Source organism: Macrotis lagotis, chromosome 4, assembly GCF_037893015.1.
Source record: "Macrotis lagotis isolate mMagLag1 chromosome 4, bilby.v1.9.chrom.fasta, whole genome shotgun sequence".
Taxonomy (NCBI): Eukaryota; Metazoa; Chordata; class Mammalia; order Peramelemorphia; family Peramelidae; genus Macrotis; species Macrotis lagotis.
The window spans coordinates 77,062,217-77,307,378 of NC_133661.1; the positions used below are offsets into that span (position 1 = coordinate 77,062,217).

The window sequence follows — 245,162 nt, forward strand, 5'->3', positions numbered from 1 at the left end:
TACAAGTCCATGGAGATAGCTTCTGATGATCAGTTACTCCCCCCCCCCCCCCCACCATTTTGGTGTTAGAGAAATGTCTCCTTCAGCAAAAGGTCTAGACCAAGGACACAGTGTAGTCTGACCATTTATTTGACACATAGCTTATGCTGCCAACATTATACAGCTATTTATCTTTATATGTGGGCATTATTTCAATGATTTTGTAGAGCTGTGAATCATGGAACACCACAATCTCCAAAGGATTGAAGTTGAAGATCACTCAAAGAGCCAAGGAGAGGCACATGGCAGATATGAGCAGCACATCACAAAACAGGAATATTGGAGGAGGGCCACTGGGATCTTGGGTCCCTTGCAGAGCATTTGAAGGAAGTGGGCAGGAAAAGAAGAAATCCAAGGGCAATGTGAGAATGCTATTTAAATATTTGAATGACTATCATATGGAAGAAGGGTTGTACTTGTTTGGGTTGACCAAAGAGCAGGCTCAGTGGGTGAAATTGTAAACAGGCAAATTTAGGCTTAATATCAATAAAAATTTCAAATAGTTTAGCTTTTCAAAAACAGATTTGCCTTCCTTGGAGATATTCAGGCAGACTGACTGACCTCTTGTCAAGTATATTAGATATTCCTTTCAGGTATGGGTTGGACTCCATGGCTACTAGTGTCACTCTCAAATTCTATAATTCTGTGACTCACGCAGGAAAAATTATGTAAAGGATATCATCAGGGAAATGTAGGAAAAGAAGATGAACTGTTCATGTAACAAGAGGGAAGGATAGCCAATGGATGGTCCACATACTTCTCAGTAGTTATGTATAGGAGAATATATGGGAGATGTGGATGAAAGTCAAATAAGATGGACATGAATGCTGGAGGTAATTGTTGGAGGTAGCATCCACATTGATGACATCAAATCAGATTATTGAAATCTTCTGATACCCTTTCTCTCCAGTGAGCCTTTCAAGAACTGGGACCTTGCATAATTAAAATAGTTTCAGTGCCTAAAATGATGTCCTTCAAACCAAAAGCTCTCAAGAACTATTTGTTAAGGAGGAGGAGGAAGTTGCCTCTTGCAAGAGGCAAGATGATGTAATAGAAAGACATGAACCTGAAGTTGAGAGCCCTCATTTCAAATCTTGGAGTCTAAAGCTATAAGCTAGTTGAAACTTATTTTGATGGCCTATACTATTTACCTGGCTCTCAGTTTCAACACTTTAATTTCATTAAGATGCTAAGTTCTACATTAATTCTCTGTCCATTCAACATTGACAGGGTTTTATATTTGAGATTATTTGAGAATGCCTTGTAGCAAAACAGCCTTGAAAATGTCCATATGCTTTCATAATTTATTTCATAATGTGTGTATTTTAAATGCATTCTTAGTTGATTTAGCATCTCTGAGCCTCAGTTTCTTTTTTCTTAGGTTTTTGCAAGGCAAATGGGGTTAAGTGGCTTGCCCAAGGCCACACACCTCAGTTTCTTCATTTGTAAAATAGGCATAATAATTCTTACATTCTCTACTACTGAAGGTTGTGATATGAGTACCTTGTTGTGTTTATGGCACTATATAGAAGTAAATTATTATTAATTATTATTATTATTATTATTATTATTATTAAAGGTCAGTCATTCACAGTCATCTATCATCTGACTCCTTGAATAGATCTAAGAGTCTGGATTTTAAGGTCTGTCACAGACTGCTAACTTCCCTTTGGGGAACCCCTGTCCTTAAAATGATTTCTTGTTTCCAAAGGATTATAAAGGAGATGAGTTACTTGTATATGGAAGTAACATATCATTGTTCACTTCATAGTTCTGTGTTATCCCAATCCTGAAATTATGATTGGCTTATTCCAAATCAACTATTTCAAAGTCTGCTTAAAGGTTTTGCTTATCTTTTCCTTAGGAAATCCAGAAGCACATGACTAGATAGTGGAAAATTTATTTCCAAAGATTCATTCTTGATCTCATGGCTTTGGTAGGGAACCCCAATATTGCCTTTGATCTGGAGATTTTGAAATCATATCTTCACCCCTCTTTGATTCCACATTTGCTTATAGATGGGTAACCAAATGTTCATGACCCTATTGTGACATCAGGGTCTGGCAATAAGCTGTGAAAGAAATATTGATTCTACTCCCTCCTGCCCTCATAACTAGAACAGAGAGGAGAAACACGAGGAGAAACAAGACTACCTAGGCTAGGTGTGGTGAATAGAGACCCACAGAGAGGTTAAAGGACACTCCTAATAGAACATGAGAGATTTAGGATAGTGAGATGCACCATTAAGATTGATTTCCTCATAAAATGCCTTTTTTGTAAGTGCTATCTTTGGGTAGTTGAGTGAATAATCTTTGTTTTCAGGAACAGTTCTAAGGAGATTGGAGTCTACCATTAAGTGTTGCAGTTGCACTTATTGGAACTTGTGTTGGTCTCTGGTGGCCCAACATTTAGTTCTCCACCAAGATAATTGCCAACTTTAAGATAACCATACCAAAGATTCAGGCAGCCAGTCTAAGATATAGAGCAAGGGCTTCTCCCAAAGAGAAAACTGGAATCTCACAAGATTAAATCCAGAGTCAAATGCTGATGTTCTAACCACCACCCCCTCCAGCTATCTTTCTTTTATTAGAATCTAAAACATGAAAACAGTCATCTTGTCTCTGAGTCCTCATGCATCTATCTCCATGCTTCTTTGATGAAGAGGTGAAAAATAGTTATTGTATTCTTGGAGATCTGATTAGCACCAGGACACATTTTGGTGGAGACCAGTTTTTTTAAAAAAAAGAATGTTTGGGTTTTACTTGGATTAGAATAGTTTTTCTGTCTGTTCTCTATCATCTTCTTCCTATTTATTAAAGTTAGGATTTATTGGCCACCAGTGGATCAAGGCAGGAGCTGTCCAGGTTCTGAAGGAAACCAAGGTCCTGGCTGATAGAGACTAAGTGACATAGCAAAGTATATACAACTTTACCTGGCTTAGAGAATCTTCTCTGCCATTTTCCTCCTCATTACTAAAGTTAGGATTGGTTAGACCCATAGAATCAAGGCATGAGGACAGGAAATTAGGACATCTAAGCAGTACAACTTGTAATTATATTGGTTCTATGTATGATGTTGTTTATATTCCCAGAAGAACCTGAGGCTCAAGGAAATTTAGTTTCTCAATTAAAAATTTTTTTTGTTAGTTCTTTAACTTCTTAAGCCAGGACATCTGAAATTATGTGATTCTCACCATCCTTCTTCACAGGAAAACATGTTCTTGATAGAGAGATGTGAGGAATAGATTTCACTCTGGTAAATGAAAGGGAGGTGACTCTAGTTTTTATTTTTTTAGAAAGATTTTATTTATTTTGAGTTTTACAATTTCCCCCCATTCTTGCTTCCCTCCCCCCACCCCCCATAGAAGGCATTCTGTTAGTCTTTACATTGGTTCCATATTATACATTGATCTCAGTTGAATGTGATGGCAGAGAAATCATATCCTTAAGGAAGAAAAATAAAGTATGTGACTCTAGTTTTTAGATTAGAGGAGCTTGGGTGTCAGGTGTCATAAGAAATTGTGGAAAGTTACCAAATGTCTCCTGATTGGAAGACTTGAATGGATTAATCAGCTGGATTCATTCAGAGTTAATAAATCTTTAAACATATTTGAAGGAGAAAACCCAGGCAGGGGCTGTATCCTGGGACCAGCCACAGCCAGCAGAGAGGAGCCAACCACAATTACTGAGTGGCCCAACTGAGATGCTGTTGAGCTACTGCCAGTGCAATATTCCTCCTTCCTCCCTCCCACTGTGTGATTCCACTCATTGACACACAGAGTGGGCAGATGGACATAAGCAACTTTATCTGCTCGCAATTGTTGAAGTAAGAATATATTAAGGAAGACTCAGGTAGAATTTTGGCATAAATAAAATGTGTCATTCCTTATTACTCTCCTTAATGGACTCTCCCCGATTTCTCAGGACCTCATGTCCTTACTCCCCCTGTCACCCAGGGCTCCTCAATAAATTACTCCCATAACCTGATCCCATAAAACATCAGCTTCTATCTACTAAAGTGTTTTTCTTTATCTTATCCTTTGAAATCTCATCTCCCTTGACTCAGGGGCATGATTTTGTATGAGATGAGCTGGCTCATATTTATCAATATATCTGCTAAAGTTGCTAATTGTATGAGTTTTAACAGGGACTTCCAAGAAGCACAATTGAAACTTTAGATGTAAATGATGATAAGAATTGTTTATTAGGCCAGTGGTAGATTTTGAGAAAGGCAGGTTAATGTCATATTTGAAGTCCTACCACATAAAGAATTATTGCTTTGCCTATCAATGCAGCACTAATAACAATAACAATTATCATTATTATCTCATTCTTTTTATGGTTTCCAGTAGAGTTCAAATAAAAACAATCTAAAGACTATCACTATCCTGCTATTATTCTTTTATAGTTAATGATTCATGGAATACTTTGCAGTTGAATAAAATGAATATTTTTAATAACAATAAAAGTATTGAGGATGTGAGATCATCTGTAGATTCACTGAGCACAACTTTGGGACAACTCCAGTTGACAGGATGATGCTATAATTGTCCTGCTCCAATGTGGTTTTGATTTCTTCTGCTATTATCATCACAAATTCTAGCAACAATTTACAAAACACTGCTCCATCTCTCATTTGATTACAGTACCCCAATTTTATAGGTGGGGAAACTGAACTCACAGAGGTTAAATACCTTGTCTAATTTTTGTCTCATGCAATTAATAAATATTGAACTTGAACTTAGATTTCCTTATTATGCTTAAAACTCACTACTTTAATTAGGTATTTAAAATAAATCTGATTGTTCAATAAAGACTAACTTTCCCTCTGTTGGAGGTAAAGGGAATTTAGGAGAAAGGAAGACCTGAGTTTAAATATGGCCTCAGACACTTATTAGCTGTGTGTAGTAACTCTGTTTGCCTCAGTTCCTCATCTGTAAAATGGGCTGAAAAAAGAAATGGCAACCACCTCAGTATCTTTGCCAAAAAAAACCCCAAAAGAGTCAGACATGACCGAAATGACTCAACAACAACAAGTTCTAGCATTTTTTTTACTTTCTAAATGAGGAAATTCAGGCCCAGAGACTTTGATTTGCCCAAGGTCACAAAGGTAGCAGATGGTAGAGATGGAATTCAAAGGCAGATTCTTTGATTTCAAATCCTTAATTTAATTGTAATCTTCCCAGGAAGGGAACATTATATGATCAACAGTAGCAGGTTTAGGCTAATGGTTTCAAGCAAAGCAGTTTCTTCATCTGTAAAATAAGGGGCTAGACTATACTTACAGGTTGATGAACTCTGAGCATAATGTTTATTCAAACACAAAAAAATCCTACCTTACCTTGAAAAAGAAGTTCTTTTAAAATTTTAATACAGTTCTTTGTGGTTTAGAAACACAAATTCCCTCTTCTCACCATTCACCTCCAATACCTCTTTAAGACATCAAAAACATTTCACAGTGCATAAGGTATAATCACTGCTTTTGAATATGACTCAAAATGGTGTTAGACACAACACTGTACTTAAGCAAATTCCATAGGTTAACTGCTTCTACTGCTGCTTAGCCTATTATATCCTTTGCCATAACTGACATCCCTTTGGCAAGGTCCTGCCAAGGAATGACTCAGTCATTTTAAGAATTCTCAGGGCAGCTAGGTGGTTCAGTGGATAGAGCACCAGCCCAGGAGTCAGGAGTACCTGAGTTCAAATCTAGCCTCAGACACTTAATAATTACCTAGCTGTGTGGCCTCGGGCAAGCCACTTAACCCCATTGCCTTGCAAAAAAAAAAACTAAAAAAAAAGAATTCTGCAGAAGCTGACAAAGTTAAGAGGTGTACACCTTACAGCTAAAGATGGTGTACTCAGTTTACTGAGTTTACTCAGCCTAGGAAATAATGATACAAAAACTCAATGACCTCGGTACACCACTAGAGAGACCATTTGGTATAGTGGATAATAGGCTGCATTTGAAATCAAGAAGACTCAGATTCAAGTCCTTCCTTTGAAACTAGCTGCACAATTATGGGCAAGATTTGAGTCCTTCATCTGTACAATGGTGATAATACCTGAAGTCCCTACTTCATAGGATTGTTTCTCAAATGTGAAAATACATGCAGAGCACTTTGTCATCTTGTATACTATTTAAATGTCAGTTATTATTATCCTTCCTCCCTGCCCAACCCCTTCTCCTGGTGAATCTATTCCTTCCTCCCACAATTACAGCACTGTCTTTAGATAATAGCGACATTGAGTATACCACAAGGTGACCATGAATGCCATTTCTTATCCTGGACTCATCATTTTGAGTGGCCCTCAGCAGAGTAGCTAGTGCTTTGGGGTCTACTGTTGGGGGAAATACTTGTTTGGGTGGTGGAGGGGACAACCATGATGTTAAAAAATCAGCCAAAGGGGTTACATAAGGTTCAACTTTGGCTCATTGATTTTGATTTTCTTACAGTTTCTGATGCCGAGTGAGTCATTTTGGGCTGTTCTGTCAGCATTGGCTCTAATCGATGGGATCAGAATCGCTTTTCGGCCCATTTGTTTTCAATAGCCTGCTATTGGAGACCCCCCACGTTGGCTTTCTCCAACAGCAGCTGGTTCCCCTGGCTCCCTGTGGGTCTGTGGCAAAGAACACTAGCTAAGCCACTGTCACAACTTCAGTCTTTTAATCTCTCCTTCTAAAGGATAAGGTCCCAGGCTTTTCCTTCTGAGCAGATTACTGTCACTCCTGCAGAAGTCACAAACAGTTTTACTTGTCTCTTGGAGCTTTCCCCTTCCTCTTTGCATCTTTGTTCATTGTTGAGAATAGGGTTTTTGGTTGAGAATGATCTTCCCTTTAGGCCATTCTAAGAACTTGGACAACTCTGGTAGCCGCAGAGGAGTACAAGTTTGATGAAATCTTAGACAGAAGGTGAACCAGAAAGGCCATAAATTGCCTGGTGGTATCCCTGTCCCCTTGGGAGAAGTCTCAGTTTGAGGTTCAACCTGGGGTTAGCATTAGAGTTAATAGCAAAGGAATTTGAACCAAAGCAGATCCCTGAAGCATCTGACTCTGATTGAATCCAGACTTACTTCATAGAGCCTGATCATGTCCAGAATTTTTTTCAAAGCTAGAAGGACTCAGGAGTATTGGTATATAGCTATATGGGAAGTGCCTATGTCATTTGCTCTCTCTCTTTTTGGCATTGACACATCCAAACTAAGTGAAGCCCCTGTACTTGTGCTTCTCCACCCAAGGCCTTTGTTTTGACTAAATCCCCTCTCCCATTCCAAGACTAGTCTCAAATCTTCTCATCAGGAACTTAATTCCTCAGAAGCCCCATCTCTGGCCCAGGATTTGATGAAATAATCCAAGGAACTGCTCTCTGAGGCCCACTTCCTCACTGGGTTTGCCACCAAGCACAATCTAGTATTTATTTCCATCCCATCTGTGGATAGGAAAAACTCCCTTCTATACAATAATAGACTGAAGATTGGGACACAATGTAGGATAGTGGAAAGAGGGCCTGGAGTCAGCAGACCTGCATTTAAATCTTGCCACGACTATTTACTTGGGTATGACTATGAGCAACTTGTCTGAACTTTGACTTTTTCATTTGTTATGAAATTGATATCATTAATCATCATCATCATCATCATCACCATTATCATCATTCCTGTTCTGTGTATGTCACAGAAGGGTGTGAGGAAATATTTGAAACTGTAAGGAGCTATATAGAAATGAACTATAGTATTGTGACATGATAGGAAAATTTCTGGATTTGGATGGAGTCAGAGAACATGAATTCTAATCTTTGCTCTGTTCTTTTACTCTATGTGAGGACTTTGTGCAATTCATCTGCTATCTCTCAACCTTGAATTCCTCATCCACAAAAATGGAGAGGTTAGTCTGACTTGCTCTGAATATTCTTTCCAGTTTTAAATCTAGGATACTATGATCTCACAATCCTACCCCGTCTTTGACTTCTCTGATCTCTGAGAATCTAGGTTTCATAGCCATTGTCACCATTTTCCTTTCTCCCCAACTCCCATTACCTATTTCCACTCATCCACTTAGGGCCTGCTTTTTCCTCTCTGAGAATGCTGGTTCAGTGTGATTGGTATGGCAAAGACATCCCTTAGAAGGCTGTTGATATCTTAGTTTTGACACTGGAACTCTGTTAGACATGTATTTAGGATTTTGAGCTAGAAGGGGGTTTAGTCCAAGTCCACTTTAATCCAATCTCCTCATTTTTAAATGATATTTTATTTTATTTTTCCAGTTTTAAGTTGTAGAAGTTTTTCAACATTCATCCACTTGTATATATTTATAAGTAACACAATTTTCTACCACCCTCCCTTCTAACTGATGTCTCCTCAGTGGTGAACAGTCTGATAAAAGCTGTACATGTACTTTTATGTTTACTAAATTTACATATTAATCATTTTGTATATGAGGAAATGAAAGAAAAACCATGGAATAGGAAGAAAAAGCATAAGAAAATTTTATTTTAGGTTTTTGCAAGGCAATGGGGTTAAGTGGCTTGCCCAAGGCCACACAGCTAGGTAATTGTTAAGTGTATGAGGCTGAAGTTGAAACTCACTGTGTCCCCTAGCCTCCCTGAGAAATTTTTTAAAAAAGTGAATAGAATCTATGGTGTTTTTTCCCCTTCTGAATGTGGGTAGCATTAACCCTAACAGGTTTCTTTGAACTGCTGAGAAGAGCTGCAACCATCATAGTTGATCAACTTACAATGTTGTTGTTAATGTGTATAATGTTCTCTTAGCTCAGTTCCCTTTATTCAGCATCAGTTCTTTTTCTTTCCATGCTTCTCTAAAGTTTGGCCATTTATCAACCCCCTCATTTTTACAGATGAGGAGAATGAGTCCTAAATAGTTTAAGTGACTTAAATAAGGTCAGGTAAGTGATAAGTAGCAAAGGAGGAATTTGAACTCAGTTCCTATACTACAAACCCAGAACTTTTGTTTATCATAGTAGGATAACAGTATAATAGTCATTCCAAGAGATCCTTTTAGAATGTTTTCCATAGACCTAGTCCCTGCTCCCCGCAAGGATTTAATGTCGACAAAAGTCCATTTGAGTTCAGACAACCAAAGATACCACCATTCCATCTAGCACCACCACATGGCTGCTCAGAGCTGGGACTAAATGACTGCAAAAGGAGGTTAAAACTGTAAGAGGTAGCTGAAGGAAGCACAAAATGATTGTCAGACTTGGTAGCAGGCCAGAACACCTGGGCTAATGTAATGCTTTGGCAAACTAAATCTTCATTTTGGCACATCTCACTCTACTAAGGTTTGGGGAGGACAGAGGACAAAATGCCATCTATGAACTTGTCACCTTGCAGGACAAAGCTTTAGAAGTCACTCAGGGCCTCAGGTTCCCCAGCAACTCCCAACTACATCAGAATTCACAGGCATCACAGCATCCAATGCAGTATGGGAGTATCATTTAGTGGTGATGGACAGTAGTTGGGAAATATTCATCACAGTTCTTTTGTTTTCTTAGGCTTCCACAGCCTTTTTTTCTTTTCTTTTCTTTTCTTTTTTAAGCAGAAAGGGACCCTAGATGAATCAATCAATAAGAATTTACTAAGGACCTACTATATGTCAGATTTAGAAAAAGACTATCTAGGGGTGGCTAGGTGGCGCAGTGGATCAAGCACCAGCTCTGGAGTCAGGAATACCTGGGTTCAAATCTAGCCTCAGACACTTAATTACCTAGCTGTGAGGCCTTGGGCAAGCCACTTAACCCCATTTGCCTTGCAAAAAAAAAAAACTAAAAAAATTATAAAGGAAAAGACTATCTAACCATGATGAAATGGAAAGAATGTTGGATTTGGAATTAGAGGGCCTGATTTTGAATATGCCTGTCACTAATTACCTGTGTAATCTTGGGAAAATCACTTCACCTCTCTTGGCTTCAATTTCCTCACCTGTAAAATGGAGGGTTTGGAGTAGATGGCTACTGAGATCCCTTCTGGCTCAAAATCAATGATCTTATGATTCTAATTTGATGCCTTTATCTTAGAGAAGGGAAAAATGAAACTGGAAAGGACCTAGGACTGGAAAGGAACCTAAAAGTGATTTACCAAAGGTTGGAGATGGAAAAGGGATTAAGACTCATGTTCTTTTAGTCATGTGCCTAATTCACAGAATCACTATTAATTATTGTCCAGGTTCTGTTCCCTGTTTCCCTGAAGCTTCATTTCACCTCGAAAAAATAGGAATAATGATTCTAAATGTACTCATTGTCCAGGAAAGAATCTCTCATGAAACAATGGGAATGGCCCATGCTCAATTTCTGTCCTATTTATGCTTAATAAGTAGTTTGTCTTCCACCTCTGCATAAAGGTTCTCAGAAACAAGGAGAAACCAGGAGCTGAATGCCTTGGATCACCAGGAGCTGTGATGAGAGCCAAGAGAAAATTAACCCCACATCTGGTACTGCTGCTGACATCCTGGGGTGGTGCTACTGTTGATTCTCTCCAGCCTCACTTACTAAGCTGGCAGGATTCTCTAAGGAACTTAATACACCTTAGACAATTATAGTAGAGAAAAGCTTCTCCCTTACTGCATCACTGTAGATGTAGATTTTCCAACTTATTTTGTATATAGTATCAGCATCAAAAAAAAATGTTTTTTTCCCCTAAGTCTCTTCAGTGGTCCATATATTTAAGAAGAGTCAACCCAGGCCATAGAGATGAAGACACAAGACATTCCAGTCCATAAAGGATAAATCCCTTTGATTGGGATATCTAAGTGCTCAAATGAAAGTATAATCTTATTGATGTGTCTTCTCTGGAAATGCAGGTCACAACCCATCAATGACTTTCTCATCCTCTGGATATGTCCTATCTTAACAGCCCTATACAAATGCCTCTTTTTTTACCCATGCATTTCTTTTACAGAATCTTTTACCCAAATTCTCTTTCACAATTCCTTATTTGGAACATACTGCAGTCTGCTCACACTGACCATGTGTCTCACCACTGACCTCAAGGTGACACTCATTTTTAATCTTCAGAGACTGTAGTATTCTATGACGTGGCCATATACCAATACTAATAAAATATCAATATTAAAAAGACAAGTCTTCATTTCTAGGAGAAGTTTAGAGTCATTAAAAAGGTCTTGCAATTGTCCAGAGATAATCTATTTGGCTCTTCTTCTGTTTCATTCAAGACTCCTTGTTCTTTGTACCATATAGGCAGCTAGGCAAATGTGTAGATTTGGTGCATTTTGTGATGTGGATAGAATGGTGGGCTTGGGGGCAGGATGATCTAAATTTAAATTCTGCCTCAGCAATTTATTAACTGGAGGACACTGGGTAAACTACTTGAAGGGAAAGAGAAGGGAACAAACATTTAAATAGCACCTACTATAGGCCAGGCACTAAGGTAAGTATTTTTAAATAAATATCTCATTTGAGCCCTTAGCTTCCTCATCTTTCAGATGGGAATAAAAATAACACTTACATCACAGAGATGTTATTAGGGTCAAATGAGATAAAATGTGTAAATCTTAAAACACTTTATCAATGTGGGTTATTATTTTTTAACTATCCAAGAATCATACAGAGATGGATAAGCTCTATAGGCTGCCTATTCAACTGCATGTCATAACCTGGATAATAGGTTTTCTTCATCCACTGAGTGCTTCCCTGCATGGATGACTAGGACAAACTCTTTTGAGTGGTCATGGCTCTTTTCCAAAAGGTACTGTAATGTTCCAGGGATTGAGGCACCCAGAACAATGCCATTTATAAACAGAAGTATCTGGAAGAGCTCCTCACCCATAGTGAATCTCTCCTGAGGTAGGTTCTATTTTGGATATCTTCTAATATAATGGCAAACTCCTTTGACAATTATAATTTCCTTCTTTTAAGTCTTGCCTGATATTTATGATGAGAAGGTCACTGGACTAAGTTTTCATTGTCTATATATCTTTCAAAGAATCTTGAGTAATTTTGATATATGGATTGGAGACACAGAGTTGGAAGGGAGCCTCAAAAGTGATGTTTGATTATAACATCTGAGAATTTACATCAAGTGGATTTGTTAGGTAATATATGGAAATATAGGTAAGATATAGAAATAAAATAGAAAATATATAGAAATAACCTCATCAAGCTCCTAGCCCTGATCAACTTTGATAAACCTTCAATGGAAGGGACTCTAAAGTAGATACTTATTGTGAATATACATTTCACTGACCCTAAAGCAAAACTCATTATAAATACAGACCTTAAGATGGCCAAATAGCAATTATACCCATTTTTAAAATTTTTTTTAGGTTTTTGCAAAGCAAATGGGGTTAAGTGATTTGCCTAAGGCCACACAGCTAAATAATTCTTAAGTGTTTGAGGCCAGATTTGAACTCAGGTACTCCTGATTCCAGGGCTGGTGCAATATCCACTGTGCCACCTAGCCCCAATTATACACATTTTTAATGTCTCCATACTCAATCACAGTATACCCTCTTCATTGTCTTCCAGGAATTTGACCTCCTAAAAAGAGCATGTAGATACCAACACAGAAGGGGAATTCTCAAGGATCACAGAGTATCCTGTGCAGTTATTCCACCATGTTACAGTAATGATCCCCTCTCTCATCTCCTATCTGATTCCTTCATCTCTTTTCTTGGTCTGCATACTTGAACTGTCTGCACCCACAAAATTATGAGTATTTTTCTAAATAAATACTGATATTGACTCATCAATTCTCTCTGCTTAAGTATTATGACTAATCATAGCTCTATTACACAGGACAGAAATATTGGTGCACTTCTCTAGCACAATAGCTGCACCTGCTCCCTTCCTCCCCCAGTTCCAAGTGCCCCATTGCCTTTCTTGCTGTGCTAACAAACTCATATTAAAAGATGATTTGTAAACATGTTGTGAATGAGATTAAGTGGCTCTCAATCTCACCAGGGAGCCTCTAATCTTAAATGTAAACTAATGCAAAAGAAGCTATAATTTTAGAAACTGTAACATATTACCAGATATGAATCAAGAGTTGCTGTAATGACAGGATGTTCTGATGGCTAGTAACCTTGGGCAAGATACTTAACCTCTTTGGGGCACAACTGTTTCATCTGGAAAATGAGGGAATTGAATTAGATGATCTCTAAGGTCCCTTATGATTCTAAATCAGTAATCCTATGGCATTAAAATTGTGGCAATCTTTTTCTAGGACTGACCAGGGAAAAGGATGTCCTGATTAGCCAACATGATTATTATAGTCCCCTTTCTTACTGTAAATTAATAAATTGGCATTCTTGTTTGTCAATTAGTCCTCATACCAGTCTATTTAGTATGAATCAATTCCTTAGGGCCTGATTACCCTTGGGAGAAGTGACAAAATCTGTTGACCTACAAAGCTTTGGTCCACACTTTTATAGTTATTCTTCCATAAAGGAACAAAAGTATCCTTATTTTTTTAATTACATTAATCTGAATACTGAAAACAAAATCTAGCTCCAGCTATTCATGTTCAACAAAATAATATCTTCAACTTTTTAAATTTGCTTCTCAAACTTTTCAATTGAGATTTCTTAAAGTTCAAGTTACTTTTCCCTTATATTTTCCTCTTCATCATCAATAAATGTGATTCAATTCAATAAATGAGCAGTTATTAAGCACCTATTATATGCAAAGTAATATGCTAGCAGTAGACCATATAAAGTCCACCTAAGAAATAGCTTCTGATTGAGAAAAAACGCCACTTTACAATTCAGTGAAAAGAATATCATGTGCAAAGGAGAATGGTATGAGCTAAGAAAGGACAAGTACATTAGAGCCAAATTGAACTCAGGTCCTCCTGACTCCAGGACTGGTGCTCTATCCACTGTGCCATTGAATATTGAATGATAGAATTAAGAGTTGATGATGCCCAGATATGTATTGGCAACATTTTGACTAAGAACAGCATTCATTTAGATCAGGTGAATGACATCGATAGAGTGAATTTAAATTTCAAAAGACATTTGACAAAGTTTTATGATGTCCTAGCAGTAGAATAGAAAAATGATACTATGGCTACATGACTCTGGGTTTGGATAAATAATTGAACCTAATTTTTTGCTTAATGACCCCATGTCAGTTTGGAAGGGCATTTCCAGTGACTTGCTACAGAGCTCTGTCCTTGGTCTTGGTCAACATTCAATAAAATTCAACAGCTATTTATTAAGCACCTTCTATATGCCATGAACTAATCTAGGCACAGGAGATACAAAGACAGAAACTGAACAATCTCTGCCTTCAAGGAGTTTACATTTTACTGAGGATAAATAACAAATACTTATTATTAGCATAGAGATGTGATTCACTAATATAAATAGCAACTCCTAGATACCCTGATAGATGCGATGCTTTCATCGAAAAATTAATCATTTGATGGTCACCCTTTTAGTTCTTATCAAGAAATTATGAAAGCATAAGGTATATTTATCAAAGTTGGGAGGAACAACTAATATGGATGACAGAATCAAGGTTCAAAAATATGTTGCCAGATTGGAATACTGAGTTGAAATCAACAAGATCAAATTTATGACAATAAATGTGAGGTCATACATGCACTTAGTTTCAAATATTCATTTGCACAAGAACCAACTAAGGGGACCTTGGCTCCAAAGGAGTTCATACGAAAAAAGATCAATTCTTAAAAGAATATACTCAATATGTCACCAGTATAATGTAACTGATAATAATGCTAATATAATCTTTGTCTGTATTAATAGAATTATAGTCTCCAGCTTTTGGAGATAGTAGTCCTATATACACTACTATATTTATTGTGTTTATTTTTGAGTACCATATTGTAAGAGAGACATTGATTATTGGAGTGTGTTTAAATGATGATGACTAGGTCAATAAAGTGTTTAGAAAAGATATCTTATGAAAATTTGTTGAATGAACTGATAATATTTAATATGGAAAATCCTTAAAGAAAGACATAATATTTATCTTCATTTATCTGAATAACTGTCTTATAGAAGAGGAAATAGAATTACCCAAGGTTTAGCAAGGGCAGAATTAGAATGAATGAATATCAGTTGAAAGAGCTGTTGGGTTTTTTAATTTTGACACAATTTCTAAATAATTAGAACAATCCAACCATGGGACTAGGCTGGGTAACCACCTGTTAAGAATGTCAAGGAAAGGATTTCCCACATTGGGAGACTCTTACTCTTACTTTCTTCTCTTCCCTGGAACTCTAGAGTCTTAGGCAACAGAAAGAGGGAGGAATAATTTCATTTCCTCCTTCAATACAGAGTAGGGCTCTTCTATAAGCTAGCTATTGATGGGATGCCTTCGAAGGTGCTTTTCAGCCCTAAGATTTTACAGTTCTATGGCTCTTCTAAAATAAGTCCAAAAAAGTTCCATTACTTCAAGACATATTTTCTGTAGCAGTCATATTTTCTTCTCTTCTGCGAAAATGTTAGTCTGAGTAAAGTTAGACAACATCTACTGAGCTATATGAAAAGAGTTGATTTCTGTCTTCAAGGACCTTCACAAAAACAGCCAGCCAGAGAATTTGTTTAGAGTATAACTTATAAAAAAAAGAGTAATGTACTATAGGGCAGGTAAAATTCTACCATGAAGATTATATTATCAAGAGGGATGCTGCATAACAAAACTATGTCTCTGGAGATGGCCAAGGTTCAAGATTGTGTTTGTGTGTAAATACACACATAAGTATGTGTGTATATATATATATATATATATATGTGTGTGTGTGTGTGTGTGTGTGTGTGTGTGTGTGTGTGTGTATATATATATATATATGGGTATTTATTATACCTTCATATATACATGCCTATAATCATGTACAAAACATACACACACAATGAACATTTACTGCTAGGGTGGGCTAGGACAAATTAGATGGTTACTCTGGACCCTGAGTTTTTTCTGGTTCACCCTCCTCCTTGACTTCTCCACTTTCTGTCTTACCCCAGGCTAGGAAATATTTTTCTTGTTTAGAATTTGTTTTAATGCCATTTCTAAATCTTGTCCATCTCTCACATCATCAGGTCCTACCACTCATTTATTGAACCAAACAGCATTTACTGACTATCTAATAGGTACTGTGATCTGTAGGGGATACAAAGATGAAAGATTCATAATCTCTGCCCTTAAGGAGTTTATAAATTAGCAGTCCTAGGAAAAATAATAAAGGAGAAGTTTTTCTTTGACATCTTCCCAAGATAAGGCTTATGATGTCTCTTTTTCCAGGGATATTTTAATTGTTTTAGGATACTCTTAGAAACTAAAAAGTCTTCAATATGCAGAGAAATGAATCTAACAGAAAAATTGGATCAGAATAGGGGGAAATAGTCTTGTATGGGGAAGTGGATGTGCTTCTGAGTGTTCCTCAAACTTAATCTCAAAGATAACTGCCTCATTTGCCCATTTAGAAGGCTGACCATGATCATCAAAGGTGTGAACAATAGTAAGTTAAAGTGATATTGTGGTAAAGTGAAGAAGAGGTCATTTGGGCTCATCAAGAATAGTGTGAACTGATAAAACTCAGCACCTGTCCTGCTTTTGAGCCCTTTATTTTTCAAAGTTCAAGGCCAGGTTTTTACCTGAAGGAAAGATGTGGTGGCTCAGCACAGACGCTGCAACCTGGCCAGATATCTCTCTCAGAGATGTACCTTTTTACCAGGGCACCTCAAGCTCTCCTGGCAGCAGGTGGAGAGGTGAGCTGAGCAAAGGCAGGAGATTTGAGAGTGAGGATCCAGTTACAGAAGGAAAGGGGAAAAAAAAGAGAGATAGTGAGAGCGATCAAGAACAGCAATGCAGCAAAAAGGGCTTTTAGTGATAATTAATAATTAACATTTCTAATGATGTCCCGGCGACAGGAAGAGGCCAGAATAGGGCTCTGGGGCATGACAAGGGGTGACAGTAACCTCCAGGAGGCCCAGACTGTCTTAGCCCTCATTAACCTTCACAAGACCACCCAAAGCAGTTCAGATGTTTGACTAGGTTAATAGTGGCCAGCAGGCCTGCTAAAAAGGTTATTAATTTCAGCAGATTTGGAGGAGGGAAGAAAAGACTCAGCATGGGGATGGTGGGATGTCCATAGAGGCATGCTGAGCATTGCACTGTGGATTTTAAGTATTTCTGTTTCTCAGGTCTCAACAGGATACCTGAGGGCACAGCAAGAGCAGTTCATTAGGAACGGGGTACCTTTCTCCTTTTCTGCTCTGATCACTAGTTCCTAACAGATCTGACACATCTTTCCTTGATTCCATGAGAGATGACCTAGAACTTATCTCCTTGAACATACTACTTCCTTTCTAGCACCTGTTAGCAGAGTCATTGTCATTCATGCCATTTGGATGAATTTGTGCTCATCACCAACTCCAATTCTTCTAATAAGATAGTAGGCTGTTGTTGTCCAGGTGATTAGTTGTAAGTGATTCTTTGTGACTCAGTTGGGGTATCTTGGCAAGCATACTGGAATGGTTTTGCTCCAGCTCATTTTATAGATGAAGAAACCAGAGGCAAATAGGGTTAAGTGACTTGGCTAGGGTCACACAGTGAAGAAGTGTCTGAGGTCAGATTTGAACTCAGAATGATCATCCACTAATACTCTATCCACTGGGACACTTTGCTACCTAAAAGAATGGGCTATCAGATTTGTTACTTAAGTTGCATTGGGCCTCATCATCATCATCATCATCATCATCATCATCATATTATTATTATTATTATTATTATTATGCTTTCCAGACCCTCAGGCCATTTCCCATCCACCTAACCACTATACCCTACAACTAGCCCTTGCCATCTAACCTGTAGCTATACCCCCATAATATTCAGCATATAATAAGTGCTTAATGAATGTTTTCTATTCCTTCCTTTGGAATCATAGAACTGGCTCCTTTAAAATTCTCTCATTTGGCTCTTCCCCATTTGCTTTGGTATACTATGGAGAAGAAGCAATTAAAGGTATAGGAAATCCCAATGGAATGGAAATCCCATAAACAACAGAAGGAGTCTTTGAGAACAGTTGGAATAGAGAAAAGTTCATCTCTAAAGGTGGGAAGGAACTGTTTCTAAGAGGCAGGTACAGCCACAACTAAGCAGCCTTACTGAAGCCATGGAGGCAGGTATCCATGAAATTGTACGGATGATGTGGGTTTGCCTTCATCCTCATGGAGTCCAAGCCCAGATTATCCCAATCCAAAGGCTAGTTGTTCACTTAGCCAGTGCTAAATTGGTAGAGATAGGAAGAGGTTTTCCCTCCTATTAAGTTCAAATCAATAGTCCTTTTTCTGACTGTCTACTGAAACCCTGCTAGAAAAAACAGTGCAGTCAAGTTATGCGATGGGAACAGGATATATTAATATTATCATGTTTCCATATAGTGAACTTGGTATAATAGAATGAAATCTGAATTTGGAATTAAGAATTTGTGTTCTACTGAAGGTTTCTGTAAGAATCTTTAAAAAAAATAGTTGGGGTAGCTAAGTGGTACAGTAGATAAGAGCATCAAGTCAAGAGGGCCTAAGTTCAAATCTAGTCCCAGACACCCACCACATGTGTGACCCTAAGTAAATCTTTTAAGCCTGATTGCAAAAAATATCTTACACTACCTAGCACTCTTAGATTTACAAAGCAACTTAACATATATTATTTCATTTGACCTTCACAACATTCCTAGAACTATTAGGCACATTTTACAGATTAAGAAATTGAAGTTCAGGGCAGCTAGATGGCACAGTAGATAGAGTACAGGCCTGGAGTCAGGAGGACCCAAGTTCAAATCTGGCCTCAGGCACTTAAAAATTGCCTAGTTGAGTGACCTTAGGCAAGTCACTTAACCCCATTACCTTCAATAAATTTTAAAAAAAGAAAAAAAAGAAATTGAAGTTCAGAGTATTCAAGTGAGTTTCCTAAGATCACAGGAGTGTTCCTGATTCCCGATGACTAGACCGAATCACATTCTTTTATCCAATAATGTTCTAGGTTTGCCAACTAATCTCTGTGACACTTTATTTTTCAGTCATAGGACCAAAAACTTTTTGGAATTGGATGAATCTTTAAAAATGGCCTATTCTGGGGTGGCTAGGTGGCACAGTGGATAGAGTAACAGCCCTGGAGTCAGGAGTACCTGAGTTCAAATCCAGCCTTAGACACTTAATAATTACCTAGCTGTGTGGCCTTGGGCAAGCTACTTAACCCCATTTGCCTTGCAAAAAACCTAAAAAATGACCTATTCCAACCTTTTCATTGATTATTGCATGTCCAATTTTAAGGTCCATCCATCTGACAAATGCAGAGTCTGCTCTCCCAGCCATACTGTCTATCTTTGGAAGACTGAAAATTAATATCTATTTATGATTTCCTATAATTCCTAAAGAGCAGCTCTAGGCTGGAATCTTCTCTGAAATGCACTTGTTGGGGGAGGGTGTCCATTCTTATAATTTCTTTGGTTTGATTTTCCTTTGTTGAAAGTCCCTCCAGCTATGCAGATAGCAGCTCAAAAATAACTTATATTCTTAGGACACTGAGGACCACATGAATGTTCTTGTTCTGTAGTCTCATAAGAGAACTCATAAGAGAGGATTTAAATCTATATATTACTCTCTAACCATAAGCCACATATTGCCCTTTAAATATGTTAGTATAATATGAATATATCATTGTGCCTTTAGACTGTGTGCTAATTTTCTTAATTTGTCTTCCTTCCCAATTCACAGAATCATAGAATCTTAGAATAGGAAGGGACTTTTGAAATAGTTCTTCCAAATTTGTTATTTTTTGGATAAATAAACAGATCCAAAGAAGAGAAGAAATCCTTCTACCCCCACCCCAACAAAGTTATATAGCTAACTGATGTCAGCCTGGAAATAAAACCTTAGCTCTCTTGATTCCCAGTCTACCATTTTTGCAGTTAAGTAATACATACTTGCTATAACTGATCAGTGTCTGTATCCAATGAATAGGTGAAGGTGAATTGGCTTCTCATCACTCAGAAGGCTTAGCTGGGGGGTGGGGAGTAGGGTATATCCATAAATAACTGGGGTAAAATAAATTCCTCTAAAGATTCTTCCAGTCCTTCAGTGCTCAGATTTAGACCCTGCTTAGTTCCCTAGTCTATTTGCTACCCTATTTTATAGGTTGGGGTGACAGTTGGGTCCTGTAGTATGCAAGCATTTATTAAGTGCCTACTAGATATGAAGCACTGGAATGGGCTCTTGCTGATTCATGCTGATTTTGTTGATTCCTGAAGGCCAGGCCATTATCACGCTGGAACATTTGGTGGCTTTGCCCATTTGTGGTCATCAAGGTTTCACCATTTATGAAATGGAGCATTATTATGTGCTTCACAACTATTTCTGTGCCTAATTTACTACAAGATTCCTGCATATGAATCTACACAAAGGAGGGGCTCTTAAAGGGAACAAGCTGCAGATGTAGACTTGATGAAAGGAGCAATTTCTTTACAGTCAAGGTTACTTTGGGGAGGTAGTAGATTTCTCTTCACTGGAGCTCAACAAATAATGTCAGGGTATTGTAAAAGGAATTGTTCAGGTGGGTTGGACTAGATGGCTTCTGGTATACCCTCTAACTCTGATTCTGTGACATTATCACCATTTTTAGACATTAAGATAATGAGCAAGCATGGAATATTTAAAAGAACCCTTAAATTTGAAGTCAGAAAATCTGTGTTTGAATTTCAACTCAGTAGTTTTGTTACCTTGGGCAAGTCATTAAACCTCTCTTGACCACAGTTTCCTCATCTGTAAAAGGGGGTTGAACTACCTGATTTCTATAGTCTCTTCCAAGTCTAAAAATTGTGATTCTATGACACTACTTCAACTGCCTTCCAAGATAAGTTTAGAAATGCAGGGATTCCCACTGAATCAACCCCTTAAGTCACATGGACCAAGGAAAAACAAAATAGGTATGCTGAACTTTTTTACTCAGTAAGACAGACCTCTAAAAACAGCATAGCAAAAGCTCAATTAACATTACTAACCCTATCAATTAAATAGAATTTTCTCCAGTCTGGGGTTTTAGAAAGAAATAAATGACAAGGAAAGAGATAATGGAAACCAGCTTGACATAAAACACTTTTTTTAAGCAAAGAAAAGAAATTTCAAGGCATATACTGGGACCAGTAAACATGCAACCCAATGAATCTTTCTTCCACAGTCTCTTATCTACTATATCCTATAAGTCTATTGACAATTCTAAGACTCTCCAAGATACTACATCATAGAATTAAAGAATTTCAAAGTTTCAAGGAACTTTAAAAGTGATTTAGTCCAACCCATACCTAAACAACAATCTCTTCTAAAACATTCTAGACAAATTGTCCTCCAAATTGTACCTGAATACATACATGATTAAATGAAGTTCATATTACTGTATATACTAAGGAGGGAAATTTACTCAAGTATTTGAGAAAGACTTTCAAGAAGTTCAATATGACATGTTTTTTTTAAATTTAATTTTTCAATTACATTCAAAGGTAGTTTTCAACATCAATCTGTCAGCAAGGTTACCACTCTCTTCCCTCTCCTCTACCCATGGTGGTGAACAATCTGGTAAAAGTTATACATATACAATTGTGTTTAACATATTTCCATATTAGTCCTGTTATGAAAGATGAATTAGAACTAAGGGGGAAAATATGAATAAAAAAGAAAAACATAAAAGAAGTTTTTAAAAGTGAACATAATATCTTAACTCTGCATTCAGACTCCATAGTTTTTTCTCTGGACATGGATGTGTTATTTTCTATAATAGGCCTCTCAGGATTGACCTTGATCAATCTGCTGAGAGGAGCTTCATCCATCTTAATTGATCATCTCACCAAGTTGCCATTAATGTAAACAATATTCTCTTTGTTCTTCTCACATCACTCAGCATCATATAAGTTTTTTTCCCATGCTTCTCTAAAGTCCAGCTGCTTATGATTTCTTACAGAACAATAGTATTCCATAACATTCATATACCATAACTTATTCAGCCATTTCCCAATTGATGGACCTCCCCTCAATTTACAATTCTTTATGACAATGTTTATGTTTAACCCACAGTCACACCATTGTATTAAATTAACCAGAACACTCTACTCTCCTTTGATAATGACCTTTTCTCAGTCATATCATACATAAACCTTCTGTGGCACTGTAATGCACTTATCATATGTCATTGTTTGTTAAAGTCATTTGGGTTTGTCTTACTCTACTATGTTGTAAGGTCTTTAATGTCTGATACATGTCTTAGATCTGTGAATTCCCTAGCATTTTAAGTTTTTGTTGAATTGAATTGACTTAAAATGAATTCCCTGTAGAGACTAGTTGGAGATTTTATTTTAAATAGGAGTAGTAGCTACTTTCTGCCAGCAGGGGGAGAGTAGTTGCTCTTTAAATGACCCTGAATCAGTTCATCTAAAATGTGATGCTGGCTGATCACAGAATCTCAGAATAGCTGAAAAGGACCTCAGACATCTAGTATAGTCTAAACCTACAGAAGAAACCTCTTGAATTTAGCTTTGATGCTTTCTAGTTTAATACTATTAAAAGCAGGATATATAGTGCAGAATAAAATAATGACTGTAATTTAGATAAAAGACTTTTCTCTTTTTTTTGCATTTTGTTGGATGAAACAGCAATAGTTACAGAAACTCATAGTAAAATTTCCCTTAAAGAGTGGCATAACTTTGAATCTTGAGTGATGAGGGGGAAGACACCTGAAACTTGAAATAATCTATGGGAAATGGGATGGTAGGTATTTGTAATCAAAATGTGAAGATCATATATATATATATATATATATATATATATATATGTCTGTGGGTGTGTATATACATTTATAAATGTGTATATGTAAATATGCATATGTATTCAACTTAGTCACATATGACTCTTTGTGACCCCATTTGGGGTTTTCTTGGCAAAGATACTATAGTGGCTTGCCACTTCCTTCTCCAGCTCATTTTACAGATGAGGAAACTGAGGAAACAAAGGTTAGGTTATTTGACCAGGGTCACATAGCTAGCACATGTTTGAGGCTGGATATGAACTCAGGTCCTCCTGTTTCCAGTGGGGTACCTTATAGATTAATCTACCTAGCTACCTTTGTGTGTATATGTATGTATGTATGTATGTATGTGTGTGTGTGTGTGTGTGTATCAGTGAATAAGGGGATGAAGAAAACATAGTATTGATTTATCTATAGATTGTCAGCAAGACTTTTGTTTAACTGCTAACACTAACTTCTTTTCTGACTATGGACTAGTCACTTAAACTATCATTGCCCCCAGGGTGACTCTCTAAAATTATAAAATGATGTTCTGATCCAATGGAAGGACTTTCCAGTCATTCAGTCAACAAACATTTATTAAGAGCCTCATTTAAGCTCTAGGCATTCAAAAAAAGGCAAAAAACAGTCCTTGCTTTCAAGAAGCTCACAGTCTCCTGGGAAAGCTATGCAAACAACTATGTGCAAAATAGATATAGGATAAATTGGAGATAATCAACAGAGGGAAGGTGGTAGCATTAGGAGGGATTGGGAAAGGCTTCCTGAAGAAAGCACTAGACTTTAGCTGGGACTTGAAGAAAGCCATAAACATCAGGAAACAGAGATGAGGAGGGAGGGTATTTCAGGTATAGGGAAGAGGGACGACTGATGATGGTGTGTGGCATCTAGAGATGTTGTTTGTTCAATCTTGAAGAGGACCAATGACATCCAGACTTGCTAGTGAACTGAATTTAAGTGATGTAGTATTGTGCAAAGTCATCAGCTCATTCTCTTATCCAGAGTCATCAGAATCCAGTGGTAAGACTTAAGTCAAGATAGTTGATGGTGACCCAGTGGAGTCTAGAGATGGAGTCTTGTCCTAGAGTATGCAGTGGTGAGTAAGATGTAAGAAGATTGGAAGAGACAATGTTTTAAAGGACTTTGAATGTCAAAAAGGATTTTCTATTTGATATTGGAGGTAATAGGGAGTCACTAAAATTTATCTAAGTGAAGGAATGGTCAAATCCATACCTTAGGATATCAATTTCACCAAGTTGCATAGATGATGGAATGGAAGGGGAAGAGACTCAAAGAGAGACCAATCAGCAGGTTATTGTAGTAATTCATGTATGAGGTGATGAGGCCTTGAACCTGGGTAACAGTGTCAGAGGAGAGAAGCAACTGCATCTAAGAGATGTTACAAAGGTAAAATTGATAAGACTTGGCAGCATATTGGATATAGAGGGTAAGAGAGTGAGTAGAGAATGATCCCCTCAAGTGAGTCTAGGTGACTTAGGGTATGGTGTGGTATCCTCTAAACAAAAAGGGAAGTTCCTAAGAAAGGAGGCTTTTGGGGAAAAGGGAAGAGAAAATGAATTCAGTCTTGGAATACTGAATTTACTATATCTATGGAAAATCAAGTTTGAGATGGGCAAATAGAGATGGGAATTTGAAAGTTAGGAGAGAGGTTAAAGCTAGATAAGTTGATGAGAGTATAAAGATAATAATTGAATCCTTGGAAGCATTGCCTGAACTGACAAAATCATAGGTCCAGAAATATGGCTCTCCTTCCCCACCCCTCATCTTTTCCTATCTTTTCCCACCTACTAGTCTTGTGAGATAATGTATGTAAAGCACTGTGCCCTTTGAATGACCATATAAATGCTATCTATTATTATGATTATTGTTATATAGGTATTATAATCTCCATCATACATGAATAAAACAGAACAGTGACTTTTGATGACTTGCTCAGGATTATACAACTGATTAGTGACAGAGTTGAGACTAGAACCCAGATCTCATAACTAATAGTCTAGTGCATGCATTTTAAACCAGTTTTTGGAGGATAAAATAGAGAAATGAGATTTCCAAAGAGGAGAGTGGTATAAACCAAGATCTGGAATCAGAACCGGGAAGGATTCTGGAACACAAGTATTTAGAGAACTGCAACCAGATGTGCTTGGCTCTAGGAGAGGGGCTATATTGGGAAATAAGGGGAGATGAAGCTGAAACAGTATTTGGGGAGGCACTTGGTGGGATATGTAAATAGCCTTGAAGAATAGGCTGAGGAAAATGATTTGATGCTATAGGCAATAGGGAACCATTTTTCAGGTTCTTTGAGCACAGGAGAAAAGATGAAAATAGCATTTGAGGAAGATGCCTCTGCCAGCTTTATGTAGAATGGGTTGGAGGAAAGACAATCTGAAAAGAAGGAGGCCAGCTGTTGCAGTATCTCAGATATGAAGTGTCAGGGGAGATTCTTGTTGGAGGAGGTCTTAGGACCACCTACTCACTTCTGCCTTCTAGTTCCCAAGGCCATTGGGAAGATAGGTGCCTGGGTGCCATTTGCCAGTTGCCACTCCAGGGAAAACCACCAGATGGCGATCTTCCACACCTTTCTAGTATCACATGTCCTAGCAATGGTAGTTATCTATTGGTTATTTGTTCCCTATGGAAAAAGACTAAGCAAGAACCTAGAAATTTGTGATCAGGTAAAGGACAGAGCTTCTGGCAACAAATTTTACACACACACACACACACACACACACACACATACATTTATATGATATATATTTTTGCATTGGGTGTATATGTGATGCATAAATTATCATGTTTTATATAAATATATGAATTATATCTATGCATGTTTCTACAGATGAATAGGAGTATTCTATTTAAGAAATGTGGTATAGTACAAATAGCACCATCCTGAAAATCATAAGCTTTATCTGCTCATAATTGCTTTCCTATTTAATAGTGACCTTGGACAAGTCACAGCCTTCAGCTCTTCTCCTAAAAAAAAGGCATAATCATACCTTCCCTGTCTACTTTGGAAGACTACTTTGTATGGGATAAAGTATATGAACTTTAGGGTGCTATACAAATGCAAGGGATTTGTGTATTACTATTATTGGGAAAGTGCTATTTATACCTTGGCGCTCTATCTAAGTAAGCTTCTCCCCCATGCTCGGTTCTATTCAACCCTTGAGACTTTCTGGAGAGCCTCTTCCCTCCCCCACTCTGATATTCCACTCCTCCCCAATCCTCACTCCCTTGATCTTTTCAGCTCTAGCCATTCCACAGTGACAAGATAGATCCCTGTCCTGTACAGGCTGTGGAAACTGCCATACCCTTCCTGAATAACTGGATTGCTGGTGGGCAGCCCTGTCCTGATGCCAGCTATGCCCAGGCATAAAACATAATGTTGCCTTCAGGCAAAACTGTGCTTATATCAAACCTGATAGGTGAATATCTGTCCAGTTCTTCAAGCTCTCCAGGGACGTAGATTCTATAACCTCTGGTGGTAATTAGTTCTAGTCTTTCACAGCTTTTACAGAGAGAAAATTGTGCCTTACATATATGTAACCTAAATTCCTTCCCTGTTAAAATAAGCCCAAAGTTCCTTTTATTCTCTATTCAACTGAACTAAATTTTCAGAACCAAAATAATAGGAAAATTCTTCTCCCCACCCCATAGACTAAATACAAATGGTCAGTCAACATTTATCAACCACTCCCTGCTTGCATTCAAGAGACCTGTGTTTTGTGCTCGGCAAGAGAGATAAAAATATCAGCTGACATTTACATAGCACTTTAAGGTTTGCTAAATTTTGTTTTATATACATTATCTCATTTGATCCTTATAGCATTCCCTATTAGGTGAAAAGTATAAGTATTATTATCACCATTTTCCAGATGAGGAAACAGGTTCAGCAGGTTGAAGTGAATAGCCCAAGGAAGCGGTGAGGCTTGATTCCAACCTTGAAGGATAGGTGGAATATGGAAGGAAGAAGAGAGAGCAGCCCAAGTGGGAGAGAGGAAGTAGTAAGTAAGTAGGAGGGAGAGGACTGAGAGGAGTAAAAGCCCTAAGCCTGGTGGGCTTAGGAATCATGAAACTAAACTGGAAGGTCCATTTGGAGGAATGTCAGAAATTACCCTGGACAGGTGTTTGTAAGAATGTCTCTGGGGGAAGGAAAGATGCAAGTTTGGAGTGGAGACAATCCTTTAAAGGAAGGCCTTTAAAGGCAGACAGAGGAATTTGGAATTGATGTGCTAGGCAATGGGGAGCCAGTGTAGGACTCTTGAGCAGAGGAATAACAGGAGGGAAGCAAGATTTAAGAAAGATCAATCTGGCAGTTGTGTGCAGGATAGATTGAAAGAACAGGCAGGTGAGGAGAAAAGCTGACTGGCTAGTGCAGAAATCCAGGTGAGAGGGGATTAGAATCTGAAAATGGCAACAGTTGGAACAGACAGGAAGAAATGCATCTGAGACACTTCAGAAGAAGAATTAGTAAGATGGAGAGGGTATGGAGAATTATGAGAAGGAAAGGTAGAGATGCATGGAATTCCCCCTAATCTGCATTTACATCTATGCCATACAAATAAAATATACAGTCTTAGAGCTCCAGGGACCTGGGTTCTCACTACGGTTATTTGTGACTAACTGTGTGATTCTGGGCAAGTCATCTCATCTCTGAGCTCCAGTTTCCTAGAGCTCCCTACCTAAAATGAGGGGGCTGGACAGGATGGTCCTCAGCTCAATAATTCTATGAATTCATGACTCAGTTTTCTTTTCATGTGTCTAGCACTAGTCCAAGGACCCAGATAATATGCTTCCCCTAGAGATGTGATATTCCAACCTTCTGAGATGCATTGCACTGGCGGATCTCTCTGAGGGAAGCTTGAATTTAGAATAAGAAAATCCTAATTCCTTTCATTGTCCCTCTGCCTTTTGTCCCAGAAAAGTGCAGGGGAGACAGAGAAACAGGAATATAGTTTGAAGCGCAGTAAGAGAATAATGATGTAACACAGAATTAGATTCATAACATTACAGTAGATGGATGGACTCAAGATAAAATGATTAGATCCAATCTACTTTATTTTTTGAGGATTCCAAGAATTAATTTAATTACTGGGAGATCAACAATCTTTTCCCATCCAATACCCCTCCCCAGTAGATATGTACCATACTTGTATACACAGTCCACTCTCTTTCTTTCCTATTTCTCCCTCCCTTCACTACACTCTCTGACTCAATTCTTTATGTTCACCTAGAGCTTCTCTTGATGAGGGGGCACTCCGAAATCTGTTCAATATAGCCAAGTAGGTAATACAATGTAATACAGTGCTGGGTCTTTCTAGCTGTGTGACCCTGGACTGTTTGCCTCAGTTTTCTCATCTGTGAAGATGAGAAAGGAAAAGGAAACCACAAACCACTCCAGCATCTTTATCAAGAAATCCCCAGGGGGTGGCTGGGTGGCACACTGGCCCTGGAGTCAGGAGTACCTGAGTTCAAATCCGGCCTCAGACACTTAATAATTACCTAGCTGTGTGGCCTTGGGCAAGACACTTAACCCCATTGTCTTGCAAAAACCTAAAAAAAAAAAAAAAGAAATCCCTAAATGAGGTCAAGAAGAGTTGGGCACAAATGAAACAACTGAACAAATGGATAATAGCAGTAATGTGCCCATATTTTGAAGCCATGCTCCCGCTGATGTAGGTGTTCTCTTTACTGGTGGAGATAATGATCTATCCATGCCTTCCCATCCTCCAAGATTCTTGTCCTTGCCTTTCTGTAATCCCTTCACTAAGGATCTATTCAATACACCAGAGACAGTCTACATTAGATCATTAGACAGCTCATGGATATTTCTGTAGCTCTTAGGATATCCTCTTATCCCTTCCTTTGCCAACCCAATCAGCTCAACTTTTTTTTGGTCAAAAATGTTCTTGATATTTTATGTTCCTTTTTCATAAAAGTAATCATTGCTGATATGTTACAGCCTATGTATACTACCCATGTATCTTTCCCTTGTGCTTTGGCTCACAAAATTATAAGCTAAAATATTAACACAATTGTTCCTCATTTCTGTTTTTTTATTTTTTTTGTAAGGCAAATAGGGTTAAGTGACTTGCCCAAGGCCACACAGCTAGGTAATTATTAAGTGTCTGAGGCCGGATTTGAACTCAAGTACTCCTGACTCCCGGGCCGGTGCTCTATTCACTACCCTACCTAGCTGCCCCTATTTCTCTGTTTCAATCTTCCTTTTTTTCAATACTAATAATAATAATAATAATAACAACAACATTTGTGTAGTACTTATTATGGGTCAGGCAGTATGCTCAGTACTTTATATTCCATTTGATCCTAACAACAACTCTAGAAGGTAGTTGTAATTACTATTCCCATTTTCTAGATAAGGAAACTGAGGTAAAGCACCTTGCCCAACATCAAACAGCTAGTAAGTATCTGAGGTCAAATTTGAATTCAGGTCTTACTGATTCCAGGCCTAACACTATATCCATAATTTTTTTTCTTTTACTTTGTCCCTCCTTCCTTTTTTAGTTTTTCCTTTCCCTTCTATCTCATTTATTTTTCCCTTTCTTTTCTCTTTCTTTCCCAATGAAGAAACTGGGCAGGGTTGCCTTCAAACAGAAGAGCCCTTGCTATTTATCCCTGGTAACTTTCTGCCTCTAAACTATCCTAAAGTTTAATGGGTCTTTTCTCTTGGCCTATGAAATGGTGACATTTTCTTCCTTTTCTTCCTTCTAATATTGCCCCTCTCCATGATGTGTCTTCAGCAATCAGATGCTCAATCAACCATTTTACACTGAAAATCTACTTTAATACAAAGTGGAGGAATTTGTGGGCACAGACTACACACAGGGACAAGTATAGGCATTTGACCCTGCCAATGAATTGGGTTTTCTTAGTTACCTCTTAATTTCATCATGGGGAAGAATGACTGCCTGGATTATCCTTCACCTGAGCCACTCTGTTTTTTCTTGTTGGGCTTCAAGTGTACCAATCTGCTGGTTCCCCTGGATTTCAGTCAGTCCCTCTATCAAGGCTCTCTTCTCTAAGCCCCTTCTGTCTAGGGAAGTTCCCCCCCCCCCCCATGATTTCTTGTCCTTTCAAATCCACTCCGGAGTGACCTCCTTTTGGCAAGCTAATGGACTCTTTTATTGCTCTTCACTATGTCCTTACATCCTTGACCAAATCTTCAATTCATTGGGACAAACAGATAAGGCACAAAGTTGTTTGCCTCAGTTTCCTCAACTATAAAATAAAGTCAATAATAACACCTACCTCAGGGTAATTGTGAGGATCAAATAAGATATAATGTGTAAAGTGTTTGGCACATTGTTGGTGCTATATAAATTGCAGCTACCGTTACTTAGATTCTCAATGTCCCCAGGTAACTCTTTTTTGGTTTTTTTTTTTGCAAGGCAAATGGGGTTAAGTGGCTTGCCCAAGGCCACATGGCTACGTAATTATTAAATGTCTGAGACCGGATTTGAACCCAGGTACTCCTGACTCCAAGGCTGGTGCTTTATCCACTACGCCACCTAGCTGCCCCCCCCCCCCAGGTAACTCTTTAAGACTCTACAGAATATGTACCCATCTGCATGGGCAGAAGGAATTTTCTTACCAAGAACTCTGATTATCAGTGAAATCACGGACTTGGAACATAGGACTCCATTCTCCTCCAGACCCAAAGGTGTTCCCATCTGACGTTTTCATACACCACAGGAAGATATGAGATTCAATAGTTAATACCTTAAAACTCAGAAAGTATGATGAGTGAGAAAACAGTAAGGTAAATTGTGAGGATCACAAAGATTTTTTTCCTCCTGGGACCTTGAATAGCAATTATTAAAACTCCAGATTTAGAGAAAAAGATTTCTCTTTCTTCAAAGTAGAGGCTTACACCAAGGACTTACTTTCTATGCCTGTGTTTAAACTGGAAAGTTCTCATCTCTAATCTGCCACTAACTTGAACATAAAACTGTTGTTGCTCAGTCATTTCTTTCTCTTCATGATCACATGGACCATATTGTTCAGGAGGTTTTCTTGGCAAAGAAATTGGAATACTTTGTCATTTCTTTCTCCAGTGTATCAAAGGTTAAGTGACTTATACAGAATTACTATTCAATCACACAGTTAAAAAGTATTTGAGGTCTGATTTGAACTCAGGTCTTCCTGAATCCAATGTACTCTTTCCATTGAATCATCTAGCTGTCTGATCATGGGCTTAGTCTAGTCCAACTTTCTCATTTTACAGATGATGAAACCAAATCTCAGAGAGTTTAAGTGACCTACCCATGGTCACGCAGTTGGTATCAGTGGTAGGTAGGAAATACTCTTTCCACTGTGTAACAGTTGCTTCCATTCTCTTTGCTTACTGACTGTGGGTGTCATGAAACATCCCTGGGGATGTTTCTGGATAGTAGCTGAAGTCCTCTAAGGTACTATGAGGGTGACTATCATAAACAGTAAAGGATCTTTGAATTTTTAGAAGTTGTACACCAAAGCTTTCATTTTCATTAGAATTTAGAAGCAACCATATGCAATAAAAATGAGGGAATAACTATCCATGCAGAATTTTTGCACCACTCTATGGCTAGAGGGATAAGAGCAATCAGGATCTAAAGAATGATGATTGTGAATTTAGGCAGACAAGTTTGACTCCTTCTTCTGATGCTTACTAGTTGTGTGACTAGACAAATCACTTTACTTCTCCAAACATTGTTTCCCTCATCTGTACTTACCTCATCATAGGTTGTGGTGAGGTTCAAATGAAATGATTTACTCAAAGTGCTTCACAAATCTTAAAGCAAAATATAATTGGCAGAAATTCTAAAGATCATAGATCTGGCCAAAGACACTCTCCCCCAAATCAGAACACCTGTACCATCCGTGTTCTGTATTCTCTCATTCATCTGCCTTCAGAACTGAAAAATTGACTGATGGTCATGAAATGACAGTGGAACCGATTACCTTCTCAGGTTCAACAGACATTTACTTCAACTAATGCATCAGTGAAAGGTGCAAGTGGCAAGAAGCAACTCCTTGGTTCAAGGAGTTCACAATCTGATTGGAAAAAGAACATTATGACTAAGAGACAGAGAAAAATAAGACCTGTACCAATGATGAGAAAGATTAAAGGGAGAGAGCCAGTTGGGTTTAGATCAAACATCCAGGACACATGCAAGTTGCCACACAGTGATGGAGACTTTGGAGCAAGATGCATTTCAGGTTGACTATCAGAATGGAGGAGAGCCAGCATGAAATAGTGGATAGAGGACTAACTTGGATTAAAAAAAAACCTGCATTGAGGATCCATTCCTATTGCATGCTAGCTGTGTCTTCTTGAGCAAGTCACTTAATCTCAGGACCCAAGTTGGGGAGGCTTCTTGGAGAAGGTATAATCTAATTGGTGCCTTGAGCAATGGTTAGTATTTGAAGTAGTGAAGAGAAGGACATAGCAAATAAGCAAATAAGCAAGCTCTAGCAAGAAAGAGCAATGTATCATTGAGAAGCATTACGGAGACTAATGGAAAGGCTAATTCCTGTTAGAGAATAGAAGGTAATGAAATTAGATGGAATCGACTTGGGGGGGGGATGGCTCAGAGATTATCTAATAATCATTTGAGAAATGAGGAAACTAAGATCCACATAGAAGTTACTTGCCAAAGGTCATAACCTTTGCAGGGTCAGAGCTAGGATTATTGGTCTACATCTTCTTTCAGCCTGGAGCTCTATCCATTATATTTTTTTAAAAAGGGAACTTGTGATTACATAGATAATTGCATCTCCCTTGATGAGGGAGATCCTGGGTGCTGAGGAGTACTGGCAAGATGTTTGCTAAAGGGCCAGGCAGGGACTGATCTTTAGGGTCTATTTAGAAATGGTTTTCAGGTAGATAGGGCCAATTCTGTTTACATTACTGTGTTCAGTCCTCGTTGAGTATGTGTAATGAATCCAGATTGATCCCTGGAGAGTATGTTGGACTGATGTTTTAGCCTGTTCTTCTATCTTAACCTCCACCTCTGACCCCCTCCTTTTCTCTAACACCCTTGGTTTGTTGTATTTGTACCTGGTTGGTTTCAGAGAGGTGCAACATCATTATGGAGCGTTTTGTGCAGAGACTGTAGTCACATCTGGCTAGGTCTTGCTGATAATTACTGAGCTGGTTCCTAAGTCAGACAAGCCAAGAAAAGGGGAAGGTCTGATGCTGTGGTTGCTACTCACAGCTTGGCACACCAGAGGGAGAAGTGAGAAGAAAAACAAGAAAGAGGTTGTGTCTCTCTGTGTGTGTGTGTGTGTGTGTGTGTGTGTGTGTGTGTGTGTGTGTGTGTACATTAGTGCTCCAGGACTGAATGAAATAAGCTCATTATCAGTTACTTTCTGACTCTCTGAGTTGAGAATGCTGAGGCTGTTCCTGTCCAAAGAACTCTGCCTAAGATCAAACATCAACAGGATGTATGCAAGTCACCTCACAGAGATGCAGACAAGGACCAAGATGCATTTCAGGTTGACCATCAGAATGGAGGAAAGCCAGCATTAAATAGTGGATAGAGGATTAGCTTTGGAATAATTATAATTAAAAAGAAACCCACATTCAAATCCCATTTCTATTGCATGCTAGCTGTGTCTCCTTTAGCAAGTCACTTAACCTCAGGAACCCAGGCAACCTAAGACTAAAAGCTGATTTGCATCAAATGAGATAATAAATACAGTGTATTAAAACTTAAAAACTGCACTAAGTCTTTTGGGAGACCCTGTATATAAAGCACCATGGGTATGTTAGCCAGTATTATCAGTTGCTGACCTGCAATGGTGGATAGAATTTTCAGACTGGAAGTTCCCCGAAACAATGAAATCGTAGGTCTGGCCAAAGACACTCTCCCCCAAATCAGGACACCTGTACCATCCATGTTTTTGTGCTCTCTCAGTCATCTGTCTTCAGAACTGAAAAATGGACTGATGATCATGAGATGACAGTGGAACTGATTGCCTTCTCAGGTTCAACAGACATTTACTTCAACTAATGCATCAGTGAAAGGGGCAAGGGGCAAGGTGTAAGATGCAAGACAAACCCCAAAGCTGTCCTTGGATCCAAAGGTCCCCAGAGCTTTTATAGTTTTATTTCTTATACCCTCCTAGGGACTGGGGCTAATAGGTCTAGTCTCTATTAGCGACCCATTCAGACTCTGGAATGTAGCGACCCCTTCTTGCCTGAGCAGTTGAAAGGAGCTAAGTTTCAGGTGGACCATGGAAGTCTACCCTAATGGGGGATGGCTTCTTGGGAAAACGAAAGCTGTGAGATCTGTCCCGTGTCATCTGCGTGTACATTTATTTTGGTCCTCTCGGTGTCCAAATCCCCAGCCCTTATATGTCAAAAAACCCTAGGCCTTGCCCAGTTTAGTTTGCTCTTGTCAGACCCAGTGATTAGGCCCATTGGTTCTGGACGTTTACCTGGGCCCGTTCCCAGCTCTGGGAATGGTGCTGTTTGGCAGGAATGCCCAAGAACGTCCTTTCTCTGGCCATGCCCACCCCAGTCCCCTCAGGCTTCAGGGGTAGACGGAAGCCTCCCTGGCCCTCTGCAGTGGAGGCTCTGGGGACAGAATTCCCGGGGCGCACCACCCCGGGGGGCCTGCTGGGGTCTTGGCGCCCGGGCCCGGAGGCTGGGCTTAGGGGCGCGCTCTCGGGACCGGCCGGCCGGACTCCGCGCTCCGGCAGCCCCCCGCCTCCTGCCGCCCTGCTCGCCCCCCGCCCCCCGAGCCGTCGGTGGCGGCCTGCCCTCCATACTAAACAGCTCCCGGGAGGGCCCCGGGCACGGCTCGGCTCTCGGGCTCCGCAGCCCGCTCCGGCCGCCCCGCGGACGGGGCCCGGCCCCAGGGGTCCTGCCCCCGCCGCGGGGAGGCCCCGGGCCGCCCCTCCGCCCGCGCCCCCCGGCCCCCGCCCCTCCGCTCGCCGGGCCCCGCTGCCCCCCCGAAGGTGAGGAGGCGCGGCTGCGGGGGCGCCCCCCGCCCCGAGGCCGCGCCGCTCCCGCCCCGGCCCGGCCCGGCCGCCGCCGCCGCCGCAATCCCGGCTCCTAAATCAGCGCGGGGAGGCGGCCCCCGCCCCCCTCCGCCGGGCCCCCTCCCCGAGCCCCCTCTGCCGCCATTGGCCGAGGCCCCCCCGCGCCCCCCGCTCCCCACCCCCCGGCTCTGCGGCCATTGGCTGCCCGTCTCCGCCAGCCTTTACATAAGCCCGGGCGCGCTCGAGTGGAGTTGTATAAAGCGGAGCGGCGGCGGCCGGGGCTGGAGGCGAGCCCGGGGCCGGGACGGGAGCCGGGAGCAGCGAGCGGCCGCCTGTGCCCGCCACCGTCGCCCCCAGGCTGCCGGGCCGGAGGGGGGCACTGACCATGGCGCCCGGCGCGGACGGCCCCGTAAGTAGCCGGCGGGCCCGCGGGCCCTCTCCCCCCACCCCTTGGGAGGGAGAAAGTTTCTCCCATCCCTTCACCCTTCCCGCCCCCCGGCGATCCCCCAAGCTGGGCAGCAGGGACGGTAGCTGGGGGGGGGGGGCGGAGGAGGAGGAGGAGGAGGAGGAGGAGGAGGAGGAGGAGGAGGAGGAGGAGGAGGCGGCGGCGGCGTCCCCTCTCCCAACTTGAGAAGGGCGCGGGGGTCTTGAACCTTTATTTCTTGGCTAGAGACAAGCCGTGCGGGGGGGGTGGGGGGTGGTGGGAGGGGAAGCCCCCCGGAGAAAGGGGCAGCTCCGGAATGGGGAGAAAGGCAAGGAGAAGAGAGGTGATGAGACGGGGACGGATTCGGAGGGAAGGTGAGGGGGGATTGTTGGAGGTCAGATGCCTGGGGAGGGGGAGCTGCCGGGGAGGGGAGCGGGCGAGGAGGACCGAGCCGGGGGGTCGGGGAGTGAGTGATCAGGGCGGGCTCGTCCCCTGCTCTGGAAGCCCGAGGCTCTGCCCAGGATGTCTCCAGTCCCTGGCGTCCCCCCGCCCCGCGCCCCCTCCCCCACGGGGGGCTGGAGCCCTCCCTTGGGAAGCCACGCTCCCTCAGGCTCGGAGCTGGGTGATGTACGGCCGCTGAGCCCCAGCTTCCACAGTGTTGCTGCACGAGCTCCCCCCCAGCCAGGCTCTTCTGCTTGGACTGAGGTGTGGTCTAGCTGAGCCTGCCTCTGCCGAGCCAGATGACTGGCTTACTACAGGAAACTAAGTTGCCTCTCCGGGGGGGGGGGGGGGGGGGGGGGGGGGGGGGGGGGGGGGGGGCTGAGTGCAGGGGGTGGGGACAAAGAAGCTGGATTTTGGGGGCATGCCCGGCAATGCAGAGGACTCCCTGGGCTGGGGATGAGTTGAAGAGTCCTGGAAGAGTCCTCTTTCTGCAGAGCACAACTCAGGAATCCTAAGTCATCGCCCCCTGGATGGGATCCTGCCAGTAGTGATCAGGAGCTCCTGGCAGACCTGGGGGGGGGGGGGGTGCAGAAGAGTTTCAGGTATCCAAGGTGTAAATGGCCATATAACCCGAACTCATAGATTTTGATGGCCCTAGTATCTATCTCCCCTCTGGCAATGCGGGGATCCCAAATCTTAAGCAAGGAAAGATCCAGAAGCTTGGGGATGAATATGGGGGAAGGCATGTTCTTGAGTCCTAATTGAGGTTTCTTTTGGGCCAAGCTGCAAGACTTCCAGAACTGGAGCCAGGCCCAAAGGGAACTAAAAGGGAAGATGAGGGACTAGTCACTTGGCAGAACAATGTCTGGGAAAAAAAGAAGAGACATCATTGGGAGACCTGGCACTGGATGCCATGATGGGTTAGGACCAGGGCTGGTAAATCCTTAATTAAACCTGATATAAGGAACAACATTGCTATATACACCAATCTTTGGAGAGGATGGAAGGCTGGCATCATCCAGTCATTTCCAACATGGCTCTCAAGGGAGAGTTAATCTCTTTTCTTAGTAAAGAAAATCTCTTTTTTTCAAACAACAGGTTCTAAAATGAGTCGATCAAGGCAGCAGAGAGGAAATAGCGACTTCATCCCTAAGATGTACCCAATTTCATTACCACCAGTTGAAAATCAGGAACTTTGGGGGGAAGGTTCACACCTGTAATAGAAGAAGAAGGGTTGCCTGCTCTGAATTTTTACTGAAACTCAATCATAACTTGCTTTTGAATATATCTTATTGCTTTTGCCCTAACCCTGGACATTGACGGTTGTCATATGTTCTTAGTATGGCTATTTCAGTCTGGAGGCCGAGTGAGTACGCCCTCTATACTCCCCCAAAACTAACTCTATCATCCTTGAACCTGCAAGTTGACACCTTCCTGTTCTGTTTCCCAGGACTATCACACTACTGGGAATTAGTGCAGCTAAATCCCTGCTTAATTGGGGTTCTCTTACTGTCTACATCTAGGTTGTACCTGATGTTTATTTTTGGGGACTGATGTTTGATTGTGAAGATCAGGGAGACTATCCCTGGGGCATGCCTTTAAAGAGATAATGTGGTATAACAAAAAGAACAATGGACTTAGAGTCAGAAAACCCAGAAGCAAATCCTGCCCATGCTCCCTCTATCCCATCTAGGGTTTATCAGCTAGTGATCTTGAGCAAATCCCTTAACCTCTCTGACCCCCTGTTTCTTCATGTGTACAACAGGGGAAAGAATACCTTAGAACTCATTCAGATGATGTGCTCTATGTTAAATGCTATGTAAAATGATATCTATCATTTATTGTTATTGACTATGCGGCCTGACTGTCTTGGTATTTTTAAGGTGAGAGTTCCAATATTGTTTTTTCTTCCACTAACTTTTCAGAAGACAAGCCATTGGATCTAACATATATACATACACACACACACACACACACACACACACACACACACACACACCTACATACATACCTGTGGAGAGACAGCGTATCATAATGAAGAGCTCCCTGGATCTAGAATCCAGTGGGATTTCAAATCCTGGCTTCCAACTCGCTGGCATTGTGGCCATGGACAGCCTCTCTGGCATGTAGCAGGTGTTTAAATACTTTTTGATTGATTGAAGATCTATTTCCTTATCTGTAGAAGGGGGATGAGCCCATTTATACTAGCTACTGTTAAAGAATTGTAGTGAGGCATGTGCTTTGTAAATCCTTTAAACATGAAATAAATGTAGGTTATTTTCAGTGAAGGTAGAGCTCCCTTAGGTTCAGTGTGGGCCAGGCAACTTGAGGGAGCCCGGACCCTCAAGGGCAATTGACTTCTACTATTTCTTTCCTTTCCCCGCAAAGGTAATGGTGACTTATGACTTCTCCATTCTTTCTCTTATTCATTGTACTCACAAGGGACCACATGCACCCTGAACCTTGCTAAATGGTGGTTTCGTGTATGATGAGACAGATGTGGGGAGTGCCCTACCATCACCATTCTGCAAAAGATGCAGAAACTGTATTGACTCAGCTCTGCCCCCTTGCTGTGATCATTCCTTTGTGTTCAATGGGACTCCAGATTTTTCCTTTTTTAACTAGTCAAGAGCAGGAGACACATCTTTCTTCAGTATTCCAAACATAGCCAGAATTCAGTAAAGATGAACAGAGTTTGATGATGTTTTTGTTTAGTTGGAGAAAGGAGCACTTCCTGCACCCCCATGCTTTGATTACGTAAATTGAATGAGGGACTATTCCCATAACTCATACAGAAGATCCTATTTGTGCCTTTATGTGCTTTTCATAGGATCATAGATTTAGAGCTAGAGAGGGTCATAGGATTTGTCTAATTCAGCATCCTCTTTTTAGAATAAAAGAAACCAAGGCCCTAAATTTATAAGTAATTGGTCCAAGGTCATACAGGAAAGTAGTAAATAGCAGAACCAGTAGTCAAACCCATGACTTCCAACTCCTGATCTTGTGCTTTCTCATTGCATCTTTTCTCTCTATCCTTGGTTGTTTCTTTTTTCCATCTTTCAAATTGTCTCAATTCATTTTTGAGAAAAGTCTTTGGTGGACAAACAATTTGTCCTCTTCTCCCCCTAAGTATTTGGACAAAAATAGGAAATGTCTTACCCTTTCCTTAATATTGGTCTGTCTGAGATCAGTCTAAGAGAATTCTTCCCCAACTCTTGAATAGAGAGGTCTGCTGAAATAGGAAGGAACCCACTGAGAGATGTCTTGTGGGTTCCACAGGACAATGTCAGTCGGAAGATAGCATGTTAATAGAATTTTCCTAGAAATGTAATTCCTTTAAAGATGGGGGGGTGGGGGCAATAACTGCTGACCCTTGCCAGTTTAACCCATTCCTTACCACTATTGTGCTTATTGTTAGAATGACCTAATGTTTCCTGTTTCCATTTTGTAAATTATGCCATCCAACCTAAGCTGCGGTTAACTGGGGGAAAAAATATTCTTGTATGGCTTATGGGAAGCAGCGTGGACAACTGTGAACCATGCAACAAACCATTGGTTCCTCTTGGTTTGATCCTTCAATAAATAAGGAAACAAAATCGAGATATTGTCTATCCTTCAAGAGCTTATAGTCTTTTTTGTGAAATAAGACAAGTTCAATACAAGATAGGTTAGGAAAGAGCAAAAAGTACCCAGTACTATGACATTTTGGGGAAGAAGAGATTCCTGACTGAATGGGTCTGAGTAAGCTTCAGGGATGCTCTACCTACCTAGTGCAGATGCCCTTGAAGAATGAAACACATAGAACAATCCATGAGAAAGGGACAGTGTGAGCAAAGTCAAAGAATCAGGAAATCACAGAGCATGTTAGGACAATGTATATTTGTAATCCAGTTTCAGGAAAGGGAAAGAGTAGAATTATAGAATGTTAGCTCTAGGGGGAATTTTAGAGGTCATTTATTCCAATCTCATTTTATACATCAAGAAACTGAGAGAGGGGGGCAGCTAGGTGGTGCTACGAACTGGCCCTGGAGTCAGGAGGTCCTGAGTTCAAATCTGTCCTCAGACACTTAATAATTGTGCAAGTCACTTAACCCCACTGCCTTACCAAAAAACAACAACAACAAAGAAATGGAGAGAGATCACAGAGGTCAAGTGGCTTATCCAAGGTCACACGACTAGTCAATGACTGGATAATGAAGGAAAGGTTGATCATAAAGTGCTTTAAATACCAGATGAAGGAATTTGGAGTATTCAGTAGGGAGCCACTAAAAGTTTTAGAGCAGAAGAAAGATAGGGTCAGAGCTGTTTGCTTTTAGGATTAGAAGAAGAATAATTTTTCAGAACTTGAAGGATAATGATGAATCCTTTCAAGATGTAACTAGAGTCTTGACTTAAAATGTGGCAGTAAGAATTGAGCTACTGCAGAGGGAATCTCACAAAATGCAGATTTCCTCTGGATTGCCCTAAGGTCCTTTGTCAAGATTGAGGACACTCTCCTTCCTTCTTACTTCTGGGCATTGTCTCAGTGAAAGTGTGACCTGGAAAAGACCTAGCTTTAAAAAAATCAAGATCTCCCATGGCATCCAGGGTCAATTCCAGTTGTCCTGATCTATATGGCTCTGAAGGAGAAACTGAGGCTGATAACTTTTCCCAAGCACCACCCCCCCCCCCACAGAAATCCAGTTCATGTGCTTGTCTTGGCATCATCTCCCTGATTCTTCTTCATGAACAAAGGACAAACAACAGCAACTGCTTCTACTGGAAGGGAAATAAGAACTCTCTAATCTCAGCATCTGAAATGAACAGCTCTTGTTTTGCCTTTACATCCTCTTTATCCTAGCTAGGGATTTATGTTATGAGTATGGGAGTTAAGGTTTCTTGGCATACCTGAAGGTTGCTAATGTAAACTCTTAGCCTTCTTAGCAGATTCTAAGGTTAGAAAACAGAGCCAGGGTTATCCTTTACTTTAATTCAAAGTGGGGCTTAGGAAGCATATGACTAGGGATATTCCCAGGGGTCCTCAGCCATAATGACATTATAAAGAATCTAGGCCTGCATTCTCAAATTTTGACCTAAGAGATAAGTGATGACTTGATGTGTAACCTGGGAAAATAGAATTTTGGTATTGAGATTTTGAGGTTATATTTTTTCATCAAACCTGAAGTTTCATAAGGGACCATCAGTTTCTCCACAAATGGGGCTACCTCACAGTGATGCCATTCTTTGTGGACTCACTGCTGTTTTCACCTGGGCAAGTTACTCAATCTCTATTTGTCTCAGTTTCCTCAAACATAATATGGAGATAATAACCATACCTACCTCCCAAGATTGTTCCGAGAATCAAATGAGAAAATATTTCTAAAACTGTCAGCAGAATGACACTTTAAAAATGCTCCCTCCCTTCTTTCCTTTCTTCCTTCCTTCCTTCCTCCTTTTTTTTCCTTCTTCCCAACAGGTAAAGCCAGAAGTCTAAGAATATGAATAGTGGTCTCTACTTGTATTTAAACTTTAGAATTCATATGGACACTGAGCTGTAACTGGGTTAAGCCAATTTGGAATTAGCTTGAGGTGCCAATTGTGCTTGAGTCTCTTTTGCAGCTAGAAACAACTGGGGTTAACAAGGATAATTAGTTAAAACCTGAAGCTACTGGTGAACTTCCTCCCTTACCCCTTACTGTTACACCCCAGATAATCTTTTTCTTGTTGTACCTTCCCTAAACCTCCTCGAGGAAAGCTCTTTAGCAGAATCTTCAAAGTTTCCCAAGGTCTTTACCCAAAGGGATTGGAATTTCAAGGTTACTGTACCCACTCTCCAGCAGCTAGGTGCCACAGTGGATAGTGCCAGACATGGAATCCGGAAGACATCTTCCTGAGTTCAAATATGATTTCATATACTCACTGTGTGAGCCCGGGCAAGTCACTTTACCCTATTTGCCTCAATTTCTTTATCTGTAAAATGATCTGGAGAAGGAAATGGCAGACCATTCTAGTACCTTTGCCAAGAAAATCCCAAATGGTATCATGAAGAGTTGGACATTATTGAAATTGATTTAATAAGAACAACATCTCTCTCTCCAACTGAATTTGTCTTTAAAAATAGATTCAACTGTTTTGTGCTGCTTGCCCCAAGCACAAAAACTAGAAGTTATGGCTCTATGTGGAAGGGGCATTCACTAGGGCTCCTTAATCTCTCAACCATGTTCACTCCTGGAATTTTCATTGTGAGTATAGCCTTCCTTTGAAAGTGAAATTTTATAGTTATAACTCAGGTTGTGATGGATGTCGTTGAACTATTGATTCTTAGGGAAGGATCTTTCTGTTGAAAGAAGTCTTCCTAAGGGCACAATGATTTAAGAGTACTGACAGCATCTAGGCATTCTATGTCTCCTGATGGCTTTATGTGTCCAGCCAGTGGCCTTCTCATCCCATGAAGGGTCTTATTGGTTGTATAGGGGATATAGATAGGTCCAGATACTTTTCTATGGAAAAACATTATCAGTCACTACTACTGAGGTCATAAACACTGATGCATACATAAAATGAGAAGTCTATGTATAAATGGGAGGCTGTATCAAGTATAACTTTTTTTAAAATAGGGGGTGAAATAAATTGGAAATGAAAGAGTAAGTGGTGAAAAGATGTGACCTAGAGACATGATCTTTTCTCTACCTAAGTGGGGGTAAGGAGAAGAGGGATGGTATTGTATGCCATTGTTTCTTGTAGGACAGTTTCCCACCCAAGCATTCTCTGGCTCTGGAGTAAATTTTCCCATTATGGCTCTGGGCCTACAGAAGGACATCCAAATGGTTTTACTAACAGCAGTCTGGAGGGTTCTATTCCTGTCTTTGCCACTGAATCATTGTATGTAATCTTAGGCAAATCATTTCTCCCCATCAGGCTCCTGTTTCTTTGTATAGTGTATCTACTCTCTGCTTTGCTTGGCTGTGGGTGTCTTCATGCTGATGGTCAAAGAATAAATATAGTTGATGTTTCTAATAAGAAAAGTCAAAAGATTTGTCCTTCAGAAACCCTAAGTAGACACCTTTTTTATATACATAAGGGATTTTTTCCTTGAAAGAAATCATGTTGACTTCATAAGAAGTAAAGCATTTCATTCTTGGAGATATTCCAGTTCCTTGGCCCTGCATGTTGGTTCCAACCCAGGAAATTTGATCAACATCCGGAGGAGAAAGTGATAGCTACACCGATGACAAATGACTGGATTTGTCCCCACTGAGAAAGGGAGATGGCAACTCCTTCATCCTCTACCTCCTCAGCCATCTCTGTAAGAGAGACAGTCTTGCATGGAACTTCAGTGAAGAATGGGGAAGGGAGTTATTAATTAGTAAAAACCTTGTTTACTGAACAGGCGTATTCTTAAAGATCTCTTTCAAGGGACATTTTGACATATTACTTTAATTAGCCACAGAAGAATCCTAAGTGTAGAGAGTGTAAAATGACCCTTCCTGTTGTTTCCAGTTACTGTTATCTTTGTTTGCTCTTGACAAGCATGGTGACAAGGTCAGAGGAATCTGTCACAGAGCTGGGATGGTGCAGCCTATTGGCTGTATGTGGGACTGCAAGAGAATTCTAATAATCACATTTGGATGGTGATTTACCATTACAAAGTATATTCCATCCACCACACTGACTTCATCATAATAAGTATATATCATAGTAAGTATATTTAGCCTTATTCTTTTCCCTTAATCCCATCTCTGTATTGTTGACTGCTTGGACCCATCCATTGGGATGCCTCAAACTCAACATATTCCCAAACTGACTCCTTGTCCTTCCCAACCTACTCTTTCTCCCAACTTCTCTACTTATATTGATTCTACTACCATCATCCTCTTTGTCACCAAGTTCAAAATTATTTTTTATTTATTCTTCCCTATTTATAAACCCCAGCATATAACGTTTGCCAATGAATTCTAACTCCACAATCCTTTGCATCTATTTCCTCCACTACACACACACACACAAATATATACATATACATACATATATATATATATATATATATATATATATATATATAAACAGGAGATTCTAAGGACCTTGAAATAGTATTTTTATTTATTTATTTACACATTACTAAAATAGTCTTTAATAGTAAATATAATCCCCCTCCCTCCCCAATAGAAAAGCTTCATGAAATTTAAAGTGAGAGAAAAAGAAAAAAATTGTACTTCAGTCTGTATTCAGATATCATCAGCTTTGTCTTTGGAATGGATCTTATTCTTTATCATAAGTCCATCAGAAAAGGTGCTTCCTTATTTTTTTCTCTCAGTTGCTATTGCTAATTGTATTTCCCTCCACCTATTCCTTCCCACTTCCATTTATTCTATTCTCTCTCCTTTCACTTTGTCCCTTCTCAAAAGTGTATTATGGGGCAATGGAGTGGTGAAGCAGATAGAGCACCAACCCAGGAGTCAGGAGGACCAGAGTCCAAATCCTGCCCCAGACACCCAACAACCCAGCTGGGTGGTCCTGGGTAAGCCACCCAACCCCACCACTTTGCAAAAAGTGTGTTGTATCTGACTATTCTCTCCCATGATCTTCCACTCTTCTCTATCACCTACAGCCCCTTCCTCTTCCCCTCCCCCTATCCCTATTCTCCCATCCCCTTCCTCTCCTTTTTCCTCTAGGTTAAGATAGATTTCTATACCCTGTTAAGTGTGTATGTTGTTTGAAATAGTATTTTAACTAACTCCATTTCCCACCTCTCCCAGTCTTCTCATAGCTGCCAAAATCTTCCTAATACAAAAGTCTGATTTGCCTTGACATTTTTCTGCTTTAAAAACAACATCAACAAACCTTCAGTAGCTCCCCATTGTCTTCAGGCTAAAATAAAATTTTCAACCTGACATGTGAGGTCTGTTGTGATCTGACTTTAACTTCCTGGTCTGATTTTTGCAATATTCTTTATGTACGGTATATTCTGGCCAAATGGAACTACTAGCTGTTCTCTGAGCTTGTCCTGTCCTTTTCTCCCTCTCTGTTATTACACAGGCTATTCCCCCTGGTTAGAATGCACTTTCCTTTCAATTCTTACTAAGAAATTCCTTTTCTTTCTTTAAAGCTCAACTTCTCTTTTCTCTATGGTTTCCCCTGATTTTTACCAGCCCTTCCAGTTGAAAGTGATCTCTCCTCAAATTTTCCAATAAAAATCTTTGTTTTGAACTGATCATTTACTGTTATTACATTCTAACTTAGATTGCACCTAATTGTTTTGAAATTATATATACTCTGGAGGCGAGTGGGTTGCTCAGAGGATAGAGTGTTGAGCTTGGAGTCAAGAAGACCTAAGTTCAAATCCAGTTTCAGACTCTTACTAGCTGGAAAAAGTTACTTAACTCTGTCTCAGCTCCCTCATCTGAAAAAAAATCTGGAGAAGGAAATGGCAAAACCATTCCAGTATCTTTGCCAAAAAACAACCCCACCAAACTCCATGGATAGCATTGGTGTACTATGGCCTATAGGATCATGGAGAGTCAGTCATGACTGAACAAATAGCAACTACTATATATGCTCTAAAAATTATAAACTGCTTGAGGGTAGGGATTGTGTCACCGTTTTAATCTTTGTTTCTCAAGCTTTTAATACAGTATTTCCCACACAGTAGATAATAAATACTGCATTGAATCTGAGGTTCATGAAATTTGGAGCTGAGCAGAACCTTGGAGTTCATCCAGTCCAATGTTTTCATTTTACAGGTGAGGAAAGCCAGTGAGTTGAAGTGACTCGCCTGAAATCACATTACTGGTAATACTGGCATGTTGGCCAAGGAGATTTACCCACTATTTTTTAATTCCAGAGCAAGGAATTGTAACAGAAATTTATACTTCAAGATTTTAGGATTTAGAATTGAAAGAGAATTTAGAAATTATCAGTAAAATCTCATTCACTTTGTGTCTTCAAAGTAATTCACTTTATTTGATAACTACAAGTTACTATGCCTTCTAAACATGTGAGTAGTATGTTGCACCTATAATGTGCTTTTCCTTAATTAGGTTTTGGCTATTGATTAGTGTATTTGCTGTCTTCTACTGCCAAACTTGTGTAAGTTCAAGTGGTCAGGAATCATGTCTGCCCCCAAGAACTTAGAAGTTAGCTCTGCATATAATAGGTGCTCAATAAATGTTGAATTGAACCAGAGTTTAACTGAATTAGCTTATTTGCTGCTATAGCAATCCAACATTGTAGAGATGATATTAAAGATTATATCTATTTTATATGTAAAAAAACTAAATGGGATGGGTAGGTTGGGAGCGACATCTTCTTATGGAAAGGGGACTAGTCCTGGAGTCAGAAGACCTGAGTTCCAATTCTATCCCTGATGCTAGAAGAACCAAAATATAGTACACTTCATTAGCAACAAGCCTCTTCTTTAAAAAAAGAACTATTATTAGTTTCATCAAGACCAAGATCCAAGGCAGTTCCAAAGGATTTATGATGAAAAAGGGCAGCTAGGTGGTGCAGTGGATAGAGTGCTAGAAATGGAGTCAGCAAGAATGGAGTTCAGATCTGACCCCTAGATACTTATTGGTTGTGGGGTCCTGGGGAATCACTTAAGCCTGTTTGCCTGAGTTTCTTCATCTGTAAAATGATTTGAAGTAGGAAATGGCAAACCATTCCATTCCAACTGAGGTCTTGAAGAGTAAAGAACAGTGTATTACAAAATGCTATTTATCTCCAAAGAGAGAACTGGTGAACTCTGAGTGCAACAGATTGAAGCTTATTTTGTTCATCTCCCCCAAATAAATAATTAAATAAAGCAGAGTTAACAGCAAAAAAAGGTACAAAACCCGCCTTTGGTCAGTAAAGAAGAATCTGGCACCTCTGACAGATTTCACCTTTCTTGGTCTGTTGATGGGATATAGGGCAATAGCTCAACTACCCCCCAAGTTCAGTTCTTTTCCAATGAGATTTCCAAAAATTGTATGCTTTTTTTCCTTCAGCCAGTCATCAAAGTAAAACCTATCTTCCAATCAACAGACTCTGCCTCTTATACTGGTTTCTTTATACTCTTCTCCTTTACAATTGGAATTTCCCAATATTTTCAATGCCTGCAATTAGAATCTCTTGGTGACCAGTGAACTCACCTTTCCCCTATGATGTAATACTTAAGAAATTCACCTTTTTGTCATCTAGGAACCCAGTAATCCTTATTTAGTCTTCCCATAGACTCTAAATAGTTCTTTGATTTGCCCTTTTGTCAGTTAACCTCAGACTCTAAAAACAGTCACATGCAAATGAGTTGAGGGACCACAATACCCTGCAGCTTCAGTTATTTCTCTGCCTGCAATAGATCCTCCCAGTACATTCATTTGAGTGTTAGTTTTCTTGCCAACCTTCTGAACAGTCCGTGTCACTTCTTCACATTTTCAGAAAATGTTTCTTTATACATAGATTTTTATCAGTTTTTCATGCACAAAAGTTCTTTTTCTGCCCCTTTCAACAACCAAAATGTTCACAAATGAAAATATATAAATATCTTATATTTCTAACATATGTGATTTTAGGCAATTCATTTAAACCTTCTGGGCCCAGTTTCCTCATAGAAATTTAACCTAGATTATATAGGTTGTGGGTTCCAAACTTGAACCCAGGTTTCTGGCTCTGAGTTCTTTCTACTGTACCACATAATCCACTCATTCCTAAATTAATCATGGAATCGGGGTTGCAGCAATTTCATTTATATTCATTATATTCACAGAATCACAGAATTTTCAACTTGGAAGAGATCTCAGTAGCCACCTAGTCTAACTTATCCATGAATGGAATTCTCACACTAACATACCTTTCAAACAGGCATATAACCTCTGATTAAAGACTTTCCAGGGACAGGGAACTCACCCCCTCTGAGTCAGTTCATTCTACCCTTGTTCCTAAACACTAGGAGATTTTTCTTAACACCAAGCCCAAATGTGCCTCTTTGCAAATTCCACTTTTCTGATTCTGTTTTGAAGGGCCAAATGAACAAGCATTGATCCCTCTTTCTTATTATAACCCTTTAAAAACCTGAAGACATCTTTCTTACCATCCATGAGCTTTCTCCAGGTAAACACATCTCTACATCATCCATCCAATACTTATATGATTTGAATAAAGGACATTCACCATCCTGGTTATCCTCTTCTGGATGCTTCCTCATTTTTAAATATCTTCCTTTTATGCAAACCAAAGCTTACTATCTTCAATTTTTAAAAGTTGTTTTATGTATTATATTTTTTCTCTCTAACGTTTTTTCCCATTTCAATTTGATTCTTCTTTCACAACATGATTAATGTAGATATGTTTTGAAATAGTTATACGTGTATAAACTATATTAGATTGTTTTCTCTCAGAAGGAGGAGGAGGGAAGGGAGGAAGGAAGAAAAATGTGAAGCTCAGAACCTTGAAAAAAGTGATTGTTGAAAACTATCTTTGCATGTAGTTGAAAAAAAATAAAATATTTTAAAAATTTTCCTTTTAAATATCTTCCTTAAACTTTGGTACCCGGAACTCCAGATGGGATCTGACCAGGGCCAAGGACAAAGGGACTATCAACTCTTTGTTTCTGGAAGCCGAGCCCCATGATCCATTAGCATTTTTGGCTCCCACATAATATACCTGACTCATAATGAGCATGCAGTCCAGCCTTGAGCACTCTGCCTTATGCATGGCAGATACTTAATGAAGTTTGTTTAATTGAATTTTAGATCAAGACAAGACCTTAAAGAACTAGGCCAAATCTTTCATTTTGCATGTTGAAGAAACTGAAATGGACTCTAGTCCAAGATTCCATAGTAATTCAGTTTGGGTTAGAGCCCCCATACTTTTGACCTTGACCTCATTTCTGGGCTCTTTCAACTACACCACCTAGGCTTCTGGAAGTCATTCATTCGGTTTCTAATAATTTATTAAACATCTATTCTATGTGGAGTATTAACAAGATATCACTGGTGTGGGGTAAATTACTAAGATAAATAAGACCAATCTCCTGCCCTGGGGGGTGCATAGAAAAATCTGCATCCAAATTAGAATATAAGTACATAAGAAAATTACAAATAATATATAATGAGTTAAAATGAAGAGATCTCTCCTGTCTGGGATGATCAAGGAAGACTTCATTTAGGACACAGAATTTGAGGAGAATTGGGTTGGGTCCACTACTTCCTCATTGGCAAGCAGATAAATAGCAAGTATTTATTAAGTGCTTATTATGTACAAAGCACTATACAAAGTGTTGGGGATACAGATAGAAGCAAAAAGAAAGAGTTCTTACCCTCAAGTAGCTTCTAGTCTTATGGTGGTTGGCAACATATACAAGGAAGTTGATAAAGAGGAAGGGAATGGAGACAAAAATCAGTGGCAGAAGTAGAGGCAGAGCTGGGAGGGAATGAAGGATGCTTGCTTGGGCCCTCCCCAAAATGAAGACCCTGAAAGAAACTCACCAATAGCAGAAGGGGACCATTGGAGGGATATTCCAGGATTAGAAGGACCTAGATGTTGAGGGAAGTTCTGGTATGAAGAGGTGATTGAAGCATCTGTACTGCCACTCTTCATCTGGCTTAAATGTGGTGGTAGGGGAGGGATGATGAGAGATCAGCTCATTTTCAATTGAATCCTGTCATAGCTATAGGGAAATAGTAAGAGACTTGAGATTCACCTCTTTGATAGGTAGAAAAAGTGTCTGAGCTTCCTTTGACAGCTATATTAAACCAAAGGGCTGCTGAGTCAAGATATTATTCAAATGACATGCCTACATATCTCCCTGCTAAGACTTTTTGTGGAGTTGGCCTCTGGTGCTTTCTGGAAATGTGATGGTGTGGTCTACTGTAAATGGACTAAATGGAGGCACAGTTCACAAAAACTTTGAAACTGTTCTCCCTAGAATTAGAAACCATGTTAATAATCATATCTGAAGGTCTTTGCTCAGTCCTCATCCTTCTAAACCTATCTGATACATTAGACTTTAGTAACCAACATCTGTTCTTGGATGCTCTACTCTCTCTGGAGGGTAGACATTATCTCCTGATTCTTATCCTACCTGTTGGATGCTCTTTCTCCATCTCCATCTCCTTTACTGGCACATCATCCTTATCATTTCCCTTAACAGAAGGTTTTCTTCATTGTTTTGACTTAAATGTTTTCTTTCTTTCTTTATACTTTTCTTTGGTTACCCCATCAGCCCCTTTGAGTTTAATTATCATCTTTATGTAGATGACTCACAGATAGATATATTCAGTCATAGTCTCTCTTCTGAGCTTCAGTTCGACATGACCAGTTGTAAACGGGATATCTCAGAAATCTCTCAAACTCATGACCAAAATTGAAATCATTTTGTTTCCCTCCAAGCCTTTCCCTCTAAACTATCCTGATTTTTTTGAGGGTAGCACTATGCTGACAATCTCTCTTGGCAACTTCCTTGACTCTTCACTTTCCCTTACTCCACATATCCAATCAGTGGCCATATTTTGTTTCTATGTCTTGCAAGTGTCCAGTTCTTTCTATTCATATAGTTACAGTTTTACGCCTTCATCCCTTCTTGTTTAAAGTGTGGCAAGTCTCTCTCTCTCCCTTCTCCAATAAATTCTCCACAATGCTGTCAAAGTGATTTGTCTTAAGCATAGATCTTACCATGTTACTCCCCTACTTAGACAATTCCATTAGTTCCCTGTTGTACCTAGAATCATATATAAACACCTCTGATTAGCTTATAAAGCCCTTCATAACCTGGCACTGATCTATCTTCAACCTCACTGGATATTATTCTTCCTTCTATACTCTGAAGTCCAATCAAATTGGTTTCATTGTTCCTCACATACAACACTCCATTTCCCATACCCTGTCTTCTAACCACTACCACCACCTCATAGAAACTCTCTAGTCTTCAAGATGCTGCTTAAGTCCTACCTTCTACATCTGTGGTATCAAACTCAAATAGTAACTGGGCCTTAAGATCTCTACAGGTTACGTGTTGACTTAGAAAATCACATATTAACATTATTTGTGTTTTGTTACATTTTTATTTATTTTATTAAATATTTATCAATTAAATTTTATTAAATATTTACCAATTTCATTTTAATTTTTCTAGCCTACTGGGGAGTATTGCAGGCAGCCTTATTGCCTGGTGTGTTTGATATCTCTGTTCTATATGAATCATGACCCTTTCCCTACACACAGAATTGCTAGTACCCTTTCTTCTGAACTACTTTGTATTTAAGTTATCTTGTATTTAATACAAAATACCATACACACACACACACACACACACACACACACACACACACGTTGTCTCCCATGTTAGGATGTAATTTCCTTATGAACAGGGATTGTTCCATTCTTTGAACTTATATCCACAGTATAGGCACAAGATAGGTACTTAGAAATGCTTATTGGTTACTTGATAATTTTCTCTTTTTCTTTCTCTTACCACCCCCACTTTCTTAAACCCCTCCCCTCAAGTTTTCTAATATTTCTTTTCTCTGGCTTCTAGGACTTCCACCCAAACTGGATTGAGCATTTTTATATTAGATTTTTTTCATCTTATCATTACATACAAGGAAATTGAGACCCAGAGAAAAGAAAGGCTTTATGCAATAGGTCAGTGGACCCTCTTGGCATCTGTAGATTTCATATTCTTTCTTCTCTCATCCCTTTCCCATCTTAAGTTGAATACCCATTTTCTTCTTATACTTTCCAAGTTAGTGTTTCTTTATAGTCATGCCGTCCCCATCAAATTCTTTGATGGTTGCATTAATGTCTTCTATGTAGGGATTCCCTCCATAAGTAGAGATCCTACACCTCCAAACCTTGTCTTGTATCATTTCTTTCCATGTCTTCCTATTACTCCTTCTATAGTATCAAACATCTTCTTCTGGGTCTTCCAATATTCAGTGGAGGCAGTTCAGTTTTTGCCATGGTCTATCATCTTGCTCTTTGTTGGTTGGAGATTATGAGTCTTGAGCATTAACAATTAAATTAATGTTTGTAGATAGTCTAAATACCATGTAATTCATAGCATCTTCTTGGCATCCATGGGCACTCCACCAATAAATTCACAACTATTTGAGCCCCAGTCTCAAGTATCTCTCTATTCCTGGGCCCTAAGTAGGAATTGGTTCATAGATTTTGGAAAGGACCTTAGCCCGACCTTTGTCATTTTAACAATGAGTCTCAGAGAAGGTATATTACACTCAGGTCTTTTACTTCCAAATCTAGTGTTCTTTTGGGTTGAGAATATTTTTTTCATCTTACCTATATCTAATGCCTCTTGGCAGCTTCTGTATTCTGCCTTTCCATTCTCACAACCCTCCCGGAAAGATAACTATGTGGGTGGACCTAGCTTTCAGCAAGGAGGATAAAATAACATTTTGGACTTGTATGCAATCTCTATTTCAGAGTTTGGGCAACTGAGTTGTAAGAGAGTAAGTTTCCCCCAGGGTGTGTGAAAAATCTGTAGTGGAAGCAAGCCAAATAGCCAAAATGGGGAATAGAGTAATATAGAGATGCCATTTGCCAGATACACTCAAATTTTTATAAACTGATCATTTAAAATGCACCAGGAGATTTTGCTAAAGGTATCTACTCATGAATCTTTTGGTAAAGTAATGAATCACTCTCTTGTTTATATTTTGTGTAAATCAAAGTCCATAAATATTTGTTGAATGTAAATTGTAGTCAACAGTTGGACTGGGAAAACTCTTGGTAACAAGCAATCTTGCATTTTTCCTTTTTTCTGGGACCCAATGAAAGTTCCATGCCCTCTATGGTTTACTTTTTCAGATGTCATCTGGTCTATGATATCTGCCCCAAAATGAACAACTAGAATTACTAAACCACTTCCAAAAATTATTGGAAGATCCAGAAGTTTTAATTGATTCTATGAAAGTTCAGTTCAATTCAACTGGGTTTTGTGAATTGCCTATTAAGTCCAGGGCACTGTGCTAAAGGATGCAAACTCAAAGAAAAAAGCAAGTCAATCTTTGTCCTTTGGGAGCTTACATGATATTGGACAGAATGATGTGAAAAGTTAACTCCATAGAGCAAATGTTAGAAAAGGGTGAGTGAAAGCGGGAAAGGATTCAATTTCATGTAAGAGTTAGATCTACAAGGAATACTAGAGATCACCCAACTCAACTCTCTTGTTTTACAGATGAGGAAACTGAGGTTCAGGGAGCTAAAGTGACTTAAATAATAACACATGAGTAATAAGTAGCAGAGTCAGGATTGAAACTCAGGTCTTCTGACTCTTAAAACCAGTGATCTGCCCACTGATAATGTTCCAATATCGATTGTTAGTGAGATCTTACCATAGAACAGAAGGTTGTATCTAATGACAAATTCAAAGACTTTGATGACTGATTGGATATAGGAAATAAAGGAAAAGGAAGAGTAAAGATTTAAGACTGAGTTATAGGGTAAAAGAGTGGTAAAGTTAGCAGAGGTGGGAAAGTTGGGGACTGGCTTAGGGAAAAGATGATTTCTCTGCAGACCAGCTATTCTCAAAGTGTGATCTGGGAACTCCTGGGAACCTCTGAGACCCTTTTTGAGGATCTGTAAGGCCATAAAAATTTTCTTAATAATACTAAAAATATGTTTAATATGGTAATATCAATTATATAACCCACAAAATCAAAAGTTCTTTGTGCAATCCTTAATCATTTGTAAGAGTATAAAGTGTTCTGACACCAGAATGTTTGTGAACTGCTGCTTTAGACTATGTTGAATTGCAAGTGATGATAGAACATTGAGATGGATATGTACAGCAGGTGATTAGAAATGCAGATCTTGATGTCAGTAAAAAGGCAATAGAATTCGAAATTTATTAAGGGCCAATAGGGAGCTCCTGAATTTTTGAGTAGAAGACATGACTGGTTCTTATGCTTTAAAAATATTATTTTGGAAATGGCATCAGTGATGGATTGGAGTCAAATTGGATGGAGATCTGTTATTGAGTGCCCCAGGGATATGTTCTTAGTCTTGTGTAATTCAGCATTTTTATCAATGACTTGTGAAAAAGGCATACTTTCAAATTTCCAGTTGGACACTGTGCTAGGAGGGATAGTTAATATGTAGGATTACAATTACTAAAGAGATCTCACCAGGCTAGATTGATGGGCCAAATCTAATAAAGTTACATTTAATAGGGATAAATGTAAAACTTTGAACTTGCAAAGTTGATTCTTTGGAACAAAAGTAAAGGACTGGGGAGAGGGGAGAACCTGACTATGAAGTAGTTCATATGTTAAAAATCTGAGGATTTTAGTGAATCCAAACTAGAGGAAGAGTTGCCAGTAAGAGATTAAAAAAAAAGTCTATTAGATCCCAGGCTACATGGAGACTGTGTAGAGGGAAGGGATTGTCAACCACATCTTTTTGTATCTCTTGGGCTTAGCACAGTGTTCCGCATACAGTAGGTGCTTAATAAATGCTTACTAACTGACTGATTGACTGACTGACCAGAGAAAGGGATAGGATAATTGTACCTCAATCAGGTCACATCTAGACTATTTTATTCAGTTCTCAGTGCCCTGTCTTAGAAAGACATTAAAAAGCCAGTGAAAAACTAGAAGGCAACTAGCATAATGAAGGGTTTGGAGACCATGTCATTTGTTGAGTGATTCAAAATCTCTAAGGATCTTTAGGAGGGACGAGAAAGGCAAAAGGAGGACAAAATAAATATTTTTAATTTTATTATAATTATAATAAGGCTATCCTTAAATACTTGAAGGATCCTCATGTGTAAGGAAGATTAGACTTATTCTTGGTTCTAGAAAGCAGAGAACCAAGGCAAGTAGGTGGCTCAGAGGATAGAGCACCAAGTCTGGGGTCAGGAAAATACAAGTTCAAATTTGATCTCAGATACTTCCTAGATGCGTAAAACTAAACAAGTCATTTAGCTGCTATCTGCCTCAGTTTCTTCCTCTGTAAAATAGGAATAATAACAATACCTACCTCCCAGGATTGTTGCAAGAATAAAATGAGTTAATAATAGAGTTATGACATAGTAGATGCTATATAAATGTTAGTTATTATTAGAAGGAGGAACCAACCATTGAAATAGTAGATGCAGATTTAGTGTCAGTAAAATATAGAACTTTGGGAGGAAGTACATTACCCTATAATAACTGTCTTCAAGCCATAGTTGTACTGTCATATAGTTTGACAATGATATAGTCATGTACTGAACATGTCAGGCACATGTTGGTCTTTGAAGACTATTCTAACTCTGAGATTTAGAGAGGGCAGGAGAGAGTCAAAGCTGGAAGACCTAAAAAGAGAATATGAAGCTCCCTGAAGGCAGGGGCTATTTTTATTTTTAACTTTATAGCTCTAATACACAGCACAGTTCCTTGTATATAATTAAGTACTTAAATATTTGTAGAATTAACTGATGTTAATGTAGTTGTCTGGAGAGACAGATAGAGAGACCAAGAGAGAGACAGAGAGAGAGAATTTATTAAAATTTATTAAATGCTCATTACCTATCATGCACTGTGCTACATGCTAGGGATCCAAATACAAGCTAGTGAGAAAATCCCTGCCCTCAAGAAGCTTACATTCCATTGGGTGAAGAGAATGTACAAAGGTGAGAAATTCGAGACATGATTTTGGTGTTGGTGGCTGGGAAGTGAGGTTGAGGACTTGTTTCAGGAAAAATAAAGAAAAAGCTTACCTGTCCTAGTCTAGGGTAGTTCTAGGGGCAGAGTCTAGGGTTCTAATGGGAAGAAGGTGAGGATGATGGCCAGAGTAGAGGTAACAAAGGTTTGGAGCTGGTAGTAATAAAAGCTTGTATTATAGTTGGAATAGGTTGCTATTGTTTGTCTTTCATTCTTGAGGTCATGATATCAGATGCCATGACATGCGCACGAATTGGATTTGAGTGAGGGAAGGCTGTGCAAAGTCACTAGCCTCACTTTTTCCTCCCAGTTACAATAGCAGGTATAGAGAGGAAGAGACAAATGTGAGAGCTTGTCAAAGTTAGATTCAATAGGAGGGGGAATAACTGGAAAGGTAAAGGAGAAAGAAGTCACAGAAAATAGTAAGGTTGGGGATAGAGACAGTGGTTGAAAGATGGTACCACAAACAGAAATAGTGAAATCAGAGAAGCAGCAGATTTGGGAGGAAAGATATTAACTTCAAACAGAAGAGAATGGTCAGCAGTATCAAAAATGACAGAGGTTAAGGAAAATTAGGACTGAAAAAAGGCCTTTGTATTAGCAATTAGGAGGTCACTGGTGACTCTCTTAGTCATATGGGGACAGATGCCAGCATACAAGGAGATTAATAGGAGAGTGGGTGATAGAAATAATTGTAAGATGAGAAAAAGAGAATAGATTTATTCCATTTGGTCCTGGTTCTGTCCTCTGGGATTAGAAATAGGTTTCACTTCAACATTAAAACAAGAGCTTTCTGTAAGAGCTATCTAAAAATGAAATTAACTGCCTTGTGACCTAGTGGTTTCTTGATCACTTAAAAGTGTTGACAAAATGACTGTCTGTCTGGGATATTATTTTGTTTTATTTTTGTTGCAAGGCAATGGGGTTAAGTGACTTGCCCAGTGTCACACAGCTAGGTAATTATTAAGTGTCTGAGGTCAGATTTGAATTCAGGTACTCCTGACTCCAAGGTCAGTGCTCTATCGACTGTGCCACCTAGCTGCCCCCTGTCGGGGATATTATTAAGAAGATTCCTTCAATAGGTGGGAGGTTCGCTTAATTGATTCCTAGTGTTCTGTCAAACTCAAAGATTATGTGGTGTTTAGTGAAGACAATGGCTATAACCAAATTCCTTGATCTGAGAAAGGAGAGCAAAAAATAAGACAGTAGCTACATGTGTCTACAAAGCCTCATTTCTTTTATTTTCATGAAGAGAGAGAGGAAAACCATGCATACTTCAAATTGAAAGGAAAAGAGCAATTAGAAGATGACAAAGGAGAATCCAATGCAGAAGCAGAGAGTAATCTCAGAAAGGAGTTGGGGCCCCTCTTCCTCTGATAAAGGAGGAAAGGAAGAAAATGAGATAAAAAGGACAGATGATGAGCACAGCAAGATTTGTTGAACAACCTTTTACTTTATGTTCTTCCTGATTTTCTCACTTTGAATGGCTCTTTGTAGCTCTTTGAACTTGTCAAAATAAACAGGCAATAGAAACTGAGGGCATTAATATTCTGTAGGTTGACTCTTCTCTTTTCCTTGTTGCTCTGTTCAGCTTTGAGATTTTTGCTCATTTGGATGGCTATCCAGTGACTGAGCCTACTCTTATGGTTCTTAAAGTTCCCAGTCTAGGATCTATTGTATTCTTCTTCTGCTCTTCTTGCATGTGTCTAGGAAGAATCTGCCTGAGCTCTAGAGTCCTTCCAAAGAAGTTTTAGAAATGGTTGCAATATTTCCCAGCTCTTCCTTTCACATGTAAGCAAGCACCAATGCTGCAGTAATATTGACAGCTTTCAGTCATCACCAAACAATTGTTTGGCTTAGACATTGCCCTAAAAGGCTGACTATTGATGGTGGCTTATTTTTTTCTATAGCAATTCCAGATGTACAAGAATTCTTTACAATATCCCTATGAGATAAGGAGTGCCAATAGTATTCATATTTTACAAATGAGGGAACTGAGGCAAAGGGATAAAATGACTTGTTCAATGTCACTTGACTAGTAAGTCACAGGGCCAGGGTGAACTTAGATTATTTCTGATTCCCAGTCCAAGAAACTCCTTTTCTTTTTCCTTTTCCTCCTCTTTCTTCTCCTTATCCTTTCTTTTTCTCTGCCTTTTCCTTTTCTATTTCTTTCTCTTCCTTTTTTCATGGTCTCCCTCCTCCAGTTTTCTCTTTTTCCTTCTCTTCTTTCTCTTGTCTCTGCTTTCTTATCATTTCCTATTCACTTTCTTCTGTCTCCTCCTTCTCCTTCTCTATCTTTTTTCTGCCTCCTCCTGTTTCTTCTTTTTCTCCTCTGCCTGTTCCTCCTTTCCTATGATTACTACTACCACCACCACTATTACTACTACTACTACTACTACTACTACTACAATGCTTTACACAGTGCTTTAAGGTTTACTAATCATGCATTATATAATTTGATAATAATGACCCTGAAACATGGCTATTATTATTTGCATTTTGCTGATGAAGAGACCAGGGTTCACAGAGGCTGTGACTTTTCCAGGTTTACCCTGCTTGTCTGAGATAAGGATTCAGATTCAGATTTTCCTGATTCTGAATCTACCTTTCTATTCTCACTGCCTCAATATGAGTTCTCAACATGAAACTCAAGAGGTCTGGGTCATTGACTTCAGGTTCATTGGCCTAGTTTATCAAAGTCATAAATCACAAATCTAATCCAACATTCTCATTTTGCAGGCCAAAAAACTAAAACCAGGGGATATAGCGTAACATATTTCTAAGCCACATGGATAGTATTAGACTCAGTATTCAAACCTAGGTCATTCAGGGTCCCAACCCAACAGCCTTCCCTCTGCCCTACAGTATCCTATCCCTGAGGCATTAAATTTGGATGCCAGTAACCTTCTGATGGTTAAAGATGCTAGTGGGTTTAATGATGTACTGTACAAAGTGTATATATGGTATTTTTAATAAATTGATTATTTTCTTTACTTCAGTCTTCACATTTTGTCAATATAGGGGCTTCTTTCACCAGCATAGATTGCAAATCCTTCATGCTTCAGTATATGGAAGTTTTCAGAGTTTTTCAAAAATTAGCTTGCCTTGGCCATCACCATCAAACATTTGCTAAGTTTTTTTATTGGTAAGACTATGTGGAGCTCATACTCTGCTGACATAATCTTCTACTTTTCTACATGCTTAAACATCCTAATGGGTTCATGATTTTATTGAGATGAGTCTATCCTCCAACAATACAGATTATAGTCTACTCATCCCTGCCCATCCTGTGCAACTCTTATTCATATCATTCCATAGTGTTATCATAGGTGATCTATCCAACACAGTTGAGTAGCTTGAATCTTCCTCAATTTCCCTTGATATCATGGGGATACTCCTGAAGAACATAGTTATTCCTTTCTCTTGCCTCATGACTGGTTCATCTTCTTTCACTCATCCCTTTCTTTGGTGATCCTTTGACTGTGGTTGCACTTCATAATCCCTTATTTAGAGTGTACTGCAGCCAGTTCCCGCCCACCATGTACCTCTCCATTACCCTCTAGATGATAGCTATTTTCAATTTTTCAGAGACTGTAGACTTCCACAACTCACAGTATTATAGCAATGCTAGTAGAATATTAGTCTTAAAATAGGGGTCTTTGTTTCAGAGAGAAACTTTCTCTATAACCCAACATATTCAACCATTTATTGTCACTTGGAATTAGTTTTCTGATGCTAGTTCAATAAAATGTGATTTTCCTCTAAGGTCAATATCATTGGAACCCTTCCTTCCTTCTCTAAAACTTTGCAGGTAGCTTTGTTATAATGTGCTGACTGAAAACATTCTTTCCATAAAACCAGCCAGGTTAGCCAGAAATATCTGCCATAAAACCAATTATTTTTTTGTCTGAGGACCCACACATTTTGTTTAAAGAACCACATATCCAAGAGATCAGTCATTTTAAGCCAAAGGCCCACCAAGTCACAAATGACTGTGGCTGATCTATTTTATATTTTAGCAAAGAAATTAATTATTGTTTTATTGTTTCATATGTAATGTGAGTTGAGAATTAACCTCATAAATTTGCTTTCTAAATAACCCTGGTATGTTTGATATTCCCTCTCTTCATAAAACAGATGAATGTGTTACCTGTAATCCAGAACTGTAGCCATTCTTTGGAAGAAGGGATAGAGAAAATTATTTTCCTATCCACTTTTCCTTTAATCTCCTTCTCACCTCCTTACTCTCTATAAAAGTAAATGAAATTTTATCTCTCTATTCTTGGTGTCCAGTTGCATTGAGGGTCAATCCCAGGAGTTGTAGACTCAGCCCTAGATAGCTTTGGGTTTTTTTTTAGTCCCAAGGTTTATGTAGAATTTGTTTCCATTCCTCAGCCCCATACAATCTAGTTTCTAAACTGACCAATTCAGAGGATGTTTGGGAACAGGTCCATACTAGTAAAAAGTTCTGGGAGTGAATTTGGAACTGAATTTTCCCCAGTGGAGGAAGAAGACAATTTTGTATACCTCTAAAGATTTATCCCTAGAAAATGTACCTACAAATTGGCCACTTCTCCATCAATAATTAGGCATAGAAAGGACTTAGGATTTCATTGGCATAAGAAACTCCTTAGCAAGCAAACTTCCTCTGCCAGTGTAGGTTGGCACCTTCTCTGCCATTTGTATTCTTGGAAATGACTGAGAGTTACTCAGAGGATTCGGTTCTCACCTAGAGAAGTATGATCTGCCAAGGGTAATGCAACCCAGGTCTTCATCCTATACATTAACTACTAACCAGTACTTATTTGTTACCAACCCCCTTGAGAGGTCATGGCTGGCTATTTGGAGTCAGAAAACAAAAACAAAACTTTCCTGAAAGTTCTTGCACTCTAAAACAGGGACCCTTAAACTTTTGGAGTCATGGACTCTGGGCAGTCTGGTGAAGCTACTAGACTCATTCTCAGGATAATGGTTTTAAATGCATAAAGCAAAAAAAAATAGTTACAAAGGAAGACAATTTTTTTGAAATACAGTTATTACAATACTTATTTTAAAATCTCAAGAACCCAGGTTAAGAAGCCCAATAATGAAGCAAGTTATGTGTAATATACATAATCTTATATAATTAAATAATGTATATTATAATAGTTTGTATCTATATAAAGATGTATATGTATAAGTATAGGTATGTGCCTATACATACATATATATGCATATATATATATATATATATATATATATATATATATAAATGTATGTGTGTGTTTGTTTGTATAGTATAATGTTTGTATAATGTTTCTGTGTATGAGGTATCTATGTGGTCCAATGGAAAGGATGTTGGACCTGGAGGCAGAAAGACTTGAGTTCAAATCCAGCCTCAAATATTTCCATGGTCCCAGGCAAGGCACTTAACTTATATTTACCCCAGTTTCCTCTTTTGTAAATGGAAATAATGATAGTACTTACTTCTTAGAGTTGTGAGGATTAAGAGATAAAATATGTACAGCATTTTGCAAACCTCAATGATCTATATGACTGCTGTTATTATAATTAGTACTTTTTTCAAAGCATTAGAACTTTGTATTCCATCACATCCCATTTTTTCTCTGAATCCCATCATATCAATAGTGTTGTTACTTCTGGAAAGGCTATGTCAGTTGACTATTGTATAGATCACCATTTGGATCTGAATCTCCAGATATTTCAATAAAAGACCACTTCTCTCTTATATATGTTGCCTTCCTCTATTAGAATAAAGCTTCCTGAGGGCAGATTCTGACTTTCTGTATTTGTATCCTTGGTGATTAACACAGTGACTGGCACATAAGTGCTCTGCTTTTCCTTCACTCAGTCCCATTCTCTACTCCAATTGACAGCAGGCAGTAGGAAGAGTTTGGGGTTTAGCCTGACCACCTGGGATCAGATCTGGACTTCTGTCCTAGATGTGTGATTTTGGGGGAGCTCACATAACCTCTGTGAACCTTAGTTTCCTTATCTGAAAATGAGGTTAACAATATTTACACTACTTGTCTTCATAAGCTAGGTTGCTCTAAAGAAAAGTGCTTTGTAAACATTAAAATTCTATATAAATGTGAACCATTATTTTTGAACTTTGCAAATGTCAGAGTTCAAAGCAGTGCAAATATTGTGTACTGACGGATTCTTCTGGGGGATAGGGATGGAGAAGGAAATATATGTTCGGTATCCTGAAACTTTATCATGGGCAGATGTTTGGTTTTACTGTCTTATTGATGTTATTTCATAAACTCTCTAATTTGGAAATGACTTTAGAGAACATTTAGTCCAACACATGCCTGAACAAGAATCCTTTCTATAACTTATCCAACAAGTAGTCATCCAACTTCTCTTTGAATATCTCCAGCCCATGGTATGTTGCTAAATGTTTGACAATCAGTTTTGCATAGGGGGAGGGGAAATGTAACCAAGACACACTTTACAGTTTAATCTGTTTGATCCACTTAAAAAGTTTATTTTTTTACATTTTCTCCACCACTTTCTAAAGTCTAGACAATCAACAAAATAATAAATCATGTCCAGATTTGTAATCTACTGTAAATCGACTGATTTCCAAAGCATGAGACTCGTGTTGAAAGACAATTAACTCTGAGAGGCAGTTAGAGCTGACTCCAGCACACCCTTGCCTCTGGTGCAAGATAATCCATTTTGAGAGTTCCTTCTAAAAAGGATTTGATTTTACTTTGGTTTTCCTGCCCAAGGCCTATATTTGCCTCATGTCTTCTAACCATTGCTATTAGTTTAGTCATCAGCCTAGCAGGACAAATTTAATCATTCAATTAAGTATTCAAATATTTTAAGATAGCTTATCACATCTTCCCTTTTGGGTTACATACCTCTAGTTCCCTCAGGTGTTGCCTGTAAGACAGGAACTCATTCACAAGGCTTGTTGTTCCTAGGTTGGAAGGTTTTCTACTTATCAGTGTCCTTCCTAGAATTTGGTTCCCAAAACTGGACACAAAATACTCCAGATGTAATCTGGTATGGTCAGAGTATAGCAAGCTTACCATCTCTCTGAGGGGTAGCTAGGTGGCCCAGTGGTTGGAGTACTATCCCTGAAGTCAAGAGGACCCGAGTTCAAATCCAGTCTTAGACACTTGACACTTACTAGCTGTGTTACCTTCAGCAAGTCACTTAACCCTTATTGCCTCAAATCCAGGGCCATCTCCAGTCATCCTGATTCATAACCAGTCCACTGGACCCTGATGGCTCTGGAGAAGAAAGTGAAACTGGTGACAGCATAGCCCTGCCTCACTCAAATCCAATTCTTGTGCTTATCATGGCATCACCTCCCTGATGACATGGTCTTCTTTGAAAGTGAAGGACAAGTTTAAATGAAGACCAAAACTTATTATCTTCAATTTTTAAAAGTTGTCTTATGTATAATGTAATTTTGTTATCTCAAATGTTTTCTTTCTTCTTTTTGGATCTGATTCTTCTCTCCCAACACATTCAATTTCAATCTATGCTTATAATGGTTGCAAATGTAAAGCCTGTATTAGATTGCCTTCTGTTGAGGGGGAGGGAAGGGAGGGAGGGAGAAAAACTGTAAAACTCAAAACTTTGCCAAAAATAATGATTGGTAGAAACTGCCACTGTAAGGAATTGGAAAAACAAATAAAATATTTATATAATTAAAAAAAAGAAAATGAAGGACAAATAACAACAATCACTCTCTGATCTTGGCTGCCTCTCCCAACGCAATCCAATAGTACATTTGAGGGACAGGAGGGATGAAGGGATGCAAGTCTTGTTGAACTAATGCTTGTAATCCACTAAAATTCCTAGATCTTTTAGAAATTGTTGTTTAGTTATAGATTCCCATCTTTCAACTGGTGAAAGTTTTGAACCCACATGTAAAACCATACATTTATTGCTGATGGGAGAGGGTGAGTAAATTAATGAATTTATTTTTTTAAATTTATTTTTTATTCTCATTTTGTACAAATGTTTTTCTTTACATTAATAAGATATACTTGTTTACAAGTAAACAAAATACCCCTCCCCCATTGAATATAGATAGACTTGCTTGGGCAAAAAAGGGGGAGAAAAAAATTAAAATTAAAAAAATAATAGTAATAATTGTAGGTATGGCCAGGTGGTGCAATGGATGAAGCATCAGCCCTAGAGCCATGAGCACCTGAGTCCACATCCAGCCTCGTAAACCCAATAATCACCCAGCCATGTGACATGCAAGCCACCCGATCCCCACTGCCCTGCAAAAAGCAAAAAGAAGGGGAAAAAAAGACCCAAAATAAAATAAAATAGTAATAATAGTAGGGGTGGCTGGGTGGCAGACAGAGCATTGGCCCTTGAGCCAGGAGCACCTGGGTCCGAATCTGGCCCCAGACACCCAATGATCACCCTGCTATGTGGCCCCAGGCAGACCACCCAGCCCCACTTGCCCTGCACCCTCCCCCAAATAATAATAATAAAAAATGTGTTTCAGCCTTTGTTCCAACACCATCAACTCTGTCGTGAGTGGATCACATTCTTTATGATAAGTCCATCACAAAAGTTACTTCCATATTTTTCCAACATTGCCATTGCTGATTGCAACTCCCTCCTTTCTTATTTCTCCACTACCATGTACTATATTTTTTCTCTCCTTTCACTCTGACTCTGCTGTAGGGTCACTGAGTGGCACAGCAGACAAATCCCTGGCCCTGGGGCCAAGAAGCCCTGAGGCCCCATACCACCCCTTAGGCCCAGAATCCACCAGGCCCTATGGTCCTGGGCAGGCCATCCAATCCCAGCCCCTTGCAAGAAGTAAAAAAAGAAAATGTGTTATATCTGACCACTGTCCCCCCATGGTCCATCCTCTCCTCCTTTATTTACATCCCCACCCCTTCCCCCTGCTCCCCCCCTCCTTCTTACTCCAGTTGTCTATACCCCATTGAGTATATTTGCTGTTTCCTCTCCTAGCCATCTCTGATGAGAGCAAATGTTCCCTCATTCCCCCTTGCCTCCCCCCTTCCATATCATTGCAATAGCTCAATGTAATAAAAAAAATCTTATTATGTGAAATAGCTTGGACTATTCCCCCTCTCCTTTTTCTTTCTCCCATTCCATTTCCCTTTTTTTCTTATTGACTCCATTTTTACACCATATTTTTATCTTCAAATTCAGCTTTCTCCTGTGCTTCAACTATAAAAGCTCCCTCTACCTGCTCTATTAACTGAGATGGTTCATATGAATATTATCAGTATCATTTTTCTATACATGCAGTTCATCCTCATTAAGTCCCTCATATTTCCCCCCTCTCCTCCAATCTCCATGCTTCACCTGAGTCCTGTATCTAAAGATCAAACCTTCTGTTCAGCTCTGGCCATTCCAAAAGGAACCTTTGAAATTCCCCTGGTTCACTGAAAGTCCATCTTTTTCCCTGGAAGAGGACATTCAGCCTTGCTGGGTAGTTCATTCTTGGCTGCATTCTAAGCTCTTTTGCCTTCCAGTATATTGTATTCCAAGCCCTACGAACTTCCAATGTAGCTGCTGCTAAGTCCTGTGTGATCCTGACTGCAGCTCCACGATATTTGAACTGTGTCCTTCTGGCTACTTGTAATATTTTCTCTTTGACTTGGGAGTTCTGGAACTTGGCTATAATATTCCTAGGGGTTGGTTTTTTGGGATCTCTTTCTCGGGGGGGATTGGTGGATTCTCTCCATTTCTATTTTGCCCTCTGCTTCTAGAACATCAGGGCAATTTTCCTGTAGTAATTCTTTGAAAATGATGTCAAGGCTCTTTTCCTGATCATGACTTTCAGGTATTCCAATAATTTTCAAATTATCTTTCCTAAGTCTGTTTTCTATATCAGTTGTTTTTTCAATGAGATATTTCACATTTTCTTCTAATTTTTCATTTTTTTGGTTTTGAAGTATTGATTCCTGATTTCTGTTAAATTCATCAATCTCCCTGAATTCTATTCTTTGTCTGAAGGATTTGTTCTCCTCAGAGAGTTTTCTTATCTCTTTTTCCATCTGGCCAATTTTGCTTTTTAAAGCATTCTTCTCCTCAATAACTTTTTGAACTGTTGTATCCATTTGACCTAAGCTGGTTTTTAGCATGCTATTCTCTTCAGCATTTTTTTGGATTTCCTTGACTAAGCTGCTGACTTCATTTTCATGTTTTTCCTGCATCTCTGTCCTTTCTTTTCCCAGTTTTTTTTCTAACTCCCTCATTTGATTTTCAAAGTCTTTTTTGAGCTCTGTCATAGCCTGAGCCCAATTTCTATTTTTCTTGGAGTCTTTAGATGCAGGAGCTTGTGCTTCCTCATCTTCAGACTGAGTATTTTGATCCTTCTTGGGCTCATTTGCAAAATATTTCTCAATAGTCTTCCTTTTGTTTCTCTGCTTGCTCATTTTCCCAGCCTGGGCCTGGTTTGGGGTGCTTCCTGAGCTTTTGGGACACTCCCACAAGGGTCTCAGTGTGTGAGGCTCTGTCCTCCCTCCTGGTCTGTGAATGACCATAAGCGCCCCCCTCTGCCACGGGGCTGAGGTGGGGGGGCCCTGCTGTTCTATGGGGGGGCCTAGACTGCGATCAGTATCTGAATGTGGTCAGAGCTCCAGAGTCCTGTTCCAGAGGCAGAGGACAGAGCTCTGCAGTCTCTCTCTTCACTCCCCTCCCTCAGCTCAGTGGGCTCATGCCCTGGGGGCTCCTGCTTACAGGCTCCACCTGCTCCTGTTTCCGGGTCTAGGCTGCCGAAAGACCAGGCTACTGGCTGTGTGCCCTGAGGGCTGGGCTCCACATGCTTGCTCTGGCAGAGGCCCCCCCTGTTCTCCCACTTTGTGCCCAGTGCTCCCCGGGGTGCAGCCCAGGAGACTCCCCCGCTGCTGTGAGCTGCAGCTCTCAGCGCCCTGGGGCTGCCTCCGGGAGGCTGAGGTTCTTTGGCTCTGGCTGGCCACCCCTCTTCCGGGCTGCTCCTCCAACCCCGGGGAGCAGAGCCTTTCTGCTCTTTTCCAGGTTACCTTGAGTAGGAGAACTGCCTCCCTGGGTCCCTTTGTGGGTTCTGTCTCTCGAAAGTTTAGTTAGAGTCCTTAGTTTATGAGTTTTTATCAGAGAGCTCCTAAGACTCGATCCCTTCATGTCACCATCTTGGCTCCGCCCCCCCCCCCCCCCCCCAGGGTGAGTAAATTAACAAGACCTCAGCTCCCCTTAACCACTGAGAAAGCGGATACCAGGTCACTCTCTATATGGTTATTGGGATCCAGCCCATGATCACAGTCTTGTCCTTGATTTCCACCTACACGCCTGAGTCCCAACCCCATCCTTAGAAATTACAACCAGGGTCTAGTATGGCTTCGATTCTAGATGGGCCCCCAGACACTAAACTTCTCCCTATCAGGCTATTATTGATAGAGCTACTTTTGCTTACTAGCTACCAAACTCTCCTCTTCCTTCTGTTTTAATTCCAGTGGTTCAAAGTTAAAAACTGTCTAGGTAAAATTTTCCTTCTCCTTCCACTACTCTCTATTCATTCTTTCCTACCTCAACCCAGTCTTTCATGAAATTCTGTGTTTTTTTGACTTCCCTGGCATTCTGGGGATTCCTCTCCATTCCCCTATGGAAACTTTGTTTTATTTGTTAACAAATTGTCCTTCTTAATAGACCTCTCCCTCTCTCCTTTCATCCTTGTATTTATGAAAACCTGGCTCCATAGAAGATAGTACTTGGCTCAGGCTTCCTCTCCAATCCTTGCTCATGTATTTGAGTCCTTTCACACATCCTGGATTCGATTTATCAGTTTGTTCAACTCCCATGATCTGGCCTCAGTCACATATGGGGCAGCTATGCTGTTTATTTTATCAAACATACATACTCTCTTTCTGCAGTTCAGAATTCTGAAATGCTTCTGACTGTCCTTGTGTCTCTCTCTTTGTACCTCACTTCTCCTAAGTCTACTCTCATTTGAGCCAATACCTTCAGTCACTTCATGTACCCTGCTCTGACCTCATTTACCTCCTTTAGAATTAACCAGTTAACACCACTCTCTACATTTGAACTCCTTGTTCTTTTGTCCTATCATTGCTAATGTCTTTCCAAACTTCAGCCTTAGATTATCTCTACTTTTGACCTCTTCTGTTCCTGTTCCCTGTACACTTAACACTATCGGAGGAAGTCATTCAATAGTGCTTACTGGAATCACTAATTTTATGTTGTTTAATCTCAATTGGACATTTATTATAATGCAACAATTCTTTTGTTGTTTCTATATGGGCTCTTGCATTCCCTAAAGTGGCAATTCTAAATGTTCTTTCTCATCAAGCTACCTGCACCTTCTACCTTGTCCTTTCAGCAGAGGATCTTACCTAATATTTTATGGAAAAAATATGTTTCTAACTCAATTCTTCACTTCAAATACCCTTTACATCATCCACTTTCTCGTCTACTTTGCTCTTAGAGGAAGAGGTTGCCCAGGCTTCCCCCACTACTCATGCCATTGATCACATCCCCTTCTCTCTGCTTTAATCATTCTCTCTGTCTACTGGTTCCTTCCTTAATGTCCACAAACATGCTCAGATTTCCTTCATTCTTAAACGCTAATTTAATCTTCCTGTGCCCTCAGATAATCATTATCTTTCTCTATTCCCTTTAAATCTCCTAGAAAAGCCATCTATGATCATGTTCTTTACTTCCTCATCCCTAATTTACTTCTTTACCAATTGTGATAGAACTCCCTATCCATAGAACTACATTAAATAATTGCCACTTCCAAGGTTCCAGTTATTTTTTCCTTCAAATTTATCTGTGCATATATTATAGTCTCTCCAGGAAAGTAGAAATTCCTTGAGGGCAAGGAAAGCTCAATTTTTATAAATGCATCTCCAGTGACCTGCACATGGTAGGTCCTTAAAAAATATTCATTGACTGAATTAAGTACATTTTATCTACTTTGTCAAGGATTTTTGTGAATCCTGACTTTGTCTTCTTCTCCTTTCCAATACCATATCATCTGCATATTTGATAATCATATTCTCTATGACTTTACCTAAGACAATGGTTGAAATGATAAATAACACAGGGCCAATGGACAAAGATCCCTGGAGCATTCCACTGGAGACCTTTTTCCAAGTTGGCACCAGGTCCAAAACAAGTCAACAAGCCAGCCATTCAGGTCATCTAATTATTCTATCATTTACTTCACATATATCCAGTTTGTCCATAAGAATAACAGGAAAAACTTTGTCAAATGCTTTGCTTAATCTAGTTAAGTTATATTTATACAATTTTCCTGATCTATTGATCTAATGACCTCATCCCCCCCAAAAGTAATAAGGTTATGATAGGGTTAATCTAACATGATTTATTCTTGTTACCTAGTACTTCTATAAGCTATAAAGCTCTATAAGCATGAACCATTTTTTAAAAATTATTACTTAAATAATTTAAGTGATTTAGTATGGTCTCAGATCCTAATTATTCTTTATGAGTGAACAATGTTATTAAAACTCTACTATTTGGAAGCTAAAGAATTAATGTTGACATACACATGTACATAATATGAGGATACAGGTAGATAGGTGAATTTCACCTTCCTTCACTGTATCCTTGGTAACATCAGCACTAGGGAAAGAAGGATGACATTTATTAACAGTGTTTTCCTGTCTTGTCCTATGCTGGCCCTGAAGCTCTCTCCTTTTGTCTATTCCCCTATTATAGAGGAAGGAAAGAGTTCTTATACCTGTTCTTCTCCACTACCACCCTCCATTTCCTAACTCTTGAGATGTCTAGAGTCTATCTCCACTTCATATGGCCAATTATAGCTACTCACTTCTGGTCTCCTCACATCCTGGGCCCTTTTTACACCTTGGGCCTCAGGATGAAGTGTCCTCTATTAACTCGGTTCTACTTTACTCTTCTCAGTGAATAGGACCCATGACTCCCTATTCTTCCTTTCCTTGTTTCTTATTGAGGACCCAACCCTCACTTTTGAGGACAAGTCTGGTTTGTTTTGGATTAAAGAAGTAGTTTCTGGTAAAATTTGATTGATACAGTCCTTCCCTTTTCTTTCTTGCCTTGTTGCTTTGTCCTCTTATTTCCTTGTTCATGTTCCACTTGAATCATTTGGCCAGAATGCAAGAAATTCCTGATAGTTAGGGAGTACCCACTGGGCATCCTTTCTAGAGAATGAGCATTAGGGAGTAAGTTCAGCTGGTGCAATTCAGAGAGGCGGCCTTCAGCTGGATCTGGAGCATGACTCTCAATATAGCTTACTTTTTCCAATTCTGGCACATACCTTATGGAAACACAGTAATGCAAACAGGAGTGTGCTAAAACCAACTCATACCAGCTCACAAGAGCCAATTGTTAAATTTTCACTGTGATCATTTACACTTTGGGAATTAGCAAATGCTACAAATTAGGGCTTGATTTAGTGTCTTGTTGATCTAAGAAAATGATGGAGAAAATATTAGTAATCTTTATTATTGAGTAAATAAGCAAAAATAATCTTTATGATAATAAAGATTAAACTTGAAATTGTGTGCCATATTTTTGAAGACCTGGTTGTTGAACAAGGCGTAGCCCATATGCAGCTTTAGATACTCATGATTTTACGCACTATGGTGATGGTGAGGAAGGGAAAACTCCCAAGGTCAAACACAGCTCCCACTGTTCCCAGCTTCAACTGATTCCCTTGCCTTCATAGTCCCAATTCACCCTCTCATGGTTTTCTTATCTGTAAAATGGAGTTAGTATCTATGAGAATGCTTACCAAACACTCTTTCTTACTGCCATAAGTTGCTTGGAGCAAGCGATACCAGCCCCCTTCCTAGTGTCTGTTTCTTTTTAAATAGCTATTCTTCACTTCCCATACTTGTAGCGCTATCTCCAGATATTATGCACAGTGTGTGATACCAACAGCAAGTCTTCCAGCTCTAGAACACCCCATTTTCCCTACCATACGTAGGACATGGGAGTTTTCTTTCCCTCTCATCTATTCGCCTGTGAAGCAGGTCAACATATATGGAGAAAGAGAAATATGGCAATTCAAAGCAAAGGAGGGGACTGGCAAAAATGACTTGTTCTCTGATAATATGTAATCCATTCCCTAATAGCTGGCAACTGTATACTTTTAGATTTGCAAAGCACTTTGTATTTACATATGTGTGTATATATGCATTGTCTTTTGGATGTTACAATAGTGCTCAATTAGGAGATAACATCTTTGAGACATTGTAACTATTATTGTACCCATATGAGAGGTAAGGAAACTGAGGCTGAGGAAAGGTTATATGACTTCCCCAAGGTCCAAGGCAGAATTTGAACTCAGATCTTCTTCACTCCCAAATCCAGCACTCTACCTATCACACTACCTAGCAAACAAGCTCAGGCTAATCAAGGATTGCAGAAAATAGTACACTCCTATTATCAATGACTTTCTTATTACATGTGAAGAAATAACTGAAACTATATTTAAATAACTTCAAGAAGCAAGTAACTATGCTAGAGAGCTAGAATGCTTGACTTAAAAGCAAGAAGACTTGAGTTCAAATTTGACCTTAGAAGCTTGTATTTGTTGGGTAGTATAACCTTCTGGGCAGTGTAGTGGTCTCTCAGCTTTGGTTTTATCATCTGTAAAATGGGGATAACAACAGAATCTACCTCACTGACTTGTTTTAAAAATTGCATGAAATAGTGCTTTAAAAAACATATCAAGGTGAAGAGTTCTGAAAAATGTTGAGATCAGAGTGGGGGGGGAGAAGCTCAGTCTGAGTTTGAGAGTGACATGGGGTGAACAGAATTGGAAGGCATAGGAAGGATCAATGTATCCACTTTATACTGCAGAGAAGCAAAGTCTTAGATTTCTTATCTATAAAATTAAGGAGAGAGTTTGGATTGCTAAATGGTTTCTTCCAACTTCCAATCAATGATTCCATAATTATATAACTAACTTAACCGCAGTATCAATTCATTTAATGAATGGACAGATTCAAAAATACGATCTATCACAAAATTAAAACTATATCATTGAGTTGTAAAGTCCTTGAATAGATTCATTTCACAGCCTTTGTGGTGTATTCGAAATGATCTTGAACTTGGTGTTAAAAGGATCTGGGTTTAAATCCTGATTCTGAATAACTTTGGACAATGGTATCATCATCATCATCATCATTATTATTGATTTACATAGAACTTTAAAATTTTCAAGGCACTTTATATGCATTATCTCATGTGAGCCTCACAACAGTTCTGTGAGTTGATCCCTTTTCACAGATGAGGAAACTGAGTTTAAGAAAGGTTATGTGATATCCCCATGGTCATATAGACAATATGTGTCAAAGTTAGAATTCAAACCTTGGTCTAACTGAATCCAAGTCCAATGCCAACCATTATTCCTTACTGGATTTAATCTCTCTGAACCTCAGTTTCTTCATGTGTAAAAAGAGAGACAGTTGAATTAGATGACCTCTAAGAAATCTTCTAACACCAGTTCTATGATCCCCTAAAGCAACAAAGTGAAAGCTGTTATTCTTTATAGATTTCCTAGTAATTTGGGGCACCTCACTCAGTGGAACATCCATTACTTTCCTTTTGAAGATGAGATTAGAATCTTCTTTCCTAAGAGTCATCTTAGAAGCAATTTTCTGACCAGTAATTGAAGTTTGAAAGATTTACAGCTTTAAGGGACCTTAGAGGTCATCTTGTATGACTCCTTCATTTTTATGGATGAGGAAACTGAGGCCCAAGTGGCAAAACTGTGCTTTTCCTTTTCCTTTTAGGAAATGTCTTTTCTTATGATCATTGGATCATGGGACTATGGGCAGGTCACCCAACCTCTCAGTTTTCTTATCTGTAAAATAGGGGTGATATCTGTCAGAATCAACTCACAAGGTTATTGTGAGGATCAAATGAAAATGAATATAAAGAACTTTACAAACCATACATTACTCAATTAATTCTAGTTATTATTATCATCTAATCCAACCTGTCTCATTTTATGGATAGGGAATATGGTCCTCAAAGAGGCTAAATAATATACATCCTGGATCCACAGCAGTTTGTCATGAGTTTTGTCTTGGCACTAGATGACTCAGGAAGAGAGTTTGGCTGGCAGCTTTGTGCAGCTCTGTACAGCTCAGCTTCATTTAAATCCAGTTCATGCCCAAAGTCAAGACATTACCCTGTGATGTCATTGGTTCTCTTTGAAAATGAAGGATGAACAATAGTGGAAAGATGAATGGCTCCAGAGGGAGTCGGGGGACCTGGGTTCAAATCCCATCTCCAACATTTAACTTTAGGTGAGTCAGTAACCTCCCTGGGACCTCTGAATTTCTCATCTTACAAAAATGAGGAGGTTGTCCTAGTTGGCAATTTTAGTTATAAATCTGCAATCCCAAGACTTGCCCATGGTCATATAATTATTAGGTGCTTGAGCCAGGATTCAGAGCCTGTTCTCTTTGCTCTAGTAAAGCAGTGTCATCCTCTAGACCCTCATGAGTCCCTGCTTATTCCATGGGTTATTAACGACTCCTGCCTAGTTAAAGGCCTGTGTGTGTGTGTGTGTGTGTCTGTCTTTCCCACGTGAGAACCATCTTCATTTGTATTCCCCTTCATTAAGACATCAGCCTCACTCAGACCCAGATCTTGCTGGCTGATTTTTCCCAAATGCTCTGACACGCCAGCAGGATTTGTTCCATCAACAAGAGGTGAGGTGCCTCTGGAAGCAAGCAGCCACAACATCCCCTTCAGAGGATTTGGTCCGGGCAGTAGTTGTAGGATGGGTTCCAGCTGAGCCTTTAGCCCCCTCAGTGTGGTTTCTACAAGACTACAAGAATAGTCAGGTTGATGCTATCTATAGGAACTTAAGTGTCTCCCTTGCTGTACCGTAGAATGGGAGGGAGTTCCTACTTTGGCCCTTTGCATCTGTCTCTTGGGTGTGTGCCATCCTTTCCCATGGCCCCAGGCAGCTTGGCAACACTGTGAGTTATGTTAGAGATATAATAATGAATTATACAATGTATTATACATAATTAATTTATAATAAAACACGCATAAGATGGTTTAATTTCTCCAAGTGACTGATGCAGTGCCAGCTAGATTCTGCTGGTATGTCTGCCCTGGCTGCAATGACTTTGTTTCCTGGTTTTAAAGGCAGGGCCCTGGGCAGGAGGTGGAAGTTGGCTCAGAGAGGTATCAAATACTAATTCCTTCTTGGCTGCTTGTTAGAATGTTGTTGTTTAGTTCTTTTCAATTGTGCCTGTCTATGGTCTCATTTGGGGTTTCCTTGGCAAAGATGCTATGGAGGTTTGCTATTTCCTTCTCCAGCTCATTTTACATATGAGGAAACTGAGGCAAATAGGATTTAGTGACTCATTCCTTCAAGGTCACACAGCCTAGTGTCTTGAGACTAGATTTGAACTCAGATTTTCTTAACTCCGGGTCTGGCTCTCTATTCATTGTGCCATCTAGCTTCTCATTGTTAGAATAAATACCATCTAAGAAATTCTTCACCACAGCTTACCCCTAATGACTTTGATTGCCTTTACCTGAACCTCTAGGAGACTAAGACAGCATGATGCTATGGGATTTCAAATCGGGGATCTGGCTTCAAATTCATGCTCTGCTGTTTATTCCCTGTGTGACCCTAGTCAAGTCACTTAACTCTCTGGGCCCCATTTTCCTCATCTATAAAAAGAAAGATTTGGACTAGATGACCTCTTAGGTGCTTTCCAACTTCTGATTTCTGTTCTTATGATCTATTTTCCTTTGTCTCCTTTCATTGCTTGGTTTTGAACCACCTGGTTGATGATTAAGCCTCCTGTGTAGTGGTTGGACATATTTTAATCCCATCATATTTCTATGAAAAAACTCAGACCTGCTTGGTCCCCATCATTCCCAAAAACAATGACTACCCCTTGAAACTTGTTGGCCTTGGTTTCAGATGCTGCTGAGGATGCTTCTGCTGTTACTGTTGCTGGGATGGTTCCTGTCTCCTGGTGAGGGGTCTCAGAGAGCTGAACCCATGTTTACTGCAGTCACCAACTCTGTTCTGCCGCCCGACTATGACAGCAACCCTACCCAGCTCAACTATGGTGTGGCTGTCACCGATGTGGACCATGACGGGGACTTTGAGATCGTAGTGGCAGGGTAGGTACCATTTTCTTGTCACCTCCTACCAAGATTCCTCTATTTACTCTTGCAGGGATAACCCTGTAGAAACAGCCAGGCCATTACAAAGTTCAGTGCCCTGGCTCAGGGAACTTTCCCAGGTATGGAGGCAGCAGACGTGACTTTATCCTTTCTAATACTGACTCTACAGATTCCTGGAATTTTTGAATTGTATGGGGAACAAGGAAGATGGTTGTTGCTGTTCTGTCATTTCAGTCATGTCCAATTCTTCATGATCACATTTAGAGTTTTCTTGGCATCTCAAACAAAATTCCAGGAGACAAAGTTTCTAGGTATTAAAGATGGATTTATTAATTAGGCTAGTCAATAATTAAGAAATTGATAGGCAATTGTTTGTCTCAATACCAAAGACTAAGAAATGGGGTCTTGGGTTAGCTTAAATACTTGCGCTTTTTGATAACACATTATTTGGGCCTCCCCAATAAGAAAAAGGTAAACTTAACTTGTGGACTCTCAATGAAGATGTGGGCTAAGAGTCCAAAACCCCTTTTCATTACTTCATCCTCAAGGGCAGGGTCAACTGAGGAATGAGACCTGGTAATAAGTTTGAGTATCCTTCAGCACTCTGGGCAAGCAAAACCTTTCTGGATCAGGATCACTCTGGCATTATTTCTCCTTCATGAGCCCAGCCTCTCCAAACTCTAATGAAGAAATCAAGATCAAACAAATGGCTCTTGGTGACTCTTGCTAGCAATAACAAGCTCAGTTTAGCTTCTGTTTATGGGATAAATAGAGAGTCCCAAACTACTCCAGTATCTTTGCTATGTGTAAATATGAAAGGAAACTAATCCTATCCCTTCATTTTAAAGGTGAGGAAGCTAAAGCCCTTAAAAATGAAATGATTCACTCAGTGTCACATGGGTAGCAAATGTTGTTGAGTCATTTTGGTCATATCTGATTCTTTGAGACTTCATTGAAATTTTCTTGGCAGAGATACTGGAGTGGTTTGCTATTTCCTTCTCCAGTTCATTATACAAATGAGAAAACTGAGGTAAATGTGGCGAAATGACTTCCCTGGGGTCACACTGCTTATAGGTGTCTAAGGCCAGATTTGAACTCAGAAAGATGAGTCTTTCTGATTCTAGGCCCATCACCAAAAAAAAAGACAGCATTATGTTTATTCTGGATGGGTTGGAAAGTCAGGTCTTCTACCCACCCATGTTCCGTGTATAGGAGTGTAGTATGTGCCATGTATATAGTCTACATGTATGTGCATGTCATTCTGTGTGTTTATATGTCCACAAATATACATGTGTGGGACCTTCTACTTCTACAATAATAGTGGCAAAGTAACAGAAAAGAGGGCAGAGGCTCCTAATTTGACAGTTATGGGACTGTGTATAAGCATTACTCTGAGTTGTACATATATGTTTGGACACAGATTAAGAGTTGCACAGAATGGGCAGGCATAGAAAATGATCATTTGCATTTTTGTAAGAAGCATTCTAATAAGTGAGAACAAAGATGTAGAGGTGGGAGGGGGATGCTTTAGGGAAGGGAGAGTAAAAGAAGAAAAAGGAGAGGGAGAGGGAAAAAGAGAAGGGAAAAGCGGGAGAAGAAGGAAGAGAGTGTGTACATAGACACACACACACACACACACACACACACACACACACACACACAACTCAGAGAGGTGAGTGGTACAGTGGATAGAGACCCAGCCTCTGAGGTAGGAAGACCCGGTCTTAAATCCGGCTTTGTAAGCAATCTAGCTGTGGAGTCTGGGAAACCTGCTTAACCTTTGGGTTACCCTTAGACAACTCTCTAAGGCTTGAAGTTGCAAAGGAGGGGAATAACCATTTCTTTAGTACCTACTATGTGCCAAACACTTGACAAATATTATTTCATTTGATCCTCACAACAAATGTGGGAGAGAGATGTTATAATTTCCCTACATTTTATAGTTTAGGAAACTGAGGTAGAGAGAAATAAAATGGTTTTGCCTAAGGATTATTTGGCCTCAGCTGTGTGACTCTGGCTAAGTCACTTAACTTCTGATTGACTTCACACAGACTATCTCTCAGATCTGGAAAGTCATCCTCCCTTTCTCTTAAATTTCTTGGCCTCGGATCAGGTGCCACTTCTTCCAGAAAGTCTTTGCTGATTCCCCTTAGTCATTAGCACTCTCACTCTCCTCCAACTAGCTCCAACTTATCTGTTTTCATTTTGGATCTCCCAGTAGAACATTGACTTCTCAATGACTGGGACTTTTTAATTTGTCAGTTTTCTTTTTGTCCATGTGTCTCAGCAGCTCACACAGTGCTTTGCTCATAATAATCATTTAATAAATGTTTACTAAATTAAATTGACTCCTGTGAGAAAGGGTTTGGGTCCCCAAAAGTGAGGCAGAAGACTAAGAAAAAAGTTTCTGAGTTAATGAACAAGGAAGAGTAATAACTCCAGAGGAGAGAGAGCTGTGTTTTAAAAGTCCTTAAATGACTTTAATTGGGGAGCTCTGGAAAGGAAGACTAAATGAATCACAGTCAGATAGCAAAAATAAAATAGTTATTGAAAAAAATTTAATGTATAGAAGAAAATAGAAAGGAGAAAAAGAATCATATATAAATAGGACAGCTTTTAAAGTTACATGTTTAATGTATTATGTAGGTGATTCAATAGATGGAGTGTTGGACTTGCAGTCAAGAAGACCTCAGTTCAAATCCTGATTCAGATAATTACTAGCTTAGTGGCTCTGAACAAGTTACATAACCTCTCTCAGCCTCAACTTACTCATCTGTAAAATGGGAATAATAATAGCACCACCTTGTTAGCACTATCTTGTTGTGAGGATTAACTGAAATAATATATTTTTATTATATATAATACAGAATACATAATATAATTATATATTATAATATACAGTTATAATTATCTATAACATGTTATACAAATTTTAAAACTCTAAGTGTTTACTATTACTATCTTAAAAGCAAGTTGTACATAAGAGAGGCATGCTATTCTTGATAAGATGTCTGTCTCTGTCTCTGAGCCTCTCTCTCTCTCTCTCTCTCTCTCTCTCTCTCTCTGTCTCTCTGTCTCTCCTACTCCATGTATGGAAGTGCTAGTTTTATTTGATGAATTCTAAGCTCAGGAAAAGAAAGCCATTTTTCAAACAATAAATAAATGGTTCTCCCATGTCATGCTCTTGAGACTCCCTCTACCCAAAAAGTTTTTTTCACTGCAGACTGCATTTGTGTTTCTCTCCCAACCATATAGCCAGCTCACATGCTGCATGGGGAATGCTCCTTAGACCTTCTGTCCTGACCACTTAGTTGAACTCAGTTTATTTTTCCCTATTCAGTTTTCAGGAACCAGTAAAGTCCCACTCCCAGCATACCATAGAGAGAGCCTGGGGTTTGCACAGTTGAATAGACTTTATCTAAGCTTCAAGGGAAGAAGCAAAGACAGCCTGGTGCTGCTTGCTTGCTTTTTTTTCTCTTTTGATTTATAGCCCCTTGGCAGCTACCTCAAAGGCAAACTGAAATAGCAAAGTCACGGGCCATATTATACCTCTCACAACTCGTCTTTCAGGTGCAAAGAATAAAAATAAAGAAAAAACAAAACCCAGAAGTCCTCTTCCAAAGACCTTCCCCTGTCCTCCCTTTCTCTGGGAATGAATTTTACTGAGGACCTTTTAGTCTTTTTTATCCCTTAAATTTGAAAGATGGTTGGTTGACCACCATAGCAAGTACACTAGTTTACTGAGACCAGTACAGCCAGGACACTTATCTGAGCATACATGGGCTTTCCATATCAAATATCCATTCCTTCTCCCATTTACCTTCCCAGATTCTTATTCATTGGATATGAAGGCATTTTTGTCATGTGTCAAGAAACTGCTTTTTTCTCTTTCCAAATGCTAATGATTCATTTTTGTCTTTTTCCCTTCTTATTTTTCAATTGCTTTATAATTTCATCAATGTAAGACACATCAAAGTACTCCATCAAAGATACAACCCATTCACAACACATTATCCTACCCAATTCATGGCTACATCTTCCTAAAATTCCTTTATAGTGGATCTGACCAGTCTTCTAGGTCTTTAACATTTTGTGGTTAGTTACCAGTATAGTACTCTCCAAATGAATTCCATCACTTTGGCTCATGACCAGCTCACCTTCCTTGTTTGATCAATTGGATGTTTTCCCCTTATATAAAGAAAATGTCTCTTTTCAATAGAGATTTTTTTCTCCCTGGGAGCTCAAGAAATAGTTACTCAATGTCCCAAACAGTTGAGAAGCAAGTTGTTGTGTGGTATCTATTTTGTGGATTATCTACAGCAAAGTTGGAAGTCCATTTTGTGTGTGTCTATCACTTCTTTCTCTGATTGCCATCTTGGAACTATCCTACACGAAACAGAATTTCATCTTTCCTGGTTTTGGTTCAGTTCCTTGAGACATTCTTTCAAAAAAAAATACTTAACCCCCATCCCACCTTTTTCCCCGAGAAAAGATTGTATGAGCCATTCAGATAAATCTTAGAGACACTCATGTTTGACAGTTATCCATCTGAGAGGTGATGCTCTCTCTCCCCAGCAAGGAATGGGAGGCAGGGAAGGAGTTAATCAGAGTTTAGACTGATCAAACTGGGCAGCTTTCTTAGTTCCTGGGTCAGGTTTTCATTGTGGCTTCATTATCTGGTTTGAAGTGTGGTAAATTCTCAGAGCATTAGACACATTCATGCTCATTTAAGTACAAAAATGAACTCCAATGGTAAAAATAACTTTTTGTGTTATCAAAATGTTTTTTCTATTGAATCTTGTTAAGAATGATTTGTCATCGTTTCCCTTCCTATGGACTGGATAACCAAGAGTTGGATACCTAGAAATGCTTAGAATATAAAGTTATAAAGTAGAGGATGGATAGTCACTTACCCAAGCTGGTGTAGAAGCCAGTTCATCCAGCAGATGAAGGTTAGACTAGATGATCTCTTGGATGTCTTTCAATGTAAAGATCCACTGATCACCATGAGATTATCTAGCCTACCCATTGCTTTGAAATAAAATCACATCTAAACCATTTTCCAGTCTTCAATATTTAGAGGGAAACATTCTAGAGTTCCTGTAAGTCATTCCAAGGTATAGTTACTATAGCTTTCAGGAACTGAGATGGGGAGGAAGGGGGGGAAACAAGTCAAAATTGCTGATGCTGCATTCCCAAACTTTCCCACCATTTTAGCTACCTCCTCCTTCCATCCCTGCAGTCTCTTCTTTCATAAATGAATTCTTCACAGGACCCTCATTTTGGGAAAGGGCAGGTATCTTTTCTCCCTCTTTTTCAGCGCCCTTTTATGTGTCATATTCTCCCATTGAAATGTAAGCTCCCTGAGGGCAGGGACCTTTCTTTTTATTTATATTTGTATTTCTAATGCTTGATAGAGTGCCTAGCACAATTGTTATTGGTTGGTTGTTCATTTATGTCCTATTCTTTCTGACCATTTCATGGAGTTTTCTTGGCAAAAATACTGTAGTGGTTTGCCATTTCTTGATTTAGTGAATTAAGACAAAAGAGGTTAAAGTGACTTGCCCAGGGTCACACAGTATCTGAATCTGGATTTGAATTCAGGTCTTCCTGACTCCGGACCCACTATTCCATCCACCGAATCATCTAGTTGCCTCTTTAGGCATATAATATGTGCCTAATAAATGCAAATTGACTTATTGACTAATCTGGGAGGACTAGAATTAAGTAAGATACATTGACAGTGACTTTGTCCTTCATACAGAATCTGGTCCACTGGTGATAATTTCAAGTATGATCATACTTTTACTTTATAGAATGAATAATCTTAGAGGTAAAAGAAGCCTCAATGGATTTGATCCCAACCTTTTCCTTTAGGTAAACTAAAGGGATTGGTTTTATACATAGCAACTGAGGTTCAGAAAAGTTAAGTTTAAGGACATACAACTGACATACAATTTGAAGCCAAGCTGTCCTCCCTCCTAATTCAATTTGCTTTCCATTCAAGTCATCTTCTCCTTCTCTTCCTTTTTCTTCTCCCCCTCCCCTCCTCTTCCTCTTCTTTCTCTTTCATCTCTTCCTTTACCACCACTTCCTCCCTCTCCTCCTTCTTTTCCTCTCCCTCTGTCTCTCTTTACCCTTGCCCTCACCCTCCCCTTCTTCCTCTCCCTCCTCCTCCTCTTCTTTTTTCTGCTTCTCATCATTGACTTGAATCACTTGGTTTTAGCAGGGGTATGATTCCTATAGGCATCACGGGAGTGTGGAAATACTTGGAGTCAGTGAACCTGGATCTAGTCCTTGTTTGGATTTTGCTGTGTGATCTTAGACAAATCTTTCCTCTTTCAGTCTCAGTTTTATTGTCCATAAAATAAGAGATTTGGCCAAGATCTCTTCTAGCTCTAAATCCTCTGCTCCTCCTCAGTTTGATTGCTGAGCCTATATTTGATGAAGTGGAGGGTTTAGACATAGAATGGAAGCAAGATACTTGGCCTTTGGAAAGCACCTGCATTTCAACTCATGTTGGGTCCATTGACCTTGTGGTGGATTTGTTAGGAGGCTGTGTGATGTGTTCTCTGCAACACACAGAGGACTGCTGCTCTGAGTGTTTGCTCTTCAAATAGGTTTTTTTGGTGTCTCAGTTCTGGGTATCGATGCCATTGATTTTGAGCATGTTGCCGGTGAGTTTGTTGTGTTTCAGATTCTCCTGTTAATTGTGATGGAGGGAGTGTTCATGTGTCTGACTCACGGAGGAACAGAAACTGACCACTCTTTTTTTGTGCTGGGTTATTTTTTTTTCTCCTTTGGGTCTCCATCACCATAGCTGGAGTGGGGGGGCAGGGGGGATGGTCTGGGCTCAGCTTTCAGAACCTCTGCTGGGAGAGTGCCTATGCATGCTGACTGCAGATCTGTTCACCTGCAGGTGCAAAATTTCTCTTGGCATATTGTCTCTTCCATGTGTTTCATGGGGCAGGCTGGGCTTATATTTTGGAGAGAGACACACACATGCCTCCTGGTCACTGGAGATTTTGCTCCCTGATTCCCCATGTGTACATTGGAAAGCCAGGTGCTTCCCTTTCTCCCATTCCAGAGGCTCATATCAGCAGACTAGAAAAATCTGGTTTTGCCATTCTTGTCTTCTGTAGAAACTGCTACTTCCTTTATATTCCCAAAGGTCTGAGGTGATCTTCTGCCAACCAATAGGAGCTCTAGTCAAATTAACAATGGAATATATAAGTTTTGGGGGGCAGGAAAATGACAATTTTCTCTGGACCCCAGTGCTTGGCTTAGTCCTTAGACAGTTAATAAATACTTGAAGCTATAGGATTAAATCAGTATTTAAATCCCTAGTTAATCCTCCCACACACACTTTATGCCACCCCTACCCCTCAATGAAGTGCTTGTTGATAAAGTTTTAACTCTTATTGGGCAACTCACTTTAATCTCTCAAGGCCTCAGTTTCCTTATCTGTAAAATGAAAAGATGGAACTGAACATTATTGCTAAGGTGTCTTCTAACTCTAAAATTTCATGACATCTTCATAGCTCAGGGAGTGGTTTACTTTAAAGGGGAATGCCATGCTTTAAAACAATAGCTTCTTTTGATATGCTTCCTGTCTAATTTTATAGTTGCATTGGAAAATTGATCCTGGTTTTATATGTCAAATATGATTTGAAGCAGCCACTCAGTTTCTTGTGAGGTGAACCCTCTGCAATTCAACAGACTATTTATGAATATTTAGAGAATACTTTAGCCCTACTGCCTAGAAAGATATCTCCCCCATCAGAAATATATGAGATTCTCATAAATGTAAGAGAAAGAAGGGAATACAGGTCAGGGATGTGCTGTTAAACATTTAACAACAGGCTCTCCAAAAGAAAAAAAAACATGCAATGGATGCACTTTTAAGATTAAATTACATCATTAATATTTTCTCCCTCACTTTCTTAAGTCTAGACAGTCAACAAAACAATAAATCAAGACGTGATTTGTAGCTTCTAAGGTTTAAATGACCTCACTGCAAATTTAAAAGTCATTTGCTAGCTGATGGAAGCTGGATCTCAAACATCCTACCCAGCTCAAATCCCTTATTTGCCAAATAAACGATGACACAGAAGAATAAAGACTTACCCAAGGTCGCACAGCTAGTAAATAGCAGTATGTATTGTACAAATACAAGACCTCCAGCTCCAAATCCAGAGCTGGATACCCTGGTTTTGTCTCTTGTTTGTTTAAGTAAAGCCACATTTATATATTCTGAAAGGATTTTCCCCCTACCACAGAGATATGTAATCATTTGAACAAAAGAAGTTGTAGTTTTTAACTTTGTCAGAAATGTGGGTTTTTAAAAGATATTAATTTCATTCACATTGACATAAATTTAAAATATTGCTTTGTGTAGCTAGCTTAATCTTTACCTATTTTTTCTACTTATCCATGAACTGGAAAAGAAAGATGAGTTTTTTCTTGCTTTTTCAATGCCCAAACAATTCCCATTTAGAATAAATTAATCTAAAGGAAGAAAACATTATTTCTACTTCTGCAGAGGAAGCTAATAATGTTAAAAACAGGCTTACAACACTTAAACTGGTTTTGACTCTTTGCACTTGTTAACTTGCACCAGGATGACTTTCTTTGAAATTTCATCTTCAAAAATATATTTCAGAAATGCTGTATTATAGAATTTTGCAGCCAGAAGAAACTTGAAATATCATCTAGTCAAGGGATCTAATTCTTAACAGGTATGTTATGGACCCCTTTGTTGGTCAAGAATAACAGGATTATAAAGCAAATATAGATGTGTGGGCTTTTCCCCCTTACAAGTTCATGGATCCCCTGAAATCTATCTACATACAAACAAGTTAAGCAGCCCCTCATTTTGCAGCAGAAAGAATTGAAGACCAGAGATATCAGGAGGCTTATTCAGCATTGCAATATCAGTATATGGAAAAGCCAGGAGCTGAAGTTTGGTTTTCTTGTGCCTAAGGGAGAGTTCTTTCTCTTACACAATGTAACCTGCATACCCTTCTCCCTGAAATATATTATCATTGGTTTTAATTCATTAATTATATTATTATATGCCTATGGTATAGCCCATTCTTGTTTTGGCTAACTATGGGACTGAATATTGAGAATAAGAGAACTATAGTATGCCCTATTGGGACTATTTGTCAAACTTTATTAGGTCAGGGTCAGTAGCCTATTCCTTCTTGCTCCTTGGTTCTTGTTTCTCTCTCTCTCTCTCTCTCTCTCTCTCTCTCTCTCTCTCTCTCTCTCTCACACACACACACACGCACACACACACACACACACACACACACACAGACACACACACACATTCTCACAAACTCTCAAACACCCCTGTCATACATATAGTTAAGAGTGGAGTCAGTAGAAAATGTGAGTTCTAAAAGACTGAAATGGTCAGCCTAGGAGATGACAGTATAATCACTTCATTTGGGGGAACAGGGAGGGAGACTTTTGAATCTGGTAGCTCTTCGGTAGGAAGGAAGTAAAGGGATTTTGGGGGGGTAGGCTGTGGCTAGAATCTTTAGCAGCCTGAGGTCATCAGAGGGTCATTCCCTGAATAAAATAAGCTTGAGAAAAGAGAAAGCTTTCCTTGCCTCCTTTCTCAGGCCTTTTTCTACCACCAGAGATGTTTTAGCTCTGGGGTGATACACTCTCCAACCTCATCATCCCTCTAAGGCAGAGAGGTTCTTATACTGGAGACTGTGAACTTTTTTTTTTTAAAATTGATAACCATATTTCAACATAATTGGTTTCCTTTATGATCCTATATATTTTAAGCATTTTAAAACATTCTTCTGAGAAGGGGTCCATAGGCCAAACTACCAAAAGGGGTGGCCCATGACCCAAAATAAGGTTAAGAACCCCAATTCTATGGGGTTGTGTTTTTTTTTCCTGACCTGATACCAGCTTCCTGGGTACAGAAGAATCAATACTCACCAGCTTTATCGTAGCAATGTTGGGTCAATTTTACCTTTTGGTCAGGGAGATTGGGGAGGAGGGGAAGATGGAGACATAAATAAGAATGGAAAAAATGAGTGATAAAAACAAACATTACTTTATTCAAGAGTTCTTAACCTTTTTTTGTGCTGTGGGTCACTTTGGCATTCTGGTGGGACCCCTTCTCTGAAGAATGTCTTTGTATTTGGGTTGGTTTTCTACTTTAATTCATAATTGTAGGAAATGCTAAATTTCAGTTAGAGGTTAGTGAAAATAAAGATGTAACATTTTTCTAATCACAGTTCATGGACTCCCTTAAAATCTCTCCCTGGGTCTCTTGAGGGTCCCTGAACCCTGGTTAGCAGTCCCTAGTTAAGATTTTTGCCAGATCTAGCCTTGTTCACTTGTATTTGTCTTCAGCTTAAATAAAAAAAATATACAAGAAGGTATTAGTGGCCATGCCAAAGATTTGAGAGAATGTTGTGTGTAGGAAGTGCTCTCTTCCTGGCTGCTTAGTAATGGCAGAATGTTATCTTGCCAAAATACCGCCATGTCATAGGCACGAAGAGCAGGGGTGGAGATAGTGATGTGTGGATGAGAAGGAAGGGGAAAAGAGAAGTATGTGCATAAAGCTGCCTGCCTTGGAACAAATGCATTTGTGATTGCCTTCCATGCAGAGGAGCACTGAAGATTTGAGACCCCAGCTTTGAACAATCCCATCCAAGGTCATGGGCCTTTGACAGTGTATGGACCAGGAAAATATACACACACAGTGCAAAAAAATATTCTGCCTCCCTTAGCCATCAATGCTGATCATCATTTATTCCTCATACATTTATTAAGCACTTACATTGGACCAGGTATATACTATAGATACAAAGCCTGAAATGAAACAGATCCTACTCTCAAAAGAGTTTTCATTCAGTTGGAGAGATATATCCAAATATAGGTACATGCAAAATAAATACAAGGGTGGGGGGAAAAAAGGAACTAGTTGCTAGGGAGATCAGGAAAATAAGGTAGTACAAGTAGATAGAGCTCTGGTATGGGGTCTTAAAAACCTGAGTTCAAATTTGACCTTAGACCATACCTGTGTGATCCTGGACAAATCTCTTAACTTCTTTTTGCTTTAGTCTTCTCATCTGTAAAATGGAGATAATAATGGCATCCATCTCCCAAGGTTGTTGCAAATTCAAATGAGTTAATTTTTGTAAAACATTTTGCAAATCTTTTAAATATAACCCTTATAAATGCTAGCAATTAGAATGCGGCACTTGATTCTGAGTTTTGAAGGGAATTGGGGATGCTAAGAGGGAAAGATAAGGAGGATGAAATGATATTCCAGACATAGGAATTGCCAAGGCACAGAAATGGAACAAGGGAGATTATGGATTAGGAAGAATAAAGTCAGTTTGGAAGGACCATAGACTGCTTGAAGGGTAGTGATATTTAATAAAACTGGAAAGGTAGGTTAGGGTCAGGTTGTAAAGGACCTTAAATGCCAAATAGAGAAGTTTATATTCAAGTTTGGAGGTAATAGAAATCAACTGGAGTTTATTGACTTGGCTGTGCCAAGGAGATCAGTGTCATGGTCAGATGCGTACTTTAGGAAAATCACTATGGCAGCCTTGTGGAGGACAGATTGGATTGGGGTAAAAACATGTTTTATAAGCACTAACCTCATAAGACCATGTCAGAAGCAGAGCATTCTTCAGAATCCTTTTGTACCGAAGTTGTCCCTGTTTCAAATGTAAAAAATTGAGACTTAGTGCCCTGAAAAGAAATTTTAGAGCTGAGGAGGTAATGGTATTCTAAGATTCAGCATGGTTATGTCTTTATTGGTACATGAGGCAAATCATGTGCTTAGCTCCTCAATGTCTGTGATGAGATCAGGAGCTGGTCTAAAATATTCCAGTCACTGGGATGCCTATTGGGTTTACTTACTATCAATTATGACCATCAAGCATTTTAAAAGACCTTTTATTTCTAGGGGGTGGCCAATTTAAAATTATAGTCATTTAGCGAGCTAAAGCAAGGATCTTATCACAAAAATTGAGCTGGAGAGATCATCTAGTTCAACCCATTCCTGGCCCTGAATCCCTCCTGCAACATGTATAACTAGTGATCACTTAGCCTTTGCTCACTCTTATGGGGGAGGAGGAACCTATGACCACCTGAGACCACCCAACACCACTTTTGAACTGTTTTGATTTTGAGGAAAGCTTTCCCTTAGATTAAGTTCAAATCTCTTCCCTTGCAGTTTCTCCCCATTGCTGCCCTGCAAGTTGATCATATTCTAGCCAGAGTATTGCAGGCTGGACCACAATTCCTCTTCCCCACCCCCTGCCGAGGTGATCCCTTTCAGAGAGGAGACTTTGAAGGTTTGATAAAGGCTGTGAATAGTGTTTAACTCATTATTTTACTGACTGATTTATTCCACTGAGTGTGGAAAAACTATCTATTATCCCGGCCAAGCCCAAACTAGAACAAAACCTGGATTGGATTTGGAAAAATAAAAAGGCCTCAAACAAAGAAATACAATAGCTACTCCACCAACAAAGAGATCATGCTCTAGCAAAACATTTTGTTGTTAGAATTACTGCCATCAGAACAAGAAATAATATAGGAAGCATAGGGATGCACTCCAGGATATTAAAAGAGGAGGGGGTCTAGGACAAAAATATCACTAAATACTTACTAAAATAAGGATGTGACATATTCAATGCCTTGAATGTTGAGGTCATCAATTAATCAGATATTTACCAAGTGTCTACTATATGCAAGGGCTTCACTTCTTTTTTGGATGTGACTTAATCATTTATTGACTGGCTAGCATTGTCAGGCTGATCCTTGTAGCTGGTTTGGACTCCTCCTGTCCCCTTGCATAATGCTTCAGATTCATGTGAAGGAAAGAGTTCTGACCTAGGAGCCAGGACACGGCTAGTAAGCCTTCTGACCTTGAGCAAATCATTTAATTTCCCCGAATCTCAGTTTTTCCATCTGTAAAATGAGGGTTGGGCTAGATAATCAATAGATCAATCAGCAAGAGTTTATTAAGCAACTATTAGGGGCTAGGGACTGGCAATAAAAAAAAAATAAAGTCAATCCCTATTCTCAAGGAATTTATGTCCTATTGAGGAAGATGATATAAATAGATGCTAAATATATATATTTATAGACCAAATTCAAAATAGACACAAGGCAGTTTAGAGTAAGGGAGGGCACTAACCATTGGAAGGATTAGGAATAGCTTCATGTATAAGATGGAGCTTTAGCTGAAGTTTGAAGAAAATAAGGGATTCCATGAGATGGAGATAGGAAGTAGAACATTCCAGGTACAAGGACAACTCAAAGGCATGGGGATGAAAGATGGAGTGTTTTGTGGGTAAGGGATGGAAGCAACATATGATGGAACTAGAAAGATAGGCAGAAAAGCTAGGGCCAGGTTGTGAACAGCTTTAACAAACAAATAGAAGAGATTATATTTGATTCTAGTGAAAATAAGGATCATTGGATTTAAGATGGAGTAAAGAGTGACATGGTCAGAAGTATGCTTAAGGGAAATCACTTTGCCCAACTGTAAAGAAAGTAGATTGGATTATGGGGAGACTTTAGGCAAAAGAACAATTAGAAGGCCTTTTTAAGTGAAAGGTGATGGGGCCCTGAACCTAAACTGATAGATGTATAAATAGTAAGAAGAGGATGAATTGAGACAGTTTATAGAGAAAGATATCTAAGTCTAAAAATTCTCCCAATTTATGATCTAAGAATCTAAGGTAAAATTCTCCCAAATGTGCCAAAGGTCACTTGTATAACCTCTAGTGTTGTTATTTTTCTGGCAAATTTCTGACCATCAGCTTCCTTTGGCACATATACCCCCCCTCCAAAAGTCAGCAAAATCTCTCCCTAGAAAATGAGGATATAAGGAGGAGAAAAAGTAGAAGGAATGAAAAAGACCAGATATCTTTGGTTAGATACCTTGTAGTCTTACTTGAGTCTCTCCAGCTAGTTATTACTTCCTTCTGGCATTCTGTTTAAATCTCCCCAATTTATTATTACACATTATCATCATCTCTCATATTTCTATATGCTTTGTAATGAATAGAGTGCTTTCCTCACAACCCCATGAGATGGAAACTGGCAAGTTGCAGCATCTTCATTTTAGAGATGAAGAAACTGAGGATGAGACTAAATGATTTGTTCAAGGTCACAGCATGGGAAATGATAGAACAAGAGCTTAGACATAGACTCTCTGATTCAGAGCTCAATGTTTTTCCCATTCCAATATTTCTATTTTTAAATAATATTTTAACATGTTTTAATATGCATACACAAAAAACCAATAATATATTCACCACCACCATCACTAGATTGTAGGACCTTATGGCCTGAGAATAGGCCCTGTTCTCTTTTCACCTTAACAATCAAAGTACTCAGCATAGTGACTTGCATATGGAAGGTAATTAATAAATGTTTATTGAATTTAAATGGGTTAAATTGTCTTAATAAATGTTTGAGCTGAGTTGTATTTTTGCCTCTTTTATCCAGGATATTTTAATCTCGTTCTGTTCCTAGTTTTCCAAGATTCTTGACTATGGTTCCTTGCCTATTTATCCTAAGGTTGCCCAGAGCTTTTGAAGTACCTTCCTAGTGGGCCAGGCTATGTGATCCCAGAAGGCCCTCAGCCAGGTTTTTAAGGCCTGTCAGCACTTTACTAATGGACAGCACCAAAGCCACTGACCCAGTGCTGACTAAAATGTCCTCTCTTCACGCCCAGGAAGTCCAGCTTCCACAAATTGTAAAGACTTTTGTTTGATTCCTGGTTTATTTTTAACATGGTCTTTTTTTGTCATAAAGAAACTTCCTTTTGATAGGATTTGACGATAATAAAGGTCTCTGTAAATGTTGGTTTCAAATGTAACCTCAGACTTAGATAATGAAGTAGCCCAAATCATTCAAATAAAGGTAGAACAATCTATCCATGGATGTTAAATGGACTTTCAGGCAATAATAAATCTATCAGTCAATAAGTTATTAAGCATTTTCTAATGTGACAGGCTCTGTGTTAAGCACTGGGGTTACAAAAAGAAGCAAAAGATAGTTCCTGTCCTTAAGGAGCTTACAGTCTAATGATAATAATCTTATTGAAAACAACTAAGTTATCAGACCTCAAAAACCTAGTCTATTTCAGTATATACCTTAAGAATTGCATGATACAAGAAACATTTATTTCAAGAGTCAATTTAAAAATTTGTAAATTCAAAGACAAAAGCAGACACATTGTTTCCTGGTGAACAAAAGGTCTGTTTCTCAATTGTGGGTGAGCAAAACACTTCAGGATAGAGGGATATTGACTGCTTGTCCAGATTTACTGTCTAGAGTTAATTTGAACTTTAACTGACAACACAAGAGAATGCATAGTTTTCTTCCTTTCCTCCTATAATTGTCCATAATATGAAACCAGAGTACAATTTTACTTGGATTCAAAAAGGCTTTACTGAACAGCTACTACTATGTTTAAGACACTGTGCTATTTGTTTTTATTAGCTACATCTTACCTGGGATATTTTTTTTTTGCTTGAAATGCTATAAACTGAGCCTTTTTATATGTTGCTGCCAAAATTCAACATAATTTCTTTTTTAACCTGTGCCTTTTTTGGATGGATTGTTACTCCTACCTAGACAAAATTTATTGAGTTTCTTGTTTTTGTGTTTTTGTTTGTAGCCCTTACTAGTTACAGTAGATTCTTGATTATTTTGCTAATTGGATTTAGGGGGAAACTAGATAATTGAAATTCACAGTTTATTAAAGAAAATCTAGTTCTTACTAATAACTTCCACCTGCCCTTGTACCAAACCTTTTACCAGAGCTGCTAACCTACAACTATATTCACCACTTCTTCCTGGTGCTGCCCTTCCTTGGTGAAAGTGATAACAGGGAATTCAGAGATCGAAAATATGACAAGAAAAGAAGAGCAAAGGGTCTGGATAATCCAGGAGCTAATTAGCACCTGAATAATTAGGATCTCACTGCAAAAAACAAGGTATGAAGGCTCATGTCATTAAAGAACTGAGCATGTACAAAGATGGGGAAGAACAGGTGGAAATGCAACAATTCTGAAAAAAATGTAGGAGCCATTTTGTCCCATGTTTAACATAAAAATTCCTTGATGCTAGTGACTTTCATTTTTTGTCTTTGTCTCCCCAGTGCCTGAGATCATAAGCATTTAGAAAAGGTTTGTTTGAATTATTTTTGAAGGGGAGAAGTAAAAAAGAAAGAGGCAGTGTCTCATTTTTTTAATCTTATAACATTACACAAGTGAAAGATGTACGGCTTAAGTCTAGCTAAATATACCAAATACAGTATATTTATCTGGTACTCCCAAAAAATCCATGAGGGAGGGAGGTCAGGTGAGATCATCCTTGTTTTACAGATGAGGAACCTGGTATTCAGAGAATCTAATCTACTTGCCAGAGGTCACACAACTAGGTCTCCTGATTCCTAGCACAGTGTGTTTACTTAATAACCACAACAACAATAAACACCTATGTAGCTCCTTAGAGTTTACAAAGCACTTTGCATATGTTATCTCACTTGATCTCAATAACCCTGGGAGGTCCAAGATTCTATTCTTGTCCTCATTTTACAGATGGGAGAACTGAAACTAAGAGGTTAAGTAGCTTCTCCAGGTTCACAGTTTGAATATCTGAGGCAGGTTTTTAACTCATCACCCCTATGCCACCTATACTGCTTTTCAGACACAGGCATACATCAAATTCTACCACTAGGAAAAGCTATGGGGGTGCCATATTATCCCTAGGGAAAGAAGCAAATAAAACTTTATATTTCTAAGATGCATACTTTGATGTGCACCAAAAGCAGTTAGGTTTGAAAAATTGTTTCAGGGAAAGGGGAAAGAAGATATCCCTAAAGTTCTAATCAAGGTAAAAAGTCTTCCCTGGATAACTACAGACCCCAAAACTATTGGGATAGTACTGAATTAAGAAAAGAAAGTGTACTCCATGTATGAGATACTTTATAAAGAGTATCCTTTGTCAGATTTTGTTCCCCTTAAGGGCTTGAAAACATGGTGGTCATTTCCATATCTTCTTTGGTCTAGTTGCTATTCTTCATCATCAGTTTTTATTATCCTTTGAGAAGAATACAATAGAGTAAAAATAACACTGGACTTGGAGCCAGAAGACTTCGGTTTGATCCTTATCTCCACCAGCTCCTAGCTGTATGATCTTGATAAATTTTTCAACCTCTCAGAGTTTCATTTTACTCACTGTAAAATGAAGATTTAAAAAAAATAAGGGTACTAAGGAAAAGTCACCCAAGACAAGGTATGGATGAAGTTTGGACTGTGCACCTACATGTGTACATTACACTACCAATCTCAAAAGGTTGTCATAAGGCTCAAATGAGAATGTAAAGCATCTTGTAACCATAAAGTCCTCGATGAATGTTAATGTTATTCATTCTTGGCCCCTGAAGGGTCATGCTTGGTATATAAGAATTCATTATTCATAACTATGATTAGACCACCATTCCTGGATATTTTCAGGCTTTCTTTACAGACTTCAACCCTGACTCCCATGCAGTGATGCAGTGGGAACATTCAGTGACGCCATTAAAAAATTTAATTGGCTGAGACAGACCTTTATAGCCCTCTTCTGGTGTGCTGGCTCAGAAAGGTTGCCAGGAGAGGATAGAGGGGGAGGCAGTCAACTGTGTGCTTTAGTCCCACACATCTGTGACCAGTACAGAGATGGAATGGGTATACTGGAGCTTTCTAATACAAGATGCTATCTGAATTTGGTGAGAATAGTCCAGGATGGTTTGGCAGGCTGCTGAGTGAAAGGAATGTAAGATTAAAAAACATATCTTTATCTACTTCTGTGTGTGAGTTGGGGAGATGGACATCCCTGTGAGTGCAGAATACTCTGCAAAACTAAATCTATTCCTCAACATACCAGAAGATGTTCTCATTACTGTCTACGTTTAGCTGCAATGACTAGGGCAAAGTGTGTATTCAGTTGGGCTGCCAGATGCAACTTGTTAGAAATTGATGAAGAAGTGAGCTCTCTTTTCATAGGTTTTTATCTTATGTGTTTATATCATTAGTTGCATGTTGAAATGGAAAGAAGGGTCAGCAAAGAGATGATCAGAGATGCCTGAAAAAGATGGAATGACTCTTATTAGATAAAGATGGTGTCTTTTGGGTGATTTCCCCCTCCCCATGTTGAACTAAATATAGTCTCATAATTTTGCAGGTAAACCTATCTTTTAAAAAAAACAACAAACATTTGAAATATTCTATATCCAAGTGAGGCATTCATCTGTGAAGCCATGCATTTATTCCAATGTTGCCATTTCCCAAAGCATTTGGGGAAAATTTCTTTTGGAATTGCCTTCAAAACTAGTTTAAAGCTATCCAAGAAAGTCAGCTCATTAACATATAACAATATTTTATTTTTAACCCCAAACAATGTTTCTTGGTATGGTAGCCTTTACTTACCTCAATTCTGAATGACTTTATTTCCAAAATTCAAATCCACTCTCAAAAGAACAAGATTGGCCACCATTGTGCTTACTTAAAAGAATGAACATTGGGCTATTCCCAGAAGGAAGTTCAAGAAATGATGGGAGTAAGAATAGTGTAGGCTCATAGCTTTGTAGTTGAAAGAGGCTTCAAAGGCCATCTAGTTCAATCTTCTCATTCTACAATGAGGAAACTGAGGCAAATGGAGGTTAAGTTACACAGAAAGTAATGAGTTTTGAAGCTTGCACTGTTGTCCTTTGGCTCCCAAACCATTATTCTTTCCATTGCTGTACTTGAAAGAACATTCATTTGAATACATAAGTTCTGGGCACTCACATCAGTTACATTACCTTTTAGACTCCCCTTCTCGCTGTTTCTACCATATCTGGGACAAATTTCCATCGGAAACAGTTGGTTCTTGATTGTTTCATCTCATTTCTTCTAGATTTAGTTTCTCTCCTCTTGTTCTAGGGAATTGCACTTGCAAGTATCCTCATAATATATTCCCTTCCAAATGAAATAATCTCTGGTGGTGACCTTGCTCATGGAGGTGAATAATAAGCCCCATACCTTTTGCTTTTTTTATTTCTTAAAGTTCTTTCTCTGCCATTCTCTTCAATTTATCAAGCTGAGTAAAGTAAACTCATTTCAGTTATCTACTAGGAGTGCAAACAGCATGATGTAACAAACAGAATTAGCACTGGTTGATCAGGATCATGACCCCTAGCCACAGAAGGATGGTAATGTTTAAGTGAGTGCATGATGAATGATTTTGGAGACTTTTTTAGCAGATAAGGTGGGTGGTACTTCTCTAGAACCATCAGCTCTTACCTCTGTTGTCTGGGTCACAGCATTATTCAATATGCCAAGTGAGACCATAACCTTTTTGTAAATTGAATATTGTGATCTTTGAACATCTGTTTTCTCAGATAACCAATACCTAAATTTATACACTCAAGTTGCTTTCTTGGAATCTCTCCCTTCTCATCTCTGCCTCCTGTCTTCCTTGGCTTCCTTCAAGATCCAGCTAATAACACACCTTCTACTGATCTCCCTTCATGCTACAGACACCCGCTCAGTTGATTATCTCCAATATATCCTAGATATAATTTATTTGTATTTCATTATTTTTCCTATTATCACCCCATTTGACTGTGAACTCCTTGAGGGCAGGGACTGTTTTTTACTTTTGGCTTTTTTTATTTGTTATCTTTCTCACTTAATATAGTGTCTGGCACAATAAATGCATATTGACTGGCTGATGTTGTTTCTTGTGAAGATAGCTTCCATGGTACGGAAACTTTCTGAATTTCCTAAAGTTTTGCTCAGTCTAATTGTCAAGTGTGGATGGATAGAATTCACTGGGGAGGGGCATGATATCCAAAGTGGATTCCTTTCATTTTATTATAGGTCTTGGGAAAGATATCAACACTTACCTGAAAAATCGCTCCTGGATTTCACAGCATCAGCAGGATTCTGGAACTTGGGTACTTGATTAGACTGATATTCTGTCTAGACCAGATTCAACTGAGATTTATTATCCATTGAGTGATTTGGATTCACCTTTTTTGTGGGTGAGCTAATGGACCATAACAGTACGAACACTTAGGAAGAGCATTCAACCATATCAGGAAAGTCCTGAAGCAAAAACCTAAACTTGTTTTAATCTCATCTTAAGCTCAAAGGGTTGGAGATGCACCCATTGTCTAGGTTATCCTGTGTACTGACAGTCATGGAGGATGTACATATCACCATGTTTGGTTGGAATCTATACTAATGAGGAATGAATGAAAAACAATTATGAAGAATTTATGCTAAGCACTGGGAAGACAAAAAAAAGTGAGACATCCCCACCCCATCATATTCTAATAAGAAGAATGAGTAGAGCAATGAAACAAGCATTTAACATAGTTTTTTCTTGAAGTAAAGGGGGGAGCTGCTAATAGTCAACAGAATATGCTAATTAAGTCAATCAACATTTTTGTAAGATTAAATGAAGTCACTCAAAATTGGTTCCTATTGCCTAATTCTTCTTGCAACTAACAGGAGGTAAAGGGAGTCAGTCCTATGCTGAAGATCTGGAACAAGATCTCCTGGGTGCTGAGTGCTGAAGGAGAATCCCTATAGGATCATAGATTTAGAACTGGAATCTCAGAGGTCATTGAGACCACTCTTCTCATTATTATTATTATTATTATTATTATTATTATTATTATTATTATACCTGAGGTTGAGCAATTTACTATTCGGATTGTTATCTCTAAAAGACCCAAAGACTACATGAAACCAAATTCAAATTTAGTCCAATGTAGAATTTTTTTCCTCTTAGTTCCATCTACATTCTCTTTTCTTATCTCTCATTGGGAGGCTCATACAAGGGAGGGAGGGAAAAGGTACATACAAGAGTATGTATGAGGTTTCTGAATGTTCATACAAGGTCTTCTATCTCATTAACTTCATCCCTCCCTATACAAACTGTTTATTTTGTAGTTAAGATTCACCTGTCAAGTATCTGAGGCAGGACTGTACTCAAGTCTGCCTGACTCCAAACTCAATACTCTACATATGGTACCATCTAGCTATCCTAAGGATACTTTTAAATAATATCTTACCTCAAATTTCCATACTGGATGGTTATTTTTTAATTGCCATTTCATTTTATTTTACTTTTCCAATTATATGCTATGATAGTTTTTCAACATTCATCCACTTTCAAATTTATAAGTTAAACATTTTTTCTAGCAGCCTCCCTTCCCACCCCCCTCACCTTGCTGGCAAACAGTCTGGTAAAAGTTGTATATGTACATTTGTGTTTACCATATTTGCGTATTAGTCATTTTGTGTAAGAGAAATTAGGACTAAGTGAAAAGAAAGAAAACCATGAGATAAAACATATGAGAAGTTTATTTTTAAAAAAGTAAACATAGTATATTTCAAATTCTGTGGTGTGTTTTTACCCCTCTCTGGATGTGGATGGCATTATCCATAACAGGTCTCCCAGAATTATCCTTGATCTCTGAACTACAGAGAGGAGCTGCATCCATCATAGTTGTTCAACTCATAATGTTGTTGTTAATGTGGGCAATGTGTTCTTGGTTCTACTCTCTTCACTCAGCATCAATTCATATAATCCTTTCCATGCTTCTGTAAATGTGCTTTTCTCTTTTAAAATGATTCACATCTAGGAGGGTACCAGAATCCTCTAGCTCTCCAAGTCCTGAAAACTGAGAGGGTACAGAAAAATGACATGCATTTCCCTTGCCTTGATTTAGACATGTCAATAATCCTAGATGTCTTGTTTTCTCTTCTGGATCACTTTCCTTACCCTGTCAAGAATCTCTGGTGTTCTGAGAATGCTTTTGCTTGGGTGCTACAAGAAAGAGATTAAAAACACTCACTTCTACAATTGAGTTTTAACTAGGGGTCTTTGAAATGTACAGTTCAGTGACAGCTTTTCCCTTAGTAGTGCTCCATTACCGTAGCTCAAGGATATCAGTCCCTAAGGCTTGGGCCATGGACAGTGTGGCACTTACATCTTTGGCTGTCAGAGGTATTATTGGTATATTATATCACCTGCATTTTGTCATCCTGTTCATGCCATGAGTTTTTCATTGAGCCTCTGCCTTGGTTAATAGAGTCTTCAATTTCTTTCACTTTTAGTTGATGTCAATTTGCCAGGTGCTAAAAGCCTTCTCCTTGGGGTCAATCAATTCCGATATCTCTTCGTTATTCCTATCAACCCAGTCGTGGTATTTCTTGGTGGTGAATCTGAGAGCCTCTTCCTTGGCAGTAATGATGGTGGCTTTGATGGAGTTGTTCAGGTAGTTCAAAATCATTTATTGAGCATTCTTTATGTGCAAAGTATTTGATGAAGGGATAATAGTAATAATAGCTTATTTTGTCCATTGTCTTAAAGCTTATAAAGTACTTCTGGCTAAGTTGGGTCATTTGAGTCTAAAGGAGTCAAAAGAATGTGGTTGATAAGGGTTCCTGACTTCATGATGCTTATAGTCTAATGGGGGAGATAGCATGAACATATAATGAAGATATGAAAGTATGTGCAAAAGAAACATATGAGTATGCAATTGGTAAAAGTTACAAGGTTTTATATAAGCATGTGCTCTAAGATGGTTGCTGAGTGACCAGATCCAAGTGATTTGTCCAGGACAGTGCTTTGGTAAATTAAGAAAAAAAATCAAATTGATTAATTCTAATGAGACACTGATGAAAGAAGTCCCATTCAATGCCAGCTGATACTTGTCCAATCTCAAAGCACTATGGGTACAAACCTCTGCAATGTAGAGGAAACCATGTAATGACCAAAGATCTACAGGTGAAATAGCAGCCAGGAGGGTGGTGATGTACATTGTGTTTAAGATAAGAGCTTTGGGAAAGCACAGGATTGGGAGGAGGGTAGCTTTTCTGCTCCTCAATTTGTACCATGTCCCTATATTCACAACAGGGAATCTGCTAGTGACAGCTACAGCAACTGTCACTGGGGAAAGTCTCCAGATTTGTACTGTCGGATTTTTCAGGGATTCGCAATGGTGAGCAAGCCAATTGCCTTCTTCCTGCCTGCTATACCTGCCAAATGCTGATGGCGATAGTTGACATTTCTGAGGAGTTTTATGGTTTACATTGCATTTTGCACACATCATTTCATTTGATCTTCATGGCTGTCCTATGTGGTAACATTACCCCATTTTATAGGTAGAAAATTGAGGCTTGGAGTATCTGTCATTTGTCGAGAGTCACACTGCTAGTAAGTGACCAATATTTTGATTGAGGTTTTTCTGATTCCAAATTCAGTGCTCTTTCCTATATACTACATTTCTGCCCCCCCCCAATGAATCTTCCTTTAACTGGGGATTTTCCATACCATTATATGATTGAATTTACTTGACTGAGCCTTGAATCAGGTCCTAAGTCCTTTGACACTGCTTTTTAATCATGGTAATTTTTGCCAGGGTCATTTATTCCATTTACTAAGGGCCAACTATAAGCAGAACATTGTGCTAAATATGGGGGGGGGGGGACTTAGGCTACCTCTAAGCCTCAGACCTTACCCCCACTGACCATCCAGTAGGGAAGTTCAGACCTGTATACAAATTAGAATAAGAAAAGTGCTTAAGATAAATATAAAGTGCTATGAGGATAGACGCAGGGATAGATCACCTCGCAGCAAGGAGCTGACTCTACCATTTAGGATTCCTTTTAAGAGACATAACTAAGCAAATGAGTCATTAATCTCATATCTTATATACACATATACACATATATATATGTGTATATGTATATATATATATATCATATATATATATATGATATATATATAGGTTCTTGGCATAGCTCATATAACAGAGATATTTGTAACCCCAGGCATGGACATTAATATAATATTGCCTTCCATTTGCATGGCACTTTACAATTTTCAAAGTCTGCCCACATCGATTATCATTCTTCATCTCATAAGTCTGAGAGTCAGGCAAGGTATATGTTATTATACCAATTTTTCATATGAGGAAACTGAGAGCATCAGTTGCTTCAGATCACATACCCAGTGAGCAGCAGAGTTTAGACCAGAACCCAGATCTTTTTCTCAGTTTTAATTATAGCAGCTGGATCTCATCCCTCCCATCTCTCCTGGGTGCCAGACAGCCTTCTTGTAACTGTTGCCCTTATCCCCATGGCATTCCAGCATGATAATTTTGCTCCTTGCTAAGATGACTTTTAGCAGAGGAAATATGAGGTGGAGTGGGGGGATGAGTGAGGGAAGAGAGATGTGGGGGGGAGGTTGTGAGAAGACAGTCTGCTCTGAGTGTAGACATGCCAGGGGTCAGGGTAGTCAGTGCCCTTAGAAAGTCCCTGGACATAGTTGAGGGTCCCTAAACCCTAGAAGAGAAGGAATAAAAGGGAAAGGAGAGCTCTGTCACTTGTACCAGTGGAGAACCATGAGTTGAAGGGACAGCAGAAAGGAAATACAACCCATCCTAGCTCCCCCATGGTAGTCATCACTCTGACTTTGTCTCTCGACGTCTGGTCCAGTGTATTCCAAATGCCAGTGCTTAGCTCACAAATGGCTTCATGATGTTTTACTTGGCATAATATTAATAAGATCTGATATTTAGATAACACTGAAATTTGCAAAGAAAGGAAGAGTGGCAAAATGGATAGAGAAGCTATCTTGAAGTCAGGAAGAGCTAGATTCAAATTTGACCTCAGATCTATACTGGTTGAGTGACCACAGGAAAGTCATTTAATCATGTAGTGCCCCAAGAAAATCTTTTAAGACTAAATTATAGCATAGTAGTCAACCTATATTGGTGGAAAGAGCTTCCACACTGCAAGTTCTTGATACTGATGATGAAAATAGTAATTAAAATTTTAAGATTTGTAAAGTATGTTTTTTATTTCACAGCAACCTTGGAAGTAGATGCTGTCATTATCCGCATTTTACAGAAGAGGAAGTTGAGGCAAACAGATGTCAATTGACTTGCTTAGGGTCAGTTAGTAAGCATTTATTAAGCACCTGCTGTAGATAGAAAAAAGGCAAAAGTCAGCCTCAAAGAGCTCATAGTCTAATGAGGGAAACAACAATTAACTGCAGAGACAAGATAAAAATAGGATAAGTTGGAGATATAAAGGTAAGGAACTAGCATTAAGAGGGATCAGAAAAGACTTCGTGTATAAGAAGAGATTGTAGCTGGAACTCGAAGGAAGTCAGAGAGGGAGAGGAGGAAGAGGAGGATTCCAGACCATAGCCAATGAAAATGCCTGCAGTCTGGAAATGGATTGTTTGTGCAAGAAACTAGTGAAAAGAGGCCAATGTCCCTGGATCATAGAGTACATGGATGGGGGATGGGGGGGGCGAGGAGAGAGAGAGATAAAGTGTAAGATGATTGGCAAGGTAGAACTGTGCTGGGTTGCAAAGGACTTTGAATGCCAATCAGAGGATTATCTTTTTGATCCTAGAAGTGATAGGAAACCACAGGAGTTGACTGAATGAGGGTGAGGGAGTAGGGTGACACGGCTTCTAAGTGTCTGAAACAGAATTCACAGATCTGGACCCTATCCCCCCCATTAAAAAATAATTTCATCTTCTCAACAACTCTATGAAGCAAGTTTTTGTTGTTTGGTCATTTCAGTCATGTCTGACACTCCCTAACCCCATTTTCTGTACAATGGTTTGCCATTTCCTTCCCTGAGGAAACTGAGCTAAACAGGGTTAAGTGACCTACTCAGGATCATATATCTAGTTACCTTCCAAGGCCAGATTTGAACCCCAGGTCTGGAACATGATTACTTTGCTCCTACTGCTATCTCATGACCTTGACAAAGACACAGCCTTGAGCGAGTCACTCTGAGTTCTTGAGGTCTGACACTTGAGGTCTGACACTCTATCCTCTCCCTTCTAGCTGCCTATGCAGTTGTATTATTATCCATATTTTACAGATGAAGAAACAAAATTTAAATGAAATGCATGTAGTCACAGAGTTAGTGTCAGAGTTAGGACTCAAACCCAGACTGTTTCTGGCTCTGAGAGAGGTGCTTTCCCCCTCTATACCTTAGAGATTGATTCTTGATCTGTTCATTTGTCAAGAAGGATGTGTCATTGGAATTAACTTTTCCTCTCCTTCCTTACTAATGACCATGTTACAAAGGTTCAAATCCCTTCATCCTCTGACGTTAAATCATGCAGATGCCTAGGTTTGTGCCTCTACCTCTTCTTTTTCCTCAGCCCCTGAACATCAGAGAGGACAGAGTCTTTGGTCTGCTACAACATTCCTCCTTTGTCTTGAAAGCAGTATCCAGAGTCAGGCCATACATACTGATGATTGTGGCATATTGGTTCTCTGCCAGTTTGATATAGAGTCATGAGGTACTCATCAATTCCAATAGGGAACTTGTTGAGTTAGTTTAGGCTTTCATTCTCAATAGCAAAACCAATTCTATGAAGCTAGCATTTCTCTTGCTGGTTCCCTTCCCAGAAGATGGTGTGATGACTTCCTTATTCATCAAACTGCTCCTCCTTAATTAACCTGAACTAAGGGTGAATCATAGGAACAACTTATAATCAGAAAGGTCACCTAGCAGTCTGTTTGCACATGTATGATTTTCCCAATTTTCCCTACAGTGGAAGCTTCTTGAAGGCAGGGTCTTACCTTATCTTTGTCTCTTCTTCAAGCCTGAGTTAACTACAGAAGGAAATGACAAATCATTCTAGTATCTTTGCCAAGAAAACACCAAAATGGGGTCACAAAGAGTCAGACTTAATTGAAACAAGTGAACAACAACAACAAAAAAAAAAAAACATGAGTATACAGCAGGTGTTTAATAAACAGTGGTTAAATGGAATTGATGCTGATATTCAGAGTGATTGGCTCAAGGTCATGTAGCTAGTTAGCAACAAGAGCAAAGTGATTATGTCTTCTCTAATCTAAACACCCCCAAGTTTTCAACCTTTCTTCATCTATTCAGGAGCTAAGGTTTTTTTTTACCAATTTCAGAAGATATTCTCCTTCCTGTGGAGGGGGGAGTATTTGTCAGTCAGTCAATTATTAATACTTAAGTATTATTAACAAATAATAAGCAATTTTAATAAGTAATTAATACTTTAATTATTTGCAATAATAATTTCACAATAAATAATTTAGTAATAATAATAATAAATACTAGGCACTGTGCCAAACTTTGGGGGATACAAAAGTAGACAAAAAGATTCTTGCCCTTCAGGGGCTTACATTCTAATGGATTGTAGGATGTAAATAACTACTTTACTACAATATGTAGATGGAAGGCAATTTCAGAAAGAAAGCACTAGCAGCTAAGAGTTGGGGGCCCCAGAAAGGACTTTTGAACTGAGATTTGAAAGAATCCTGGGAATCCAGGAGGTAGAAGTAAAGGGGGAAATTATTCTGGGCATGGAAGAAGCCAGTGCAAGCCAGTGTACAGGGAACTTCAGGGTAATTCTCATCAGAGAGGATGAGTCTATGAGAGTCAGTCTAATAATTTGGGGACAGGGGCTCATCTACTTACCCCATTAATTTATGTTTTTATTAGAGCAAGTGATGTGGAGAAGAGTGTCTATCATGGGACAGGGAAAGTCATCTCCTACAAAGATATAAATACATTCTCTGCCTTCCTTCACCTTAATCATTCGCTCAACAAGCATATATTGGGGCTCAGACTGGCCTCATAACCTCCTTCTATTGCATGTCCCAGGCAGCAGATACTCTTGCTCTTTTCTTTTCTCCATTCCTTCAGTAAATATGTATTAAGTCCCACTAGTGAAACAATAACACTTCTGATGACATCATATCGTATGGAATTTTATTAGACATTTCTCAAAAAAGCCCTGTGAGGTAGATGACTAATACAGATATTATTCCCATTTCATTAATATGAAAACCACAGAGCTTGAATTCCAAGCCTTTTGGGTTGGAGTTTTGTAGCCATCGATTAAATTTTTCTCCCCAAATGCTTACAGTAAGGAGGTTCTTAAAACATTTTACAATATTTTTGAGCTATTATTTTTATGTTTAATTACAAAGGACAATAGCTTAAAAGACTGTTCTCCAGTGCTTGTTAGACCAAATTAGAGAACTTTGAGTGATGCTTTGAATTATAGGGATCGAGCAAAAAGGAGGTCCCAACAAGAACTGCCAGGTACTACTGAATCTTACTCTCAAAACTCCAGGCACCCTTCTTGTGACCATAACTACTGCCCTTATTCCAGTCGAAATAGTTTTGCTGTTAGTTAATGAGATGTATCATTTCATGAAAGATTTCTATGAGCAGGGTCATTTTAATAACCGGCCAGAATACTCTTGGGACCTTCCCCACTTTTAAGGGATCTCTTCCAAATGTGCTGATTCAAGAGAATCCATTTCTAATTTAGGTAAGAAGCCTCAGGTCAATACTCAGAACACAGAAATATTTAGTGAATAGATCTGCCATTTGCTGTGACATTCACCCCAAAGGTCAGAGAATAGTTTCTATGGAAGTTGCTAATAAGTACTTAGCACTTTATTTAGTGGTTATTCCTGGTGAGCTTTATACAACAGGAACAACAATGATATTAGAATATATAATGAATACAATAATGTATAAATAAATATAAAAGAATATTAGCTAGAATTTATAGAACAACTTAAATATTTGCAAGTGATATATACATATATGTATATATATGTATGTATGTATGTATGTATGTATTATATCATTTGATCCTCACAATTGCCCTGTGAAATAGGTGCTCATTATCCTCATTTTGCAGATTAGGAAACTGAGGTTGAACAAGATTAAATGACTTTATATAACAACTATTTGACTGTCTGAGGCAGGATTCAGACTCAGATCTTTCCAACTTCAGTTCCATCATTTTATCTGCTGCACTACCTAGGTATCAGAACTATTTAGCTATATTTAAATTCAAAGAAACTTTTTTTTTAAAAATCCTTATACTTTCAGCCTAATACATCACAGTGTTTTCTTCAAAGCTCAATGAAGAATCACAGAATTGCAGAATTGGAAGAGATCTTAGTATTCATTTAGACCAGTTCATATCTGAGTGGAATCAATACTAGTGGGTTACCAGTCTTTGCCTGAAGACTTCCAAAGAAAAGGGACCAGCCACCTGCAGAGACAGTTTAGTCCTCCCTTTGCCTCTGCAGCTTCCACCTTGGCCCCAAGATACCTCTAACAAAAACAGAAGAAACAGGGTGGGTGTTGCTAAGGAAAAACTTCTTAACAAGGGCTCAGTTTCCTCATCTTTCAAGGGCTGTAAATGGAAATGACAAATTATTCCAGTGTCTTTGCCTAGAAAACCCAAATGAGATGACCAAGAGTCAGACATGACTGAATTGACTCAACCATGAATTCAACTACAACAATAATCTTAATGACCAGATGACCTCTGGAATTCCTTCAGATGCTGAAATTTTGTGTTACCCTCTAGAATAGGAAGAACAGAGGATGAGGATTCTAAATCCTGGTTTTAGTCTCAGTCCTGTCACTAGCAGAGTGAATGGGAACAAATTGTGAAACCTCAGCCTCCTCCTCTGGAAGAATAGCACCAATCTCACCTACTGATCTTGATGTTGTTCTAAGGTTCCGATGGGATCATCTGTATAGACAGAAACCCTTGTTGTTTGTTGTTGTTGTTGTGGTTGTTATAAATAAGCAAATACCTCACCAACTACCCAGGGAGTGAACTACAAATGGCCTGTAGTTTCCAATTGGCTATTTTTTTGTTCCTTGGGAAGGAGGCTGAGATTAAATGTATGGCATCACATAAATAGCCTCGAGGCTGTTGAGTCCATACTCCTTCCCCTTAGTTTACAGATAAAGAAACCAAGGTCCCAGAAGAGGAAGTACTTTGTCCAATGTCACATGATGATGATGATGATGATCCTTCATTCTCAAAGACCATGACAACAGGGAAGTATTACCATGATAAGCACATGAACTGGATTTGAATGAGGTGGGGCTGGGCTAAGTCACCAGTCTCACTTTCTCCTCCAGAGCCATCTGGGTCCAGTAGTTAGATATAATCCAGGACAATTGGAAATAGCCCTGAATGTGAGGCAGTTAGGAATAAGTGACTTACCCAAGTTCACAAAGCTAGTAAGTATCTGAGAAGTCCTCCTGACTTTAGGGCTAGTGCTATACTCACTGTACCATTGATCAATAGGAAATAAGTGACAGAGGTGAGCTTTGGATGCAGATCCTCTGACTTTATTCAAAGTTGTCTCTGGTTTCATGAGTACTTCCTGAAAAAGGAGTTTTTACTAAGTTTTTAGTGCCAATGAAGCAGTACTTGACTGTAATAGTCCAGAATCTTTTCTTGATTTATTCTGGTAACAGGAAGAAAGAAATAAGCATTTATTAAGCACCAACATGCTAGGCACTGAGATAGGTATTTTTTATATAACAACCATGGAAGGTCATATTATCTCTATTTTACATTTGAGAAAACCGAGGCAGACAGAGGATAAGTAACTTGCCTAGGGCCACACCACTAATAAGTGTTGGAGGTTATATTTGATCTCAAGTTTTCCTGACTTCAAGTCCAATGCTATTAAACACTGATCTGCATAGCTGCCTCTAGGATAGTGGCATCCTCTTTTTAGGTTGTTGGTAGAAGTGAGAAGCATGGGTGGTAGGCATGGGCATATCTCTGATCCTTGGCATTACCATCACTGCTTCTAAAGTAACTTCTCAGGCCCAAGAAGGGTCTGGGCAGCTGACCATTGAAAAGGAAAGCTGCCAACAGAGGCCATGTAGAAAGGGGAGGCAGAGTTAGAGCAGAAAGTCATCATAGTTAGTGATCCTCTAGTCTAACCCTTCCTCAATTTTACAGCTGAGAAAACTGAGGTCCAATGATTTACCCAAGTTCATACAGGTAATAAACACCAGAAGTGGGAGGCATGGCATTATTAATTAACCTTTTCTGATTTAGTGACTAGGATCTATTGAGTATAAGACTCCAGAGAAGGAGCTAGATTTCAGGAGATCAATAAACTTGAGGAAAAAAATTACATCTTTATTCCAGCATAATGGTTTTCTTAATAATCCTATGTAACTTATTTTATATATTTTAAAACACGATTCTCAGAAGGGATCCATAGTTTTCACAAATCTGCCAAGGGTTTCATAACACAAAACCAGTTCAGGATCCTGAGCTAGGGAGTAGGTTCCCTCTACTCTTGAGGGGGGGAGATGTCTCCCTTATGCTGAATACATCTTCTCTTTGGATTGGGATAGGAGATGCAGAGCGGTGGGAACCAACAGGTCTTTAACTCTTCCTATGTATGTGCAGAAAGGAAACTCATTTCTAGGTCTGGGTAATGTGGATGAACATTCCAGATGTTCTGCAGCCACGCTTCTCACTGGGGCTCCTTCCACCCCATGAGTTTGACAATCCCAGCAGCCTCCTGGATCCCTGAAAGGGAAACTACCCATTCTTCCAGCTCCCACCTAGTCCAGAGTAATAAAGGGGTTAAGCCTCCATTTTCTTTGAAGCTCTTAAGGTTGAACCCTTTGCAGTAACTTCTCTTAGGAAGAAAAGGGAGCATTGTTGACACAGAGAAGAAAGGAAAAGAAGTCTAAAACTCTCCTTCCTCAGTCCCCATCTTCCACCCCCCACCTTTAGGGAGGGAAGGGGAAGGGGAAGAGAGGGAGTTGAGAGCTTCTGAATTATATAGTCTGTGAACTAAGAAACCTCCTTCATCTCTCTCCCCTCTCTGCTCCCCAGTGGGGGATGGAGGGGATTGTGGAAGGAGGGGAAACCAAGGGAGAAGAGAGAGAAGCAGTCAACCAGAGTCTGAGATTTCTTTCCTTTCTGGGATTGGTCCAGAAGCATTTTGTGTTAAACGCCGACATATAAATTTGTAGACAATCTCCTTGGGAGCGAATTGGATTCCTTCATACAGCCCTTAAGCACTACCATTTAACCAGATTTCACTAGTGTCTCTCCTCCCCCACCCCTTCCCCTTTTGCTGACCCTTCCACAGCCACCCAAGAATTGATCTCAGCCCAGTCAACTGCCAGGGTCTCTCTCTATGGGGCTCCTGGCTCTTCTCAAAATGATTTCCCCCAGATTTCTGTCTCTTCTCCCTCAATCCTTCCTTCTTTGGAATTCTTCACCTCTTCTCTTCCCCTCTCTCCTTTGCTCTCCTTTCTCTCTTTCTCTCCCTCTTTTCTCTCTCATTGCCTTTCCCTCCCTCCTTAATATCTCCCTGCCCCCTTCCTCTCCATCCCTCCCTCCTCCTGTCTGAACAGTGGCAGCTGCTTCCCAATGCAGCGAAATGCACCAATTCATTCAGCCTCACAGACGCTTTAAGGTCGTTACTAAATATATCAAGCAGAAGAAAAGGGTCTTTTTTCCTATCTCTGAGTGTGGAGCATAAATTCTGGCCTTAGGATCCTACAGTGTCCTCACTGATCCAGAATGGGGAGGAAATCCAAAACCCAACGGTTTCCCTGGAGCCCTCCCCCACAGCCAGTTCATCTATCTCTGCAGAGGCTGCTGCCTCTTCTCTCTCTCTCTCTCTCTCTCTCTCTCTCTCTCTCTCTCTCTCTCTCTCTCTCTCTCTCTCTCTCTCTTTCTCTCTCTCTCTCACCCCCACCCAGTTCCCTTGGGAAAGCAGGCATCACAGGAGAGGGCAGTGATGAGGTGAAGTGGGTGAAGGGAGTGGAATCTGAGAAGGCAAAATTATATATGAAATCAATTTCATATCTTCAAGAAACTCAATACCTTTAAAGGTATTCAAACGGCAAAGAATGAGCCAGTCTCCTCTAAATTTCTAATTCTTCCCCTTTAAACTTTTTAAAAAGTAAATTGGGAAGTGTTGAAAGGGATTGATTTGACAGTCCTAGAGAAGGAATTCTATTCAAATGCTCCAAGCCATACATATTCCCTCTAATTTTTGAAAATTGCTACATGAGTAAAAAAATAGCGAAGGCTAAAACCTACGTGAACCATTTAGTATTGTAATAAAATTAAACTTACGTATTTCTTGACTTCTCAATGGTTGGGGGAGGGATTGCAGGCTGGAAGAAAATTTGGAACTGAAAATAAAAATTAAAATAAGAAATTTTTAAAAATAAATTTAAACTTACGATAAAGTTAAGCTTTTGAAACTTACTTCCTTTGTGACCTTGGGCACCTCAGTGTCTCCCAAACTCAGTTTCCTTATCTTTAAAATGAAAGTGGGGGACTATATAGTCCCTTCTTCTAAAGATCTAGGATCCTGAGATACATGCAGTACTTAGACCATGGTTTATTCCTGTCAGAAAAATAGGGAGACTGGACTGCCTAGGTAACCAAGAATTATGGGTCTGAGATTTTTTGAGGGAGCTTCAAAGCATCTTCCTCATCTCTCAATTTCCTCTCTTCCTCTCTACCCAGGAGAGCTTGTTGGAGGGGGGGGGGGGTCAAATTATTTTCTATGTAGCCCTTTACAGAGTCAGTCTTATACATAGACTGATTGGTATGAATTGTCAGAAAGGACCTCCCTCACCCCCACACACACACATGCGTGCACACACATACATACACATACACAGACATACACAATCTAATTTCCTTGATACTCCTTGAAATTCTACCAATTCAAGATTCATTCATTTGAGTTAACAAGAAAGGTAGGAGAGTTATTCACAACTCAATGGGGATTAATTTAATCAGATTGCTTTCCTAGCCTAGATGCACTAAGGAAATGGGACTTCTGATGCTAAAGGAAGGGAAGGATGAGAGGAAATTTGGAGACCTAGGATATTTCTAAGGAGGGCAGGCCTTATGGGAGCACCAGAAATGAAGTATGTTGAACAGGTGGAAAGCAATGGATTCTCAAGGGTCGGTCAGATGCATCAAATGCAAATATAGCTTGTTTCAAAATTTGTTGGTGGCTGGCACACCTCTATCTTGGCATTTTCTCTTCTTCTTGAAGACCATGTAGGGAGGTTTTCTAGCCCTAGCAAGTTCTTATTCTTCCTGGTCTTGGTTTATCTTACATGAAAGGGGAGTGGAAGGCCAACAGGTCAGCTGCAGGGACCTACCTTGGCAGTAGAATGAACAGAGAAGTCTGAATAGTGATTACCCAGAGAAGCCACTGCATGGAAAAACAGTGTTGGTGGGAATCTTTTGTGGCATGCGTGGTCATGCAAACAGTTTAACAGGAAATATGGCTCTGAGGAAGCCAATTTACTCTACCTAATAATAATAACATCTGACATTTATAGAGGGCTTTAAAGTTTCCAAAGTACTTTGCATATGCTATCTTGTTTGGATTCTTACAGCAATTCTGTGAGGTAGGTAGCTCATGTATTTTATTCCCATTTTAGATGATTTTCAAAAGCTTCCACTCTAGCAGGAAGGGCAGTACCTCCCTTCCTGCTTCATTCTCTGTTGCTGTGCCACAGCCTCATGCAAGCCACATCTGACCTTATTCATTTAGAGTTCCTAGCCCAAGTGAGATGAGCCCAAATTAGATGGTGGGGACAAGGTAAAGTAATAGCTGGTACCTCATTACCTTTAATTTGAAAACACAAATAAATGACTTTTCCCAAAGTCAAGAAGACATCCAGGGTTGAGTCCAAAAATTTAATCCCAGAATCCAGATCCTAAGTCAGATTTGAAAATCATACCTATTCCAGATGGTTTTTCTTAAACTCCCTGTCAGAAGAAGAGAGGCTTTATTCTCTTGGAATTCCTATCTGCTTTGAACAAATCTTATATGTACCTAATTATTTATCAATTTTTCCCCCAAGTAGAATGTAAGCTTCTTGAAAACAAAAACTGTCTTTGTAGCCCCATTTCTTAATACAATAGCTGACCCATGATAAGTGCTGAATAAATGCATCTTGATTTGACATGAAAATATTCTCCTGTGAGCCCAAAACACTGAGGTTCTTGTGTCAGTTGAGTACATTTTCTCCAGAATATTCTGTGAAGTCTTCTGATGTTGCCTGTTCATCTGTCTACATCTCCTGGGTTTGCCAAAGGTCTCAGTATTCTGAGCAAAGCAATTTTTTTCTACTAGGGAGCATCACAGTTGGGTGAACAGTGCAAGGACACAGAAAAGAAACAGAAAAAGTGGCTCGATTCTCTTTACCCTATAACACTTTGTGTGTGTGTGCACGCACACACATATGTATGGGTTTTCCACATGAAGACTTCTGATATTACAGTAATCTTAGTTGTTGAGTCTAATGGCTAGAGGGCTATGATAGCATCTTCTCCTAAGAAATAGATGTATAGCCCCAGAACTAGTGAAGGTCCCTACCCACCAAAACACTTAGTTCTGAAATAAAGTGAGTAAACACATACTAGTTCTGGAATAAAGTGAGCAAACACTATTTCCATGAGTATATTCAGTCTGTGAAAAGTAAGTAAGATAAACCAATACCCATGGATGCTATTATCAGGTCTCCAGATATAAGCAAGTAAAGGCAAAAAGGTGAAAGGAAGAAAGGAAAGAAAGAAGAAAAAGATGGGGGAGGGAAGAAGAGTAATTTTTGCTTCCCTATTTCATTCTTCACAGTTCAGTGTCAAATCTTTTCACCAATCAAATAATCACATTCAGAGGCCCTATACTTACTGTCAGTGACCTAACTTTACTGAGAAGATTGAGTTCTAATGATGGGGCTCTCCTTTTCTCCTTTATTCCTCAAGACTATTTCTCTCCTTCTCTCCTATCTCAGAAGAGAAAATCACAATTCTCTCCTAAGTTAATCTTTCTATCTGTGATGTTGACTCCAACTCCTTCTGCCTTTTCCAGGATAGTTTTAGCTTTTTTCTCATCTATCTTAATCATCTTTTGTCGATCCCATTTCAGTATCTTTTACCATGCCTATAGAAGTGCTTAGGTGTCCATAATTCTAAAAGGGCTTTTTATCTCATTCAGTTACCATTCCATCTCTTCTCCCTTTCATACACATGCAAAAAAATAGTCTAGTGCCCAATAGTCTAGTGCCCTCTGTTTTTTCACCATCACCCTTTCCCCTCAGCTCCTTCCACTTCACTCTAATGCTCAAAGATCATTAATGGTCTCCCAATCACCATATTAATTGCCTTATTGGCCTGTCTTCATCCTTCTTTGATTCTTTTGAGTACCCCTCATCTTGTGACTTCTACACCCCTCATTTCATGGTTCCCTTCCTCTCTCAAACCTTATCCTGGCTCTTTCTATAATTCCTCATTCATTTCCCAACCCCCTAAGATGATTGTTCTACCAGGTTCTGTTCTTGGCCTTATCTCTTCTCTCTATATTATCTCCCATGGCAATCCCATATCACTCCTTTGGCTTCAACAATTCAATTTAGCAAACAGTTATATAGCATTCTCTAAGTGTAAAGTACTATTCTAGGGGCTAGGAATTCAAAGATAAAAAGACACAATGGCTTCCCTCTAAGAGCTTGACTCTCTAATGGGGAAGAGGAAGTACACAAATATTTGTGATACAAGGTAAAATGGAATAAAGGCAAAAGAGGGCTAGCCAAAGGGTTCTTCAATAATTTGGGGAGAAAGAAAATACCCTTTATTGGATATAGGAGTGGGGCAGGGGAGGGGGAAATCAGATCAGTTTAGAGGTGACAGCACTTGAGCTGAGCTTGAATGGGAAAGAAGGATGTGGATAAACAAGGTCATCAGAATGAACTTGGGAAAATCATTTCACTTCCCTGAAACTCAGTTTTCTCTTTGATAAAATGAGGGATATGGAGTAGATGATCTTGTAGTTCTTCCCCAGTTCTACATCTATGATCCTGTAATAAATATGTAGGGAAAATGTGTATCAGGTTCAGAAGCTGTCCTGTACGATTACTTGTATGTGATAGAGGGCAGAATGAGATTTAAAGAACAAATAACCTAGTTAATCTGTAATGTAAGGTATTTAAAAGGAAGTAGTGTAAAATAAAGCCAGAAAGTTAGGTTAGAACTATATCGCAGCTAAGGCATTTAAAATTTATCCTTTGGGTAATAAGGAGTCACTAGAGATTTTATAACAGGAGAACAATATAATCAAGCCTGTGCATTAGGAAGATTTATTTGGAAGCTATGTGAAGGATGGGTTAGAGGGCAGAGCAATGAGAAATTGGATACAGAGATATCAGTGACTATTATGTCCGGGTACATTTTATATATATATATATATATATATATATATATATATATATATATATATATATATATATATATATATATATATAGTCCCTATGTACATATATACAAGGTACATAAGTGAGAGATAATAAATGTCTACCCTAGGGCAGTAACAATGTGAGTGGAAAGGAAGGAATGGAGAAAAAAGATGTTTCAGAGATGGTTTGGGACTTAGTCGACTGATTGGATATGGAAGTATGAAGGAGAAGGGAATATACATTTAGATAGTATGCCTACTATATGCAGATACTGCACTAAGTGCTTTTTACAAATATTATCTCATTTGATCCTCACAACAACCCTGAGAGCTAGATACTATTATTATTCTCATTTTACACTGAGAAGTCTGAGGCAAAAAGAGGTTAGGTGACCTATGCAGGATCACATAACTAGTTCTGAGGTCAGACTCAAATTCAGATTTTGCTGACTTCAGGCCAGCACTCTCCAGCTGCTTCAAACAGGCAAGAAACAAAGATAACTCCAAAATCTTGAGCCTGGGTGACCAAGGATAGTGGTGCAATCAACATAAATAAAGAAGCCTGGAAGGAGGTAGTTTTGAGGAGGAAGATGACGAGTGCAGTTTGGAGCATGTTGAGTCAGAGATGTCAGTGATACATCCCAGTGGAGATGTCCAATAGGCAGCTGGAAATGTAGAAATCAAGAAATCATAGAAATCAAGATTGAATACATAGATTTAGATGTCTACTGTGTTGAGGAGAGCCCTAAAGCCACCGAAGTCTATATATCAAGAAAGACAAAAAGAAAAGGGCAGGAGGAAGAAAATGAACTAATGGTAAAGTGAGCCAAGGGACAGTCAGAAAAGCAGGAGGGGGTGCAAGAGAGAGAAGTATCTAGGAAGCCAAGGGAAAGATAAGCACCAAAAAAAATGGTGATCAACAAATCTGCCTAAATGCTGCCTAAAGTTCTCAGAAGTTGAGGACTGGAGGAGAGCCTTTGACATTGATAATTAAGCGAGTATTGATGTAGGTGCAGCCAAGATGATGGCAGGAGAAGAGCCTCTCTTAAGTGCTCTCTCCAAAATATTTCAAAAACCTTAAAATTATGACTCTAAATTATCAAGAAATAGAACCCACAGAAAGATCCAGTGAGGCAATTCTCCAGCCCAAGGTAACCTGGAAAATATTGGGAAACTCTGTTCCACAGGGTTGGAGAGGTGGCAGGGTACCAAAGCAAAGGAACTTCAGCCTCCTGGGAACAGCCTCAGGGCACCTGGGAGCACCAGCTCCCAGCAGCAGAAGCAGTTTCCTGACCTGCACCCCAGGGAGCACCAAGCACAACTTGGAAGATCAGCAGGGTCCTCAGCACAGCCCATGCACTCAGTGCAGCCCAGATCCCAGGAAATGGAAGCAGGCCCATGGAGCTGCCCAGCAGCAGCCTCCAGGCAGCTGTGCTCTGAGTGCTCAGCCCATGGAAGTTAAGGGAGTGGAAGGAGACTGATAAGGTCTGTCCTCTGTCCCTGGAACATGACTCTGGGATTGTGACCACATTCAGACCCTGGTCACAGTCTAGGCTCCTCATAGAGGAAGGACCCCCCCACACACACACAGCCTCTGGGGCAGAGGGGTGAGCTAGTAATCATACACAAATGAGGAGAGCAGTCAGAGTCTCACACACCGAGGTCCTTGTGTGTGGGGGTTGTCCCAATAATACTCAAAAGTTCAGGAAGCACCCCAAAACCAGATACAGACTGGGGAAATGAGTAAACAGGAAAAAAAGGAACTTGACCATAGACAATTATTTTGGAAGACCATGGAAGACCAAACCACACAATCAGAAGTTGAGAAAGTCCGAGCTTTATGCACCTAAAGACTCTAAGAAATACAGAAGTTGGACTCAGGCTATGACAGAACTCAAAAAAGATTTTGAAAATCAAGTAAGGGAGATAGAAGAAAAATTGAGAAAAGAAATGAGAACGATGCAGGAAAAACATGAAAAAGAAGTCGGCAGCTTAGTCAAGGATATCCAAAAAATGCTGAAGAAAATAACATGTTAAAAACCAGTTGAAGTCAAATGGATAAAACAGTTCAAAAAGTTGAAGAAAAGACTGCTTTAAAAAGCAGAATTGGTCAGATGGAAAAGGAGATAAGAAAGTTCTCTGAGGAAAACAAATCCTTCAGATGTAGAATGGAGCTAAAGGAAGCTGATGACTTTTTTGAGAAATCTAGACCCAATAATTCAACAGCAAAAGATTGAAAAATTAAAAGAAAATATGAAATATCTCAATTGAAAAAACAACTGATCTGGAAAACAGATCCAGTAAAGATAATTTTAAAATTGTTGGGCTCCTTGAAAGTCAGGATCAGGAAAAGAGCCTTGACCTAATTTTTAAAGAAATCCTACAGGAAAATTTCCCTGTTATTCTAGAAGCAGAAGACAAAATAGAAATTGAGAGAATCCACCAATCTCTCCCAGAAAGAGATCCAAAAAAAAACAACCCCCAGGAATATTATAGCCAAGTTCCAGAACTCTCAAATTCTGGAGAGAAAAGAGGAAATATTACAAGAGCCAGAAAGACATAATTCAAATATTGTGGAGCTGCAGTCAGGATCACACAGGACTTAGCAACAACTACATTAAGGGCTCATAGGGCTTGGAATATAATATTCCAGAAGGCAAAAGAACTTGGAATGCAACCAAGAATCAACTACCCAGCAAAACTGAGCATTCTCTTCTAGGGGAAAAGATGGACTTTCAATGAACCAGAGGAATTTGAAATGTTCCTGTTGGAATGGCCATAACTGAACAGAAAGTTTGACCTTCAAGTAAGTACAGGACTCAGGTGAAGCATAGAGAGAGAGGATGAGAAGGGTAAATTATGAGGGACTTAATGATGATGAACTGCAGGTATTCCTGCATGGAAAGATGATACTGATAATACTCATATGAACCTTCTCATTTAACAGATAGAAGGAGTTTTTATAGATGAGGCACAGGAGAGAGCTGAATTTGAAGACATATTGTAAAAATGGAGTCAATGGGCGAAAGGGAAAAGTACTGGGAGAAAGAGAAAGGAGAGGTAGAATAGGCTAAGATATTTCACATAAAAGATATTTCATGTAGTTTTGCAGTGGTATAGAAGGGGGGAAGGTGAGGGGCAATGAAGGAACCTTCATTCTCATTGAAGATGTCTCAGAGAGGAAACAGCATACATACTCAATAAGGGTATAGACATCTAGAAGAAAAAGGACAGAAGGGGACAGGGGAGGGGAGGGGGGGATGTGGGTGATAGAGGAGAAGGTAGATCATAGGAGAGGATAGTCAGATATAACACATTTTCTTTTTTACTTTTTGCAGGGTGCTGGGATTGGGTGGTGTGTCCAGGACCATGGGACCAGGTGGTTGCTGGGTCTCTGGAGTGGGATGTGGGCTTGAGGCCTCTTAGCCCCAGGGCTGGTGCTTTATCTGCTGCTCCACTTGGATTCCCCACAGCACATTTTTGAAGAGGAACAGAGTGAAAAGAGAGAGAAAATATAATAGATGATAGTGGGGAGGGATGGATGGAGGGAATTACAATCAACAATTGTACAAAAAATTGGAAGTAACTACTATGATGGACTTATGATAAAGAAAGTGATCCACCCAAGACAGAGCTGATAGTATCAGAACACAGACTGAAACACATTTTTTTCTCTTTCTTTTACTTTATTTCTCATGAGCTTTTATATTTTTTTGGGGGGGGACTATTTTAGTAATGTGTAGTAATGTATAAATGTAGTAATGTGTAAATAAATTAAAGAAAATTTTTTTAAAAAGAATTTTTTTTAAAAGGAGAATACTGGGGTGGCTAGCTGGTACAGTGGATAGAGCACCAGTCCTGGAGTCAGGAGTACCTGGGTTCAAATCCGGCCTCAGACACTTAATAATTACCTAGCGTGTGGCCTTGGGCAAGCCACTTAACCCCATTGCCTTGCCAAAAAAAACCCTAATAAAAAAAGGAGAGTAGTAATGATCTTGGAATTTAGTAGAGCACTGGGCAATAGAAGCTATACTATGGGGACTTGTAAGATTAAGTGGTTGGCTGATCAATAAGTATAAACTAATTTTTAAAGAAACTTGGTATTGAAAGTGAGGAAAGCTATAGGATGATAGCTTAAAGAGGCAGCAAGATCAAGGGAAAATTTTGGTTTGTGGCTTTTTTTAGGTTTTTTTCAAGGCACTGGGGTTAAGTGGCTTGCCCAAGGCCACAGAGCTAGGCAATTATTAAGTGTCTGAGGCCACATTTGAACTCAGGTACTCCTGCTGACTCCAAGGCTGGTGCTCTATCCACTGCACCACCTAGATGCCTATGGTTGTATCTTTTTATTTGGATGGGAAAACCTGGGCAGTTCGTATACAGAAGGAAAATTGCTTGGATAGAGAAAGGAATCAGGATATGGAAGCAATATAAAGGGAGGAAATCCTGCATATATAAAAATATATACTGCTACTTTTTTGTGGTGGATAAGAATTGTAAATTAAGGGGTGTACCCATCAGTTGGAATAGCTGAGCAAAGAATGGTATATGAATGTAATAGAATACTCTGGTGCCTTGACAAATTATAAAGAGAAGTGTTTCAGAGAAACCAAGGAAGACTTTTATGAACTGATGCAGAATAAGGGAAGTAGAACAATTTATATCTTGCAATATTATGAAAATGAACAACTTATTGATTGAATGAACTTAGAAAGACATAAAAATTTTGATCAACCATATTCCATAGAACTGTTGATGAAGAATATTACTTACCTTCTGAAAGAGAAGTGAGGACTAAATATGAAGAACCATAAACACAATTTTGGACACGGCCAATGTGGGAAACTGTTTGCTTAATTAGGTTATATTTGTTAGAGTGGCTTAGTTTTTATTTGGAGGGAGAGGTATGAGAAAAGATATAATTGTCCACTGAAAGTAATGTAATTTTCTTTATAAAGAAAATAGACTTAATGGAGTAAGATCCTGGAGGAGACAGTGATTAGATTAAGAAAGTGATGCATCAAGGGGAGGACTAGCTATCCTCTTAGATATGATTTTTTCCAACAGTGCTGCATAACTTATAAATAGGAACAGAGAAGGTTGGGGTGACCCAGAATTTAGGATTAGCAGAATAGGATCAGGTAGAAGTCAAGGGGTCAAGGAATTCAAGAATAAAGTACAAAAACATCGCTGAAGTCATTGATGCTGGAAAACAGGGGAGAGGAGTAAAGCTAGAGCAGAAGTGAGGTCCTAAAGGCCATGATTAGGGTAAACAACAGGAATGAGGCAGTAGAAGAGGGGGGAGTTAAAAGTTCAAGATCTTGAAGGATGATGGTGGTCTAATGTCTATCGTTTATATAGTGCTGTGCTTACACTATCTAATTTGATGCTTGTAATCCTAAGAGGTAGAAACAATATCAACATCCCCATTTTACAGATGAGACCTAGGTTCAGCAGGTTAAGTGACTTATCTTTGTACACACACAGTTAAAATAAATATCAGAGGTTAGTTTTGAATTTAATTCATCTTGACCCTACCACTCTATCAACAAGCCTAAGTTGTCTCTAAAGTAATAAGGGATAAAACAGGGATTCCTTACCTGGAGTCTGTGAACTTATGTTTATTTGTTTGTTTCTTTTTAAATTTGAACTGATTTCAATAGAACTAGTTTCCTTTGAAAAGTCATGTATTTTATTTTATGCATTCAAAACCATCACCCTGAAAAGGGATCCATAGGTTTTGCCAGATTATCAAAGGCATCCATGATAAAAAAAAAAAAATTAACCTCTAATCTAAGGTGTGGGTAGCTGTGGCATAAAAATATAGAAGTCATGGAAGTTAAGAAGGTTGAACTAGAATGATACAAGGGTTGTCAACATGAATTTTGAAGTCTTGAGGATGAGATGAAGGAGATAGTGACCTAGGCACAGTTTACCCAATGAAGGTGGAAGAATGATCTGAAAGTATTGTAGATGACAGTGACAAAGGTCTGGGCAGGATGATATAATTGGATAGTATGAGCCTCAGAGGGGGGAAGCTTGTTAATATTAGCAGCAGATCAATCAATTGATTAATCAATCAATAAACAAGCATTTGTTATTAGTAAGTGCTTCCTATAGGCCAGGCAATGTGCTAAGTGCTAAAGATATAATAACAGAAATGAAACTATTCTTGTCTAAGGTTCTGAATGTGGTAATAGAAAACAAAGAGATTCCTACTTCTTCCTGTGGAGTTGAGGAAGCATAGCTGGACCTGGAGAAGGTGGGAAGGGATATGGTGTCTTCAACAGAGAAAAAAAAAGATTTCATTTGGTGCCAAAAAATGGAAGGATTGAAAGATGAAGAGATCAAAGATTAAGGAGAGTAAATTAATTTTATTAGTCAGAGGAGGCTAGGAAGGGAAATGGTGAAAAGGGAGATTCCAGAAAACACAGATACAGAAGGAGGAGGAGGGCAGAGGTTTATGGAAACTGAAGAGGAGGAGGTTTGGGAACTGAGCTGCATAGGAATAAGAATGCAGAAAATAAGTATTCAGGAAGAGGAAGTAAGGGAAAGGGTTTTCCATCTAAGCAGATGGTGTGCCAAATGATGGAAGTTTGAGATCTGCTAGCCATGGGGCATGGAAAGGATCAAATAGGCTGAAGCTTTGCAGATAATAATAACAGCAGTGGAAGCAACAACAACAGCAACAATATGTATCATTTATATCGTGCAATAAAGTTTAATAGAGCTCTTCTAATCCATTATCTCATTTGATCCTCAAAATAATAGTTACCTCATTATTGTCCTCCCCTTCACAGTTGAGGAAGATAGGGTAACTTACCCAGGTCTGAAGCTTGATTTGAACTTAGCTATTCCTTACTCTAAGTCTAGCAATTCATCCAGGATGACCCCATATGTGTTTTAATCAGTGCTACCATCCTAATCAGAATGTTAGCAGAATGAGGCTTTCACAGGTGCTCTATGGAGGAAGGGTCAAAAAGATCTGGGAACACGAAGGGGCTGTCTAAGATACAGAAGGATTTCAACTATGATCTCAATTCAAATCAGCTGACAATCTAAATTTATAGCCTTGATCTCTCTTTTCAAATCTCAGATCTTCATCTCCAAATATAGCCACTGTAGATGCCTCCAAGACATCTTCCTGTGACTCTCTAGGTCCATTTATTCATAAATGAGTGTTGTTGAGTTGTTTTCAGTCATATCTGACTCTTCATGACCACAGTTAGGATTCTCTTGACAAAGATACTGGAGTGGTTTGCCATTTCCTTTTCCTGCTCATTTGACCAAGGAGAAACTGAGGCAAGCAGAGGTAAATGACTTGTCCAAGGTCACATAGCTAGTATAAGTGTCTGAGGTCAGATTTGAACTCAGAAAGAAGAGCCTTGTTCCAAGTACATTGCTCTATCAACTGCACCACCTGTTTGCCCATCTCTTCCCCCTCTCCAGAATCAAATATCAAATCCTTTATGATTAACTTTTAAAAGTCCTTCATAACCTGGTCTCCTCCTTTGCCCTTCAATCTTCTGTCTTGCTCTTCTCCATGGCTACCCAGCTGCCCCATGCATGTGATTGTTCATGTTCTTCTTCAAACATTTTCACTGACTGTCCCCTGTGCTTGGGTTTTGTCTCTCTTTTTATGTCCACCTCTTGGCTTCCCTGGCCTTCTTTCAAGTTCCAGCTGAAATTCTGGAAGGAGTCTTTTACAAGGAATCTCCACAATCCCCCTTAATGCTAATGCCTTCTCTCTAAGATGACCTTCCATTTATTCCAATTATCTTGTTTGCACATACATCATTCTTTGCATGTTGTCTCCCCCCATTAAACTGTGAGCTCCTTCAGAGCAAGAACTGTTTTTTTGCCTTTCCACATTATCCCTAGTGCTTAGCAAGTAGAGGTGGCATATAGTAGTTGCCTAATAAATGCATGTTGACTTGACTCTTCGTGATATAAATTGGCCCCTTTCTTTCTGTTGCCTTGGTGTCCTCTATAAAGCTTCAAAGTAAGAGCACCAATTCCTCCTTGGACTCATCCTGGGCTCTTGAAAGTTGGAAGGAGATAAATTTTTTCAGAAAGGTGCAAATTCACTTCCACCACAGCAACCTGGGTTGGGGTGAAGGAGCCAGGTCTGTACCAGTAATGAGGGTCTTAAGCTAAGCAGAATTTAGTACCCTCTCTTTCCACACTAGTGTGACTAACCGTAAGTGTTGGCTACAGATCATAACAACCATCTTACAAAGGCTAATGGCCAATTTCCTTTGGTTTTAAAGACAAGCTCATCATTTCAGGGACATCAGGATAAATCATTGGCCTGAGCCCCATCTAAAGAGGAGATGGAGGTGTTTTTCAACAGAACTCAAAACTCAATTAGACCCCTGTGTTTTTTAAAAGGCCAATTAAGGTCAAGGAAATACATTCCATGTTAATAACTTCATTGGCACTACAAGGTAGGCAAGTCTTGCCAGAGTCAATAAATACATCAAGTATTTGTATCTAGGAGCATGTGTCTTTGCTTCCCACTCGTGCCTGTATATTTGGCAGGAGCTGCTGGTGAAACCAGAAAGGTTTCTGCTTCCTTTTAGGAGTTGTTCCCCATCCTCACCCCCATCTTCCATTTCAGTGAAAAGCCTTAGGGCCATCAATAGAGCTGAAGGAAAAAATCTTGCTGCTTCTTTGTTCTTGGCTCACCATTCCTTTTGGTCCATCTGCCTATGTCAAAAGAGGGCTCAGGTCCTAGGGTGGATGTCCATAAATGGAAAGGTCATATTTGAAATCCTGTCATCTTCCTTGCCATTTAGGGAGAGCTCAGAGGATAGTTAGATGGTGCAGTGGATAGAGCATCAAGTCTGGAGTCAGGGAGACCTGAGTTCAAATGTGACTTACTAGCTAGCTGTGTGACCCCGGGCAAGTTACTTAATGCTGTTTGCCTTAGTTTTCTCATCTGTAAAATGAGTTAGAGGAGATGGCAAACCACTCTAGTATCTCTGCCAAGAAAACCCCAAATGATGTCACAAAGAGTCAGACATGACTGAACAACACCTTCCATACCACTTAAGTGGAATAAGGAGTCAGAAAGATCCGTAAGCTTCAACTGAAGACCTGAGTTCAAATTTTACCTTTGATGCTTATTTCTAGCACTTAGCACAGTGCCCACCACATCACTAACAGTCAATAAATGTTTATTGACTTATTATCTGGGTGATCCTGAGAAAGTTAATTGACTTCACTTTCCTTATCTGAGAAACAAGGATTATGATGGCCTGCCTACACTGGCTATCTATCTTGGGGGCGGGGGAGGAAAAAGCTTTGTGGAAATGAGAGTACTACATGAATGTAAACAGTAAAGGGGCCAATCCCCACTATCTTGCCTCTTCTTCTTCTGATCCCAATTGGAATGACTAACAGCCCATATTATTTGGAAGGACAGACAATCATTTTTGGATTACTGAGAAGGGCATTCAAATTGAGATCAGAGGAGCTGGGTTTTAATCCTCACTCTGACAAGATAATGAACTCTCTAAACCATGGTTTTCTCATGAAGGGATTGGATTTGATGACCTCTATGAATCAGACCTTCCCACTCATATTCTTTCTGTGAAAGTTGGCTTCATCTTAGCTTCATCTAGGACCTGCCTCTCCTTGGAATCTCTAACCCCCTACCCCTTTTAAATGTGGTGTCCTCATGGCAGCCCAGAATGTTAGGGCTGGAAGGATCCCAAGGACCTTCCTTATTCTACAAGGGGAAAAAGTGAAACGAATAAAGTAATACACAGCTAGTAAATATTAGAGCTAAGATAAGAAATTGGGTCTTCAGACTCCTAGGTCAATCCCCTGATCACCAAGTCGGTCCTCTGTTTCACCTCTCTACCTTTTGTGACTGCATCCCTTTGAGGAACCAAATGCTTACCTTGGTATGCTTTCCAATGTGTGGTAACTGATGTTTGGGGATCTATGGGGACTTAGGGGCCTTGTAGGAGTATTTGGTTGTGCCCATCTCTGAAGGTTGGGCTTTTTTTAAGGTGTGGCCTATTTCTTTTATCACTGTTTGTACATTGGGATAGGGTCGTCTATCTCTCTGCCTTGTATCCCTGCCCTGGATGCTAATGCTGAGATGTGAGTGTGTCGTGTTCTGCTTGAGTGCCAGAGGTGTGTATTGAATTTCTGTTTCGGATCATTTAGTACGTTGTGACAAAGGGAGCGGATGTTGGTTCGATTCATGTGGAACCAAAACGGAATATTCCCTTTCTATTCTCTGTGCTGTGACACGGCGGAGCTTCCTGTTGGTTGGCGGCTTGTTGAACAGGGGGCACTGGTCCCATTTTGTAGTCAGACCTCCTTGTGAAACCCAGTGGAAAATTGGAAATTTGGTGGCAGGTCTTCAGTTACATTAATTTCATTTAAAACCTTCCCAAACCCAGGTTGTTATTGAATTAAACATTGAAACAAATAACAATCAATAATATAATAATATAATGTGCTAAATTGTATCACATTTAATAATGATTGTGTGTCCCTTTGAGGATGTAATGAGCATGCACATTCAGTAAGCAGTCTTCAGGCTTAATTCTTTAATTCTGAAAGGTGGTTCTGAGCATATCATACTGAAATAAAGTGTCTGCTTTATATAGGCTAGAGGTAAAAAGGGCTGTCCTTCCAGGAGGCCGGTTATGATTAGGCCTAGTTTAGCCTTGTCCGGGGAGGCATCTTTACTGATCAACCTCCTTTGGCGGTTAAAGTGAATTATATTCACTGAAAGATGGACAGGGAACAAAAAGAAAGACTCTCACCTTGGTACTAACTTCCCCCTATTTCCAGACAGATACTGGAGACATAAAAGTACTGAAGTGGTACAGTTGATATAGAACACTAGCCCTGGAGACAGGAGGACTTGAGTTCAAATCCAGCCTTAGATATTCACTAGCTGTGTGATCCTGAGCAAGTCACTTAACCAATGTTTGCCTCAGTTTCCTCATCTGTCAAATGAGCTAGGAGAAGGAAATAGTGAACCACTCCATTGTCTTTGCCAAGAAAACCCCAAAATGGTGTCACAGAGAGTCAGGCATGAACAAAATGATTCATCAATAACAAGTTGGCACAAAGTAGCTTTTTTTCATTTATTTATTTGTGATGTAGTAAATAGAGATCCAGCCTTAGCATTAAGAAGAACTGAATTCAAGACTAGCTTCTGGCACTTGCTAGTGTGGGACTGTGGTCTCAGACAATTCCCTAAGAATGTAAGTTCCACATGAGTTGCTAATCTTCATTGGCAAAGGAAATGTCCACATTTTGAGTTTTTATTTGAATGAAATCATAATTCCAGATTCATTATGTGATGACAATTTCCATTTATGCGATGCTGAAGGTTTGCAAAGTATTTAAATACATTATCTTAATCCTCACAACCATTCTCTAAAAAAGGAGATGGGTATTATTATCCCCACTTTACAAATAGCAGCTAGTTGGCACAGTGGATAGAGTGCCAGGCTTGGAGTCAGGAAGATTCATTTCCCTGAGTTCAAATCCAGCCTCAGATACTTAATAGCTGTGTGACCCTGGGCAAGTCACCTAACCTAGTTTCCCTCAGTTTCCTCATTTGTAAAATGAGTTAGAAAAGGAAATGGCAAATTATTCCACTATCTTTGCCAAGAAAACCCACAAATGGATCAGGAAGAACTGAAACAACCAAGCAACAATTTTACAAATGAGAACACTGAGGCTAAAAGAGGTTTCAAACCCAGGTCTTCTGGCTTCCAAGTTCAGTGCTTCTATTTTTTAACTACATCATCTGAAGCTTTGGGGCATTTAAGATTGAGACAAATTTAGAACTGGAAAGAATCTTTAAAGTCAGTCAGTGGGCATTTATTAATCACTTAATATAAAGGCTGGGCATACAAATCAAAAACAAGATATTGTCTCTGCCCTCATAAGGCTTACATTTTACTGGAAGAGAAATTATAAATCAGAATAGAAGATAAATACGGAGTAGTTGGAAGTGAGCCTGAGGGGATGACCCTAACTCCTAGATGGAACAGAAGAGACCTCCTCAAGGAGATGACCCTTGAGCTGAATCTTAATGGAAGTGAGTTGGAGATTGGGGAGGGGGCAGCGAGGTGGCACAGTGGATAGAGCACCAGCCCTGGAGTCAGAAGGACTTGAGTTCAAATCCGGCCTCAGATAGTTGTGTGATCTTGGGCAAGTCACTCTTAACCCCATTGCTTTAAATAATTTTTTTAAAAAGAGTTGGAGATTGGGAGAGAATGTGTCATTGATGGGGAATAGTCAGTGCAAAGATGCGGGGAGATAGAGTATTATATTTGAGGATATATAAGTAGTCCAACCCCTGCTGTTTATACAGATGGATACATGAGAAAGCCAAGACCCCAAGATATAATAATAAGAAAGTCACATAGGCAATCAATTGTCAGAGCCAGAATTTGAATCTAAGTCCTGTTATTCTAAACCTGCTTGCTTTCCATTGCATCACTTAGCTCAGAACCACATATAACAAATGACTGTTCAAAGAGCAAAATGAAGTCCTGACTTTAGAAATTTATTTTGCTGTAGTTCAGTCATTTCAGTCATGTTGACTCCTTATGACACTATTTGGAATTTTCTTGGCTAAGCCTTTTCCCACTCAATTTACAGTTGAGGAAACTGAGGCAAACAGGGTAAAGTGACTTGGCCAGGGTCACATAGGTAATAAGTGTCTGAGACTGGATTTGAACCCTGGGAGATGGATTCCAGACTATCCACTGTGCTTCCTAGATACCCTTAGGGATGCATAATATAAGAAAAATATGTGAAATCTAAAGATTACTGGCTTTGCAATCAGAGAAGCAGGATTCCAATCCTGTCTCTGACCATAACTAGTTATGTGACCTTAGACAATTTGATTCCTCATCTTCAAAAGAGGGGGTCCCATGGTCCCTTCTAATTCTAATTTACAAATCTATTATCCTATGTAGGACAATGGCTTAATAAAAAGCAATGTGTAAGTAGCCAGAAGGGTTTTCTGGAGTGTGTCTGTGTGTGTGTGTGTGTGTGTGTGTGTGTGTGTGTGTGTGTGTGTGTGTGTGTGTGTGTGTGTAAGTTATTTTACAAATCAAATTAATTGGCATGGTAACTGCCCAGTGGGAGCCTCTAAACAAAATATGACAACAGTGAAATGGGTGTGACCAAACAACCAAGGGAGCATCAAATAGAGATATGTGTTAAGTGAACAGTGACATTAAAATTAAAGTTAGGCACCAGCATGGTATAAGGATATATTGGAACGCGATCACAGACTTGTATAGCAGTGATGTTTTAGAGACACAGAAACCTTGCAATTGGTCATTTTCACTTTCTGTGAAGGAGAAAACTAAGGAAGACAGTATTTCCATGCCCTATGTGGCATTTCCCGATTCTCTTGGGTTTGTGAGGCCAACTCCACAGAGATTGATTATTTCCTCCCCTCTCTTGCTGTGGAAACTTGTGCCCCATCCCCCAACCTAGCAATCTAGCCTTCTCTTCCTTTGTCTCTAGATCCCAAATGCATATTTCACATTTCCGAGCCTATTTGATATTTTCTTAGTATTTAATGATATTTTCAAACCATAACTCCTCTTTCCTGATGCTCTAAAAATCTATCCCTGTACTTCCTATCTATGATGCAAGAAGAGAGATAGTCCAGTACTTGGCAACAATGATGTAATGTTGACAGCTGTCAGAGAAAAAGAAAAACTCTCCCTTTGCTCCCATCTTTCCCAGGAAGGACTATTATTCTCTAACTAGGAATAGTTGGCAGGCAATATAATGAGGGCATAACAACCCAAAGTAGGTAGGAGAGCACTTACATTTGAGGATGACCTCATTTGATCCCCACAACCACTTGGGTAGGTGTCCCAAGTGTGATTGACTTCCTTTCATAGATAGAAAAAACTAAATCTCCAAGAAGTTAAGTGACTTGCCCAAGGTCACACAATAAATTATGAATTATAATATCAGCTCTCTCCTGATTATAGATCCAATGTTTTTTCCATTATACCATACATTCCCCCTCCTCCCACCCTGGGAAACAAGACAACTAGCCTCTTTAAATGACTTTTTCTCCATGTCCAGAGATCACTGTTAATTATTCCCTGAATTTAAATGTGAGGAAACTGAGGACCAATATGAAGGGACTCACCCAAAGATATATAGACAGTGTATAGCAGAACCGGGGATTCAAACCCAAGTCTTCTGACTCAGAATCTAGGCTTCTTATCCACCACCCCTGCTCAATTGGGGAGAATTGGAGGTTGGGGAACCATGGATGTCCATCTCTAGAACGTGGACAATAAGCTTGTTTTGCATAAATAGGAAAGAGCAGATACCTATCAAGAGAGGCTGGAACACTGTCCCCACAGGACTAACAAGCAAGGTTGGTCCTTGTCAAAGCCTAGACATCAATAGTCACTCATGGCTCTTGTGCCTTAGATGGTGGCACCACTATTTTTCCAGTCTCCAGTTTTGTAATCATAGTATTATCTTGACCCTTCCTTTCCTTTCCCTCTCGTATCCAATCAGTTACCAAGTCCCTTGAGTGACATCTCTGCAATATCTCTCTTCTCTATCCTTACTGTCAATACTCAGGCATAGGCTCTCATTACTACCTGCCTGGATTACTGCAATAGTCTCATAGAGGTCTCCTTAAATCTATTCTCTTCTTGCCCTAAATTGTTCTTTATATGGGTGCCTAAATCATCTTTCTTGTGCATAGATCTGGCCCTGTCACTTTTCTGCTTATGTCCCTGTGATTTCCCTAGTGAGGATCAAATTCCCTTGTTAGTCAATGAGTCAACCAATGTTTATTAAGCACCTAGTATGTGAAGACTGCACCAAGTACTTGGGAGACAAAGACAAACAGAAAAAAAAAGTGTCTGCTTTCAGGGACTTCAGTCTAATGGGGAAAACATCATACAAACAACTATGTACAGACATGCTATATACAGGATAAATTGACATTCATAACCCTGCACTAGTGATAGCCATCTATCCAGTCCTTTCTCATTTGTCTTCCCCTCAGCACTCTATACTTCACTCAAATCGATCTAATATCTGTTACCTAAATTCTCTAGGTCCTCTCTCAACGCCATGTTTTTGTTGATGCTGTTCTCTGAACCAAGATTGCCATCCCTCCTCTCTTAGTCTCCTATCTTTTCCATGAAATCTTTCCTGATTCTTGAAGTTGTTAATGACCTTGTCATCCCCAGGCTATCTTGTATTATACTTACCTGTGCACATGTCATATTTCCTAACTCTTTCCCTAACTCTTCCCAAATTCCTTGCTCTAGAAATGCTCTCCAATTGAGCAGCAAGGGGTGGTGGATAAGAAGCCTAGATTCTGAGTCAGTAGACTAAGATCTAAACCTCCGTTTCTGCTACATACTGTCTCCATAACTTTGGGCAAGTCACTTCACATTGATCCTCATGTTTAAATTCAGGGAGTAGTTAACAGTGATCTCAGGGCCTGGAGAAAAAGTCATTTAAAGAGGCTAGTTTACCTATTTCCCAGGTTGTGAGGAAGGGGAAGTATAGTATATTTTTCCCTGGCACAACGCCTTTCATAAAATCTGGATCTAACAAATGATTATGGAATTTGACTCTGTTCATTCTGTAAATGCCAAAGCTACTCCTCCATAAGGTTCCCCTGATCTCTCGGACTAATAGTGATGTTTGTCTTCAAATAGCACAGTTTTTTGACCTGCATCCCTCTAATGTACTTATTGTGCAATGTTGTACATGTGACTTTTTTTGGATAGTTATTTGGGTTTGTTATCTCTCTACTAGACTCCATAAAAGCAGAAATCATCTCCTATTTAAACTTTCAGTGTTCCTCAATGGATAGCAGAGTCTTTGGCATAAAACTGGTGCCTATTAAGTATTTGTTCAATGAATTATTAGATGAAAGAATTGATCCCCTTCTAAAATAACCTATGGGATCCTGACCACCAAGAAGCACGTGATTTTATCTAGACTAGGAAATACTCAGTCCTTCAATAGGTCATGGTATTGATTCCATTGGTTGTCTCCTCTAATATGTCTGCATCCACCCATTCCATTCACTTAATCTTTAAATTTTCTTTTACTGAATTACATCTTTTATAATTAAATTTTATTTTGTAAATTATCAAGCATTTCTATTTTCTCCCTCTTGCTCCATAGCCCTTGGAAAAATTGTGTCTCATTCTGCATATTTAGTCCTTCACCTCTCTGTGAGGAAATAGGTAGCTTTCTTTATCATCAGTCGTCTGGATTCCTAATTGATGTACTGATCAGGGTTGTGTCTCAAAACTATTATATTTACAAAGTGGTTGTTATAGTAAAGATTGTTCTGGTTTTGCTCACTTGCATCAGGTCTTACAAGTCTTTCCAGATTTCTCTGAAAACATCTCATGAATTCTAATAGCCCTACAGTATATTCCATTATATTCACATGCCATAACTTGTTCATCCCTAAATCCCCCCCCACACTTAATTTCCATTTCTTTACCATTATAAAAAAGCCAGTATATATGCCTAATAATATATATATATATATATAGAGAGAGAGAGAGAGAATGTTTCTATGTGAGTATGTATGTATATAAATATATATGTATGTATATTATATAATTTTTTCCTCTTTCTTTGATCCCTTTGTGATACAGGCCAAGTAACAATTTTTACAAGGTAGTTAGTACTGGGGCATATTTCCAAATTGCTTTCCAATTCACATGCTCCAGCACAAGCCTCAATGTTCCTATTTTCTCACAGGCCCTCTAATATTTGCCATTTTCCTTTTTTGTTAACTTTAACCAATCTGATAGATCCCCTTCTCTTTAAAAACATTAAAGTAAACCGTGAGCTTTGAGAGTCTTTAAATGACACCTATAATACCTTTATCTTCACTTACCCTAGGATACAGTGATAAAAAGGGCAGATTTGATCCTCAAACTCAATGGTGTGAAGCAATTCTTTTTATTAATGGATCCTTCTGTTCATTAACTCAAAAACACACACATCTGAGTGAGCAAAGGTCAAAAGACTGTGAGCATCTTATGTACCTTTTTAAAACACTGCAACATGAGTAGACATAACCTTGCAAATGAGCACACCTGCTTGCCTAGGCCAGGGATGTGTTAAGTTTTCTAATTTTGTTCTCTTTCTTTGCTCTTACTGATCCACTTGGTCTTGCAAACATCCCCTTATCTCTGCCAATTACAAAGCCCTTTTATTCATGCTCCTTTTGATTATTAATTCATTTGGCTACATGGTGTATTTCAGGTCCTCATACTCTTTTCTATGTAAGCAGGTTATCTGGGTACAGAAAAGATCATTGCAGAGCAGTCATGTCTCTATTGGAGAAGGAAAGTTTAAAGTAGAAGGGAGAGAGAGACACCCTGTGGATTGCCTCCTGACAAATCTTGGCCCGGAAAGCAAAGACTTGCCTAATGTTACTGGGTCTGCCTTCTCTTATTCCTTCTTCAATTCTGGGTAAAAATGTTTCCAACATTGCTGATTTATACAGGGGATGCTGAAATGCCCAGGTAAGCACATGCCCATCCCAAGTTGCCAAAAGAATTTAAAGCTGAGATCTTAAAACAACCATCAATGATTTTTGAAAAAATTATAGAACAAAGAAGCCTGGAACCAAGTACATATTACCTTGATTTTCAAAAAGGGCAAGTTTTATAACAGAAAGACTAGTAAATCTATGTTGATTTCTAGAAATTATTCAGAAAGAATCCTCAAACAGAAAAGAATATGATGATTACAAAAGGCACAATATAGTAGGTAGATTTCCATAAATTGATACAGAATGAAATGAGCAGAACCAGAATAACATTATACACACTGACAACATGATGATCAACTATGATGGACCTGTTCATTTCAGCAATACAGTTATCAAAGACAATTTTAAAAGACTGGTGATGGAAATTATCATCCATATCCAAAGAAGGAATTGTGGAGTTTAAATGGAGACCAAAGCTTACAATCTTCAATTTTTAAAAATTGTCTTATGTATTATGTCATTTTTTTCTCTCTAACATTTTCTTTCTTCCATTTGGATCTGATTCTTCTCTCACAGGATGATCAATATGGATCTATGTTTAGCATGGTTATAAATGTAGAGCCTATATCAGATTGCTTTCTGTCAGAGGGGAGGGGAGAAGGAAGGGAGGGAGGGAGAAAAATGTAAAACTCAAAACCTTGCAAAAAATGATTGATAAAAACTACTGGTGAATGCAGTTGGAAAAACAAATAAATGAAATATTAAAAAAAGAACAGTTCATAACAAACTAACCCAGTTTTATTTTCTGAGAGGGTTATTGCATTTATACCTAAGGGTAATTATGTAAGTGCTAGAAAGGGCTTTGATATTCTGATCCTTACCCTTTCCCATGCAACATTCTTATCAAGGATTCAGACAAAGACATAGAAGGTATGTTTATCAATTTTGCAAATATTATGGAGCACGGATGAAGAGCTAATAAGATAGAATAAAGAGCCAGAATCTTCACTCTTGCCTCAAATTTTCTGGAGCATTTTATCAAAATCTCTTCTTTGCCTAGATTCCATTCTACTTTGTTCTATGCTGACATAGGTAAGATAGTAAACTCCTTGAGGGAATTGAATTGGGTGTTTTTGTAGCTTTGTATACCTCACCACCACCACCTAGAACAATGCTGTGCAAACAGGAGGCATTTAACAAATGTTGAATTGAATTGAGACTCAATGTGCTGTAACACCGAACTGAAACCAATAAGATGAAATTTGACAGGGACAGATGTAGAGTCCTACAGCTTGCAGCTTAAGAAATCGATTAAACAAATACAAAATAGAGGACTGACTTGATAATATTGAGAAAGACCTGGGGGGGGGAAGGGTTGGCTGATCACAAGTTCAATATGAGCCAACAATGTAAAAAGCTACTAAAAAATCTCAGGCACTAATGGAAGAATGTGTCAAGGTTCCAGAATATGCAATAGTCTGACTGTACTCTACCTTGGTCAGAATATGAATTGTTGTTCTCAATTATGGGCACGTCATTTTAAAAAGGGATATTCATGCACCAGAATCAATCTGGTCCAAAGGACAGAGTTCTAGATTTGGAGTAAATAAGATCTAGGGTCAACCTTTCTAGTGCCCTCCCCTTCAAGGTTATCTTGTATGAACCTTGTATATACCTATCTACATGCCTGTTGTTACCCCCTTTAGAATATAAGTCCCTTGAGGACAGAGATTATTTCACTTTTGCCTTTTATCTATAGGGTCTAGTGTCCTGCCTGGTCCATAGTAAGCTAAATTTAATACATTCATTGATTCTCACCTCTGATGTTTCTTAGCTGTGTGATCTTGGGTCAAGAAGCCTCAAATGAAATGTACCTTAAACCAAATTCCCTAGGATTGTCTACAAAGTCATACATGGATTGTGATTTCTGTTGATGGAAGGAGTTTCTGTCTTGGTAGTTCTCCATGATGATGCAATCATAGATGAATTAAATATTCACCATGACAAACTGTTCAGTAGAGAATGTATAACCATAAAATTATAAGAACCTCAAAAAACATAGGGTTAAAACAAGTATAATGGATAAATACAGATTAGACATGGAGTTTTATTCTCTGGGATTTGTTGAACAAAACCTATATAGGTAATGGAGACCATTCCATAATTGTCACAAAGAAACTGGGAAAGTGGGTAGATCCTTATATCATTTGGGAAATGAGAACAATCCTTAACATCCTTAGTGGCCCAGGCATAGAAATTTGCACAGTATCTCTAACCAAAACTGATCTTCAAAAATTACCATTTTTGTATCTCCTCCTGAACTCCTCTCTTGTCTCTTCCTGGGAAGATGTTCTCCTTATATTCTGAGCATTGTGATTAACACACTAGGGGCTTAATTTCTACCTAGTGAGGCAAGATGACCTGATATGAAGCCTAGTTATGAGAAATTATTAATACTTTCACAGGCAATATTGGATGGTAAAATATCTGAAAATCGTTTCAACATGAAGAGCAAAGGAATTAGTGACTGTGGGATTAGACTGATAAGACCAGATCATAGGGATCAGTTATAGATCTAGAATTGGAAGGAACTTCAGAAGTCAAACAAGTTGCTGATGATGATGTCTTTGTCCTTTAAGCTAGGAGAGGACCAAAATGCTATGATAATGTCAGAGTCAATGTAGAGGTGTCCTACTGTGGCTGAACAGACCAATATGAGCTTGGGATGCTTTACCAATGCTTTATCTGCTTTTGGGCACATATAGTCCATAGGAACATTTGGGACGGAATAATCTCTAGATTTGCATAGTTCACATTTCTTTTGAGCTACTACAATTCTGTTTGGCTCATAGAACATAGCACCTTCTTTGATGCAGGCACACCATGATGAAAGTTTGTGCCAGTGTCTCCTTTGTCTCACAGTCAGTACCAAAGTTCTTCAGAGAGACCTTGAGAGTGTCCTTGTATCACTTCTTTTGACCACCATGTGAGAGCCTTCCTTGCATTAGTTCTCCTAGGCAAATATACTTTTACCTTTTGAACAAAGTGGCCGACCCAACAGAATTGTACTTTATTTTTTTTTTAGATTTTTCAAGGTAATGTGGTTAAGTGGCTTGCCCAAGGTCCTACGGCTAGGTAATTATTAAGTGTCTGAGGTTGGATTTGAACCCAGGTACTCCTGACTCCAAGGCCGGTGCTCTATCCACTGTACCACCTAGCCACCCCTAGAATTGTACTCTACAGTAGAATTTGGATGTTTGGTAGTTCAGCTCAAGAAAGGACTTCAGTGTCTGGTACTTTATCTTGCCAAGTGATCTTCAGAATCTTCCTAGGACAATTCAAATGGAAGCAGTTCAATTTCTGGCATGGGATTGGTAGACTGTCCAGGTTTCATAGGCATATAACAATGAGGTCAGCCCAACAGCTCAATAGATCTTCAGTTTGGGAAGCAGCCCAATGCCTCTTCTCTCCCACACTCTCTTTTAGAGCCTCCCAGATGGAGGTATTTTTCTGGGAAGTATATTGCTAATGTAAAAGAACTTATTCACAGCATTCGTAATTTCTCCATTTACTGCATCTGATTGTTAGGTAGTATAGTGCTGCTTGGTAGAGAATTTCTATTTTCTTAGTTTTACTTGTTGGGTCAAAATTAGCACAGATGGCAGAGAATAGATCACTATTTTATGGACTCTTAGTCTCAGAGGCTGCATTGAGTGCACACTCATACCACATACCAACTCTTCCTTCACATTAGTCTTGGACTATAGCCTTTTTAAGTTAAATAAACGGCAAATTGACACTGATGTCATTTTTATCCACATTGAAGGTGTCTGACAACATTCACTGGTGAAAACATCATGCTGAAAAGCAAAAAAGCAAACACACAATTCTGCTTCACTCCATTGGTGAATGAAAATGCACAAGAATATCATCTCTTATCCAGAACTTATTTAAGCATGCCATCATGAAACTGGCATACAATATTGATGAATTTTTCTGGGTAACCAAATTTCATTATGATCTTCCATAGGCCCTCATGATTGAAGCATCAAAGGCCTTGATCAGATCTACAAATGTTGTATACAGACTTCTATTCTGCTCCTGGAATTTTCCCAGAGTTGTTGGACAGCTGATTAAGGGGGACACTGGAAAGAATCTTGTTGGCAAGGACTAAGAGAAATACCCCCCTGTTATTGTTATAGGACCACCTATTTCCTTTTCCTTTATAGAGATGGTCAATAGAAGCATTCCTGTTTTCCTGGAGTATAACTTTCTCTTGCCATATAACCTGGAAAATTTTCATCATCTTCTGTACAAGCAGTGAAGCCCATCCTTTGTCAAGCTCTGCTGGAACAGAATCAGCACTTTGCCACTTTGCCACATGAGAAGAACCACTTCCTAAGTTGGAAGTTTAGCTAGAGATATATTGGCTACAATCTGAGGTGAATGGTCAATAACTTCCCCCTTGATTGATAGCAATCTGTTGAGAACACCATGGAAGTGTTCAGCCCATCTCTTCAGGATCATCCCCTCACTGATCTGTGTGGCTCCATAAATTCTGAGTAGTTGAGATGCATCATACATCTTTGATCTATAAATAACCTTCAGAGTCTCATTAAAAATACTTTGGATCATAACTATCAGCATAAAACTAAATTTCATCTGCTTTTTTGCTGAGCCAAGAAGTCTACATCTTTCTAAGCTTCACTTGCACTTTACTTTTGATGGAATTAAATTTTATCTTTTTTAGAGACAGATGAACTACCCTGCTGGTAAATCCTATGAAGTTCTCATGTTTTGCTTAGCAGATTCTGAATTTCTCCATCATTTTTCTCAAACCAGTCCTGATGTTTTTGAATGCTTTGATCCAGATGAGTAAATGTGGTGCTGCACATCAAATATCTGAAAGTTGCCTACTCCTTTTCTGTTCCATTATTACCAACCATGTGTTGTTTCAACTTTCTCTCAAGGGCAGCAACAAGATGTTCACTCAAGGAGACACATTCTAACCTGTTGATGTTGAATCTTCTGATAGTTTAAATGCCTTGGTGCTATTGCTTTTGTTGAATGTGAATGTTTAGTTTAGAAAGGATAAGTCTATGATCAGTCCAGTGCTCTGCACCACACATCATATCATTCTCACATTTTATCTGTCTCTTCTCCTTATAATGACATACTCAATTTAAATGTCAGTGTTTACTGCAAGAGTGCATCCATGAAGTTTTTTATGTTTAGGTAAATAAAAGTGTTGATGATGAGAAGGTCATGAGATGTAAAGTCTTCAATTGTAAGTGAATGTTGCTATTTCTGACTCCATTCTTACCAAGGACTCCCTGCCACATTTAACAATCTGTCTACGCTGGCATTAAAGTCACTCAGATTTACAAGCTTGTCTCCTTATGACTTCTTTAGGGTCTGTCATGGAGTGAGTACATGAATGGTGATGGTGGCATAGCACTTTCCTGCAAGTGGCAATTGCATAGTCACGAGCCTGTCATTCATTTCTTTTGGGAGGCATATAAGCTTATTGACTAGATTCGATTTGATTGTGAAATCTGTGCCAAATTTATGGTGCTCTCCATCACAGCAGCCACTCCAGAACAAATATGTATCCAGCTCCAACTTCAGTAAACTGGTCTTCATTTGTCAGTCTTGTTTCACTCAGGGCTACTATTTGGATGTGATACTTGCAGACTCTCTCACAAAATCTGTTCATCTTTTATGTTCACTGGATTTCTTGTTGTTCATAGGTGTGCACACATTCCATGTACCAATGATGTTTTTGTATTTTTTGTGTGTGTTTTGACAGCAAAGTAGGTTCCTTGCCTGCCATGGTAAGCAGACCAGGGTTTGGTTAAGTTAAATAGACAGTTTTAGGGCACTTTTTTAGCTCCTTCTTCACACCAGGAGGTAAGCAGTGCAGTCCTTTAAAAAAGGCTGCTTAAAAAATTCTGCTGTTGCTTCAGTTCAAGAAGATGACCTATGGTTCTCCCTGAACACCCCATACACCAATTGGATGTTTGTCCTTCAGTCTCAAAGGAGACCATTACATCAAGGAGGTGATGCCATGACAAGAACATGAATTGGATTTGAGTGAGGGAATGCTGTGCTGAATCACTGGCCTCACTTTCTTCTCCAGAGCTATGTGGGTCCAGTGGCCAGACAGGAATCAAGACGACTGGAAATGACCTGAATGGGGGACAATCAGGGTCTTGCCCAGGGTCAGACACAGTCAGTATTAAGTTTCTGAGTCTAGTATTGAACTCATATCCTCCTGACTCCAAGATCAGTGCTCTGTCCACTATGCCCCCTAGCTGCCCCTATCACACAAGTAATATAAAAGTAGTGGGATTTGAACTTGGGTCTTCTTTCTATTACACCATTCTATAGCCCTATTCCTGATAAACCATTTGCTAACCTTAAACTGAGGAGGGGCAGAAACCAAAGAAGAAATTCTGAAAGGATATTTGTGTGATCCTTGGAAATAAAGAGAGTCCTAGAACCATTAGGTTCACACAGAATTTGCCATGTGATATGTTGATCACAAAAGACACAGTGTATTGAACTTAGGTGCCTAGATAGCAGAACATCAAGAACTCAAATAACTACCTGTATGACCTTGGACAAGTCACTAAGATTCTTTAGTCCTCAGTTTCCTTATCAGTAAAATTAGAGTGTTGAATCTGACAGTCTTTGATGTCTCTTGTGTTTCTAGAGTTGTGATTCTATGAGCTTACAATAATATCAGACATTTATATAACTATTTGTTCTGTTCCATCCTCACAACCCCGAGACTGGGGAAAATAAGTATTTACTTAACACATATTATGAGCCAGACATTGGACTGAGAGCACTTTAAAAGTATTGGCTTATTCAGTTTTCATAGCAATTCTATGAGGTAGGTATTATTATTATCTCTGATTCAAATGAGGAAAGTAAGGTTTGGAAAGGGTTAAATGATTTACTCAATTGTCACACAGCTGATAAGGATCTAACCCAGGCCTTCTTGACTCCAGGTCCATCACTCTATCTACCATGGTATTCGTGTCATTGACTCACATGAAAGTGCCAGTTGGCATATTCTGCTTTGACCTGCACTTAACTGCTTAGCCCATGGAAATATTAATACAGAAAATTTATAGTGCCATATGCTTTCTCTCCACTTTCACTATGTAATATTTGAAGCCTCCAGTCCTAGATGCCAGATTGCTTCTAGACTTCAAGAAAAGGCTTTAGGTAAAAATAGATACCATCTCCTGCTAAGTTTAAATTTTTTTTGTCTTTTCTTACACATTTAACAATAGGGTACAATAGCAGAAATGTGGGCTCCACTTCATTTTCTTGGCTTGATTCATGGGATTTTTGGTGCTTAACTATTTCAACAACAAACATTTATGCAGTCCCTGTTTTAGTAAATGTTGGAGTGTTAGAAACTAAAAAAAAAAGGATACCTCTGCCCTCAAGGAATTTTCTGATATTGGTAGGTAATATACAAAAAATGTATGCATTTATGCAAATGAACTATAAGACAAGGTCAAGTGGGTTAAATGTAATGAGAGAGTTCCTTTTCTCTATTTTACTGTGTCCACTAGAGAAAAGTTGTTGTTGGTAATATGAGGACAGAGATCACTGCAGTTCTTTTACCTCAAGGAATTGGGCATCATTAGTGAGATTGAACTGTTGAAGAGGTCTCCCTAAAGTGATAGGACCCTGAAGTGATAGGAGGTAGAGCAACATTCTCCTATACCAAGCCCATAATAAATGCTTGTTGGTTGATTGATTGATTGAGTCTCAGGGTCATAGTACTTCTTTCAAATGGTTTTGGTCCCCATGGGTTTCCTCTGCTTCCCATTCTCATCATCTGCCATCTGTAAGGTCAGCTAGCTGTATTTTCTGGCAGCAGAAATGTGGAAGTGAGAGCTAAATGTGAGGCCAGGGCTAATCTTGGTTGTGGCCCTGACCTATGATGTGCTCATGACCAAGTCATTTTTCTTTCCAACAAATGAAGACCCAGTTCATCTCTCTGAGGTGACTTAGGGTAATGATATGGGAGACAACATTACCCCCCCCCCCAAGGAATTGTTCATTTTTAAACCTTTTGTTCCAATGTCCTGAGAAATCTATTGGCAAGATCAAATTGTCTTCTCAAAGTATAAAAGCAGGAATAAAAGATTATTCAACCATCTCCCTTTGGAATTATCTTAATGATTTCAAACTGAGGTGGGGGAAGGGGGTATGCAGAATGGCTTGAATGTTTAGACAGTATTGTTTCAGGGCTACAGTGATCAGTCTCACATTTGTGGAATTATTCTTTTTTTTTTTAAGTATTTGGTAGGGCAACATCCCTTAGATATCATCTAGAAGAATACCATGTGGTATTAATAAGAAAAGTGAATTTAACTCTGAAGAATGTAAAAGGGACTACCCAAATATGACATCCCACCCCATCACCCCCAACAATCTGACTGAAGAGTACTGTGCTTGTAGCACCCCAAGGTCAACTAGCAAAGTCAGTCTCAGAGAGGGAGCATAGTATGTCTCAGAAAGTCCCTACCAACAAAGTTGGTAACAGACTCCAGCCACTAGAAAGGTTCCAAAAAATACCAAATCACACAAATGTAGAAGCAAGAGAAAATATGCACACAACACATAGTTGATTGGAGTCTGCTACAATTTATGTTATCTAATCTCAGCTCAGCCCTCATTACAGCCAGGCAATCCTTCTACTCCTCCCTAATCAATTCTCTATCCCACTTGCTAGTAGAGGCTGTTTCAAACCTCTCCCCTCGCCCTCTCATCTGAAAAATACCTTATCTCATACTTCATTAAAAACAATGGAAGCCATTTGCCCAATGGTCCCCCCCCTCCCTTTCTCTTCCTCTCAAATCACTTAGATATCTTATCCCAGTATCTCCTCTTTGGATCATCCATCAGATGAAGGAATTGCCCATCTCCTAACCAAGGCTAACCCCTCTACCTCTACCCATCCTGTCTTCTCCAGCAAATATTGCTCATGATTATCACCAGTCTCTAATCTTCAACTCTCCTACCTACTGACTTCTCTGTTACCTACAAACACATTCATGTAGTCCTCATCCTTCAAAACAAACAAAAACACTCCCCTAGATCTGACCATTCCAGTTAGATTCCAGTCCTCTTTTCTAAGCTAAACTCCTTGAGAAAATCATCTGTACTAGGTTTCTTCACATTCTCTCCTCTTTCCCTCTTCTAAAGCAAGGGGCAGCTAGGTGGTTCAGTGGATAGATCACAGGCCATGGAGTCAGGAAGAATTGAGTTCAAATTCCCTAATCAATTCTCTATCCCACTTGCTAGTAGAGGCTGTTTCAAACCTCTCCCCTCGCCCTCTCATCTGAAAAATACCTTATCCCATACTTCATTAAAAACAATGGAAGCCATTTGCCCAATGGTCCCCCCCCCTCCCTTTCTCTTCCTCTCAAATCACTTAGATATCTTATCCCAGTATCTCCTCTTTGGATCATCCATCAGATGAAGGAATTGCCCATCTCCTAACCAAGGCTAACCCCTCTACCTCTACCCATCCTGTCTTCTCCAGCAAATATTGCTCATGATTATCACCAGTCTCTAATCTTCAACTCTCCTACCTACTGACTTCTCTGTTACCTACAAACACATTCATGTAGTCCTCATCCTTCAAAACAAACAAAAACACTCCCCTAGATCTGACCATTCCAGTTAGATTCCAGTCCTCTTTTCTAAGCTAAACTCCTTGAGAAAATCATCTGTACTAGGTTTCTTCACATTCTCTCCTCTTTCCCTCTTCTAAAGCAAGGGGCAGCTAGGTGGTTCAGTGGATAGATCACAGGCCATGGAGTCAGGAAGAATTGAGTTCAAATCCGGCCTCAGATAAGCAATAATTGGCTATGTGGCCTTGGGCAAGTCACTTAACCCCATTACCTTAAATAAAAATAAATAAAATCCTAAAGCCTAAGGATACTAGCTGTATAAATCTGGGCAAGCCTCAAAATCCTCATCTATAAAACAGGGATTAATAACAGCACCCACCTGTGCTGTTGTGAGGATAAAACAAAATAATAATTATAAAACACTATGGATCTTTATGGGTCTGGCGCATTGTTGCTATTCAGTCATTTCCGTTTGGTCTGACTCTTTTTAACCCCATTTGGGCTTTTCTTGGGAGAGATATTAGAACGATTTGTCATTTCCTTCACTAGTTCATTTTACAGTTGAGGAAACTGAAGCAAACAGGGTTAAGTGACTTGTCTCTGGTACCACAGCTAGGAAGTGTCTGAGATCAGATTTGAACTCAGTTCTTCCTGATTCCATCCACTGTACCACCTAGCTGCCTATATAAATATTAGCTATGATGATGATGATGATGATTATGCCTTTGTGTTCTGGCTTCTGATTTTATTATTTAACTAAAACTGCACTTTCTATGGATATTAACTGCCAAATCTAATGATCTTCCCTCAATTATGAACCTCCTCAAACTCTTGTAGTATTTGTAGTATTTGACTAAGTCAGTCAAAACTACTTCCTCCTGGATACTCTTTCCCCTTTAGCTTTTCATGACATTGCTCTCTCTCCTGGTTCTCTTTCTACCAAAATAACAGTCCTCTCAGTCTCTTTTGTAAGATCTTCATCCAGAGCATACTCTCTCAACATAGTGTCCCCCAAGGCTTTGGCCTGTATCCTCTTATCTTCTCTATATATTATCTCAATGGGTGAACTGATCAGCTCCCAGGAGTTCAATTATTATCTCTATGCAGATAATTCTCAGGTCTATTTATCTAGCCCTAGTTCCTCTCCTGAGCTCCCTTCTCCTATCATCAATTGCCTTTTGGTCATTTTGAATTGGATGTCCCATAGGCATCTCATCTTCAACATGTCTAAAACAGAACTCATTATTTTTTCCTTAAAATCTTTCCATCTTTCAAACTTTCCTATTACTGTCAAAGGTACCTCCATCCTCAGTCCGCCCAGACTTGAAACCTTGGTATCATATTTACGTCTTCACCCTTACTCAATATATTTGTTGAATCTTTACAGCATCTTATATGGTCCCCTTCTCATCATTCTCACAGTTCCCATTCTAGTTCAGGTCCTCCTCATCACCTCTCTCCAGGACAACTGAAATAGCCTTCTAATTGGTCTTCTCACCTCAGGTCTCTGCACACTCCAATCCATCATCCACTCAGCAGCCAAAGTGATTTTCCCAAAACATACATCTGCTCACATTACCCCCATGCACAATAAACCTCCCTCTAGGATAAACATAAACTCCTGTGCTTATCTTTTCCCACCCTCTGGTCCCTTCCTACATTTCCAAGCTTCTGATGTTTCATCCTCTTCTTCACCCTATATGCTAGCCACACTGGGATATATTTCTGCCATTTCTCCTGTCTGGAATGTTCTCTCTTTTCACCTCTGTTTCTGTTTCTCTGGCTTCCTTCAAAATTCAGGTCAAATTCCATCTTCTGCAGGAGACCCTTCCTGGTTCCCCAAATTTCTGGTGTCTTCTCCTTTGAAATTATCTTCCATCTACTCTGAAATTACCTTGTGTATATTATTTGCAAGTTGTTTTCCCTATGCCCTATACAATAAGAGTTCTTTGAGGGCAGGGACTTTTTTGCCTGGCTTTGTCTCTTCTGCAGTACAGTGCCTAGCAGGAATTAAGTATTTAATAAATGTCTGACTAACAGCTCCCTGGGCCAGCATCTTATGGATCATCATGCCGAATCATACTCCTATCAGGGAAGTCTCCAAAGTATTCCAAATAATGATGCAAGAATAGCATCTTGGGGGCGGCTGGGTGGCGCAGTGGATAGAGCACCGGCCCTGGAGTCAGGAGTACCTGAGTTCAAATCCAGCCTCAGATGCTTAATAATTACCTAGCCGTGTGGCCTTGGGCAAGCCCCATTGCCTTGCAAAAAAAAAAAAGGGAAAAAAAAAGAAAGAAAAAGAAAGGAAAAAAGAATAGCATCTTGGATAGAGTACATAGATTAGAGCCAGTAAGTTATTTATCAGTCATTTTTCAGTCATGTGTGATTCTTCATGACCCTATTTAGAATTTTGTGTGCAAAAATACTGGAATGGTTTACCATTTCCTTCTCCAGTGAGTCAGCAAAATATTGGTTCAAATGTCATTTCTGACAAATCCTAGATGTATGTCCCTAAACAAGTCAGATAGCTTTTTAAAGTCTCATTGCAAAATGGTGAAAATCATACCTATAGTTCCTCCTTAGAGGTTGTTGCTAGACAAAAAAGTAATCATGTATATTAAAGTTCTTGGCAAAGATTAAATTGCAACATAAATATCAATTATTCTTATCATTTTTGCATTCTAAAAGCCCTTGAGTCAGAATACTTCTGCAAACAACAGATTTGTGCAGACTCCTCAATCTTTTTTCCTAGATTCTTTATTAAAACACAGATTTTATTGCTATTTTAATTTTTTACATTGCCTACATTTCTTCCTATATCCTTGCCCTATCCCCTCCCAGAAAGTTTTTCCTTATAACAAAGACTATTTTGAAAGAGGAAGAGAAAGAAATCAGTAAAACAAACAATACATCAAAAAAATAATAATACTATATCCAAAATTCCACATTAGTAGACTCCTACCTCTACAAAGGAAGTAGAGTTGTTTTCTCTTGTCTATTTTTAGAGGCCAAGTCTGGCCTTTATAATTTCAAAACTTTTATTCTTGATTGATTTTTAGTTATTGTCCATTTACATCATGTATATATTGTTTTACTGGCTTTGCTTGTTTCACTTCGCATCAGTTAATATAAATCTTTCCATGCTTCTCTGTATCATCATGTTTGTCATTTCTCATGGCATGATAATATTTCTTTTCATTCACATGCCACAGTCTGTTTATCCATTCCCCAATAGAAGAGCATCTACTTTATTTTCGGGGTTTTTTCCATCACAAAAAAGCACTGCTATAAATATTTTGGTGTAAATGGAACCTTTCTGTCAATGAACTCCTCAGGGCATATGCCCAACAGTAGAATCACAGAGTCAAAATGGGCATTATTTTTATTTTTATTTTTATTCTTTTAAGTCTAAATTGCTTTCCATCCTAATAACCAACTGTAGTTATACCTTCTTAAATGTACTGACAACAGATTGCCCTTATCCAAAGGACATTCTGTGCTGCCCAACTGAAACAGTCTGACAGAGTCAGGACCACTCAGAATCCTTTTTTCTGACAGTGATATTAGCCCCTACCTGGATGTCACAACATCTGTTCATCACTAACATTTTCAGTCCTTATTTCCAAGTAGGTTTCCCTTGATGCTTAGAGATCTTTTTTTTTAATTTTATTTATTTAAGGCAATGGTGTTAAGTGACTTGCCCAAGGTCACCTCCTGACTCCAGAGATGGTGCTTTATTCACTGTGCCACCTAGCTGCCCCAAGATCTCTTGGTCACACTGTTAAATAAATCTGATTACTTATTAATGAAAACTCTAATTTGCATTCTAAAATTTTGGATTTAGACAAAGGAAAGGGAAAAGTTCATAATGTATTTTTAAAGACTGTCTGAGGTCCCATAAGATTCCTTTTTTTCACTCAGAACAAACACTCTGAGACTCAGTATATCTCTTCCCCAGAAACTCTTTACTCTTTCAGAATCCCTCCCTGCCATCCTTATTTTAGAGCACCAATCCTCTTCAGCCAGGGATAGCACCTGCTGGACTCCCATCCTACATTTCCCCTGTTTTCTCATGTCAAACATTGAATTTCAAAAGACTGCTGCTAGTCTTTTCTTATCTGTCTTGTAAAAGAGAGTGTTATGGTTCATGGCCCTTCCTTTCTGAGAGAACCAAGCACTTGTATCAAAAGAAAAAGCTCACACAATCCCAAAGGAGTGAGCATATGCAAACACTAAGGATTCATCTGCTCAGCTTTCTGACCTGCAGGTTGGCTCATTTAGACCTCTGTACAGAAAGTTCTGCAGTGGCTTATGCAAGATGAGGAAAACTGGACGGCTAGGTGGCGTATAGGGTGGCTAGGTGGTGGCATAGTGGATAAAGCACCGGCCCTGGAGTCAGGAGTACCTGGGTTCAGATCTGGTCTCAAACCTAGCTGTGTGGCCATTTGTCTTGCAAAAAACCTAAAAAAAAAAAAGATGAGGAAAACCACTCTCTTTGTACAGAAGTGGACAGCACCCAGAGTCACTTTCCCACTATTTGGTCCCATAGCTTACAGCAGAGCAAAAGGGAAAGGTATTTAGTTAGCATACCACTGTCTAAGAATGATGTCTTGTGCAGGGGAAACTATTATTATTATTATTATTATTATTATTATTATTATTATTATTATCCTATTTAGAACTATTTTTATTATTGTCCTATGGGTGGCACAAAAGATAAAGTGCTGTACTCATCTTCCTGAGTTCAAATCCGGCCTCAAACACTTACTAGTTGTGTGACCCTAGGCAAGTCATTTAACTTTCTTTGCTTCAGTTTTCTCAACTGTATAATGAAGAGGAAAAAGAAATAGCAAACCACTCCAGTGCTTTTGCCAAGAAACCTCAACTAGGGTCACAAAGAGTTGGACAAGACACACCTGAAACAATTGAACAATATAATTGATTATATTACCCTTCCAAATTGGCTCCCTGAATTTCTAGCCATTTGCTGCAAACTATGGCCCAGAATTCCTTGTCAGATGAGCACTGGTTTGATCCAGGATTACAACTTGAATTTTGCCCTCTTGGCTTTTAATGATGTTCTTCCCTAGGACTTTTAGATTACTCTTAATCACTAATAGAAATCTACCTTATCCTCACTCTTCATTTACCCTCCAGGGGCCAGGAGTTTGGCATCCATTCCAAAATTCTGTGGGTTTCATTGGGTGTACCCTGAAAGAACAGTGATTGATCCTGAGTTGCTGCTCTAACATTTTGTTCTGAGAATAACACAAAAAAGTCAGCCCCCTGGCCTTACAGGCTTTAAAAATTCATTGGGTGGGATTTTCTTTTTTTTTTTTTTGAGATAAGAATAAGCTTGTTTCCAGGAGATAATGGAGAAATGTGAGGGAGGAGGGAGGGAAGCACCTCTCCACCTAATAGAACATAGTGCTGAAGGGTGAATCAAATACATTATCAACTAAGCATACTATAAAATACTCAGTCCATCCATGTTCTTGCCAAGTGATTTTCCTAAATTCTCTTTATGTTTTCTTCCTCTGTGTTCAATTGCACTGGTGTTGTCAGATTTAAATTGTAAGCCCCTAGAGGGTAGGGACCAAGTTTGTATAAATCACTCTACTGTGAGTAGTAGAGAGCATTAGGTACCAACAGATAATGAATTGGTTTTTTATAATAATGGAGAGTGGTTCTTATGGAAGCTAGGGGAAGGGAGGGAAATAAAGGAGAAAAGAACATCTTGAATTTCTCCTACATTAACAGGGACATTTGATCACCATTACATAGAGCATTTTCTCCTTTTCCCCTGAAGAGTTTCTTCAAAGGTTGCAGCTCACTAGGACTAGTAGCACTAATAATTGTACCTGAATAATAATACTTAACAGATCTGTGAATTTACACTTTTTCTCTAGGTGAGAAATATAATATTTGCTTTTCTAACTTTATGGTCACAATTGCAGCACCAGAAGTTCTTGGTTTTTTCCCCCTTCGATTACCTTCCTTCAATTAGGATATACTACTACCAAAAAACATGAGTATTACATTTTCACATTGTCCCAACTTCAAGGTATAAGTTTTATTTAACATTCAAATGACAACTCTGATCTAGAACAAAGATGCTAGACCTGAAATCAGGAAGACCCAAATTCAAATCCCACCCCCAGCCTATATCCACTATATGAGCAGAGGCAAGTCACACTTTTTCAGGAGCTTCTATCTCTTTATCTATAAAATGGAAATTGTAGTGCCTCTCCCACTGGGTTGTTGTGAAGTTCAAATGAGTTTACAGCTGAAAGTATCAAACAGAGAATTAGATTTTAAACTGAAGTAGACTTTGACTGAGAGGTTCCTTTTTAACTTACCATTAAACTTACCTTGTAGTCAAACTGGGCTAGTACAGAATCAGTGGGTCAGAGTATCTCCATTTATCTTTCTCTGCATTTCTCTTCCTACATATGTGTCTTTTTTCCACTTTTATAGGTTTCATTGTTTCCTTCTCCATATGACTCTGTGTTATTATCTTCCTACCTTACCCTCTTTTGTCTAAGTCATAAGATCAAGGAATTAGAATTAGAAAAGAGAGATCATCTAATCTTCCAATTCAGGGATTCTTCTCATTGCATCAAGAACCCCTTTTTTTATTCTTTCTCTATCCCTTTGACAGTCAGTCTTAGGAAATTTAGGGATTCTATCTCAGAATAATGTTTTTCAATGCATCAAACAAAATATTAAAGATTACCAAGGAAATCAATTATATTGAAATTGTAAGAGAACTAGCAGTGCCATTGAAATACAGTCTTAAGGGGCAGCTAGATAGTGCAGTGGATAGAGCACCTGCCCTGGAGTCAGGAATACTTGAGTTCAAATCCAGCCTCAGACACTTAATAATTACCTAGCTGTGTGGCCTTGCAAAAAAAAAAAGAAAAGAAAAGAAAAGAAATACAGTCTTAAAATTATTTTAGGAGGTAGCTAAGTGGTGCAGTGGATAGAGCCCTAGTCCTAAGATCAGATACTTAATTACAGCTAATGCTTACAGCTAAGTAATTAAATAAGTACTTAAGTGTGAGTATGATCCTGAGCAAGACCCAACTGCCTCACCGCCCCCCCCCCCAAATTCTTTTTAAAAACAAGTTCATGGTAGGGCAGCTAGCTGTTGCAGTGGATAGAGCACCAGCCCTGGAGTCAGGATGATCTGAATTCAAATCCAACCTCAGACACTTAATAATTGCCTAGCTGTGTGACCTTGGGCAAGTCACTTAACCCCATTGCCTTAAATAAATAAAATTATAAAAAAATGAAAAAGTGATTAAAAAAAACAAGTTCATGGGCCTCAGACTAAGAACCCTGATAGTTCAGCTTCCTCATCTTATAGAAAAGGAAACCAAGGCCCAGAAAGATTAAGTACCTTACTCAAGTTCACATAGCTAAATTGTATCAAAGTCAGACCCTCTGACTCCAGAGCTAGTTCTGTTTCCCTGTATAATACCTTTCACTTTTTCATGTTTTTCTCTTATTCTTCTCTCTTCTCTCTCTCTCTCTCTCTCTCTCTCTCTCTCTCTCTCTCTCTCTCTCTCCTTCCCATCCCCTGCCTCTCTCCCTTAAAAAGCAATAATATTGAGCTAAAGTAATTATTTATTTGTATTTGTTGAATAGAGTTTTGAACTCCATCTTCTTAATTGAAACAGCAAATAGTGAAGCATTTTATATTTTTCACTAATTTTTCAAATCTGCTTTTTATCAGATTTTTTTTGTAAATAGTCTTTGATGGAAAAAACAAAAGAATCCCATAACATATTCATGCTAGCCCCTTTCTTTCCTCCACAGCCAGAATACCATATATCAGAGTGCCCCCCTTAACTCTTTTCCTGTTTACCTTTATGTTCCTCTGTTGCATTTCAAAAAAGGGAATAAATAAAAATGGAAGAACCAGAGGGCGGAATGCACAATCGATTGATGGTCAGGCTACTTCAGGCTCTGCCACCTTGTGACTTATCTTGTGACCTTCAACAAGTTTCCTCTCTGCCTTGGTTTGTTCATCTGTGAAACAGGGAGAATGATGCTCAATGATAGTACTGTAAACAACAGTGAGAGTGACTATAAACACTTGGCAAACAGAAGGTGGCTATGACAAATATTAGAGAATGATCGCAAGGATTCAAGCTGGCAACAGATACCTTCAAAAAATACTGAGTTCTTTTTGGTCCATGAGGGTGCCCTTCATCCTCTAATAAACTCATTTGTCTCTTCTAAATATCCTGTTCAATTACATAAACATTTATTAAATGCTTACTTTTCTAAAGCTCGTTGTTTATTTTTTTTTGGACCCCCCCCAATTAACCGACAATTAATGAGCATTCATTAAGTAGCTGCTAGGTGCCGGACACTGTGCTAAGTCTCTGGGAGCACAGGCAAAGAATAAAATGATTCTTACTTTAAAGTAGCTTACATTCTAATGGGAGAAATTTGTATATATTTAAGTCCATAGAGATTAAAGACCAAAACGATTATCAATTCGGAATCATCTAAGTTATTATGGAACCAGAGACTTTCATATGGAATGGTAGAGGGAGGGGTAAGCTCAAAATTAAGAGACATTTGGTTTTTAATCCATCTTTGGTACTCTGTGGCCAAAGGCACCTCACTTAGTCTCCCCAATGTAAAATGATAATAATGTAAAGTAGAACAATTTAGTATCTACTATTTTTAGGACTGTGCTAAGTGCTAAGGATGCAAAGACAAAAAAGAAAAAGAATCTCTCTACCCTCAAGACGTTTACATTCGATTGGGATATGCAACACAGAATTACTGGAGGAGCACAGGTCTAGAACCAGAAGAGACTGTAGAAATTGTGTAACCAAAGCCTCCTTGTTTTAGACATTGTGAATAATGGCCTGAGGAGGTTAAGTGACTTGCCCAAACTCACATAGGGACTTAAGTGAAAGAGCAAGGATTTGAACCTAGGTCTTCTGAATCTAAAGCAAATATTCTTCCCACCCTTCCATGCTGTCTCCTATGTAAACAGGCAAATATTTATATGATCTTTAGAGGAAGAGATTATTTGAGCTGCTGGAATACAATTAAGGAAAAGCTTCTCTTAGGAAATGACACATGAATATGAATCTGGAAGTAAACTAAGAGTTCTAATAGTGCAGTAGATAGAGCACTGGCCTTGGAGTCAGGAGGACAGGAGTTTGAATCTAGCCTGAGACACTTGCCACTTACCAGCTGTGTGACCTTGGGTAAGTCACTTAACCCTGATTGCCTCACATCCCAGACCATCTTCAGTCATCCTGATTCATATCTGGCCACTGGGCCCAAATGGCTCTGGAGGAGAAAGTGAAGTTGGTGACTTAATACAGCACCCTCTCACTCAGATCCAGTTCATGTGCTTCTCATGACATCACTTCCTGATATTGTGGTCTTCAAAAATAAAAGACAAACATTATTTTTATTATTGGTTGGCACAGGATAGAACATCAGATCTGCAGTCACAAAGATTCATGTTCTTGAGTTCAAATCCAGTCTCAAACACTGACTAGCTGTGTGACCCTAGGCAAGGCACAACTCTGCTTCCTTCAGTTTCCTTGCCTAAAAAACGAGCTAGAAAAGGAAATGGCAAACCACTCCAGTATTCCCCCAAATGGGATCACAAAGAGTAGGGTATGACTGAAAAATGACTCAATAATAACAAAAAGAATTCTAAGAATTGAATAAGGAGGGAGTGCGTTCAGGCAGAAGATGGACTGAGTTCTGGGAACAATAGCTAGTCCAGTTAATACTATAGGTACATGAAAGGGAATGGTGGTGGTTCGGCTAGAGCCAAAATGAGGAGGGCTTTTAGTTGTCAAACCAAGGAGTTTGTAGTTTCTCCTAGAGAGATAAAGATGGTTGAGCTAGGAAAAAGATGAGAGTGCAGGATCTTCTGAGATCAGATCTGATCCTTATACCCCACACACCCCAGGCTCACATGGGATGAGTCTATGCTGGTGCCTTCCTCTCCACCCCACAGATGGTTAGGACTAATCAGAGATAGACTTCTCCTCTAAAATTTAATCCACTTTATTTCAAAAGTAAGGAAATTGAAGCCCAGAGAGCTCCTTTTCTTAAGTAATTGAGCCAGGATCACCCATGAGTGAATTGATTCCAAATCCAGTCATCTTCTCACTAACTATACTATATATTGAATTAAATCTCAGTATATACAGGTGGAGTTCTTATTCAATAACAATACTCATTGTTATCGAACAATTGATGCTCCCCACCCTTTGAGATCTCCTATATGGAAGGCACTGGGCTTGATGTGGAAGTCAAAAAGATAAATATTTGAAACAATTCACTGCTACCAAGGAAATCACTTTCTGATGAATGAGAAATTCCACCTGAATTCAGGCAAATAAATACAAGACAATACAAAATCATTTCAAGAGGGAAGCAATGCTAAAGATGAAAGGAGGGAAGGACAGAGCATCAGGAAAGATCTTTTAGAGGAAATAGTACTGGAGCTTTGCTTTGAAGGAAGGTGGGGATTCTGTGGGGGTAGAAGTGAGGGATGGGGTGTTTTGCTGGAAGTTACTTGTGCAAAGGTTGGAGACTGAAGCCCAAACTGGAAGAAAAGCTAGCAGGTCAGTTGGACTGAAACTGAACATGTATACAGGGCAGTAATGTGAAATAAGACTAGAAAGAAAGGTGACAGCTAGATCATATGAGGCTTAAAAAAAATCTGACTGAGAATTGTGTGTTTTGTCCTAGAAACAATAGAACACTATTGAGGAATTTTGAGAGGGGAGGAGAGAGTGTAATTGTTTTGAGGGAATTATCATTTGGGTAGAAATATTAATTTGACAGTTATATCATATTGGAGAGCAAGATCCCACTGGAGCCTTTGTGATAATTTGAGGTGCTGCAGGTAGTGAAATGTTGCCCATCCTTTGCTTGATGTAAGCATGTTCTAGGTTATTCTTCTGAGGGCTGGAGGGAACAAGAATATAATGAAGGAAGAGAATTGTTGGGAAGAGTATTAGCCATCAATGAAATCTGGAAGTATCTTACTGGCTTGTTAAGAGTGAAGTTTTATTTTTTTAATCACCAGTCAGAAACCAAGAAAAGCTAAGATTGGTGTAACACATTTTAGAGGACTACAAAGAAGTTGGGCAATCTGGATGTTGGTTAACATTATATCATTGAAGGAACAGCTAGGTGGTGCAATGAATAGAGCAGCAGCCCTGGAGTCAGGAGGACCTAAGTTCAAATCCAGTCTCAGATACGTAATAGCAGTATGACCTTGGTCAAGTCATTAAACCCTGTCTCAAAAAGAAATCAAACCAAAAAAAAAAAAATCCCAGCATAGCATCAACGTGTTGTGCAAAGAGTAATGAATTTGGAGTCCTGTGACTGGGGTTCAAATTCCACCTCTGATACTTACTACCTACATGACCCTGAGCAAGTTACTCTAAAGTCTGGATCTCAATTACTTCATTTATAAAAATGAGAGGGGTGGCTTAGATCATTTCTGTGGTCTCTTCCAGTCCTAAGTCTTAACTATAAAGTCCATGAAATTGAATAATATATCTATATATCTAAATATACAGACATAGATGTATATAGCTAGATGTATTTCTATATAAACATGCACATATGATCCTGTAGTGGGCATTAAAGGGATTTACATGTGTGACCTTGGATGTAACTCAATTTCTCCAGAACTCAGTTTCCCCATCTGTAAAGGTGAAATGATTGAACTGGATGACTTCTAAGATCCTTTCTGGTTTTAAATCCTATCATTTTTTGGTTGTCACCTTAAGTCAAGGATCTGTTCATTTTTCATAGAAAAGTATAAATCTCCTACTTTCTCTGACTTCAGTTTCTTCATCTTTAAAAATGAAAGAGATCTATATGGTTTATTCTAGTCCCCAATCCTGCAATCCTATGATTGATACTGTAAAATATGAAAGTATGGCTTTGGGGGAAGATTTGGAGCAAATTAGCATAGTTTGTCATCTCTGGGTCTTGAGGCACATTTCATACTGCCATAGACTAAGGGGTCTTGGGGTCCTTTGGCAATCCAGTGTAGTCTATCAACCCTTTCTCAAAATATTTTTAATTGCATAAAATAAAATACATAGGAAATCAATTCTATTGAAATAGCTATTTTTCTACCCATAGATCTTTATATATCTAGGTGGACATAGATATATGCAGGTACATATGCATATGTATCTAGCTATACATATAGATATATTATACAAGTTCATGCACTCCAATTTAGAACCTCTGCCCCAGACAGATGACATTGTTAGCAACCATGTTAAAAATGATGAATTTATCCCTCTTATGAATCAATGCCTCCTAGACTCACTGTGCCTTAGCCACAAGAAGGAGAGAGCATACTGGGGAAGAGGAGTGGATGCTAGAATCATAAGCATCTTTGTGGTGGAGGATGGGCAGCTAGCGACAAGGGCTGGAAATATAGATCAGTGAGTCATCTGCATCAAGATGATGATTCAAATGATGGGAGCTGATAAGGGTCCTCAAGGGAGAGAACAGAGAGAGAATAGAGAAGCAAACCCAAGATAGAACCTTGGGGTACATTCACAGAGGGCAGGATATAAATGATGAGCCAACAAAAGAGACTGAGAAGGAGCAGTGAGGTAGGAGGGGAGAGTGTCTAGCAGGAGAGGTTGGTTCACAGTGTCAAGTGCCATAGAAAGGTCAACGAAGGATGAGATCAGAGAAAATCATTCAATTTGGCAATAAGAGATCATTGGTAACTACTATAGAGAGAGTAGTTTAATTGAGTGATGAGGTCAGAAGCCAGATTGCAGAGGTTTTAAAAGAGAGTAAGAGATGATTAAGTGGAGGTTTTTTTCAAGGACTTTGACTGAGAAAGGTTAAGCATTTATCAATGTCTATTATTATTGTTATTATAATTATCATCATCAACATCATTGTAAGATAACTTTTGGAGGCAAGATATAATGTTGGGATGAAGAATAAGGTTGGACACCTCTGGGTTCTTTTCCTAGCTGGATTAGAGAAATCATATTTCACTCAGATTAAGCATTTCTTCATACCTGAGTCTGGCCAGCCAAGTGCTGACAGAGCTAGTATTGGGACCTTAGTGTTCTCTCTCTCCATCTTAGGCACCTTTCATAGGTCATGTAGCCTCCCCTGAGACACAGAATTCAGACACTCTTTGTTAAAGTGTCTAACAAGCTCCCTTCCATCATATATGCTGCTGACTCAGTATATAATAAGTTTCCTTTCTCCCCTTTCATGCACTGAAGGTGCCAAGAGGCTCCTGGCCAGTTTTCTAAAAATCCTCCAACTTCACTGGCTCCAAATTCTGGGTAACTGTGAAGAGGGTCAAACTGGCTTCATTTTAAGAAAACAAGAAAGTGACTTCTTTCAGAGACCTTGGAGACTTCAGTCTGCTAGCCCCAAGTGTTCACAGAAGGAGACTAATCAGAAACAGGCAGTTGAATTTTCCTTAAGATATACAGGCAGGTTAAAAACAAAGGAGAGGGAGTGTAAGGGATTAAACATACCTGGGGTTTGGCTAGATTCCTCTGGAAAGCTCCAAAGAGTCTGGTGCTGTTCAGAGAGCTCTATATGGAGGGCAGGATCCCAGAATTCTCTCCTTTACCTTGCTCTATTCTTTTAGGTGACCTTCAACAAATTATTTTCTCTTTTTGTACCTCAGATTTTCCAGGTGAGATATAAAATGGGGGCAGTCCTCATTACAGGGGGGATCTGAACCTACTTGACTCAGAGAACTTCAAGGATTAATGAAATGTGAATCAAGTAGAGAGGAACAGGGTAAGGTTAATTAAGGGAGCATCTCCTCCCATTGGTGAGTTCCTCCTGGAGCTTCCATGTTGAGGAAGCTCTAAGGTCAACCATGCTCACTCCTTTGCTTCTCTCTATATATTGTTGAGTCTTTGGAATCTGGGTCTACACACACACACACACACACACACACACACACACATACACAGACACAGGAGCCTCTCAACTCCCTTGTATATGTTGCCTTGTCCCATTAGACTATAAGCTCCTTGAAGAAAGGGGCTTTTTTTTGCACTTATTTCTTTATTCTCAGCCCTTAGCACAGTGTCTATAGTAAGGACTTAATAAATACTTCTCATCTTTGTGTATTAAATGCCCACTATGAGCCAATGGAAAGGACACTGAACTGGGAACTGAAAAACTTGCTAACCATGTTTTACACTAGCAAGTTAACACTAACTTAACCAGTGACTTTGGACAAGATACCTATTTATAGGGGCAACTAAGTGGTAAAATAGATAGGGTGCTGGCCCTGGGATCAAGAAGACCTGAGTTTGGGGCGGCTAGGTGGCGCAGTGGATAAAGCACCAACCCTGGAATCAGGAGTACCTGGGTTCAAATCCGGTTTCAGACACTTAATAATTACCTAGCTGTGTGGCCCTGGACAAGCCACTTAACCCCATTTGCCTTGCAACCCCCCCAAAAAAAAGACCTGAGTTCAAATCCAGCCTCAGACACTTACTAGTTGTGTAACCCTGTGCAAGTCACTGCTGTTTCCCCTGGACAATGAGAATAATAATAGCACTTACTGCCCAGGGTTGTAGGGTGGATCAAATGAGATAATAATTGCAAAGCACTTAATAAAGGATCTGGAAAATGGTAAGTGTACCGTAAATGTTAGCTGTTATTATTATGGGGTAGCTCGGTGATGCCATAATGGAGAGAGCCCCAGGGCTGGTGTTGGGAAGATTCATCTTCCTGAGTTCAAATCAAGCCTCAGATACTTACTAGCTGTGTGACCCTGGGCAAGTCACTTATCCCTGTTTGTATCCGTTTCCTCATGTAAAATAAGCTGGAGAAGGAAATAGCAAACCACTCTAGTATCTTTGCCAAGAAATCCCCAAATGGGGTCATGAAGAGTCAATATTAACTTACAGAGATAGCTTCCTAGATGGTGAAATAGAGAAAGCTTAGAGCCAAGAGTTAGGAAGACCTGAGTTCAAATCTACATTCAGATACTTCCAAGCCATGTGACCCAGAGCAAAACACTTAACCTCTCAGTTTCCCTATCTGTCAAATCTACCTCCCAGGGTCATCTCATTATCAAATGAGATAATATTTGTAGGGTTTAGCAAAGTACCTGACCCATAGCAAGTAAATGCTTCTTCCTATAAGAATATTAACCTTATTAACCACTAAACCATGAGTTCAGCTAAGATTGGAGGTTAAACCATGCTTAGATATCCTTAGACAAATGAAATAGGTCAAAGAAATCTGGGGGAGTTGACCTAATCTAGCTGTATTTATTCACAGTCTGTAGCCTGAGATGCTAATGTCAAATGTGCAATTTAAATGTGGGAAGTGTCTTCACAGATTCTAAGTATCCAATCTCAAGTCATAATGGCTTCTATTCCCCTGCTACTTCTTCACTCAGGAAGACCCAGAGTCAAAGTGGGGCCTTCTTTTGTCCCATCCACTCTTTATCTTGGACTTAAATTTGGAGTTTGATTTTGGGATCCAATAGGAGAGTAAAAACCAGACTCTTTCTCCCTTTCCCTATTTATTAGTGCCCAGCCTTTGGGTATAGTCATAGGACACTCAATAAATACTCAGGATCCTATGAGATGCCAACCTGGTAAAGTGGGTCTACCTTGGAACTCTAGTTGGATAATTTTTTTTCCTTTTTTATAAATATTTTATATTTTTTCTCATTCACATGTTAAAACAATTTTAATGAGTCCATTAGGATTGTCCTGGACCATTTTATTGCTGAGAATAGCTAAATTATTCACAATTCTTCATGTTCTATGTTCAACGTTCTCCCAGTTCTGCTCACTGCACTTTGCATGCTTTCATGTAAGTCTTTTTGGATAAATATTTTTGCAAGCTGTTCAGGGAAGGTTTGAGGTTCATATAAGTGTGCGTGTTGTTTCCCGCCTCCATCTTCCTTGTCATTTTCTTTTTCCTCAGGTATAATGGCCCCAATCTGGTTCTGAAGTATGACCGAGCCCAGCAGCGCCTAGTGAACATTGCAGTGGATGAGAGAAGCTCTCCCTACTATGCACTCCGGGACCGGCAGGGGAATGCCATCGGGGTCACTGCCTGTGATATTGATGGGGATGGCCGGGAGGAAATCTACTTCCTTAATACCAACAATGCCTTCTCAGGTAGGGAGTCTAGCTGCTTCCATTCTTTCCCTTTCCACCTTCACCATTTGCTTTTGTCTCTCCTATAGATCTCTTCCCAAAGAGGCCTCCCTGGTATATCCCTGCAGAGCCCCTAGACTTCTCCATTAAGGAACTCTTGGGGTGAGGTAGGCCTGCAGAGACCTTTCCTCTTAGAACAATGTCTAAATATTAGCCTCCTAATACTTATTACTGATATCAAGGTGTTCCTGGACCAGTCTATACTGGGAAGTGGAGGAGAAGGTGAAAGCTATCTGTAGCCCACAGATTGTCTTATCAGATCAAGGTGCCCAGAGCATATCATGAGGAAACCTATTTTAAGAAGTACTGTGATTGAGAGGGGCCAGGTATAGGTCTTCTCCTTCAGGCTTCTTCAGAGAATCTTAACTCCCAATCCTGCCTTCTGTGCTATAGAATCTTCCAGCTGAATGTGTTCAAGAAAAGAGAGAGAGAGAGAGAGAGAGAGAGAGAGAGAGAGAGAGAGAGAGAGAGGCAGACAGGCAGACATCTGGACCAGAGTAGAAACTTGCTAGAGGTACTCCTAATCATAACCAGTCAAAATAGGATCAGATTTTCTAGGATACCTCTTAAGACTCTTTTAAGGTTTGTCCTGATTGAGACTTCTCACCTGTTCAATTAAAAGTCTTACCTTGGGGTCAGGAAGACCAGCGTTCAAGTCTTTCTGATGTACTAACTGTGTGATCCTGGTCTAGATACTTATCCTCCCAAAGCCTGTGGCAACTCTTTAAAAGTACAATTTGCCAAGAAGTTGACAATCCACATGGTTAGAAGAAAGTTTCCATATACAGATGTGTCTGGAGCAAAAAAAAAAACTAAATAAAATAACAACAATAAAAAATCCATAAAATCTGTCTTAGACCCACTTCAGCCTCCATGATGGTGATTGGGTAAGAGAGAGGAAGAGCAATAATAGTAATATATTACTGAGTTAGTAATGTGTAGTATCCAACCCTAATTTGATTTTGTTCAGTTGTTTCAGTCATGCCCAATTCTTCATTTGGGGTTTTCTTGGCAAAGACACTGGATTGTTTTTCCATTTCCTTCTCCAGGTCATTTAACAGATAAGGAAACTGAGGGAAATAGTGTTAGGTTGACTTGCTTGGGGTCACACAACTCATAAGTGTCTGAAATCAGATTTGAACTGTGGTCTTCTTGACTTCTAGCTGCACCACTACATCCTAATACAATTCAGTTGAGATTTTGATATTTTGGAGTCAAAAGATCTCAGTACATGATTAGATCTGAAAGGAAATTTAGTGGTCATCTATTTGAAAGGGGTCGAATTCACAGCCTCCCAGGCTGCCTGCAGCTCACACTACCCTGGAGTGCATGAGTGAAATGTAATCAGAAATTAATTCACATGGATAATTGATAATCTATTGATTACCTTCTCAATGAATGGAAGAAGGAGAGAATTGGGAACTCAAAATGTAAAAAAGAAAAAGAATATTCTAGATAAAGGTCTAAAACTCTGATTGGGATATGTTGACAAAATAAATAAACACGCAATAAAACAAAGATAAAATTAACTTGTGGTTTTCTAAGGCAATATGCAGCTTGCAGAGATCTATTTCTATTTGAGTTTGATAGCCCTGATCTGGTACACTTCCCCTTATTTTATAGAAGAAGAAATAGGAAGAAGTTCAGAGACCAGACCAAGGTCACCTAGGTAGTAAGTGCTTTAATGTATTAATAGTAATAATAGTGGATTTTAGGGTAGCTAGATAGAGTGACACACTGGAATCAGAAAGATTCAACTTCCTGAGTTCAAATCTGGCCTCAGACATTTACTAGCTGTGTGATCCTGGGCAAATTACTTAACCCTGTTTGCCTCAGTTTCCACATTTGTAAAACGAGCTAGAGAAGGAAATGGAAAATCACTCCAGTATGTCTCTCATGAAAAACCCAAATGGGGTCATGAAAGAGTTGGACACTACTAAAAAATAACTCAACAACTATACTAGGCTTTAATATATAAATATTAGTACAGAAATAATATATGTGGATGAGTGCATTGAGATTGAGAAGGCTGGATTTAAACCCAGGTCCCCTGAGTTAAAAGCCTTACCAATGCTCCATGATACCTCTCTGACATTCATAAGTGGCATGCCTTTCTCACTATCTTTGGGTCCCAGCTCCCTCATCTGTAAAAATGAGGACAATACCTGGCCCTGCTTACTTCCCAAGGCTGTTGTAGGTCAAGTTGCCTTGAGAACTGTGAGGCTTCTATGCAAATGTGAAGTTTCAAGGTGTGGGGCTTTACAGTTTTTTAAGCTGTTTTTCACATCTGAGCTTATTCGTTTTTTTGCCACAACTCTATGATCTGAATCTAGGATTCTGAAGCCTCAGTGAAACAAATGATTGAAGGACTGAGACAAAAATGGTCAGGGGAAGAGGAGAAAGAGACAGGGAGGGGCATGACATGGTTTGTACCTCCTTCATCCCCAAGCAGCCGTCTACTACTCACTGACAGGATGTCTCTGACAATCCTCTTGGTGAGATAGGAAGATAGGGAGATAGGGAGACCTTTACTGATAAGGGAATGTGCTATCTGAGTAAGGAGAAGATGGAAAAACTGCATCTCTGAAGGTCCCAGGATCATTGAAATCCGGGGATCCAACTCCAGGTGACTCTGCTTCCTGGACCTGGGGAGGATAGGAGGTGAGATGGGGGCTCAGGGTCAAGGCCAAGGGCTGAGAGCAATCGAGGGGTAGGTGCTGCTGCCAGACCAGCTGCCAGTCTCGAAAAACCAGGAAACAATGAGCCCCAGGACCCGAGAGATATTTTATGGGTTTTCATCTCTTCTTGCCACCAACTCAGGCCTGTGTGACTGTAATTATCCCTACACAAATATCAGGCATGATTATCCAGCTGGATTTACAGCTCTCAGTCGAAGGGAAGATTGGATTGGAACAAAGTTAATTGATGAGCTGATTGACTCTTTAATATGGGGCAAGGTCAGGGGGAAAGACCAAAATCCATCTAAGGTCCAGTCGTGGACAGGAGCTACAGGGCAGGGGGCCAGGAGGTGGTAAGGGGGAATGAAGGAGAGTCATAATAGAAGCAAAAAAGATTCTAGAAGGAAAAATCATGATAAGATCTTAAATTTGGAGACCATCAAATCCAGCCTCCCCTTATTTTACAATTGAAGAAACTGGGGCTGAGAGCTTCAATGTCTTGCCCAGCTAGTGACTGAGACAAGATTTGAATTCAGATCTTCTTGACTTCAAACTCAGTGCTCCATCAGCAACACAAAAAGGACTTCCTAATAATCACAGCTCTAGAGGAGTTTAATGTTTTAATATAAACATTAGTAATATATACAGATAAGGAGATACATATGAGAGGTGAAGTGATTTGCCCAAGGTCACATAGTGTCAGAGCCAGGGCTTGTACCCAGGTTTTCAGATATTCACTACAAAAGACCACCTCTTATGTCAGAATAGTAGAATATTTCTGGGGAAGACATTAACACCTCAAATAGAAGCAGACAAAGTGGATTTTGAGAAGAAATTCATGGTTTTTCTGAAGATGAAAGCCCTTAATTTGCCTCTTCAGGGGTAGAGGATCTGGCTTGAGATGACCATTCTAGAGGCAGAAGTCCTTCCTGGCCCTCCCCCTTCCCCAGTGCCCAGCAGCCTCAGTTCTAGTTCCATGTTTCTCGGTGACCTTCTGTGGGTTTGAGGGATGTCTGTGGTTTTGAGTTAATTTTTCAGTTGAGTGATTCAATTGATTCATTGACAGTGGGCGGAGATGGGGAGCAGAGACTTGTGCTGTGTCAGCAAATTCCCCTCTGTCCAGCTGACTCTATACTTAGCTGTTCTACCCCCTGGCCACCATGGGGAGCCCCAGATGCCTCCAGGAGTCCCATCCTAGGACCAAGACCACTAGGTGCATTTGAATTTGGGGATCTATTCGCTTACATAGAAGATGTTAGGGTGAAGAACAATTCTGGATAGTTCATCTCACCTTCTTTTTACCTTTCTCAGACCTGAGGATCTTGCTTGCTTTAGGGATATTATTGGTTCCCATGGGCATGGGGTTGACTGGTTGATTCAGAAGACTGAGAGTGACCATTAATCACATAGTGGAGACAATGTTGAATCTGGGCTCAGAAAGACCTGTATTCTTACCCCCATTTCTGATGATGGGACAATTTTAACCTCTCCAGGTCTCCACTTCCTCCTTAAAAAAATCACAGGCTCAGTGTCCCTATCCTTCTCTCTTTTAACTCTCAGTTCAGGGTTTCCTGTCTCTCATCTCCTTGGAACATTAATTCTACCTTTTCTTGGGAATGAGTGGTTGATAGTGGTTAAAGGGATTTTTTCCAAAATGTATACTGCTTTTAGGGATGGAAACTCCCAATTCCTTTAAGAAATCATACCAGTTCATCTGTCATCATTGAGATGAGCATTCCCTCTGCAACCTAGCGCACAAAGGAGGTTAAGGAACTTGCCCAGAAATCCTAAATTTAGATCTAGAAAGGACCTTAGAGAGACCATTTAATGCTACCTCCTTCATTGACAGAGGTGTCCTTATTCCAGTTGGTCCTTGACCTTTTCCAATAAAGTTCTCAGAGTAGTGTCCAAAAGCGTAAGCCTGGGTTAAATTGTTTCCCCTACTTCCATGCATCCTGGTAACATAGCCTCTTTACTCTTTCTTTGGTTTTCCTTAATCCTTTTTTTCTTCTTTTTTTTGGGGGGAGGGGGTTGCAAAACAATGGGGTTAAGTGACTTGCCCAAGGTCATAATTATAGATAGGTAATTGTTAAGTGTCTGAGGTCAGATTTGAACTTGGGGCCTCCTAACTCCAGGGCTGACTACCGAACCACAAAGCTGCCCTTTCTTAATCCAAAGAATTCTCTCCAGGAGTTGGGATACTAGGTGCCATGTCAGGCCATAGTTTTGTATTTGGAAGGGGCTTTAGAGATTCTCTAACTGATCAAACTAACCTCATTTTACAAATCAGGAAACAGGTCCAGAAAAAGGTTGAATGACAGCCAACATTACTCAGAGGTTAGAACCTGAACTCAGGTCTTGAATGAATCCATGTTGTGCACATTTTCCACTCTGTGGAAGTTGGATGGATTTTAGTATTCCTCCAATAATACAACTAACCATTTGGCTTAAGCCAAAGACTTAATCTCTCAAGTAGTCTAAACCAATGTGCAGTCACATATGAAGTAATATAGAGAACCCCTCCATTCCCATGCCTACCCAATCCTCAGACCCAACTCACCATTATCCTGCCCCCTAAACTGGATTTCTAAGTATCTTAATTCCTAACCTTCAGAGATAAAATATATTTATTTCATGACTTTCAAACCATACTTTTGGGACTGTCCCCCTCAAAAATTATGTTCTTTTGCCTCTTGAGCTAGATCCCAGATCTTCTGTTATCCCAGGTTGCAATCACATTTAGCAATTTTCATATTTATAGGCAATTCACTTGCACCTCAGCTAACAGACTAGAATTCCAAATAGTTGAGCAACAAGTTATGAAGATAGGGGGTGGGGGTGAGCAAGACAGCCTCAAGAGCAAGATAAAATGGAGACTCAGAGAGTTGGATACTGGATGTGCCCTCATCATGAAACCAGATTTGTTAACAAATCATGATTGTCAGCCAATTCCAAACTACCAAGCTGTGTCCAATGTAGTGTGGGATCATTAAGGTATACTGTAGACCTGACAACAAGAAGTATATTTTGAAGGTTGAGGGAGTATGAAGAGAACTTTTATTAAAACATTAAAACATGGGGCAGCTAGGTGGCATAGTAGATAAAGCACCAACCTTGGAGTCAGGAGTACCTGGGTTCAAATCCGATCTCAGACACTTAATAATTACCTAGCTGTGTGGCCTTGGGCAAGCCACTTAACCCCATTGCCTTGCAAAAAAAAAACTTAAAAAAACATTAAAACATTCCCTCCTTCACCTGAACTGATTTTCACTAGCTGATTTCTCCCCCGCCCCATGACTGGGACTAATTGTACAAATTTTCCTCAGCCAACTCAACCCAAAGAAATTTTGAATGAATGTCTCAATCACCTTCTAGGTGACAGACATTATATTTGCCTGATGCCATATCACTGACCCTCCTCCTTAGCAATATATAACTGACTTGTTATTATGAGCACTTCCCTCAACTTCCATCCACCTGCCAGTTTACCCTTCTCCCTTCAGTAGTGCTAAATAAAGTATGGATTGGATTGCATCCTGGATTGGATCAGCCCCTGGGGGAAAGATATTAATTGAATTCAATGTAGTTAAATAATTATTTACTGGGTATTTGCTATGTACAGGACAGGGTAGGAGGCAACAATCTGTAGTGGAAAGTACCAGATTTGGAGTCAGGAAAACCTAGGTTCAAATCCCATCTTGGACACTTATTAGCTATGTGAACCAAGGTCAATAATTTACCCTCTGTCAGTCTCGGTTTTCTCCTCTGTAAAATGGGGGTGAAAAATATTTTTAGCACTTAACTCACAGGATTACTGTAAGTTTCAAATGAGTTAGGGTATGAGAAGTGCTTTGCAGACCTTAAAACACTATATAAATGTCAGTTTAGTGGTAATAGTAACTGTGGGGAATACAAAGATGAATGAGGCACTGTCTCAGCCCTAAATGGGTAGCTTCTCCACTAAAAAGCTCCTTTAGTTCCATCTCTATCCCAAGCCCCATATTCACACCCTTCCAATTGCTCCCCAAGAGCTCTTCCAGTTTCTCCTTGGAAAACAATGCCTAGGTAAAGAAAGGGCTGCTGAGGGGAGAAGCTACTTCTACTCCTTAGGGAATAAGGTTTGAAAAGCCGAGCACCCGATGGTTCAATATGTATATTGATGGGTTAATGGCACCCTCCTCTTTCTTAGAATTCTCCCTTCGGTTACAGAGTATCTTGGCTCTCTGTCTCTCTGTCTCTCTGTCTCTCTGTGTCTCTCTCTCTCTCTCTCTGTCTCTCTGTGTCTCTCTCTCTCCCTCCCTCTCTCTCTATCTCTCCCTCCCTCTCTTTCTCATTCAATCTTTCTCCTCCTCCCTCTCTCTCCCTCTTTCCCTCTTCTCTCTCTCTGTCTGTCTCCATGTCTGCCTGTCATTCTGTGTCTGTCTGTCTCTCTCTCTCTCTCTCTCCTTCCCTCCTTCCCTCCTTCCTTCCCTCCTCTCTCTTCTCATTCTATGTGACTGTCTACACATCTCAATCTCTCTCTGTGTCTGACTTCATGTCTTTATCTCTCTATCTCTGTATCTGTGTCTTTGTGTTTGTCTGCCTCTCTATGTCTGTCTGTCTCTACCTCTGTCTCTCTATCCCTATCCCTCTGCTTTTCTCTCTGTGTATTTCTATATGTCTGTCTCTATCTGTATCTATCTCTGCCTCCCTCCCTCCTCCCTCTCTCCTCTCCCTCCCTCCATCTCATTCTCATTTCTACTAATGACCTTTCTTCTTCTCCTCCCCAACATGAACATTTCCTATTATTTAAGCTCTCTGCTTATATCTGTCTCTCTCTCCTTCCCTCCCTCTTTCTCTCTCTTGTCTCTGTGTGTCATTGTCTACAGTGTCTCCATCTTCATGTCTGTATCTGTTTGTTTCTCTGTATCTGTCTGTCTCTATCCCTGTCCCTCTGTTTCTGTTTCACTTTGTGTGTCTCTGTATGTCTCTCTCTCCTCTTTGTCTCTTTCTTTTTGTCTCTGCCTCTATCTCTGTCTCTGTCTGTCTCTCTGTCTGTCTCTCCCTCCTTCCCTCCCTCCCTCTCTCTTTCTCCTTCTCTCCCTCTCTCCTCTCTCTTCCTACCTCCCTCCATCTCTCTCGCATTTCCTCTACAATGACCTTTCTCTTCTTCCCCTCCCCAACACGAACCTTCCCTGTTATTCAGTCCTTTGCTCTCTGCTTATATCTGTATGTCCTTTCTCTTCGAAATCTCATTAGGCCTCATAGTTTTAATTATCACCTTTATGAAAATATCTTCCAAATCTACATAACCTTCCCTGATCTTTCTCCTGAACTCCAGAATTGTCAGCCTACCAGATTTTTCTATTGGGTAATCTTGCCATTATTTCAAATCTCACAGGTTTAAAATAAAGTTTGACATCTGGGAGGCAACATGGTTCAATATCTCTTAAATCAAAAGACATGAGTTCAGATCCTGTTTCTGATACTCTGGATGATATCAAGTCACTTACCACCCCTGGAGCTCAGTTTTCTCATCTATAAAATGAAAGGGTTGAACTCTATGACCTCCAAAGTACCTTCTAACTATAAATCTCTGATCTGTTCTGTATGTCTCCCCAGATGGCTTCACCTTCCTGATGCCCCTGTTTCACATACCATTCTCTCCTAGTCATGCAAGCTGAAAACCATGAACTCTTCATTAATTTTTGCTTCTCCTATGCCCTTCACATCTAGTTTTTCCCCAAGTCCTATAGATTCTTCCTTATATGTGATCCTTTCTTTCCATTCCTACAAAAGCCACCCTAATTCAAGTCCTTATCACCTTCTGCCTAAACTTGTCCAAGCTTCTCTTTTCTCCCTACTCCAGCCCATTCTGTACATTATTGCCAGATTGACCTTCCTAAAACCCTGATCTGATGTTACAGATTGATATAATTAGCAGAGATTCTTGTTATTTAATCATTTCCATCCTGTCTGATTGTGTGTGACCCCATGTTGGCTTTTCTTGGCAAAGATGCTAGAATGATTTGCCACTTCCTATTCCAGCTCATTTGACAGATAAGGAAACTGAGGCAAACAGGGTTAAATGATTTGTACAGGGTCATACAGCTAATAAGTGTCTGAGGTTGGATTTGAACTCAGATTCCACTGTGCTGCCTTGCTGCCTCAGAAGAGAATCTAGAAGGCATGTGTTCATAAGATCATAAATTTTAATCTGGAAAGAGACTTTATAAACATCTTGTATTTTTTTAGAAACTTCTTGATTTTTAAGATGGGAAAATGAGACTCAGTAGTTAAATGATTTGCCCAGGGACATACTACTAAGCAAGTTACTAAGGCAGAACCCAAATCTACATCTCCCTGACTCCAAGTAGAATATTGCATCTCCCATCCCCCACTGCTTTGTCCAGCACCTTCATTTACAGATGGCAAAGGTGGAATGACTTTGACTGAGGTCCTACAGAGTGAACTTGAACACAGATCTTCAATTGCCAAGTCACTTAATACTCCATTTTATCTTCTAATTATAGGGTCTCCTGCTTAAAAATCTTCAGTGACTCCCCATTACCTATAGTTCAGACTTATTAATCTGCATTCAAGGCTTTCCACAGTCTGACAACAATTCCCTTCTCCAAATTTCTTTCCAATTTACAGTGTCACTTCCCTTTCTTCTCATCCTTCTCAGGCAAATTTTGTCTATTCACCCTTCCCCAATTTAACTCAATATTCCTTTTCTTTGTCTTGGAATTCAGGAAGTTCAAATTTGACCTCCAACTCTTATCCTTTTTGCCTCAGTTTAACTATAAAATGGGAAAAAGGCAATAATATACTACCTCCCTTCCTTATAGAGTCATTTGGGAAAAAAAGAGTAATATAAGTAATATCAAAGTAATATAAGCTTTTATTATCACTACTCATTTTATAATTAGCCCTCCATTGCTTTGTGATGTATCATGAATACTGCTTTGTATTGCTTAGTTGTATTTTATCAGTCAATCAACAGACCTTAGCACCTACTATGTGATAAACATTGTAGGACATGCTGGACATACAAAGTGAAAACAATACCAACCCTCAAATAGCTTAAGCCTAATCAATATAGACAGAATATATATATATATATATATAATATATTATATATATATGTATTATATATACACCTATACATGTTCCTACATGTATAGTATATAGGTAAATATATGTATGTATACATGCATATACACACAAAAATGGATAAGAGGGTAAGACACTGAAGACATCAGGAAGGTTTCCCAACTAAAGTATAATCTTCCTGGAAAAGGATAATATGTTTCCTACTTTCCTTTACCCCTATGGTGTCCAGCAGGGGGTCTATAACACACTCAATATTTGGGGATTATAATAGCAACAACAATAATGGTAATAATACCTTTAGCTAGTGTTTTGGGCTTCCTAATGCCCTTTCCTCATAATTGTCTTCTGAGGATGGCATGTAAATGTCATCTCTCTATTACAGATTAGAAAGCAGAGGATCGCTCTTGCTCACAGTCCACAGCTAGTCAATGTTAGAGCTAGTATTTAGTGGGTATTTGGTGAAGAGAGCAATAAATTTGAAATCAGAGAATCTGGGTTCAACTGCTGCCCTGGTGATTCAGGATACTAAGAAGAAGAACTAACATTTGTATAAATACCTGTGAAATAGGTAGAAGTCACTGGACTTCTCTGAGCCTCAGTTTCCCCATCTGTAAAGTAGAGACATTGTATTAGTTGACCTCTAAGGTCACTTCCAGTTCTAAATCCCATATTCTTGGGAAGTTTATTGCTCACCTATAAATCATACTGTCTCAGCAATAAATATTCGTTGATTGATTCAGCTCACCTGAGGAGTTCTGCCAAAAAAAAAGGCTTCCCTTCAGTGCCATATGAGTTGCAGTTGAGGCCTGGGATCCTCCAGGGTTGTTTAGTCCAGCCTTGGGCATCCAAGACCCCATCCCCACCCTCCAAGCTCTCCTCACTCACCTCTCCCAGGCTCCTCCAGGAGAGTTGGGAAGGTCCTTGGGTCCCCATTAGCCTTCTCTTTTTCCTGGGCAGCCTGTCCTCTGGCCCTCAATGAGACATCCCAGGCTGTCTGCAGCTCCAAGGAGCTGGCAGGAGAGAAGCTGTGCTGACACGGACCAGGGGCAAGCGCCCGGGCGTTTATTACCTGTACCATCGACCCACACAGCTCACTGTTTATCTGTCTTCCTGACACACCTAATTACCCAGGTTGCAGCTGCCAGAGCATTTGCTCTTCCTAAATCATGGAGTCCCATTACTCCTGTCGCCCAGGCCCCTCTGCTGCCGCCTGCGGAAGGGCTGCCATTGATTTTGCCGTTCCCATTTATGATCTACAAGGCTCTGCACCATGCTTGCACATTTTACCTTAATTAGTTTATTCTTTTGAGTGTCCCTGGTCAGCTCTTAAGCCAAAGGGGCTGAAGATGGAGGAAGAGGCTATAGAAAAGCAAAACCAACCCCTCTTTCCTTTGGTCCTAGGGCCTCTCTAGATACTAAAGGATAAATGCTTTGAGGGAAGAGAATAGAACTTTGGGGCAGTACAGTTATTAGAATGGGGAAAATTAGGGGCCCCTTCTCTTTAGGCCCTAAGGTTCTGGCCTCTTCGGAAAGCAGCATCCCCTGTATGTGGCAGAGGCATAACTAATCATAATAGCACAAATTTAACCCAAGAATATGGCAGGAAATGTGCCTTCAATGGGGGACTGGATAGAAGCATGGTGGAGAAGTGAGAGTTTACTATAGCCAGCCATCTGGTAGCTTTCTTTTTAAAGTAACTATTCTTGCTAACTTGATGCTAAAATTCTATTGCTTCTATGCTCTTGAAAGACTATGAGTTACAGTCTGTGGCCTTTAAATTTGCTACCTTGAGGCAAAGCTCTAGTTACCCTGCCCTAGTTATAGCTCTAGTATCTGGAATCTCCTTAAATGCTCTGCACAGACAGAAAGAAGTATTTAACTTGGGCAGTGAGTGCTACAACTTTCTCTCTTCTTAGATACTAATTTCTATGGAGGGTTGAGGCTCCCTAGGGAAATTACTTTGAGGGCCTTTATTGGCCTAAGGTCCTCCTATTTTTGAGACAAGTGCAGGGGCTATTATGTCTGAAGGAAAAAGATATGAAAAGCATAAGAGGCTCCATATTGTGGGATGGGCAATGCCTCCTCCAGAAGTATCCCTCTAGGCTATAATATTAATAATAGAAAGTGTCCCAAAAGTTTTAGTGCAATTTTCAGCTGTCAGAGTTCTAAAAGTATGCTCAGACTTTTGAGACATCTTGTATAGATACTAGCACCTGGCAAAATGTTTCACATTATCTCATTTGAAACTAAAAGCAACTCTATGAAATGAGTACTTTATTGAATTATTTTTTCAATTGTATCAGATTCTCCATGACTCTATTTGGGGGTTTTATTGGCAAAAACACTGAAGTGGTTTGCTATCTCCTTTTCCAGCTCATTTTACAGAGGAAAAAACTGAGGGGAAACAGGCAAAAGTTATTTGCCCAGGGTTACATAGCTAATAAGTGTCTGAGACCAGATTTGAACTTAGGAAGATGAATTTTTTTAAGGCTTTATTTTTTTTTTGCAAGGCAATGGGGTTAAGTGGCTTGCCCAAGGCCACACAGCTAGGTAATTATGAAGTGACTGAGGTCAGATTTGAACTCAGGTATTCCTGACTCCAGGGCTGGTGCTCTATCCACTTTGCCACCTAGCCGTCCCCAAAAATGAATTTTCCTTTGAATTTTCCATTACTCCATCCTCTGTGCCACCTAACTGCCTACAGATATTATCTCTATTTGATAAATGAGGAAACTGAGGCACAGAGAGTTTAAAGGTCACATAGCTAATTAGTATCATAATTGAGACTGAAATCCATATCAAAGGGTCTGGGTCATGTGTCCAACTAACTCTCAAAAAAAAACCTGTCAAAGAGAAATTTTACACCAAAGGGAGAGCAAGTACAACTGTATCCATAGGACAAGAAAGGAAGGAGTTCAACAAAGTAACGGCTTTGAAAATTAACAGTAGCAAATGATAAATCTTAGAGCTCACTCAATACTCTTCCCTCACCAACCTCCATCCAGTAATTACAAATTGGCCCTTGAGCTTCTGCTTTGAAACTCCTTCAGGGATTTCCCTACTGCTTCAGAAAATTCAGAGACAATGCACCCCATGTTTATCCTTCATCATTCTGTTGCAGTAAGCAGGGGACGTTGACTCTGCCCAGTCACTTTGGGGGAAGGGAGGAATAGAAGGGAGGAGGAGAAGGAAGACCATACTTCTCCAAGCAGCTAGGTGGTGAAGGGGAGAAAGCACAGAATCTGGAGTCAGGAAGATGCCTCTTATCTGAGTTCAAATTTGGTCTCATACACTTTACTAGTTGTGTGATCCTGAGCAAGGCACTTAACTTTGTGTCTCATTTTCTTCATCTGTCAAATGAGCCGGGGAAAGAAATGGCAAACCCACTCTGGTTTCTTTGGCAAGAAAACCCTAAAGACATGATTGAAACAACTGAATAAAAAATCATATTTCCCTTTGCCTGGGTTGATTTAGGGATTCTCTTAACCTCAAAGCAGTAAAGGCCATCTCTCAAACCCCTACTCCCCTCCCCAGTCTTTCAAAAAGTAGGAGATACTGACTCAGCTTGGATAGAGAATCTCAATCAGAGAACCTCAGAGAACTTTAGTCTGAGGACTAGCATGTGAAACTATATTGAATCTGAAGGAAAAAGGATGGAGATCAAGCTGAAGTCAATTCTGTCTCCCCAGAAATTCCTTGGGGCAGGGGAAATGGTTGACAAAAAGTAAATTCCCCATCATGAGAAAAGGCTAAAGCACACTGGAGTCCAGTCCCAAGGATAAATTCATTATCAAAAGAGGAAGTTCATAAAGTGAGACAGGTGAATATAAAGAGAAAGTGCTAAAATCACTAAAGATTTCAAGAAGAATTTTATTTTAAAAACCAGAAAAACACAAATCGATAAATCAATGAAAAATATACCAAAAATTATAAGAGAAGATGAGTAGCAGCAAACCATCCAAGTGATTAACCAAGTCTATAGCTATCTCAAGTTCAGGACTACCTACTCTTCTGTGCTTGCATTAAGAGGTGTGGAGAGCATGGACTCTCCAGAGTTTAGCAAATGACATAGAAAGGATCTCTTCAATGACAGCTTCAGCCCCAGATAACAATTTCATCTTCTAAAGCAAATTTTGAAGACAAGCATAAAGTCCCTACCCAGATGTGAATTAGCTCAATTACTCTGGAAAGCAATTTGAAATTATGCTCAAAAGGTGATTAAATATCCATAGCCCTTGAACCAAAGATCTCTCTTCCTGACATATCCCATGGAGGTCAAAGAAATAGAGACATGTACACCAGATTATTCAAAGCATCCCTTTTTTGTGTTAGCAGAGAACTGAAAACAAAGTAAATGCCCATCAATTTGGGTGACTAAACAAATTGTGGTACATGACTATAAACTTGGTGACATATTAAATAGAGTGTTGGACCCCAGTTTGAATTATACTTCAGACATTTATTTGCTACATAATCTGTGCAAGTTACTGAACCTCTGTATGCCTCAATTTCTTCATCTATAAAGTGAGGGGAGTAGGCAACCTCTGAGGTCCCTTTCAGCTCTATATTGCTCATCCTATCATCTATGAACCTATACTAAAATATTGCTATACAATAAGAAAAACTATATAAAGAATTCAGAGAATTATAGAAGACACATGAACTACAGTTCTAAGAAAAGAATCAACAGTAGAAATAGAAATAAAAACAAAACATAGCTGAATGTTGTATAATGATTAAACTTGGACCTGGAAAACAGTTGATAAAATACACCTCCCTCTCTTCTTTGCAGAGGTAGGGGACTGTTGGTGTTAGAATATTGAATATTCAGTCAGATATAGTTGATGTATTGTCCAGTTTTGCTGAAAAGAGTTTTTCCCCTTTTAAACTATTTCTTATATATTGCTGGATAGGGAAAGGGATAGTAATTTATTTGATAATGAAGGTTATGTAAAAATAAATTATTTCAATAAAAAGAAAAAAACAAAGAAAAATAGAAGTCCTAGCAAAGTCTCCTTCTCAATTCTCTCCAGAGAAGGCAAGGTAGGAAAACAATATGAGTCCCTGATTCTCTTGAGATCTCTTCTCAATTAGAATATCTTCCTTGGAATGTCTTCTCTAGGAATCATTTAGACATCAAGATTGAATTGAACCTAGAGTGTCTCCATTCAGAAGTAAAGGGGGGGAAAGGGAACTAAGCTAGGAGTCAGAAAACAAACCACAAACTAATTTGATTCAAATCTGAACTCTTTCTCTACCTAGCAATGTGATGTTAGAAAATTTTAAGCCTCAGTTTCTTCATAAATAGTGGTAATTTACCTGAATGTTAACTATTCTTTGGGAAATAAAGACTTCATTTTTGTCTTTGTATTTCCAGTATCTGGCACACAGTAAGCATATTATAAATATTTATTAAATTACTATGGTTATTGCAAAACATTTTTGATACACATGAGTAGTACTCTATTTTTGAGGTGCTGCCTTATCTAGATCCTTGACATGGTTTGTTAATTATCACTGGGGTCAATGTCAGGCCCTGAAGGTAATCTGTAAACCCAGTATAGGCAAGGAAGGTGTTAAAGCAAGAACCAGACTTCTCAGAGCTTAGTTTACCTTGGAGGCCCAGAGAACAAACTAGGGATTATGATCATGGACTTGACTGAAAGAGATATCAGAAACTAACCAATCCAATCTATAGCTGATCAAGATTCTTGTGACCACATCCACAATAATTGGTCATACAACTGTTGTCTAAAGTCCTCTGGTCATGAAGGGGAGCCAATATCTCCTGATACTATCCATTCCACTTTCAAACTTCTCTAATCATTTGAACATACTCTAGATTTTAGGCACTTTTTTTTCTTTAAGCCAAGACTAAATTTGTCTCTTTGCAATTTTTATTCATTGCTCCTATAATAGTGCTGCCTTCTGGGGCCAAATAGAGCAAGTCTCATAATCCCTCTTTCACAGACAGCCTTCGAAGTATTTAAAGACAGCTCTCATGTCTCCCCCAAGTCTTTTCTTCAACAGGTTCAACATCCCTAATTCCCTTCATCACTCCTCATGTGGCATGATTTTCAGAACCTTTATCATTCTCACTGATCTTTTTTGGGATATCTTTCATCTTAAAAAAATGTCCTTCCTAAAATGACATTCCAAGTGAGAAGAGATCTCAAGAGAATCAGGGTTCCATATTGTTTTCCTATCTTGCCCTTACTAGAATGGAACATAATACTCCAAGGAGCAATACTCCTTTTTTGGGTCAGTTTCAGGTGTGATAAGTAATGCCTTTACCCAAGTCATTGATAAAAATATTAAAGCATGACCAGGCTAATCACAGCTCTCTGAGGCACTCCACTAAGTTGACATTGAACTATAAATGGCTTCTCATTTGGCCACCCAACAACTGCCTAAGGACACTAGCATGAAGCCTAGCTTGTTCACAAAAACATCTTGAGAAACTTTGTCAAAATTTTTGCTAAAATGTAAATTAAACTCTGGTTTTGGCATTCCCTGATCTACCAATCTAGTAACCTTTTCAAAAACTAAAAAGAGGATAGTCTAGCCTACTTTGTTCTTGATGAAGTCATGCTGGCTTCATCAGATGCTTCCTATTCTAGATGGTCACTGGCCATTGATACAGTCTAGAATTTTGCCAGGAATTCTAGTCAAGCTCGCTAAATAATAAATCAGGATTTATTCTCTTCCTCTTTTTGAAAATCAGAACAAAATTTGCTCTTCTCCAGCTCTGCAATACTTTCCCATTCCTCATAATCTTTCAAAGGTCACTGACATAGGTTCGATAATCACATTTGCCAGTTCTTACAGGATTGGAGGTTGCAGTTAGTTCATCTGGCCCCAGTGATGTGAACTCATTAAGGCAGCTAGTGTTCCCTTCTTTATCTCTACTTATTTGGAATATTAACTTCCTATGATCCACTTTGTTCTATCATTTCCAATCTAAATAGCACTCACCTTGGCAGAGAAATCAGAAATCAAATAAAGGTTATTCAGTTCCACCTTCTGTCCATCATCAGCTATCATCTCCCTCCTTACTGGGTAGCCCTCCTCTCCTTTTTGATTTTAGCATGACTTATCTCTCTCTCTATTTGTCTTGAACTTGAAATACTCCTGATATTGCCCCTTTTGTCCACAACCTCTATTACTTCATGTTGCATGCATTCTCCATGTACATCTTTTTAAGATTGAGCTGGTGCTTGAGTTCCCTATTTATCTATTCTGATCTCACTAAATGGATCCTCTTTTCTTCCTTATCAGGATTGTTTCTCTTTGTTTCTTTTTTTTTAGGTTTTTGCAAGGCAAACGGGGTTAAAGTGGCTTGCCCAAGGCCACACAGCTAGGTAATTATTAAGTGTCTGAGGCTGGATTTGAACCCAGGTACTCCTGACTCCAAGGCTGGTGCTTTATCCACTATGCCACCTAGCCACCCCTATGTGTCTTCTTTTTTTAAACCAGGTCTCCCTTTATCCCTCATTAGACTGTGAAATCCTTGAAAGCAAGAACTGTGTATTTCTGCCTTTCTTTGTATCCCTAGAACTTAACACAACATCCTTGCACATAGTTGGTGTTTAATAAGTGCTAATTAGCTGAGTTCCAACCCAAGTTGGAAACAAGAATGAGATTGGATCCACTCAAGGATCCAATCTCAATGCCTATTGGTCTGGAAGCTTGAAACTGTTCTGTTTTCTGAAATTCCCTTCCTCGGGCAGTCTGGTGGGTAGCTAAGTGATAGTGAATAGAATGCCAGATCTGAAATCCAGAAGACTAATCTTCCTAAATTCAGCTCTAACCTTAGATACTTATTAGCTGTGTGAGTCACTTAATCCTGTTTGCCTCAGTTTCCTTATCTGTAAAATGATCTGGAGAAGGAAATGACCAATTATCCAGCATCTTTGCCAAGAAAAACCCAAATGACTTTACAAAAAGTCAGAGAAGACCTGAACAATAGAACAATAAAGACAGTCTAATGGTCTTTTGTTCCTAGAGGTTTACCACATTGCCACTGGACTTACTGTAGACAACTGATCAAGTTTTGTCCATACTGTAATTCAAAATTCCCAAACTCAAGGGATCCTCTATTTTCAGCCTTCCAAAAAAACCAGGATTACAGGCATGCATCACCACACCTGGACTTTGTGACCTCAAAATTTCATCCTTGGGAGGTTTCCTCCTGGCCAAACTTCTCCTTCAGAATTTTAGGACATGGAATCCTACCAATTCTTTCTCTGAGGCATTTAAAATCTGTAGAATAATTGTCAAATTGTGACTAGTTTTCTAGGAGAAAGTCATTTCCAAAATTCCTAAACGATCCCACCAAGTAACCTTGTTGGGAAGAATTCAATTCACCTTTGAATTTCCTCCACCTTTTGAAGGGTGAAATCATCAAGGCAAATCAGGAAGCCATCAACCTCTTTGCTTTGAAGAGAAAGAAGTCTCTGTTAGACTTCCATTAGATCAAAGACTTCCATCATTACTTTATTATGCTTCAGTGTTAGGCGAATGCCTCATCTATTCCTTATTTTTGCCTTGGTGGTCTGTTGCCTACTCCAGTGACAATATCACTTCTTTTTGATTCTGTTCTTATTTATCGTCATCAAAATATTCTTCACCTTTCTTCTCACTGCTTTTTTGGATTTCCTCAATCTTAATATACAATATTACTTTGAACCACCATACTGTCGCCCCTCCCCATTCTTTTACCTCTCTTGTTTTGTTTACAGTATTCTCTTCTAGCACCATCTTCTATTCATTGGTTCATCCCTCTAAGTCTTAAGCAGACAAGCAGACAGATAGACAGATGGATAGATGGATGGACAGAAGGATAGATAGATAGATAGATAGATAGATAGATAGATAGATAGATAGATAGATGGATGGATGAATGGATAGATGATAGATAGATAGATAGATAGATAGATAGATAGATAGATAGATAGATAGATGATTGGATTTTTGGATGGATATTCAAATATGCCTCCTTGTATTATAATCTGTAGTTCACTTTGTTAACACTCAAAGTATTCACCTTCATGGATAATTATAGGCAGTTTTCACCATCCCCCTATCCCTTTCTCTTCGGTTTTTTTACAAGATTAGCAAAACTCCAAATAACTATGTGTTTCACAGCGCTTTTTAGGTTGATTCCATCCTTGACCAGGAATTTGTCCTTCCTCTATTGGGTTCAAAATTCAAAACAGAAACCCTCTTTTTAAATGAGATATTCATATCTCAAATCATCCTTTCTCTTTTTAAGCCTTTTCCTTCGAATTATTAATAATCACCAGAATACAAACCATATATTTAAAGCCTTCAATTTCTTGTTGAAAAATTCACAAGCTTTACCAATGCTTTCATGTGAATCACCACACATGGGTAGTAGTCATCTAGTCTGACAAGTCTTGGGAGGTTTTCTGTCACATCCTGGATACAGGTTTCAGGAAGACAGCAGACCTCTCTGTTTTTATCATCTTGACAAATAGTGGCCTTCGTACCCCTCAGCAACCATGACTACACAATCTTATTTTCCTCTGACCCTTAGATAATCTTTCACCTGACAATGTCTCTAGGGTCTCATTGTTGTTCCTTTGACATCAAGTAGCTACTTCTTCCTCAAAGACTCAAGCTCCTTCCTCTTTGGGAAGAGTCTCATATCTAGACTGAGCATCCTGAGCACTAGGCTGAATCAATCCCAATATTGACCCTTCCCAAATCATTACCAAGTTTAGTAGCAAGTGTCACAGGGTCAGTCGCCTTAAACATTACTGAGCCAGAGAAAGCTGGAGTTCACTTATTCATTTTACAGATGAGAATACTATGGCTTGAGAGGAAGATATGACTTTTCCTGGAGTCATAAAGCTAAAACTAGAACCCAGTTCTTTTCAATCCCTGAATACATTTTGCTCTACCTTGTACCTAAGGATCCATAGACCTTGCCACAGATTCACTACAACACCTTGAAGACATCTGGGCCTTTCTTTTTGTCCCAGAGTCAAATGTTCTTTTTTATGTTATCTCCCTCAAATAAAGTATAAGCCTCTTGAGAGTAGGGACTGTCTGGCCTTTTCTATTTCTATTCTCAATGCTTAGCACTTAATAAATGATATTTTTATTCATCCATTCCTTCATTGGCTTTCCTTCCCAGGGTTTCTTATCAGTCCCCAAAGTGAGAGCATTGGTTGTTTTATCTCAATGATGTTTTAATAAAAGAAGAAAAGTGAGAGAGAAGGCTAAAAGGGAAGATTCGAACTTGAGCAAGTCAATAAATACTATTCAGCTTGCCAAACCATTCATGTCTTTGTAGTGCTAGCAATGTTTCTCACAAATAATGTGTTTATTAATTGCTATAAATTGAACTGAATTCTTCCCATTTTCCATTATGGGATTTCCAATTCTAAGAGAAAGAGGCCATGAGGTTGTCTTTAGGGAAATCTTTAACTTAGATTATAGGATTTGGGAAATTATAATAGACAACAAAGGTCATTTAGTTCAACTCCACTTTATAGATGTGGAAATTGAGATCCAGGGGGTTTACATGATTTGTCCAATATCTTACCAATAATAAAAAGCAGAAATGAACCTTGAAAATTGGCCTGCTGATTTTAAATTGTTTTTTCCAAGACATCATGATTCCTGTCTCCTTCCTGCCAGGACCCTTCCCAAACTCCTTTCAAAAAAAAATTCAGAGTCCTTTCCTGTTCTCTAGGTACTAAAAGTGATTAATCTCTGCTCGGTGTTGGAGCCCCCATGTTCATCAACTATACTTTCTTCTGATTCTGTTGGAAATCCCTCATTTGAGTCATTATCATAGAATAGTCAAACAGAATCACTTTTTTAACTTAATTTTTAAATTTTAAAATAATCTATTTTTTTCCTCCTAACTCCTCCATTTGGGGGAAAAAACTCTCATCACATATATTCAAGTCAAGCAAAACAATTCTCACATTATCCATCTCCCCAAAAAATGCAAGTCCAGAGAATCATGGCTGGTCAGTGCATCACTCTGACTTCTCAATTCCCTCAAAGTTGTTTGTCTTTCCAAAGACTGCTGTTATGTAATTGTTGTCCTGGTTCTGCTCACTTCACTCTGCATGAGTTCATACAAGTTTACCCATGTTTCTCTGAAACTATACCCTCCATCATTTCTTAGAGCACAATAGTATTCCATTAAATTCATGTACTATAATTTGTTAAACCATTTCCCAATTGTTAGGCATCCTATTCAGTTTCAGTTTTGGCAGAATTACTTCTGACAGATATGGGTCTGGACTGTTCTCAAGTATCTTTGTAGTAAGAGATTATATGCAAGAGATTATATGCATCCATATCCCAAATGCCATCTTTCTATTGGGGTGGGGGGTGGGGAGTCCCAGTAGACATCACATGGACAAGCCTTGGCCAGGGAGCTGGACAGTGTCTTCTGACTTGCCATCAGCTTTGCATCTTCTTTCCCCTCCTCTTTCCAGGAGTTGCCACTTACACGGACAAGCTGTTCAAGTTCCGGAATGGCCGCTGGGAAGACATTCTGAGTGACGAGGTCAATGTCCGACGTGGGGTGGCCAGCCGTTTTGCTGGCCGCTCCGTCGCCTGTGTGGACAGGACGGTGAGTTGGAGGAATATTGAAATACATGGTGTGGAAGCTTAAGAGAATAAGATGAAAAGATTAGAATAAGAATGAGAAGCTGAGATTAAAATGGCCCCACCAGGCAAGCAAGCATCCTTGGAGATTTTCTTCTTTCTTCCCTATTCCATGCGCCCTTGGATGAGTCCAAGGAATGTTGGACTAGAAAGGACTGGCAGTAGAGATCCCTGGGAATAAGAGGCAACAGTGAGGGTCTTCTCACTCAGGTTCCTATTATTTCCATACTAGAGCCCCCCTCTCCAAGCTAGTTCTGCTACTGCTACTGCTGCTGCTGCTACTGCTGCTGCTGCTGCTGCTGGTAAATTCTTAGCGTGGAGGTGATTTATGCCTCCTGTCAACTGCTCCTTTGCCTCCCCCTCTACTTTATAAACAGTTATCACTAAATCAGGGGCCCAGCTGCTGCCTGGTCAGCTCAGACATTCAAGGGGAGCTCTCCCTGGGGACCCCACACTCTAGGGGAAAGGGCATTGGGAGGGGGCAGCTTACTTCCTAATCAAAATTACACAGAGGGGATTGGGGATTCAGTGTGAAACTTCACAGTGGGGGCCTCCAGGCCCTAGGAAGAGGCAGGTGCCAGGTATAAATATTTATTTCTTAACAAGCTGGTGCTGGGAAGAGGAGCCAAGCTGGGCTGTGAAGCCACATTTAGACCTGACCTGAATCCTTGCCACCTGGACGCCTGCCTGGCACAAGGTGATGGGAGAGGGGGGAGTCATCCCTGGAGCCCGGCTCCAAGTCGTGAGGAGAATTGTAGGGAGCTGGGGGAGAGAGAAGGAAGAAGCTATATGGAAGGATCCAAGGCTACAGCTCCAATTCCTGCCCTGGGCCTGGACTTGCCTCTTTCTCTTCCTCCTTCCTCCAGCTGGGTAAGGATGGTCAACTTTAGGGAGAGGTTCTGGCTGGTGGGTAAAGGTTAATCAAAGAAAAAAGCACATTTCTAGCCTAACAAGGTTATCTGCACACAGATGAATTTAAGCAAAAGACAAAGACACAGTTGGAATGCCAAAAGGAAAAACATCACCAAGAGCACATTAACATCAGCGTAGCCAATCCTTGGCCGGAAGTGTTCACTGCCTCTCTTCCCTCCAAATCACAGATCAGAGACGCCCACACCTTAAGCTTGTCAAGTTTACAGGATCAAAAAGCTCCTTCCTTCCCCCTCTCCAGCCCATCCTCCTGCACCCACTCTACTCTTAAGAGGATAGTTGCTTTCTCAGTCCAGTAAAGGACTCCCCCAAAAGCTGAAGGGTGAAAGAAGAAAATAGGGTAAAATATCTCAGGAAGGAAGCCCAATATACACAAAACCTTCAGTAAGGAGAGTCTGGCTCATACTTGCTAGCTAGCAGCAATAGGAACTGACATTTATATGATGCTTTAAGATTTTCAGGGTGATTTACATACATTATCTCATTTGAGCTCCATAATAGCCCTGTAGAGTATTACTGCCGATGTCATTATCACCATTTTGTAGAAGGGGAAACAAGCACAGAAAGGGTTAAATGACTTGTCCATGGTCACACAAACACTAAATATCATGGACTGGATTGGAAACCTGATGTTCCTGGCACTTCATCCTACCATGGAACCTCTCTCATAGGTATAACCCAAGCCTCCTACACCCCAGTTCTCATTTTATAAGGGAAGAAAAGGGTGCATTAGGAAGAGTTCTAGAGTTGAAGTCCGAAGATCTAGATTCGAGTCCCAGTTCTGCCACTATTACTCCCCATGACCCTGGACATGTTACTTAAATTCTCTTGAATTCAGTTTACTCATCTATAAAATGAAGGGATTGGACCAGAAGACAGACTTTGGAGTCCTTTCACACACCTCACATTTGAATGATTACAATGCTTGTCATCTTCCTTCCCACTTAGCTTCCCCATCACTGATAGCCTACCAGATGTCACTCTTTCTTAGGAATGCCTCCTTAACCTCATCCTTGGAGCCTTTGAGTCATGCAAGTAATAAGTAGCAGGGCTGGAATTTGAGGTCCTCTGAAACACCATATTCCCTTACCTCTCAATTCTTTCTTTGTTCATGCTAATCCTCTGTTTTGTCCTATCCCTCCCAGAATCAAATATAAAATTCTCTGTGTAGTATTAAAATTTTTTCTTAATCTGTTCCCTCCTACCTATCCAGTCTCCCTATCTCTTACTCTTTACACACACACTCACACTAGATGATCCAGTGACAGCAACCTTCTCGCTATTCAATATACAAGACACTGATTATTTTATTTTTTTAAGGGTTTTTTTTTGCAAGGCAATGGGGTTAAGTGGCTTGCCCAAGGCCACACAGCTAGGTAATTATTAAGTGTCTGAGGCCGGATTTGAACTCAGATACTCCTGACTCCAGAGCCGGTGCTCTATCCACTGTGCCACCTAGCCGCCCCGACACTGATTATTTTCATTGGTTGCCCCACCATACTTGGAATATTTTCCCTCCTCATCTCCACTGCCTGGCTTTCCTGGCCTCCTTCAAGTCCCTGCTAAAATACTGCCTTCTCTAAGAAGTTTGGGGCAGCTAGGTGGTATAATGAATAGACAAGCAGGTCTGTAGTCAAGAAAACCTGAGTTCAAATCTGACTTTAGACACTTGTATAACCCTGAGCAAGTCACTTACTTTGTTTTCCTCAGTTTTATCATTCATAAAATGAACTGGAGAAGAACATGGCAAACCATTACAGTAACTTTGCAAAAAAAAAAAAAAACCAAATAGGGTCAGGAAGAATCAGACATCTGAAAAGACAGAAAACAAAAGCTAAAATTTTATCCCAAATCCCCATAATGTTAAGTACATTCCCTCTGTTAATTATCTCCCATTAATCCTGCCTGTCTCTTGTTTGCTTATAGTTGCTTGCATGTTGTCTCCTTCATTAGACTGTGAGCTCCTCAAGAATAGGGACTGTCTTTTGCTTTTTTGTGTATCTCCAGCCCTTTGGCTCATGGTACATAGTAAATTTTTAATTAAGGCTTTCATTGATTTGACATGTCCTGTACTTCCACAAAATCTTTTATCATCCTTTCCTTTTCATCAGAATCAGAACATAGGATCTTAGCAATCATGTAATCCTATGCTTCCTTCATTTTATAAGTGAAGACATGGGTGCATTGGAAAGAGCTCTGGGTTTGAAGTTCAAAAAACTAGGTGAGAATCCAAGCTCTGCCATTTATTACTCCCCATGACCCTGGACATGTTACTTAAACTCTCTTGAATTCAGTTTACTCATCTGAAAAATAAAGGAATTAAACCAGACAGACTTTGAGGACCTTTCACACTCTAAATTTGTGATCCTGAGCCTCTGAGAAGTTAAGTGATTTGCCCAAACAAAATACACAGATAATCAAAGACAGAGTAAAAATTTGAACCCAGATCTTGCCGTTCCAAATCCTCTTGATCACAGACAGGCTTTACCACCTGATTCCCTCCTCCCTAACCAGTTAGTTTCTTACTTGTGCCCATTATAGGCAAAGACTCATCTTTTCTAACTCATTTTGAGCCCCAATTTATAGCATTCCTCATATCTGGAACAATTTTATCCCTAAATCCACCTTTCATCTTCTATATAAAGCCATCCTTGATCATTAATGCTAATAGTGCCTCATGCTTGTATGGCCTTTTCCCCCTTTTCAAAGGACATCCACATTCACTTTCCTATTTTATCTTCATAATGATCCTATGAGGTATGGAAGGGTCAATAGCAACCCTTTTCAAGTTGCTTGTTGTAGTAGATAGAGTATTGGTCTTGAAGTGGAAAATATCTGGTAAGAGAAGCACCCATCACCAATTTGTTAAGAAATAAATATTTTGCCTCTTGGCTACTAGCTGTGTGATCACAGGCTTGTCATTTAGCCCTTCTGAGTCTGTTTCCTCATTACTAATGGTGTTACTATCTATAGTTCCAACTTCATAAGGGACTGGTAAAGTTCAAATGAGATTATTTATATACATATATATATATACATACACATATGTATGTGGGGATATATTTCCCCACATATATATGAAAAGAATTTTTAAAACATTAATGTATTATATGTGTCAGCTATTAATAGTAGATCCAGGATCACTAGTAGAATGCATGTAATAGTACTAGTATTAGTGGTAGTAATTTTGGGAAATGATGCAGTGCTGGTCCAGAGAAGTTAATTGAAATGTCAAGGGTCACAAAGCTAGTTTGAGTTCCAATTTTTTTCTCTCTCCCTCCTTTTTCTAAAATGGTAATTTGATATAGATTATATATATATATGCAATTGTGTAAAGCATATTTCCATATTAGTCATGCTGTAAAAGAAGAATAGACTATAAGGGGAAAAAACACAATACAAACGAGATGAAAACAATATACTTCCATCTGCATTCAGACTCTATAGTTCTTTCTCATGTGGATAACATTTTCTATCATTAGTCCTTTGTAATTGTCTTGGATCGTTATATTGCTGAGAAGAGCTAAGTCATTCATAATTAATCATCTCATGTTGTTGCTGCTACTGTGTATAATTCAACAAATATTTTAAGTACCTACTGTGTGCCAGACACTATAACAGATCTTGATGATACAAAACCAAAACAAAATAATCCCTGTTCTCAAGAAGCTAACATTCTAATGGCGGGTGGGGTAGAGGGGGAGGGACATATACACAGATGAATAAATATAAAATATATTCAAAAGAAATATTCAGAACTTGGGTGCCAGGAAGGGCCTCATATAGAAGACTTACTTGAGCTAAATTTCAAAGAAGACTAATAAAGCCAAGGTCATGATAAAGTAAGAAGTCCTAAGAGTCCCTTCCTCCTCCAGGTCTTGACTTTCATGCTTTACTGCTGTTCCTCCCAGTACCATTAAACACGTGGACAAATACCTTTTGAAAATAATTAAACCACTCAGAATTTTCTATCAATGACTGGATTTCATGTTTGGGATTACTCTTTGACCTTTCAGATCCAAGTTCTGGATATACATTGATCAGCTCCAACCATGGGATGCCCCTTCTAAAAGATGATTTCTTTTTGGTCCATATGGATCCCTATCTAAAATTCTTCTCTGGGAAATCTCAGAATGTGGTTCATCTTAGTTTCCATGGATGTTGATAAAAGGACTGCAAGCCCAGGTTCTGTATACCCAAGTCCCATACAAAGACTATTGCTTTTTCTCTAGATGCTGCTTCATTTCCATGAACCCCTTCTTGTATCCTTATATTGATATGTACCAATTAACTTTATATACATATTTGTCTTTGTTATACTTCACTTCTATTGAATTGCAAATTACCTTAGGAAAAGAGTCAAGGATAAATAATAATCAAATATTATGTATCTCCAAGATGTGTTTCAAAAAAAGGGGGCAGGTTGTTCTGGGCTTGAGGAACTCGATACAATTCATTCTTCGGGGACTTAATTAAACATGTTATAAGATTGATACCCAAAGAAAGGTGGGGAAGTCAGCAACAATACTTTATCTCCTTTGACCCAGTTTATCCAGTTACTCATTGTCAAATATTCATTAAGCATTTAGCTACGTGAAAGAAGGGTCACTCCCATCAAAATTCTCCCCAAACGAAGAAATTGTATCCATGTTCTGGGACCCTGAATAGCAATAGTGGTCATTGTCATGAGAGTATAAAAGCAGAAATCTTCAGTAAATTCTGTGAGCAGGGATGATACTGAGCATGACACATTAAAGACAAAATCTCTGCTTTCTCAGAGTTTATATATGAGTTGCTGGAAGAAGAAAATGGGCCCTTTCGCTCCTCCCCTGCTTCTTCCATTAGTCACCTTAAAGTGGCTCATGATCGGCTTCCCAGGAGAAACTGGTCTAAAAGATTAAGGGTGTAAAAGATGTAGCTGGTTGGCTATGGAGGGGTTGGTGGGTGTATATATGCTTCACACACCCACACAGTCCTATAAGGCTCTAATATAAGATGTAGACGAGATATAGAGGGATATAAAGCACATTCGTTGTCCTGACTTACTATTTTTCTTTTGATAGATCAGCCATTCCAGGAATATTTGCTGCGTACCTCCTGTGACTCTGCTAGGTGCTAGGCAGATGGAGCGAACTTAGCAATAGAAGTAGTTTTGAGAGAGACAGGAGTTAAAAAATGGAGAGTGGAAATGACCTCCCAAGGGAACCTGGAAGAAAAAGGGCAGAGCTTAGTCTATATAGTCAGTGATGGAATAAGGGAGAGTATGGAATTTCCAATGATGGAAAAGAGAGATTCTTTAGAAAGAGACACAAATAACCTGAAGAAGGAAACCTTGCTCACCTCCTTCTCTTTCTTTGCAGGGCTCTGGCCGCTATTCCATTTACATAGCCAATTACGCCAATGGCAACGTGGGCCCAGATGCCCTCATTGAAATGGATCCAGAGGCCAGCGATCTCTCCAGGGGCATTCTGGCTCTCAGTGATGTGGCTGCTGAAGCTGGGGTCAGCAAATACACAGGTAGGGGAGCTGAGGAAGGGAGGGAGGGAAGAAATAGAGTAGGAGGGAGGGGAAGGGGGCATTATAGGTAAGAGTATTATATTTAGATTCAAGAAGACCTGAGTTGAAATGATGTTTCTGAAATAATGATAATAATTGATTAGGATGATATTATCCATGGACCTGGGCTCCTACAAAGCTGAGTCTAAAAAAGTCTGACAGTGACTTGAGGAGGAAATATGAATTTGAATTTCTGTGCCATATAAACTAGAAGAGAAAGATAAGGACCACAGATATGGGACACAGTTGCATCTTTTTCTCACCATAAGAAGCCCTTTCCAACCAATTTCTCACAAAGATCAGGGACTCCTAGCAGACCCTGGGGAGCCCCAAGCAAGTATTGGCTGTAAGGTCAGCTTGTCCGGTGCAACCATAAGGGGAAGGATGAGGTACGACTCTTCCTAGGCTTCTTTCTCTTGGGACCCCAGTTGAATCTCAAATGATGAGTGAATAAGTTCTATAGGAAAAAATCAACAGAGCAAAAAAAGTTAAGGTTTAAAATATCTGTTATGACCAAGGAGCAGATGAAGATTTTTTTTTACACATAAGCAATCAGGAATTGTGCTTCAGCAAAACCCTATTTGGGATAACTGGGTTCAAAGAATTGTATTTTCATTTCAAACCTTTACTTTCCCCCCATAAGGTAAATGCCCCAATGTTTTAGTAGATAGTAGGACCTATTAGGCACAGTCATTGACAAGTGAGTTGGGGTTTTTTTGGTAAGGATGCAGGCTTTTTTCTTATTCAACACAATTGTTGAATAAATCCATGCTACTTGTCACTTCAGGGCTGTAATTACAAGTTGCAATCAGACAGTCAGTCATCAGCCATTTATTAATGACTTAGTATGTGCTGAGAATACAAATAAAAGCAAAAAGGAAGACTGTGTCTACTTTCAAACATCTTACATTCTAATAAGGGAATATAACCAATAAAGAAAATTGAACTGAGGGAGTGGATAACTGGTAAGGGAAGGGTAGAGAAAGTCCAGAGTCTAGCCTGGAGAGAAATGAGATATAGATGGTGTAGTTGCCCTCTTTAAATGTAGATTTTGGGAAAGAGTCATCCAATCAGAGGGAGAGGCTTCAGGGATAGATGGTACTTCCAAAGGGTGAATTCCAACCTCATAGAGAGTTTCAAGGATAAAGAGATAGCTGGGGCACGATAGAAAAAGCACAAATAGGAATGGTCATCCAAACCAAAGGGACCAAAATTCCAAACAACGTATTTCACTAACTTCAACCAGACTAGAATCAGTCTAGACTTTGAAAACAGAATTTCCTATTAAAAACATTTCAAGCTACACATTTCAAATTATACTACAACTATACATCTTAGGAGACAGGATAAGGTAAAGGATAGAATATGAGACTTGGATTCTGGGAGCTGGGTTCAGATTCTGCCTCTGATACTCCTAGATACTGTGACCATGGACAAGTCAGTTCATTTGTCTGAGATGCAATGGGACTGGTTAAGATTAAGTTTTAGATAGGATGTGAACTGACTCCTTAATCAGTCTCCATATCTGACCTGTTACTTCTTTAATCCATCCTCTACTCAACTACCAAAACCATTTTCCTAAAACACAGTTTGACCATGTCATTTTCCTACTCAATAAACTCCAATGACTGCTGATTAGTTCTTGGATAATATATAAATTCTTTTTTTGAGTAACAAAAACCTGTAACAGTTGGACCCTATCCTACTTTTTTAGATAGTCTTATTTTACTTTACTCTTCTTCATTTACCCCAGCAAAAATGACTATCTTATTGTTCTTCATAAGTGATCCCTGGGAAAAAGCTAATGTCAAATTCCAGTAGAAATATATCCCTGCAGACTGCACTTTGACTTAGAAAACCACAAATTAACATTACCTATGTTGTAGTTTATTTTCATTTATTTTGTTGAATATATCCCATTACATTTTAATCTGGTCTTAATGGACACAGAACTGGACCTGGAGTCAGAAAGTTTGTTCAAGCTTAGCTTCAGACTTAAGTGTTAGCTCATAACTCTAGTTAGCTCATTCAATTTTTCAGTCTCAGTTTAAGTCTCAGGTTGCTCATCTGTAAAATAAAAATTATATTGGTACATATCCCACAGAGGATCAAATGAGATATCATATGTAGGGAATTTTACAAATCTTAAAGTCCTACATAAATGCTATCTATGATAATGGTCATGATATAAGAGTGGTAGTGGTGGTGATGGTACTAACACTCCATTTCCTGACTCTTGCCTTTGTGATTTGGCATTTGCAGTCCCCTATGTCTGGAAGGAAATTCCTCCTTACTTCCATCTTTTAAATTCTGTCATTTCCTTTAGAACTCAGCATAAGTACCAACAATCTTACATGAAGTCCTTCCTGATGCTGCCATCTGCTAATGCCTCCCCTTACAAAAAAATTACTTTGTATGTACCCATATATGTAAATATTGTCTCCCACATCCAAAGATAAGCTTCTTGAGACCCTATTTCACCTTTGTCCTCATATTTCCTGTCACCTAGCAGAATACATAGCAATTGCTTAATAAATGCTTATCAATTGAGGGACTGTAGGTAGAGGGATTCCAAGCAGTAATGAAGTCACTGGCCCTTCACAAATGTGGAAAATTACAAATTCACTAAATCTAATTCCCCTGAGTCTAGAACTCAAAGATATCATCTTGTCTATCCCCCTGCCTCTAGGCATTGGTGTCTGTTGGGTTTCTAAAGCTTTCCAAGGGAAAGAGATATCACTGCTTCCCAAGGTGGTGGTTATGTCTTCATTATCCATGTTTCCACCTCAGTAAAAGGGGAAAGATTAATTCCAACTGAGCTGACAAAGTTTTCGAGGACAAACTTGCTAACAAATGACTAGCAGATAAAGGACTTTGCAAATCTAAAGCACCGTGAGCATGCCCAAAGATCCACGTGGGGATGCTCTGCAGGAAGGCTGTGTCAGTAATAAACCATATTTTCCCAAGAAGGAAAAAAATAAAAACCCTCCACAAACATGCAGAAGCATCAGCCCAACACTGAACAGTCAATTTTTCTGAATAGTTCCCAGGTCAGAGCAAAGGCCTGGCTGGGCCATTTAAGCAACTTGATCTGCAAGAATGGCATAGGATCCTGGAAAATGATGAGACTCTGGGTGGAGGAGGAAGAAGTTGGGGGAAGTGAGGAGGAGATGGATTGTAGGAAGGGCTATATACAGAAAACTGTTAAAAGAATAAGGAGCCCTAATGCTGAGAACTGGAAGGACCATGGTGAACATCCAGTGCAATGTTCTTATTTTGCAAAGGAGGAAACTGAGGTACAGAGAGTTAAAAATTATTTATTGGGGGTATAAAATGAAGGAAGGATCCCAGTTAGTTATCAGCAGAGCTGGGACTTAAAATCAGGTCTCCCAGATTAGAAACCTTCCAATGGTGCCAGGGTTCCTTTCTAATTAAGAAGACTGGGGTACTTAAGCAAGAATAAGATTTTTTTAAAGCAAAAAATAGAACAAACCCCCCTCAGTTGGGCTTGAACTGACTGGACTGGTATTCATTTTAAGAAGCTCTGAAGATCAGGAATCAGGAGGACCAACAAGTTCCAGAAAGGCTCAAATAGATCTGTGAGAGAGTCTTGTGTCCAGGGACACAGAGTCCTTTCAACGAGGGCTCCACTGGCCTGCATGACCCAGGTGTGAGGAGAATACCTTCCTAGCTTCAGAGAGGGCAGTTGGGGGTGCTCACAGTAGCCTACAGCTGCTTCCTAATTCCTCAGAATCATTTGATGTAAAGAACCAATTGGGCCTCAAGGACTTGTCTCCTCCCTCTCCGTGTTTCCCAAAGTCACTGCTGCTCCCTCAACAGCTCTCCTCGATGCTCCTTCCAAAGCATAGCTAGACCACCAAGAAGGGGAGACTGCTGAGGGCTCGTTCTGTCTCCTTGTCCATTTTCCTATTTCCCTAAAGGGAAGGAATTTCTGGTAAGTAATGGCATGGCCCAGACTGAATTTTAAGGGTACCTTGGCCAGTAGGATGTGAGTAAAGTTTAGGTTGAATACTTTAAAACTTCTGGCTACAGCAAACCCCAAGAACGGAAAATGGAGGGGAGAATGTACTGTGGGGTTTGTATCTGTCTTTAGGATTGTGCTACAGGCCCTGAGGAGTTAAAGATGGTGGCATTCATGCTTTGAAAATACTCCCGAACTGGATGACTTGGGAGGAAACAGGCTCGGAGCTCCTGTAGAAGTAGAACCCCAGGGGCCCCCAAGCATGCACCAACCAGTCCTCCACAGGAGAGACCTGAGGGGGTCGGGGAGGGGGATGTGGTCAGTGGCCTGCCCTGCCTCCCTCCCAATTGCAGCCAGTCGGGGTGGTATAACATCTGGAAATAAAATGCCTCCCTGCCCCTCAGGTGATGTAGAGGTAGATGGAGGACATTGTGGAGCCCTTGAGGGCTCTGTCAGGGTCTTGCCTGACTTAAACAATCTGATTGAGGGCAGCCAGCCCTTTGGGGATCACTGATCACCCCTCTGTCAAAGCACTACTGGGGTGGGGGTGGGGCAGAAGCCTCTCCAGACTCAGCCAGTGCTGTCGATGCCCGCACCGTTGGCACACAGTGCCATCTAGTGGCCATCTAGCCAACTCTCGAGGGAGTTGTAGACCCTGGGGAAGGGAACATGCGTCCCAAAGCTAAGAGAGCCCCGAGGACATTTGCTGGAAAGGATATTAAGGACTCTATGCTCCTTACCTCTCTGGAAAGCCAGGATATAGCTTCCAGGCATGGATGAGAAATGGGAGCCCCAGAACTCCACAGCCACTTGGGACCCACTCTAACAGCCACTGCCTACACCGGGAGCCAATGGCTTTCCCTCTCCTCCTCCAACCAGACCCAACCTTTCCTGTTTTTTGTCTTTCTTGACCAAACTTCTCTCTCTCCCCACCCCCCAAATCCTGTTTCCTCTAAGCTCAGACCATTTAGGGAGCATCTGCCCTGGATGGAAGGTAGTGATTAAAGAAACCTTAAAGGAAATTTAGAAAGAAAATGAAAGTGGATTTATGATGTTGGGTGGGGAGTTTTGCCGCTGGCTAGGAGCAAGGCTGAACAAAGGAGAGGGCAGATCTGATTTATAGGAAGTCATTATTGGAAGAGACGGAGATGCACATAGCCCAGCTGAGGCCTCCCTGCTTCTCTGTTATCTGTGTCACTCCAGAGGGGTGACCAAGGACAGCGGGCACCAGGACTTGGGAGCATCCTTACTAGAAGGGCGAGTCTCATTTTCTTCAGTAGGTGGACAGCCAGATCTGTCATTAAGGGTTATCCCAAGTTCCCCTTAACCCCCTCCTTCCCTCCTCATGCCCTACCCTCCACAGACAACTGCATCATTATAGTATCATCAGCTTCAGAACTGGAGAGGGACCTTAGGGATCATCTACCTAGGCTGAACCATTCATTTTACAGTTGAGAAAACTGAGACCCAGAGAGGTCTCAACCAGATAGGTTATGCAGCTTGTTCAGGCTGCTCAGGTGAGTCACAAGACTCTTCAGGGTAGTCTGTCTTCTTTCCCATAGTTCTAGAAATCACTCCCCACTCCTGTTATATTGATTAAAGAAAAATGATAAACAGGTAAGGCTCACCTTCCTTTTCCCTCACTGTCTTATAGACACATACTTCAGAGAGAAGATGGATAGGAGTGATAGGTAACATTTATTCTCCTGGGGGGTTGTTTTGCCTCCCAGGGCTATAATCAAAGGCAATATTCTTGCTACACATACATACATACAAACACACACACACACACACACATATATATACACATGTATATGTATGTATATATTTATGCATATATAGGTGTATATATATATACATATATATATATATATATATGTACATGCATATATATGTGTGTATATATATATATTTCCACCCTACACAGCCTCTAAAATGGGGACAGAGAGGAACACAGATTTCCTAGCACCATAAGGCCATTTTTCTGCCTTGGGAAAACCAAGATGCAGCTGAGAGGCTGATTATTACTCCCTCTTCTATTTTTTTTATATCTCTATTGTCCCTTCCCCAGTATTTCCAGTACCATGGAAATACTTTTCATGATCTTTTAGAGACCATTGTAAATCTCTAGTTTTGAATTTTTCCAGGATCAATTTTTTCTCTAGGGGACTCAGTTAATTCCAGAAGACCAAACTACCTGGAGAGTAGGTTTCCCCTATCAGTCCCAGGGTTCTTGAATGGGGTGAAGGTTTATATACTCCCATCTTATCCTATTGAATTCCCTCTGTAACCTCTTAAAAGTTACTGTTTTCTATGGTCAATCAACAAGCATTTTCTAAAACTGTATAATATATATTATACTAAATGAATATAGGAATATAAATACAAGCAAAAAAGAAAGTCTTGGCAGAACTTACATTGGAATGAGGGAAGAAGGCCCATACAAGAAGCTGAAAAATATGGGGTTATCTTTGAGAAGTCAAGAATGCCACATATGATGAGAAATGAAAACAAAGCTGACCTGAGCACCCTATCTAAATGGAGGTTCTAGTGGAAGTCATCTAATCAGAGGAGGATCATAAGGGCCGAAGGTATTTCCAAGGTGGGAATTCCATGGCTGGAGCGATCTTCCTGGATGATGAGGTTTCTGGGACTTGGTATTGATGTCTGGAAAGCAGCCTGAAATAAGAGAAAAATGAATCCCATTGCTTGCTGCCGTTTCCATTGCACCTTTGACATTCCCCTGAAGTCTCTCCTCCTTCCTTTCCAAATCACTCCTCCCATCCAATGGTTGGAGTTTAGGTTCCCAAAGTCATCCCAGACATTCCCCACCTTTATCTCCTCCCTTCTTTTTGTTGAACATGAAAATACCTGCTCTTATATTGGGTTGCATCTGTATTACCAGAATGTAAGTATATTAGATACTCTATGTTATCTGGGAATCACTGACTCATAATATTGTAGAGGACCTTAGAAATTATCTCCTCTACCTCTTACATAGCTAGAGCATGAATTCCTCCCACAACATCCTCAAAAAGTGGTCATAGAAATTCTGCCTAAAATCTTCTAGTGACAGTAAAATCACTATCTTACCATATATATATATATATATACATATATATATATATATATTCCCTTCCTTGGTTGGATGCCTAATGGTCAAAAACATTTTCTTTATACTGAGCAGAACTCCTGTTTCTCTTTAACTTTCACCCAGTCAGCCCAATTTTTATAGACTAGAACACAGTATTAGAGTCAGAAGGAACTCTGAACCATCTTGTCCACATAGAGGATAAGCAGGTTGAATGTTTGACCTTAGTTTGAATTCCATTCAGACAAGTCACTTAATCCCTTTGTGCCTCAGTTTTCTCATATGTAAAATGATGGATGCAGACTTGTTAGCCCCCTTATAGCTCTAAAAATCTACGCTCATGCAGTCCTTTCATTTTTTTAAAGGAGTCAAAGGCCCACAGGGTTCTAAAGTGACCCACTCAAGATCATACAGCACACAAATGGCTGTGGATCCAAGCCAAATTCAGGATTCTTTCCATGACGTCACACTGCTTTTCCTTTTAGACCCACAGAAATAAGCCTAATCTTTCTTATATCATTTGGAATAAACTCTCCAGATATTCCACAGAAATACAGATTTAAGTTAGAAGTTAGCTTAAAGGGGCGGCTAGGTGGCACAGTGGATAGAGCACCGGCCCTGGAGTCAGGAGTACCTGAGTTCAAATCCAGCCTCAGACACTTAATAATGACCTAGCTGTGTGGCCTTGGACAAGCCACGTAACCCCATTTGCCTTGCAAAAAAGAAAAAAGTTAGCGTAAATCTAATCTAATGCCCCCATTTTCCAGATAGGGAAATTGAAGACAGACATTATTTCCCCCTTCCCCTTCTACCACCAAATCTGGTCTTCTCTTCTCAGTTAAATGTCCTCTGTAAATCCAATCCCCAGCATGGTTGACCTCAACAAAATTTATTGTGTGGACATCCCTCCTACAATGGATCTCTCAGAATAGAGCAAAATATTCCTGATGAGGAATGAATGCTTCCCCCAATGTGGTATGGGGTTGACTGAGCAGTAAAACTTCACATTCCTAGGAAGATCACAATGTTGTTTAGTCTTTGGGCTGATGGTGTTAGAAAAATAACAGAAGTATGGACAAGGCAAAGGCAATGGCAATAATCTGTGCTGCTGCTGTAATATCTCTCTATAACTACAGTAGCCCTGATGTCAACTCCCAGCCCCAGCAGACATGGTCCAAGCAGGTCAGCTTCAGAGCTTCTCATTCAAGAACAGGTTCCTTTTGTAGCTCGAAGGAGGCCGCTTTAGGATGAATACAAAAAATATTATACAACAGGCCATTTGTTGTTGTTATTGTACAATCATTTCAGTCCTCCTTCAGCCTTTGTGATCCCATTTGGGATGTTTTGGCAAAGATACCAGAGAGATTTGCCATTTCCTTCTCCAGCTCTTTTTTACAGATGAGAAAACTGAGGCAAATAGTCATCGATGTACAGAATTTATTTATCCAAGAGGACCGACAAAAATGATAATGCTTTCTTTTATGGGAGATCATAATAATTGTCAGTTGACTGCTAGAAAACAGTCTTCCAACTGTCTTCTAACAAGAGCAGGGAGGAGTTTTAGAACATTTTACTAGAAGGGATCTTTGATATCCTCTTTAACAGTGGTTATCCTGGACCCAGTGATATTTTTTTTTATACCTGTATTTCAATATCATTGGTTTCCTTTATAATCCTATGTATTTTGTTTTATGCATTTAAAAGATAATTCGGAGAAAAAGTCCATAAACTTCACCAGACTGCCAGAGGGATTCATGATGCTAAAAAGGTTAAGAATTCCTAATCTAGTTCCATTCTCTCATTTTATAATGAGAAGGCCAGTCATTCTCAAAGGTTAGGGATATACCCTCTTCCCCCGCCAATAAACCAGCATCCCTTTAATAACTCGCTATGGATCTGTCATCCATGAACTTATTAAGCCCCAGGGGCTTGTGACTGTAGGTGGGGAGAGGTATACATAGATGTGAAGGAAGATGAAGAAAAGTTCTGGCTAAAGATTTTGACTGAATAAGGGCTCCTTACCTTTGGACTAAGCAGGACATAAAAGCTTAAGGATGTACCTTGGACTAGTAGATAATAGCTTGAAGCAAACTCAAATATTAGTACTGGCAAACATGATAATTCATGCTGAGATGACAGAATGGGGGTCATGAAGCCCCAATTGCTCACTGTGCGGTCTCTAATCCAGTCCCATTTCCACCGACTAATGCAGATACCTGCAAGGGCAGCACCATGGCTGTGGTGTTCACCTGCTCCCGGTTGGAGGGGTGAACTTGCCAAGGAGGCGGTGTGGGTAACATCTCTGTTATGGTCCTGTTGCCATGGCAATAAATTGTCACTAATTAGTAGTGTGGTTACCATGGCAATTTCTAGTAATTACAGGTTACAAATGGTGCAAGGCTTCAACCCAACCCAATTAGTTAATTAGAAAGATTTAGAAATTTGTCCAAAAGGGAAATAGCCTGCTTCGCAGAAAATGAAGAGAATGTGTCACAGCTTGGGGCCAGAGGCAAAGGGGAAATTGGAAGATGCCAACACCAGGTGAAATAATGGATTTTCTCAGTGGTTAGTCCCTGGGCAGTACCAGCATTTCAGAGGGGCATAGCCTTGACTAAGGGTTCATCACTAGTATCCAGACATTGGGTCTGAGCTGGGCACTGTCTCCTTTTGACCTGGGCAATGAAGAAGACTCCTTAACAGCTACCATTTTTGAAGGCAGAGGCAGAGTACTGGCACCAGCACCAGCACCAGCATCCTTTGTTGTTGACCTAGAAAAGTAAAGCCTAGCACCTTTGTGTTTGCCACAGTTGACACTAGAGTCTCTGTGATTAGAAAATTGGTGGTTACCTGTTAAAAGCACTCCATGAGAGCAATATAAACTTCTATGTTGCTTGGCCCATCCTTAAAGATTTAATTAGATTAGTGGTGAGAAATCAAAAGGCACAGGGGCCTAGAATGTTAATGAAGAATCTGTTATGAGAGCATTAGGCCCTGCAGTCCCAGGTGGCCCTGACACCCTTTCCACGTGGGCAGCCTAGTGCTATTTTCAAAGACGAAGTATGCGCGACTGTTCTTTCCTCCAGGGACATCTTCCCAGACATCTGGAACTGGGAGTGTCTCCATCTCAAATTAGCAAAGTGACCTCAGGCAAGTTGTTTCCCCATCTGGAGGGGATGAGTTGTGATCTGTCACTCCACATCAGCAGGTGCTCTGAGCTCTGGTTTATAATACAATCAGACCCAGGGAAAAGTGAGTTCAAGACAAGGAATCTGGACCTGTTCTAGATTGGACTACCCACCTTCTCTCCCCATCTCCTAATCACAGGCGTGAGCCTGTGGTGTTACCCTGAACTAATGGAGGCAGCGCAGGGGGAGCCCAGCTTGTGTTCATTTGAATAGTTTGCCAAATCATTTTGCTATTTCCAAATTACATTATTTTTCACATCTGGGATGGTTTAAGTTTAACCCTATTTGGGGAAATACATGGATTAAATCAGAGATTCTTAACTTTTGGGGGGAATCGTGGTTTCCTATGATAGTCTGGTGAATAAGGACCTTTTCTCAGAAGACTCTTTTTAAATGCACAAAATAAAATAAATAGGATTACAAAAGAAACCCAAATTACATTGACTATATAGCTACCAAAATATGTTTGAAGAGTTCATGGATCCTAGGTTTGGCACTCTTAGATTAAATTATTTTCCATGTTTTCATGTTTTCATGATTCTATGACTTGCCCAAATTCATCCAACCCTATAGGAGCAGAGCAGAACCTAAGACCCACAGTAATTCCCCCCAAGGGACATATTTTTTCCTTCTTCCTTGGAAATAAGATACAGAATCTTGGAATGTTAGAGCAGGAAGGTATCTTGAGGATCCTGTACCCTTCTTTTTCAAGGGAGAAGAAAGGCTCAGAGAGGAGAGGTTAAAAGATTTTGCTCTTACTCTCCAGCTCCTTAGGTTTAGGTGTGCCCTGGCTGGCATTGATTTAGAATTGTTATGGTGATTTCGGAGAAAAAACATTCACACATGCATTAATTTCTCTTAACGTCCCTTCTTGGGCATTTTCCACAGAGACTTGGAATAAATAATAGTTAGAGAAAATCTCTTAGCTGGATCTTTCAAATTCACAGACCTAGAGAGACCTCAAAGACTACCTCATCCAATCCTCTCGTTTTATAAATGAGGAAACTGAGACTCAGGAAGATTCCAAGATCACATAGATAGCAAGGGTGAGATTTGAACTATGCTGGATTTGAACTATGCTGCCTCTATGTTGAGCAACTAGGTGGCTCAATGGATAGAGCAACCACCCTGGAGTCAGGAGGACCTGAGTTCAAATTTGACCTCAGACATTCAGCTGTGTGATCTTAAGTCACTTAACCCCATTGCCTTGTAAAAACAAAACAAAAAAAAGTCTAGAAGTTTCCTTCCATGTTCCCAACTCCATGATGGAATGTTAGAATACTTTACTCTCCTTGAGTTAACAAGTACTCAGAAGCCTCTCTTAGTCAACTGAGCCAAGTCCTTCTGAAGGCATGGAGTAAGCCAGGCTATAGGCTTAGGAAAAAAATACAAAAGAGAAAAAACATTCTTGCCCTCAGGAAACTTATGTTCTCCTGAAGGGAAATAGCATGGACATATACCTGTCCATATTATATATTAATATGAACATAATTATATATGTAGATATAGATATATAGTCTAAGTGATTAGGAAGAGTGGCAAGAGTACCAACACATGGGGGAGTGAAGGTGAAAAGAGAAGATGCAGGCATGGACAAGGTGTGGTATGCCATCTTTGTAGGGAACAGAAGAATTCCAAAAGATAACACTTGGAGGGAATCTTCCTGATGGGAGGGATCTCACGTGCAAAGTTGTGGAAAGTACAGATGAGACATCTTGCATGAGGAGCACCAAGCAGTCCTTTGGATGATAGAAATATGGAGTATGTGAGAGGGACTGCTGTGAAATTGTTTTAGAAAGATAGGTTGGGGCCAATGACTAAGAATATTTTCCTAGAGACAACAGGGAAACTGAAGCTTCTTGAGGGAGACAGTGGCCCAGTCAGAGCTGAGTTTTAGGAATCGCTTTTTATTTGCTGTGTGGAGGAGAGAGTAGTGAGACTAGACTAAAGTCAGGGAGATAGTTTCTAGGTTGTTGCAATAATGACACAGGTCCGAACTAGGGAGGTGGAAGTTTCCCCTGATAATAGCCCCCTTCCTTCTCCAGGGGATAAAGGTTTGTTTCACCTGAGTTTGAACACTATGCTCTCTGCTAGGAGGCCGAGGCGTCAGCGTGGGGCCCATTCTCAGCAGCAGTGCCTCTGACATCTTCTGTGATAATGAGAATGGACCTAACTTCCTCTTCCACAACCAGGGGGATGGCACCTTCATTGATGTGGCCGCCAGCACTGGTAAGTTTAATCTATTCAGTCCCATATCATCAGTCTGTGGGGTCCTGACCAATGTTCCCAGCCCCCCATGGCTCAGCTCTTTCTCTGAAATGTCTCAGATTCATCATGCATTTTTCAATGATTCAGTTCAATGCATTGAGCATTTGTTTTAAACTTATTGTGCCCCCCACTAGTAAAGACAATGAATTTTAGACAAAGCAAAGTCCCTGTACCCCTAAAGTTCATAGGTAGGCACGATCCCCTTTGAGTTCTTCTTGATACTGGTCACCACCTCTGTAGTTGCTTCTTTCTTCAAACTAATATTTTCATCTAATTCAACTCTTCATTCCTTTCCAACCCTCTCTTCTACCTCTCCTGATTACATCCAACTTCAAGTGCCTTCCTTCTCCCAAATCACCTTATACTTAAACACTTCATATTTATTTGTATATCTTCTCTGTAGTCATATACTTCAGTCTTTATTCACTACTTATGTACTTGTCTCTCCCATCAGAATGTGTATATTCCTCATGGTGATGATAATACTGATGATGATGATGATGAGCAAGAACTGTTTCATTATTGGTACTTGCATCCTTAGAGTCTCACACACAGTTCCTGGAAGGCACATAAAAATGATTATTGATCAATTGGTTCACTCTGTGCTCCTTCCTATAGCATTCCTGTGAATGAAAGTCTAGCAGACTGATATAGAGGTTCACCTCCTTCTGGGAGACAGGTCATATAGGAAGGTCTCTGATCTTAGATATTGTCATTAGAGCAGTAGTCAGAGTCAACACCCTAAAGATTGGAAAATCTCCTCTCACAGAGCTGCTGATTTCAGTAGTCGCTTTCTGCTTGAAACCCCTTGGCAAAGACTCAGTCTGATTGGGACCCAATTGATACTATAACCTTTGTCCTCACCCTCCTTTATTCATGGATCTTGAACAAACCTAAGATCAAAGGTGAGTTCCCTGACCTCCCAGCAGAGGTTTGCCTTTCTCATTGTCAGGTTCCATTTTTGACTCTTCTCCGGCAGCTAATTTTTCTCATGACTGAGAAACAATAAAACTTGAAAAAAAATAAACACCTGAAAACATGAGGATCTGATAAGTCGCTAAAGAGATGGAAGCAGAGGTGAGTGAAGAAGTTGGAACAGGGAGTGGGTATCAGGCAGGGAGGAGAGAGGAGAGGTGCTAGTTCCATAATTGAAAGTCAGAATGATTGTAGGGGTTTAACAAGACATGTCAAGAGGGCATTCATCACCCAAACAGATGCTGCAGTGAAATGCAGCTCTGGCACCTATTATTCCCGTGAAAGGGAACCGTCTCCTTGTCAAGGTGCCTCGTAGATAGGAGAGAAATGGGCCAACACAGAAGGCCATGAGACATTCGGGGCTGGGAAGTTTCAGTGGAAAATTAATGGCATATTAATTCTGGAGGTTGTTGGATTCAATCCCCATTACCTTCCAGATCAGCAGCTCCCAGATCTGGCTCTGCTTCCCTTTCTCCCCCAAACCCTGATCCTTCCCATTCTATGTAAGATATTAGCTTTAGCTTTTCCAGGTGTTTGGACTGCTCAGACCTTCTTGTGGATGGCTGGGATCTATTTCAGCTTTAAACAGTTTCACAGAAGAATCAGTTGAGCCCAATCAATGCTGAAGCCAATAGTCCATTTTATTTGGTACATTCATAGGAAGGCGTTGTTACTTACCTGGAGACACCTGGCAAGTACACAGGGAAAGCAAAGGGGACAAGAAGGAAAGTGTGCTGAGACTGCCTGTACCAACTGGGCTTGAGCTCACCCTTCCAGACTAGGACAGCCCACTAGCCCCTCTGCAGAGGGTAGGACTGACTTCTTCAAAGTAGGGCTGCTAAGACCTGGATATACTGGCAGGGATGCCGTCTGATAGCTTTGAGCATGACGGACTGCTCATAATAGAAGGAGGGAGGGAGTCCATAATGGTTTTGACAGTATACTTGGTACATGACTACAAGAAATAGATCCATCCTTACTCCATTCTTCAGGACACCTTCATGATCAAGATAATTCATGGGCTTTAGTGAGAGAAACGGGACCCAATTGCTTTCTTACCTTTGATGTCAAAGGCAGAGGACCAATCAAGTTTCTAGAATGAAAACTGAAATAGAAAATCCTAAGTTGGGGAGTTCTAGAAAAGGGCAGGCAAGGCAAGAAGAAAGGGAGTATACCCAGAACATATGTTGTTTAATAAAGCACATTAATTCTAGATTCCAACAGCTCCCAATCATGCTACAGATGGTCCAGAGGGGAAAAGTAATTTTCTGGCCTTTCATGTAAAGGGTTGGTGGGCTAACCTAGAATGCAGTGGTCAACTCTAGCCTAGATGCAGGCATCCAGTCTTTGAATCCTTCCCTAGCTGATCTTACCTGCCCTACATGCTCCCTTAGATATCTCCAGTTAAGTCAGGAATGAGACAAAGAAAATGGTTTGTTGCTTTCAGTATACTCACCTAACTTCTGCCCTGAAGTCCTTTAGCAATGACTTCTACATATCAAGGTTCCATTATCCTTTTCCTATCACACCCTACCTTTGATTATACCAAAATACCTTAAATTCTAAAGAGTGGGATAACAACCACTCCAATCTCAGAAAATCCTGTAAGGTTTTGTTTTGGAGGCTGGAAGCCCTGGTCTCAGCTCTGCCAAAGCCTTTAGAAAATATGTGCCTGTAATGGGCTTGCTAAAATGTCTGGTGCTTCCTGCTAGGCACGGTCCACCTCAGTCAGCTGGGACAAGCTGGCCCTTGACCAAGTCATGTGAATCCTTTCTCCTCAGAAGATGTGGATTCAGATTCAGGCTGGACTACTTCCCTGAGCATGTGACAATAGTCAGTCAGTCAGTCAACAAATAAGTGCCAGATTCTGTGCTAGATTAGAGATACAAAGAGCTAACCTGTCTCTGCCACTTATTTCTCTTAACCTGTGAAATAAGGAGACTGGAGTAGATATTCACTAAGATCCTTTCCAATCCAAAAAAAAAAAAAAGAAAAGATTGATCTGATGATCTATACTATAGAACAAAGTAAATAAAATTAATATATTACTCAGGAATATGAAAAAAAACTTATGCCAGAATCTTTGAACAAGGAGTGCTGCCCAATAGGAATCTCTGCTCACCCTCTGTCCAACATTCCAGGTGTGGATGACCCACAGCAACATGGGCGTGGTATAGCCCTGGCAGACTTCAACAGGGATGGCAAGGTAGATATTGTCTATGGCAATTGGAATGGCCCCCACCGCCTGTATCTGCAGATGAGCACTCATGGGAAGGTCCGCTTCCGGGTAAGCAGGTTGGGGACCCACTCTCCCTCCCTCCCTCCCTTTGAAACACAGTAATAGGGGGCAGCTAGGTGGTACAATGAATAGAGCACCAGCCCTGGAGTGAGGAGGACCTGAGTTCAAATCCGGACTCAGACATTTGATACTTAATAGTTGTGTGACTATGGGAAAGTCACCTAATCCTGATTGCCTCACAACCAGAGCCAACTTCAATCAACCTGATCCATATTCATATGGTTCTCTATCCATATATCCTGATCCATATGGAGCCAAATAGCTCCAGAGGAGAGCTTATCCCCGCCACATACACACACACACACTCAAATCCAATTCACTTATTTATCATGGAATCACCTCCTTGATGTTGTGGTCTTCTTCTAGAACAAAGGACAAACAACAATCCTGAACAAGTCACTTAACCCTGTTTGCCTCAATTTCCTTTATCCACAAAATGAGCTGGAGAACAATATGGCAAATCACTCCAGTATCTCTGCCAAGAAAACCCCAAATCAGATGGGGTTATAAAGAGGCTGACATGACCAAAAAGTGACTGAACAACAACAGCAATGAAGAAATAGCTTTGGGACGAGACCCGATTTAGAATCTTCACTTTGCTACTTCCTACCCTTGTCATCCTGGGCAAGTCATTTGCCCATCATTTTCTGCATCTTTAAAAAGAAAGGAAGGAGGGTTGAAGCTTGGACCCAGAGTTAAGAAAATGTACTTCCTTCCTTTCATTGCAGAAACAAGAAACAGTAAAATATTGTAATTACCATCAGTTGTCATCCCTGTGTTGGTTGCTTTGCTGAACTGTCTTTTTCTTCTCTATTCATCTTTGTTACAAGGGAATGAAATAACATATAAGACATTTTGCAAATTGTAAAGTGCTATATAAATTCTAGTTACTATTATTATTGCTGCTACTAATTATAAGAGAAGGCTTGCTGGGTATATGAGGCAGGGAGGGTTATATTTTTGGAAATGAATCTAATTCCCATGTTATAAAAACAGAAGGCATCATTAAAAATTTTTAAATAAAATTAAAATATATCAGGGAATTTTCTCTACATCTATTGAAAAATGAGGGATTTGTCTGAGATAATGTTTAAGACCCCTTATTGATCCTGATTCTCTATTAGAAGATACTGACAATCCCTTCCACAGCAGCTCCCCCCATATAGAGAATAAGAACTGGCTATTCTCCCAAGCCCATTGACAAGCTTCAGTTTAGATAATGATCAGAAGGAAACAACCAGGCCTCAGGCTCTCTGTCTGAACCTTCATCGCAGGGCCACAGAAAAGGAACAAATATCTAAGTCAGGAATGAGTAGACACCATGATAAGTACTGCTCTTATAGCTTTCTATGGAAAGCACTCCTTTATAGAAATCTGCTGGAAAGGGGCATATCCTTCCAGGTCTAAATCCTAGGAAATCAAAATCATGAAGGGAAGTACATTATTTTGAAAGCACTTCCTCTCTTCCAGCCTGTAAATTTTGCTTTAATGAAAAAAACACTATTACAAATAGTTGTATGGTCGCAGTAGCTGTAAGATGAACTTTGGACTCTTTTGGAAAAGGGAAATGTGAGGTTCATAAGAACAGAAAAATCTGTCCCTTGACTAGAGGATTAGAGAAAAAGCCCTGCTCCACTCTCTCTCTCTCTCTCTCTCCCTCCCCATTCTCCCATCCTTCTCTCTTCCTCTCTACTTCTTGCTCCCCATTACCCTGTCTCTGTCCCTCCCTTCTTCCCTCTTTCTACTTCTTCTTTCTTCCTCTCCCTTTCCTTCCTCCCTTCCTCTCTCTACTCTCCTAGAATCTGATGGACCCCACCTCTTGAGTCCAAAGGGAAGCAGTTAAATTCTGAGTACCAACTCTACCTACTCTGCTGCCAAGGTCAGGTTGGCTCCTTTTCTAAGCTTTAAGGAACCCTGCAATAGCCCTGAAGTCACCCCATTTTACTCTCCCTTAGAAGATCTCCACATCCCTAGATGCCAAAAATGTTAGCATGACTTCATTTTTTTTGCTCAAAGCAGCCATGGTCTATTATGTAATGTAATGGTAATATCCCTTCTACCTCTCAATTCTAAGATTCCTTTGAGCTTAATAGCAGACATCACCATCTTGGGCTTCTTTCTCCCTTATGCTACCTTCTTCTACCACCAGGATTAGCTTTCTCTTCATGGGTTTCTTTTAATCAGTGAATCCAAAAGGGCCAATATCCTGTGCTGCCAAACTACAGGCATGGTTCAGGGAAAGGAAATGATTTTGATCCCCCTCCCCAGATCTTCTAGTCTTCTCCAGGCTATTCCAATGAACTACCCTGCCCTGGCAAGGAATCAGAGGCAAAGGCAGATAACCAGACTTTAGGATAAATGCTTCTAATGCTAGTTTTAGGGAACCTGGAAGGGTCCACAGCACCCTGAATTACCTGTGTGATAGAAACATCCCTTCTCTTGCTGTTGGTAGGAAGCATCTGTCATTATACCCTTATGTTTAAAGCATTTTGATGCTGGGAAATTACATTAATAGGATTATGGAAAGTCATAGAATTAGAAAGTCACAGAATCTCAGAACTGAGACCAGGGATCACGAACAACATGAAGTTTAACCTCTAACTGAACCAGAATCATTTATAGAAGATCAATGATAAGAGCTCATCTGGCCCCTTGAAGATGTATTATGATGAGAAGCTAATACTTCTGAAAGTGGATCATTTGACTTTGGGATCGCTCTCCTTGTTAGGAAAGATTTTCTTCTGTCAAACCTTAATCAGTCTCTGCAACTACCACCTAAAGCTTTTATTTCTGCAGGAACAAAGGGGCCAAGTCTACTCCTTCCAGGTAATATCCCTGTACTGTCTTCCATAGGACAGCCCTTTGCTATGTATCCCTGAGAGAATACCTGAGGGATGAGTTGTCAGAGAGAATAAAGGGATGTGGCAGGGAAAGATGGAAACGAACTGTGAAAGCTTCTCTCTGTCAATGGGCTCAGGACAGATCAGTCATCTCTGCCCTGCTAATGGACTGAGAATTAAGGGCAGGAATGATGGAGAAGGTCCGGCTGGAGCATGGGATTCACTATTTAAAAGAAAGCCAAAGCTGTCTGGGAGCTATAAGAACAGTTGGAATTTCTTAGATTCATTTCTTTTATTTATCCAATGAGCATTTATCCAGTGCCCACTATGAATGAAAGTAACTACTTCATCATCTACTATGTACAAAAAATTGTACTAAATGGTAGGGATATAAAAAAGAAAAGCAAGATGATCCCAGTTCTCAAGAGGTTCATATTCTAATTAGAGAAGACAGCACCAAAAGGAGGGTTCAGCTGCAGAGCAGATGGGAAAAAAGCAACAGGGCTAGTTGTAAAAACTAGGGTTTTAGAGGCTGCAATAGCAGAGAAGATACCAAAGCTCAGTTGTCCCAGACCCTGGGGATTCAAGGACAAAAATGAAAGTCCTTGCCTCAGTGAATTTATGTTCTTTTGGAGAAAGCATGTACACATTTAAATAAATACAAAATCATTTCTGGTAGCAGGAGACAATTTCTGAGCAAAGTTAGTAATTTCAAGAGATACAAATGTCTTCCAGGTATGGGGGCAACCTGGGCAAAAGTGCAGAGGTGGGAGTTTGGATGGATTGTTGAATGCATGAAGAGGAGTAATGTGTAACCATTGAAAGACTGCACTTTCAAGTTCCAGGAATGAGACACCAATACAGAGAGGCAGCTCAAGGCAGAAGAGAAGATGGGGAGAAAGAAGCTGGCTGTAGCTAGCTGCCTCCTCTACTTTCAGGTCCCCAGGCTCCGATGGATCCTTGTAGCCTACTCCTGGCTGGAAGAAGCAAACCTTTAAATCAGCCTTGTTACCAGACTGATGGGAAGTGACCTCTTTCCTTGGTCTCCCATAACAGGGGGCTGACCTCTCTGGAGCGAGCAACTTGCCAGCCACCTCGGCCACTGGCTCATTATAGCAGTCATCAGAGAGCCCAGTGGAGCAAGAGCTTGGGGAATGCCAAGGGGAACATCCTATGACTCCCAAAGGACACAAAGGGAGTGTTCAGAACTTGGCTCCAATGAGCCATGTTGTGAGGCAGGGAGTCCTCCAAGACAACAAGCCAAAGGGTCTTCATTCCCAAACTAAAGGGTCATAGAAGCCGAACTTTTCTCTTCTCCCCAAAGGAAAAGCTCCTCTTTTCTCCAGGATATACAAAGACTCAGCTGCCTCAGAGGGACCTCAGCCTAGTTATTCTGGATCTGGATTGGTCCCTGGCTAGTCATGGACTGGTATTCTTTCATCTGTCTTCTGACACTTCTCAACACATTTGACTGAACCTCAAGAATAACACCGCTGACAGCAGCAGAGATAGAATGAAAAAACACTGGATCTGGAGTCATAGCATCTAGGTTTGAATCCCAGTCTGACACTTGTTCCTTGGATGATCTTGGGCAAACAAATTAAAGGCTCTGAGCTTCAGTTTCTTTTTATCTGTAAAATGGACAGCTAGGTGTCAAAGTGGATAGAGGGCTGAGCCTGGAATCAGGTAGACATGAGGTCAAATGTAACTTCAGTCATGTACTAACTGTGTGACCCTGGACAAGTCACTAAAATTCTCTTTGCTTTAGTTTTCTCTTCTGTAAAATGGGGATAACAACAGTACCTACCTTTCAGGGTTGTTGTTAGGTTCAAGTGAGATAATAATCACATGCTATAGAAATTAGTACTCTTATTTTAATTAATTTAATAATGATTAAAATTAGTTTATTCAATTAACTTAAATTTTATAAGTATACTTTATACAAATAAATTAAAATTGTTAAAATAATTTAATTATTATTTTAAAAACTATTGTTAAAATGGAAATAATAATACTGGTGCCCCCTGTTTCATCAGGTTATTGTGAGGAAAACACTTTCATTATACACAGGTTGGTAATATTAACAATAATAATAATAATAATTCATTTTATTATTAATAATAAGTTTGATGTGTGCATTATTGATTATTCATAATAATTAATGATTATCTGGCTAAGGCAGCAAAGAAAACTGCTGTAGTCAGCAGGTCCCATATAAATTTGTAGAGGCTTCAAAACCCCCAGCTAGAAGGGAGAAGAAAATGAGAGCAGGGACCTTTTAAAACTGAGAATGCCTCACCGGCCCAGTTGAATACAGAGCCAGCACAGAGAAGAACATTACTAACCAGAAAGAGCCACGCATCTCTACCCCCCACCCCCTAAATCATCCAAAACATGGTCCTGAGTACAAGCAATGGAGTTAAGCAATACTTACCTCTAAGAGCTACTAAGAGAAAGACCCAAGATGTATGCAAGGAGGGAAGGACCTGTTGGCAAGGCAACAGTGTGAGAAGGTCTCATGACATGGTGGATTTTTAATGAGACCTGTCTTTTACTGTCTACATGATCACAGGCAAGTGACTTCATCTCTCTAACTTGTGTATTCATCTGTAAAATGGGGAGAGTTGGATTGAATAATTTCTAGGTCCTTTTCAGCTGGGCATACTATGATCTACAAAATCCTAAGAGCAAATCTGAGCTTCTCCCAGGTCCACCACTTGGTAGCCATATCAGGCTACTGCTGGTAATAAAATCAGAGAAAGTATTCTGGGTCAGGATCATCTTATTTTCTTCAATTCCACAAATATTTATCAAGTGCCTCCCACAAAGTGGGCAAGTCATGAATGTTTGTTGATTGATTGGTTGATTACCCTAGAGGGAAGGGAGACGGAAGGATCCTCCCTAGCTGGAGCAGGCCCCTCACTGGATTTCATGCTTCCCCTGACCTTTCTGTCTGTCTGCTCAGGATATCGCCACTCCCAAGTTTTCTATGCCATCCCCAGTCCGCACAGTCATTGCTGCTGACTTTGATAATGACCAAGAGCTGGAGGTTTTTTTCAACAACATTGCCTATCGCGGTTCTTCTGCTAACCGTCTCTTCAGGTAAGTTCTTCCATGGGTCATCTGATGTCTCATCTTAGATACTTGCAGGAGAGTTAGGGAACAGAGGGCTGTCCCCTTCTTCTAAGGGTAAAGGGTCAATCAGTGAGCTGGAAGCCAGGTTAAAAATAAAAGATGAGACTCAGAAGAGACGTGTTTAAAGGAACTGATAGGAGACAGAGGGTCTCAAAATGAAGCTATGGCATAGTGCTGCATAGTACAAAAGAACATGGGAATTGGAATATAAGGACTTGAATTCAGTTCTGAGATTTATTTAATGATGTGTCCTTGGATAAATCATTTAACCATCCTGGGTCTCAGTTTCCTCATGTATAAAATAAGCAGGTTATGGGGCACAATGACCCTGGGATCATTGAATTCAAATCCTACCTCAGCACTTACTAGCTGTGTGAACCTGGACAATTTTCTTAATCCTAATTGTTTCCAAAAATAGAATAAAACCAAAAAATAGTAATAATAAATGGTGGGATTGGGCTGTATAGATGACCTCTGAGGTCCCTTCCATCTCTGATCTATAAACCTGCCTCTCAAGTCCCTTCTGGTTCTAAATCCTCTCTCCTAAAATCAAACAACAAATCTTCAGGAACCACTCAAGATGGGGATCTTTAGTATGAAGCCACAGATTCTTCTAAGGCAGCCAGATGACATAGTGGATAGACTAGACTTAAAATCCTGCCTCAGACACTTATAACCTCTGTGACCTATAGACAAATCAACCAGCTTCTCTCTGCCTCAGTTTTCCCCATCTCTAAAATGGGAATGATAATGAGATAACCTTGCAAACCCTGAAGAACTACATCAATGCCAGACTGGATGAATAGGGCAGAGGGAGAGCAGGATACTGGTATCCACATGATGGAGGCAGGAAGGAATTTAATGGCTTAGAAGGATTTAACAGCTGAGAGAGTGGATGATGGAAGAAGATGTATGCATTTCAGTATTACAGTTAGGGAGGAGAGTGAGTGATTTCTATGGGAAAAGCAGAAACTGAGTTGTGTTTTCTACAGTCCTAAGAATCGACCCCTCTGCCCCTGGAAACCAAGTAGCCTGACTTACCTGCTGCTTTACAGACTAGTGGGACTTGAAATTGTCCTGAACCCTGACCCCTCAGCTAAGGAGAAAGGAAAAGGACCAGGACTGGAAAGACCAGGGTCTCAAGGTTCTGGGAATTTCCCAGATCCCTGACTCTGGTCCTTTGAACCCCCAATCCAGGAGCATGGCCAACAACTATTAATAAAAGGCAAGAGCTATGACTAAGCGTGTTTTAAAATATAATTATTAACAAAGCATCAATCCTGACTGGATGTAATCACCCCCTGAAGGCACCAGATTTACTAATTAGGTGCCTTGCAAAAAGCTTATTCACGACTTCCAGATTAATTGCAGAAGATCAATTGCTCGTTAACAGAGACGTGCTTTTCTTCTCTGGCTAATAAAGTGTCACTTGCCAGGGGCCCCTGAGTAGGGAGAGGTATATCTCATTTATCTCTCTGGCCCCAGAACTCAAGTATTCTTACTATTCTTCTCATGACCCTCTGCCTTTCTTCATCTCCCACACAGTCTCTACCCTTTACCACCTGGCAGCCAATGCCAATCCCAATCAAATGCTCAACCAAATGCCATAGGGAAGGTTGAGGGGCATCAGGCTGACTCAGGAGCTGGCAGGGAACAGGTTAAGCACATGGCTGCCCACGTGGGTGAGTGTTTACTGCAATCCTGGAGGCATTGCCCCTAGCTGTGGCCCGGGAGCCAGTTGCCTGGTAAGTGGCTCTGCCGGAGGTCCCTGTGGCAGATGGTTAGGTCCTGAACACACAATGGTGAGTAGGAGAGGGTCTAACAGCTGGGGCCACTCCACAGCTGGCTGCCTTTGGCAGTGTTAACCCCTTCCAACACCACACTACTTTTGTCCTCTTACCTGCCCCTTTCACTTGGTAGCTCCTCTTCCCTGATCCACAGAGACACTGGAACATTTGCCTTTGTCCTCCAGAACTTAGGTGTTCTGGTTAACACAGTACTCTCCTATAAGCATTTTTGAAGATTATTTTTGAGAACCCTTAGCTTCATAATAATATTCTAAGAGTAACAGAAATAAATCCAGAACACTGGAGACAGACTAGACAGAGTACTGACATCCATAAAGGAAATTTGTATGTTCATGATTCTACCATCATGGATACAGCTAGTCCAGATGTGTCCAAACAAACACATATATAGATATTGTACTATCACTCTTTCTTAAATTATATACACAGTTCTCATGTGCACAAACTCAACATGGACCCTTGGCCAGAAATACATCACATGAATAGAGACATTGACACACAAAGACACATCCCTCCATCACAGATTCCAACAGAAAACTCAGAAGCTCAAGGGACCCTGCAGAGCTAGTCTCCTTCCTCTCCAATCTTCGTTAAAAATGCTAATGGTAAGGGCAGCTAGGTGGTGTAGTGGATAAAGCACCGGCCTTGGAGTCAGGAGTACCTGGGTTCAAATCTGGTCTCAGATACTTAATAATTACCTAGCTGTGTGGCCTTGGGCAAGCCACTTAACCCCATTTGCTTGCAAAAAAAACCTAAAGAAAATGCTAATGGTACCAAATAAATCCATAAGTCATCTTTTTTTGGCCCCACAGAGCCCTCCAGGGGCTCTCAGTTACTTTCTGGATCAAATTCAGCAGCATCCTCCAAATGTGACCCAGAAGCAGGTTTCTGGTAGCCCATTCTCTGTCTTCCCCCATATTTGTCCTACACATTGGATGCCAAGAATCTGGGTCAGTAATAATAGTAGAAAGGGAAAGAGAAGGAGAGAGAAAAATTGCATGGACAGCTGTCACAGTCTGACCCCCTAAATATAGTAAGAGAATGGAAGGGGGACACCCCTGCGTAAAGGGTATAACATTGGTTGCTTTCTATTTATGAGGCTTTATTATGAATGTGCCAGAGAGTCAGACCATTTCCCTTTTCCATCCCCCATAAATGTAAAGGAAGAATACCCTGCAAAACACTTGGGTCACTTAAGGACATCTCTCCCCTTCAATCTTCACTGTCAATCAACTGTCTTTCCCCAGGCAGTCTACAATCCATCCATTGTAAAAGGGAGAAAGCAACATGTGCAAAAATAAATGAAATCCTATAAAAAAGGGATGAGTAAATAAAGCCACAATATGGAAGCCAGCAGAGCTGAGCCTTGTTGGGGTGGGCATTCCAGACAGTGCCAAGGACACCTGTGGTTCTTCATAAATATTCAACATTATTGCCTACTTACTGTTCATGGTGTATAAAGGTATTCACCCTTATGTTTATACTCTGGTCCTGGCAATTCCTGGAAGAAACTCTGCCCCAAATTCATCTTGGGACCCTGGAGTCAGTCATATTGCCCTCTGAGGCTCAATTTCCTCATATATATATATATATATATATATATATATATACATATACATATACATATATATGTATATACATATACATATACATATACATATACATATACATATATATGTATATGTATGTATGTATGTAAAATGAGAAGGTTCTGCTAAATGAAACTTGAGGTTCCTCCCAGGTCTCTATGATTGTTATTTTTTCTGATGAAAAGTTAGGAGTGAAATGAGTCATTGGTTCCAGAAGGGGATCATTGACTAACAAGAGCAAATTATGGAACCACCAATCCTCAAACTTTTGGGGTCATGGCCCCTTTTAATAATATGAAAAAAAAATCTAGGGTAATGTTTTAAAATGTGTAAACAATGCATAAGATCACAAAAGAAAGAAACCAAGAGTTATTGAAAGTAAGGATGCCATCATCTTTTCCATCCTGAAATCTATCCACAGACCATAAGTTTAGAAACACTGCTCTAGAGGCTAGTCCTTGATGCTGGTTTATCTTGCCCACAGGGTCATTCGCAGGGAGCATGCTGACCCCCTCATCGAAGAACTCAATCCTGGAGATGCCTTGGAGCCTGAGGGTAGGGGCACAGGTAAGAAAGTGTCTAGGCATTCCCTGGCTCCAGATCCTCTAGCTCACCCTTGTCCACATCTCACTATGAAGGTAGATGGTGAAGGGTGTCAGCCTCCTGTGGATACCCCTTTACCCATCTGGTCAGGATCACAAAGAGAAATGGCATAAGGACAGGGTGGGAGAAGGGTGGTGATGCACTTTGGTGACTATGGTATAGAAAAAGGGAAGAAGGTCTCACCCATTCCTAGGATCCTCTGGAACATTATATAGATATTACATATTATATTGTTATGTTATATAATAAATGTTATATTTATATTAGATTACATAGGTTTTAGACAAGGGTACCTGAACCATTTTACAGATAAGCATGAACCATATATAGTTAAGCAATTTTGCCTAGAGGGTAACTTAGTTCTTGACATTGGACTTCTGCCATGTTTTGTGACCAGTCCCTGCCTTGTTGCTCCCAAGATCAGTAACCTTTTAAGTGTGGGGTTGGGGTATGTGGAGTTTTAAAAACTGGCTTAAATAACAGCCAGGGCAAATGCATGGACTAGCATATGTGATCAAGAGGAGATAGAGCAAATATAATTGGATCTTAGACATCAAGGTAGTGTGGTAGATAGAACACTGGGTCAAGAATCAGGTAGACTCATTTTCCTGAGTTCAAACCTGACTTGAGACACTTACTAGCTGTGTGATCCTGGGCAAGTCACTTAACCCAGTGTGCCTCAGTTTCCTCATCTGTAAAAGAATATAGAGTAGAAAATGGCAAGCCATACCCAGTATCCAAGAAAACCCCAAATGGGTCATAAAGACTAGGGCAAGAATGAACTGAATCTTGAGTTCATGAAGGAAAGGAAAGTATAAGAAGACTGGAAAAGTAGGCAGAGGTCAATTTATAAAGCACTTTTCAATCCCAAGGAGAGGATATATATATATGCAGATTGTATTCTGGAGATAATAGGGAGCCATTGAGGGTTATTCAGTTGGGGAGAGAGAGAGAGAGAGAGAGAGAATGCCACAGTTAGGAAAATAGCTTTGATAGCTAAGCAGCTTATCAATACATGGAACCTAGAAATCAGCCAATGGATGAAAGAGATTTGAAGTTTGGCCCAACAAATGGTCTTTTTGTAAACACTTATTATGTATCTACAATGTTCAAGGCTTTCTGTAGGAATGCAAAGTTAGATGTGATGAAGACTGCTCTTAAGCTTATAATCAGGTAGAAAAAGCATAAAGAATTATGTTACAAGGGTAAATGATAAGCATAAATGTTTAAGGTAAGAGACCTCACTTTCACTAAGAGAATCAGGGAGTGGGTTTCAGTGAAGGCTGCATGGAGGAACTGAGGACCTGAGTTGAGCCTTGGAATAAGGTAAGGACTGTGACAAGGGAGCAATGGGAGCTACTTTCAGGCAGAATAGCTCAGTTTTGCTGCACCATTTGTGAAGGGAGGCTGGAAATGTAGAGTGAAGTCAGATTATATAAGGCACTGAATGTCAGAATCAGGAATTGATATTCAGTAGGCAAGGGGAAGCCATTGAGGATTTTCAAATAAAAAGGGAAAGGATCAGACAAATTTATTAGGAAGATTATCTTGGTTGTAAGAAGAATAAATTGGAGAGTGAAAAATCTAGAGGCAAGAAAACCAGTTGAGTCACAACTCAACAACAGAAAAATATGTAAGACGAGGTCAAAGGATTGCCCTTCCCAAAATCAACAGCAATTGGTGACTTGGGAATCATGGATAAATCTCTTTATCTCATAAGGCTATTGGTCTCTTCCTAGGGCTATGAGGGGTATTTTAATGGTTCTGCTGACATTTCTCACCCAATTCTGCTAATACAGCCCACAAACAGACCCACTTCTACTTCCAAGAGTCTAGCTATGCAGTAGAGGGGTAGGGAGACTTCATATCCAAGTCCCCATCCCAAGACCAGTGCCAAATAGGACAAATCGAGCACAAGGTCAGAGTAGGACAACAGCAAGGCTGACTGGGTACTGAGGCCTGATCTGTGGCTTCAAATAAATCATACATCTCACTGAATTACAGAATCAGTTTCGTTACAGGCTCTGGGGGGCCCAAATGAAGTTTGGGGGTAAGTAGCCGCAATAGGAAGGTTACATAGGCAAGAAGTCAAGCCAGACCTTTTAATGATTCCAAAGAAAGGATCACCAGCAAGAACATAAGCTAGTTAACTGGCACCACAATTTTTTCCACACCCTTTGTACAGAATTTTTAGGAGTTAGGAGGTGGGCTTTCAGTACCACCTTTCTGTACTCTGGCCTCCCCAACGTATAACAAGAAGTTAAGTCTGTGTTGTTACAGGGGGTGTGGTGACAGACTTCGATGGAGATGGAATGTTGGATTTGATCTTGTCCCATGGAGAGTCCATGGCACAGCCTCTGTCTGTCTTCCGGGGGAACCAGGTATGTAGGGGACTCCAGATCAACAGAGCGCATATCAGATGAAATCTCATGGGACCCTGGGGTGAGCCTGAAAGAAAGAGTAATTATGCTCTTTGGACTAGTTTGGTGTATCCTATGACTTTAAGGGGAAAACACAATAAATTCAGACACTGAAAAAAGCAAACAATTAACTTGATCCTAAGATTCCTCTGATTTCTCCTTCAGGGTTCTCTTTCTTGTTTCTTCTCTTGCCATTCCATGCTTTCTGTTTTTGTCCTTCCCTTCCATTCCACTGTGTCCTTATTTTTGCTCTTCTTTATTTCTCTAAATCTTTCCTTTGTTCCACTTTTACTTTATACCATTCCTTCTTTCCCCTATTTCACTCCTCCTCATAATTTCTTACAACTTTCTCTTTGGTCCCTATACCAGGATCCTATGACTGTCAACACTTTAGTTGCTGCCATCCTTACTCCTCAGAGGAGTAAGTAACTGGCTTTCTTTTCTTCACCTGCATCCCCAGGGATTCAAAAACAACTGGCTTCGTGTGGTGCCCAGGACCCAGTTTGGAGCCTTTGCAAGGGGGGCCAAGGTGGTGCTTTATACCAAGAAGAGTGGGGCTCACCTGAGGATCATTGATGGTGGCTCCGGCTACCTGTGTGAGATGGAACCCGTGGCTCACTTTGGCCTGGGTGAGTCCTAACCAACTTAGCATAACACTGAGGGAGATCTGGGTTTCAGCCTGGAGAGTGAACAGGGCTGAAGTGGGGGGGTGGCTATCCTGATGAGAAGGCCACTTGATGTACTAACATAGAAGTCATGGGAGGCAAGGTGGTAGAGGACAAAGTACATTGGATCTGAAGGCAGGAGAGATAGGGGTTTCAAACCCAGATCTATGCTACACTTGCCAGGTGTAGGACCACTGACGAGTGTCTTAAATCCAGGTGACTTGCATGTCATAGCATCACATCCTTGATGTGATGGTCCTCTTTGAGAATGAAGGATAAGCAACAACAATAATGATTTATGATCTTTATGATCTCTGTTAAAAAAGAACCTCAAAGACAATTCATATCTGATGACCTCTACAACATCAGTTAAAAAGCATTTATTATTCATCACTTACTGTGACTACTGACCAGAGCTGTAACTAAGACAAGGCAATGGGTGTTTTTGCCCCAAGGCACTAAATTTAAAGGGTGCTGACATCACCTACAATGCATCCAAAGTGCAGAAACAATAGAGTATAGCATCTAGTTAGCAAGAATAATTAGTTAAAATTGGAGCTACCAGATGGTACTGTTTTGATCTCTACCCCTAGCACTGTAACTCTCCCACTGGTCTATACCATAGAATAGTAGCTGATTACACAATATACTCCCAACTGAAGATGCATTTTATACTGTAGCTATGGTTTGCAGTGATTGTCTCAAGTATAAAATTTCCTCTATCATTGATAAGTAGTCATCCAACTTCAGTTTCAAAACCTGGAAATTTTGAGGGTTTTGAGGCTCTTAAGTCAACTCACCTCACTTGGAAAGCCAGATTCTTAAGAAGTTTTCTTTATGTCTACCTGAAATCTGCCTCTCTGAACCTCAGGTTCTCAAGCTGCTGGGGATGATAACCACAGTCCTACTTGCCTTACAAGGTTGTTGTAACCTCTAAAGCAGCTATGATTCAATGTGAGTTCCTCCTGCTGCTTAGACACACCAGCTAGACTTTCTTACAGGCATTCCTTCTCCCATCACTCAGAGATCTCATGACTCTGCTCTAACCTCACCAGACCTGTCCTACCATCAATGTTCACATTCCTTTGCTGACTAGGCACTTTTAGGACTTCCAAATTGGCTCAGGGACTTTGGGGGGGTGACACATCAGTGGCCAGTGGACCCGCCTTAGCCATAATCCTTGCTAAAGATCACAATTCTAAAACCAGAAAGGACCACAGAGGACCTTGAGTCCAAACTTCTCATTTTACAAATAGGGAAATAGAGGTCCACAGAGGGTGAATGACTTGCTAAAAGTCACACAGGTGACATGCATCAGAGCAGGATTTGAATTTGGTTCTCCTGACTCCTGTCAGTTCTTGCTTTTTGTGCCTGTTTAAAAATAGCCTTTGGAGCCCTTCCTATTTACTTCCACAGTCTCTGCAGAAAAGATTGAAAGAGTGTGATGCAATTGAAAATGTTCTAAAATTGGAGTCAAAAGATGGACTCACATCCTGGCTTAGCCCCTTGCTTCTGTGTGACCTGTGGCAAGTCATTTGACTTCTCGGAGCCCCAATTTCCTTATCTGTAAAATAGAGCTTATCAATTCAGAATGACTACCTCTTGAAGTTGTTCAAAGGATCAAATGTGATCGTGTATACAAAGTAGTTTGCAAATGCAATACATTATCTACAGTAGTATCATAAGCTATTATCATATCAACCAATTATCAATATTATCACAATAATGTCAGTGTGGTCAACAATCAGCCATCATTTCTTCTTTAAACAGTAGTATTAGCTTGGTACAAAAGAGAAATTGAAAGGTCCCTGCCCTCAATCGTACAGTCCCTCCCTAGTTCTGTGGCCTCAGCCAGTTGAAGAAGCACTTATTTCATAGCACACGTTTTTCAAAGCACTGAAGATACAAAGCATCTTTGCCTTCAAGGAGTTTAATGGAAAAGACTTATGTAGATAAGTAGGACTGTTTAAAATATCCAGAGGGCACAGAAGGTGGTATAGGAAGGTAAGGCTGATGGGAGGGGGCAGTAAAGGCCTTCACAGAAGATCTGAGATTTGATGAGGCAGAACATTCCAGGCTTGGAGCAAAGCCAACATAAATTCATTGAAGACCAGCAGGGAGGCAATTGTACCTAGATCAGAGAGTAAATGGAAGGACTGGAAAGCCTAGGGAAGCTGATAAGGCAGCACAAAGCCAGCTTGGGAAGACCCAGTCAAAGCATGCTCATTGAATCCCAAAGTGACATAATCCCAAAGTGACATAGTCAGGCCTTTCGTGCTTTAGAGGAATCACCTTGGAAGCTAAGGATGGATTGAAGTGGGGAGACTTGAGGCAGAGACAGCAACTCAAGAGAAGCTAAGAAGAATCAAAGGGTGCATTCTTGGACCAGGAACTGATGCTTCCCATCCATCCCCACAGTGCCCAACCTTAATCTTCCTCCCTTCTCCCCATCACTTACCACCACCACCACACATACAAGGACCCCGAGGTCAACCACATTCCTCAGGCTCAGAAAAACCAGGTCCCATGTCAGTGAACTATTTTTTTTATTTTTTATTTTTAGAAATGGGGATACTCCAGGTTAGCTCCAGGCCTGGCAGCTGTGACACCCCCTGAGCCAGCTCAAGAGACAACAGTCCCCACAAGTGTCCTTCCCAGAGGCTGTGAGGCCCATCATGAATCCCCACAGTGCTCCCCTCACAGAGCAGGGAAGAAGCAGAGATTTACTGACTGATGAAAACAGAGATGCTCTCATAGGACAGAAGGAGAGCATCAAAGGCAAGGAAGCAGATGGGAAAGGGAGAGAAAGGAAACCTAGAGGAAAGGGGAAAGAGAAGAAACGAGAGACAGGAGGAAAAATGCAAAGACCAAAAGCCAATAGAGAAATGGCAAGAAGTCACCAGGCCAGGATCCATAGGTTTTGTTGGACAAAGAGAATTGGAAGTTCACAATTATCAGATGTTGAGATAGAGAGTGAGGCTTAGAGCTGGAAGAGCGGCTCAGGAGGGTAAATAGGAAGGAAGGAAAAACAGGCATCAAAGCAGGAGACAAACAGGCAACATTTATTCAGCACTTATTGTATGCCAGTCACTGGAAACACAAAGCCAGTCCCTTCTGTCAAGGTTCCTAAAGAGGGAAAAGAATATATAAAAGGGATCTGAAAATTGGGGATGGAGAAGGTACTAGATAGGAGTGGAGCCAGTTTACCATTAAGCATGAGTTTTGAACAGGAATTCACTAATTGAATAAAGGGGTGACAGAGGTATCTCCAGCTGAAGAAGGTAGCTGGGGCAGAGATACTAATTACATACCAATATCATCAAGATGTAGTGAGTATTCCTTCCCCTGGGTGGCATGTTTCCTTTCCCTGCCCACCTCCCACTACCAGCTACCCAACTGGCCCACCCATTTATCTTGCCCTGGATTCTCAATCCCTCAGGGTTCCACAGCTGACATCCTCTCCTAACACCTTCCCACTTTCTTTTTTCTTCTTCTTCCTTCTTCTTCCTTCTTCTTCTTCTTCCTTCTTCTCCTCTTTCTTCTTGCTTCTTCTTTCTCCTTTTTCATTGCATCCTCTGAGAACGTTCCTCTTTTATTGTGGAAACAGTGGATTTAGTGAAATGCAGTGGAAATTACAGATAAATTTAGAAACAAAAGACGAGTTTGGATCCCTGGATCTGCCACACCCGTTGGATCTTGGACTTAATTTTCCACACTTCAGTTTCATCATCTATAAACTTGTTAAACTGAATTGATATGATGCTTGCATCTAAACCCCACTTTACATACCATCTTATTTCTCCCCCCAAATTCCCGCCTCCTTTTTAAATGCCCTCATCTAAGTTCCTCAGCCTCCTCAACTCCCATGACCCCTGTCTTCAGTCTTCCTCAATCATAGACAAGCACTGTAGACATCTGCTTTTCCTTTCCCAACCCCCCCCCCACACACACACACACTGAAGGGGGGGTAAGTAGAAAATGTAGGACTTGTCAAGGCAGAAATGGGGGAACCCAGGCCTGGCAGTAGGAAAAAAAACTATAATTTCCAGTTCAGTATCAGGAACGATTATTACAAAGAGGAAAAAAGTGGCAAGAGGGGCAAGGGTGGGAGGAGGAGGAAGGCACAACTAAAATTTATGGAGAAATTTTGGAATTTCTAAAACTATAAATGGAATGGTTCTCCAGCCCTCCCAGGGCAGCTTCAGGGAACAAGCCTCCAGCCATCTGACTATTAGACTGAGTCTGATGTTTGAAATCTTGAGTGATTGGTACTCTTTCCTCTCCTGCTCTGCCTGTCCATCAGAAATTATTTCTAAACCTGTTGTGTTTTTGAAGCACAATGGGTGTGTAAAGCAACATATGTACATATAACTATTGTGTATCTGTGTCGTGTGTTCATTGCACATATGTATTATTTTTGTGTGTATGTTATAAATGTGTACACACTGTATGGGGAGATGCTGGGTGTATCCATGCATTTATGGGTGAGCTTGCATTCTGTGTAGGTAAATATAAGTTAAATGCATGTTGTGTGTGGGTATTCTGCTATCTCTGTGTGTGTTTTTGCATATATATATTGGTCATCTCTGTGACCTTTCCGTGACTTGAATCCTGTCATTGCTATCTCTTTGTACCATGGCTTGCCTAAGATTCCCCTCATGGGGTTCACATCTTTGATGACTCTAAGCCACATTATGTCCATAGTTTCTCATCCTTGTGTACAGCATTGTTGATTTAGTGAATTTTATCTTTCTTCAGAAATCCCCCGCCTCCTTTCTGCCTTTCCTCTCTGGACTCTAATCCATCCTTCATTTTGAAGGCATCAAGCCTCCCCAACTGACTTCTTCAGGACTATATCTTGATGCTCAGACCCAATAATACTGGAGGGTGGGGGAAAGGGAGGGTCTTAGGTTCACCTCTTTTGGGAGAATTCTGAAGGAAAATAACCTCTCTCTGACAATCATGTCCATCTCCTTTTGCTTCTATACATCACTGTCCCTTCCAGTCTTTCTGGTACTTCTGCCTGCCTTAGAATCAGGATTGGGGATTTATTTCTCCTATGTGTTGATTTGCAATATTCAGCCTGTTTGATCTCATTGGTTTTTTCACCTCTGCTCTCATTTCTAGCCATATCAGGATGCTCCTGGAGCCAGTGCCAATCACAGATCTATTAGCTTTCTGCTTACAGCCTGGGAAGAATTCTCTCTCTCTCTCTCTCTCTCTCTCTCTCTCTCTCCCTCTCTCTTTCTGCCTCCCTCCCTCCCTCCCCTTCTCTTTCTGACTCTGTCGCTCCTCTCTCTCTGTCTCCTCTCCTCTCTCTCTCTCTCTCTCTCTCTCTCTCTCTCTCTCTCTCTCTCTCTCTCTCTCTCTCCCTCCCTCCCTCCCTCCCTCCCTCCCCTTCTCTTTCTGACTCTGTCTCTCCTCCTCTCTCTGTCTGTCTCCCCTTCTCTCTGTCTCTCCTCTCTTTCTCTGTCTTTGTCTCTGTGTCTCTGTGTGTGTCTCTCTGTCTCTCTCCCTTTCTTACACACACACACACACACACACACACACACACACACACACACACACACAGAGCTTCATATTCTATATTCTATATGGTTATTTCAATTCCTAAGCTTCACTTGCTGACTGTTCCTTACTGTGTGGAGGCGGGTGGCTGTTTGTTACCCAACACATAAAATAAAATAAACTCAAATCATTTCCCTGCCCCCACCATCCATAAGAAAGCCTTCCTTGCCCTAGAGATGCCAACACTGAAGGCCCCTTTTGTCCGGGCTTTCAGATCATTTTTTTCTTTTGCAAGTAAGACAGGGTTAGCATCTAAGTTCCTGGAACTCATTTGACTAAAGAAAATTCAATGGACCCCCCCCACCCCTCCCTGTAAAAATGGCTTTATTAAAGTGCAAAAATATTCCACCAACTATATTCCCACCATCTGCTTTGTTTCTAATTCTTCTGAAAAGAGCAATCCTGTTTGTCTCAATTGCCTTTGTCCTTTGTAACTGTCTGAGACTGCTTAGGGCTGCTCGTGATCTCCCCTGTCCTCTTTGCTTAATATCAAGGTGAGCGGTCTTCACTTGCAGCCAGCAGCAGGAGAGGCACGCCCCAAGTCCTGTTCTGGGGACTGTATTCAGGGGGATCTGGATAGCAGAGCCCCCATCTTAGTGCCCAGGGATCCTCATTCTGGGGGGGGGGCAGCTCGGACATAACCTCATCTAATTCTAATATCATGGGACATCTAGTCTAACCCCATCATTCCCCAGCCTCAGCAAAATTATTTTGGGTTTCTTTGATTTACATCTTGTACTTATTGGTCTGTATAATGTCATAGCACTTTGGTAGAATGGTAGCTTCTTGAGAGTAGGGCCTCTTGGCTTTTGTGGGTGCCTAGTGTCCAGCACATCACGTGTTATGGGGCTTAATAAATCCTCCTTGAATTGAATATGCAGAAGGAAACTGAGACCCCGAGAGGTGAAGGAACCATCTAACCTCAGGTCACTTGGCAGGAAGGAGCTGAGCCAGGACTGGAGTCTTTCCCCAATTTAATCCTCTCCAGGGACTTTCTTTTTTTTTCTTTTCTTTTCCTTTGGCAAGGCAATGTAGTAAGTGACTTACCCAAGGTCACACAGCAAGTATCAGATATCTGAGGTCATATTTGAACTCAGGTCTTTCTGACTCCTCTGGGCCAACCAGCTGCCCCCTCCCCCAAGTAACCTTCTATGAACTCCAGGATCAAATATAAAATGCTATGTTCAGAACAGCCCCCTCCTACAGATCCACTCTTTCTATAGTTTACTCCTTTCTCTTCCTTTATATAATCCATATCCAATGACCCAGGTCTCTACCTCCTGGCCTCCTGAACATAGACCCACTGACTCCCATTCATGGAATGTTCTCCCTCCTCATCTTCATCTCCTGGCCTCCTCCAAGACTCAGCTCCCATCCCCTCATCCTCCAACCCTAGTGCCTAAGCTCTTTCCACTATTTGATCCTGCCCCTTAGGACCCCTCAGAACCAATATCCTCAGAGAAGGTCGTGGATGACAACTGCCCTCTACCACTGCCACCCCGCCCAGTCCTCCCAGTTACCCTGCCCCATCCACATTCCGGTACCCTGAACTCCAGCCATATTGACCTATTCCTTTCATAGCTTTGCAGTCTGGGAAACAGGACAAGTAACTGTTTCCTGGTGGTAGTCTAGGGGGAAAAAAGAAAAAACAGATTCCTTTCCAGCCATTCTTTTCACTTACTATACAAGGAGATCCTGAAAATGTTCTCAGTTTAGGCTCTGGTACATAATAAAAATGTGTTCATTGTTTTATTGATCCCCAGCTGATCAATGAGGAAACTGAGTTTCAGAGGCATTAGGTGACTTGTCCAAGGTCATCCAACTAGTAAGTACCTGAGGCAGGATCCCTGACCACTCCTGAATGTAATTCTCTCCTACTTTCAAGTCCAGAGTTTCTTCCACCAAATCCTGTCTAAACTCATGCAGCCAGTGGGTGTCCCGGCCAAGATTCAGATTGAGATCTCCTGACTCTAAGGTTGACTCTCTTCCTGATTGTGAATGTTGCTTCTCAGATAACAAAGGTGTCCCCTTCAGTTGCAGTGGAAAGGTGCTGAATCTGAATGTGAGGTGCCATAGCAGGTAAAAGAGTTCGAAATACAAAAATAGGCAATTTCAAAAAATGCCTTCAAACTGCCCTTTTTATCAAAGAGCTGCTTGGGGGGTCTTGTGATATCTTTGATGTCGATCTAGATGCTGATGTAGAAAGGAATAGTTGCCTATATGACATCATTTGGGTTCCCAGAGCAAGGGACAAAATATTCCAGTCTTTTGTGACGAAGGGAAAAACTCAAGAGACAAGAGTTTCTGGGTAAATAATGATCAGTTTATTAATTAGGCTAGCTAATAATCAATAAATCAATGATCAGTGGTTTCTCTCAGCAATCAAAGACATCCTCCCCCCCACCCCCACTGAATTTCTTAAATCCCTTTGTGAAAGGGAATGCACCCAACAATGAAAATCAATCTTGCTTGGTATGACATTTAATGAGGCAGTGGGCTAGAAGACTCCAGCTCATCCTACTGAGAACTTGTTTTGATCCTGTGCCTCAGTTGCCTCCAGCATTCTGGATAGAGGAATTCACCTCCATCCAGACCATCCTGGTTGGTTTTCTCCTTCATAAGTCAGACCACCTCAAACGCTAATGGAGGGGTACAAGGATAGGGGCTCATTTCCTTCAGGATTCTGTTTATACTCTAAACAGGAGTAAGGTCCCCTAGTTGGGTGGGGTTCAGCTTAAGGTGGAAGAACTTGTTCTCAAAGGGTTCAACTCAATTCACATGTCCTTCAAAGGTAGACTTTTCACAAGAATGGGCCTCAAATAGCTGACGGTCTAATTCAATAATTTGTTATTAATATAATAGAAAGATAATTTCTCTCACTTCTTAGGAGACCAGTCGACCTAGAAGTCATTACATAGCCATAGCAGATATCCCAGCCAATTGGATTGATTGTGGAGTTCCCAACCTTCCCCTACCTTAGCCCAGGTTTCTCCCAAGATTCATGAGGTTGGCCTAAGGAGATATACCAATTAGAACTCATCCTTCCAGCTCCATGAATTCTTTTTCTCAAGGGTAGACCTATTGATAAGTACAAGAGTCAACTTTAAGCCTGAGAGATTTGAACCTACAGATGTAACAGGTAATATGAGATTAGATAAGATATATAGTTCTGTGGATAAAGTGAATAAAGTTCAGTATTTAGAGTCAAAAAGACCTAAGTATGAATCTATATCAAGGAAATTACTAGCTGTATGACCCAAAGCAAATCATAATCTCTCTGAAGCTATTTCCTCATAGGTAAAATGGGTATAAAATAATACCCCACTCATAGAATCAAGAGAGATAGATGATCTATGAAGAGTATTTTCCAAAGCTGAAAGTGTTACCTAAATATCAGTTATCATAATTCAATTTCCCTTTATGATTTGGTGATTACAATCTTGACTGGGGATTCATGATAATAACTCCCATTTCTGTAGCATTTTAGGTGCTCAGTGAAGTAAGCAGTAAAAGTTTGATTATTCCCATTTCATAGATAAAGAAAGTGAGACTCAGAGAGAGCCAGGGATTTTCCTGGGTTCATAGGACTGACAAATGGCTAAGCTGGATTCAAAGGTCCTCTGATTCCAAGTCCAGTACTTTCTTCAAGATGTGATGCTAAATGGACTAAATGTGAGTGTCCTGCCCCCCCAAACACTGTATGGCTTTTTTGTCTATATCCTAGATTTAATTATTTGTACATAATTCCCTGTAGAATATAAACTCTCTGAGGGCATACATCTAGCAGAGAACCTAGGACATAATAGAAACTAATCAATGCCTACTCATTGATTGACTCATAGAAACAAGGGACCACTTGTCATCCTAGCTTACATGGTACAAGCAACAATGGAATTCCTTTGTTCTTTGTCTTTAAGCCTCAGAGAGGCAGAATTCTTTCCTTCTTCCTCTCAGCCTCAGAGAGGTGATGAGGCCCCAGTAAAACAATGGATTAACAAAGAAGCCAGATTACCCTTGCCTCTTATTACCCATCTCTTCCTCTCTCTGGACCTCAGCTTCTTCCTCTAAAAGGAAAAGGTTGACCAGATGGCCTCTGAGAGTCCCTTCCAGCTCTAAATCTATAAACCCAGGATCCTGGGTAGAATATAAACTCCTTGAGGTCAGGGGTTCTCATTTTTGTCTTTGTATTCTCAGTGTTTATCACAGTATCTGGGAGACAATAGGAGTTTACTAAATGTTTGTTAGTGATTGATTTCCCTTTCTGTGTCTTAAAAAAAAAAAGAGAACCGGTGTTATTCCCTTAAACTCTTCTCCAAAACGATTGTCTAGTGAAAGACTTGAGGCTAGAAATGAATCTTGTGCCTCTTCTCTCCTCTGCTATGTCTGTCCTTTCTCACTCCACAGGACAGGATGAGGCCAGCAGCGTGGAGGTGACGTGGCCAGATGGTAGGGTTGTGAGCCGAGGGGTAGCTAGCAACGAGACTAACTCTGTGCTGGAGATCCCCTATCCCCGAGAGGAAGATGGGCCGCTCAAACCAGCAGCACTGGAGGTGGGCAGAGGGTCTAGACCCCATTATGGTCCCACCTTCCCTAGAGGAAAGTACTACTCACAGCCCCACAGAAGGGTATTCAGAGAGGGTGCCCCCAATAATGGACCCATAACTAAAGTAGATGCTCAGTTCTTATTTCCAAGCCATCTCATACCCTAAACCCATAAACTTTCCCCTTCCAGGGACCACTTGTGACCTTCAGAACTGAGACAGAAACTTTTAGCAAAATGTCAGGCTCCTGGCAGCTCCTCCCTTGCCTATGAGAGCAGCAGCCCGGACCCTCTTGGCCTCTAAGCGGCAGTTGTGATGTAGTAGCCTTGGGTATCTGTTCTTCAGTTCTCCCCAGCACCCAAGGCTGGAGGAAGTGGCCAAAGGAGATAGGGGAAAACCTAAAAATTAGGTTTCCTAATTCTGGCTCATAGATTCCACTATGGAGAAGGGAAAAGAGCAGGAGCTTGAGGTATCAACAGTTGGACTCCTGAATCCCTTTTGGTCTAAGTACAAGTGAGCAAAAGACCTGGGAAGGAGGGAAGAGGCTGCCTTCAGGCTCTGGACCTGAGCTCAGCTTCCACTTGATCTGGGGTCTGGATGGCAGATGTTTTGGTGCTATGACCAGAGAGGGCCTGGGACAGGGGACATCAAGGCTCACTGGTGTCTCCACTTCCTCCCACCTTGCAGTGCGGACAAGGATTCTCCCAGCAAGACAATGGACGATGCATGGGTGAGTTGCTAACAGAGGATTGGGGGGAAGAAAATGACCATAGAACAGCTTTGGGGAAAATAAAACTAAGACCCCATCCAGAAGAAACTCAAGATATTTGCAAAGGGGAAGAAAGGACCTTGAGGAAGGAATGTGGTGTTAGAGGAAGGGAGAAATGCCATGATAGAAAGAATGAACTGATGCTCTAAATGTAGCACATCATAGCATTCGAGTTTAAACCAAGCAAATGTTTATTAAAAACCTACCATGGGGTTACAAAAATGGATATGAAACAGACCTTTTTCTCAATGAGCTTACAATTTAATGATGGGATATAGATGGCAACATGTGCATTTTTAAAATACTATATTATAATGGAGAATCCGGAGCATATGTGACCCTGGACAAGTCACGTAACCCTGTTTGCCTCAGTCTTTATCTGAAAAAGGAAGTGGTAAACCACTCCAGTATCTTTGCCAAGAAAACCCCAAATGGAGTCACAAAGAGTCAGACATGATTGAATAACAACAAAAATCAAATGCAGAAGATGGGTCTAGGTAAAGTGCCTTAAAAAACTTTTAGGAGCATAGCAAAGTCAGGTCCAATAGTTTAATAATCTCGTCCCCGTCATACATTAGGAAATGACTGGCCTTACCTCAGTAATTCTCACAGATTTAGAGCTGGAAAGAACCTTAGAGGTCCTTTAGTCTAGCTCCCTCAATTTTTAATTGAAGAAAGTGAGTCCAAAAAAGGACAAAGCTCATACCAGTATTAGGTGGGTTTCAGTTTGACACTTCTAACCAAGAGTTTCCTGACTTCGGTGCAATGAAGCAAAAATTTAAGCATTTATCACATGAGGCGCTATACTAGGTACTAGGAGTCTAGGATTAAAAGGGAGAATTGGGCATTTGACCAATGGAAAGCTAGTAAAGTAGCCTATAGGGCAGTTGAGTAAGAGGATACAAAGACAAGGTCCACTCTGAGATGGGGTGATTTGCTGTGGCTGTAGATGCTGACTGGGGGGACAGTTGTAAAAATGAAGAAAATAAGAATGACATTCAGATGCCTAGTGGTTGCCAAGGCCTTACAATAGAAACTTGGCAGCTTAGGAAGCTTTATACAGTTCTTCCCATCAGTCAACATTCCATAATTGTTTTTCCATTAGGATGAATGGCAGGGAAAAGATTCTCAACTTGGGAAGAATTTTTATTGACTGGTTTCTTCAGCTAGCATACATCTGGACTGCTGAGTGAGTGGTTCCTCTGTTACTTTTCAGACACTGATGAGTGTATCCAGTTCCCATTTGTGTGTCCCCGAGACAAGCCAGTGTGCGTCAACACGTATGGAAGCTACCGATGTCGAACAAATAAAAGATGCAGCCGGGGTTATGAGCCCAATGAGGATGGCACAGCTTGTGTGGGTGAGTGGAGGATATTAATAGTCCCAAATGTGCCCCCAAGAACAAGGGGAGAGTGGGATGGGACAGATTAAAGTCACAATGATTACCTTGGGTTTAGGGATTTCATAGGGATCCCCCATATCTAAGATGCTCTGCCTTAGCTTTTCTATTAGTTTGAAAAGAGAAGTTAAGGGTTCCCTAGATAACATTCCCGAACAAAGTACCCCCCCAGAGACCCACTTCATTACAGACACAGACACATACACACACAGACACACACACATATACAGACACACACATACACACACGTACATGCACACGCACACATTTTTTGTTTTATTCCCAAGAGGGACCTCTGTCTATGAGCTGTGCATTAGGCTGAACTTGTAACTCTAGAGTTACAATTTTCTTGCATTTGGATCTTCCTCAGACTAATGCTCCTGTCATTAAACCAGTGATCCTCTTCCTACCTGGGAAATAAATTAACTCTTGTTAACCTCTATCTAAACTGGCATTTCTCCTCTTCCTCCCCTCCTCCTCCTCTGACCCTCCCTTTCTCTGTCTCATTTTTGTTGTGTTTTTGCTCTCCCGTTCCCTCTGCAGCTCAAGTTGCCTTTCTAGGTGGATACCCCTCTGCCGCCATCAGAATCTCTGAGTCTCTCTCTCGGGCCTCCTGTCTTTTTCTAGGCCTCGGACTTTGCCTTCAGTTATATGCACTTTAATTCCCGTCAATAAAAAAAGACTAACAACCTTTGTGGAACTGAATCTCTCTCTCTCCCTCTGCCTGTTTCTCTCTCCACCCCCCGTAGATCCCGCAGTATTCCCTCAGAGTCATTGAATGGAATGGACAGCCAGGGTTGCCATCTTTGAAAAGGGAAAGGGAAGTGACCGATATTTTTGTAAACAGAGTTGTTTGTGAATCCTTTCTTTGCATGTTTTCTGAGAAAACAGAAAGGGAAAATTCTCCCTCCCTCCCAAAACAGCCACAACAGTCCTCATTCCTCCGTATAGTCTGTGTTGTAGCCTTTCTCTTGTTTGTTATTATTTTGCCCTTCGCAAAGATGGCTCCCAGGTGGTTGCTTGCTTCATTATAACGTGTGCCTGCTGGTTTGGCCTCTTGCTGTTTCTTCTTTGCCCACCCTGTCTCCCTGGAACGGAGAATATCTTCTTGAGGGGATGGTGCTGGTGGAGGTGGTGATAGTGGCAATGAGAGTGGAGTGGGGGGGGGAAGGGTTTCTTGATGAAAATGTTAAAATTTTAATCTGCTAAGTCTTCCAGCCCCTCCCTCAGAGAACTTATGCCAATAAACTGTATGCTGGATATTAGTGCTGAGCTGGTGAAATTCCTCTGGGCAACCCACCTTGTGTTGACATCACACCTTGCATCCCAAATTCCACCATTTTCTCCATAATACTTTACAGTGAAGCCAAGCAAAGCAATAGAGAATATGTCACACCCTGGGTCAGATAATGGTGCTAAGAATGGAAGAATATAAGTAGCACATCTGCCATGGAGGTCATTCATCAACCTTGGGTACTAGGCTGGCTCAGCTCCACCTTATAGTCCATCTTCTCTATACCTCAGTTTCCCCCTCTGTGAAATTATAGATAGTACTATACAATCTTTAAGGTTACTTCCAATTCTAACAGTTTGACCAAGGAGGCATGCCAACAAATTTCAAGGTGCCAACTGGGTCCCACTGAGTACAAACAACAGTGGCAATATGGGTCCAGGCTTGCATTGCCCCTTCTGGGAGGCAGCAATTCAATCCATGAAAAATGGTCAATTCAATCTTTACTAAGCACCTACTAAAGCAAAGAATTTGGTTGGGCAGCTAGTTTAGAGAGCTTTTCCTCAGAAAAGGTGAACAAGTATGAATAAAACTCTGGCAATCCTAATTTTTAGGAAAAGCTTCATAGCAGATTTTTCTCCTCAACATTTGGGGATGCTCAGGACCAGTCTGCCTTCTGGAGCTGGACCTATCACAAAGAATACTTTAATAATAAGTCTTCATAGTGAAAGTTGCCATTACCTCTCGTTAAATTGCAGATATCTTCTGGGAGGAAGGAGGAGGAGGAGAATATAGTGCCCGAAGATATAATAAAATCACACTTAGAAATGCAGTAAACCTTTTAAAATCACCTATTTAAAGGAGAGCTGCAATTTTCTGATATTATAATAATGATATTCAAGATAAATAATAAAATGTGAATCCTTAATAGGTACAGCTATTTTTATATTTGCAACAGTTGTTTGAATTCCAAGTTTAAAGCAAAAAAAAAAAAAAACAGAGCTTAACTGAACAGCATACAATGGGCTTCAGAAAGGCTTTCATTATGGTACTTCTGCCTAGACATGGGTGTTAGAGAAGGGAACTTAGATCTTAGTGTCAAAATTTCTCTTCAAAACCCCTCCTTTCATATATAAGGGAACTGAGACCCAAAAATGACTTGCTCAAGGTCACACACTTGGAAAAATGAAGATGAAAGTCTATGTCTTTTGCCTTTCAAGCCAATGCATGAGTTGCAGCCTCCCTTCCATACTGACCTTCATCTCCAGTTGCTTTGGGAAGCTATTCCCTCTTTCAGAAGGAGTGGATTAATTGGAGGTGAGAGGACTGGGAAACACACAAATGCAACAATTCAAACAATTCAAAATGTGATCATGCCAAGATTCAAGATCATGTTAGCTAGACTCCACACAAAACTAAATTACAATGCCATTCAACATTTCTTGGCTACCGGCTCTCACACAAAGCACCAAAGTAAACGGGCAGTTCATTTGTTGAAATCCGCTGACTGCCAAGAGGACCAGAAATCTCAGTAAAGTAAGTCTCCAGGCAGTCCAAGTAGTCACATCAGATTTCTGATTTAGAGAAGGAATGAATCTAACGGCAAATGTCTGAACATCAAAGTTTCTATATAATGAGGTCTTCCTGTATCCATATGTGAATGGGGCTAGCTGACATCTATAGAATTATTCCTGGCCTCACTACAATCCATAAGTGGCAGAGACACTGTGCCAGTGATTTGAGATCACACCACCTATTCTCAGACTGGGTGGTTTGACACGATCAAATGTATGAGATTGGCCGGTGACTGCCACTCTTGAGTCGGCACCTATCAACAGGGGGTGGGGGTCAGTCAGGTGTGTGTGTGGGGGGAGAAAACGAAATTCTGCTTCTTCAAAAACATTCAACATTCCTCTTCCCCTTGGATGTTTACTTTCTAAGCTCAACAACTTGGGCAGAAACAGATGAGCAGCCAGCTAGACAAACACTGAACCCCAGCAATAAATATATAAACCATCCTATGCAAGGTTTGTGTTTGTAGCTGCCAAGGAGAACTGGCATTTCATATTCTAGAGAGCCTCCCTCGCTGGCAAAGTTTGGCTTTGCTTAAATTATGCCAAATCCTGAAGGAGGATGAATCGAGGGCTCCTACCTATGACCTTCCTGTGCCTCTACTGTAGCAGCAGTCCCACTCTGGGGCTAGGAGCTGCAGTAAGCTCCCCCAGGCTTGCCAGGGCCCCACCAAGGTCTAACACATCACACAGACCCACCCGGCTGGTCTGATGCAGCCAAGCAGAAAATCCACTTCTCTGCTCCAAACAGGGGCTTTGTTCATCTTTCCAGAACCATGCTGAACCAGAAGACAGAACATTTAATCTTCTCAGGAAACAGGCTAAGTCTTTCCAAGCAGATTCCACACTCAGGCAAGCCCAACCTCAACCCAGACACTTGGCTAGGATGATGAGCAGAATCCCACCCTCCCTAGGGTCACCTTCTATCTCTTACCACCAGTGTGGGCTCGGGCCCCAGCTTGGTCCTATCAGGCAAATGTAGCAGTGTCTCCTTGGTAACTAGCTCATCCTGCAAATAGTCAGAGACAGGGAGGGAAAGTGGGAGGGAGAGAGCAAATGGGGGTCAGTGAACTCCACAGATAATCCAAAAATTTCACCTCAATCTTCTTCCACGAAAGCTTTATAAGGTAACTAAGTTGTTCCAACTTCCTTTAGAAGAAATGCAACCAAGCTGGAAACTGATCAAAAAGTCAACAAAAGAAGAGTGGACTCATTGCACCAGATGCATGTTATAGGATTGCAGAACCTTATAGGGCATCTAGGTCAATACCTCCCTAACTGAATATTAGGGTGATCAATAAGGCCTTGCTTCTGAAAGGCAGAGATTTCAGTGGAGAAAGGCTCCGGAGAGTTAGTCGGACCTTAGTTATTCAGCCAAGTATAATCCCATTTGGGCTTTTCTTGGCAAAGATACTGGAGTGGTTTGTCATTTCCTTCTCCAACTCATTTACAGATAAGGAAATTGAGGCAAACAGGATGGGGTGACTTGCCCAGGGTCACACAGTTAGTAAGTGAATCTGAGGGCACATTTGAACTCAGGTCTTCCTCATTCCAGTCCCAACTTCTCTATCCACTGATCCACCTAACTGCCCCACCAAAATTTGAATTTTTCTTCTGGTTTAAGAGACCAGTACTCTAATCCCTGAGTTTAGAATAGTGATGAACTCTTTGTTCATAGATTACTCTCAAATTTAAACATGTAGATCATTTTTTAGTTTACTATGTAAGGAGGCAATTGTGGGGGTAGAAGATAGAGAAATGACCCCAGTGCCAGGGTCCTGGGCTTATGTCATCCCTCTAACCCATTCTGGTGGTGATACTTGACCTCAGCAAGTTCCTCTAGTGCTCCAACTAACTCTAAAACTTGGAAGTTGTAAAAAAGATGCAGACTTGCCACGGAAGAGGAAGTTTCTTCATCCAAGAGTCGTTCTTATTTCAACGTATTCACAGGTCCGTTCCCTATCCCGATCCCCACCCATTCCAAGTATTAAGAGAATCTAGAGAGAGGGATGAGGAGAGATGAGGCAATTGTTTAAATAAACATAATTCAAATTTGGATGTGACGCATGCCTCAAAGAAGGCCAATGGAATCATCAGCAATCAGGGGAAGAAGCATTTGAGCTGGGTCTCAGAGATCTATTATCCCAATAGCACAGGGAGGCAAGAAACTAGAATCTTGTTCAGGAGAAAAGGATGAGGACATTAGTTATATCTGTCTTCAAGAGGAGATCAAATTTATCCAACAGACTCCTTAGACAGAACTATGCATGGGACCCCCTCCTCCTACCACATTCCTGTGATAGGAATCCTAATACTTAATTCTGGCTTTCCTTGGAAACAGGGCAAGATGAGCAGTAAATTTAGTCATTTTTCTCCTCCACCCCTCTAGTCCCCCTTCAACTAATGGACTGGACAGCCTATGGTCCAGATTTAGCATCTGCTTTGTTCTGATTCCTGAGGCACTTGGTGATGGACTTAACATTCCTTCCCCAAGTCTGGCTGACTTGTCACTTGGTGCACCATCCCTCAGGGAATGAGGTGAACTGGCAGTGCATAGATTAGTTCTTAAATTCTCCAGAAATGCCATTTCCAGAAAGAATCTTCATTAAGTAATGAGGAGGAGGGCCGGAAGGCAATGTCTGCAAGAATGAAGCTCTCAAAGGGGCAGGCATCTGCTAGAGCAGCTGGGCTGGGCCGAGCTGGGCTGAGACCTGATCCTCTAATCATGAGAATGACAAGAAGCCAAACTCCATTAACTCTCCAGTGATCTCAAAGCATTTCAGAAATAATATCAACCATTCTTCCAACAGCACTTGCCCACTTTACAGATGGAGAAAGGGAGGTGGGCCACTTTATAGATTCATTCCTTCCTTTTTAAGGTTTTGCAATGTGTCAGACACTATGCTGGGCCTTGGTGATACAACAACAGAAAAAAGAAATGGTCCCTGCCCTCAAGAAGCTTATATTCTGAGGAGGAGTTGGCCAAGGTGGGGGGCGGGGAGTAGAGAAAAACAAGAAAACAGACAAGCAAATGTGAAATATTGACAAAGTAAAGCATAAATGGATTTCCAGAGGAAAGAAGAAGGGCAAAAATATCCTACAGAAAAGAGGAATGTGGGTGAGGTTTACAGAGCAATGGAAGGAAGGAGTAATGGAAGGAAAGTCTTTATTGCAGCAAATGCTGTGTCCAGGTGGGAGGGAAATAATGAGGCCAGGAGCTGCTTCAGGAACCCTAGCTCTGTTGCTTGAGAATCTGGGCTGGAAAATGGTTTCCAGGAACCATGTGCTCTTTGCAGACCCTTCTCAGAACCACGGCTGCTGCCTCCCTCCCTTTCCCAGGTTGAGACCCCGAAGCTGAATCTCTCCACTCTTACCTCCCAGCTCTCCCTAGTGCATTGCCCCAGAGGTGACACAAATGAGAGACCATCTTCTTCAGTCAAAGATTTAACCACAACGTCGCTAAGTAACGGCTCTTCCTTCCTCCACCCTGGCAGAGCTGGGGTTTCCTTTGGCATAAGTGACGAAAATTTGGGTATCAGAGCAATTGGGATCAGAAGCAGAGGGGTACCTTAGAAGCTGCCCTTTCCATTCCCAAGGTACAGAAAGTATGGCTTATTTTATAAAATATGCCTTCTTTCCAACAGCTCGGAACACTATTCATCCACTGAGAATTGCAATCCCTATCTATATCTATCCATTTGCCTGCCTCTCTGTGAGACTAATTGCATCCATCTCTCTAGCCATCTAGACATCTATCTCTTGCCTCTGCCTCCCTACATCCATCAATCATTTCACAGCAACCAGCATTCCCTGCATCTATCCATCCAGTCGCCTGTCCCTATGAATGACGGTGGCACTTCACCCCCTAGTTTCCCAGGCATAGCCCCCTCAGCCAAAGATCAGAGGGCCACAGGGCTAGAAAGGAGCTAGAGTCAGGGCAACGGGACCAATTCTGATTCTCCTCTTCACATAGAACATGATCCCTTTAGATGCTTGCATTTCTCCAGACATCTGTATCATTCTCCTCTATCAGTGGATAAAGTTATGGATCTGGAATTAGGAAGACCTGAGTTCAAGAAGGATCTCAGACATTTAAAAGTTTGCTATCCTGGGTAGGTCATTTAACTTACATAGTTTTTCCATCTATTAAAATGAAGAAGAAACTAACCTTTGACTCCCAAGATTGTTATGAGGATAGAATGAGATGATATCTATAAAGTGCTTTGAAAACCCAAGAGATTTATAAATGCTGTTGGTGTTACCATTATATATGTAATATATAACTTATATATAATGTGTATACATGTTAATATTATTGTTAGTCTGAGGGGATTTTTCTAGTTTTTGCAAGGCAGTGGTGTTGAGTGACTTGCCCAATGTCACACATTATTGTAATTATTAAGTGTCTGAGGTCAAATTTGAACTAAAGTCCTCCTGACTCCAGGGCCTGTGCTCTATCCCCTGCACCACCTAGCTGCCCGCATAGTCTGAGGGTTCTTAACTTTTTTTGGTGTGATGGTCCCCTTTAGAAGTCTAGGGACACCTCAGAATAACACTCTTAAATTAATAAAATGAATGATACAGTATTAAAATTATATTGAAACACAGTTATCAAAATATTTTTTAAAACAAAATTTGGGCCACACTCACTTTGCCCCATTTACCAGCCTCCTTATTTCTTTCTCTTGGAAATTTTATTTTTCAAATAATCAACAATCAACCAGCAAGTATTTATTAGGCCCCTACTATGTGCTAGGCATTATGCTAGATATTAGAGATACAAATACAAAGAAGAAAAAGATCCATATTTAAAAGGAGTTTATGTTATAATGGAGAAAGTCACAAGTACAAATACAAATATATTCAACATAATTATAAAGTTAATAAATACCTATATTAAAAAGTAGTTAAAAGGCATTACGGAGGGGAGGTCCTAGCAGGTAAAGGGACCTAGAAAGGCTTCATGCAAAATATGATGTCTGAGCTACATTCTCAAGGAAGAAAGGAAAGCTAAGAATTGGATGTTAGTAGGAAGAGTATTCTAAGCATGGGAGTTGGCTAGTACAAAATGGGGTGGGGAAAAATGGAGTGCCTTGAAGAAGTGAGACAGAGACAGAGAAGAAGAGACAGGCAGACAGACAGAGAAGGAGACAGAGTAATGGAGAAAGATATTCAGAGACACAGAGTCAGAGAGACAGAGGACACACAGAGAACCAAACTGATGGTATCAAAGAGGGGGAAAGCAATAAATTTCCCTTTCCTTTTCCTTTTCCTTTTTTCTTTCCCTGTCTTCTTTACCCTTTCCTTTTTCCTTTCCCTTTCCTATTGCTTTCTTTCCTCTACAGTCCTCTACAGTATGTAGGATGGAGGTTGTTGCAATAATCTAGGCAAGAAGAGAAGAGGGTGTGAACTAAAACTATATATAAGCAGAGAGAAGCCTACTATGTGTTGGGCATTCTGCTAGGGACTGGAGCTCAAAGTACCAAGAAAAATGTTGCCTATGGGTACTGGACTTCCATTTTAATTAGACATTTCAGACCCTACATCCTTGTCTTTCTTCTTTCCACTCCTCCAAGGAGGATCATGGATCCAGAGCAAGAAGGTCCCTTAGAGACCATCCAGTCCAACCCCATCATGTTACAGTTGAAGAAAGGGAAGTCAAAGCGGCTTGCCCAGTCTTTTACACTGTAGGGAGCAGAGCCAGAATTTAACACAAGGCCTGCCCCTCCAGATGCCAGGCTTTTACTACTGGTAGACTAGCTGTCTCCAGGGCTCCCTCCCAAAGGATGTGCTCTCAGGGACTATGCCTAGAGCAGAAGATGAGAACTGGGAGAATGTTCCCATGGTCCCATTCGTTTGAAGCTATTGCCCATGACAGAAGAGGAATGGGATTCCCTGATCTAACTTTCCAGTAGCTGAATTTAGTCAATTGGGGCCTCTGCTTTCCTTTCCCTGACTACACTCTAAACAGCACATCACCCCAGGGTGTAGGATGCTTCAGAGGAATGCACATAGGCCTCTTCTCACAAGTCTGTTCTCCCACCCTACCCTTCCCTTGCTCTTCATTCGTCCCTCAGCTTTGCTCTCTGTTAGTAGCCGATGGCTTCTCCATCCCAAGAATCAATAGCATCTATTACTCTAGCATAAGTAACAACGTCAAGCACCAGAAAGGATAATCTATCTGTGTGATGGTACAGCTTCTTTCTGGCTCTGCCTGGGAGCCAGTTCAGTCAAAGCTAGATTCTTTTTGCCTGGCTCTATGAGCACCATGGTGCCTCCCCAAAGCTGTCTTTGAATCTCTACTATGGGGGCCCAAATGAGCTCCTTCACACACTTCCAAAAATAAATTCCCTTTGATGATCCACCTCGTACTTAATTTCCTCCCAGCAAATGATAATAGGGTGAAAGCAACAACTTGAACCATGGTAGAGTGGAAAGACCCCTCTTCTGTAATCAAAGGATGTGAGTTCAAATTTTACGACTACTCATATGACCTTGGGCAAATCACTTAACCTTACCAGAATGCTGACAGGGTCTGCTCCAGAATCAGTTCAAGCATGACCACCTTCTATACCACGACTTTCTTTTTTTCCCCAACTACTAATGCCCTCCCCATTAAAAAAAAGTTACCTTTAATGTATTATTATTCGTTTATTATTTTAACTTATTTGTATATCTTATACACATATTACATAGAATTTATATTTTTATAAATATATGTTGTCTCCCCCCAAGAGGACATGAAATTCTCCAAGGCAGGAATTATCTCAATTTTATATATTTGTATCCTGAGCACATAGCACAGTGTAGGTACTTAGAAATTGCTTGGTAACTGTTAACTGCTTGATCATTATAGAGGCATTGTAGAGCAAACTGAGTGATGATCTGGGTTTCAATTCTACCTCTGTCACTAGCTGTATGACCCTCAGCAGGTGGCTTAACTTCTCTGTGCCTTGGAATTGACCTAAATCACAGATGCGTTGTGATCTGCTTTGGTGAAAGGATTCCCCACACTGCTAAAATGATTCTTTGCTTATTCACATATTTTCATCATTACTATATTGAAAGTTGTAAGTATTTCAAAGAGACTCATTCTAGTGAAGTATATATTCAAGCTCAGCTCTTCATCATTTTGGCACTGTTCTGTGTCTGTAGCCTCAGATTTTGTCATTTCCCCCTCTTCTTCCTCATTCATTCAAACCCATTCACCAAATTGTTACAAAGAAGGAATTTTATTCTGTTAATACCAGTAGTGATAGTGATGCAAAAAAAAGAAGAAAATGTCAATGAAAATAATTAAGTGTATACCAAAAGAAAAAAAAGAAAATAACTGAATAAATTTAATATGCACTTTTAAAAATGGCATCATAGAATTTCACAGCTTTACATAAAATCCTTTTTCTATATTTCTTTGCATTTTGAAATATTCATGTCTGTTAATGTTTAAGTTTATAATAAAAACAAATATTTTTAATCCCACTCACCTCCTTCACTCTACCTGATTCCCTCCATTCCTTTCTGAGTCACTCAAGCCCAACCTTCACAGCTGTCGACACTGCTGGAGGCTCTAAGCCTGCCCTAGACCAGGATCAGTTATGTCAGTGCTTCCTTGGCTGTTGCCCTTTCCATGATGATCCCCATTGTCTACTTCTCTCCACTCCTGTTTCTGGACTGCAAAACTCTTTTGGAAAAAAAGAGCATGCTGTTGTGAATAAACCTGGCCCATGACAAATTGATGCTGTCCAACTTCAATCTGGCCCTTGCTATTGCCTGGCAATCATATTATTTATCTCTCATTGACTCCCTCAAACACTACCCACAGCTGCTATTCCAGACCTTCTCTGCTCTCATTAAACCTCAGTTCCTCCTCCCTCCCTCATCTTCATTCTCAGTAGATACTCCAAAGAGATTCATTTACTCTCCTCTTTGTCTCACTATTTTTCTGTCTCCACATCCCTTCTCTCATTCTGTTCTCCAGTCTCAAAGGAAGATGCTTTGTTCAAACTATGAATTGAGGTCTCATTCTATCCAAACTCCCTATGGACTTTGCTTACCCTTCACCTCTCCATTTCCAATTTCAGTTCAATAGATATTAGTAAATTCTTTCCCCCTAGCATAGACTCTCTGCTAATATGGTCTCATAGGAAATAGATCAGCAAGATATCTTAGAGATCACTTAGTATTTATAACCTTCTTATTTTGCAAACAAAGTGCAGCTCAGAGAGATGGGTAGTGACAAGCTCAAGCCCTCTCAAGACTTTTCAAAGCTGGTGGTCTTTCCATTAAACTGCACCATCTCTCTTTATTGTCCCCTTAACACACCATGATCATTCCTACCTTTGTGCCTTTGTTCAGAATGTTTTGCCTGCTTGATCCCCTCTTCACCAATCCAAAGTCTCTATTTATCCTTCAAGGTCCAGTTCAACTCCAAACCTACTATGAAAACCTTCCTCGGCAGTTTCAAGTAATGTCAATTTTTCCCAATCTGACTATATCTAATCAAATTCAATCCAACAGAGTATTATTAGGCATCTATTGCATGCAGGAGAACTTAGAATATATACAGAGGTTAGATAAATTATTGTCCCTGCCCTCCTGGGCCTTCCAATCTAATTGGAGAGCACATTGCAAACATAAATAACTTGAGTGCAAAATGACACTTAAGAGCTGACTTAGACTTTTCTGAGGTCAAGGTTAGGAGAGAGGAATTTCCAGTGGGGTAAATGTTCTCTGTTACCTGTTCCATATAACCAACACTAGATTTATTCAATTTGCTATTTTACTGTTTCTGTTCCTATATTTTCTCTAGCTATCCTCCATATTAGTCTTACCTTCAGACACCTCAGGGATGGAGGCAATCCTAGGTCCTCCAGGGCTATGCCAGAAGAGCTCCAAATCTGGCAAACTCTATCAAGCTAGCAAAGCTTTGTCTGTGGTCCCAGAAACAGACTGCCTACTGTTCCAGGGACAATCTAACTAAGTACAGATAGAGATTCATCACCAGAAAGCTGGCCACTAGGCAATCTAGACAGAATCCAAAATGGTCCTCTATTCTGTGTGATCCCTCCCCATTTCTGCCCTGATGATGTAATAGGAAAGGAAGCAAAGGGCACCTCAAACAGTGGACTGTAGATGGAGTGCCACATCCATGAGTTTATGAACCCATCAAAATATTAAAGTTCCCTGAGCCTATTATGACATTATAGTCATTCACAATGAACTTTTATTGGGTACTGTTTTGTGTACTGCCACATGGCAAATTTTCCAATAGCACATTTACCAGATTTATCAGCATTCAATTGGCAAGTGGTAAGAAGAAAGTAGCAGCTGCAAGTTCTAGGAACCATCAGACTTAAATGATGATCTTCTTTTGTTCAAATACTTTCCCTGACCCCATGCCTTTTCTAGGAGTTCATCGGTCAACTATGTCTCTCATATGGAACACAGACTGCCAGCAGGTTTAATGGGCAGTTATAGGCCTTTGCTCTGGAGTCACCCACCCAGTCAGAATGTTTTCTCCCTTATGTACCTTCGAGTAAACAACCTCTAAGGTCATATACAGTCAGAGATAGAACCTAAGATTCCTATTGGCTGGCCATATTATAAAACATTTGCTATCATTGATCATTCTAGAATAAGCAACCATATTATACTACATTTGGCAGTTACAGATCATTTAAAAATGAACCGAGTGATGTGATCTCCAAGATGGGTGGATGGATAAGCCACCCTGGCATTCTTAACACAAGTACTGGTAATTTGCAAGATACTGAGAAATCAAATATGCAACCTTGCTTGGAAAAAAAAATCTTATAATCTACTTAGAAGACAGATTATAGCCACCAAAAAAATTTACATAAGGTAATATATTAGATACCAAACAAGAGATGCAGATAATAAATTCATAGGAGGGAGACATAGTGGACTGGATAGTAGAAGGGGATCCCAAAAAAAGATAGCATTGATCTTTTAAACATGGGTAAAATTTATGTAATATGTGGTCCAGAATATTTAAGTTCTCACAAATCACATTCAATCTCTCTTTAGCTCAAGCCTCAACCTAAGATTTCCCCTGGGAACATCAGCATTTGGCCCATTTTAGGTCTCCACAACAACAAGAAAAGAGTCCTCAATTCCCATGCAATCAAATCACTCAGGCTAGCAAAACATCAAACATAAGACATATTTTACTTCAGCAACATAAAGCACAAAGGACTCATCTTAAACCCATAGAGATTTAAGAAACTCTCCTTTTTGCTCTGGTTAGGCTCACCTCAGGGCCCTAAAAAAGACATATCACTATTCTTGAGTTGAAGTTCTCCCCACCCCAGTTCCCAACTAGAGGAAAGCTTACTCAAAACCATGAGAAAGTTGATTCTGTGATGGAGCCTCAGAAAGAGCCTGAGGCCAGCTAGCTGTTTCTCTCTGATCATTATCTAAACTGAAACTGTCAGTGGGCTTGGGAGAGCAGACAGTCCTATTCTGCCTGGTGGGAGTGGGTGTGGAAGGGATTGTCAGCGTCTTCCAATAGAGAAGCTTCTAGAATTGAGAAAGGTCCTTAAACATCATCTCTATCAAACCCCTCATTAATTTTTTAATAACTAGGAAAATTCCTTGATATATTTTAATTTTGTTTAAAAATTTTTAATGATGCCTTCTGTTCTACTTGCCCATGAATTATCTAGATTTATTTATTTTGTTAAACATTTCCCAATTACATTTTAATCTCTTGTGGTCTGCATTGGGTAGTATTGCCACAAATTTACCACCTCTGCTCTAAGCAACTCTCTAAGATTATAAATTGTAAAGACAGCTTGGTCCTGCACTGGTACAGGGATTTTGTTCCCCTAGGAGTTTGTTCTATGACTAAAATGACAAATATATCCTGTTAATAAATTCTAAGACTTTTTTTCATGCATTTGTTGACTTCCTTTCCTTAAGTTTAAGCTGATGAATCAGTCCCTCAATGTCCTCACAATTGGGCTTTCTCCTCCAGTGCATCATGACATGGAAGTGACCTGAGATTCCTACAGACTATGCCAGAGTAACAACAATTCTGGCTCATTTTCTTCCCTTGGAAAGGTGTCGGTTATGGCACTGGAAACAGGCTGAATCTGCTTTCTAAGGACTAGACTAGCCAAGAATAAAGAATTTGCTCTGCAGTAGCTTGGCCATTTGGCCAGTGGTCCTTGACATAGCAGCCCATGAGATAAAGATGTAAAATGGCCCTCTGACCTGTCCTTCTCCTTCTGTAGTGCTAATGGCAGGGTGGAAGAGCAAAGAAGGCACTAAGGGTCACCCAGTTTTACATTGTCTAAGAAATTTTAACAGCTGTTGGTACTCTGGATATAAGATCATTTTCCAGTACAATGAACAGACATGCTACTGGAGGGAATAAATACATACTGAACAACATTCTCCATGTAAATAAAAGCAGAAGAGAGAAGAAAGTCACAGGTAGAAAGAAGGAGGAAAGGACAAAGGGGATGGAAGGCAGCATTGAAGGAGGAAGAAAAAAAAAACATTGATTATGCTCTTACTATATTCAAAGTCCTGTGCTAAGCTCTGAGGCTACAAATGGAAAAGCAGAGAAAACCTTTGCTCTCAAAGGAAAACAATAAATATGAAAGGTTTCTGCAGCATGGCACTTGGAAAGATCCTATGGTCTTCATGGTGAAGTAGCAAAGCAGATAGAAATATTTCTTCTTTAATATCATTTCCACAAATAATATGAAATCAGGTTCTGATGCTGGTTTGGTGGCAAGAAATTTGTTTTCTGAGTTTTCTGATGCTGTGACTGCCATGATCAGACCACGTCTCCACAGGAAGTTGCTTCCTGAGATGATGACTATGTGGGGACTGAGCCAAAAGCAATGCTATTCCCAAAGCTCTTGGATTCAGAGTTCTAGACTTCTCTTTCAGGGTTTAAAGAGGGGTCATGGTCAAGGTGGTAGTGTTGGAAGGAGAAATATTGCAGAAATATTCACTTTTCCTGTAATATTAAGGAACTGTGTTTCTCTGATATTTTCTGTGGACCTCTGACTCTCTCTCCATTCCTCAGTTTAACCCTCTTCATAGATGTAAATTCACTAAGATATTAAAAAGCAACCTCAGCCCCTTCCCCTAAACCCTCCTCCATCTGTCTGGCTCCTTAGCCTTCTAAGTTAAATGCCTGACTCCAGTCATGTCAAGGTGGGTCATTCCTTGACCCACTCCCCCTAACTCACTTCTGCACAGGAGGTAAGCTAGGTTCCCTTTAAAAGTTTGGCCAATCCCCTTGTCCTTGCTGGATCCATGTGATCCCAGCTCCATGAGTTGATCTAAGCCCAGTCACCATTTCATGACTGCTACCCTTCCCCTTCTTTTTTTTTCCTTTCTTAACTGTCTTTGCTGTCACTTGTGAACTTTTGTAGTAACTTGTAAACCTTTTTCAGTTATCTGTGAATTAAAATCTAAGCCTGCTCTTATCTTCCTGAATCAGAGAGTCTGGTGATTTCTTCACCAAAATGAACTTACATCAATCCTTAAAGCCCCCTTCCCCAAGCCTATTTTTCCATCATCAGTAATGGTGGCTTAACAAGACCATCTCATATCATTTTCTTTCTCTTCCTCAGGATGTCCTGCTATTTCAACTAAGCTGGCTTATCTGCCCCATACCTGGTGATTGGTTATCAGTTGGTAGGGATGACTGACCCTTTCTCCAAAAGTGTTGCTTCCCTGGATGATGGTTGTAGGCACTATCTGATGGTCTGGGTGGCACCATCACCACCAGAGCCCTTGGGTATAGTCCCTTTCCATGAAGAGGTAAATGTAAGAGTCACATCATTTCATGGGAGGTTTGGTTATTTCATATACAGCACACTTGATAAATATTTTTTAAAAGACTACTTTGAAAACAACCAAAACTGCTGCAGAAGATTTAACACAGAGAAATTCTATGACCAACAAACAGTCGATATCTTATTGAATTTGAATGAAATTACATTGAATCAAACAGAAACAAGGAGGTTGGGAGGAGAGGTGTTTTAGTTCATCCTGGTTTTCAAAGAGATGGTAATGTCTTGGAGTGTGATATCTTGACCTGAAAATGACTTGGATTTAAGTGAGATAGAGCTGTGCAAAGGTATCAGCCTCACTGTCTTCTCCAGAGACATCAGAGTCCAGTGGCAAGATACAGGTCAAGACAACTGGCCCAGGATGTAATGGGGGGCCTTGACCTTTTTAAGCTAAGATCTTTCTGAGGGTATTTGTCTGAGGCAAAGCCCATTCAATAATTGAATGTTAATTAAGAATTGAGGGGGGAAATGGCCTGGTTTGCCTTCCTAGAAGAATCAGTCTGGGAAGTGAACAGAGTTCCTGCCCAGAACAGAAATAATTGCTATTTACACTCACTCTGAGTCATCAAAATTCAAATAAGGAGCAAGTGAGGATTGGGCTAGGACCTCTTACTGGCCAATCAGTGAAAGCTAGAGTGATTTGGATTTAAAGACATAGTCAAGCAGCTCCATTTGAATCACAATGGACTTAATCAAAAGAGTAAATTTTCCCAGTTTTTAAAACAAAATAAATGGGGGAGGGGGGGAAATCTAGCTCCCAAATCCCCAAAGTACCTTGTGAAGTATAAACAATCAAAATTTATCATACATTTATTAAATGCTCACTATGTGCAAGCCTCCCCAGAAATTAGCAGGATCATAAAGGATTTGGAAACAATTCCACATTGGGAAAGGTTAAAGTAGTTATAGATGATTCACCTGGATGAGGGAAGACAAGGAAGGCAAACTAGCCCTGGGCTTATTGAAGGGCTATCTGTCCTCTGGGAGAGTAGACAGCCTGTGTGACACCAGAAAGACAACCTAGGACCAAGAGAGCAAGTTACAGGGAGGCATATTTCAACAGTTTAAGGAAGAATTTTGACAATGAATGTAAAGCAAAGAACTTAGAACTGTTCACAATTTAAGTGGACTACCTTATCAATGGGTTTCTGGCTCAATAACTGGTAGTGGCCAAAGAGGATGGATAAGAAGAATTGTAAAAATTTTGATTTATGGTCTTTCATTCTAAGATTCTCTGCTGCCTTGATTGCTTCCTATTCTTCAGGGATAAATATTAGTTGTATCCAAAATTTAAAAGACACACTGATTATATAGACACTATGTACATAGAAATTAAATACCCTAAGACAGGCGTTCATAACCCTTATGGATGCCTTTGGCAGGCTGGTAGTCTGTGAATCCCTTCTCAAAATAACCATTTAAGATTCCTAAAGGAAAATACATCAGATTATAAAGGAAATCAATTATATTGAAATGCAGTCATCAAAATATTTTTAATACAAGTTCATAGACCCTAGACTAAGAACCCCTGCTCTAAGGAGATCATAGGACTGGAGATGCACAGAATTGGCAAGGTGCTTAGGTCTCAGAAAAATGAAGATGAAGTCTCACAGGATCATTGTTTTAGAGCTGGGAGGGACCTTTGAGTTCAATCTTCTCATTTTATAGATGAAGATACTAAGGGCCAGAGAGGTTTAATGATGTTCCAAATGTTAAACAGATGTTAAGTGGGTAGGAATGAATTTCAAACTAATGTCCTCGTACTCCAAATATTGGATACTCCAGTAGAATTAGAGTACTCCAAGCTGTATGTAGCTGTGTGTTTTGGGGCAACTTGCCTGTTTTATCTGCATATATGTGTATATATATATATATATATATATATATATATATATATATTTTTTTTTTTCCTACCCTCCTGAAGTGATGGGTAAGGTAGTAGCTATGCCTTCTTTCAACACATCTCTAGTTGCAATGCCTTATTTTACCACTTAGTGGCACCTCACACTCTGGAAATCCCCTAGCTTGCATCCTCCCTCTGGACAAGATGCACAACCTGGAATTTTGGAACTCTAAGGAGCTGATTTCCAGGAGTCCCACCAATGCTTAGACTGTCCTACCTGGAAGACGTATGTGCATGGAAAACCCTTCCCTAGGATCTGCTTGATGGCTATGAAGACTTGGCCAAATTAAAGGGAACTCAGAAGATAGTGTTTTAGAGAAGTCGATCCCCTTCTCATACAATCTGGGACTGCCTTGTGGATCATCCCAGGCAGTGTTCTATAATGTAAAGAGCCCTGAACTCAATCAGAAAAGTTTTAGATTTGGATCCTGTCTCTAACACATCCTAGTGTAGTAACCATGGGTAAGAGATTTATCTGGTCTAGGACTCAGTTTCCACTACTGTAAAATGAGGGGGTTGGATTGAATGATCCCTTTCAGTTCTAGAATTCTGACCCTATTGAGCTTACTTCCTAGGTTGTTGTCAGGATAAAATGGATAATGTACATAAAACACTTTGTGAACCTTGAAGCAATTATCATTATCTCTTAGCTGATGATAGAAAAAGCAACAGGAGGCCCCAGCTCAGACACATGCTCTTATCTATGTTTCTATGTTGGCTGAGACAGGTTGTGTTTCCTGTAACAATTAGATGGGCATAGCAGCCTCATTCAGTCATTCATTCAACCAAAAAAAATTTATAAGAATCATATATTTGGAGCCATAAAGGACTTTAAACATCATCTCACTCAACTGCCTCATTTTAACAGTTGAACAAACTGAGACACAGAAAGGATCATATAGGAGCATAGATTTAGAGACCATTTAGACCAAATTCTTTATTTTACAGATAGAGAAACCAAGGTCCAAACAAGGTCAGTAACTTGCTCAAGACCACATGGATAGTGAGTGGTACAGCTGGGATTCAAATATCTGTCTTCTGATTTTCTTAACACCATACCACTACCCTTACCACCTACTATGTGAAAAGCTCTGCAATTGGTGCAGGTTAATTAAAAAAAAATGTAACAGACTCATAGATTCATCAATACAATAATTCATTCTAGCTCAACAAATATTTTTTTCAGAATCTATCATGGACAATTCCCTATGTATATTAGAAGAAGACTCTGATTTCTTCACTGGAATGAGCAAACACGTGGCTCTACATCATTTCTATGGACCCTAAGTATAAATATTCATCTGCAAACCTTGGTATCCTAGTCTTTCTCTTTTGTTCTGCAATAGACTCCAATTTCAGGCTCCTCTTAGAACACAAACAAATCATAGACACACCCATGCTCATCATTCTAAGACCGTGAGATGGGTTACCCAGACATCAGGACTTTGGTGCTGTTCAAAGTATTTTTGACTATGAATTTAACTGGCTTGTCAAAAAAGACTACCAGAAACTGTAGGTCCCACAAGTCATGAGGTTGGGGGAAAATTGCTGTCCCTTTATCTCTCCAGTTTAAAATTCCTCATGGTCTAAAGGTTGTTAGACCCCATATGGAGCTGTGAGGGGATCTGTTGTGGTCTAAAGGCTCTTGGTCTAAAGGCTGCTAGGCACCATATGGGAAAGTGAAGGGATCTGTCGTGGCTGGAAAATGCCAGAAGCTTTGTCTGTCACTTTCCCCAAGAGTCTTTCCCTGACATAAATAATTGTATCTCTGTCTTTGAATGTTGACAGTCAAAGAAAAACATGAATAACTAATTTGAAGAAAGGATGAGAGACAGTCAAAACAAGGGAAAAAATCACTCTCTGACCCAGGAAGTCTGCATGTGGAAACTGAATGCCCACCTGTCAAGGATAGTCAATCAATCAACAAGTATTTATTAATTCATTATTTATTATGTTCCAGACACTCTCTTAGGTGCTAAGGATGCAAGAGTGAAACAATCCATATTCACAATAAGTTTGCATGCTAGTGGAAGAGACAAACACAAATAAAAATACACATAGCTTAAAAATAAAGTGTATATATAATGTATACAAAGAGATAAAATACAATGTAGTTTAGAAAGAAGGGAACTAATAGCTGGAGGATGAAAGAGAGTTTCATTCAGAAGGTAATACCTTTGCCACTTTTTAAAGGAAGACAGGGACTCATCTCAATGCAGATATGTATATCTATACATGCATATACATGCACACATAAAGAATACATGAATGCATATATGAGGCATATTTGTGTGGAGTTAAGATGAGAATTCACTCCAGTTCTAGGGAACAACCATTAAAAAGGCAAGGGGTGGGAGATGAAGTTCAGTATATGAGAAATCCAGGTTGGTCAGGGGATAGGAAACACAATGTTCAATAAGACTGGAAAGACAGGTTGGGTCATATTGTGTAGGGCTTTAAAATTCTCTTCTAGATGCAATAGAAAATTATTGAAGTTAGTTCATTAATAGAGTCACATGGTCAGATTTGTTCTTTGGCAACAATGTGTAGAATGGGCTGAAGTGGTGAGAGATGAGATAGGAAGATCAATTTAAAAAACTGTTACAATGGTCTAGACCAGAAATACTGAGGTCCTGAACTAAATAAAGTAATATCTGTGGGAATGGAGAGAAAAGATCAGATGTGAAAGATGTATGAAGACAGAAACAGCAAGGTCTGGTAAGTGACTGGATGTGTGGAGTGAGAAGGAGTGAAGGATAATTCTAGAGACTCTAGGAGAATGATGATGCATCTGACAGAAATATGGAAGTTTGGAAGAAGGGAGGCTTGGAGGGAAAGGTAACAAGTTCAGTTTTACATATTCTGAGTTTAAGACCTCTCTAGGACATCCAATATGAAAAGGCCAGTAAGCAATTAATTGGTAATCTTGTGCTGAAGATCTAGGAAGAGATAACTATTAGAGGAGAAGGAAAGGTTTCATCCAGATGATACCTGTTTCCTTTTAAAGAAAGAGAAAAATTCTCTTTATATACTTATATACATACATATGTTTATCTGTGAATATGTATATATGTGTTTATATGTAATTGTGTATATATTTGTGTTTATACATATGTGTTGTATACATATATACCTATGTGTGTGTGTTGGTTAGTCCTTTCTTCTAAAAGAACCAAAATGACAGCACTATGTTAAAGTAAAATTACAGTATGTCTGATTGTCTGTGTTCAAACCAATATGAACTTGGAATGCTCTGCCACTGGTCAGGCATAAATATATGCCTCATATATAAATACATATTTCCTTTATGTGTATATGTACATGCATGTAAAGATATACATATGTGCAATGAGATGATCCTTAAACTCATGGGTGCTGATAAAATTACCAAGAGAGAGTATAGAAGAAGAAGAGAAAAGGGTCCTGGACAGAACCCTAGGAAATATTCACAGTTAGGGAGCATGGAGAATATGTTAAGCCCAAAGAAACTGAGAATAAATGGTCAAACAAGCAAGAAAACCAGAAAAAGGAGTCCGGAAAATCCAGAGACAAAAAAAAGTATTCAGAAGGAGAGTGGTCTCAAC

The 245,162-nt window shown here is 40.0% G+C and overlaps 1 protein-coding gene across 3 annotated transcripts; it reads left to right on the top strand.

The window, feature by feature from the left end:
* Positions 1-35,218: 35,218 nt before the first annotated feature.
* Positions 35,219-243,250, top strand: LOC141521072 (cartilage acidic protein 1). 3 transcript variants are annotated; one of them, XM_074233192.1, is made up of 15 exons: positions 35,219-35,248; positions 74,240-74,445; positions 154,751-154,947; positions 176,243-176,379; positions 182,705-182,861; positions 195,253-195,387; positions 198,543-198,688; positions 204,506-204,642; positions 208,557-208,639; positions 210,956-211,056; positions 211,556-211,724; positions 221,733-221,878; positions 222,557-222,599; positions 223,855-223,998; positions 242,765-243,250. In XM_074233192.1, exons 1-15 carry the CDS (start codon positions 35,225-35,227, stop codon positions 242,863-242,865), a joined length of 1,926 nt encoding a protein of 641 aa, XP_074089293.1. In that variant the 5' UTR covers positions 35,219-35,224; the 3' UTR covers positions 242,866-243,250. The 3 variants fall into 3 exon arrangements, with proteins under 3 accessions (XP_074089293.1, XP_074089294.1, XP_074089292.1); XM_074233193.1 differs by lacking the exon at positions 242,765-243,250 and adding an exon at positions 239,454-239,756; XM_074233191.1 differs by lacking the exon at positions 242,765-243,250 and adding an exon at positions 224,581-225,020.
* The last annotated feature ends 1,912 nt before the right edge of the window (positions 243,251-245,162 follow it).

Coding starts and splice junctions, on each gene's coding strand:
- LOC141521072 (XM_074233191.1), top strand. CDS start 35,225: ATGGCGCCCGGCGCGGACGGCCCC. Junction 211,725..221,732: donor CGTGGCTCACTTTGGCCTGG/GTGAGTCCTAAC, acceptor CTCACTCCACAG/GACAGGATGAGGCCAGCAGC. Junction 221,879..222,556: donor TCAAACCAGCAGCACTGGAG/GTGGGCAGAGGG, acceptor CCCACCTTGCAG/TGCGGACAAGGATTCTCCCA.